This window comes from Anomaloglossus baeobatrachus, chromosome 2, assembly GCF_048569485.1.
Source record: "Anomaloglossus baeobatrachus isolate aAnoBae1 chromosome 2, aAnoBae1.hap1, whole genome shotgun sequence".
NCBI classification, from domain to species: Eukaryota; Metazoa; Chordata; class Amphibia; order Anura; family Aromobatidae; genus Anomaloglossus; species Anomaloglossus baeobatrachus.
Window position 1 is genome coordinate 205,135,452 of NC_134354.1, and position 288,358 is coordinate 205,423,809.

The window sequence follows — 288,358 nt, forward strand, 5'->3', positions numbered from 1 at the left end:
ATAGCAACCACAGCAGCAGGAGCGGTGACTAACACACACCCGCAGCACTGAGATAATGATGGCGATGGGGAAAATGGCCCGGTGTTATAGGGCAAGGACATGTGACATACACAGCCAATGACACATGCCCTTGCTTGTCTGCCAAAAAGGCACTTTGCTGTGTGTGTGTCTGTGATTGACTGACAGCCTGGCCCGCCCCACTGGACACGCGGTTAGGAAAAAAAAATGGCGATCGCCATTCTTTCAGCACTCAGCAGCACTAATCTAAACCATGTCCCCCCGCACACAATATGCTTAATTTTGATAATATTATTAACATTGAATGACAGTATTACTGTGAAAAGCCAGTAGTAACTAGCTACACATTTGGTGATTGAACCGTTATCGAATGGTAACTCGTAGTGATGAGCGAGTACCAAAAAGCTCGGGTGCTCGAGGCTCGGGCCGAGCATCCCAAGATACTCGTGTACTCGGCCCGAGCACCGAGCCCAATGTTATCCTATGGGAGACCCGAGTATTTTTATGAAATGACCCCCCGGCAGCATGTAGAAACCCTAAAAATGTCACAAAAGTCTTAGAAGAGTGCTCAAATGACATGGCAACAGCATGGGGAAGACCCCTTGAAGCATTTATCATTCAAAAGTCACAGCTGTGAACAATTTTGTCCGAGTTTTACGCCATTTTTACGGACTCACCAGAAAACCTTCCAAAATGACACCAAAATGAATTTTCATGGCGGAAATGTTAAGGGCACATACCCAATAGTGAGATAGAGCTGATGTATGTTACTTTTTGAGATTACATGAAAGATTTTACGTGAAAACATTGTGTGGCACTCTGATGTCCAAAACGCACGTTTTGTGCTTTTTACTAGCGATGTCGGTCATTTTTTTTTTTTCATTCTATCTCCCTCAGTCCGTCGGTCGGTCTCTCTGTCTGTCTGTCGGTCTCTCTCTGTCTTGTCTGTCCCCCTCTCACAGTCTGTCGGTCAGTCTCCCCCCTCTCTCATACTTACCGTTCCCCGATCACTGCCGCGGCGCTGCACAGCTGTTCACTAAACTCCGGCGGCTTTTCCTCTTTTGAAAAAGCCGACCGCTCATTAAACAATCTCGTATTCCCTGCTTTCCTGCTTTTCGGCGCCTATGATTGGTTGCAGTGAGACCCGCCCCCACGCTGAGTGACAGGTGTTTCACTGCACCCAATCACAGCAGCCGGTGGGCGTGTGTATACTGTGCAGTGAAATAAATAATTAAATAATTAAAAAAAACGGCGTGCGGTCCCCCCAATTTTAATACCAGCCAGATAAAGCCATACGGCTGAAGGCTGGTATTCTCAGGATGGGGAGCTCCATGTTATGGGGAGCCCCCTAGCCTAACAATATCAGTCAGCAGCCGCCCAGAATTGCCGCATACATTAGATGCGACAGTTCTGGGACTGTACCCGGCTCTTCCCGATTTGCCCTGGTGCGTTGGCAAATCGGGGTAATAAGGAGTTATTGGCAGCCTATAGCTGCCAATAAGTCCTAGATTAATCATGTCAGGCGTCTCCCCGAGATACCTTCCATGATTAATCTGTAAATTACAGTAAATAAACACACACACACATGAAAAAATAATTTATTTGAAATAAAAAACACAAACCAATTCCCTCGTAACCAATTTAATAAGCCCCAAAAAGCCCTCCATGTCCGGCGTAATCCACGGACCTCCAGCGTCGCTTCCAGCTCTGCTGCATGGAGGTGACAGGAGCTGCAGCAGACACCGCCGCTCCTGTCACCTCCACGCAGCTAATGAAGACAGCCGCGCGATCAACTGAGCTGTCCCTAAGCTTATCCGCGGCCACCGCTGGATCCAGCGGTGGCCGTGAGTTACCTGACTGACAGCAGCTGATTGCGCTACTCACCTCAGTTGCTGTGTGAAGCTGACAGGAGCGGCTGTGTATTCTGCCGCTCCTGTCACCTGCATGCAGCAGAGCTGGAAGCGACACTGGAGGTCCGTGGATTACGCTGGACATGGAGGGCTTTTTGGGGATTATTAAATTGGTTACGAGGGAATTGGTTTGTGTTTTTATTTCTAATAAATTATTTTTTCAGGTGTGTGTGTGTTTATTTACTGTAATTTACAGATTAATCATGGAAGGTTTCTCGGGGAGACGCCTGACATGATTAATCTAGGACTTATTGGCAGCTATGGGCTGCCATTAACTCCTTATTACCCCAATTTGCCAACACATCAGGGCAAATCGGGAAGAGCCGGGTACAGTCCCAGAACTGTCGCATCTAATGTATGCGGCAATTCTGGGCGGCTGCTGACTGATATTGTTAGGCTGGGGGGCTCCCCATAACGTGGGGCTCCCCATCCTGAGAATACCAGCCTTCAGCCGTATGGCTTTATCTGGCTGGTATTAAAATTGGTGGGACTGCACGCCGGTTTCTTTAATTATTTAATTATTTATTTCACTGCACAGTTTACACACGCCCACCGGCTGCTGTGATTGGGTGCAGTGAGACACCTGTCACTCAGCGTGGGGGCGTGTCTCACTGCAACCAATCATAGGCGCCTGTGGGCGAGGAAAGCAGGGAATACGAGATGGCTGTGTACAGAGCACAGTGCGCCAGCCGGTATAAAGGCTCGGTCATGCTGTGCGGGCCGGCCAATCACTGCAATTCCACAACTAACAGGGCTGTGGCATTGCAGTGGTCTGCCAGACAATCCCTGCATGAGGGCTGGCTCTCAAAAGAGCGCCAACATGCAGGAATGAAGACCACAAGTACAGCACGAGTATCGCGAAATTACTCGGTACCCGCCGAGTAGCCCGAGTACAGTGATACTCGTGCGAGTACTCGCTCAACACTAGTAACTCGAACTATTGAACGTGAAGCTAATCGTTCGAGTTCGTCGAACGACTCGAACATCGCCAAAAAGAGGTCGAGCTTGAGATTGGCGAATAGTTCGATTCGAACACCGCTCATCTCTACTAGAGAGCAGAACTGAGAGAATTTCTGTGTGTGTAGTCAATGGAGCAGGAGTCAGCATGGTGGATGCCCCATTTGTAAAAACTCATATGGTTACTTGCAGTATGTTGGCTAAGTCCATCTCCATCTACGGCATTGACTCAGCGCAGCTTGCTCAGGGATGCCTGACACAGATGGTACATGATATAAAACTAATAGTAGGATACCTACATTATGAAGTAATTTTCTGCTATGTTCTGGAATGGCCTTCCCCCTCCTATTGTACTAGGTCTACCATGGTTGGGAAAACATAATCCTGTAGTGGACTGGCAATCCAGAGAAATTGTGGAGTGGAGGAACTACTGTTTTGATAACTGTCCCAACACTTCCCTCTCTGCAGTCTCCAGGGGGACTTTACCTGCATTTTTGTCTGGGTTTGAGGATGTATTTTCAGAGACGGGGTGTTGGGATTTGCCTCCCTATCGTGTATACGATTGTCCCATTAATCTAATTCCTGGAGCAAAAAATTCCCAAGTCCACACTGTACAATCTTTCTGGCCAATAGAGACAAGCCATGAAAGATTACATTGCTGAGAGTCGGAAGAAGGGACATATAAAAACCCTCCTCTTCGCATGTGGCGGCAGGGTCCTTCTTCGTTAATATGGCGGTCTCCAGCCTTGTTTGGATTTTTGGGAATTGAAACAGATTACCATTCAATACCCTTATCCTCTTCCTCTCATTCCGGATATATTCCAACAGATTTTGGGAGCTAAATCGTTTTCCAAGTTGAATGTAAGGGGGGCTTAAAATTTGGTTAGAATCAGAGAGGGTGATGAATGGAAAAAGGCTTTCAATAGAACTGAGGGTCCCTTTAAAAGCCTGGTTATGCCACTCGGTCTCACTAATGCTCTGCAGTTTTCCAGCATTTTGTGAATTATATTTTTACAATTTGGTGAGCAGGTTTGTGGTGGTTTATTTGAATGATATCTTGATCTACTCACCCGATATGGAGACACATCAGGTACATATTAAACAGGTTTTAAAATTCTTGAGAGATAACAAACTGTATGCCAAACTGGAGACGTGTGTTTTCGCTGTCCAAGAGGTGAAATTTTTGGGATACCTGTTGTCTGCTTCGGGTTCTTGGATGGATTCAGAGAAGTTCTGTGTTGTACTTCACTGTGATTGTCCAGAAAACCTGAAACCATTACAGCTCTTTTTGGGGTTTACCAATTTTTACTTAATATTTATTCAAAACTATTCGGTAGTTGTAAAACCTCTCACTGACTGCAAAAAAGGTTTGGATTTCTCTAAATGGTTGGACTCCGCCCAGCAGGCTTTTTTCCATTTTAAAAAATGTTTTTCCACTGCACCTGTACTCAGTCAGCCTGATGTTTCACAGCCTTTTATTGTAGAAGTTGACGCATCTGAGGTGGGGGTTGGGGCTGTGTTATCACAGGGTCTGTCCCTAGTAAGTGGCATTCATGTGCTTTATTTTCCGAGAAATTGTCCAAGAGAAACTATGATGTTGGCAAAAGAGAACTCTAGGCAATTAAGTTAGCTTTCAAGAAATGGCAAAATTGGCTGGAGGGTCAGTTCATCCCATTACTGTAATCACAGACCATAAAATCCTGTCATATCTCGAGTCTGCCAAATGTTTGAATCCCAGGCAGACTAGATGGTCCTTGTTTTTAAACCAGATTAAAGTCTTACTGTCACTTACTGTCCATGGATTAAAAGCAGCAAGGCAGATGAATTATCCTGGAGCTTGCCTGGTGGTAGAGATCATGTGAACCTGGTATATATTTTTCAGAAGGGGGTGGTTGTCTCGGTCTTGTGCCCAGAAATGGAGAAGGAGGTGTTGGAGGATCAGGGCAATGTACCGACTTCTTGCCCTTCAGGAAGGTTGTTTATATTTCCCAATTTGCGCCATAAACTAATTGGGGAACATCACAATTCTGTACCTACGGATCATTCAGGTAATAAAACAATCTCAAAACTCCTTTCTCGTTGTTTTGTCACGGTTGTGTCATGGGTGACAGTCATGTGGTTTCTGGCAATAGAAGGTCACAGCATTTGGCTATGCAAAATGCTCCCTGATTCTGTTGTTCCTGCTGTTAGTAGTCATTGTACTAAATAGCTTTCCTGCTGGATTTTCATCTATTCCCCTTCAGGACCAAGGGGAGCTAAAGTTCCGTCCAGTTGCTTGTTATCAGTATTCCCCTTTTGTTTAATTACCATATTTTTCGGACTATAAGATGCACCGGACTATAAGACGCACCCTTGTTTTAGAGGAGGAAAAAATAGAAAAAAATAAAATTAAAGTAAAAGAATGTGGTCATGATACACTGTTATTTTACTGCTGACAGTGTTACTGAGGTAATAATATCCCCCATTCTGGTACCTTCCAGGTATATATGGCCCCCATCGTGGAATATGTATGTTCTCCATCATTATATGTGTGATCCTCCAATCTGGTGTGTGTGTGTGTGTGTATATAGTTATAGTGTGTGTGTGTATATATAGAGCTATATACTGTGTGTGTATATATAGAGTTATATAGTGTGTGTGTGTGTATATAGTTATAGTTATAATGTGTGTGTGTGTGTGTGTCTGTGTATATATATAGTTATATTGTGTGTGTGTATGTGTATATATAGTTATAGTTATATTGTGTGTGTGTGTGTATTGTGAGACTGTGACCGGGGTTATCTATGACGGCCGGTATGTCTCGCCCAGGTTGTGCTCACTCCATGATAGAAAGTAAATCCACTATAGGGTTAATGCTGTTTCCCTACAGGCTTAAGGAAGGGTTAAAAGGAAACAGGAACGAGGGCAGGTGTGCCGGGTGTGGGGGAAGTGACCAGAACTTCCTGAGCCCTCTGCTGGAGAGGCACATGTATTTTGTTATGGACTTTTTGTTTGGACATTAAACATCGTGTGCTGTGAACCTTGATGCCTGGATCCCGTGTCTTCTGCTGCGCAGCCGACCGCGCTACCTCACATATGGTGGAGAATGCGGGCATGACAGCCGGTGAGGTGTAGCATCCATCCCTGGTGACCCAGCTGCGCATGTCCTGGATTCGAGCGGCTATACTACAGCCCAAACCCGGCGACGCCATGGAGGACATACTAAAGCATTTGGCTCAGGCTAATGCACAGCAGCAACAGGCTAATGCTCAGCAGCTACAAACCAATGCACACCTGCTCCAATCCTTGCAAGTGCAGGAAAAAAAACTCCAAGAACAGTTGGATCAGGCCAATGCACGTCAGCAGCAATCCTTGCAAGTGCAGGTCAAAATGCACCAAGAACAGATGGAGCAGGCCAATGCACGTCAGCAGCAAGCCTTACAATTGCAGGAAAAAAGGCACCAAGAACAGATGGTTCTCCTGGCCAAGTCGATCCGTGCCGGACCGGCAGCAACAACCCCGGGACCGGGTGACGACGGCAGCGTCCGGAAAGCGGTGAGACAAGCGTTGCAAAAGATGACCCCGGGTGATGATGTGGAAGCGTTCCTGGCGGTGTTTGAGCGGGTGGCCGAGCGGGAAAAGCTGCCGACCCCGCAGTGGGCTGAGGTATTGTCGCCCTATCTGACGGGGGAACCCCAAAAAGCGTACCTGGACCTCGGTACCGAGGACGCCATTGACTATGTGACCCTGAAAGCCGAAATACTGGCTCGGTTGGGGGTGAATACCTATGTACGGGCTCAGCGGGTAAATCAGTGGTTCTATGAGGAAGCCAAACCCGTACGCTCCCAGGCCTATGACTTATTACATCTTGTAAAAAAGTGGTTGCAGCCTGACACTCTGAGCCCGGCGCAAATGGTGGAAAGGGTAGTAGTGGATCGTTTTGTGCGCACTTTACCCGTCACCGTTCAACGGTGGGTAGGACAGGGTGACCCGAGTACCCTGGACCAATTAGTGTCCCTGGTAGAGCGGCATGTGGCTACGCAGGACTTGATACGGGACACTGAGACTTTGCGTACCGCCCGTCGGTCCGGCCCCTCCAAGCCTAGGGCCAAGGACCCACCGCCGACACCGGTACAGGAGTTCGCTACCATCCTGGCTGAGGCTGCGCCCGCCGTTCCTGAGGTCCGGAAGGCCATGTACCCTAAACGACAACTTGTCAAGGGGGTTTCCTTCCCTATTAGATGTTGGCGGTGCCAGCGGGTGGGACATATGGAAGCCCAGTGTCCACTCACCACGGAGCCCATGGATTGTGGGGTTACCCGGCGGGGTTCAATGTATGCTCAGGTGGTGTGTACCGCTGACCTGGTCTCCCCAGAGACAGAGCCCCACTTGTGCCAAATACAGGTGAATGGATGTCCGGTTACAGGATTGTTGGATTCCGGAAGCTTAGTGACCCTTGTGCGATCCACCTTGAGAGCTAAAGTAAAGGCCACAGGACGCACTGTGGGGGTGGTTTGCATACATGGGGACCGCCACGACTATCCCACGGGGATTGTCACCATCACAGCACCTTGCGGTCAGGTGCAACATGAGGTGGGACTTCTTAACACTCTTCCTTATGACGTGATCCTAGGAAGGGATCTGCCCTATTTTTGGACTTTATGGAGGGGACCCCCTAAGTCCCCTCAGATATTGGTCGGTCCGGGACCTGAGCCCTACAATCCTGAATCCGGGACACCTGCCGTAGGGGTCACGATGATAGGGACAGAGTGTGAACCCGATAGGTCACCCCTAGAGGTATTGGCAGGAGAGGCTGAGACGGTCGAGCCCATCCCGGAGTTGGAGGCATCCCCGGATACGTTTGGGACAGCCCAACTCCAGGACCCTACGTTAATACATGCCCGGAGTCGGGTGACAGTAGTTGACGGGGTGGCACAGCTGCCCAGTGCCCAGGTAAGGTACCCCCATTTCGCTCTTAAGCAGGATTTACTCTACCGGGTAGATGAAATACGGGGCGTAGGGGTAGAACAGTTGGTGGTGCCCCAGCCGCATCGCCGGCGGGTCCTCGACTTGGCTCATAAACACCTGATGAGTGGCCACCTAGGGGTCAAGAAAACGCAGGAGCGAATATTGCAAAGGTTCTATTGGCCCGGGGTCTTTGGGGAGGTAAAACGGTTCTGCGAAACCTGCCCGGAGTGTCAGCTTACTGCACCCCTGACCCATTTTCGCAGTCCGTTGGTACCGTTACCCATTATAGAAGTCCCTTTTGAACGGATAGGGATGGATCTGGTGGGGCCCCTCGTAAAGTCCGCTCGAGGGCACCAACACATCCTAGTGATCGTTGACTATGCCACCCGGTATCCCGAGGCGATACCTCTCAGACATACTGCAGCAAAGCTTATAGCTCGGGAGTTGTTTGCTGTGTTCTGCCGGGTGGGATTGCCCAAGGAGATCCTTACGGATCAGGGGACCCCATTCATGTCTAAAGTGACCAAAGAGCTATGCCGGCTACTCCAGATCAAGCAGTTGCGTACGTCTGTGTATCATCCGCAAACGGACGGTTTAGTCGAGCGTTTCAATAAAACCCTGAAAACCATGCTAAGAAGGGTGATTTCAAAAGACGGGAAAGACTGGGATATGATGCTTCCCTATTTGATGTTTGCCATACGAGAGGTGCCACAGGCATCCACGGGGTTTTCGCCTTTTGAATTGTTATACGGGCGACATCCCCGGGGATTGTTGGACCTGGCAAAGGAAACATGGGAACAAGAGCCCACCCCCCATAAAAGTGTGATTGAACACATTTTGGGTATGCAGAACCGCATAAGCGCGGTCATGCCAATTGTGAAGGAGCACTTACAGGAGGCTCAGGCCGCGCAAAGCGGCCGCTACAATAGACAAGCCACCGTGCGGACCTTTAAACCCGGGGATCGGGTGTTGGTATTGATCCCCACGGCGGAGAGCAAATTCCTGGCTCAGTGGCAAGGCCCCTACGAGATAAAGGAAAGAGTAGGGGTGGTTAACTATAAAGTATTGCAGCCCGGTAGGCGGAAACCTGAACAAATATACCATGTCAACCTATTAAAACCTTGGCAGGAACGGGAAAGCCTGATGGCTGTTTTTTCCCCACCTCCCTCCTCTTCGGGTCGTTCACATCCGGCTCCAGCGACCTCCGGAGAGGACGAACCGGAAGTAAGGATTGGAGAAGCCCTCACCAAGCAACAGAGGCGAGAGGCCAGACGGTTGGTTCAGCAGAACCCCGATGTCTTCTCCGAGCTGCCCGGTAGGACCAGTCTGATACGACATGATATTGTCACCGAGCCCCACCTGAAGGTACGCCTGAAGTCATACCGGGTGCCGGAGGCTCGACGACAAGCCATATCGGAGGAAGTAAAGACAATGTTACGCCTGGGGGTCATCGAAAAATCCCGGAGTGAATGGGCTAGTCCGATTGTCCTAATACCAAAACCCGATGGCTCCTTAAGGTTCTGCAATGACTTTAGGAGATTGAACGAAATATCCAAGTTCGATCTCTACCCCATGCCCCGGGTCGATGAGCTGATTGATAGGCTGGGACAGGCGCGATATTTTACCACGCTCGACCTGACCAAAGGGTACTGGCAGGTGCCACTAACGGAGTCCGCCAAGGAGAAAACAGCTTTTGTTACGCCGGAGGGTCTCTTCCACTATGTTGTCTTGCCTTTTGGGTTACATGGCGCTCCGGCCACGTTCCAGAGGTTGATGGACTTAGTGCTGGAACCCCACCAGGCGTATGCATCAGCGTACCTGGATGACATCATTATTTACAGCTCCGATTGGCAGACCCACTTGGAACAGGTACAAGCGGTGGTGGACGCGCTTCGAACAGCCGGATTGACAGCCAATCCCAAGAAATGTGCATTGGGACTCACGGAAGCCCGCTACTTGGGCTACGTGATAGGCCAAGGAGTGATTAAGCCCCAAATTAACAAGGTTGAGGCGATCCAGAAGTGGCCTAGACCCCTGACCACGAAGCAGGTTAGGGCCTTCCTGGGTATCGTGGGGTACTACAGGAGGTTTGTAAAGGATTTTGCGGGACTATCAGCCCCCTTGACGGACCTTCTCAAAGGCAAGAAGTCCGTCATGGTGCGGTGGACTCCGCAGGCCGAGGACTCCTTCCGGGCCCTGAAGGGGGTCCTGTGCGGACAGCCCGTTCTGGTCAACCCTGATTTCCGGAAGGAGTTCATAGTACAGACTGACGCCTCGGAGGTCGGCCTGGGGGCAGTGCTGTCTCAGGTGGTTCAGGGGGAGGAACACCCCGTCACCTTCTTGAGTAGGAAGCTCACCCCTCCCGAGCGGAATTATAGCGTAGTGGAGAAGGAGTGCCTGGCGATCAAGTGGGCCTTGGAGTCCCTACGCTATTACCTGCTGGGACGGCAGTTTCGCTTGGTGACGGATCACTCTCCACTGGTCTGGATGAGGTCCGCCAAGGAACGGAATGCCCGGGTTACCCGGTGGTTCCTTTCTCTGCAGAACTTCCGGTTTACGGTTGAACACCGGGCCGGTAGGTTGCAGGGCAACGCCGATGCCTTGTCCCGCGGCCCGTGCTTGATGGCTGGAGTTCAACCCCGCACGCTTGAACTGAGGGGGGGGGTATGTGAGACTGTGACCGGGGTTATCTATGACGGCCGGTATGTCTCGCCCAGGTTGTGCTCACTCCATGATAGAAAGTAAATCCATTATAGGGTTAATGCTGTTTCCCTACAGGCTTAAGGAAGGGTTAAAAGGAAACAGGAACGAGGGCAGGTGTGCCGGGTGTGGGGGAAGTGACCAGAACTTCCTGAGCCCTCTGCTGGAGAGGCACATGTATTTTGTTATGGACTTTTTGTTTGGACATTAAACATCGTGTGCTGTGAACCTTGATGCCTGGATCCCGTGTCTTCTGCTGCGCAGCCGACCGCGCTACCTCACAGTATATATAGTTATATACTGTGTGTGTACAGACTTATATAGTGTGTGTGTGTGTGTATATAGTTATATAGTGTGTGTGTGTGTGTATAGTGTGTGTGTAAATATATATATATATATATATATATATATATATAATGCCTATACTATATTATTTATTGCCTTACTTTTACTGATGTGATGCTCACCATGCTTCAGTTTGGTCCTGGCATTACAAACAAAGTCTCCCATATCTCAAGGACCTGCAGTGATGTAATGGAGAGGCAGACACTGTGCTGTTCTGTGCTGCTCTGGCCCACCCCTCTGCATTACATCACTGTAGGTCCTTGTCAGCTACGGGAGACTTCATTTCTAGTGCAGAGGCAGCAGGAGCAAAGTGAAAGTAATTTGAGCCTTCAGCACAGAGACTGCGGCTGTGCTGTGAAGGTATGCCGTGCTCTGGCCCCGGACACTGCAGTGATGTGCAGTTCCTCCGGGCCAGACATGACTGCAGTGGCTCCCTGCTCCTGCCTCCTAAATAGCGGACACACAGTCTCCCCAGCTGCTGCAGGAAGCCGGCGTCTGGAGCTCCCACGTGTGTCCGCTGTTTACATTAAACTATTGATTTGCTGCTGCTCACCCCCGCAGTCTGCAGAGAGAGGTGGGCGGGGAGCAGCTAATGAATATTCACTTACTTTAAGCAGCGGGCACACGTGGTTTCTCCAGCGCCGGCTTTCTGTAGCTGCGACCCTCCCTGCCTCCTGTGATCCCACTGCATAGTGCTGACTCCCCACAGCTCCCTACCCCACAGCTTCAGACCATAAGACGCACCCCACACTTTCCACCCAAATTTGGAGGAAAAAAAGTGCGCCTTATGGTCCGAAAAATACGGTACTTCCATCTTCCCTGGACTTGTGCCAGTGATATTATTCAGTTCATTCAAGCCGTGGCTGCAAGCAGGTGGTTTTCTCTCATCTGTAGTATTGTTGCTGAAACTTTGCTGAACTTCTTCCTGAGTCATCTGTGGATAAGTAGTTGATGCATTCTCCACCTGTGTGTCCTCCTTGTGTCTTCCCTTAGTGGGGTTAAAAAAAAGCTCATCCCACCTGTACCCAAATTAGGATCTAGCATTAGGGATACCTAAGTTTAGGTATCTGTCTTGGCGCATAGGTGCGAAACCTATCTAGGTTTTTGAGGGACCTCAGGAACCATCAGTAGGTTTGGTCAGGGGTCACCATCTCCCCCTTCCCTAGACACAGGGGTCCCCTTCCCTTACCTTTTGAAACTCACTTGGTACTTCACAGTACCAAGCATGAAACGTTTTAGGTGGCTGAGGTTGCATCAGGATGTGGTTAATTATGTGTCTGTATGCAGTATTTGCACACATTCCAAGATAATGCATACTCATCCATCGGGATCTCTCCTGCCATTAGCTATCCCAAATATACCATCGATGCATTTACCCATAAATTTAATTACTGTCGTCCCTTTGTCTTCAGGAAAGACTGTGGTTTTGGTGGTTGTGGATAGGTTCAGTAAGATGATGCATTTCATCACACTGCCAGCACTTCTGAATGCTAAGACTCTGGCTCAGGTGTTCATCAGTGAGATTGTGTAGCATCCGAGGGTTCCTTCTAATGTCGTCTCAGATCTTATTTACCATTGACTGAATTTGCGTAAATAATCATCACCAGGAGTCTACTGGCAAGTCACTATTCTTTGGCGCATACAGTTTTGATCCACAATTTGGTACCTTAAAGCCTGCTTTACACACTTCAATAAATCTTTCAATCCGTCGTCGGGGTCAAGTTGTAAGTGACGCACATCCTGCATCGTTCGTGACGTATTTGCGTGTGACACCTACGTGCGATCAAGATTGAACGAAAATACGGTGATCGCATACACGTCGTTTATTCCTCATACATTGGATGTTTTGTTGTATGAACCTAGTCAATTGAAACGTGTGACATCCCTCATACGATTTTGATGTCTGAGGCTATGTGCGCAGGTGTGCGCTCTGCACCGCAGCTTAAAAAAGGCCTGCTTCAGAGCGCAGCTGAAAAGCTGCGTTCTGAAGCGCCTCACAATGTCTGTCATTCACTAATCTCTGTCAGTCCGTCACTATCTCTGTCCCTCTCTCTCTGTCCATGTCAGTCTATCCCTCTTACCCCCTCTCTCATACTCACCGATCCCCGATCCCCGGCCCGGCTCTGCACGGCATTCACACTGCTCCGGCGGCTTTTACTGTTTTGAAAAAGCCGGCCGCCCATTAAACAATCTCGTATTCCCTGCTTTCCCCGCCCACTGGCGCCTATGATTGGTTACAGTGAGACACGCCCCCACGCTGAGTGACAGGTGTCACACTGCACCCAATCACAGCAGCCGGTGGGCGTGTCTATACTGTGCAGTGAAATAAATATTTAAATAATTAAAAAAAACAGCGTGCGGTCCCCCCCAATTTTAAAACCAGCCAGATAAAGCCATACGGCTGAAGGCTGGTATTCTCAGGATGGGGAGCTCCACGTTATGGGGAGCCCCCCAGCCTAACAATATCAGTCAGCAGCCGCCCAGAATTGCCGCATACATTATATGCGACAGTTCTGGGACTGTACCCGGCTCTTCCCGATTTGCCCTGGTGCATTGGCAAATCGGCGTAATAAGGAGTTATTGGCAGCCCATAGCTGCCAATAAGTCCTAGATTAATCATGTCAGGCGTCTATGAGACACCTTCCATGATTAATCTGTAAATTACAGTAAATAAACACACACACCCAAAAAAATCCTTTATTAGAAATAAAAAACACAAACACATTCCCTGGTTCACCACTTTAATCTGCCCCAAAAAGCCCTCCGTGTCCGGCGGAAGCCAGGATGCTCCAGCATCGCTTCCAGCGCTGCTGCATGGAGGTGACCGGAGCTGCAGCAGACACAGCCGCTCCGGTCACCTCCACGCAGCTAATGAAGACAGCCGTGCGATCAGCTGAGCTGTCAGTGAGGTTACCCGCTGTCACTGGATCCAGCGGTGGATGCAGCGGTGGCCGCGGGTAACCACAGTGACAGCTCAGCTCATCGCGCTACTCACCTCAGTTGCTGCGTGGAGGTGAGAGGAGCAGCGGTGAGTAGCGCGATGAGCTGAGCTGTCACTGTGGTTACCCGCGGCCACCGCTGCATCCACCGCTGGATCCAGTGACAGCGGGTAACCTCACTGACAGCTCAGCTGATCGCACGGTGTCTTCATTTGCTGTGTGGAGGTGACCGGAGCGGCTGTGTCTGTTGCAGCTCCGGTCACGGTCACCTCCATGCAGCAGCGCTGGATGCGACGCTGGACCATCCTGGAGTACGCCGGACATGGAGGGCTTTTTGGGGCAGATTAAAGTGGTGAACCAGGGAATGTGTTTGTGTTTTTTATTTCTAATAAAGGATTTTTTCGGGTGTGTGTGATTATTTACTGTAATTTACAGATTAATCATGGAAGGTGTCTCATAGACGCCTGACATGATTAATCTAGGACTTATTGGCAGCTATGGGCTGCCAATAACTCCTTATTACCCCGATTTGCCAACGCACCAGGGCAAATTGGGAAGAGCCGGGTACAGTCCCAGAACTGTCGCATCTAATGTATGCGGCAATTCTGGGCGGCTGTTGGCTGATATTGTTAGGCTGGGGGGCTCCCCATAACGTGGAGCTCCCCATCCTGAGAATACCAGCCTTCAGCCGTATGGCTTTATCTGGCTGGTTTTAAAATTGGGGGGGGACCGCACGCCATTTGTTTTAATTATTTAATTATTTATTTCACTACACAGTATAGACACGCCCACCGGCTGCTGTGATTGGGTGCAGTGTGACACCTGTCACTCAGCGTGGGGGCGTGTCTCACTGTAGCCAATCATAGGCGCCGGTGGGCGGGGAAAGCAGGGAATATGAGATTGTTTAATGGACGGCCAGCTTTTTCAAAATAGTAAAAGCCGCCGGAGCAGTGTGAATGCCGTGCAGCGCCGGGGATCGGGGATCGGTGAGTATATGAGAGAGGGCTGCTCAATTCAGTTACTCAGGAGATTAGCGGTCACCGGTGAGCCCTTCACAGGTGACCGCTAATCGGGACGCGACACAGACAGAGCCGCAGCATGACAATGAAGTCGGGTGAGGTTCACCCGAGTTCATTCTGACAGTGCGGCTCTGTCTGTGTCTGCTGTGAACTAACATTCACCGCTGCTACATGGCTGTCTGTGGCTGCTGTCAGCGGCCATGTAGCAGAGCTAAATGGCAGATGACATAGTAAAAACGCATCTCTACATTACACACGCTTGGCAAGTCAATAAATAAAAAAAAAAAAGGTGCCCAATGCATACGTCACAGAACACATGATCTAAAGGATCGCACATAAAATTGATCAATTTAACATAGACTACTAACGCACGTGTGACAGCAAATGAACGACCTATGTGCAATCTCATTCAATCGCATATGCGACCTGGGCGTGTCACATCGCATACGAGATCGCATACCTAATTGTAAGGTGTAAAGCTGGCTTTAGTTGTAGGGATGCTTCAAAAGTTCCTGAGGAGGAACATTTTGCCTCATCGTTTTCTTCTGTATGGTAAGGAGTTCAGAGTAATTTGAAGCTCATGTAAACAGATACAAACTTGTGGCTGACAAAAACCACTTCTCAGGTCCACACATATGTGTGAATGACTGTGTGGTTGTCTATCAGGAATATTGAGTTGAAAATTCCTTCCTGGAAGCTGGGGCCAAGGTTTATTGGTACCTATAAAATTACCGCCATTATTAACCAAGTAGCATTTCATCTGGAGTTACCTCAGGCTCTTAGTGTCCACAATGTGTTCCATAGGACACTGCTCAAAAAGTATGTGGAACCTTTGCAGCAATCCCCTTTGTCGCCGGCCCAAATCATGTTTGATGATAATTTGGAGTTTCAAATAGAAAAAATTGTTGACTCTTGTTATCTATATTGTTCCCTTCAACACTTGGTGCACTGTAGGGGTTTTTCAAAATCGCCAAACCCCTCACCAATTTGACTAAAAAGGGGGCGGATGTGGTTAATTGTAAGCCAGAGGCAATCCATGCCTTCTCTATAATAAAATAATGTTTTTCCTCAGATCCTATTCAGGTTCAGAACAAACCGGAGAACAATTGTGGAATTAATGCAAAAATATTAAAGGGTTTATTAAATCGTAAGCAGAAAAGTATCAAAAAGTCATATACATGATTCAAAACAAGTTAATACAAAGGCAAAGGAGACATTGGCACATAGTTAAAAAGACAATCCATATTTAGTCAATGAGTGATAGTAAGTATATAGTGGAATTGCACAGCAGCACAAATAGTTATCCACAATGCACAATTTTGATTACCGGTATATACCGGTAAAAATGTCTAAATGCAAAGTATCACCAAAAGTTAAAGTGCCAACAGTGCATCACCGAAAGACCTGGAGTTCCCCCTGAAAGGGTAACGCGTGTTTCACGTCTTGTAAGTATCACGCTTTATCAGACCAGACCCCTCCCTGGTCTATATATATAGCTTGTCTTTATAACTATGTGCCAATGTCTCCTTTGTCTTTGTATTAACTTGTTTTGAAACATGTATATGACTTTCTGATACTTTTCTGCTTACGATTTAATAAACCCTTTAATACTTTTGCATTAAATCCACAATTGTTCTCCAGTTTGTTCTATATTCTGCAGTGCATTGCAAAATGGCCCATGGGTTTCTATACAGGATTACCTGTGTTGACTCTTAGTGCTTTTTGCACTTGTTAAGCAAAGTGATATGATTGATTTTTACTGGCTCTTATGGGTATTTCTATCTGTCCTATTCAGGTTCAAAAGACCAGGAAAAATTATAACCAAAGGGGAATGATTAACATCAAAACCATAAAGAAAAAAACCCTAAAATTGCAATTTTATTAATTTCATTTAAAATAGATAATCCCGACACGACAAAACACATATAAATAAATAATTAGGACCGTAGATCCCTGACAGTTTTTATCTTGGCCGCTGACAAGGGTCCTCCTGTAAAATCCCACAAGTAAATGAAAAATATCAATTGGGGAAGGAGAGGTCACCTTTATGGCCAAGCAAGGTGATCATACGTCCAAATAATGTTAACAGAAAGTAATGCTGCCCATCATCAATATGTGGTGAAGGTATACAGTCATATGAAAAAGTTTGGGCACCCCTATTAATGTTAACCTTTTTTCTATATAACAATGTGGGTTTTTGCAACAGCTATTTCAGTTTCATACATCTAATAACTGATGGACTGAGTAATATTTCTGGATTGAAATGAGGTTTATTGTACTAACAGAAAATGTGCAATCCACATTTAAACTAAATTTGACCGGTGCAAAAGTATGGGCACCCTTATCAATTTCTTGATTTGAACCCTCCTAACTACTTTTTACAGATTTACTAAAGCATTAAATTGATTTTGTAACCTCATTGAGCTTTTAACTTCATAGGCAGGTATATCCAATCATGATAAAAGGTATTTAAGGTGGCCACTTGCAAGTTGTTCTCCTATTTGAATCTCCTATGAAGAATGGCATCATGGGCTCCTCAAAACAACTCTCAAATGATCTGAAAACAAAGATTATTCAACCTAGTTGTTCAGGGGAAGGATACAAAAAGTTGTCTCAGAGATTTAAACTGTCAGTTTCCACTGTGAGGAACATAGTAAAGAAATGGAAGAACACAGGTACAGTTCTTGTTAAGCCCAGAAGTGGCAGGCCAAGAAAAATATCAGAAAGGCAGAGGAGAAGAATGGTGAGAACAGTCATGGACAATCCACAGACCACCTCCAAAGACCTGCAGCTTCATCTTGCTGCAGATGGTGTCACTGTGCATCAGTCAACAATACAGCGCACGTTGCACAAGGAGAAGCTGTATGGGAGAGTGATGCGAAAGAAGCCGTTTCTGCAAGCACGCCACAAACAGAGTCGTCTGAGGTATGCAAAAGCACATTTGGACAAGCCAGTTACATTTTGGAAGAAGGTCCTGTGGACTGATGAAACAAAGATTGAGTTGTTTGGTCATACAAAAAGGCATTATGCATGGAAGCAAAAAAACACGGCATTCCAAGAAAAGCACTTGCTACCCACAGTAAAATTTGGTGGAGGTTCCATCATGCTTTGGGGCTGTGTGGCCAATGCCAGCACCGGGAATCTTGTTAAAGTTGAGGGTTGCATGAATTCAACTCAGTATCAGCAGATTCTTGACAATAATGTGCAAGAATCAGTGACGAAGTTGAAGTTACGCAGGGGATGGATATTTCAGCAAGACAATGATCCAAAACACCGCTCCAAATCTACTCAGACATTCATTCAGAGGAACAATTACAATGTTCTGGAATGGCCATCCCAGTCCCCAGACCTGAAGATCATTTAAAATCTGTGGGATGATTTGAAGCGTGCTGTCCATGCTCAGCGACCATCAAACTTAACTGAACTGGAATTGTTTTGTAAACAGGAATGGTCAAATATACCTTCATCCAGGATCCAGGAACTCATTCAAAAGCTACAGGAAGCAACTAGAGGCTGTTATTTTTGCAAAAGGAGGATCTACAAAATATTAATGTCACTTTTATGTTGAGGTGCCCATACTTTTGCACCGGTCAAATTTTGTTTAAATGCGGATTGCACATTTTCTGTTAGTACAATAAACCTCATTTCAATCCAGAAATATCACGGAGTCCATCAGTTATTAGATATATGAAACTGAAATAGCTGTTGCAAAAATCCAAATTGTTAACATTAATAGGGGTGCCCAAACTTTGTCATATGACTGTATACGTGTATAACTCATTTGCAGTACAACAGGGGTGTGGCCAAGCGGTTACCTGTGCTGGCCCTACCTAGCCGCGGAGGTTGGCACCCTATATCTGGACACAATTGGCGCCCCTGCTCAACGAAGGCTCGCCCTTCTTTCCCTCCGCTGTTCTTGAGTGCAGCTGGACTGGGAAAGAGGGAGTGCGTTGAGGTTGCATTGCACTAACCTCAAAAACAATAGCCAAACACACACAACACTAAAGGCAGTCTAATTTCTCTAGTAATGGTGTTTTGAGTGGACCATGTAATCACATAATAAGCCTCAAAAGAAGTACCAAATTATTATTTGTACGGTACTATATGCTCTCAATCATGCATATAACAGTGCTTAAAGTTTCATGTGTACCATATATTCATACATAATATCAGAGAATAGTTTTTTGCATACTAATCCTTGATCTAGATAGAGTTACCAGTACCCTCCTGTATGGACCTTTAAAGGGTTAATCAACAAGTGCCCACAGTTCTCAGTGACACTTCATAAGAGTCCAAATAGACCCAAACAGATCATAAGACTGCAAATATGTCACCTTTCACAGTCATTAAAGGCTGACATAAAACATGCCTAAATGGTTAATAGCATGTGAAAAGAAAAGGGGAGGATACTTCATAGAAGATAAAAATATACACACACTTCATAGAAGGCACTTATGTAAATAAAGCAATAAATGAGGGTGAAAAGACACGGTCCAAGTAACCATGCCAGTTAAATAAGTTTCTCATAGTGATACTTAGCTTCCTTTAGAAGTCTTATAAAAGGTTCAGTGACCCATCGTCCAAATTAACGTCTCACAGCAATGCCCGACACGTTTCCCCCCAGTCAAGAGTCCCACCGGGGTTCTTCAGGGGCTCCCTAGTAGGGCATAGACCACCGGCCGCAGTCTGCCAAGTGATCACTAAATCGCAGTCACCATCATTACAGGACTTACGGGGAACAGTTTGTATTTCAAAGGATGGCGCCAAACGCCGCCCATTCACCGCGTCGCCGGAAGCGATGCTGCTAACCTGATGTCACTAAATGTGACGTGGATGTAATTATTCACCGCTGTAGCACTGTCTAGCCCTACGTGTTGTGGAACGCAGCGTGCACTCCATTAAATACCATGTGATATCCGGGTGCAACCCTCACAGGTCCCAGTGTATGTAGCTGACAGAAAGCGTCGCGCACTAAACTGGAACGGGCGCCCCACACACAAGCGGAACATAGTGTTTGGTTCCGCCTGTGAAGATAACTCGCAACTAGATCTTATAACCAGATAATATACATGTAGTGACAGAGTTTACCAGAGGCCAGTGCATATCACACTGCTCAATCATGCCTCCTTTTTATCTGTATAAACATATAGCTACATAAGAGGATTCACACTAATAACGGCTACACTGAGCCATCATATTAATAATAGCGGATCACAAATAGCACAGCAGGTGATCGCCATTCTCCATACGCAGATTAGTCCCCATAAGTCCTATAACACACCACCAAGTAATGATTACTCTAATATGGGGATGTTTATGAATACATAAATACAAGGACAAACAATGTGTTTGCCTATGAGAAAATTTGTAATAGTTTTATCACAAACGGAAAAAACTCGTGGTAACACCAATAGCGAGTAAAAACTGGCTTAACTCAACTCCATATTTTGGATGGAATCGGTTAGTCCTTGTGGCCTGAATGAGCAATTGGTCTTTTCTAGTTTTATTTAGCCATTTTTCCCTCCCGGCCCTCTCTTTCCCTCTCCCCCCCCTTTTTCCTCCCTTCTTTTCCTTGCCCCGGTCCTGGGTTTCCCATTGTGGCAATTGAGCATTTGGTATATTTTTGGAGATTGTTTGTTCCTTGAGTTGAGCCAATTTTTACTCACTATTGGTTTTACCACGAGTTTTTTCCATTTGTGATAAAACTATTACAAATTTTCTGAAACTCCCCCCATCCTTTAAGATATCAAATGTAATCCACAAGTCCCTCCTCAAGTTATATCGTTTCCCTATTCACCCAGTGAGGGCCCCTCCACCTCCTGTTTTAGTTAGGGGTAACTTCGAGTATGAAGTACAGAGAATCCTATTCCCATATTATTAGAGGGGCAGTATAGTCTCTTGTACATTGGAGGGGTTACGGCACATACGAGAGATCATGGGTCTCAAAAAGTGATCTTCATGCTAAAGGCCTTGTCAAGCGGTTTCACCTCCAATTACCCAACAAGCCAGGCTTTGAGAGTCTGGAAGCCCCTCATGGAAGGGAGTACTGTCACGTCGCCACCAGAGTCCGCTCCTGCGACTTCTGCTTTGGTGACTAGACACCGCCATATTCCCACTGTGGGCAGTACTGGTGATAGAAGAGGAGTCAGTACCAGTGGCTCTAGTGGGTGCAGGTTCCATCCATCCACTATGCTGGGTTTCCTTGGAACTTGCAGTACCACTGGCTGACTGTGGTGGCATGTGCCTTCCAGCTGAAGTTACCACCTTTTGGCCACAGCCAATGGGAACGCACCACACCCTTTTTATTCCTCCTTCTGTCTGCTGGTCACCACCAGATATAGTCTTATAGTATTCTGCTGGTCTCTGGTTCACACCCTGCTCCTGAATTCTGATCCCCATGTTTTGATCTCTGCCTATTCACTGAAGACTCTCCTGCCTGCCATGTTTTGCATTTCGCTCCCTTCACCAGTTTGACCTTCGCTCTTGCTGGCTGGTTTTGTCCCTTTTTGTACCTCCTGTTTTTGAATCTGCCTGACAATTACTCTTCTCTGGACTGCAGCCTTCCATAGGCAGCAATCTCTTGGACCCTGTAGTAATTCCAGATCCCTGTATTGGGGTAAACAGTTCTCGGGATTCTGCTGAGTAGGCAGCTTACCTCTAGTCTATCCATGAAAGCCATACTCAGTCTGTGGTTCTGGCCAGACGTCACACCACCTTGCATCCAGAATAAGGTGTCTAGCAGTCTCAGAAGGTTATTAGATCCAGTGGTAAAAACCTACATATGTGGCCTCAAACCATGCAGATCAGGCTGTGGAAGGAAAAGGGGGGCAGCCCCATGCTTATCACTGCAGTCTGGTGCAACTTTCTTAAGGGCCAGAAGTATGACTTGTTCTGTATGGTCTGAGGCCACATATGGCTTTATAGGTTTTTGCCATTGAGTCCGAGAGTGTGAAGGTCTCCCCTTTTTTTGAGTACCTCACAAAAGTTTCAGAATATTTGGAAAGTATATTGTTTACATGTTGATTGTCTATGCTACAGTTGACATGGAGGCCTAGCCTTTATGGTGCACTTCAGTAATTTGTATAAAGTCATGAGACAGTTTTGTTAGGTATTTTATATAGTACTCGTATATTTTTTTTTGTTAGTGATTATGCACTTACGTTTGAAGAATCTCTACTCTGGGCCATTATACAGTGGAACAATGAATGACTGTCGCTTGCAAAACCATAGATACTCAATACAGCTGTGCTTTCATCATCTGCCTACATAGAACACAACCAATTTGTAGCACTTGACAAGTGCTCTATGAAGTCAAGGTCAAGAAAACTTTTACAAAACGCTCCCTTCTGCTAGATTTTGGAAACGTTTCCAGGAGTCCTGGAGGTCTCCCCTTTTTCCATAAGGATTGCAATCATGCTGAGAAAGTTGGCAAGTATGCTGAGATAAGTTTATATTGGTGTTATATTTGCTTATGTCAAAGCTGAAAATTGAAAACACAACTATATTAGCACAGACTACAAGCAATGTATGCAGACTGTACTATGGAAATGGTTTGGTGCTATATAAACTAAACAGTAGGTTATCTTCGTAAAGACTTTTTGCAGAGATATAATTTTTTTGCAAAAGGTCCACAACCTTAAAATGTTGGGGTTTTTTTCTTCTAAAATTCTTTATATTAAAGACAACATTATAATAAATGTCTTATTTTACTTATTGGTATGTAATTTTAACATTTCCTATTGTATATTTTCTAGAAAATTACCATTCTGGATGTAATAAAAAAATGTAATTACATTTACTAATATTAAGATATAGAGCTCTAACAAATAATTGATCTATAACTTCAAAAAGATAAGACTGTTTAATCACTATGGATCAAAATATCACAAACACTTTGCCGGATGGTATATTCTGAATTTTATTTGAAATTTGTTTTGCTTTTCTTCTCCTTGTACCAAAGTTAGAGTTAATCTGTCATCAAGAAAAAGATTTATATAAACAAACTCCCTTCTTTTCTTTTTACTCTGTGATAATACTGTATTTATTAGGCCAAAACAGATGGTGACTCGAATGATTGACTGCACTGAGGGCACAGTGGAGAGTACAGAACTTCAGATCCTACTCTGTGAACCTGATGCTGTATACAAGTCAATTTGTTCTTTTGTCTCGTTCTAACTATACTGCCAATCAAAGTGATATATTAATAGGATTGAGGCCTCGCAGTCTGGATGAAGGTTATAGCTTTCTTAGTAAACTTTCAAGTAAGTTAACTGTGTTGCCGAGCAAATATACTAAGTCAAGCACTGGAAAAAGAAAATATAAATGAGTTGTGATGGGAAAGAAAAAGAGAAAAGGTTGAAGTGCTTCTATTTTATACAGTATATAGTCTAAAGCAGGGTTCTTAAACTCTGCTGGGTATAAGGCCTGCATATATCAAAAAATTGAATTTTGAATGGTTGCATTCTTTGCAGAACCAAGTGACATTTTTAGTGATACCATATTTTTTTCTATATATCTTTTGATAATTTTTGTAACATTTATGACTTGTTTTATTTTTTTTTAAATGGCACTCCTCATGTGGGTTATGGTACAGTTTTTTAACTTGTGTCATTGCGGATGTGGTGATAAGAAACGTACACTTGTTTTGATTACTTTAGCTTACACATAAAAAGTATTTTTAATAACAAAGCATGCTTCATTCTGGATTTTTTTTTTTAACATATTTAGAAATATTTCCCCTAATTGGTCATATGCTGTAACATTGTCTAACAATTAGCACCATATAGTGTAGTAATGTCCACATCCTTTTCCTCATCTTTTAGTAATGTTCCTATCTGGGATCCCATCTTGTAGTAATATCCCCACACTGGTCACCTTCTTGTAGTTATTTCCCCATCCTGGTCCAATCTTGTACTAGTAAAAAAATAGGAGAGAAAGCGTAGGCGGAAAGAGCACTCAACTCACAAATATAACAAAGTACCAAATTTGTTACTTTGTCATATTTGTAAGTTGAGTGCTCTTTCCACCTACACTTTCTCTCCTATTTTCTTATGGTCTTTTTGTAGGCTTTTGCACCCTCACTTGCACCCTCACTTATGTGAAAAAATGTATTGAATTTTGTTATTTTGTTTGGTATATTTTCTGTGCATTCCTATCTTGATGTTCAATCTTTTCGTAGTGTCCCCATCATGGTCCCATCTTGTAGTAATGTCTCCTAGCTGGTTCCTTTCTCGTAGTAATGTCCTCAACCTGGTTTCTATATTGTACAGTCATGGCCAAAAGTTTTGAGAATGACACCAAAACTATATTTTCACATGATCTGTTGCCCTCTAGTTTTTAATTGTGTTTGTCTGATGTTTACATCACATACAGAAATATAATTGCAATCATATTATGAGTACCAAAAGGTTATATTGACAGAATGAGTTAATGCAGCAAGTCAATATTTGCAGTGTTGACCCTTCTTCTTCACGACCTCTGCAATTCTCCCTGGCATGCTCTCAATCAACTTCTGGATCAAATCCTGACTGATAGCTGTCCATTCTTGCATAAGCAATGCTTGCATTTTGCCAGAATTTGTTGGTTTTTGTTTGTCCACCCGTCTCTTGATGATTGCCCACAAGTTCTCAATGGGATTAAGATCTGGGGAGTTTCCAGGCCATGGATCCAAAATCTCTATGTTTTGTTCCATGAGCCATTTAGTGATCCCCTTTGCTTTATGGCAAGGTGCTCCATCATGATGGAAAAGGCATTGTTGGGCGCCAAACTGCTCTTGGACAGTTGGGGGAAGTTTCTCTTGGAGGACATTCTGGTACCATTCTTTAATCATGGCAGTGTTTTTAGGCAAGACTGTGAGTGAGCCGATTCCCTTGGCTGAGAAGCAACCCCACACATGAATCGTTTCAGGATGCTTAACAGTTGGCATGAGACAAAACTGGTGGTAGCGCTCACCTCTTCTTCTCCTAATAAGCTGTTTTCCAGAAGTCCCAAACAATCGAAAAGGGGATTCATCTGGGAAAATGACTTTACCCCAGTCCTCAGCAGTCCACTCCCTGTACCTTTTGTAGAATATCAGTCGGTCCCTGATGTTTTTTCTGGAAAGAAGTGGCTTCCTTGCTGCCCTCCTTGAAACCACGCCTTGCTCAAGCAGTCTCCGCCTCACAGTGTGTGCAGAAGCACTCACACCAGCCTGCTGCCATTGCTGAGCTAGCTCGGCAGTGCTGGTAGTCCAATCCCGCAGCTGAAACAGTTTTAAGATACGGTCATGGCGTTTGCTGGTCCTTCTTGGGCGCCCTAGAGCCTTTTTGGCAACAATGGAAGCTCTCTCCTTGAAGTTCTTGATGATGCGATAGATTGTTGACTGAGGTGCAATCTTTGTAGCTGCGATACTCTTCCCTGTTAGGCCACTTTTGTGCAGAGCAATGATGGCTGCATGTGTTTCTTTAGAGATAACCATGGTTAACTGAAGAGAAACAATGATACCAAGCACCAGCCTCCTTTTAAAGTGTCCAGTGGTGTCATTCTTACTTAATCATGACTGATTGATCGCCAGCCCTGTCCTCATCAACACCCACACCTGTGTTAATGGAACAATCACTAAAACAATGTTAGCTGCTCCTTTTAAGGCAGGAATGCAATGATGTTGAAATGTGTTTTGGGGGTTAAAGTTCATTTTCTTAGCCAATATTGACTTTGCAAGTAATTGCTGTTAAGCTGATCACTCTTTATGACAATCTGGAGTATATGCAAATTGCCATTATAAAAACGTAAGCAGTAGACTTTGTAAAAATTAATATTTGTAGCATTCTCAAAACTTTTGGCCATGACTGTACTTATGTCCCCCATCCTGGTTTTCATTTTGTATTTATGTCCTCATTCTTGTCACTATCTTGCAGCAATGTCTCCATCTTTGTCCGCATAATGTAGTAAACATGGAGAGTAAATAAAAAAAAGATTCTTCTCACCTTTGCTCTATTCTTCACAACTGAGTTGGTGAAAAGTTGGTGAAAGGCAGAGACATCAAACGCCATCGCACTGAAACAGATGTTAGCTATTGCCCTCTGACTGGCGGATGGTTAGCATTGGTGCAGAGAGATGGCTTTTATGCCCTGATACATTTCAATTGAACGTGTGCCCCATTTGTAAGGAGTGGGACTCCTAGACTAGTGAAGCCTATGCACTAAGTGCAAGGCCTATAAAAAAATTAAAGGAGGGATTGCACTACACCCTGGAATTCACATAGATGATGGCCTCAGAAAACAATTATTCCCAATTTGGAAGGACTAGGACTACTAGAGTGTTAAAGGGTAAGCAATATGCTATGTACAAGGGCTTCCAAAAATTAGAAGCAGGCACTTCAATACACCCTGGAACAAATGTAGAATAGGGCCTCAGAAAGCATTTACATTTAGAAAAAGTGGGACTTCTGTAGCCAACAGCAAGGAGTACTGGATTCAAGGCCACTATTCAGTGTACAACTGGCACAATAAGGACCTTCAGGCATCTGATGCTGATTTTGCTCCAGCTAAGTTGGCGTCAGTTTTTTGTGTGCTGGCTCAAGGCATGAGGCAGCCTTAAGGCGCCAAATAAATTGACGCAGGGGTTTCAAAACATTTTTTTTAATCTCATTGGAGACCTTTGCCAATGAAAAATCATGAACCATGTGGGGGAATCTCCTCCAACACATCCTAGGGAAACAACTCAAGTCTTTTGTTCATTTATTCACACAGGGGGTGTATTTGGGCATTTTTCCCATTGTATGAATTCATTTTTATTAATTGCTTTTACATACCAAAATGAGGCATATCTGAGGATCACAGTCCCTCCCTGCATAATTTGATTCCAATGGTATTTAGTGCCACCGGGGGCATAATCATAAATATGCATCTGCTTGTCAACTGAAAATGCTGACAGGCTGACTGTTCTCAAAGTGAACAAGGCCTGGATTGGCCCTGACTTCTGAACCCCAGTGGATGGCAGCAGTAGAGCATAAAGCCAATTTGAATATTCTTTTTTTTATGATTTATTCCCATGCACCCCTTCAGACCCCAAAAAGGTATACGGTTCATGGTGCATTATTTTTCTTGTCCTGCTCAAAAAAGTTTTATTTTGCCTCCTTTATGCAGGATGCAGTCAGGCCCCAAAGTGTTGGTTGGGAAAATTGGGGAGTCTGTCCTGTGGGATGCATATAGTGCTGGGCAGTCCACCTCATGTAATAATATGGGCATCATTAATTAAGCCAGACACTGTTTGACTGGTGCCCCATGCAAGCCTCATCTGTGTGCATGTTTAATACTAGAGGCCACCTCCTCCATAATAATAATAATTATATTCATTTATATAGCGCTATTAATTCCACAGCGCTTTACATACATTGGCAATACTGTCCCCATTGGGGCTCACAATCTAGAGTCCCTATCTGTATGTCTTTGGAATGTGGGAGGAAACTGGAGAACCCGGAGGAAACCCACACAAACACGGGGAGAACATACAAACTCCTTGCAGATAGTGTCCTTGGTGGGATTTGAACCCAGGACCCCAGTGCTGCAAGGCTGCAGTGCTAACCACTGAGCCACCGCACCTCCATGAATTAATAGGTTGTGAGGAGTGATGGGCAAATAATAACTAATCATGTTCAGATAAGCATTACTGAATTCCAAATACTATTTCACTATTCGTCACGAAAAGAAAAATGTTTGCATTCCCCATTCACTTGCATTCATGATGAATGCTGGAATAGTACACTGGGATTCGTTACAAATAATCTGAACACGAATAATTAGGCTGTGTACGCACTTATCTGCTAAAATTTCTGCAGTTATTTGACAGCGCATGTGCGCTTCAAATCGCTGCAGAAACACTGCATAATGGATGCAGTGTTTCTGCAGAATAGATGCCGATTTCATGCGCTCTGGATGCTGCATCTCCCATAGACATAGTGGGAGCAGCATCTAAAGCACACGAAAGAAGTGACATGCTGCATTTTTGAACGCACGGATTTGGATCAAAATTTCAGCATCCAAAACGCTGCGTTCAAAAAAGCATTGTGCGCAACGATTATGCACAATCTTCATAGATTGTGCAGGGGATGCATGACGCATGCAGTTATGTTGCAGTGCTAGACATAGCGTAAATGCATGCAATACGCACACGTGCGCACATGCTTAGTTTTGGCTGGTTGTTTCATCAGTATTTTGCCCCTGTGCTGCCATCAACTTTTCATGGGGGCCTGCTGCAAGCTGCTAGGGAATTGGTCTAGTCTTGTGTTGGTAATGGCTGCTTCTTTTTCTTTGATGTTTGTACTGTCAGCGGTTAACATTACAATAAATAGGAGAACTACTAAACACCAAATTTTATATACCAAGTAGAGAAAAAATCTGCTAATAGACCGAAAAACTAATCTCTCTAAAATCAATTTTTATTAATAAACATTAAAAGTAGTTAAATCAAGCCATATCTATCAAATATAGCTATATCGGTCAGTGAGCACACACAAGGTCGTGCAGAGCTGAATAAACTCTGATGGGGATATTGGACAAGAAGGTGAGGGATAGCCCGAGGTGATTTTACTTAGTGGTTTTAGGGATAACAATGACATGATAGGATCCTATTAGGAACAATAACAATGATAGGATCCTATTCAGCCCCATACTGACAGGGTGGGTTGCTGGAGTCTCCTTTGGCACAAGACAGGAGGACCATTCAATCACTTTCTTTAATATCTTAAAGGGATCTGGTTGCAGGACACTAAAAACTATAAGGTGATCTGGAATTGGTGAATTTTCACAGTGTGGTAACATCCCCTAATGAACCCCAAACAAAGTGGGGGAAACGCTTTGGGATTCTTCTGGGAGTTCACTCTCCAGCAAGATAAGTTTACCCAACTGGGACTGTATTGATTATGAGTCCACAAATAATTTGTTGGTCGATTGTACTGAGTAGCAGTCCTAAATAGCTACCTGTAGAACCCCTCCCCTTTATTTTTTTTCATATATTTCTAAAGGGGTGTGTGTGTATAAGTATTTCGATTGGGAACTGTTCATATGACCAACAATAATACCTAATACTAATTAGTGTACTGACTATGCACATTGTGTGACCAAACCACTCTGACTTCAGCACTAATTTACGCCCCTTTGGGTTTTGGGTCAATTATTGGCACACAGTCAGGTATAGGGATTATCAGGGATAGCCGACGTTGAGCGGGGGCGCCCAAAACCTTATGGTGTATTAACCTCCGCGGCCAGGAAGGAGGGAGACTAGGGATTTGTAGCCTGGCCCTTATTTTAATATTTTAATATCTCATTGTTATCCCTAAACCACTAAGTAAAATCACCTCGGGCTATCCCTCCTATACATTCTAGACCAATATCCCCATCAGAGTTTATTCAGCTCTGCACGACCTGGTGTGTGCTCACTGACCGATATAGCTATATAGATATTTGATAGTTTGAGATATGGCTTGATTTAACTACTTTTAATGTTTATTAATTTAATAAAAATTGAGAGAAAGTTTAGTTTTTTGGTCTATTAATAAAGAGGAGAAGCTTTGAAATTTTTTATTTGTCATACTTGAAAATCATTGATGATAAAACTGAAACAGTGAAGAAACATTAATGAAATTTTGATTTGAAACGCTAATGAAATTGAAACATGATTTGCACACACTTAATGTCTGAATGAGGCCTTACCATACTAAAAACTGGGGTGTATAAGGGTGCTAAGCACATTGTAAACCCATTCACAACCCTTGATGTACTGGTATGACCTACTTGGCAGGTACTTCCTGAAATTGGATGTAACGGTATGTCCTGGCACGCACAGGAGTTGTGTCCGTATAATCGCCACTGGGAGCTCGTCTTACATGACAACCGAGCCCCAGCTCTCAAAGCCAGGGATGGTCTATGCAACGTCCCCGGATGTTTAACCCCTTAAATGCCATGGTCGATGACGATTATATCATTTAGCAGGCTGGAAGAAGGAGTGTGCTCCCTTTCCCATCTGATCGGTGCCCCCGTGTCGTCATCTTGAGGGCCCAAACGTTGCTATTGAAAGGATTTTAGACTATATTAGGAACATGGTCTGAAACGCTTCTGTCCATGACAGACATGCTGACAGATATAATGTATTGCAATGCTGTTGCATGGCAAGAATTATATCAGAATTCAAAGCAATAAAAGTTAATTTTCTATACAGAGAAAAAACGTTTAAAAAAACTGTAAAAATATTTTACAAAAATTAGAAAACAAAGAACAAAAAAACAATGAAAGAAAAATAATACCAATAAATATGTATTTTTATGTAAAAAAAAAACAAAACAAAACACACATTTGGTATTCTTGCATCCTGAACAAGTTTACATATAAAACTGTCACACTAGTTAACCCCATAGGTGAATACTGTAAAAAAAAAAAAAAAAAAGAGACGTAGCAAAAACTCTTTTCATCATATAGCTGACTAAAAAAGTGGGATAAAACACGATCAAAAAGGATCATGTAAATATAAATGGTATAGGTAAAAGTGCCATCTTGTCACCCAAAAAACAAGCTATCATACAGCTTTGTCAGCGAAAAAAATAAAAAAGCTATAGCTCTTAGAATACAGCAATGCAAAAACTACATTTTTTAATGAAATGGTTTTATGGTGTAAACGTTTCAAAACATAAAAAAAAATTAGAAATGTGGTATCACTGTATTCGTACTGACCTGAAGAATAAAGCTGTCTTATGACTTATACTGCAAGGTGAATAGTGTAAAAAATAGTAATAAAGACAATTCTTCATCTAGTGATAATTTGTTCATTCTGCCTAGGAAAGATTACAGTAAGACTCAGCTTACATTTATCCTGCACCCTATGCTGAGCGCTTACATTGGGGATTATGTGTAAATCTGTGAAACAGGTGAGTCAGACATAATTCCCAATGGAAAATGCACTGTAATGTGGCAAAGAGAGTCACTTAGGACTCCCACCTGGCCTATGGTCCAACAGTGTCCATCTTTTTACTCATCTTTTTAAAAAGTGAAGTTAACAACAGCTTTGTGAACCTTTGAAAGACAGATACCGTTGAATAGATGCCAAATGGAGTCCAGAGTATCTCTACTGTTCAATATAGTGAATGGCTCCATCGGGGGTTTCACCTGAATAATGTAAGTGCTCAGCATAGAGCACAAGATAAAAGTATACTGATCCAAACTGTTTAGTACCTCAAAATACCATCAAATAGCATTCATCTATCAACCTACAAAAAAAACAAGTGTCCACTCAGGTCCACCCTCTGTTAACGGAAATATAGTGGGCTTCCACATTACTGGTAGCATAAAGGTTCTGGAGAAACACTATGGTTTCAACCAAAAAAAACCTCCAGCAAAGTCTGCGCTCTGAAATCAAATGCCCACCTCCCTTCTGAGCATCACATTGTGCCTAAACCACACTTAGCGTCCACATGCAAACCCGCTTAATTTATGGGGTGGGTGTGTTTCCAGCAGCACGAGCAGGGCACAATTTACGGGCACTACAATGAACTAGGCATTATAAGGGTTAATTTGCAATTTTTAATTCTGCAACATTCAGTCCCTTTGACATCATGGGTGTTTTCCAGAGACAAAATCATCACTGCATCTGTATTGTACTCACTGATGGGTGTAATTTCCAAAATTTGGTAACTTGTAAGGTTTTCTGCTGGGATAGGAAATGGCAGTTGTTACTGATGAGATTCTAGGAGGAGGAGGAGCTAGAAGTAGAAACCTCACTCTTCTATCTATATGCAATTTCACTAGTAACAGCTGCCATCTCCAATCTCAATAATGGGAAAGTCTTCACTAAATACAGATTTTATCTCAGAATTGGGAATTTTGATAATTACTGATCAGTTCATGCAAAGAAAGAAGCAAATTTTTTTGATAAGATACAAAGTGGATGAGAGGAGGGCAGGGCACTACTCAGCAACAACAATGGACTTTTTATGAATCCAAGCATGCAGGCTGAATCACAGCTGATCCGGGGTGCACATATGCATGAAGTACAGATTATATCCAATGTAGAAAGAGGAAAAAACGGCACTCACCAAATCGTTGCTGTGCAGGTTGCAGCTTTATTTCAAGCGCAGAGGTTACATGTGTGGTGGGGGCTGGTGGGGAGGGAGAGGACGCCGGACACGTCAGACGACGGCCGTTTCGCACTTACACAGTGCTTCAGCTGGTTTTTTGATAAGATATTTTACAAAGTTGCCTAATTTCATGTGTACTAATGATTTATGAAAAAAATAAATAAAACAAAGGTTATACTTTAAAATAGTTTGATGCCATGGAGGAGAAACATCTGAATTTAGACAAAAGTTAGCCACCTATTCAACACTTTGTACATATTTGTGAGCACACCTGCTCCAGCCTACATCAAAAGGTTCCGATATTGGAACATGTCGGCAGTTATAGATTCACAATAAATAAGGGACAAAAGGTTGTGCACTACTACTCTTTAACCTCATAACGACGGCCGTACGACTTAAAGCGGCGGCAAAACAGGGTACTTATTCTGTTCCGCCGCTTTAAAGCGGCGGCCCGAAAAAACCCTGTAGCGCCCCCCAGCGACCGAAAATCTCGGGGGTTTCAGCTACCGGGGGTAGCTGAGACCCCCCAGATTATGAATCGGGGTGTTTTTTCTGGACCCCGTTAATGCGATCGCCGGTATACACCGTATACCGGCGACAACATTAAAAAAAAATAAATGGCCGGTAAAATTGATTTATTTCTCATCTGACGTGATCAAACATGTCAGATGAGAAATAAATATGAGCCCTTAGTGCCCCCAAAGCCCCCGGTACCGGAGAGTCCCCCCACCACCCCTACCCCCCCTCCGGAAAATCCAAGATGGCGCCGACGCACGCTGAAAACTCCCTCCGCCGCCGGCTCTGCATTCATTTCCCTCCGATCTGAAATGATCAAACATTTCAGATCGGAGGGAAATGTCCTCCCCCTGACCCCTCCTCCAGTACACCGGAGATCTCTGGTCCCCGGAGCCCCCTCCAGTCTCCAGAGCCGCCTCCCCCCTCCCCCCTCCGGAGCGTGGAAGATGGCGGCCGCATTCATCCTGCTCTTTCTGCCGCATGTGACACGTCACATGCGGCAGAAAGTTGTCCCACCGTCCCCCCCCGTCACACCCCCGTCACCCCCCCCAGCCTCCGGTTTTACGTTACCTGGCTGCTGGTGCTCCGGCCCCGCGATCACGCCGCCTCCTTCTTGAAAGCGGGCGGCGCATGCGCAGACAGCGGCTGTCAGCTGGATCCCTGCAAGCAGGAGGGCTGACGTCGCTACTGCACAGGCTGCTCCACTGTGGACCGGGGGAGGGTGAGTGCGGTAATCTGCAGCCACATTTCTCACATGGAGAGACTGCTGTTCTAGAAAATGGGGGGTACGTTCTGTGAGCGTGCCCCTCATATTCTAGAATGAGGTTACTGCAGGTCACTCTGCCCTTGGTTGGACCGGGGCAGTGTGAGTGCAGTATTCTCAGATTACTGCACCCACACTGCTCATGGAGAGCTTGCTCTTCCAGAAAATGGGGGATACGTTCCCTGAACGTGCCCCCCATATTCTAGAAGATCCAGAGTCGGCGTGGGACCTCCAAAATGGATTACAGCGACCGAAATGTATTTATTTTCAATAAATTGGTAAAAGAGGAATGTTTCGGGGAGTTTTTTTTTCAAATAATTTTTTTTTTTGTCTTTATTTTTTTCTATTACTTGACTGGGTTAGTAATGTCGGGTATCTGTTCAGATGCCGTGACATCACTAACCCCAGGGCTTGATGCCAGGTGACATTACAGCTGGTATCAACCCCATATATTACCCCGTCTGCCACCGCACCAGGGCGCGGGATGAGCTGGAGCGAAGCGCCAGGATTGGCGCATCTAATGGATGCGCCACTTCTGGGGCGGCTGCGGCCTGCTATTTTTAGGCTGGGAAGAGTCCAATAACCATAGCTCTTCCCACCCTGAGAATACCAGACCCCAGCTGTCTGCTTCACCTTGGCTGGTGATCTAATTTGGGGGGGACCCCACGTTTTTTTTTTTTTAAAAAAACGCCTAGGGAGCCCTCCAAATTGATCACCAGCCAAGGTGAAGCTGTCAGCTGTGGTTTCCAGGCTGCAGCTGTCTGCTTTACCCTAGCTGGCTATCAAAAATAGGGGGGACCCCACGTCGTTTATTTTAATTATTAATTTTTTGGGGGGCTAAATACAAGGCTAGGCACCCTTTAGTGCCACATGAAAGGCACTAAAGGGCGCCAGCTTAGAATATGTAGGGGGTGGGACGTTATATTTGTTTGACATCTATCCATTCATCCATTGTAGCATTTTAGGCTGTGCGCCCACAATCGGGATTTGCAGCGTTTTGGGCGCAGAGTGTTTTCCCTGCGTCCATAGCGCTGCGTTGTGCAGTAGAAGCACAGTGGAAGGATTTTTAGAAATCCCATGCCCACTGGGCTTCTTTTCTCCGCAGCATACACTGACGTGTGGCGCAGCTTCCCGAGCCTCAGTATGTCAATTTATGCTGCGGAGATGAGTGTTCTCTGCAGGTAGCATAGAGCTCCACAGCGGCCTGAACCCAAATCGTGGGCATGGGCAGCTGCGTTCTCCCGTGGACAACACTCACATCTCTGCAGGAGGCTGACACTGTGTACTAGACGCCGTGTCGCTGGATCATGGCCACATAGCCTAAAAGTGAGACATTTGTTGCTACAGCAACATTTTTGTGAAGTACCTGTGGATTCAAAATGCTTACTATACTCCTGAATAAAATCCAGTTTCCAAAATGGAGTCACTTGTGGGGGGTTTCTAATGTATAGGTACCCAAGGGGCCTTGCAAATGTGACATGGTGCCCGCAATTTATCTCAACTTTTCCAGAATTCAAATGGTACTCCTTCCATTCCAAGCCCTCCCATTTATCCAAACAGAGGTTTTTGGCCCCATATGGGGTATCCTTGCGCTCATAAGACATTGGATAACAACCTGTGGGGTCCACGGTTTGTTGTTGTCTCTTGAAAAAGTGAGAAATTTGATGCTGAAGCAACATTTTTGTGAAAAAAATGAAAATTTTCAATATGGCAACCTAAGCTTATCATATTCTGTGAAGTATTCGTGAATTCAAACTGCTCACTATACACCTAGATAAAAGCCTTGAGGTGTCTTGTTTCCAGAATGGAGTCACTTGTGGGGGACCGCCACTGTTTAGGCACCTCAGGGGCTCTCCAATTGCAACCTGGCGTCCGCTATTGATTCCAGCCAATTTTGCAGTCAAATGGCACTCCTTCCCTTCCGAGCCCTGCCATGCGCCCAAACAGTTGATTTCCACCACATACAGTTAGGTCCAGAAATATTTGGACAGTGACACAAGTTTTGTTATTTTAGCTGTTTACAAAAACATGTTCAGAAATACAATTATATATATAATATGGGCTGAAAGTGCACACTCCCAGCTGCAATATGAGAGTTTTCACATCCAAATCGGAGAAAGGGTTTAGGAATCATAGCTCTGTAATGCATAGCCTCCTCTTTTTCAAGGGACCAAAAGTAATTGGACAAGGGACTCTAAGGGCTGCAATTAACTCTGAAGGCGTCTCCCTCGTTAACCTGTAATCAATGAAGTAGTTAAAAGGTCTGGGGTTGATTACAGGTGTGTGGTTTTGCATTTGGAAGCTGTTGCTGTGACCAGACAGCATGCGGTCTAAGGACCTCTCAATTGAGGTGAAGCAGAACATCCTGAGGCTGAAAAAAAAGAAAAAATCCATCAGAGAGATAGCAGACATGCTTGGAGTAGCAAAATCAACAGTCGGGTACATTCTGAGAAAAAAGGAATTGACTGGTGAGCTTGGGAACTCAAAAAGGCCTGGGCGTCCACGGATGACAACAGTGGTGGATGATCACTGCATACTTTCTTGGTGAAGAAGAACCCATTCACAACATCAACTGAAGTCCAGAACACTCTCAGTGAAGTAGGTGTATCTGTCTCTAAGTCAACAGTAAAGAGAAAACTCCATGAAAGTAAATACAAAGGGTTCACATCTAGATGCAAACCATTCATCAATTCCAAAAATAGACAGGCCAGAGTTAAATTTGCTGAAAAACACCTCATGAAGCCAGCTCAGTTCTGGAAAAGTATTCTATGGACAGATGAGACAAAGATCAACACTTACCAGAATGATGGGAAGAAAAAAGTTTGGAGAAGAAAGGGAACGGCACATGATGCAAGGCACACCACATCCTCTGTAAAACATGGTGGAGGCAACGTGATGGCATGGGCATGCATGGCTTTCAATGGCACTGGGTCACTTGTGTTTATTGATGACATAACAGCAGACAAGAGTAGCCGGATGAATTCTGAAGTGTACCGGGATATACTTTCAGCCCAGATTCAGCCAAATGCCGCAAAGTTGATCGGACGGCGCTTCATAGTACAGATGGACAATGACCCGAAACATACAGCCAAAGCTACCCAGGAGTTCATGAGTGCAAAAAAGTGGAACATTCTGCAATGGCCAAGTCAATCACCAGATCTTAACCCAATTGAGCATGCATTTCACTTGCTCAAATCCAGACTTAAGACGGAAAGACCCACAAACAAGCAAGACCTGAAGGCTGCGGCTGTAAAGGCCTGGCAAAGCATTAAGAAGGAGGAAACCCAGCGTTTGGTGATGTCCATGGGTTCCAGACTTAAGGCAGTGATTGCCTCCAAAGGATTCGCAACAAAATATTGAAATTAAAAATATTTTGTTTGGGTTTGGTTTATTTGTCCAAATACTTTTGACCTCCTAAAATGTGGAGTGTTTGTAAAGAAATGTGTACAATTCCTACAATTTCTATCACATATTTTTGTTCAAACCTTCAAATTAAACGTTACAATCTGCACTTGAATTCTGTTGTAGAGGTTTCATTTCAAATCCAATGTGGTGGCATGCAGAGCCCAACTCGCGAAAATTGTGTCACTGTCCAAATATTTCTGGACCTAACTGTATAAGGTATCGCCAAACTCAGGAGAAATTGCACAATAAATGTTATGCTGAATTTTTTCCTTTTACTCTTGTAAAAAAAAAAGCTACCTGGTGGAACTAACAATTTTGTGGTAAAAGTTTATTTTTTTTTTTTCATGGCTCAACGTTATAAAATTCTGTGAAGCACCTGGGGGTTCAGGGTACTCACCAAACATCTAGATAAATTCCTTGAGGGGCCTAGTTTCCAAAATGGGGTCACTTGTGCGGGATTTCTGCTGTTTAGGTACCTTAGGGGTTCTCCAAATGTGACATGGTGCCCGCAATCTTTTTCAGCCAAATTTCCTTTCCAAAATTCAAATATTGCTCCTTTCGTTCCAAGCCCTCCCATTTGTCCAAACAAAGGTTTCAGACCACATGTGAGGTATCACCGCGCTCATAAAAAAGTGGTTAACAAGCCTTGAGGTCAAATTTTTGGAATTACCTCTTGAAAAGTGAGAAAATTGATGCTAAAGCAACATTTTTGAGAAAATTATTAAATTTTCAATATGACAACGTAACGTTAACAAAATCTGTGAAGTACCTGTGGATCTAAAATGCTCACTATACCCCTAGATAGAAGCCTTGAGGGGTCTAGTTTCCAAAATGGTGTCACTTGTGAGGGATTTCTTCTGTTTAGGTACCTTAGCGGACCTGTAAATGCAACATGGTGCCCGCAATCTATTTCAGCCAAATTTGATTTCCAAAATTCAAATATTGCTCCTTCTGTTCCGAGCCCTCCCATTTGTCCAAACAGAGGTTTCTGACCATATGTGGGGTATCGGCGCACTCATAAGAAAGTGGGGAACAAGTTTTGTGGTCCATTTTGTTGTGTTATTTCTTCTAAAAGTGAATAAATTTGGGTTAGAGCAACATTTTAAGGTAAAATTTAATTTTTGCTTTTTTTCATTCCACATTGCTTTTGTTCATGTGAAGCACCTGAAGGGTTAATAAACTTCTTGAATGTGGTTTTGAGTACTTTGGGGGGTGCAGTTTTTAGAATGGTGTCACTTTTGGGTATTTTCTGTCATCTAGGCCTATTGAAGTCACTTCAAATGTGATGTGGTCCCTAAAAAAATGGTTTTGTAAATTTTGATGTAAAAATGAGAAATCGCTGATAAACTTTGAACCCCTCTAACTTCCTAACAAAAAAAATTTTGTTTCCAAAATTGTGCTGATGTAAAGTAGACAAGTGGGAAATGTTATTTATTAACTATTTTATGTCACAGAAATCTCTGGTTTAACGGTATAAAAATTCAAAAGTTGAAAATTGCAAAATTTTCAAAATTTTTGCCAATATTCAATTTTTTTCATAAATAAACTCAAAAAATATTGTCCTAAATTTGGTACTAACATGAAGTCCAATATGTGATGAAAAAATAATCTCAGAATCACCGGGATCCGTTGAAGCGTTCTAGAGTTATAACCTCATGAAGTGACACTGGTCAGAATTGCAAAATTTGGTCTGGTCATTAAGGTGAAAATTAGCTCCGTCACTAAAGGGTTAATGTAATGTTTGGCCTCATCTTTGCAGGCAACTGAAGATCATTGTCTTTCAAAACTAAAATGACATGTTTTAATCCAGCATAAAAAGGGTGAATATACATGATTTTCACAAAACAACTAAAATAGCACAGTGGTTTTGTTGGAATGAAAATGAAAAACAAATGATGTTTAATTTCTTATATGGAGTACATTCCGACATGATGCTAAGGGCAGCAGAGCATGTAAAAACATTCTGAGACCAAGGGAAGATAAGGTTCTTAAATATCTTTTGACAAATTAAAGTTGTACTTAAGAATGTTTTGAACATAAAATACTAATTCTTCAATTTGTTTTACCCCAGTTCAGTTTCGTTCACACATTGTAAACCTTCATTATGGGCAGTTATGGAATGTGTTCTCAGTCTGACCAACGGTCCAGTATATGCTCTACTTTGTGGACATGATCAATCTCCGATTTCCTTATACGTACATTATCAGATTCCTCCTATCAGTTTTCAGATCCCATCCCTTTAAGGCCTCCTTCACACGTCAGTGATTCTGGTACGTATGTTGCAGTTTTTATACGTACCAGAATCACAGACATACACAAACCCATTAAAATCAATGGGTCTGCAAACACATCAGTGGTTTTTCACTGACCGTGTTTCCGTGCGACGAACATGCATATCCATGTGTTCCGCAAGGAGACAAGTCCATTTTTTCTACGGCATCACTGATGCCACACGGATCACACGGTAGGATCTGTATAACACGGACCACTAAAACCACGTACATTTTATAGTCACCTGTCTCCAGCGATGCTGACTTCAGTTTCTGATGTCTCCCGCTTCCAGGCTGGCTAATTATGCTCATACATATGCACTTCACAGCTGACCCGAAAGTAGCAGCAGAGGGAAAACAGCAGTGGCGGGAGACAAGAGAATCGGGACTTCAGCACCACGGAGAGTAGTGGTGTGGACAGTTGAGTATAAGTACCTGATCTCCTTGTACTACGAGTATCACGGATAGCACACGGAGAACACACGTGTGCCAAAATCACGGCACACAGAGGGACATACGCACCTTTATCATGTCAGTGAAAAACGTGAGTGTTTTTTACTGTAGTGTGAAGGGGGCCTACAATAAACTATTATTGTGCCTCATATATCATCCTTACAGCTAAACTGACCATTTTTCTCATATACAGTACAGACCAAAAGTTTGGACATTTAAAGAGTTTTCTTTATTTTCATGACTATGAAAATTGTAGATTCACATTGAAGGCATCAAAACTATGAATTAACACATGCAGAATGAAATACTTAACAAAAAAGTGTGAAACAACTGAAAATATGTCTTATATTCTAAATTTTTTAAAGTAGCCACCTTTTGTTTTGATCACTGCTTTGCACACTCTTGGCATTCTCTTGATGAGCTTCAAGAGGTAGTCACCGGAAATGGTTTTCACTTCACAGGTGTGCCCTGTCAGGTTTAATAAGTGGGATTTCTTGCCTTATAAATGGGGTTGGGACCATCAGTTGTGTTGTGCAGAAGTCTGGTGGATACACAGCTGATAGTCCTACTGTTCATGGAGACTGTTAGAATTTGTATTATACCAAGAAAAAAGCAGCTAAGTAAAGAAAAACAAGTGGCCATCATTACTTTAAGAAATTAAGGTCAGTCAGTCCGAAAAATTGGGAAAACTTTGGAAGTGCAATGGCACAAACCATCAAACGCTACAAAGAAACTGGCTCACATGAGGATCGCCCCAGGAAAGGAAGACCAAGAGTCACCTTTGCTGCGGAGGATAAGTTTATCTGAGTAACCAGCCTCAGAAATCGCAGGTTAACAGCAGCTCAGATTAGAGACCAGGTCAATGCCACACAGAGTTCTAGCAGCAGACACTTCTCTAGAACAACTGTTAGGAGGAGACTTTGTGCAGCAGGCCTTCATGGTAAAATAGCTGCTAGGAAACCACTGCTAAGGACAGGCAACAAGCCGAAGAGATTTGTTTGGGCTAAAGAACACAAGGAATGAACATTAGATCAGTGGAAATCTGTGCTTTTGTCTGATGAGTCAAAATTTGAGATCTTTGGATCCAACCACCGTGTCTTTGTGCAACGCAAAAAAGGTGAACGGATGGACTCTACATGCCTGATTCCCACCGTGAAGCATGGAAGAGAAGGTGTGATGTTGTGGGGGTGCTTTGCTGGTGACAGTGTTGGGGATTTATTCAAAATTGAAGGCAAACTGAACCAGCATGGCTACCACAGCATCCTGCAGCGGCATGCTATTCCATCCAGTTTGCATTTAGTTGGACCATTATTTATTTTTCAACAGGACAATGACCCCAAACACACCTCCAGGCTGTGTAAGGGCTATTTGACTAAGAAGGAGAGTGATGGGGTGCTACGACAGATGACCTGGCCTCCACAGTCACCAGACCTGAACTCAATCGAGATGGTTTGGGGTGAGCTGGACCGCAGAGGAAAGGCAAAAGGGTCAACAAGTGCTAAGCATCTCTGGGAACTCCTTCAAGACTGTTGGAAGACCATTTACAGTGACTACCTCTTGAAGCTAATCAAAAGAATGCCAAGAGTGTGCAAAGCAGTAATCAAAGCAAAAGGTAGCTACTTTGAAGAACCTAGAATATGAGACATATTTTCAGCTGTTTCACACTTTTTTGTTAAGTATTTCATTCCACATGTGTTAATTCATAGTTTTGATGCCTTCAATGTGAATCTACAATTTTTAGAGTCATGAAAATAAAGAAAACTCTTTGAATGAGAAGGTGTGTCCAAACCTTTGGTCTGTACTGTATGCAGTTATGCTCGTAAGTTTGTAAACCCTTTATAATTTTCTCCTTTTTCTGTATACATTTCACATTAAACCACATCAGATTTTTACACAAGGTCTAAAATTAGATAAAGTGAACCAAATGAAACAAAGGAGTCAAAAATGTTATATTTTGTCATATTTCAAATAAGAAAAAGGATCCAGTATGACATCTGTGTCAAAAGTAAGTGAACCTTTGCTTCCATTACCTAATGTGCTTGATAATTATTAGTGATGAGCTAACATGCTCACCACTGCTAGATACTCGCTCACCACACTTGGTATGTTTAGTGGCTTTTAGACAATCAAAATGTGGGGTTTTCTTGCCATACATGGTAATGCCGTACCCATGTTGGTTACTGGCATTACTGTGATTGGCTGGCTGCGTCAAGCAATTGGGTCTTATATAAGACCTGAAGACGTGAATTGATGCTCGACCCACTGTCTTCTGGAAGCAGCTTAGAGAGAGTTGATGTACAAGAGAGAGCTGACTTTATAGTAGTCATATAATTGGTATTGCAGAAATTTTATACTGCTGCAAAGAAAAGTCCTTATCAAGCTTACATGCCAACCTTTCTTTAGTAAAACCGCCGTTCCCTGCACTGATTGTAGGGTTAGGTGGTGAAGGAGGGATAATTTTGGATTAGAGGCATGTAGGCAAGGTTTATTCCCTTACATTCCTTCTATACTTATACTGCTGCTGCAACGTAAAAACAAAAGTCCTTTTTCAGGGCTACATATTTTCTTTTCTTTATTAATACTGGGAAGTTTGCAGGCATATATAGTATATACCTAATTTAAACTGTTTAAGGCACTTGGTAACAGATGGGTAAGTAGACATGCTGCTGATTATGCATGCAGAGGTCAAGGCCGTGGACCAGGTGAAAATGTGCCTGCTGAAGGACCACAACCAGCATGCTATTCCATGAGATCTAGCTTTTTGTCACACTTTGCAGGGGCCTCAGGACTCCACTCTTGAAGCCAAACCAGTGTGAGCAGGTGGTCAGTTGAATTTCCCAGGAGAAAAGAAATACTATATTTGGACACTCCGATGGACTATTTACAGTTTCAATTATTGATTTTGGCCTCTTGCCCTTCACATTTCAGAAGGGACATGAAAAGATCATATGTAGTGATGCCCAAATATTTGAGCAGCCATGGTCAAAAAAAAGACGACGGTGGGGAATGAACATTAGTGTCTCAAGAGGTAGATGATGATGAGACACAGTTGCCAAGAAGTGATGTTAAGTCATCAGTCAGGGGGACCAGAGTGCAGAAAGGAAAGACGAGGTGGTGGACGATGAAGTCATTAATTCAACCTGTGAAGGTGCCATGCAGAGTAAGAACAGCAGTGGAGAGGGTGAGGGAGTCACAGCACTGCAACAGGCAGGAAGAGGCAATGGGGTGGCCAGAAAGAGAAGCTGGGCAACTGTTCCCCAAAGCAACTACACGGAGCAAGTTCCAAGGCAAAGGGTTAGGTGTACTCCAATCTGAATTTTCCAAGAAAGTGTGGAGTATAAAAGAATGGTTATTTGCAACCTTTGCCATCCCAAGATCAGCAGGGGCTTTATCACTCCCTGCCTAACCACCAACATGCTCAGGCACATGTTATTAAAGCATCTAACTAGCTGGGCTGAACTCCTGGGTCCACAATCACTGTCTGTGAGTGACACAGCTACACCCTTAACCTGTGCTATGTGCTTGTCAATTCCCTGTCCAGGATGAAAAACGAGGATGTCTCCCGCCCTGCACCTGTTGTTGCACATTCGCAAGCACCATCAGCAACCATGTTCAGTTCTGTGTCTCAGTGCAGCAATCTAATTAAAGAATGTACATCTGGAACTCCAATAGTGTGAACAAGGTGCAAGACTCAAAAACATACAACTATACAATAGGATAAAGAGTTGCACACTAGTCACAATGTATATGGGAATAATGAAAAGCAGAACTGCTATGGGAATACTAGAATAAAAAATACAATGAACTATTTGAAAAAATTTTATCAGATAGTTCATTGTATTTTTCATTCTTGTATTCCCATAGCAGTACTGCTTGTTCACACCATTGGAGTTCCAGATGTACATTCTTTAATTAGTATCCTCTTTCTGTCTGAGAACCCTGCCCCATCCACAGCCATATGTCTTATTTCACATATATAGCTTGGTCCTTTGCTTCCCATACAGAGCAAGTTTTTTAACTGCAGGTGAGGTTACACATAGGTTAGGGACCCTAAAAATAGAGATTACCTTGGCGTGGTTTGGGGCTCTTTTGCATTGAACAATACAATGGCTAAATATCTCTTATATTCCTATTATTCATAGCAGTTATGCATATTCCATTTTCATGTTTTTCATTTTTTCAGATAGTATTTTCATTGTATTTTCATTCTAGTATTCCCATAGCAGTTCTGCTTTTCATTATTCCCCTATACAATGTGATTAGTGTGCAACTATCCTATTGTATCAGTGCAACAATCAGCTGTTCCTAACCCAGGTTTTGGAGTGCAAATGTGAATACCCAGCTACCCATCCAATACCCAGCCATAAGATAAATCCAAAACCGGAAAAAGAAATCCATATTATATCTATAAATGCATATCTACCAAACTGAACATATTTAACCTATATTAGACCGGCATCTTAATACAAATGTGTCAAGGAGACAAAAAAGATCCAAAAATTATACATCTTTATTGACATGATACAAAAAAACAACATTAAATTTACCACATGATTTGAGATGGGTATCAAAAAACACACAGTTTAAAATTAACTCCTTAAAACACAGAAAAAAATCCTGGAGCAGTATGTTTGATAAGCTATTACATAAGGATGGTGCTGGGCAGTGTGGTTTCACAGGTAGTGGTCACTTTAAATTTGAAACTCCATTGTTAGGGAAAAAGATCTCCTTTAAGATTGTCAGTTTGTTGACCAATTTGGAATAATATGTATGGTATATGTAATTGATTGTATACGTCTTTTTCTGACCTTCCTTATGTAACAGCTTATCAACCACACTGCTCCAGGATTTTTTTCTGTGTTTTAAGGGGTTCATTTTAAACTGTGTGTTTTTTGATACCCATCTCAAATCATGTGGTAAATTTAATGATGTTTTTTTGTATCATGTCAATAAAGATAAAAAAACACCAAAAACTAAGCTGTAATAAAAAAAAAACTAGTAAACATGCAACATTACAAGCATGCAAATGGCAGCCTCTAGACAAGAAAAAAACAAAGAGAAAAATTGTATGAAAAATACCCTGAATAATAATGAATAAAATGCAAGTGCTTAATAACAGGGTACTTAGTATATACATTTTTGCAAAAATGCATATACTAAGTACCCTGTTATTAAGCACTTGCATTTTATTCATTATTATTCAGGGTATTTTTCATACAATTTTTCTCTTTGTTTTTATCATGTCAATAAAGATGTATATTTTTTGGATCTTTTTTTTCTCCTTGACACATTTGTATTAAGATGCAGGTCTAATATAGGTTAAATACCCAGCCATCCATCCACAGATCTAAAAAAACAAATGGGCATCTTTCCAGACTGTTTGCCCTATAAATGTTGCCATTTAGGCTTCTGGACGCTGAGGCTTTCCACAACCTCATGGTGGTGGTTATCCCTCGGTACTTAGTCCCCAGCTACAACAATTTTTCCCAGTGTGCAATCCCCGCCTACATCAGCATGTATCTCATATTATCTCTCGTACTGACACCAGCACAGATAATGGGAAAGTCCAATTAATTACCGACACATGGACAAGTGCTTGTAGTGAGGGATGCTACATTTCCCTGATGGCACACTGGGTGATCCTTGTGTAGGCAGATAGCGAGTCGGACGTTGGGATAGCAGACATGGATTGTGGACCCCCATAATGTTCGTGTCCGTGATCCGTATGTGTTTCCGTTTTGCACGGAAGCATGTCCGTTTTCTGCACGGAACACGCACACTCGGACCCAATGAAAGTCTATGAGTATTTTTGCACACGTTAGTAAACACATATGCATCTCCGTATGCTCCGTGTACGTTTTGTGCGGTTTTTTTTTTCTAGCGATGTCGGTCATTCTTTTTTTTTCTGTGTATGTCGGTCAATCTCCCTCAGTCCGTCGGTCGGTCTCTCTGTCTTGTCTGTCCCTCTCTCACTTTGTCAATCTCGGTCAGTCTACCCCCTCTCTCATACTCACCGTTCCCCGATCACCGGCGCGGCACTGCACAGCAGTTATAAAAACTCTGGCGGCTTTTACTATTTTGAAAAAGCCGGCCGCTCATTAATCAATCTCGTATTCCCTGCTTTCCCCACCCACCGGCGCCTATGATTGGTTGCAGTGAGACACGCCCCCACGATGTGTGACAGATGTCTCACTGCAACCAATCACAGTTGCCGGTGGCCGTGTCAATATCGAGCAGGAAAATAAATAAATAATTAATTTAAAAAAAAAGACGTGCGGTTCCCCTCATTTAGATACCAGCCTGGGTAAAAAGGTTGAAGGCTGGATGGCGGGATGGGGAGCCCCACATTATGGGGAGCCCCCCAGCCTAACAATATCAGCCAGCAGCCGCCCAGAATAGCCGCATCCATTAGATACCCGGCTCTTCCCGATTTGCCCTGGTGAGTTGGCAATCGGGGAAATAAAGATTTAATGGCAGCAGCCCATATCTGCCACTAAGTCCAACATTAATCATGTATCTCCCCGAGATACCTTCCATGATTAATTTGTAAGTTACAGTAAATAAACACATACACCCGAAGAAATCCTTTATTTGGAATAATAAACACTAACAAATACCCTCGTTCACCACTTTATTAAGCCCGAAAAAGCCATCCATGTCCGGCGTAATCCACGGAGGTCCCGCGTTGCTTCCAGCTCTGCTACATGGGGGTGACAGGATCAACAGTAGAACCCTACCGCTCCTGTCAGCTCCACACAGCAACTTAGGTGAGCCGTGCGATCAGCTGTGCTGTCGCTCAGGTTACTCGCGGCCACCGCTGGATCCTCCAACTGTGATTGCAAGTCACCCGAGTGACAGCGATGAAGTCACAGGTGAGTTGCGGTCACGGGTGGAGGATCCAGCTGGCCGCGGGTAACCTGAGTGACAGCAGCGTTAATCGCGCTGCTCACTTCAGTCACTCAGGGGATTAGCGGTCACCGATGAGTCCTGCATGGGTGACTGCTAATCAGTACGCGACACAGACAGAGCCGCGGTATGACAATGAAGTCGGGTAAAGTTCACCCAAGTTCATTCTCTACGCGCGACTCTGTCTGCTGTATGGTATGCATCAACGACATTTTGCATCACACACGTACCTTTTCACCTGGACAACACACTCACATGTCAGTTACGAATCTCACGCACACACGGACATTCCACACGCACACGCGGTTAGCATATGTCGTTCACACAGATGCCACACATAAAAAACGGACATAAAAATGGATCACGGACCTTAAAAACGGACCGTATGACACGTGTGTGCTTTTCACGGATGTGTGTTGGAGGCCTTAAGCTGTAAGCACTGCAGCATTGCCTCAGTGAAGCAGCAACATGGTCTGATGAAACTAAGTTGCTTGCGTGACAAACAGTACACTGATGGAGAGTTGGTGAAAGCAAAACAGACCAGATAGAGCTGTGGCTTTCACCGCTGAACATACAATCAGGCATGGTCATGTACTGGCTATAACTTGTTGGTGGCTTTGAAGGGAAACTCGCACATGTACCATGCCTGGCCTACATACTCAACTTGGTGGTTCTGTGGTTTCTGAAAACATACAGAGATTTGCCTGAGCTACTTGTGAAAGTGTGCCTCCTGTTTCCTCAAGTCAGCTACAGCTGCCACAAGTCTGGCAGTGCGGCAGCACCACTTGCAAGTGCCAGCTCACTGACTGATGTGCAACATGCCCACGTGCTGGACCTTCACATTACCAGTGTTGGCAAGGCTCTGAGAGCATAGGAGGGTAGTAGTTTCCTACCAGCTACAAGTTGCCTGTCTGTATGTATTACTACTTTTAATTGTCAGCTAAAAATTTGTCAGTGAACCATCTAAATAGATATTGCTACTTGTTAGTGGCTACTAAAAATTTCCCAGTGAACCAAATCAATAGGTATTGGTACTTTTTAGTGCATGTTAAAAATTTGCCAGTGAACCATCTCAATAGGTATTACTACTTTTTAGTGCCTGCTAAAAATTGGCATTGGTACTTCTGTGGGCCATGCCAATATTGCCATCTCAGCCAAGAAATACAGAATTTTACTTTTGTGTCAGGTGTCTGACAGGACTGGGCCTAGGGTTGGGAAACATCTGTTTCAAAGGGGAAGGGTACATCAAACATGAGTGATCAATCATGAGGTCATGGTGGAAGGGGTAATAGGTGGGATGTTCTAGGTGTACAACATACGTTACTGGACGGGCTACTCCATTCCATTTTTTAGTCAGCCACACATCATTTCAACTTGAAAATAAGGGCCAAAAGCAGCATGTGCTAGAGTGGATGAGAAGTGCTGCATCAAGTGGCCTCGTACCTCTTCCAGCACCTCAACATCACACAAAGTTAATTCGTCAGAGTTTCCACGCCAATTACACTTGTTTCCTCCAGCATCACAACTCACCAACAGCCCAACTGACTGTGGGGAACCACACATGAGCGAGTCTGCAGAGTTGTTCACACATTCTTTCCCATGGGCATCAGAGTTCTGCTGCAAAGATTCACAGACTGAAGAGAATGTAAGCATCTGCACCAATGCCCAAAATCTTTGTCAGTTGGATCAGGGCCCGGACCAAGTCAGGTCTGAGCAGGATCCTGACTCTCGTCAACAGATGTTAACCCACAGGGTGGAGGTGATGATTAGGAGACTCAGATACCTGAAGCACACATACACTGTACTGTGATTTCAACTCAGGAAGAGGGTGACTGTCAGGGCAAGGAATAGGACATCAGAGAGGATGATGATGAAGTTATAGATCCCACTTTGTGTTAACCCAGAGTCAAGCTGATGAGTAGCTCAGCAAAGGAGGTGGAGAAGGAGGAAGACGAGATGCTTCCCACACAGACACTGAGTAATGCAAGCAGGACATCCACTACATCCTCAGTCACAACTCTGGCTGTGTGTCACGTCCCCACCGGAGTCCGCTCCTGCAACTTCTGGTTCAATTTCTAGGTGCCTGTGGTTCTTGTGAATGCAGGCTCTGCTCATCCACTAAGCTGGGTTTCCCTGAGGCCTGCAGTACCACTAACTGACGGTGGCATGTGTCTTCCAGCTGAAGTTAACACTTTTTAGCTACAGCCAATGGGAAGACACTACACCCTTCCTATTCCCCCTTCTGTATGCTTTTCGCTACCAGTTATAGTCTTAGTGTATACATTTTTGCAAAAAGGTAAGAAGCCATCCCACCTCGTCAAGGTGTACCCATATGGGACGGTACCTAACCAACTAAAAGTTAAAAACATTTTATATACCTGACTTGTGTCATGTCAAAACTCCAATATGAATGGTAACAAGTGGTCAGCTGGGTCCCAGATTAAATGAATGAACGAAAAAAGTCTTCAGCTCACCTGCTGCCCGGACTGCTCAGCCTTGCGGGTGCCAGGATCCCACGGTCTATCCTGACCGGTAGCAGAGATGTGGGAAGGAGAGGGAGAGGGAGTGATCCAGCACAATTCCTCCTTGGTTTAAAACATTTAGGATCTTTATTGAAACTTCTTTAAAAACATGGTGAAGACCGAAAATAAACTTGCATAGTAAAGGCGCAATTCATGAGGGCTTTACGTGTTTCGGACTGAAAATAAAACCAACTAGTCCTTAGTCATAAGTGTCTCATGAATCCAAAGAAGCTACTGAAATAGACTTACTCATTAAGTGAGGAAAAGGGAGGGGTGGAAAAATGTGTGGAAAAGTGTGTTAATTACCACAGGAAAAAGAGAAAAAAAAAAAAAAAAAAAAAAAAAGGGAGAGAAAAATAAGAAGAAAGTTGGAGAAGGAAAGGCAGATAAATAACAGGAAATTCTTAAGCTCTATACGATTGAAACTGCTGTTCCAGGTTATAATAAACATATAAACGATGAATCACACTATATTCAGTAAATACATATTCAATTATAAACGCAAAAAAACCCTAAAAATCCAGACAACTAATTAGAAAACCGTGCAAAAAGATACAATAGTGTATAAACTTATACAGGGAGAATGTATGATATATAGAATGAAAAATGCCAAATCTTTGGCTAGGGTTATGCAGGGAGGTGGGGTGGGAGAAGGAAGGGGGGGGGGGACGGATGGGATGGGGGAGGAGGGGGGGAGGAAGGGGGGGGGGAGAAGGCGAGGGATAATTCCATAATTACGGAGTTATGAATTCGCCAGCTGAACCCTGGATATCGTTCATTTTATTATTTCTACTTATTTTTTATTCTTTATTTTTTATTTTTTATAATTTATTTGATCATTGGCTGCAAATTAACACATCTCTATGTGGATAACATTCATAGGGGATGTACAAGGTTGGAGGTTAAAAGCCCGAATTATTTCCCATTTATTATATTAAGGCTGTATTTTGGCATAAGGTTAGTATATTGGGGATCGCGATGATGGATATAATTAAATTATTCTCCTGCCTATTAGATATAGATTAAATATTATAATCTTTTCGTGAATATATTTTTTATTTTTTATTGTTGTCCCTCACATCCATAGCACTGATTCTATAACCGTCGATTTTGTAATGGTTACTCCCAAATTAGATATCAAGAGATGGATGAATGAATGAGAGGCTGACGAGAAAAAAAAAAAAAAAAAAAAAAAAAAAAAAAAAAAACATTCTTATTAGTGATTGGGATACATGCGCAAGTATTAGAATATAGGCTTAACGGCTTTGCATACCTCCTGTATGATAAAATTGGAGTTAAATTTAAGTGATAAAAGTGGGACCAAGTCTGGAATGTAAGGCGTAACCGTAGGGTGAATCTACCAAAAAAGTGGTCATAAATATCCCCATTTGCCTGGGAAATGCTAATGCTAGGTTTCCCTGTCCCTTCATATAAAATGTATTTATAGAATAATAAGTTTATAATGTAGCATGGAGTTGACGCAAAAAATATATATATATATACCAGGACATTGATATAGATGTTAATTTCTATTTGGTGGTGAACCCAAAATTGAAATAAGGTGTCCTAGGTGAAGGAAGGGAAGGGGGAAGGGGGGGAAGGGGGGGGGAGGGGGAGGTGGGGGGACCAGGGTGGGAGGGCGACAACTAACCAATGGTACCAAATGGCACTGGAAAGCCTGAATTAATCAAGGGACATATATAATATATAATAATTCGCAAGTTTAATATTTATAATTAACTAGGATCCGAATATGGGGATAAACACAAAAGCGATCTTAAAGAGCAGAAACATTAATATTAATGACTCTATTTATTTGGGGATCAGTATATATATATAAGTCTTGGGACACTGGGTGGGTAAAGACAGGTGTCTTTGTCTCCAGGGTGCATTTCCCTACTGGCACCTGGACGAGCAAGCATGGCCAGGGATGTTACATTTTGCTGACTGGGCACTGGGTTACTCTGGTAGCTGCGGGAGCAAGCAGGCAAGGGGCAACTTCCCAAGTCTTGAAATCCCCAAGGCTTGCAGGAGAAACTTCTCGATCTACCACTTCCTCCACTGCTTCTGCTTCCGCCACCTCCTCTAGGACCTCTGCCTCTCCCTTAATGTAACATGTATTCGAACTGAGCATAGAGAATTCCCCCACCTCCATACAGCTCAGCCAGGGCTCAACACAATCAGGCAGTGCAGAAATTAATATGCATTGGAGAATGCAGTCACACAGCTGCAGAGTTGTGGACTGCTATCCATGCTGAGTTTGATTAATTGCTGTCTCCACTAATCCTGGAGCTAGGAAAGGCCATTTGTGATAATGGTGCAAACCTGTTGGCAGCACTACGCCTGAGCCATATCACACATGTGCCTTGCATGGCTCATGTCTGCAACCTGACTTTACAGCAATTTTTAGGCCACTATCTCTGACTGTTTGCACTGCAGCAGAAGGCACGGTCATTGTGTGCTCCCTTTTAACAATTGACATGCAAGGCCACATTCTGTGTGTTGCATGGAACATACCTGACTGCTTTGCAAGGACACTATAAGGAAATTGGGAAGAGTAGCAATTGATGCCAGTTTCCTGGTTTCTTCTGAAATGTTTTTAAATATCAGGACTCCAAGATTGATCTCCAAGTTGTGTTTTGACTGTATTGGCAGGGGTGTGGGATGAAGAGGCCTAATCCTGTCACTTATCCACCTCTTGATTTTATACTATGGGGAACTGGGGGGGGAAGATTGATGCCACTGTCCTGCTGTCTTCCTGAAAGGTTTTTAAATATTTAAACTTCAAGATGGGTCTCCAAGCTGTATCTTGTTTGTACTTGCAGGGGTCTAGGGGCACCAGCCCTACACCTGTCTCTCATCCACCTCAATATTTCTTATGTCAATAGTCTAGGAAGCTAATGGCTGTGCCAAAACAGTGGTACTGCACTGTAAAATGTATTTTTGCTGTTTTGGGAGCTTTTTGACCCGCCTTAGGTTTTGCCTCCCATTGAATCCAATGGGGTTTGAAAATGTTCAGCAGATCGTTTGGCGAACCGAACTTTGGAAGGTTTGCTCATATCTAGTCTGCAGTGCAGCAGCTTCAGGGGATACATGCAGCCAGTGGGATGAGTATTTGAGACCCCTGCCATACAGCCTACAATCATTCAATTTCGTGTCATGATATCTAATCGGAACATATTTTCACCAATATGCTTTTTAGTGGATCGTATTGACTACAAAATAGCCCTTCCCCAAAAATAATCTTCACAACTCCCAGAAATGCTCATTATATTTTTGCAAGTTGTAATGTTGGTTTGTGTAATCTGTATTTTTTCCATTTCTGCTTCCTACAGAGCGCTAGACTGGATGCAGGTGTGAATAGCTATGCTGTTAACCCTTTGGAGTATATGACAGCAGGCAGACTTAAATAAATTGCATTTGGTATAGCTATTAGAACAATATCTCTCTTTGGGCTTCTTCCTCCCGCTTTGTTCTGTATACTGTATTTTTTTATAATGAAATCCCGGCTGTCAGTTTTACTGATGAAGGGGAAGCATTGGCTGAGACACTGAGTTATGGGTCTCTTTTAACCTTATAGCCATTGCATGGAGATGAAGATTGGTTATTATCAGAATGTTTAATATTGCAGGAGGAATGAGGAATAACTTCCTAGGCAAGAAAATACAATTTATTAAAGTAAATTAAAAAATATTGATAGGCAAATGTAACTCATCCAACACTTCTGAAACCTGGCTGGCTGCAATAGAAGAGATGTTAGCCATTGTTTCATAAATAAATCAAGTCATACCATAACCGTAATTTCATTTTTGTATAAAACTACAAGTTCTACAGATAAAGTAATATGCACAGATATAGTAGAACTGGATTTGTAAAATAATATAAACCATTTTTTTACATTAAAGAGGTTGTTCACTACCCTTGCTTAATGGCCAAAGTAACTTTCATCTAAATCTTTATCTTTTTAGTGATTTAGTGGCGGAATCTAAACTAATATTTAATATAGGTGCATTAAAAATAAACTACCCTTCCCTAACTACACTATCTAACTGCTATTCTATTTTCCCCCTACTTCCTCTCTGATGATGCCTCATTTGAGAATCGCAGTGCATGCTAGGATACTCAAACAAAGTGTCATCAGAGGGCAAAGGCTGCGGTCACAGGTGCAGCCTCTGCTCCCTCCCTGAGATGAAGCATCATCAGTGACACTCGTTTCATTGCCTGGGCTAGTCCCAGCAGATTGTGCACTGTATGATTTACACAATGACTATGCGCTCTCTCTTGTTGGCTCACAACAGTAGAACGGAGTCGGCAACAGAGCAAAGTCAGAATACCTGGCGTGTGGAGACCAGTGACATCACCTGGGGGGGTCTAAACTCTCCAACTCGCCCCCCAGAGGGGCAGACAGTCCCAGCACAATATTTTGTGTAGGACACTGCAGGGCATATACTGTACGTAATACACAAAGCACCAAAATACCAGCTCTGACAATAGAGATTATACACTACTCCCCCTCACTAACAGGGATGATAAGATGGATGTGGAGCAATCTGCATGTAAAGAATTTCTGCATTATTAGTATTATGAAGACAACTGCTTAAGGCCCCTTACACATGTCAGTGATTCTGGCACGTTTGTGCTGTTTTTTTATACTACGTAGCAGAATCACTGACATACGCGGACCCATTATAATCAATGGGTCTGCTCACACATCAGTGATTTTTCACTGAACATGTCTCCATGCAGCGTGCACCCTTGGCCGTGATTCTGCACGGAGACATGTCAGTTTTTGTCTGGCATCACTGATGACCCACGGAGCACACTATGGTGTGATCCGTGTGTGATCAGTGAAACACGTACAAGAAAATCATGGACATATTAAATATTAAAAAGTTTCAACTTACCTTGCCTACGATTCGCTCTGCAGCCTCTGCTTTCGGCAGCTCCTGCCTGGCTCATGAATATTCATGAAAGCAGGAACTGCCGACCAGGAAGTAGGTGCTGAGAGCGGTGGGCGGACGCTGCTAAGCCGAGGAGATCAGCACCATGGAAAGCAGCAGTGAAGGCAGGTGAGTAATGTCCATATGCAATCACGGATTACGGATCACGGATTGCACATGGACAACCCACGTGTGCCGTGAATCATGGAACACGGATGGACATGTGCGTGTTTTACACGTCAGTGAAGAACGTCAGTGTTTTTCACTGACGTGTGAAACGGGCCTAAAACACAATGCCATATGTAGGAGTTGAACTCGTTCACCCCAACCCCTATCATGTTATACTGTTCCCTGTTTAGCAAAGACTGAGTTTTACATTGTCTATTGCATATGTCATTGAATGTTATATAATGTGCAATAGGATGTACTGCTGTTCGGGAAATGCGGTTCCTGATGTAGCAGAGCTGAGACCACACCGCGGCCGGTGCCACCTAGCGTCAAGAGCTGATAATAGAAAGAAGTATATGGTTATGAGTTTTTTAATGTATAATGCAATGTATTAGTCAGAAAACTGTTAGATGAAGATATAGGTTTTAATAGATGAGGGGAGGAGTGACTAATGGCCAGTGGATTGATTAGAGAGATGGGCCTGGAGAGGAATCGGTTCTGCACAAGGGTTCGAAGATTGAAGATGCAGCATGGAGTAATGGCCAGTCAGGGAACCTGGAGGTATCCTCATAAGGACTCTTTCTTGCAAATGAGAGCGGAGCCCACACAGCCAGGCGTTTATACCATTTTTCATATGTCACTTCCAGTGGGTTGTTCTCGGCACAACCCTTCAAGATGTGCTGCGGGGAAGATACCCAAGTTGTAAAGATTACTGGCCATTCTAACAAAGATGGCAGGACATGGCCTGGAACCAACTACGAGCCCCACCCATCATGGTTAGTGATGGGCGAACGAAAAATGTAAAGTTCGGCGTCTGTACTGGATACCTAGTGTAGGTGCATGGATCCCAAATGCGGAGTTCTCCGGGAACTATGTGTAACTATTCAAATTCAGCCACCTGGCTAATTCAAAATAGAAAGGAAATAGAAAGAAAATAAGTCTCCTGCATTGCAGTAACACTACTTCTGGGTCTGCTCATTATCCCTCATACATAATCACTGCTTCCCACGCCCACCATCAGTCCCAGTATCTGTGATTGGTTGCAGTCACGGCCCCACCTTGTGGGACAAAAGTGTAAGGGCACAAACATCTACTCAGGGCCAATCATCCTTTTCTGAAGGGGCTCCAGGAGGCTCCAGGAGGTGTTCCTGAAACTGAAGAGACCCCAGGGTACCTACACGACCCACGTCCTATGAACTGAGTTTACGTTTGAGGGCAAGGTACACTGCTTCCACTGTGCTCGAAGGACACACGTCCTGGGTGAAGAGGAGTAAAAGGACATACACTCTTCTTGTTGCATAGCCAAAGGTGGACCCGAACATCCCTCTCCAGTTTTGCTCGTTACATCTTAAGGCATGGGACTGTTCCGTTTTATGTGGCGGGGATGGGGCTGGAGATCTGGTCCTTGAAGAAGATGGCCTGGAGTGGCCAAAGGTTTGTGTATGTTTTACCCTTTTCAAGTTGTTTTGCGCTAGTTGTGGGAATGCGGAGTTGCTAGGCAGGCACGCAGTTTTGGGATATCCTTAAAGCTTCGAAATTCGGCCATTCCCCGCAATCATTCAGTTAAAGGAGACTCTTCTTTCTTCTCAGAATGCACTGGAAATATGCAGAAGCTTAATCTCCAATCCAATTGTCGGTTTTAAATAGTTTAATGACAATATATATATTTGGTGGAGGAAGGTTGAACTAGATGGTCCTAGGTCATTTTTCAACCTATGTAACTACAGTATGTAAGCTTGATATATATAGGAAAGTTTAGGATGTTAAACTATTGAGGTTGTGTAGCAAGCAGGATCTGGATGTCACTATTTAGAGGGCTCTTAATGTGGCTCGCAACCCTCTCTAACACCTGAGTTTGGCTCTCAAGAAAGTTTAGGAATCACTGTTATACCGGTGTAAACAATCCTCTTTTAACTCTAATCTCTCTGCTTACAGTACCCTGCTCTCCATGCATCCACTGTGCTGGTTTGTAAACTGTGGGCACTAGTGATGATAACAGCCAAGGGATTTACCCATGGGACTGCTTCCCTGCTCCACTAGTCTTAAAAGCAGGACTCTGGGTCTGGTACAACATGGAATGTATGAATTGTTTTTGAAAATTGAATTTTATTTATGTACTGACTATTCTATGCTGTTTTGTGAATATGCTAAGTGCATTATAATTTAAAAATTTGTGAAACATTTTACACTACATCTTTACTATGCTGATTTATAGAGAATCACAGCATTCATTTGGAGAGGAACATTGTTTTTAACAAACAACAAAGATGCAAAACAACATGCATCGATACAGCCTGATTATAAGAACCACATGATCAATTTATTGATACAAAGTTGGTGGTCTCTGAGGGAATGGGATAGAGTTGAGCTTGCCTAACTACAATTTATTTATTTTGCCTATATAGTAGGTGAATATAGTACTTCTTGTTTTACCTGGGGAAAACATGTGGAATAAGATGGGGTTGTCCTAATAGTGGACAACCCCTTCTGAATCCACATGTTTTCCCCAGGTAAAACAATAAGTACTATACTCACCTTCTATACCAGCGCTGTTCCATTGGTTGTGACATTACTCAACCCCCACGTCCAGTCAGCGCCGGCTTCTGATTCTCACCTTCGGACCAAATGAGTTAGTCAACAGGAATTGAGTGCTGTAGCTGCTGCTCATGTCCTGTTGATTGGCGAAAGTTAAAAGCCGATGCTGATTGGACTCGGGGATTGTACAATGTCACGTGAGCCCCAGTAATGCAGACCATGACATCACTGGAACCACGCAGGGATGGGAAGTGACTATAGTCTTTAATATTTTAACGGGGGGAAACATGTAGAATCAGAAGGGATTGTCCTAAGGCCGGGGCCACACGGGGGACTACTGTGATCCTCGCATGACACTCAGCTCACGCTGGCAGCACAGCGGGAGCCGAGTGTCTTGCGAGTGTCACTGCCACTGCGACTGAGGTCCGATCATGTTATCGGACCACAGCTACGGGGGGCAGGCCGGCACGGAGGAGGGGCAGGCGAGCTCTGAGGAGGAGCGGGCCGGCGCTGTGGAGGGGAGGGAGGCATTTATCTCCCTCTCTCCTCCGTTGCCGACTAATGCCATTCTTGCTCCGTACTCGCGGTACATCAGTGTACTGCGAGTACAGTGCAATTTATCTCTCGCCCCATAGACTTGAATGGGTGCGAGAGAAACAAGGATCGCATTACACTTGCAGCAGGCTGCGATTGTTTTCTCAGTCCGATTAGGGCTGAGAAAATATTCGCTCATGGGTGCTGACACAGGTTAATATTGGTCTGAGTGGAATGCAATGTTTTATCGCATTCCACTCGCTCTGATTTTCATGCCATGTGTCTTAGGCCTAACAGTGGACAACGCTTTTAAAGAGTTCTTTGTGGAGGTATTTTGACTATGTTGTGAGGGCACTATGACCAGTTGTAGTATGTGTCACTTTTGTTTGCACTGTTTTGTGAGGTACTATGGTTGAAGGAATTATGAGGAACTAGTTGGCAAATGTAATATAGGCAAAGTGGCTGACATTATATGTGGGTTTCTTAAGAACACAGAAAGTAGAATAGACCTATTAATGACTATCATTAGTAATCTAGCAATTTTTAACACTAATTTATGAAGTAATCTACTCATTTTCTTGCCCCACAGGCTGTTTGCATGATGAGTATTTGGTGTGGTGTGGTGTTACATTGCAGACTATCTGCAGCATTTCTGCACCAATTAACTAAATTATGTTACTTGTGTTTTTGAGTGACTCTTTTCAGTATTTTTTATCAGGTTTTTCAGATACAGTTTTAGTCTTTTAATCATTTTTTCAGCTGCAGTTTTGATATGTCACAATTTAAATAAAACTGCTCTGTATTGGATACTTCCATTTATTTAGCTTTGATAAAACTATAATGATAAAATCATGTACGGATGATTACATGTATTTGTATTATGTTGTCACTGGAAATGCACTAACAACGTATATGCATATGCAAATTTTCTTTATCAGATTCATATCTATAGGGAAGATCTGTCAATAAAACACATACGGTGTCTTGTGAAAGTATTCGGCCCCCCCTTGAATTTTTCAACCTTGTCCCTCATTGCAGGCTTCAAACATAAAGATAAAAATGTTAATGTTATGGTGAAGAATCAACAACAAGTGGGACACAATTGTGAAGTTGAACGAAATTTATTGCTTATTTTAAACTTTTGTAAAAAATAAATAACTGAAAAGTGGGGCGTGCAATATTATTCAGCCCCTTTACTTTCAGTGCAGCAAACTCACTCCAGAAGTTCATTGAGGATCTCTGAATGATCCAATGTTGACCTAAATGACTGATGATGATAAATATAAGCCACATGTGTGTAATGAAGTCTCCGTATAAATGCACCTGCTCTGTGATAGTCCCAGTGTTGTGTTTGAAGCACAGAGAGCATCATGAAGACCAATGAACACAACAGGCAGGTCCGTGATACTGTTGTAGAGAAGTTTAAAGCTAGATTTGGTTACAAAAAGATTTCCACAACTTTAAACATCCCAAAAAGCACTGTGTAAGCCATCATATTGAAATGGAAGGAGTATCATACCACTGCAAATCTTTCAAGACCCGGCCGTCCCTCAAAAATGTCATCTCAAACAAGAAGAAGACTGATCAGAGATGCAGCCAAGAGGCTAATGATTAGAGATGAGCGAACCGGTCCCGGTTCGGCTCGAGGCCGGTTCGCCGAACGGGGGTCCCGTTCGAGTTCGGTTCGTCGAACGTTCGACGAACCGAACTCGAACGTATAGGCTAGAATGGGAGGCAATCACAAACACATAAAAATGCATTATAAATGTACACAAACAGTTAATAAACATTGCCATAACACTTACCGGTCCTCGCGATCCCTTCTGCACTCTGTCTCCTGCCGCTATTCCATCCGATGATCGCTGAATCCTCCCGGTGACCTGCACTGCCAGCAGAGAAGCAGGACCTATCGTGACGTCAAAATAGCGTTGTGACCAGTCACGTGGCTATTATCTCATTGGCTACAGACTGGTCACATGACTATGACACGTCATGTAGGACCTGCGAGTGCATCTCTCCGGTACACGGTGCACATATGTGTATCGCCGTGTACCGGCGACATGCTCTAGCACACGGTCGACTCCCCGTTCCGTTAGAGACCGGCTGACACAGCCGGTCATTAACGGAGATCACCGTTGCCATAGCAACGCAGTTAGCGGTGACGTCACCGCTAACCGCGGCTCCGGGAGCACCGTTGCTATGGTAACGCGTCTGTCAGCGTTACCGCTAGCAGCCAGCAGTGATCACTCACGGAGTGAAGGCTGCACGCTGCTTCCCGATTGTAGTGAGCATTGTAGTTAGGATGGAGGTTCCCCAGCCCCAAGTGATGCCCCTCACTACAATCGTCACTACTACTACACTAGAAAGAAAGAAGACAGAAGAGCAGGATCGTGGAGGGCTGACAGGGGTAATAAAGATGGAGTCTCTAATGTGTCTGTGTATTTATTTCTATTAAAGTATTTTTTCTCTGTGTGGTGTCTTTTTTTAACCCTTTATTGGAGATTCTTAATGGCCGGGTCAAACGTGCCTGACATTAAGAATCTCTGGCTTAATACTGGCTGGTAAAACAAAGCCAGTATTAACTCATGATTACCCAACAAGCCACCCGGCTCCAGGGCTGTTGGAAGAGTTGGATACAGCGCCAGATGATGGCGCTTCTATGAGAGCGCCATTTTCTGGGAGGGCTGCGGACTGAAATCCGCAGCAGAGGCGCCCACAAACCTCGGGCTAACCTGTGCTGCGGATTCCAATCCCCAGCTGCCTAGTTGTACCCGGCTGGACACAAAAATAGGGCGAAGCCCACGTCATTTGTTTTTTAATTATTTCATGAAATAAGTGAAATAATTAAAAAAAACGGGCTTCCCTATATTTTTGGTTCCCAGCCGGGTACAAATAGGCAACTGGGGGTTGGAGGCAGCCCGTGGCTGCCAGCTGTACCTGGCTAGCATACAAAAATATGGCGAAGCCCACGTCATTTTTTTGGTGGGCAAAAAACTTCTGCATACAGTCCTGGATGGAGTATGCTGAGCCTTGTAGTTCTGCAGCTGCTGTCTGCTCTTCTCCATACAGACAGACAGCAGCTGCAGAACTACAAGGCTCAGCATACTCCATCCAGGACTGTATGCAGAAGTTTTTTGCCCCCTGAAAAAATTATGTGGCTTCGCCATATTTTTGTATGCTAGCCAGGTACAGCAGGCAGGTACGGCTGCCCCCAACCCCCAGTTGCCTATTTGTACCCGGCTGGGAACCAAAAATAAAGGGAAGCCCTTTTTTTAATATTTCATGAATTTCATGAAATAATTAGAAAACAAATGACGTAGGCTTTGCCCCATTTTTGTGTCCAGCCAGGTACAACTAGGCAGCTGGGATTGGAATCCGCACCACCGATTGGCCTGAGCTTTCTGGGCCCCACTGCTGCGAATTGCAGTCTGCAGTAGAGTTGAGCGCGGTTCGTGGTTCGTGGTTCTCCAGTTCTAGGCTCAAGTGATTTTTGGGCTGTTCGAGATCGAACTAGAACTCGAGCTTTTTGCTAAAAGCTCGATAGTTCTAGATACGTTCGAGAACGGTTCTAGCAGCAAAAAGCAGGGCTTTTTACAGCTACAGTGAGCAGGAGCCATCGCTGGCAGCCTGCCACAAGCTGGTAACCAAGATAAACATCGGGTATCCAAGCAAAGCGCTTTGGTTAGTAACCCGATGTTTATCTTAGTTACGTGCAGGAAGCCCACACTTTCCCGCTCAGCTCGCTCCACCCCCTCCTGCCCGCGGCATGTACACATACATACACATACACAAACACACACACACACACACATCCCCCCCCCCCCCACCCGCCCGCCCCGCCCGCTCGCTCGCTCGCTCGGCTTACCTGCGGTGATGAAGTCCCGCCATCCCGACCTCAGCGCTGTCACTGTCCTCCATGGCCGCCGCTTGTCACATCACCTATCGCTTCCGACCCGAGACTGACACTGGCGGTGACGTCGCGGACCTCTCGCGATACTTGATGTGAAGGCGCCGGTCATTGACCTCAGTGACAGGGGCTGTCAGTGTGCTGGAGATCAGCGCAGGTAATGTACCTCACTGACAGCAGCACTTGTCACCCCCCTGCAGTGACCTGGGCTGACCCATTGATGTTAGCTCAGGTCACTGCACTGCTCTCCCAGCCAATGGGGAACATCCTGCTCTTCATTGACTGGGACAGTGTGCATCGTCATGGCAACCCCTTGGATTACACCAGACCTGGATTTGTTTTTCAATCTAATAAATTGGTTAAAGAGGGAATGTTTTGGGGAGTGTTTTTTCAAATAAAAATGTGTTTGTCGTCTATTTTTTTTTATTACTGACTGGGTTGGTGATGTCGGGTATCTGATAGACGCCTGACCTCACCAACCCCAGGGCTTGATGCCAGGTGACATTACACATCTGGTATTAACCCCAAATATTACCCCGTTTGCCACCGCACCAGGGCGCGGGATGAGCTGGGGCGAAGCACCAGGATTGGCGCATCTAATGGATGCGCCACTTCTGGGGCGGCTGCGGCCTGCTATTTTTAGGCTGGGGAGATTCCAATAACCATGGACCTCCCTAGTCTGAGAATATCAGGCCCCAGCTGTCTGCTTTACCTTGGCTGGTGATCCAATTTTGAGGGACCCCTACGTGTTTTTTTTTTTAATTATTTATTTAATTTAAAATAACAGCGTGGGGTGCCCTCAGTTTTGGATTACCAGCCAAGGTGAGGTTGCCAGCTGTGGTCTGCAGGCTGCAGCCGTCTGCTTTACCCTAGCTGGCTACAAAACTAGGGGGAACCCTATGTCATTTTTTTTTCATTTTTTTGGCTAAATACAAAGCTAAGCACCCCTTAGTGCCACATGAAAGGTACCAAAGGGTGTTCCACTTTTTCTCCATTTTTTTCTCCACTTATTCTCCACTTTTTCTCCTCTTATTCTCCACTTTTTCTCCACTTTTTCTCCACTTTTTCTCCTCTTATTCTCCTCTTATTCTCCACTTTTTCTCCACTTTTTCTCCACTTTTTCTCCATTTTTTTCTCCACTTTCTCCACTTTTTCTCCACTTTTTTCTCCACTTTTTCTCCTCTTATGCTCCACTTTTTCTCCTCTTAATCTCCACTTTTTCTCCTCTTATGCTCCACTTTTTCTCCACTTTTTCTCCACTTTTTCTCCACTTTTTCTCCACTTTTTCTCCACTTTTTCTCCACTTTTTTCTCCACTTTTTCTCCTCTTATGCTCCACTTTTTCTCCACTTTTTCTCCACTTTTTCTCCACTTTTTCTCCACGTTTTCTCCACTTTTTTCTCCACTTTTTCTCCTCTTATGCTCCACTTTTTCTCCACTTTTTCTCCACTTTTTCTCCTCTTAATCTCCACTTTTTCTCCACTTTTTCTCCACTTTTTCTCCACTTTTTTCTCCACTTTTTTCTCCACTTTTTCTCCTCTTAATCTCCACTTTTTCTCCACTTTTTCTCCACGTTTTCTCCACTTTTTTCTCCACTTTTTCTCCTCTTATGCTCCACTTTTTCTCCACTTTTTCTCCACTTTTTCTCCTCTTAATCTCCACTTTTTCTCCACTTTTTCTCCACTTTTTCTCCACTTTTTTCTCCACTTTTTCTCCACTTTTTCTCCTCTTATGCTCCACTTTTTCTCCACTTTTTCTCCACTTTTTCTCCTCTTATGCTCCACTTTTTCTCCACTTTTTCTCCACTTTTTCTCCACTTTTTCTCCTCTTATGCTCCACTTTTTCTCCACTTTTTCTCCATTTTTTTCTCCACTTATTCTCCACTTTTTCTCCTCTTATTCTCCACTTTTTCTCCACTTTTTCTCCACTTTTTCTCCTCTTATTCTCCACTTTTTCTCCACTTTTTCTCCACTTTTTCTCCATTTTTTTCTCCACTTTCTCCACTTTTTCTCCACTTTTTTCTCCACTTTTTCTCCTCTTATGCTCCACTTTTTCTCCTCTTAATCTCCACTTTTTCTCCACTTTTTCTCCACTTTTTCTCCACTTTTTTCTCCACTTTTTCTCCTCTTATGCTCCACTTTTTCTCCACTTTTTCTCCACTTTTTCTCCACTTTTTCTCCTCTTAATCTCCACTTTTTCTCCTCTTATGCTCCACTTTTTCTCCACTTTTTCTCCACTTTTTCTCCACTTTTTCTCCACTTTTTCTCCTCTTATGCTCCACTTTTTCTCCACTCTTTCTCCTCTTAATCTCCACTTTTTCTCCTCTTATGCTCCACTTTTTCTCCACTTTTTCTCCACTTTTTCTCCTCTTATGCTCCACTTTTTCTCCACTTTTTCTCCACTTTTTCTCCTCTTATGCTCCACTTTTTCTCCACTTTTTCTCCACTTTTTCTCCACTTATGCTCCACTTTTTCTCCACTTTTTCTCCACTTTTTTCTCCACTTTTTCTCCTCTTAATCTCCACTTTTTCTCCACTTTTTCTCCACTTTTTCTCCACTTTTTCTCCACTTTTTCTCCACTTTTTTCTCCACTTTTTCTCCTCTTATGTTCCACTTATTCTCCACTTTTTCTCCACTTTTTCTCTACTTTTTCTATGGTCGGTCTACCCATTAGCTCTGCCATGCATAGTGTAGCTCTACACCTACTGCACATGTTACTTTATGATTGACATCTCTTTCGTACCAGAGCTGTCTAAGTCTACTCTGACCCCATATTTGTCATTACTATATTGTCCTTGTACTGTATTATGACATTTGTATCATGTGTTTCATTTCTTGCTGTGTTGCAATTTTTTTGCTGCATCCCAATTGTACCTCTACATTGTTCGAGTTTATGTTATTGTTCTCTCACTCTTATGTGATCATGAAAAATGACAATAATCAGTATTACATGCAGATAAGTCCAATCTGACGAAGGCTCAGGCCGAAACGTCATTTGTAACTTGTTTTGGACAAAAACATATATGCTTATGAAAAAAAAATTTTCTTAATACGGACCAATAAAGAGTGATTTTGCATTACTATCCGTTGTGACTTACTGACTTAGTCTGGGAGATATAGAGTGCCGAGGTTACTCACTAATTTTATCTATTATTACCTCTGAGCACCTATATACCAGTGAGCAGAGCTTCCTCTACAGTAGTTCTCCTGATTAGGCATGCCCTTACCTCATGAGCAGGGCATTGCAGCTTTGGTAGCAACCATTACGACATGGACTCTGCTGCTGTGGACCCGGGGAGAGTGAGTGCAGATTCATTGCACCCACACTCCTCACATGAAGGGTCCGCACTCCTAGAAAATGGGGGATACGTTCCCTGAGTGTCTCCCCCCCATATTCTAGACGGTCCAGAGTCGTCGTGGGACCCCTTTATTTTTTTTCTTACAATAAATTGGTGAAAGAGGAAATGTTTTGGGGACTGTTTTTTCAAATAAATTTCTTTTGTCGATTTTTTGTTTTTGTTAGTACTGACAGTTTATGATGTTGGGTATCTAATAGACGCCATGACATCACAAACTGCTGGGCTTGATCTCAGGTGACTTTACAGCTAGTATCAACCCGATTTATTACCCCGTTTGCCACTGCACCAGGGCACGGGATGAGCTGGGGTGAAGCGCCAGGATTGGCGCATCTAGTGGATGCGCCACGTCTGGGGTGCCTGCGGCCTGCTATTTTTAGGCTGTGAAGGCCCAATAACTATGGACCTTCCCACCCTGAGAATACCAGACCACAGCTGTCCGCTTTACCTTGGCTGGTGATCCAATTTGGGGGGTCCCCTACTTTTATTGTGTAATTATTAATATTTATAAAATAATTATAAAAAAGAGCCTGAGGGGACCTCCACATTGGATCCCCAACCACGGTAAAGCTGCCAGCTGTGGTTTTCAGGCTACAGCCGTCTGCTTTACCCTAGCTGGCTATCAAAAATGGGGGGACCCAACGTAATTTTTTTTTTTTAACTATTTTTTAAATAGAAAAAATTAATGGGCTTCCCTGTATTTTGATTGCCAACCAAGGTAACGGCAGGCAGATGGGGGTGGCAACCCATAGCTGTCTGCTTTATCTGCGCTGAGAATCAAAAATACCGCGGAGCGCTACGTCATTTTTTTAAAGATTTATTTTTACAGCACTGTGATGTCCAGCAATCAAAATACAGGGAAGCCCATTTTATTTTTAGTTATTTAAATAAATAATTAAAAAAAATATATGTTAGCTCCCACTGCATTTTTTGTATTGCTAGCTAAGGGTAATCCAAGCAGCTACTGGCTGCTAACCCCCACTGCTTGGTGTTACCTTCACTGGCAATGGAAAATCCAGGGAAGCATTTTTTTTTTTTTTTGCCAAAAAGCTACAAAAAAAGGACGTGAGCTTCGCCATATTTTTGTATGCTAGCCAGGTATAGCAGGCAGGTGCTGGAAGAGTTGGATACAGCGCCAGAAGATGGCGCTTCTATGAAAATGCCATTTTCTGAGGTGGCTGCAGACTGCAATTCGCAGCAGTGGGGCCCAGAAAGCTCAGGCCAACCGGTGGTGCGGATTCCAATCCCAGCTGCCTAGTTGTACCTGGCTGGACACAAAAATGGGGCAAAGCCTACGTCATTTGTTTTCTAATTATTTCATGAAATTCATGAAATAATAAAAAAAGGGCTTCCCTTTATTTTTGGTTCCCAGCCGGGTACAAATAGGCAACTGGGGGTTGGGGGCAGCCGTACCTGCCTGCTGTACCTGGCTAGCATACAAAAATATGGCGAAGCCACATAATTTTTTCAGGGGGCAAAAAACTTCTGCATACAGTCCTGGATGGAGTATGCTGAGCCTTGTAGTTCTGCAGCTGCTGTCTGTCTGTATGGAGAAGAGCAGACAGCAGCTGCAGAACTACAAGTCTCAGCATACTCCATCCAGGACTGTATGCAGAAGTTTTTTGCCCACCAAAAAAATGACGTGGGCTTCGCCATATTTTTGTATGCTAGCCAGGTACAGCTGGCAGCCACGGGCTGCCTCCAACCCCCAGTTGCCTATTTGTACCCGGCTGGGAACCAAAAATATAGGGAAGCCCGTTTTTTTTAATTATTTCACTTATTTCATGAAATAATTAAAAAACAAATGACGTGGGCTTTGCCCTATTTTTGTGTCCAGCCGGGTACAACTAGGCAGCTGGGGATTGGAATCCGCAGCACAGGTTAGCCCGAGGTTTGTGGGCGCCTCTGCTGCGGATTTCAGTCCGCAGCCGTCCCAGAAAATGGCGCTCTCATAGAAGCGCCATCATCTGGCGCTGTATCCAACTCTTCCAACAGCCCTGGAGCCGGGTGGCTTGTTGGGTAATCATGAGTTAATACTGGCTTTGTTTTACCAGCCAGTATTAAGCCAGAGATTCTTAATGTCAGGCACGTTTGACCCGGCCATTAAGAATCTCCAATAAAGGGTTAAAAAAAGACACCACACAGAGAAAAAATACTTTAATAGAAATAAATACACAGACACATTAGAGACTCCATCTTTATTACCCCCTGTCAGCCCTCCACGATCCTGCTCTTCTGTCTTCTTTCTTTCTAGTGTAGTAGTAGTGACGATTGTAGTGAGGGGCATCACTTGGGGCTGGGGAACCTCCATCCTAACTACAATGCTCACTACAATCGGGAAGCAGCGTGCAGCCTTCACTCCGTGAGTGATCACTGCTGGCTGCTAGCGGTAACGCTGACAGACGCGTTACCATAGCAACGGTGCTCCCGGAGCCGCGGTTAGCGGTGATGTCACCGCTAACTGCGTTGCTATGGCAACGGTGATCTCCGTTAATGACCGGCTTTGTCAGCCGGTCCCTAACGGAACGGGGAGTCGACCGTGTGCTAGAGCATGTCGCCGGTACACGGCGATACACATATGTGCACCGTGTACCGGAGAGATGCACTCGCAGGTCCTACATGACGTGTCATAGTCATGTGACCAGTCTGTAGCCAATGAGATAATAGCCACGTGACTGGTCACATGGCTATTTTGACGTCACGATAGGTCCTGCTTCTCTGCTGGCAGTGCAGGTCACCGGGAGGATTCAGCGATCATCGGATGGAATAGCGGCAGGAGACAGAGTGCAGAAGGGATCGCGAGGACCGGTAAGTGTTATGGCAATGTTTATTAACTGTTTGTGTACATTTATAATGCATTTTTATGTGTTTGTGATTGCCTCCCATTATAGCCTATACGTTCGAGTTCGGTTCGTCGAACGTTCGACGAACCGAACTCGAACGGGACCCCCGTTCGGCGAACCGGCCTCGAGCCGAACCGGGACCGGTTCGCTCATCTCTAGTCTGCAGCCACCTCAGAAAATGGCATTTTCATAGAAGCGCCATCTTCTGGCGCTGTATCCAACTCTTCCAGCACCTGCCTGCTATACCTGGCTAGCATACAAAAATATGGCGAAGCTCACGTCCTTTTTTTGTAGCTTTTTGGCAAAAAAAAAAAAAAATACTTCCCTGGATTTTCCATTGCCAGTGAAGGTAACACCAAGCAGTGGGGGTTAGCAGCCAGTAGCTGCTTGGATTACCCTTAGCTAGCAATACAAAAAATGCAGTGGGAGCTAACATATATTTTTTTTAATTATTTATTTAAATAACTAAAAATAAAATGGGCTTCCCTGTATTTTGATTGCTGGACATCACAGTGCTGTAAAAATAAATCTTTAAAAAAATGACGTAGCGCTCCGCGGTATTTTTGATTCTCAGCGCAGATAAAGCAGACAGCTATGGGTTGCCACCCCCATCTGCCTGCCGTTACCTTGGTTGGCAATCAAAATACAGGGAAGCCCATTAATTTTTTCTATTTAAAAAATAGTTAAAAAAAAAAAATTACGTTGGGTCCCCCCATTTTTGATAGCCAGCTAGGGTAAAGCAGACGGCTGTAGCCTGAAAACCACAGCTGGCAGCTTTACCGTGGTTGGGGATCCAATGTGGAGGTCCCCTCAGGCTCTTTTTTATAATTATTTTATAAATATTAATAATTACACAATAAAAGTAGGGGACCCCCCAAATTGGATCACCAGCCAAGGTAAAGCGGACAGCTGTGGTCTGGTATTCTCAGGGTGGGAAGGTCCATAGTTATTGGGCCTTCACAGCCTAAAAATAGCAGGCCGCAGGCACCCCAGACGTGGCGCATCCACTAGATGCGCCAATCCTGGCGCTTCACCCCAGCTCATCCCGTGCCCTGGTGCAGTGGCAAACGGGGTAATAAATCGGGTTGATACTAGCTGTAAAGTCACCTGAGATCAAGCCCAGCAGTTTGTGATGTCATGGCGTCTATTAGATACCCAACATCATAAACTGTCAGTACTAACAAAAACAAAAAATCGACAAAAGAAATTTATTTGAAAAAACAGTCCCCAAAACATTTCCTCTTTCACCAATTTATTGTAAGAAAAAAAATAAAGGGGTCCCACGACGACTCTGGACCGTCTAGAATATGGGGGGGAGACACTCAGGGAACGTATCCCCCATTTTCTAGGAGTGCGGACCCTTCATGTGAGGAGTGTGGGTGCAATGAATCTGCACTCACTCTCCCCGGGTCCACAGCAGCAGAGTCCATGTCGTAATGGTTGCTACCAAAGCTGCAATGCCCTGCTCATGAGGTAAGGGCATGCCTAATCAGGAGAACTACTGTAGAGGAAGCTCTGCTCACTGGTATATAGGTGCTCAGAGGTAATAATAGATAAAATTAGTGAGTAACCTCGGCACTCTATATCTCCCAGACTAAGTCAGTAAGTCACAACGGATAGTAATGCAAAATCACTCTTTATTGGTCCGTATTAAGAAAATTTTTTTTTCATAAGCATATATGTTTTTGTCCAAAACAAGTTACAAATGACGTTTCGGCCTGAGCCTTCGTCAGATTGGACTTATCTGCATGTAATCATGAAAAATGACAATAATCAGTATCACATAAGAGTGAGAGAACAATAACATAAACTCGAACAATGTAGAGGTACAATTGGGATGCAGCAAAAAAATTGCAACACAGCAAGAAATGAAACACATGATACAAATGTCATAATACAGTACAAGGACAATATAGTAATGACAAATATGGGGTCAGAGTAGGCTGAGACAGCTCTGGTACGAAAGAGATGTCAATCATAAAGTAACATGTGCAGTAGGTGTAGAGCTACACTATGCATGGCAGAGCTAATGGGTAGACCGACCATAGAAAAAGTAGAGAAAAAGTGGAGAAAAAGTGGAGAATAAGTGGAACATAAGAGGAGAAAAAGTGGAGAAAAAGTGGAGAAAAAAGTGGAGAAAAAGTGGAGAAAAAGTGGAGAAAAAGTGGAGAAAAAGTGGAGAAAAAGTGGAGATTAAGAGGAGAAAAAGTGGAGAAAAAAGTGGAGAAAAAGTGGAGAAAAAGTGGAGCATAAGTGGAGAAAAAGTGGAGAAAAAGTGGAGAAAAAGTGGAGAAAAAGTGGAGAAAAAGTGGAGAAAAAGTGGAGCATAAGAGGAGAAAAAGTGGAGAAAAAGTGGAGAAAAAGTGGAGCATAAGAGGAGAAAAAGTGGAGAAAAAGTGGAGAAAAAATGGAGCATAAGAGGAGAAAAAGTGGAGATTAAGAGGAGAAAAAGTGGAGAAAAAGTGGAGCATAAGAGGAGAAAAAGTGGAGAAAAAGTGGAGAAAAAGTGGAGAAAAAGTGGAGAAAAAGTGGAGCATAAGAGGAGAAAAAGTGGAGATTAAGAGGAGAAAAAGTGGAGAAAAAGTGGAGAAAAAGTGGAGAAAAAGTGGAGCATAAGAGGAGAAAAAGTGGAGAAAAAAGTGGAGAAAAAGTGGAGAAAAAGTGGAGAAAAAGTGGAGAAAAAGTGGAGAAAAAGTGGAGATTAAGAGGAGAAAAAGTGGAGCATAAGAGGAGAAAAAGTGGAGAAAAAAGTGGAGAAAAAGTGGAGAAAGTGGAGAAAAAAATGGAGAAAAAGTGGAGAAAAAGTGGAGAAAAAGTGGAGAATAAGAGGAGAAAAAGTGGAGAAAAAGTGGAGAAAAAGTGGAGAAAAAGTGGAGAATAAGTGGAGAAAAAAATGGAGAAAAAGTGGAGAAAAAGTGGAGAAAAAGTGGAGCATAAGAGGAGAAAAAGTGGAGAAAAAGTGGAGAAAAAGTGGAGAAAAAGTGGAGCATAAGAGGAGAAAAAGTGGAGAAAAAGTGGAGAAAAAGTGGAGAATAAGAGGAGAAAAAGTGGAGAATAAGTGGAGAAAAAAATGGAGAAAAAGTGGAGAAAAAGTGGAAAAAAGTGGAGCATAAGAGGAGAAAAAGTGGAGAAAAAGTGGAGAAAAAGTGGAGAAAAAGTGGAGCATAAGAGGAGAAAAAGTGGAGAAAAAAGTGGAGAAAAAGTGGAGAAAAAGTGGAGCATAAGAGGAGAAAAAGTGGAGAAAAAGTGGAGAAAAAGTGGAGCATAAGAGGAGAAAAAGTGGAGAAAAAGTGGAGAAAAAGTGGAGCATAAGAGGAGAAAAAGTGGAGAAAAAGTGGAGAAAAAAGTGGAGAAAAAGTGGAGAAAAAGTGGAGAAAAAGTGGAGAAAAAGTGGAGATTAAGAGGAGAAAAAGTGGAGAAAAAGTGGAGAAAAAGTGGAGCATAAGAGGAGAAAAAGTGGAGAAAAAAGTGGAGAAAACGTGGAGAAAACGTGGAGAAAAAGTGGAGAAAAAGTGGAGAAAAAGTGGAGCATAAGAGGAGAAAAAGTGGAGAAAAAGTGGAGAAAAAAGTGGAGAAAAAGTGGAGAAAAAGTGGAGAAAAAGTGGAGAAAAAGTGGAGAAAAAGTGGAGATTAAGAGGAGATTAAGAGGAGAAAAAGTGGAGAAAAAGTGGAGAAAAAGTGGAGCATAAAAGGAGAAAAAGTGGAGAAAAAAGTGGAGAAAACGTGGAGAAAAAGTGGAGAAAAAGTGGAGAAAAAGTGGAGAAAAAGTGGAGAAAAAGTGGAGCATAAGAGGAGAAAAAGTGGAGAAAAAAGTGGAGAAAACGTGGAGAAAAAGTGGAGAAAAAGTGGAGAAAAAGTGGAGCATAAGAGGAGAAAAAGTGGAGATTAAGAGGAGAAAAAGTGGAGAAAAAGTGGAGAAAAAGTGGAGAAAAAGTGGAGAAAAAGTGGAGCATAAGAGGAGAAAAAGTGGAGAAAAAAGTGGAGAAAAAGTGGAGAAAAAGTGGAGATTAAGAGGAGAAAAAGTGGAGAAAAAGTGGAGAAAAAGTGGAGAATAAGAGGAGAAAAAGTGGAGAATAAGTGGAGAAAAAAATGGAGAAAAAGTGGAGAAAAAGTGGAGAAAAAGTGGAGCATAAGAGGAGAAAAAGTGGAGAAAAAGTGGAGAAAAAGTGGAGAAAAAGTGGCGCATAAGAGGAAAAAAAGTGGAGAAAAAAGTGGAGAAAAAGTGGAGAAAAAGTGGAGCATAAGAGGAGAAAAAGTGGAGAAAAAGTGGAGCATAAGAGGAGAAAAAGTGGAGAAAAAGTGGAGAAAAAGTGGAGAAAAAGTGGAGCATAAGAGGAGAAAAAGTGGAGAAAAAGTGGAGAAAAAAGTGGAGAAAAAGTGGAGAAAAAGTGGAGAAAAAGTGGAGAAAAAGTGGAGCATAAGAGGAGAAAAAGTGGAGAAAAAGTGGAGAAAAAGTGGAGAAAAAGTGGAGCATAAGAGGAGAAAAAGTGGAGAAAAAAGTGGAGAAAACGTGGAGAAAACGTGGAGAAAAAGTGGAGAAAAAGTGGAGAAAAAGTGGAGAAAAAGTGGAGCATAAGAGGAGAAAAAGTGGAGAAAAAAGTGGAGAAAAAGTGGAGAAAAAAGTGGAGAAAAAGTGGAGAAAAAGTGGAGAAAAAAATGGAGAAAAAGTGGAGAAAAAGTGGAGAAAAAGTGGAAAATAAGAGGAGAAAAAGTGGAGAAAAAGTGGAGAAAAAGTGGAGAATAAGAGGAGAAAAAGTGGAGAATAAGTGGAGAAAAAAATGGAGAAAAAGTGGAGAAAAAGTGGAGAGAAAGTGGAGAAAAAAATGGAGAAAAAGTGGAACACCCTTTGGTACCTTTCATGTGGCACTAAGGGGTGCTTAGCTTTGTATTTAGCCAAAAAAATGAAAAAAAAAATGACATAGGGTTCCCCCTAGTTTTGTAGGCAGCTAGGGTAAAGCAGACGGCTGCAGCCTGCAGACCACAGCTGGCAACCTCACCTTGGCTGGTAATCCAAAACTGAGGGCACCCCACGCTGTTATTTTAAATTAAATAAATAATTAAAAAAAAAACACGTAGGGGTCCCCCAAAATTGGATCACCAGCCAAGGTAAAGCAGACAGCTGGGGCCTGATATTCTCAGACTAGGGAGGTCCATGGTTATTGGAATCTCCCCAGCCTAAAAATAGCAGGCCGCAGCCGCCCCAGAAGTGGCGCATCCATTAGATGCGCCAATCCTGGTGCTTCGCCCCAGCTCATCCCGCGCCCTGGTGCGGTGGCAAACGGGGTAATATTTGGGGTTAATACCAGATGTGTAATGTCACCTGGCATCAAGCCCTGGGGTTGGTGAGGTCAGGCGTCTATCAGATACCCGACATCACCAACCCAGTCAGTAATAAAAAAAAATACACGACAAACACATTTTTATTTGAAAAAACACTCCCCAAAACATTCCCTCTTTAACCAATTTATTAGATTGAAAAACAAATCCAGGTCTGGTGTAATCCAAGGGGTTGCCATGACGATGCACACTGTCCCAGTCAATGAAGAGCAGGATGTTCCCCATTGGCTGGGAGAGCAGTGCAGTGACCTGAGCTAACATCAATGGGTCAGCCCAGGTCACTGCAGGGGGGTGACAAGTGCTGCTGTCAGGAGCGAGGTACATTACCTGCGCTGATCTCCAGCACTGCCGACAGCCCCTGTCACTGAGGTCAATGACCGGCGCCTTCACATCAAGTATCGCGAGAGGTCCGTGACGTCACCGCCAGTGTCAGTCTCGGGTCGGAAGCGATAGGTGATGTGACAAGCGGCGGCCATGGAGGACAGTGACAGCGCTGAGGTCGGGATGGCGGGACTTCATCACCGCAGGTAAGCCGAGCGAGCAAGCGAGCGAGCGGGCGGGCGGGCGGGCGGGCGGGGGGGGGGGGTGGATGTGTGTGTGTGTGTGTTTGTGTATGTGTATGTATGTGTACATGCCGCGGGCAGGAGGGGGTGGAGCGAGCTGAGCGGGAAAGTGTGGGCTTCCTGCACGTAACTAAGATAAACATCGGGTTACTAACCAAAGCGCTTTGCTTGGATACCCGATGTTTATCTTGGTTACCAGCTTGTGGCAGGCTGCCAGCGATGGCTCCTGCTCACTGTAGCTGTAAAAAGCCCTGCTTTTTGCTGCTAGAACCGTTCTCGAACGTATCTAGAACTATCGAGCTTTTAGCAAAAAGCTCGAGTTCTAGTTCGATCTCGAACAGCCCAAAAATCACTCGAGCCTAGAACTGGAGAACCACGAACCACGAACCGCGCTCAACTCTACTAATGATCACTCTGAATGAACTACAGAAATCTACAGCTGAGGTGGGAGAGTCCGTCTATAGGACAACAATCAGTCGTACACTGCACAAATCTGGCCTTTATGGAAGAGTGGCAAGGAGAAACTCATTTCTCAAAGATGTCCATAAAAATGTGGTTTAAGTTTGCCACAAGCCACCTGGGAGACACATCAAACATGTGGAAGAAGGTGCTCTGGTCAGAGGAAACCAAAATTGAACTTTTTGGGCACAATGCCAAACGATATGTTTAGCGTAAAAGCAACACAACTCATCACCCTGAACACACTATCCCCACTGTCAAACATGGTGGTGGCAGCACCATGGTTTGGGCCTTCAGCAGGGACAGGGAAAATGGTTACAATTGATGGGAAGATGGATGGAGCCAAATACATTACCATTCTTGAAGAAAACCTGTTGGAGTCTGCAAAAGACCTGAGACTGGGACGGAGATTTGTCTTTCAACAAGAAAATGATCCACAGCCTAAAGCAAAATCTACAATGGAATGGTTCACAAATAAACGTATCCAGGTGTTAGAATGGCCAAGTCAAAGTCCAGACCTGAATTCAATCGAGAATTTGTGGAAAGAGCTAAAAACTGTTGTTCACAAATGCTCTCCATCCAACCTCACTCAGCTCGTGCTGTTTACAAAGGAAGAATGGGCAAGAATTTCAGTCTCTCGATGTGCAAAACTGATAGACACATACCCCAAGCGACTTGCAACTATAATTGCAGCAAAAGGTGGCACTGAAAAGTATTAACTTAAAGGTGTCGAATAATATTGCACGCCCCAATTTTCAGTTTATTATTTTTTATGAAAGTTTAAAATAATCAATAAATTTCATTCAACTTCACAATTGTGTCCTGCTTGTTGTTGATTCTTCACTTTTACATTAAACTTTGTATCTTTATGTTTGAAGCCTGAAATGTGGGAAAAGGTTTAAAAATTCAAGGGGGCTGAATGCTTTCGCAAGGCACTGTATATACCACAAAAGAAATTTATGTGTTCTGGATTTCAACAATGTACCTTGGGTCAATTTACACTGTGTAAAAAAAAGCACACTGGGCATGAGATTCCTTTACTGCGGATACACTTTGCTGGAATTGTAAGACCTTGAAATTTTAGAGTAGCAATAATACGCAGCATGAAAGATGCACAAAGTACTCATCATAGGAATCTATCTTTACAGAACCTTTATCTACATGTTTAGGGTACTAGCAGTTAACCTGCAGTCATTATGTTTAGTTTGCTATTGTGCAGATGAGAAATACTTGAAACAATATTAATCATACATTGGGAAAGCTATTCATATTGAGGGATATATCACCCTGGTGTATGCTACCTTTACAACAAGTGTTCCAATTAATAAAAAAAAAAATGAAATGCCTCTCATATCGCGGGACAAGTTTTTATGTTAATGGTCTGTTTTACAAGAGTAGAAATACTAAATCTATGAATTGTTAATGCAAGATGCCTCCTACATCCAGAGAGAAAAAGAAGTGACACATACAATATACTAGAAGCATTATAAACAGTCACTGGATTGTGCACATTTTTTTTTATATCTTGCTATGCAGTTTGATAACACCAGGGGGCAGTGTTAATCTAAAGTTAAACTGAGAATACATTTCTTGAATTTTTTAAGATAAAAAAAAAATACAGTAGACTTGAAATATCTTGGGAAAACAGTGACTGTGACAAGTGGAATATCTTGATATGCTTTAATTAATTTCATAAAACTGTTTAAAGCTGTAGGTAGCCAACGTATTCTAAAAAAAACAAAAATACTATAAATACCCTTTTACGGTTCTACCGAAAAAAAACAACAATGTGTTACAATTTATTTAATCTATGCATAAACAGTCAGCTTTAGTATTTTTGACATATTGAAAAATATATTGTATATGTTGTAGATTCATGACATAAGTAAATATTTAGATGAGCACATCATTTCACAGAAACGTTAATAGTAACTTTATAGACTTTCTCGCCTTTACAACTCTGCGCAGGGTTATTCCCAGGTCTTTACAAAGCATCCATCTTTGTTTTCTGGCCACTTACTATTGACAAACTAAAAGGTGCTACATTAATCGAGGCGGTGGCGTGGAAGTTAATGTCTCAGCATTTCATGTTAAGCAGGAAAGATTGGTGTTGAATGGTGGCGCAGCAATCTACATGTGATCACTGTCATTTACCTACTTGCTGGCGTCAGTAATAAACATGTGATTTTCAGGTCTTTGGTGAACTCATCATGGATATATAGGACCAAAAGAGACTAAACATAGACATATATCATATATACAACACGTAGAACAAAATGGTTTTATTTATTATTCTTTTTGATTTGGGTACATTTTGCCCTTTATGTGGCATTTCTCTCTGACACGCAAATCTTGATGCTTAATGCACTAGAAAGCATTTAGGGTCCGATTTACCTGAATATATTAAGGAAATATGGCAGTTAGGCTGTAAGAATGATTTCCTTGTCCATTTTTTGCAGCACATACAAATGAGTCTGATTATAGGTAAGCAGGGTGACAGAAGTTCACACCACAATCATATTAGTGCTAAGAAATAACACTTAATTTACCATTGAAATAATTGCTTTACCGCTGCTTCATTCTATCAGGGCATTTAAGAGGCCGGTCCTCAAAGACAGTGGGGGTTTTAGTGTTCAGAACATGAAATCTCTTGCATACACTGTAAATAGGTAGATATACACTGTGATAATTTGCCGAGTTTGGACAGTCCCTTTAGTAAAGTACTCAGACCAGTAATCATGCTTCAGCTTTTACAACAGCAGCCCTGTACAATTTCGTTCTTTCCATTGTTCCTCTGCATAATCACTTAATAAATCAAGTTAAAAGCTGTTCCACCTGCAAGACGACATAGCTGATCATATTGAATGATGGCTGAGTGTGATAGCAACCTAAAACTTTTTTACCTATAACTAGTGATGAGCGTACTCTGGTGCTCGGTAAGCACAACAAGCATTTTGGTACTCGGGTGCTCAGTAAGCATAACAAACATTTTTGTACTCGGGTGTTGAGTACTCATTTAGAGTATAATAGAAGTTAAGGGGGAACTTGAGCATTTTGACGTTCGAAAAAATGCTTTAGTTCCTCATTGACTTCCTTTAAACTCGGTAAATGAGTACTAAGCACCCGAGCATCAAAATGCTAGTTACGCTTACTGAGCACCCAACCATCAAACAGTTCACTCATCACTATTTATAAACCTTTTAGTAGGTGTAAAATATCATTTTTGTACACTACAATTATGTAAAACCCTCATTTGGACCATTTTGTGCCTTTGATGGACATACAGTATGGAAGGACTGGTTTACTGATACTTTTTTCCAAAGTTTTCAGTAAAATTATTTAAATGTTATCTCCATAAGATGAGCATATGAATAAATTACATCAAGTGTTCCTTAGGGATAATCAATCCCTTGTGACAGAATCATTTACAAAAGTGTTAACCTAGTTCCTGAATTCATGACCCCCCAGGCCATTGCTCTCTTTGATATCTACTATTAATCAATAACCTTCCTACAAAGGTTTATAAATTAAATCATTTGTTTACATCTTAGAGCATTATCTGTCTTGTACCAAACCTTGTGTGAGAAAGCTTTGGGCTACTAAGATTAATGAAGATATTGTCCAATGCACAGCATTTGTAGGAAAATGTATTTAATTCCTTTTAAAGGTAATTATATAATTGAACTAAATGATTAATGTTTATCATCTAATTCTACGCTTTATTCATATTATCACTGTGCATCATGCTGACAAGATGAAAATCTTCATTAAGAGGGTGTATGAAACTACATAAAAAGGCTCTTTCTTTTCCTGAAACAGCATCTATTTTTTTATGAACTGTGTCTAGAAATGAACATCAGCTAACCTCACTGAAGCAAACAAGATTTAAGAGCTTGTTCACATATAGTCTTATATTCCTTTTTTTAGGTAGCAGACACCTAGAGGAATAACTTATTTGAGGATCGCATCCCAATGCTGGGACTGCCTATTGGCTCTCCTGACCTAAGCTTGTCAGCGGGTATTTCTATAGACAGCCACTGGCCAGTCTGAGCATTGCGATGCAATCCTTAGATGAGTCATACGACCGTGTGACAGCACCCTTAAGTGTGAAAAAATTCAGGGTTTGATGCATCAAGATCAGTGTTGTTCATGCCTGTCTTGATGAAGGTGCATGTTGGAGTTCAGATGCTCCTAATTGGGGGAAATCTTGTCATGTCAAAATACAGTAAAACTGTGTGAGGAAACAGTATGGTGAGGAGTGGATGTGTGAGGAGACAATATGGGAGAAGTAGGGATGTGTGAGGAGTACAGTATAGGAAGTGATCTTTGTAAAAAGACATTGTGAGGAAAGGGGAGAGAAATGTTTAACGAGACAGTATGTGTAGGAGGAAGAATGTGTTTAGGGACAGCATGTGGCTAGCGGGAATGTGTGAGGAGACAGTAGGAAGGAGGGAAATGTGTTAAGAAACAGTATGAGGGGAGTAGAATGTGTGTAAATACGTTACAAGGAGAGGGGGATGTCTGAGGGGTAAACATCAGGGGAAAAATGTGTGAGACAATAGTGTGAGGAGACTGTATAGGTGGTGGACAAAATGTGTAAAGAGATAATATATGGGGACAAATGTATGAGGAGACAGTATGGGGAAGAAATGTGTGAGGAGATATTATGGGGAAAGAAATGAGTGAGGGACAGTATGAGGGGAGAAATGTGTGAGAGGTCAGTAGGAGGGTGAGGAACAGTATGCAGTGAAAAAGTTGATGGGGCAACAGTATGGGGGAGAAACATGAGAAGGGACAGTATAATGACTTGGTAGGGAGGGGTGCATAGATAGTGGACTGCATGTGGGGAGTGTGGGAGTAAAAAAAAATGTATGAGGACACTATTGGAGGGGAAAAATGGGAGGGGACAGTGTTAAGGGGAATGGTGTAAGGAGGCAGTAAGGGGGAAAGTGTGAGGGGACATACAGTAAAGGGGCTGAGTAGTATGAGGGCAGTATAAAGAAAAGATAGCATTGAGAGCCACAGTGAGAGCATAATATGGAGGGGACAGTATTCAAAAGAGGAAGATTATGAAGAGGATGCACAGTATAGAGACTGGGCAGTGCAGGGGGGACAAAATATAATGGGACAGTGATAGGACAGTGTAAAGATGGGGTTCAGTATGGAAAGAAGAGGACAGCATGATGGGAGTACAGTAAAGGGCAATCATTTATTCATGAACACAGCACAAGTCAGATATTTTTATTCAGAAGCATTTTAATGACACTGTTGTTTTTAAGGTCGTTATATCAAGATATACTGCAGAAGACTAGAGAAGATGGAAGTCTGCAGAGATGAGCTGTGGAGGAGAAAAATTATCATGGCATCAAAACAAGTTGGATAATATGAATAAAGTGTAGAATTAGATGATAAACATTAATCATTTATTTCAATGTACCTAGCTGTAAATGTTTATTTGTATGGTCCACAGCCTGATGATAGCTGTTAACAACTTTAAGCATCTCATTGTCATGGACATACTGGGAATTGAAAGTTCATCCAATACAATTGTATATGACGCTAATCTGACATTGTATTTGATCATTGTATTAAGCTGGTGCTGTATTCCTCTAGAGGTGGTGATTCTGATGCTGTATTCATGCACTAATGGTGGTTTTTATGATGTACTCCTTTACTGATGGTGGTTCTGGTGATTCCGTTATGTACTGATGATGATTCTGGTGATACATTCATGTACTGATGCTTCTTTTGATTATTTATTCATATACTGATGGTGGTTCTAGTGATTTATTCTTATACTAATAGTGGTTCTGGAGATGTTTTCCTGTGCTGTTGGTTGTTCTGATGATGTATTTCTGTACTAAGGGTGGTTGTGATACTGTATTTATATACAGTTGGTGGTACCGGAGGTATATTCCTGCCTTGCTATTGGTTTTGATCTTTTACATGTGTAGAAATCTATAACGTTTTAGATAGGATAGCAAGATCCATGGGTAGGTTAATAAAGAATTGTGCCATATGACAAGTTATGGATTACTACATCTGCAGATAAGTAAGGAGCATTCATTATAAAATTAGGCACAGGTTTGGATTATTCATACTGAATACCTAGTACCATTCCAGTATTTGTCACAAATAACAAAGCTAATGTAAGCCAATGGGGAAAGCAAGCATCTTTTCTTGAAGATATTAACTTGCATTAGGTTCATTATTTGTGATGAATACTGAAATAGTATGTAGGTATAAATGGTCCAAACCAGAATATCTTACTATTCGCACAACACTAGTCCTTCTGGCCATACTATATAACCTGCCATACATTTTTTTAAAGACAGGTGGTTCTATTTCATCAGCATTCTGCAAGCTGAAATTTCTTCTTGTCTTTTAAGCATGAACTGATGTAAAATTCAAAATCCATCGCACATTGTATTTTGGTGAGTTTGCATCTCTGTGGTTTTTCTGGTGCATTTATACTTGACACTTAAGGCCGCTTTACACACTGCGATCTCGCTTGTGAGATCGCTAGTGTGCTTACCCGCCCCCATCGTTTGTATGTCATGGGCACATCGCTGCCCGTGGCGCACAAAATCGCTCGGAACCGTCACACTACTTACCTGCATAGTGACGTCGCTGTCACCGGCGAACCGCCTCCTTTCTAAGGGGGCGGTTCATTCGGCGTCACAGTGACGTCACTAAGTGGCCACCCAATCGAAGCGGAGGGGCGGAGATGAGCGGGACGAACATCCCGCCCACCTCCTTCCTTCCTCATTGCCGGCGGCCGCATGTAAGGTGCGGTTTATCATTCCTGCGGTGCGCAGGAACGACGGACAACATTGTACCTGCAGCTGCAACGATAATTGGGAATAGGGGAGCATGTCAACGATTAACGATTTTGCACGATTTTGCAACCGTTTTTGATCGCACGAAGGTGTCACAGGCAACGACATCGCTAACACGGCCGGATATGCATCACGAATTCCGCGACCCCCAACGACATTGCTTTAGAAAGGGGAACAGGTGTGTTGGAAAGGGGAAAAAAGTTTTTGTCCGTGGGTTTGGTGGTTAAGCAAAAGTAACATTTGCTGAAGAAACACCATCTGTTACGGTGGGACTGGCAGATTTGGATAAGGTGGTATATACTATGTTACCGCTATATAACGAAAATTAATAAGAAAAGAAAGAAGTTGGCAACTGGAAGGTTAGGTGGAGGATACAGAGCTGCGTGGCTATGAAACTAATAATAGCCTGAACCGAGTTAGACGCCACTCGGATCTGGAGACTGGGAGCCCTGTTAGCGTCACAGGGTCCACACGCCCACCCAGCCCAGGAACTCCCTGTTAACATCACAGGGCCCATTGAGTACGCTGACCGTGTGCATTGGGGCCACACCTGTGGACAGCAGGCGCATCAGCAGCAGCAGGCCTGTTAATGCCACTGGGCTGCACAAGCAGGACTTGTAGGACAGGAGCTGGTCTTAACCGTTCTGCGTTACCAACTGTGGTGGCGGCCTGCATCGACGCCCTATCCCTGCCTACCTCTGGCCTAAAGCCGCAATGGGTTCAACACATGGAGGTGTGCTCTTTCGGAGCATAATAGAAGACTGCGCACCTCCTTGTTGGCTCCAGCCCGTTTTATAACCTGGGTTTGCCCCAAACCAGGGTGGACCACAATGCACCTCCTGGAGACAAAAGCAGAGTGACATGTCATGAGTGGCATAACTAGCGTCCTATTTGGAACCGCAACTTCAATAATGACCTCATGGCTGCCACAACACAAACACCTCACCAGTCATCGTCTGACCATCAATAATGAGGTGACAAGTCATAGGGGCGGGCATCTGCAAGCCATTTGGAAATGGCCTGGCCACATCGTCAGGACCCCTGATGCCCTGTGGTCTATATGGGCCCCCCACATCAGGGACAAAGAGTTCATTACCGGACCTAGTCTCTGATGCAGTAAGTGCCTGAGCATGCTCAGTAGCATGAAATACAGTCTCTGAAAAAAGACTATAAGCTTTAGCATGGTGTCTAGGCACAAAACAGGACTTAGACCCGGCACGGAATGCAAGTACCTGTGCAAAGAGGCTTTTCGCAATAAATGTGGGCGCATGCGCTGTATCCCGAAATGAAGACTTAGCCTCAGGAATGGCACAGTCAGGCTGAGCTTACTCACTAGGCGAAACACTGTAGTTAGGCTGCGGCTGGGGTAAATCGGCAAACGCATGCGCACTAGCTGCCACTCCACACTTAGACGTGGAGGAGAAATTGTTCTTTGGGTGTGGACTTGGAGATGCTGTCTATGAACAGAAGGAAAAGCTAAAGGTGTGTGTTACAGCAAGGAGCCACCGCGGAAACACTTCGTTCAATTGTGAGGGGAGTCATTTTGGAGTTTGGTGAGGAGTACCGTAACGCCAGTGAGCAGCATCCTGTGCCACAGACCAACATTCTTACGAAGCTGTCTATACTGCTTACTGTGAGAGGAGCGTAAAGTCTGTGTTTCTGGCAACTGGACATCACAGTACCCGGGTACGGTAGGCTGTGCCCAGACAATAATGCGGGCACGCAACACTTAGTTTTTTTTAACAAAACACATATCTGTTCTGGGTAGGCCGACTATTTATAGACAATAAGACTTGCTGCCTCTGCACTGTCAAATTGTCACCTACAGTTTAAATCATAGAGGGACAGCGACACATGTTTGCATTGACTGTTGATTTTCAAGATCTCCATGACTGTGTTGCAGAGCTGTGTGGTTTGCATTCACACTGTTATCATCTGCCTTATCTGTGAGGCTTCAGCTAACAAGGGTATTCAGGGGGGGTAATGTGTTTTGTCTATGTTTACGTAGATAACTGGGAAGCTCTTGTGATGCGCCACTGGTAAGTCGTGTTCGCACACACACACACACACACGCACAAACACACAATTACTGCTACGCAGAGGGATTAGCAGGTAGTAGGCAACAGAATAGATTGTTCAATTATTTAAATTGTATGCATGGTTCTTATTGTTTGTTTTGGTAAAGTTAAACAATCATTTATCAACCCAACTGAGTAGAGTCCTTTTCCTGTTGCCTGGTTTTGCTGCATACTGGGGAGCCCACCCTGTACACGAATTAAAATGAAGCATAAGTCGCAATGTGAATTTCACTGTGCTACAATGCGGCCTAGCGTGCCTGTGCAACCACTGACTGCCCCATCAAGTGCATCTGCGTGCTCTTCATCCTCTGTGACTGTGGGGACAGCAGTCTCACATGGTTTTTCACACTGAACTTCCAGCACTTTACACGCAACAGGGAGTGTGATTGGCAGGTCATCACTTGTTTTGGAAGTGGAAACAGATGGTATTGTTGAGCTGTCAGACATCGAGAAAACCAACATTGGATACAGGCTACATTACATCCACACCTGCACCTTTGTCACAGATTGGCTGGACTACCTGCATTTAATAATTGCATTCCAGAAATGGAAAGGAGTGTAGAATGCACATGTGTTGTACCTTGCTTGGCTGCAAAGGAACACTAACTTAGTATTACAGACAATTTTAGGAAGGCAGAAAAAGAGTCAGCTCTTTGGGCAAATTAAATAGCGTGGCAAAAGTGGACAGGTGGGTACAGTGGCGGGGTTCTGTGGGTACCAGGACAGTAAAGGAAGCCTCACTTTCTATCCCTCCGAATGATCAAATGCAGCAAGGAATTCCCTGAGTTTGCTATAAAATTAGCGTAGCAAAATGTGCATGAGGGTGTAATGCAGTGGTGCTGCAAATAGATTTGCATCAGTGGGACACTAATGGAAGTCACACAGTCACTTCTTGTATGCCACTAAATGGCAGCATTTTTTGCTATCATTATAGCTTATTAAAAACAGAGCAGGAGGGTGTCATGCAGAGGTGCTGCACATAGATTTGCACCAGTGGGGCACTAATGGAGTACAACAGCCACTTCTTGTATGCCACTAAATGGCAGCATTTTTTGCTATCATTATAGCTTATTAAAAACAGAGCAGGAGGGTGTCATGCAGAGGTGCTGCACATAGATTTTGCACCAGTGGGGCACTAATGGAGTACAACAGCCACTTCTTGTATGCCACTAAATGGCAGCATTTTTTGCTATCATTATAGCTTATTAAAAACAGAGCAGGAGGGTGTCATGCAGAGGTGCTAGAAATAGCTTGGCACCAGTGGGACAATAATGGAATACAACAGCCAGTTCTTGTATGCCACTAAATGGCAGCATTTTTGCTATCATTTTAACTTATTAAAAACAGAGCAGGAGGGTGTCATGCAGAGGTGCTGCACATAGATTTGCACCAGTGGGGCACTAATGGAGTACAACAGCCACTTCTTGTATGCCACTACGTTTACTCAATTTTTGGTATTATAATGTCTTAGTAACAATGAGTTTGAGTGTGCAATGCAGGCAGACGTGCTGCAAATATCTATGCACTAGTTGGACAATACAGAAGTCCAACAGCCACTTTTATGATGCCACTAAGTTCACTCAGTGTTTGCTAGTATAATGGCTTAGTAACAATGAGTTTGAGTGTGCAATGCAGGCAGACGTGCTGCAAATATCTTTGCACTAGTGGGACAATACAGAAGTCCAACAGCCACGTTTAGGATGCCACTAAGTTCACTTAGTGTTTGCTAGTATAATATGGAAAAATATTGGAATATACAATGAAAAATGCTACTTGCTAATTTGAACATGTGAATAATGAATTGCATACTTGCCATGAATATTAGGAAAAAGGAGATATTTAGCAATCGCATTGATCAATGTAACTGAGCCCCCAGACCTCGTCAAGGTCATGTTTCATGGGGCTCAGTTACATTGATCAATGCGATTGCTAAATATCTCCTTTTTCCTAATAGTCATGGCAAGTATGTAATTCATTATTCACATGTTCAAATTAGCAAGTAGCATTTTTCATTGTATATTCCAATATTTTTCCATATGCTTGAGGCATTATACCATTATCTATGTTTGATGTGCAGCCTTATCCTTTGTATAGTATGTATTTTTTGGCTTGCACTCATAATATATATATTAGTGCTCACTTCAGTTATCCTATTCAGTTATATGTAGTTTTTTTCTGAATGTGAACACAGCTCCGCTCCTTTCGGCCATGTTTTTTCCATCTTCTATATAAGAAAGTCCTTAGTTACCCCTCTCCACCCACAGCAGTTTTTAATTGCAATGAGATGACACACAGTTAGGGTCACAGAGCTAGGGACCCCAATATAGAGATATACCTTGACGAGGTCTTGGGGCTCAGTTACATTGTTCAATGCTATTGCTAAATATCTCCTTTTTCCTAATATTCATGGCAAGTATGCAATTCATTATTCACATGTTCAAATTAGCAAGTAGCATTTTTCATTGTATATTCCAATATTTTTCCATATGCTTGAGGCATTATACCATTATCTATGTTTGATGTGCAGCCTTATCCTTTGTATAGTATGTATTTTTTGGCTTGCACTCATAATATATATATTAGTGCTCACTTCAGTTATCCTATTCAGTTATATGTAGTTTTTTTCTGAATGTGAACACAGCTCCGCCCCTTTCGGCCATGTTTTTTCCATCTCCTATATAAGAAAGTCCTTAGTTACCCCTCTCCACCCACAGCAGTTTTTAATTGCAATGAGATGACACACAGTTAGGGTCACAGAGCTAGGGACCCCAATATAGAGATATACCTTGACGAGGTCTTGGGGCTCAGTTACATTTATCAATGCGATTGCTAAATATCTCCTTTTTCCTAATATTCATGGCAAGTATGCAATTCATTATTCACATGTTCAAATTAGCAAGTAGCATTTTTCATTGTATATTCCAATATTTTTCCATATGCTTGAGGCATTATACCATTATCTATGTTTGATGTGCAGCCTTATCCTTTGTATAGTATGTATTTTTTGGCTTGCACTCATAAAATATATATTAGTGCTCACTTCAGTTATCCTATTCAGTTATATGTAGTTTTTTTCTGAATGTGAACACAGCTCCGCCCCTTTCGGCCATGTTTTTTCCATCTCCTATATAAGAAAGTCCTTAGTTACCCCTCTCCACCCACAGCAGTTTTTAATTGCAATGAGATGACACACAGTTAGGGTCACAGAGCTAGGGACCCCAATATAGAGATATACCTTGACGAGGTCTTGGGGCTCAGTTACATTGATCAATGCGATTGCTAAATATCTCCTTTTTCCTAATATTCATGGCAAGTATGCAATTCATTATTCACATGTTCAAATTAGCAAGTAGCATTTTTCATTGTATATTCCAATATTTTTCCATATGCTTGAGGCATTATACCATTATCTATGTTTGATGTGCAGCCTTATCCTTTGTATAGTATGTATTTTTTGGCTTGCACTCATAATATATATATTAGTGCTCACTTCAGTTATCCTATTCAGTTATTTGCTAGTATAATGGCTTAGTAACAATGAGTTTGAGTGTGCAATGCAGGCAGACGTGCTGCAAATATCTTTGCACTAGTGGGACAATACAGAAGTCCAACAGCCACGTTTAGGATGCCACTAAGTTCACTCAGTGTTTGCTAGTATAATATGGAAAAATATTGGAATATACAATGAAAAATGCTACTTGCTAATTTGAACATGTGAATAATGAATTGCATACTTGCCATGAATATTAGGAAAAAGGAGATATTTAGCAATCGCATTGATCAATGTAACTGAGCCCCAAGACCTCGTCAAGGTAATGTTTCATGGGGCTCACTTACATTGATCAATGCGATTGCTAAATATCTCCTTTTTCCTAATAATCATGGCAAGTATGCAATTCATTATTCACATGTTCAAATTAGCAAGTAGCATTTTTCATTGTATATTCCAATATTTTCTCATATGCTTGAGGCATTATACCATTATCTATGTTTGATGTGCAGCCTTATCCTTTGTATAGTATGTATTTTTTGGCTTGCACTCATAATATATATATTAGTGCTCACTTCAGTTATCCTATTCAGTTATATGTAGTTTTTTTCTGAATGTGAACACAGCTCCGCCCCTTTCGGCCATGTTTTTTCCATCTCCTATATAAGAAAGTCCTTAGTTACCCCTCTCCACCCACAGCAGTTTTTAATTGCAATGAGATGACACACAGTTAGGGTCACAGAGCTAGGGACCCCAATATAGAGATATACCTTGACGAGGTCTTGGGGCTCAGTTACATTGATCAATGCGATTGCTAAATATCTCCTTTTTCCTAATTATCATGGCAAGTATGCAATTCATTATTCACATGTTCAAATTAGCAAGTAGCATTTTTCATTGTATATTCCAATATTTTTCCATATGCTTGAGGCATTATACCATTATCTATGTTTGATGTGCAGCCTTATCCTTTGTATAGTATGTATTTTTTGGCTTGCACTCATAATATATATATTAGTGCTCACTTCAGTTATCCTATTCAGTTATATGTAGTTTTTTTCTGAATGTGAACACAGCTCCGCCCCTTTCGGCCATGTTTTTTCCATCTCCTATATAAGAAAGTCCTTAGTTACCCCTCTCCACCCACAGCAGTTTTTAATTGCAATGAGATGACACACAGTTAGGGTCACAGAGCTAGGGACCCCAATATAGAGATATACCTTGACGAAGTCTTGGGGCTCAGTTACATTGATCAATGCGATTGCTAAATATCTCCTTTTTCCTAATATTCATGGCAAGTATGCAATTCATTATTCACATGTTCAAATTAGCAAGTAGCATTTTTCATTGTATATTCCAATATTTTTCCATATGCTTGAGGCATTATACCATTATCAATGTTTGATGTGCAGCCTTATCCTTTGTATAGTATGTATTTTTTGGCTTGCACTCATAATATATATATTAGTGCTCACTTCAGTTATCCTATTCAGTTATTTGCTAGTATAATGGCTTAGTAACAATGAGTTTGAGTGTGCAATGCAGGCAGACGTGCTGCAAATATCTTTGCACTAGTGGGACAATACAGAAGTCCAACAGCCACGTTTAGGATGCCACTAAGTTCACTCAGTGTTTGCTAGTATAATGGCTTAGTAACAATGAGTTGGAGTGTGCAAAGGTCAGGAGGGTACAGTGGCAGGATTGTGGGTCTCTGGGTAGAGGAAAGGAAGCCTGCCTTTCTATCCCTCCTAATGGGGAAATGCAGCGAGGAAATCCCTGACCTTAGCTACACAGACGCTGTCATCTTGTGTAGCTGTTAAACTCTATTTTCACGGACCTGTCACCTATGGCTCTGACCCTGCCGGTATTAGCCCTTAAAAGGACTGATAGAAAATGCTATCCCTATTCTGTACAGCACTGTGTATAGAGCGTACAAAGCAGTATCGGAGATAGGCGCTGCGCCAGCGGTGACTGACACCAAGGACGCAGAAGGCAGATAATGGCGTGCTGGAGGAAAATGTCCGTTTTTATAATGCAGGGACATGTTACATGGACATCCTATCACACATGACGTTGCTTCTCTGGCTAAAAGTCCACTTAGCTGTGTGTGTGTCTGCGATTGGCTGACATGCTGGCCAACCCCACTACACACGCGCTCTTAGGGAAGGAAGACAAGGAAAAAAAAAATGGCGATCGCCATTATCCATACAGCAGTGATATGAATGCGCTGTTCCCGCACACTATACACTGAAATTTCATAATAGTGTGAGTCACACTATTACAGCGGAAAGCCAGCTAGTAATTAGCTGGTCTTTTTGCTGCTAGAACCGTTCTCGAACGTATCTAGAACTATCGAGCTTTAGCAAAAAGCTCAAGTTCTAGTTCAATCTAGCACAGCCCCCAAAATCACTCGAGCCGCGAACTGGAGAACCTCGAACCGCGCTCAACTCTAGTGGAGATGAGTGGGACGTAAAATCCAGCCCACTTCCTTCCTTCCGCATTGCCCGTGGACGTAGGTAAGGAAATGTTCGTCGCTCCTGTGGTGTCATACATAGTGATGTGTAATGCCTCAGGAACGATGAACAACATCGCTACTTACCTGACAAAGATTTTTTGTTATTAAATGACCTCTCCAAAACAAACAATTTTTGTCTTTCTTGCGATCATTTTAGGTTGCTCCAGCCTGTCACAGGCTGCGACGTCACTAACGGTGCTGGATGTGCGTCACAGACACCGTGACCCCAACGACATTGCTTTAGCGATGTCGCAGCGTGTAAAGCACCCTTTAAATCTCCTAGAAATGGAAATGAATAAAAATATGCCTGTTTTTGCACAGAACAGATATTAAAGTTGAATAATTTTTCTTGGCTTGCTCTAAATAGAATAGAATTGAAGAGAGTGGAGAGAGCAGTGGCTACCCATTGTATAGTTTGTGACCTAAATCCTGCCTTATTCACAAATAAAGATTGCTGTGCCTGGAATAATCCATTGAAGAACAATGATAGATAATATATTCCTTATATATATATATATATATAGAAAAAAAAAAGACAGTAGTGATAGGTGGACCAGCAGATACCCGGGATCAGTGGATCCAACCAGGTTTAACAATAAAATGGGTTCAGGCCCCATACTGATCCAGGATATCTGGCTAGATGCCAGGTCCCATACAAGTCTATGGGGACCCAAATCAGCCACTTAAAAATGGTGGTAAAAAGGATAGGGAGATTGGAGCAAGCACTTCATACTTACCAGTGTCTGTGTGGCTGTACACTGCTTCCAGGGTCATTCACTCTACGTCCGGTGCCACTCATTATCTTTATGCATATGCACTGCTTCCTCCACCAACAGGCAGTCTGCGCATCTCTGATTGGTTGCAGTCAGACAGCGCCCGCAGGCTGTGTGACAGCATGTCTGACTGTAACCAATAGAGGCGCTATGTGTACGTCTATATTGGTGTAAAATAATAAATTAAAAAAATAGCGTAGGGTCCCTTCATGTTATGATACCTAGCACAGATCTTGGCGGTGTATCAAAACTTGAGGAATCGCATGCAGACTTTTTTTTTAAATTATTTACATAAATTTTGATACCCAGCCATGTTAAAGCCGACAGCTGGGAGCTGGTATTCTCAGGCTGGGGAGAACCATGCCTAATGGGCCCCAGCCTAAAAATAGCAGCCTGCAGTCTCCCAGGATTGTTGTATCCATTAGATGCAACAATACCAGAACTCTACCCGACTCATCCCGATTGCCCTGGTGCAGTGGCAATTAGTGTAATAAGAGGTTAATAACAGCTCACACCTGCCTTTAAGCCCTAGATTAGTAATGGGAAGCGTCCATAAGACCCCATTATTAATATTTAATTGAAAAGAAATACACACGAACACCAAAAGAATCCTTGATTTCAAATGAAAAAAAAAAAAACCACCCCCTTTCACCACATTATAAACCCCTAAAACCCCAAAACACCCCGTTCCGATGTAATACAGATGAGGTCCGCCAATGATTCCAGCTCTGCTATATCTGTAGTTACAGCATGCGGGCATACAACATGACCGCCTGCTGTGAGCTTCAGGCAGAAAATGAGCCACAGCAATAAGTGATGACGTCAGGTTATTTGCGTTTACTGGTGGAGGTTCCCACAGTGCTGAGGTGAGGTCACTCAGTTCAATGAGGTCATCTGAGGTCAGGTCATATATGAACACAGGTAGAGGACCATTGTAATCTTCAGCAGTGACTACAAATAACCTCAGTGGTGTCACTGCTCATCGCTGTGCCTCAGGCTCTGCCTGAAGCTCACAGCGGGTAGTCATATTCTATGCCCGCGCACTGTCACTTTAATATTAGCAGAACTGGAATTGTCCTGGGACCTCATGTGCATTATGTTAGACCTGGGTGTTTTGAGGGTTGAAAGAGGTTGTTTTTTGTGCTTTTTTTCCAAATAAAGTTTTTTTTTGTTGTTTGTGTTTATTTATTTTTTCACTTACAGATGAGAAATGGGGGATCTCATAGAAGCCTTCCATTACCAATCAAGGCTTAGTGGCAGCTGTGAGCTGTTGTTAACCCTTTATTACCTTGATTACTACAGCACCAGGGCAAACGGGATGAGCAAGGTAAAGTTCCGAGATAGTTGCATCTAATGGATGCTACAATCCTGGGCTGCTACAGGCTGCTCTTTTTAGGCTGGGCGTCCAATAACCATGGTCCATCCCAGCCTGAGAATGTCAGCACCCAGCTGTCAACTTTATCAAAGCTGGGTATCAAAATTGGGGAGGAACCGCATAGCAGTTTTTTAAATTATTTTTTTAAATAATTAAAAATAAAGCTGCATATGGTTCTTTTTATCTGGATGCACAGCCAAGATAACGTGCATAGCTGGGGCTGCAGCCTGTAGCCATATGCTTTTACATGTCTGGATATCATAATATGGGGGACCATATGCCAACTTTTTAATTTATTTATTTTTACACCAATATAAAAAAAGAATAAAAAAATAAAAATCAAAGATAAAAGTAAGAAAATAAAAATAAAGCAAGCGTTTCATACTTACCAGTCTCCACGGTACACTGCTTCCGGGGCCACTCACTCTACTACTAGGATAATATCTTCATTCATACACACTGCTTCCCCCACCCACCAGCAATCCCCATGTCTCTGATTAGTTGCAGTCAGACACGATGTCCCTCAGGATGGGGCAGCTGTGAACAATTCAAAAAAATGCATCAACAAATGCTTTTTCATCATACTGTGGAAAGTGTAATAAAACGCCATCAAAAAGTTTAACATAAATAAAAATATTAATGAAAAGTACATCTTGTCCCACAAAAAAACAAACTGCCACACGGCTCCATGGGCAGAAAAATAAAAAAAGCTACACCTCTGAGAATACAGCAATGACTTACAATTTTTTTTTTTTTAATTATTTTTTTGTAAAAGTTGCAAAACATAAACAAATTATTTAAATGTGATATCGCTGTAACTGTACTTACTCGAAAACTAAACCGGTGTTGTTATTTTTACCAAACAGTGAACGGCATAAAATAAATCGCATAAAACAATTCCTGAATTGCTGTTTCATGGTAATCATGGTAACCAAAAATGAGAAGAAAAAAGATCCAAAAACGTTATGTGCTCGAAAATGGTACCAAACGTCAACTCATCTTGCAAAAAACAAGACCTTTATACGGATGGCTCTTTAAATGCAACAAAGTGTCTGCTATCTATTCTAGACAATTGTATGCTCTAAAATTCAAATGGCGCTCCTTCCCTTCCGAGCCCTTCCGTGCACCCAAACAGTAGATTTCCACCCCATATGAGGTATTGGTGTACTCAGGAGAAATTGCACAATAAACTGGTGTTATTTCTTCCTGATACCCTTGTGGAAAAAAAAGCTACCTGGTTGAATTAACAATTTTATGGTAACAATGTATTTTTTTTATTTTCACAGCTCAACGTTCTAAAATTCTGTGAAACACTCGGGGGTTCAAGATGCTTGCCAAACATCTAGATAAATTCCTTGAGGGGTCTAGTTTCCAAAATGAGGTAACTTGGGGAGTTCCACTGTTTAGGCATCCCGGGGGGTCTCCATATGAGACATGGCGTCCGCTAATGATTCAGACTAATTTTGCTTTCTAAAAATTCAAATGGCGTTCCTTTTCTCCTGAGCCTGACATAACTTTACACCACTTATGAGGTATCAGTGCACTCAGGAGAAATGGCACAACAAATTGTATGGTGCATTTTTTCCTGTTACCCTTGTTAAAATTCAAACTTTAAGGCTAAAGTAGCATTTTTGTGGGAAAAAGTAAAATTTTCATTTTTTTCCTTCCACATTGCTATGGTTCCTGTGAAGCATTGAAAAGGTTAATAAACTTCTAGAATGTGGTTTTAAGCAGTGTGAGGTGTGCAGTTTTTAGAATGGTATCACTTTTGGGTGTTTTCTGTCACCTAGGTCTCTCAAAGTCTCTTTAAATGTGATGTGGTCCCTAAAAAATGGTTCTGTAAATTTTGTTGGAAAAATAAAAAATTGCTGATGAACTTTGCACCCTTCTAACTTCCTAAGGCTGCTTTCACACTTCTGTTATTTTGCATCAGTCACAATCCGTTTTATGACTGATATGACGGATGCGTTGCAGATTAAGGTACAACTGTTGGGACGGATCCGTTAAAAAAAACTGATCTGTGGTAGCAGTTTGTACCTGACAGAATCCAGCTGTGGCCACGGGTAACCTGATTGATGTCAACGCTGACAGCATGACTCACTTCAGTTGCTCCGTGGAGCTCACAGCAAGCAGGGGTGTTCTACGACTGCTCCTGTCAGCTGTAGTAGATGTAGTAGAGCTGAAAGCATTGTGGGACCTCGTGTGGATTACGCTGGACCTGGAGGAGTATTTGGGGATTAATAAAGTGGTGAAAAAGGGTGTTTTTTTGTTTTTTTTTTAAAAAATGGGATTTTTCGGTGTTTGTGTTTGTTTACTTTCACTACAGTTTAGAGATGGGGTGGTGTCTCATTGGGCTGCCATTAACTCCTTATTACACCGATTGCCACCGCACCAGGGCAATTCGGGATGAGCCAGGTAGAGTCCCGGGACTATCGCATGTAATGGATGCGGCAATTCTGGGTGGCTGCTGGCTGATATTTTTAGGCTGGGGGCTTCCCATAATGTGGGGATCCCCGTCCTGAGAATACCAGCCCTCAGCCATGTGGCTTTACCTTGGCTGGTATCAAAATTGGAGGGGACCGCATGTCATTTTTTTTATTATTATTTATTGTACTGCATGACATAGACCCGCCCACTGGCGGCTGTGATTGGTTGCAGTCAGACGTGCCCCCATGCTAAGTGACAGCTGTCTCACTGCAACCAATCGTAGGCACGAGTGGGCAGGGGTAGCAGTGAATACAAGATGGAATAATGTGCGGCCGGCATTTTCAAAAGCAGGAGAAGCCGCCGGAGCAGTGTGACAGCTGAGCATTGCCATGTTGGTGATCTGTGAGAGAGGAGGTGAGAGGGAGAGACCGACCGTCAGAGAGAGAGACCGACAGAGAGAGACCGACCAACAGACAAAGAGAACGACAGAGAGAGACAGACCGACAGACAGAGAGAGATATTTTCTAACCAGAAAAGAATTTCCTTAAGAATTAAGGAGATGGATAGTAAGCCGGTAGTAACCAGAATCTCATTTACTAACACAGTACCCCTGATGGACTTTTTAGGTTCTTTAAATTAAGAATGTAACCCAAAAATTACCCCTCTTGGTCTTTTGTAATCAGGAAGACCATCCTTTGCAGAAATTAGACTAAACTGTAACTGACAGTGTTGCTGTGAAAGATATGTTATCATACTGCAGTGACTGAGATGAATGATGTGCCGTAAAAACCTTAAGTCCCTCTGATTCCTCCTCACTAATATTCTTGCCCAAGGCAAACAAGGTTAATTTTGACCCGCATTTGGTAGCAGTACTGGTAAGAAGGTTAAGGGTGCTTTACACGAGATGACGGATCGTGCGATGCAACGTCGGGGTCATGGTATTTGTGACGCACATCCGGCATCATACACGACATCGTCTCTTGTGACACCTCTGAGCGACGCAGTATTGCTCACAAATCGTGAGTCGTGTACTCGTCGCTCAGTTTAATAATATCGTTTATTTTTACTTGTGCCGGTTGTTCATCGTTCCCGTGGCAGCACACATCGCTTCGTGTGACATCATGGGAGCGATGAACTCTGCTTACCTGCGTCCCACGGCTCCTGCCAGCTATGCGGAAGGAAGAAGGTGGCCGGGATGTTTACATCCCGCTCATCTCCGCCCCTCCGCTTCTATTGGCCGACGCCGAACGTCCCTCCCCATTCAGGAAGTGGACGTTCGCCGCGCACAGCGAGGTCGCTCAGCAGGTAAGTACGTGTGAGGGGGGTTTCAAGACTTTGTGCGACACGGGCAGCGATTTGCCCGTGACGCACAAACGATGGGGGCGGTACGATCGATTGTGAAATCGCACAATCGGTCGTCCCGTGTAAAGCAGGCTTTAGAGTCACAGCTCGTGATGTTTTTACTGCTGTCAGCGATTCCCAAATTCTTAGCCATGGTATTTTATTTTTTTTTTACCTTACCCCAACCATTGCCATTGCCACTTTTTTTTACAATACATTTTGTGCAACATTATTATTATTAACCTGACCATCTTTTTAACTCAGATCAGGTACTGACTAATATATGTCAGAATCCAATATATCAGAATTAGTAGATAATTAGCATGAAGAGAATCTATTAAATAAAACCTTTAACTTAATAAAAAGTCACAAATGAGTACCCAAAATTATAAACACACAAGGAAGTTAGTATTATATAAAACCATATGTGGGTGCACTTGCCCTATTTTCATATGGATATTGACCTCATACACCCATTTGTATATTGTTCATTTAATAAACTCCTTGAATTTGGTTTTCAGCACTATGAGGGGTGCAGTTTTTAAAATAATGTCACTTTTGGGTATTTTCTGTCACCTAGGCCTCTCAAAGTTCCATCAAATGTGATTTAGTTCCTAAAAAATGGTTTTACACATTTTCTTGGAAAAATGAAAAAACTTTAACTTTTCTAACTTTTTAACAAAAAAAAAAGTTTACAAAGTTATATTGATGTAAACTAGACATGTGATAAATATTATTTATTAACTAATTTGTGTGATATGTCTATCTGGTTTAAGGGCATAAAAATTCAACGTTTGATAACTGTAACATATTTGTGCAATTTTCATAAATAAACGCAAATCAAAATAACCAAAATTTACCATTAACATGAATTACAATATGTTACAAATAAACAATCTCAAAATTGCAATATATTGCAATATATTTAAATATTCCAGACTTATTACCTCACAAAATGACATTGGTAAGAATTGAAAAAATGCTCTGGTCAGGAAGGTGAAAACAGTCTTGCTAGTGAAGGGGTTAAATATATATATATATATATATATATATATATATATATATATATATATATATATATATTTATTTATTTATTTTTTTTTTTCAACAAAATTTAGCTAGGTTCTGAAAAATGGATTTTAGTGAGTTGGCGACTTTCTTAGCTATCTCTATTGAATCTCTTTATTAGGGCTCGCTCGCACAGCCATTAGTTCTCTCACGGGATACAATTGGGACAATTATACTTTTATTATTATTATTATTATTTATTTATAGAGCACCATTGATTCCATGGTGCTGTACATGAGAGGGGGTTACATACAGAGTACATCTACAAGTTACAATAGACAGACTAGTACAGAGGGAAGAGGGCCCTGCCCTTGCGGGCTTACATTCTAAAGGGTTTTGGGGAGGAGACAGTAGGTGGGGTATAGGTAGGCCGGCAGCTCCGCAGGGTGGTGGGGCGGCAGCTCCGCAGGGTGGTGGGGCGGCAGCTCCGCAGGGTGGTGGGACGGCAGCTCCGCAGCGTGGTGGGGCGGCAGCTCCGCAGGTTGGTGGGGCGGCAGCTCTGCAGGGTGGTGGGGCGGCAGCTCCGCATGGTGGTGGGGCGGCAGCTCCGCAAGGTGGTGGGGCGGCAGCTCCGCACGGTGGTGGGGCGGCAGCTCCGCAAGGTGGTGGGGTCATTGAAGATTATACTCAGTTCTGGAAAGATGAGTTTTCAAGTCCCGTTTGAAGTTTGCAAGTGTGGTAGATTGTCTGACGTGTTGAGGCAGCGAGTTCCAGGAGACTGGGAATGCTCGGGAGAAGTCTTGGAGTCGTTTGCGTGAGGAGCGAATGAAAGAGGAGGAGAGAAGGAGATTTTGGGAGGACCGGAGATTACGTTTTGAGTGTAGCGAGAGATTAGTTCAGAGATATACGGAGGAGATAGATTAGGGATGGATTTGTAGGTCAGTGTTAGTAGTTTGAATTGGATACGATAGAAGATTGGGAGCCAATGGAGGGATTTGCAGAGAGGAGAAGCGGGGTGGTATTGAGGAGAGAGGTGGATCATTCGGGCAGCAGAGTTAAGGATGGACTGCAGAGGGGCGATCGTGTAAGCAAAGAGACCACAGAGGAGGATGTTGCAGTAATCGAGGCAGGAGATTATTAGAGCAAGCACTAGCATTTTTGGCGATTGGGAATTGAGGAAAGGGCGGATTCTGGAAATATTTTTGAGTTGAAGATGGCAGGAGGTGGTGAGGGATTGGATGTGTGGTATGAAGGACAAGGCAGTGTCAAAGGTCACTCCGAGGCAGCGAACTTTGGGTACTGGCGAGAGCGTGATGTTATTTATTGTAATAGATAGAACAGGTGGAGAGTGTAGGTGAGATGGAGGAAAGATGAGCAGTTCAGTTTTGGCCACATTGAGCTTTAGGAAGTGAGAGGAAAAGAAGGAAGATATAGCCGATAGGTACTCTGGGATTCTAGACAGCAGAGAATTGACATCTGGGCCAGAGAGGTAGATCTGAGTGTCATCGGCATATAGGTAGTACTGGAAGCCATGGGACTTTATGAGTTGTCCCAGGCCAAATGTATAGATGGAAAACAGTAAGGGTCCCAGGACAGAGCCTTGAGGGACGCCAACAGAGAGATGGCGAGATGAAGAGGTTGTGTGGGAGTACGAAACACTAAAAGTGCAGTTGGAAAGTTATGAAGAGATCCAAGAGAGGGTGAGGTCTCTGACACCAAGGGAAGAGAGAATCTGTAGTAGCAGGGAGTGGTCGACAGTGTCAAAGGCTGAGGATAGGTCTAGAAGTAGGAGTATAGAGAAGTGGTTGTTAACTTTGGCAGTAAGTAAGTCATTTGTGATTTTAGTCATAGCAGTTTCGGTAGAATGATGAGAACGGAAGCCGGACTGTAGGTTGTCAAAGAGAGAGTTAGAGGAGAGGTGGGAGGAAAGTTCAGCATGGACATGCTGCTCCAGGAGTTTTGAGGCAAGTGGGAGTAGTGATATGGGGCGGTAGCTGGTAGCAGAGGTTGGGTCAAGGGAAGGTTTCTTTAGGATGGGTGTGACTGTTGCATGTTTAAAGGAAGAAGGGAAGGTACCAGTTGTTAAAGATAGGTTGAAGAGATGGGTTAGGACTGGAATAAGGATAGTGGTGAGGTTGGGGAGGAGGTGGGATGGGATGGGGTCAAGTGCGCAGGTGGTGAGGTGCGCTTTTGAGAGAAGATGTGCAAGCTCTCCTTCGGTGATAGTGGGGAGGAAGTTTATGATGGAGGGGCAGTGGTCTGTTATATGAAGGGGTTGTGGTGGTTGAGCAGAAAAGACTTGTCTGGTTTGGTCGATCTTTTCTTTGAAATGTGTAGCAAATTCTTCTGCGGAGATGAGGGAGGTTGGAGGGGGGCAGCGGTGGGCAAAGGAGGGCGGTAAAAGTATTAAATAGCTGTTTGGGGTTGTGCGTTAAAGAGGATATGAGGTTTCTGAAGTAATCCTGTTTGGCGGAGGTGAGGGCCAAGCGAAATGTGTGAATAGCATTTTTGAATGTGGTGAAGTGTTCCTGGGAGTGCGTTTTCTTCCAGCGCCGCTCTGCAGCCCTAGACACTTGCCGTAGTTTTTTAATGAGGCTGTTGTGCCAGGGCTGTCTATTGATTCGTCTCACTCTGCCATGCACAAGGGGAGCGACTGAATCAATAGCTGATGTGAGAGTGGTGTTGTAGAAACTGGTGGCGCTGTTTGTGTCGTGGAGTGAAGATATGGAGGACAGTGGTACGATAGAGTCAGCAAGGGTGTGTATGTTGATGTGTGAAAGGTTTCTGCGGGGGTGTGCTAGGTGCTGGACAGGGGGGGGCAGGTGAGGAGGACAGGGTTGAAAAGGTCAGTAGATGGTGGTCAGATAAGGGGAGAGGGGAGGTAGTGAGGTTAGATAGAGAGCAGAGACGGGCGAAGATAAGGTCTTATGTGTGTTCATCTTTATGGGTGGCAGAGGCGGACCACTGAGTTAGACCAAAAAATGAAGCGAGGGAGAGGAGTTTGGAGGCCGATGGCGGACGGGTGTCAGTGGGGATGTTGAAGTCACCCATGATGATAGTGGGAATGTCAGCAGAGAGAAAGTGTAGAAGCCAGGCAGAGAACTGGTCAATAAAGGCAGTGGTTGGGCCCGGGGGTCTGTATATGATGGCCACTTGGAGGTTGGAGGAAGAATAGATGCGAACAGAGTGCACTTCAAAGGAAGGCAGGACAAGGGAGGGTAGAGGTGGTATTGGGTTAAAGCAGTAGTTGTTAGAAAGAAGAAGGCCCACTCCTCCACCCTGTCTATTGCCAGGGAGAGGAGTGTGGGTGAAGTGGAGGCCGCCATAGCATAGCGCAGCAGGGGAGGTAGTGTTGGAGGGTGTCAGCCAGGTTTCGGTGAGGCCCAGAAAGGATAGTTTGCTGGAAGTGAAGAGATTGTGAATGATGTGCAGTTTATTACATATAGGACGGGCATTCCAGAGTGCTCCAGAGAGAGGGGGCGGCGGAGTGGGTGAGAGGGGAATGGATTTTATATTGGAGTGGTTGCGGTAGTTACTAGGATTGGGAGATATGTCGCCAGCAGTGAGAAGAAGTAGAGAAAGGGAGAGCAGGTGGGAGAAGGAGAGTGGACGGCATGGTCTGCGTGATATTAAGAGAGATCTGAGATTTAGGAGCAGGTCAACAGATGAGGACAGGTGGGGAGGTAAGAATGAAGGGGAGATAAATATTTGTTTGGAGAGTGCTGGGGTTTGGGGATAGCGAAGGAGAGCGAGGAGGAGAGGAGCAAAGACTGTGAGGGCATAGGTGAACATGGTGAGAATAAGGTTTACAAGTGGGAATAAGAAAAATAAAAAAAAAAAATAAAAAAAAAAATGCAAGCGAAAGACACACAGTTAAAGAGGTATTGCTCACCTTCTGGTCACTTCTGGGACATTTCTGGAATATTTCTGATTGCCCACTTAGGGAATCACACAGACCATGGTCATAACAGACCAGTGTCCTTTGATATATACAACTCTAGAGGCATAGAAGATGTCAGGTGTGAGCAGAAGGGAGGGGTTGGGGGAAGAGGGGTCTGGGAAACACACCAGGGGTGAATTAGTAAGTTTTGACTTAAAGAAACATTTGAACTACTTAAGATGCAGAAGATATGGACAAGTGTTAAGTGGGGTCAAAGAGTTAAAAGAATATGAAAGTCACAGAGAGGAGCCAGTTGTTGAATTAATATGATGCACCACAGTAGAAATAAGCATATAGGAAAGAATAGGCATCAGTGAAGGAGTCAGTTGTTGAAATAATATGACGTACCACAGTAGAAATAAGCATATAGGAAAGAATAGGCATCAGTGAAGGAGCCAGTTGTTGATACTTGACTCAAACTCTGACCAGAGTTTGAACTGAGTGTCACGCATAGACTGGCAGGTGTTCAACACATGGCATGACAGATGCGCACAACCAACAACTGTTTGGTGCATGGCAAAATATTTGGGAGTCAATGGCTATGTTAAAGGAGAGGAAGACCCTAACAATAGGAAGAGGGGGGATGGGCTACCTCCTGATACTAACCTGTGTCTGGTCCCTGAGCTCCCCCAATATCCCTTAATGAATCCTTCCCCTTGTCGCTGTCATGTGCCTAGTCCTTTACTATCCATCCACTCACCCTGGATAGTGAAAAGGCCGGTGAGCACTCTTGGCGTCACCACTATGGAAATGACACACGCGGAAGGAGGAAAAAGGGGGAAAAATAGATAAAAGGCTATAAAAACACATTTTACTGCTGGACCCAGACACCAAGACTGCAGCCAAGTAGACTCCAAAAGATAGCACTGCATCAGCAAAGCTCCAGCAGCATAACATCAACAGCTCCAAGAGAACTTCCTCCCTCCATGGTGGTCAGAAACACAATGTGACTCTATTACCAACATCAGGTGATAGATCATGTGAATATTTAAAGTAGATGGGAGTGGTAACCAAGTGGCTGCACCTGAGGTTAACTACCCAGGAGCTACTAGCAAGGTAAATGTTATTAACCCTTGCTGCATTAACAGAAAGTAAAACACATTTAAAATCACAGAGCAAAGTGAAGCTTCAGTCCCCGAGTTGTCACAAGTCTCTCAAGCACAAGAGACACCTGTGACTAGAGATGAGCGAACTGGCCGTGGTTTGGCTCGAGTTCGGTTCGTCGAACAGAGGTCTCGTTCGAGAGAGGTTTGGCGAACGTTCGACGAACCGAACTCGACCAATAAGATATAATGGGAGGCAATCACAAACACATAAAAACGCATTATAAATGTACACATACAGTTAATAAACATTGCCATAACACTTACCGGTCCCCTCGATCCCTCCTGCACTCTGTCTCATGCCGCTATTCCATCCGATGATAGCTGAATCCTCCCGGTGACCAGCACTGCCAGCAGTGATGCAGGACCTATCGTGACGTCAAAATAGCCATGTGACCAGTCACGTGGCTATTATCTCATTGGCTACAGACTGGTCACATGACTATGACGCGTCATGTAGGACCTGTCATTGCACTCTCCGGTACTCGGTGCCCATTTGTGTATCGCCGTGTACCGGCGACATGCTCTAGCACACGGTTGACTCCCCGTTCCATTAGGGACCGGCTGACACAGCCGGTCTTTAACGGAGATCACTGTTGCCATAGCAACGCAGTTAGCGGTGACGTCACCGCTAACCGTGGCTCCGGGAGCACCGTTGCTATGGTAATGCGTCTGTCAGCGTTACCGCTGTTACCGCTGACAGCCAGCAGCACTGATCACTCACGGAGTGAAGGCTGCACGCTGCTTCCCGTGCAGCCTTTACGGAGTGAAGGCTGCACGGGAAGCAGCGTCTTCCCCCATGCAGCAGTGATGGAGCAGAGCTGCATTTGTTGAACCAGAAAGACAGAAGACCATGGATCGTGGAGGGCTGACAGGGGATAATAAAGATGGAGTCTCTAATGTGTCTGTGTATTTATTTCTATTAAAGTATTTTTTCTCTGTATGGTGTCTTTTTTTTAACCCTTTATTGGAGATTCTTAATGGCCGGGTCAAACGTTCCTGACATTAAGAATCTCTGGCTTAATACTAGCTAGTAAAACAAAGCTAGTATTAACTCATTATTACCCAACAAGCCACTCGGCTTCAGGGCTGTTGGAGGAGTTGGATACAGCGCCAGATGATGGCGCTTCTATGAAAGCGCCATTTTCTGGGCCGGCTGCGGACTGCAATTCGCAGCAGAGGCGCCCAGAAACCTCGGGCTAACCTGTGTTGCAGATTCCAATCCCCAGCTGCCTAGTTGTACCCGGCTGGACACAAAAATGGGGCGAAGCCCACGTCATTTGTTTTCTAATTATTTCATGAAATAAGTGAAATAATTAAAAAAAAGGGCTTCCCTATATTTTTGGTTCCCAGCCGGGTACAAATAGGCAACTGGGGGTTGGAGGCAGCCCATGGCTGCCTGCTGTACCTGGCTAGCATACAAAAATATGGCAAAGCCCACATAATTTTTTTGGTGGGCAAAAAACTTCTGCATACAGTCCTGGATGGAGTATGCTGAGCCTTGTAGTTCTGCAGCTGCTGTCTGCTCTTCTCCATACAGACAGACAGCAGCTGCAGAACTACAAGGCTCAGCATACTCCATCCAGGACTGTATGCAGAAGTTTTTTGCCCCCTGAAAAAATTATGTGGGCTTCGCCATATTTTTGCATGCTAGCCAGGTACAGCAGGCAGGTACGGCTGCCCCCAAACCCCAGTTGCCTATTTGTACCCGGCTGGGAACCAAAAATAAAGGGAAGCCCTTTTTTTATTATTTCATGAATTTCATGAAATAATTAGAAAACAAATGACGTAGGCTTCGCCCCATTTTTGTGTCCAGCCAGGTACAACTAGGCAGCTGGGGATTGGAATCCGCAGCACAGGTTGGCCTGAGCTTTCTGGGCCCCACTGCTGCGAATTGCAGTCTGCAGCCGCCTCAGAAAATGGCACTTTCATAGAAGCGCCATCTTCTGGCACTGTATTCAACTCTTCCAGCACCTGCCTGCTATACCTGGCTAGCATACAAAAATATGGCGAAGCTCACGTCCTTTTTTGTAGTTTTTTGGCAAAAAAAATAAAAAATGCTTCCCTGGATTTTCCATTGCCAGTGAAGGTAACACCAAGCAGTGGGGGTTAGCAGCCAGTAGCTGCTTGGATTACCCTTGGCTAGCAATACAAAAAATGCAGCGGGAGCCCATATATATTTTTTTTAATTATTTATTTAAATAACTAAAAACAAAATGGGCTTCCCTGTATTTTGATTGCTGGACATCACAGTGCTGTAAAAATAAATCTTTAAAAAAAATGACGTAGCGCTCCGCGGTATTTTTGATTCTCAGCGCAGATAAAGCAGACAGCTATGGGTTGCCACCCTCATCTGCCTGCCGTTACCTTGGTTGGCAATTAAAATACAGGGAAGCCCATTAATTTTTTTTATTTAAAAAATAGTTAAAAAAAAAATGACGTTGGGTCTCCCATTTTTGATAGCCAGCTAGGGTAAAGCAGACGGCTGTAGCCTGAAAACCACAGCTGGCAGCTTTACCGTGGTTGGGGATCCAATGTGGAGGTCCCCACAGGCTCTTTTTTTAGAATTATTTTATAAATATTAATAATTACTAGAGTTGAGCACGGTTCGTGGTTCGTGGTTCTCCAGTTCTAGGCTCGAGTGATTTTGGGGCATGTTCTAGATCGAACTAGAACTCGAGCTTTTTGCAAAAACTCGATAGTTCTAGAAACGTTCGAGAACGGTTCTAGCAGCCAAAAAACAGCTAAATCTTAGCTTGGTTTCTGCTGTAATAGTGTAAGTCACTCTGTGAATCAAACTATTATCACATTACAGTGTATAGTGTGCGTGAACAGCGCCTTCAGATCACTGCTGTTTCTATAATGGCGATCGCCATTTTTTTTTTTTTTTTTCTTGTCTTCCTTCCCTAAGCGCGCGCGTCTTGTGGGGCTGGCCAGCATGTCAGCCAATCACAGACACACACACACCTAAGTGGACTTTGAGGCAGAGAAGCAACGGCATGTGTGATAGGATCTGCATGTCACATGTCCCTGCATTATAAAACCGGACATTTTCTTCACGATCGCCATTATCTGCCTTCTGCGTCTTTGGTGTCAGACATCACTGTCGCAGTTCCGTCCTTTGTCCTATCGCCGATACAGCTGTATGCGCTGCATACACAGCGTTAGACAGCTTAGGGAGAGCACATTCTAGCAGTCCTTTTAAGGGCTCGTACCGGCAGGGTCAGAGAGCCATAGGTGACAGGTCCTGCAAACAGCAACAGCGTCTGTGTAGCCCAGGTCAGGGATTTCCTCCCTGCATTTCACCATTAGGAGGGAATAGAAAGGCAGGCTTCCATTCCTCTACCCAGAGCACCACAATCCTGCCACTGTACTCTCTTGTCCTCTGCACACTCCAACTCATTCTAACTAAGCCATTATACTAGCAAACACTCAGTGTACCTAGTGGCATCCTATCTGTGGCTATTGGACTTTGCTATAGTCCCACTAGTGCAAAGACATTTGCAGAGCACATCTGCCTGCATTGCACACTCCAAGTTTTTTAAACTAAGCAATTTTACTAGCAAACACTCAGTGTACCTAGTGGCATCCTATTCGTGGCTAAGACATTTGCAGAGCGCATCTGCCTGCGTTGCACACTCCAACAAATTATAACGAAGCCATTATACTAGCAAACACTCAGTGTACCTAGTGGCATCCTATACGTGGCTATTGGACTTTGCTATAGTCCCACTAGTGCCAAGACATTTGCAGAGCGCATCTGCCTGCGTTGCACACTCCAACTAATTATAACGAAGCCATTATACTAGCAAACACTCAGTGTACCTAGTGGCATCCTATACGTGGCTACTGGACTTTGCTATAGTCCCACTAGTGCCAAGACATTTGCAGAGCGCATCTGCCTGCGTTGCACACTCCAACAAATTATAACGAAGCCATTATACTAGCAAACACTCAGTGTACCTAGTGGCATCCTATACGTGGCTATTGGACTTTGCTATAGTCCCACTAGTGCCAAGACATTTGCAGAGCGCATCTGCCTGCGTTGCACACTACAACTAATTATAACGAAGCCATTATACTAGCACACACTCAGTGTACCTAGTGGCATCCTATACGTGGCTATTGGACTTTGCTATAGTCCCACTAGTGCCAAGACATTTGCAGAGCACATCTGCCTGCATTGCACACTCCAAGTTTTTTAAACTCAGCCATTATACTAGCAAACAGTCAGTGTACCTAGTGGCATCCTAAACGTGGCTATTGTACTTTTGTCAATTCACAGTATTGGAACGTTATTTGCAGCACGTCTGCCTGCATTGCACACTCTAACTTTTTTAAACTCAGCCATTATACTACCAAACAGTCAGTGTACCTAGTGGCATCCTATACGTGGCTATTTGACTTTGCTATAGTCCCACTAGTGCCAAGACATTTGCAGAGCGCATCTGCCTGCGTTGCACACTCCAACTAATTATAACGAAGCCATTATACTAGCAAACACTCACTGTACCTAGTTGTATCCTAAACGTGGCTATTGTACTTTTGTCAATTCACAGTATTGGAACGTTATTTGCAGCACGTCTGCCTGCATTGCACACTCTAACTTTTTTAAACTCAGCCATTATACTAGCAAACACTCACTGTACCTAGTTGTATCCTAAACGTGGCTATTGTACTTTTGTCAATTCACAGTATTGGAACGTTATTTGCAGCACGTCTGCCTGCATTGCACACTCTAACTTTTTTAAACTCAGCCATTATACTAGCAAACACTCACTGTACCTAGTTGTATCCTAAACGTGGCTATTGTACTTTTGTCAATTCACAGTATTGGAACGTTATTTGCAGCACGTCTGCCTGCATTGCACACTCTAACTTTTTTAAACTCAGCCATTATACTACCAAACAGTCAGTGTACCTAGTGGCATCCTAAACGTGGCTATTGTACTTTTGTCAATTCACAGTATTGGAACGTTATTTGCAGCACGTCTGCCTGCATTGCACACTCTAACTTTTTTAAACTCAGCCATTATACTACCAAACAGTCAGTGTACCTAGTGGCATCCTATACGTGGCTATTTGACTTTGCTATAGTCCCACTAGTGCCAAGACATTTGCAGAGCGCATCTGCCTGCGTTGCACACTCCAACTAATTATAACGAAGCCATTATACTAGCAAACACTCACTGTACCTAGTTGTATCCTAAACGTGGCTATTGTACTTTTGTCAATTCACAGTATTGGAACGTTATTTGCAGCACGTCTGCCTGCATTGCACACTCTATCTTTTTTAAACTCATCCATTATACTAGCAAACACACAGTGTACCTAGTGGCATCCTATACGTGGCTATTGGACTTTGCTATAGTCCCACTAGTGCAAAGACATTTGCATAGCACGTCTGCCTGCATTGCACACTACAACTTTTTTAAACTAAGCAATTTTACTAGCAAACACTCACTGTACCTAGTTGTATCCTAAACGTGGCTATTGTACTTTTGTCAATTCACACTACTGCAAATCTATGTGCAGCACCTCTGCATGACAACCTCGTGCTCTGTTTTTAATAAGCTATAATGATAGCACAAAATACTGCCATTTTGTGGCATCATAGAACTGGCTGTTGTATTCCATTAGTGCCCCACTGGTGACAAGCTATTTCTAGCACCTCTACATCACACCCTCATGCACATTTTGCTACGCTAATGTTATAGCAAACTCATGGAATTCATTGCTGCATTTCATAATTCGGAGGGATAGAAAGTCAGGCTTCCTTTAGCTTTTCCTTCTGTTCATAGACAGCATCTCCAAGACAAATTTCCCCTCCACGTCTAAGTGTGGAGAGGCAGCTAGTGCGCATGCGTGTGCCGATGTACCCCAGCTGCAGCATAATTACAGTGTTTCGCCTAGTGAGTATGCTCAGCCTGACTGTGCCATTCCTGACGCTAAGTTTTCATTTCGGGATACAGCGCATGCTCCCACACTAAGTGTGAAAAGCCTCTTTGCACAGGTGCTTGCATTCCGTGCCGGGTCTAAGTCCTGTTTTGGGCATAGACACCATGCTAAAGCTGATAGTCTTTTTTCAGAGACTGTATTTCATGCTACTGAGCATGCTCAGGCACTTCCTGCATCAGAGACTAGGTCCGGTAATGAACTCTTTGGCCCTGGCCCTGATGTGGGGGTCCCATATAGACCACAGGGCATCAGGTGTCCTCCCAAATGGCTTGCAGAGGCCCACACCTATGACTTGTCACCGCATTATTGATGCTCAGACGATGACTGGTGAGGTGTTTGGGTCATGGCAGCCATGAGGTCATCATTGAAGTTGCGTTTCCAAATAGGACGCTAGTTATGCCACTCATGACGTGTCACTCTACTTTTGTCTCCAGGAGGTGCATTGTGGTTCACCCTGGTTTGGGGCGGACCCAGGTTATAAAAGGGGCTGGAGCCAACAAGGAGGTGCGCAGTCTTCTATTATGCTCCGAAAGAGCACACCTCCATGTGTTGAACCCATTGCGGCTTTAGGCCAGAGGTAGGCAGGGATCGGGTGGTGGATGCAGGCCACCACCACAGTTGGTAACGCAGAACGGTTAAGACCAGCTCCTGTCCTAACAGTCCTGCTTGTGCAGCCCAGTGGCATTAACAGGCCTGCTGCTGCTGATGCGCCTGCTGTCCACAGGTGTGGCCCCTACGCACACGGTCAGCGTACTCAATGGCCCCTGTGTTGTTAACAGGGAGTTCCTGGGCTGGGTGGGCATGTGGACCCTGTGATGCTAACAGGGCTCACAGTCTCCAGATCCGAATGGCGTCTAACTCGGTTCAGGCTACTATTAGTTTCATAGCCACACAGCTCTGTATCCTCCACCAAACCTTCAAGTTGCCAACCTCTCCTTTTCCAACTGGGAGCACGGTGGACACTGACTGCTGATGGGGATATATACCTTTCTCTTTCTTTTCTTATTAATTTTCGTTATATAGCGGTCACAGATTATATACCACTTTATCCAAATCTGCCAGTCCCACTGTAACAGATGTTGTTTCTTCAGCAAATGTTACAGTTGCTTAACCACCAAATCCACGGACCAAAACTTTTTTCCCCTTTCCAACACACCTGTTCCCCTTTCCAACAGCATCTGTCCTTTTTCAACTCATTTTGGGATATGACCAAAAGTGCAACTGTGCAGGGACACCGTACTCAACGCCATCTCAGCACAGCAGCCATCCCTCGGTCCCTCCGATGTGGACAAGTAAAAGACCATTTCCTCCTATCCATGACAAAGCGTTGAGATTCACTCTGTGCAGCACTGGTGTTTAGTGGACAAGTAGATCTAAGATTGCGTACCACATTCTGCAGATACTCCTGTATACGTGCGTCTATTTCTATGGCAGAAATTAGTTCGCCAAATTTTGTCTTGCACCGGGGATCTAACAGTGTGGCAACCCAGTATTCAGGATTAGTTCAAATTCATACAATCCGAGGGTCATGTAGGTAGTGCAGCAAGAAGGCGCTCATGTGTCTTGTGCATCCAGGAGGACCAAGTCCTTGGTGTGTTGGTGGCAGAGAGGTGAGAATCGTGCATCCTTCCTCTGCCCTCTACCCACAACCTCGCACAACCGAAATGTGAGCAAGCTCTCACTCATCTGCTGAGTCTTCCATGCCCATCGCCAGTTCGTCCTCCATTTCTTCATGGGCTCCTGCACTTTCATCAACACTTTTTGCTGATACTATGCGCCCTTGTTAATCCCTCTCCCTCACCATGAATGCCGCATAGGTGCCGCTGACCATCTGGACCTCGTAGATCTTGTTATCCCTTCCGCATATGACTCCTCCTGTACTTCCTCCCCTTCCTCTTGTCCCAACACCTGACTCAGAATAATAATTACAGTGTGCTCCATCATGTAGATGACCAGAATTGTCACGCTGAGAATGACATTGCCAGTGCTAAACATCTTCGTCGACATTTCAAAACTGTGTAGCAGGGTGCATAGGTCCTTGATCTGACACCACTCCAGCAGCGTGATCTGCACCACCTCTGGATCAAGTTATCCCAGGCTATATGTCTTACCGTATTTCAGCAGGGCTCTGCGGTGCTGCCACACACGCTGCAACATGTGCAGATTCCAATTCCTGCGTGTCGAAACATCGCATTTACGGCGTTTAACTGCCAGACCCTAAGACTTCCGGAGTGATGAAAGTTGTTGAGCTGCTGTGTGCGCACGATGGAAGTGAGCACATAGCGAGCGTGCCCACTGCACAAGGCCATGTAGGCCGTGATGGTGTTTTAAAAATTGCTGGCGAATTCGGTTCAACACGTGAGCCCTAAAAGGCACGTGTGTCACATTGCCCTGAGGATGGCCCGCAGCCAGGTTTGCATCATTGCCGCACACGGCTGTTAAGTCACCAACGTAGTCCGCTCCGTCAATTTGTACTCCGGTTGCCAGGTGACAACGTGTTCCTTTCATGAATAGTGCTGATGATGTGAGAGTAGTCGATGCCAGCGGCGCAGGTGGACGCAGGTTATGCTCACCCACTGGGCTGCATTACCTTGACAGATGCAGAATCTCTGGCTGAATGTAGCTGGTGGGTATCTCACAGATGAAATACCATCATTCAGCTACAACCAATGGGAAGACACCACACCCTTTTTTATGCCCATCCTGTCTGCAGACCACTGCCAGACATAGCTATGAACCTCTGGTTAATTTTACCCCCAGTTCAGTTTTATGATTTTGTGTGCTTGTTACCTGACTACTTTTCCTGCTTGCTGTTTATGTACCTTGTTGGCCGATACGCATTTCAACTCTGCTTGTTTTCTGATTCTTTCCTGGCCGTCCCATTCTGTTCTTGTTCCTCAATTAATGTTTTGACCCTGCCTGACTACTATTCTCTGTAATAGCGGTGTGACTCACATTTCCCATACATTTCAAAGTAAAGCTTTGACCGCCTGATGGCATTGAGCTCTGCTGCCAGCATAGTAAGGAGGTGTGTGGTAGTCCTTGTGCGCAGTTGCAAGGAAGGGTGGCCTGACCACACAGGGTTTGCGCCAAGGTAGAGGACCCACACGAGGTTGAAGAGGCAGAAGCAGTGTATTAACTTCTACATACAGAACAAGGATTGAAACAACTCGTGGGGACGGCAAGACTTGTACAGCAGACCCTTCTCCATCTCTCACCATAGTTTGCCAGTGCCCAGTCAGTGACATGTAATGACCCTGTCTATGCTTACTGGTCCAAGTATCTGTGTTGAAATGCACCCTGTCGCACACAGATTTTCTCAAGGAAGTGGTGATGTTGTGTGCGACATGCTGGTGTAGCGCGGGCATGCTTTTCTTGGAGAAGCAGTGGTGATTGGGCATGTGGTACTGGGGCACAGCGACAGACATAAGGTCTGTAAAATCCTGTGTGTCCACTACGCGTAAAGGCAGCATTTCGGTAGCCAACAGCTTACAGAGGGATAGAGTCAACCACTTAGCTTTGTCATGGGTCGCAGTAAGTGGCCTTTTATTTGACCACATCTGAGGGAAAGAGATCTGGCTGCTGTCTGTAGACGGTGTTGAGTAGGGTGTCCCTGGAAAAATGCAGGTTTGTGAGAAAAGTGCAGGCGGAGACATGATGTTGCCTTCATCTTGCCTTCAGATCTGTTCATCTTGTATCATTTTTAAAAAACACATCAAGCAAGGGTTACTCCAAGCGGAGTCTACCTTTTTTCCCAACATTGGGCACACAGACACCCCATCAGTGGCAGCACTTGTGCCCTAGTTGCAAACAGGATGTTTTGATTTGCATCAAGCACATTCCAAATCCACAAGCATTTACTCTCCCCAGGATGACACAGGGGTAGTAAATTCCTTCTGGATCCATGACTTGTTCATTTTGATGAACGTCAGTGTGTCCACATTGTCACTGGACAGACGCGTGCGCTTATCTGTCAGCACACACCCAGCAGCACTGAAGAAGACACGTTCAGAGACAACGCTGGCAGCTGTACACGACAAAATCTCCAAGGCGTAACTGGAGAGCTCTGTCAATTTTTCTAGATTTGAAGCCCAAAAGGAGCAAGGCTCCATTTGCAAAGTCATTGCATCGATGTTCATTTGGAGATACTCCTGTATCATCCTCTCCATCCGTTGACTATGTGTCAGACTTGTTGTCTCTGGTGGCCTTGCAAAGGAGGGTCTAAAAAAATTATGAAAATATTCCATAAAATTGCTGTTACCAGCACCAGATACGGTCCTACTGGTACGGGTAGACTGTTGAAGATGACGATGCCGTCCCATGTTTGTCAAGTTACAACTGGGAGAATCACTCCCTTCACCTGCACGGTTGTTTGGTGTAAAAGCCGAGCTAAGATCGAGTAACAGCTTATGCTGATACTCCAGCATACGTGCGTCCCTTTCTATGGGTGGAATTATGTCACAAAATTTGGACTTGTCCCGGGGATCTAATAGTGTGGCAAGCCAGTAGTCATCATCACTTCTAATTTTGACAATCCGAGGGTCATGTTGGAGGTAGTGCAACAAGAAGGCACTCATGTGTCTTGCGCAGCCATGCAGACCAAGTCCACGCTGTGTTTGTGGCATAGAGGTGCTAACCGTTCTTTCTTCCTCTGACATCTCCCCCCAACCTCTTTCAACTGAATTTTGACCAAGGTCTCCCTCATCCGCTGAGTCTTCCATGTCCATGGACAGTTCGTCCTCCATATCTTCATGTCCTCCTGCACCTTCCTCAACATCTCGCCTGCTACCATGCGCCCTTGTTGATCCCTGTCCCCCATGGTCCCATGCCTGCCGCGTTGGTGATGATGAACGTCTGGACCTTGGTGATGTTGTTGTGTCTTGCGCATATGAATCCTCCTGTAGTTCCTCCCCTTCCTGTTGTCCCACCCCCTGACTCCGAATAGTGTTTAGCGTGTGCTCCAGCATGTTAATGACTGTAATCGTCATGCTGATAATGGCATTGTCAGCGCTAAACATATTCGTCGCCATGTCGAAACTGTGCAGACCGGTGCATAGGTCCTTGATCTGAGATCACTCCATCAGGGTGATCTGCCCCACTTCTGCATCTCGTTGGCCCAGGCTATACATCATGACGTATTGCACCAGGGCTCGCCGGTGCTGCCACAGTCGCTGTAACATGTGGAGAGTTGAATTCCAGCGTGTCGCCACATCGCATTTCAGGCGATGAACCGGCAGGCCGAAAGACTTCTGGAGCGATGCAAGTCGCTCAGCTGCGGCGGTTGAACGGCGGAAGTGAGCACTGCAGACAGTTTACGTGCCCTGGTCAGAAGGCCATCTAGGCCGGGATAGTGTGTTAAAAATTGCTGGACAACGAGGTTCAACACGTGAGCCATACAAGGCACGTGTGTCACCTTGCCCAGGCGAAGGGCCGCACCCAGGTTTGCAGCATTGTCGCACACGGCCTTACCAGGCTGCAGGTTGAGTGGAGACAACCATTTATTAAACTCGGACCGCAGAGCTGACCACAACTCCTCAGCTGTGTGACTCTTATTCCCAAGACATGTCAAGCTAAAGACCGCCTGATGCCGTTGCGCTCTGCTGCCAGCATAGTAATGAGGGGTGCGTGATTCCTTCTGCGCAGTGAGAACGCTGGTGGCCTGACCAGGCAGGCTTGGGGCGGAGGTGGAGGACCCAGATGAGGTGGAGGATGCAGAAGCAGTGGCGGAACTTGGACAGACAGAGGATTGACACACAAGTCGTGGGGACGGCAAGACTTGTGCAGCAGACCCTTCACCATCTATCAACATAGTTACCCAGTGCCCAGTCAGCGACATGTAACGTCCCTGTCCATGCTTACTGGTCCAAGTATCGGTGGTGAAATGCACCCGTTCACACACAGAGTTTCTCAAGGAAGCGGTGATGTTGTGTGCGACATGCTGGTGTAGCGCGGGCACACCTTTCTTAGAGAAGTAGTGGCGACTAGGCATCTGGTACTGGGGCACAGCGACAGACATAAGGTCTCTAAAATCCTGTGTGTCAACTAGGCGGCAAGGCAGCATTTCGGTAGCCAACAGCTTACAGAGGGATAGAGTCAACCTCTTAGCTTTGTCATGGGTCGGAGGAAGTGGCCTTTTATTTGACCACATCTGAGGGACAGAGATCTGGCTGCTGTGTGTAGACGGTGTTGAGTAGGGTGTCCCTGGAAAAATGCAGGTTTGTGAGGAAAGTGCAGGCGGAGACATGATGTTGCCTTCATCCAACGTAGGTGCTATCGATGTCTGAGAGAGCTGTACACACTCACTTGTTTCCCCTTCCAAACCAACTGACGACCTACCAAGCAAACTGCCTGTTGCGGTTACAGTGGTGGAAGTTTTGCGTGGAAAAACAGGTGTGACAGCTGTCCCCACAGTCCTAGAAGATGAAGAGCGCGCGGATGCACTGGAAGGGGCGGGCGGTGGATGGTTCGCTCCGCTAGGCCGCATTGCAGCACAGTGAGCTTCCCACCGGGACCTATGATATTTATTCATGTGACGATTCATGGAAGAAGTTGTCAAACTGCTGAGGTTTTGACCTCTACTAAGAGAATCATGACAAATTTTACATATCACATGATTTGGGCGATCTTTTTCTATGTCAAAAAAGGAACAGGCTAGGCAAGGCTTAGAGGCCATGCGACCTGTTGATGCACCCCGAATAATGCTCATAGGCAGAGTGGTGGCTGAGGATGCAGTTGTAGACGTGCTACCAGTGCTCCGACTCTGTCCAGGAAGGCGCAAGGTAATTTCGTCGTCGGTTGCATCCTCCTCCACCGCCTCTGTTGACCTCCTCGAGTGCCTGACTGGGGGTTGACAGTAGGTGGGATCTAGAACTTCATCATCAATTGTTGTGTTTGCACTCCCCTCCCCCTCAGACCGAGCCTCTTCTTGCCCTGACCGAATATTTAAGTTGTCATCCCAATCGGGTATCTGCGTCTCATCTTCATCAGTATGTTCCTCATTGCCTATAACCACAGTTGTTGGAAAGGCAGCATTTTGGTAGCCAACAGTTTGCATTTTATGAAAGTCAACCTCCAAGCCATGTCATGCCCTTCTAAAAGCATGTATAACACAGCGAGGGGACTCCAACCACAGTCTCCCTCGTTTCCACTCACTGGGCCACACACACCCCACTTGACTGGCATCGGTTGAGCTCCCTTTTGAAAAAGAAAAAGATGCTTTGCATGAAGCACTCTCAAAAATACGCGTGCCTTTCCCGTCCCCTGGCTGACCCAGGGGAAGAAAAGTCCTCTGAGAGCCATGACTTGTTCATCTTGGTTCTTTTATAGACACAGCGAGGGGACTCCAACCACAGTCTCCCTCGTTGCCACTCACTGGGCCACACACACCCCACTTGACTGGCATCGGTTGAGCTCCCTTTTGAAAAAGAAAAAGATGCTTTGCATGAAGCACTCTCAAAAATACGCGTGCCTTTCCCGTCCCCTGGCTGACCCAGGGGAAGAAAAGTCCTCTGAGAGCCATGACTTGTTCATCTTGGTTCTTTTAGAGACACAGCAAGGGGACTCCAACCACAGTCTCCCTCGTTTCCACTCACTGGGCCACACACACCCCACTTGACTGGCATCGGTTGAGCTCCCTTTTGAAAAAGAAAAAGATGCTTTGCATGAAGCACTCTCAAAAATACGCGTGCCTTTCCCGTCCCCTGGCTGACCCAGGGGAAGAAAAGTCCTCTGAGAGCCATGACTTGTTCATCTTGGTTCTTTTAGAGACACAGCGAGGGGACTCCAACCACAGTCTCCCTCGTTTCCACTCACTGGGCCACACACACCCCACTTGACTGGCATCGGTTGAGCTCCCTTTTGAAAAAGAAAAAGATGCTTTGCATGAAGCACTCTCAAAAATACGCGTGCCTTTCCCGTCCCCTGGCTGACCCAGGGGAAGAAAAGTCCTCTGAGAGCCATGACTTGTTCATCTTGGTTCTTTTAGAGACACAGCGAGGGGACTCCAACCACAGTCTCCCTCGTTTCCACTCACTGGGCCACACACACCCCACTTGACTGGCATCGGTTGAGCTCCCTTTTGAAAAAGAAAAAGATGCTTTGCATGAAGCACTCTCAAAAATACGCGTGCCTTTCCCGTCCCCTGGCTGACCCAGGGGAAGAAAAGTCCTCTGAGAGCCATGACTTGTTCATCTTGGTTCTTTTAGAGACACAGCGAGGGGACTCCAACCACAGTCTCCCTCGTTTCCACTCACTGGGCCACACACACCCCACTTGACTGGCATCGGTTGAGCTCCCTTTTGAAAAAGAAAAAGATGCTTTGCATGAAGCACTCTCAAAAATACGCGTGCCTTTCCCGTCCCCTGGCTGACCCAGGGGAAGAAAAGTCCTCTGAGAGCCATGACTTGTTCATCTTGGTTCTTTTAGAGACACAGCGAGGGGACTCCAACCACAGTCTCCCTCGTTGCCACTCACTGGGCCACACACACCCCACTTGACTGGCATCGGTTGAGCTCCCTTTTGAAAAAGAAAAAGATGCTTTGCATGAAGCACTCTCAAAAATACGCGTGCCTTTCCCATCCCCTGGCTGACCCAGGGGAAGAAAAGTCCTCTGAGAGCCATGACTTGTTCATCTTGGTTCTTTTAGAGACACAGCGAGGGGACTCCAACCACAGTCTCCCTCGTTGCCACTCACTGGGCCACACACACCCCACTTGACTGGCATCGGTTGAGCTCCCTTTTGAAAAAGAAAAAGATGCTTTGCATGAAGCACTCTCAAAAATACGCGTGCCTTTCCCGTCCCCTGGCTGACCCAGGGGAAGAAAAGTCCTCTGAGAGCCATGACTTGTTCATCTTGGTTCTTTTAGAGACACATCGAGGGGACTCCAACCACAGTCTCCCTCGTTTCCACTCACTGGGCCACACACACCCCACTTGACTGGCATCGGTTGAGCTCCCTTTTGAAAAAGAAAAAGATGCTTTGCATGAAGCACTCTCAAAAATACGCGTGCCTTTCCCGTCCCCTGGCTGACCCAGGGGAAGAAAAGTCCTCTGAGAGCCATGACTTGTTCATCTTGGTTCTTTTAGAGACACAGCGAGGGGACTCCAACCACAGTCTCCCTCGTTTCCACTCACTGGGCCACACACACCCCACTTGACTGGCATCGGTTGAGCTCCCTTTTGAAAAAGAAAAAGATGCTTTGCATGAAGCACTCTCAAAAATACGCGTGCCTTTCCCGTCCCCTGGCTGACCCAGGGGAAGAAAAGTCCTCTGAGAGCCATGACTTGTTCATCTTGGTTCTTTTAGAGACACAGCGAGGGGACTCCAACCACAGTCTCCCTCGTTTCCACTCACTGGGCCACACACACCCCACTTGACTGGCATCGGTTGAGCTCCCTTTTGAAAAAGAAAAAGATGCTTTGCATGAAGCACTCTCAAAAATACGCGTGCCTTTCCCGTCCCCTGGCTGACCCAGGGGAAGAAAAGTCCTCTGAGAGCCATGACTTGTTCATCTTGGTTCTTTTAGAGACACAGCGAGGGGACTCCAACCACAGTCTCCCTCGTTGCCACTCACTGGGCCACACACACCCCACTTGACTGGCATCGGTTGAGCTCCCTTTTGAAAAAGAAAAAGATGCTTTGCATGAAGCACTCTCAAAAATACGCGTGCCTTTCCCGTCCCCTGGCTGACCCAGGGGAAGAAAAGTCCTCTGAGAGCCATGACTTGTTCATCTTGGTTCTTTTAGAGACACAGCGAGGGGACTCCAACCACAGTCTCCCTCGTTTCCACTCACTGGGCCACACACACCCCACTTGACTGGCATCGGTTGAGCTCCCTTTTGAAAAAGAAAAAGATGCTTTGCATGAAGCACTCTCAAAAATACGCGTGCCTTTCCCGTCCCCTGGCTGACCCAGGGGAAGAAAAGTCCTCTGAGAGCCATGACTTGTTCATCTTGGTTCTTTTAGAGACACAGCGAGGGGACTCCAACCACAGTCTCCCTCGTTTCCACTCACTGGGCCACACACACCCCACTTGACTGGCATCGGTTGAGCTCCCTTTTGAAAAAGAAAAAGATGCTTTGCATGAAGCACTCTCAAAAATACGCGTGCCTTTCCCGTCCCCTGGCTGACCCAGGGGAAGAAAAGTCCTCTGAGAGCCATGACTTGTTCATCTTGGTTCTTTTAGAGACACAGCGAGGGGACTCCAACCACAGTCTCCCTCGTTTCCACTCACTGGGCCACACACACCCCACTTGACTGGCATCGGTTGAGCTCCCTTTTGAAAAAGAAAAAGATGCTTTGCATGAAGCACTCTCAAAAATACGCGTGCCTTTCCCGTCCCCTGGCTGACCCAGGGGAAGAAAAGTCCTCTGAGAGCCATGACTTGTTCATCTTGGTTCTTTTAGAGACACAGCGAGGGGACTCCAACCACAGTCTCCCTCGTTGCCACTCACTGGGCCACACACACCCCACTTGACTGGCATCGGTTGAGCTCCCTTTTGAAAAAGAAAAAGATGCTTTGCATGAAGCACTCTCAAAAATACGCGTGCCTTTCCCGTCCCCTGGCTGACCCAGGGGAAGAAAAGTCCTCTGAGAGCCATGACTTGTTCATCTTGGTTCTTTTAGAGACACAGCGAGGGGACTCCAACCACAGTCTCCCTCGTTGCCACTCACTGGGCCACACACACCCCACTTGACTGGCATCGGTTGAGCTCCCTTTTGAAAAAGAAAAAGATGCTTTGCATGAAGCACTCTCAAAAATACGCGTGCCTTTCCCGTCCCCTGGCTGACCCAGGGGAAGAAAAGTCCTCTGAGAGCCATGACTTGTTCATCTTGGTTCTTTTAGAGACACAGCGAGGGGACTCCAACCACAGTCTCCCTCGTTGCCACTCACTGGGCCACACACACCCCACTTGACTGGCATCGGTTGAGCTCCCTTTTGAAAAAGAAAAAGATGCTTTGCATGAAGCACTCTCAAAAATACGCGTGCCTTTCCCGTCCCCTGGCTGACCCAGGGGAAGAAAAGTCCTCTGAGAGCCATGACTTGTTCATCTTGGTTCTTTTAGAGACACAGCGAGGGGACTCCAACCACAGTCTCCCTCGTTTCCACTCACTGGGCCACACACACCCCACTTGACTGGCATCGGTTGAGCTCCCTTTTGAAAAAGAAAAAGATGCTTTGCATGAAGCACTCTCAAAAATACGCGTGCCTTTCCCGTCCCCTGGCTGACCCAGGGGAAGAAAAGTCCTCTGAGAGCCATGACTTGTTCATCTTGGTTCTTTTAGAGACACAGCGAGGGGACTCCAACCACAGTCTCCCTCGTTTCCACTCACTGGGCCACACACACCCCACTTGACTGGCATCGGTTGAGCTCCCTTTTGAAAAAGAAAAAGATGCTTTGCATGAAGCACTCTCAAAAATACGCGTGCCTTTCCCGTCCCCTGGCTGACCCAGGGGAAGAAAAGTCCTCTGAGAGCCATGTCCACATTGTCAGTGGACAGACACGTGTGCTTATCTGCCAGCAGACCCACAGCAGCACTGAAGACAGGTTCCGAGAGAACGCTGGCTGCAGGACACGACAAGATCCCCAAGACGTACGTGGCGAGCTCAGGCAATTTATCAAGATTGGAAGCCAAGAATGAGCAGGGCTCAAGTTGCACATTAATGGAATCGATGTTTCCTTGCATATACTCATATATCTGTGTGTCCTCCTCTTTTTCCTTGTCCAGCTCTTTTGTTTTCGCATGAGTATATGTCCTTGTCACTTTCCCATGTGTTGTGAGTTGTTTGTGACCTTTTGGACACCTTTGAGGGTGTTTTCTAGGTGTTTTTCTGTGTTTGTGATTGCCTGCCATTGTTTCCTATGCAGTTCGAGTTCGGTTCGTCGAACGTTCGACGAACCGAACTCGAACGGGAGGTCCGTTCGGCGAACCAACCTCGAGCCGAACCGCGACCGGTTCGCTCATCTCTAATAATTACACAAAAAAAGTAGGGTCCCCCCAAATTGGATCACCAGCCAAGGTAAAGCGGACAGCTGTGGTCTGGTATTCTCAGGGTGGGGAGGTCCATAGTTATTGGGCCTTCACAGCCTAAACATAGCAGGCCGCAGGCACCAAAGACGTGGCGCATCCACTAGATGCGCCAATCCTGGCGCTTCACCCCAGCTCATCCCGTGCCCTGGTGCAGTGGCAAACGGGGTAATAAATCGGGTTGATACTAGCTGTAAGGTCACCTGACATCAAGCCCAGCAGTTTGTGATGTCATGGCGTCTATTAGATACCCAACATCATAAACTGTCAGTACTAACAAAAAAAAAATCGACAAAAGAAAATTATTTGAAAAAACAGTCCCCAAAACATTTCCTCTTTCACCAATTTATTGTAAGAAAAAAAATAAAGGGGTCCCACGACGACTCTGGAATATCTAGAATATGGGGGGGGAGACACTCAGGGAACGTATCCCCCATTTTCTAGGAGTGCAGACCCTTCATGTGAGGAGTGTGGTTGCAATGAATCTGCACTCACTCTCCCCGGGTCCACAGCAGCAGAGTCCATGTCGTAATGGTTGCTACCAAAGCTGCAAAGCCCTGCTCATGAGGTAAGGGCATGCCTAATCAGAAGAACTATTCTACATTTCCAAATATTGGTATTTGCTGATATTATTGCTATTCCACCTACTATATATTGGGGATAGGATCTTGGAGATGGAATACCCCTTTAAGTCCAGTTATCCAGCTGAATGAATACTTAACAACAGAGCTCGCTATTTAGATGTGTTTTCTTGTGGCGTATAACGGACTCTCATGTTTGGTAGTCGTTCAGCAGGGAAACTATAAAAGCAAATCCCTCCATTTGGAAATGTAGTATATAGCTCTCCTGATCAATTATGTTCCTTATCTCATGAGCAGGGCATTGCAGTAATAATAATAATTTATTCATTTATATAGCGTTATTAATTTCATAGCGCTGTATGTCTTTGGAGTGTGGGAGGAAACCGGAGTACCCGGAGGAAACCCACGCAAACATGGGGAGAACATACAAACTCCTTGCAGATGGTGTCCTTGGTGAGAATTGAACCCAGGACCTCAGCGCTGCAAGACTGCAGTGCTAACCACTGAGCCACCGTGCCGCCCATTTAGCTTACAGATGCATAACCACCACTCACTGTGTCTGAACACAGGAAGCTGAGCTGACAGCCGCTCTGTGCATGCGGCAGCGTCTATTGTGAAGGAGAGGGCCGTGGGGGGATCAACGCTGCACAGGTACCGTAGGACACCGGGGAACACCGGTGGGGTTATAGGGGGTGACCTGGCAGGGCCTGGGGAGGAGTTTTCTGTCACATGTGTCATGGCACATGCGACAGAAATCAGAGGAGTAGGGTGAATGCAGCCGGCGCGCTGCTGTGCGCGCGGCCTTTTTGACTTTCTGGGAGGGCATCAGGGGGCGGCACTTTGGCGACACCGGGGGACCGGAGGGGACCGGGGAGGAGATTTATCATGTTTGTTCATGCCAGATGGGAGATAAATATTTTTTTACCGGCGCTGTCATTTACTGTAACGTGATCATTGGTGTACGGTGTATACCTGTGATCACGTGAGCGGGGACCGGAAAAACCGTCCTGAATCATGATCTCCAGGGTATCAGCTAGCCCTGAAACCCCGGAGATTTTCTGATGCTGGAGGGCGTTATTCACTTATTTCTGCCTGCTGTTTATAAACGGCAGATCAGAATAATGCTACATTAACACGTCCGATCCATTTTTGCGGTCTGCAAAAAACAGTGGGTTTTTTTCACGGGTGCATCCGTGTGGCATTCGTTTACGTTCCGTAGACGGTCCGTATGTCATCTGTTTGTCATCCGTGTGCCTTCCGTTTTTTTTGTGTACTGCAAAAAAACTGAAGGAGGGTAAATGCATAAATTTACCCAGGATCCATAGCTTCATCCTACATGAGGCGGTCACATGTTCACTCCAGTGACATTTTCTACTGCTTTTCACAGCGTAGAGCGCTCTGGTGATTTTCTTGTGCTTGTGCACTTCATATCAGTCTTTTCTGTCATTATAATGGCAGAAAGACACATAATGTCCCACTCTCCTGCATTTTGTAATTTTGCACCCTTTGGTGCCTTTCATGTGGCACTAAGGGGTGCTTAACTTTGTATTTAGCCAAAAAAATGAAAAAAAAAAAATGACATAGGGTTCCCCCTATTTTTTTAGCCAGCTAGGGTAAAGCAGACGTCTGCAGCCTGCAGACCACAGCTGGCAACCTCACCTTGGCTGGTAATCCAAAACTGAGGGCACCCCACGCTGTTATTTTAAATTAAATAAATAATTAAAAAAAAAAAAAACACGTAGGGGTCCCCCCAAAATTGCATCACCAGCCAAGGTAAAGCAGACAGCTGGTGTCTGATATTCTCAGACTAGGGAGGTCCATGGTTATTGGACTCTCCCCAGCCTAAAAATAGCAGGCCGCAGCCGCCCCAGAAGTGGCGCATCCATTAGATGTGCCAATCCTGGTGCTTCGCCCCAGCTCATCCCGCGCCCTGGTGCGGTGGCAAACGGGGTAATATATGGGGTTAATACCAGATGTGTAGTGTCACCTGGCATCAAGCCCTGGGGTTGGTGAGGTCAGGCGTCTATCAGATACCCGACATCACCAACCCAGTCAGTAATAAAAAAAAATAGACGACAAACACATTTTTATTTGAAAAAAACACTCCCCAATACATTTCCTCTTTAACCAATTTATTAGAAAGAAAAACAAATCCAGGTCTGGTGTAATCCAAGGGGTTGCCATGACGATCCACACTGTCCCAGTCAATGAAGAGCAGGATGTTTCCCATTGGCTGGGAGAGCAGTGCAGTGACCTGAGCTAACATCAATGGGTCAGCCCAGGTCACTGCAGGGGATGACAAGTGCTCCTGTCAGCGAGGTACATTACCTGCGCTGATCTCCTGCACTGCTGACAGCACCTGTCACTGAGTTCAATGACCGCCGCCTTCACAGCCAAGTATCGCGAGCGGCCCGTGACGTCACCGCTAGTCAGTCTCAGGTCGGAAGCGAGAGAAGGTGATGTGACAAGCGGCGGCCATGGAGGACAGTGACAGCGCTGAGGTCGGGACTTCATCACCGCAGGTAAGCCGAGTGGGACCATGTGTGCAGAGTTCAGGTGGGCGGAGCCATGTGTGCTGGCGGCGGAGTGCGAAGTGGGTGGCGCTGAGGACGTCAGTGTCGTGGACTGCTTGGCTGGGGACAGGTGAGTGTGAGTGTGTGTGTGTATGTGTGTACATGCCGCGTGCAGGAGGGGGCGGAGTGAGCTGAGTGGGGAAGGGTGGGCTTCCTGCACGTAACTAGGATAAACATCGGGTTACTAACCAAAGCGCTTTGCTTGGATACCCGATGTTTATCTTGATTACCAGCTTCTGGCAGGCTGCCAGCGATGGCTCCTGCACACTGTAGCTGTAAAAAGCCCTGCTTTTTGCTGCTAGAACCGTTCTCGAACGTATCTAGAACTATCGAGCTTTAGCAAAAAGCTCGAGTTCTAGTTCGATCTAGAACAGCCCCCAAAATCACTCGAGCCGCGAACTGGAGAACCTCGAACCGCGCTCAACTCTACCTGTGACACCGAGTGTCATTCACTGTGCTCCAGTTCTTTTGCATGCAAGAATTGGAGCACAGATGTGGAGAAGATGGGAAATCTAAAGTGTTTTCTCTGCCATCCACATCTAGGGAGATTAGCTTCAATGCCATGTGCTGTAAACTTCTTGATCATGTTGCACACCATGGAGATGGACTTGTATCCTTGAGATTGTTGATATTTATCAACAATTTTGGTTCTCAAGTCCTCAGACAGTTCTCTTCTCCTATTTCTTTTCTCCATGCTTAGAGTGGCACATACCTTGTTTCAGATGTGATTTTCATGTTGCTGACACTTGTTACTTACCACAAGTGAGTTTGAATGAGCATTACATGCTGGTAACAAAGTTGTTTACCCACAGTTTTGTAAAGGTGCCAACAATATTCTTTGGCCCATTTTTAGGGTTGTGTGAAATTATGTCAACTTTACCTTTTTTCAGTTTTGTTTTTGTTGTTCCAATATACACAAAGGAAATAAACATGAGTATAATATAATGTGCAATTGCAATAATGTGCTAGGAGAAATACTTCATTTTATGGAAGAATTTCAAGGGTGTCAACACTTTTGGCTGTAACTCACAGGAAAGGAGTAAGGCATATCAATGCTCCTGTCAACACAATTTGTCATGCAGTTCTTTACTAGAGCTGGTTCTCTACTGTACTACTTATACACCGGTACAATACCTCCCTTACCACTTGATGGTACTGCTTAAGAAAAGAGACACAAGTCATCTCATGCAGATATTCCCCTTGTATCCTGCCCTGGATTTTTAAAGCACTAGAGCTGGAAATTGCTCTAGATAAAGGAAAGCTTAGATACAGCTTTACTTTTATTGCCGTGCAACTGACTAAGGAACCCAACAGTGTCAAAGTTTAAGCATACAATACAATTTTTTATTTATAGGAGTTTAGTCTTTTTTGTTCAAGAATATAAATTGTTCTAAGTTGTAATCGTTGCCCTGATCTTGAGTCTAATATTGATATAGTTTTATCACTCGAGATTCATATTCTTAGTTCTTTATACTAAACAAACACTCATTTTGAGGGTTTTACTTGAAGTAGCTTGTTTTACCATCCTTTTTTTATATTGGCCTTTTAGTCTACTCTGAAAAATAAATACATTTAATTATTTTAACCATTCATTGTAACCAAGATCCTCCATTACCTTGATCAGTTTTGTGGCTCTTCCTTTTCTAGCAAATGGGCATTTTTTCTATGAGATGGAGCCAAGAATGAAACTTCATATTCCTAATGTGGCTGCACTAATGCTTTGTAAAGTTGTAATATTACGTACCTGCCTTACGAGTCCATGGCTCTTTTGATATATGACAATATCCTGCTGGCCTTAGAAGCCGCTGATTGACATTGCCTGTTATCAGCTCATTACCTTCTTCAGTGGATCCAGCTATACAATGATATCGTAGTTGAATAAACATGACACAACCATCATCCTCTTGCATAATAGGAGACATATAGCTGTATTTTATTTTAACCCTTGATCTCGTAATAATAAAGTCCTAGTTATGTATCATAAAATATGAGTAAAGCTGGGCTCAAGTGCCTAAGGAGGAAGGTGCTTAAGGGAAAGAAAACGCTAAGTAATATATTGGATCCCAAGCACTCAAATAGGACACAGAGAATGAAATGCAAAAAAGTGTTATTTATTGGACTATTTGCAAAAAGGAAAACGCCACCACAATAGAGCAAAAGCCGACGTTTCGGCCTATGTTAGGCCTTTTTCAAGGTCTTTGCCTATGAGAAATAATAGAGAGTATTTTACACACCACAAAGTGTGAGAAAAAACAAAATGTTTCACAAACATATATATACATATATATATACACGCATATTTATATACAAGGTATTTACACGTACGTATGATGGCAAGGTGGATGAGACGAATTAGACGTCAAAGGACTGTACCATGTGGCGTTTATTTTGCAAGGGTACGTCACTGAATAGAATAAAGAGCAATTGATCAGCACCAAAGAAAAAGGGGAAAATGTCATAGTCATACAGTAACATACAACCAAGCGCCAATATGTTCATGTTAGATAGATATCCTAGGTCAAACCAGGAGGAGACACATGAATAGACAGTGAGTCATACTAATGTAAGGATACCATAGAGGGGGCTCTATGCATCAGGGCAACAGCAAATTGAGGCATTACAGAGTACTTGCATTGAGGTTACATTGGAGCATAAAGCGACTCAATATAGACAAGCATGCTATCATTGTCACATACCGGAGGCCAGGGAGGCCCAGAAGACAGGTGGAGGAAGAAAGAGGATGTCTGTGGAGAGAGAGGGTGAGGCAATGGTAAATACATGGAGGTGCCTGGAGAAGTAGATCAGCAGATGTGAGTTGGAGAGAGCAGAGCGCATCTAGTGCAAGTTACCTGGATAACACAAGGAGTGGGGACAGGGTCCCAGAGGTTTGTGATGAAGGCAGGAGGCATGTCAGGATGGTGTGTGGCGCGTATTTATAGGAGTTGTGTGCCACTTCCGGGTGTCTGGTACTGGGGCTACTGCGCCTGCGTGTGTGACGTTGGTGGTGGCGTAGGTACACAACAGCTCCTGCATGGAGCGTCATACTGAGGATGGGGACAATACTGATATGTTAGGAGGTGTGGGCGATGCCGAGTCACTATGTAATGTCTATCGCGCATGCGCGCGTGACGTCACTAATGGCGTGGGTGAGCAAATGCGCATGCGTGTAGCATCATACCTTAGGCACTATATCAGGGGGTGTGTGTTAGAGCTAGTATGCATGGAGGGGGCGTCATCTAGTGAGTGGGACCCGAGTACACAATGGGGGATAATGCAGATGTAGATAATGATAGTAGGAGGCGGGGTGGTATGGGATCCTCCCAATCATAGAGCGACATTAATAAAATGGTGTGTAAACATTGGGATGTGTATGGATATAGGGGTATGTTATGCAAACGTGAGAGCTATGGAGATGGCAGGATGAGGGGTGTGACTGATTGGGAAATGAGAGTCTCTGATGGGTCTATTGCTAATCAATGTGTGTGCAGGTCCTGTATGGGTCGAGGAGCATGGAAAAAAGGGGTTGGGGTTGGGTTTAGAGATTTTGTGTGAGGGAAAAGTAAAGGGACGAGGGAGAAGAGAGGAAGAAGAAGGTGGTCTGGACGTGATTGACATATGGTTGCGGGGGAGCAAATGGATGTGACAATGTAGTATATACAATAGAGACCATGGATTTAAAGTAAATGTGTAATGTTGAGACTAACCCAAGTACCTGGAAGAAAAAAAAGGGGGGGGGGAGAGGAGGGGGAGGGGGGTTGTTTAGAGATGGTACCTTATAGAAAGGTATTGCTCATGAGAAGGATGTGAGAGTGGAGTCCTGCCCGTGATGAAGGTGATCAATACGTCTGGAAGAGAAGATAACAATAAGTTAGAATTTGCATAAAAACATGGATATATGCATGGTAGTCTAAAAAGCATATACAGAATGACACAGGCCTTAGCCGCTATAAATTACGGATACTAAATAAAATAGTAGCTGAAAATTAATAATTGACTTCATATTCTCTGTTCATGCCCCAAGGTTCGAGAGTCTGTAATGTATGTATCCAGTAGGCCTCGCGGTCCCGGAGGATTTGAACACGGTTCCCACCTCTCCTGGGTAACGGAACGTGTTCCAAAACCTGATACCTAAGTTGGGATATTGAGTGACCCCTAGCGGTGAAGTGTGCTGGAATTGGAAGTGCAGTCTGACCACAGCGTATGGTAGATTTATGTTTACTAATGCGGTCTCGGATATGTTGGGTGGTCTCTCCAACATATCCGACACCGCAGGGACACTTGATCAGGTAAACCACAAAGTTAGTATCACAAGTATAGAAACCCTTGATAGGGTATTTTTGCCGGTTCGTGGATGTGTGAAATTCTCGCCTTTAGTGACATTAGAGCACTGAACACAAATGAGGCATGGGAATGTGCCCTTGCGTGGCGTGGAGAGGAAACTCTGTCTGTCTTTGGATATGGAGGAGCCAATGTCTGCTCGTACCAGGGTGTCCCTAATGTTGCGAGGCCGTTTGTTGCAAATTATTGGTGGATTTTGGAATTCTGCAACTCCAGGGTAGGCACTGCTAAGGATAGGCCAATGTCTTTTGATGACCTGACTGAAGGAAGGGGAGAAGGGGTGGTAAGTGTTGATGAATGGGATGCGCGGATTAGGTTTGGAATCTGAATCACGTGTCCGGGTAGTAGAGGTTGCAATATGGCGAGGGTAGTCTCTAGCCAGAAACTTTTTGCTCATTTCTTCATGTCGCAGTTGACGGACCGTGGGGTCAGAGACGATTCTGTCAACTCTACAGTGTTGGAAGATCGGTAAGGATTGTTTGATGTGTTTAGGGTGACAGCTACTATAAAAGGAGTAGGCTATTTTTATCAGTGGATTTGGTATAAATGTCCGTGAATAACCTACCATTGTAATCCTTGTTGACCAGGGTGTCAAGGAAGTTGATGGAATCTTTGTCGTATTGTAAGGTGAACGATATATTATGGGAAGCCGTATTGATACTGTGGAAGAACTCGGTAAGTGATTCTTCGTTGCCATTCCAGATGAAAAATACATCGTCTATGTATCTTTTCCACAAGGGGATATGAGTAGAGAAGAGAGGATGAGAGTAGATGAAATCTTCCTCAAATTTGGCCATGTATATGTTTGCGTAAGGGGGCGCTACGTTCGACCCCATAATGGTCCCCTTACGCTGTAAATAGAATGTGTCTTCAAACAAGAAGAAATTATTCTCCAAGATCACCCTCAGGGTATCCAAACAGAACTGTTTTTTGAGTCTGTCAAAATTGGTATATGTGTTGAGCTCCTTCCAACCTCCGAGGAATTACCACCCCATCGAGACTTACGTATCCTTGGTCACACGGGACATCGATAAAATTAAATCTGACATCGGACATGGACACATGCACCTGCGCCATAACATGACTAACGAGGAATCCAGAGCCCTTATCTCACTCAAGAACAATCCCCATCTGGTTATTAAACCAGCAGATAAAGGGGGCGCTATTGTTGTCCTTGACAAATCATACTACATATCTGAGATTAAAAATCAGCTCAGTGATACTTGTACCCCAATCCCACGGGACCCTACCACAACAATTAATTCAATTATTCGTGACCTTGTTGATTTTTATTCCAAAAATGCCACCATAGATAACAAATTGTCCGAATTCCTAATCAATAACCATCCAATCACACCCGTATTCTATACCCTTCCGAAAATCCATAAGAATCTCACCTCACCCCCTGGCCAACCGATTGTTGCTTCCACAGACTCCATCCTATCTCCCCTAGCTCGTACCCTGGAAAAAATACTCACTCCTCTCACTCCCAAGACTCATTCACATTTAAAAGATACCACCCATTTCTTGGAAATTATATCCAACACTAACTGCATTAGCAACAACTGCCTTCTGGTCACCATGGACGTTACCAGTCTATACACCAGCATTGACCATCAGGGGGGCCTCGAGGTAGTACAGTGGTTCCTCAACACATATACCAATTTTGACAGACTCAAAAAACAGTTCTGTTTGGATACCCTGAGGGTGATCTTGGAGAATAATTTCTTCTTGTTTGAAGACACATTCTATTTACAGCGTAAGGGGACCGCTATGGGGTCGAACGTAGCGCCCCTTTACGCAAACATATACATGGCCAAATTTGAGGAAGATTTCATCTACTCTCATCCTCTCTTCTCTACTCATATCCCCTTGTGGAAAAGATACATAGACGATGTATTTTTCATCTGGAATGGCAACGAAGAATCACTTACCGAGTTCTTCCACAGTATCAATACGGCTTCCCATAATATATTGTTCACCTTACAATACGACAAAGATTCCATCAACTTCCTTGACTCCCTGGTCAACAAGGATTACAATTGTAGGGTATTCACGGACAATTATACCAAACCCACCGATAAAAATAGCCTACTCCTTTATAGTAGCTGTCACCCTAAACACATCAAACAATCCTTACCGATCTCCCAACACTGTAGAGTTGACAGAATCATCTCTGACCCCACGGTCCGTCAACTGCGACATGAAGAAATGAGCAAAAAGTTTCTGGCTAGAGACTACCCTCGCCATATTGCAACCTCCACTACCCGGACACGTGATTCAGATTCCAAACCTAATCCGCGCATCCCATTCATCAACACTTACCACCCCTTCTCCCCTTCCTTCAGTCAGGTCATCAAAAGACATTGGCCTATCCTTAGCAGTGCCTACCCTGGAGTTGCAGAATTCCAAAATCCACCACTCATTTGCAACAAACGTCCTCGCAACATTAGGGACACCCTTGTACGAGCAGACATTGGCTCCTCCATATCCAAAGACAGACAGAGTTTCCTCTCCACGCCACGCAAGGGCACATTCCCATGCCTCCATTGTGTTCAGTGCTCTAATGTCACTAAAGGCGAGAATTTTCCACATCCACGAACTGGCAAAAAATACCCTATCAAAGGTTTCTATACTTGTGATACTAACTTTGTGGTTTACCTGATCAAGTGTCCCTGCGGTCTCGGATATGTTGGGGAGACCACCCAACATATCCGAGACCGCATTAGTAAACATAAATCTACCATACGCTGTGGTCAGACCGCACTTCCAATTCCAGCACACTTCACCACTAGGGGTCACTCAATATCCCAACTTAGGTATCAGGTTTTGGAACACGTTCCGTTACCCAGGAGAGGTGGGAACCGTGTTCAAATCCTCCGGGACCGCGAGGCCTACTGGATACATACATTACAGACTCTCGAACCTTGGGGCATGAACAGAGAATATGAAGTCAATTATTAATTTTCAGCTACTATTTTATTTAGTATTCGTAATTTATAGCGGCTAAGGCCTGTGTCGTTCTGTATACGCTTTTTAGACTACCATGCATATATCCATGCTTTTATGCAAATTCTAATTTATTGTTATCTTCTCTTCCAGAGGTATTGATCACCTTCATTACGGGCAGGACTCCACTCTCACATCCTTCTCATGAGCACCACCTTTCTATAAGGTACCATCTCTAAACAACCCCCCTCCCCCTCCTCTCCCCCCCCCCTTTTTTTCTTCCAGGTACTTGGGTTAGTCTCAACATTACACATTTACTTTAAATCCATGGTCTCTATTGTATATACTACATTGTCTCGACATTTGCACATCCATTTGCTCCCCCGCAACCATATGTCAATCACGTTCAGACCACCTTCTTCTTCCTCTCTTCTCCCTCTTCCCTTTACTTTTCCCTCACACACCATCTCTAAACCCAACCCCCCCCTTTTTTCCATGCTCCTCGACCCATACAGGACCTGTACACACATTGATTAGCAATAGACCCATCAGAGACTCTCATTTCCCAATCAGTCGCACCCCTCATCCTGCCGTCTCCATAGCTCTCACGTTTGCATAACATACCCCTATATCCATACACATCCCAATGTTTACACACCATTTTATTAATGTCGCTCTATGATTGGGAGGATCCCATACCACCCCGCCTCCTACTATCATTATCTACATCTGCATTATCCCCCATTGTGTACTCAGGTCCCACTCACTAGATGACGCCCCCTCCATGCATACTAGCTCTAACACACACCCCCTGATACAGTGCCTAAGCTATGACGCTCCACGCATGCACATTTGCTCACCCACACCATTAGTGACGTCACGCGCGCATGCGCGATAGACGTTACATAGTGACTCGGCATCGCTAACACCTCCTAACATATCAGTATTGTCCCCGCCCTCAGTATGACACTCCACGCAGGTGCTGTTGTGTACCCACGCCACCACCAACGTCACACACGCAGGCGCAGTAGCCCCAGTACCAGACACCCGGAAGTGGCACACAACTCCTATAAATACGCACCACACACCATCCTGACATGTCTCCTGCCTTCATCACAGACCTCTGGGACCCTGTCCCCACTCATTGTTTTATCCAGGTAACTTGCACTAGATGCGCTCTGCTCTCTCCAGCTCACATCTGCTGATCTACTCCTCCAGGCACCTCCATGTATTTACCATTGCCTCACCCTCTCTCTCCACAGGCATCCTCTTTCTTCCTCCACCTGTCTTCTGGACCTCCCTGGCCTCCGGTATGTGACAATGATAGCATGCTTGTCTTTATTGAGTCGCATTTAGCTCCAATGTAACCTCAATGCAAGTACTCTGTAATGCCTCAATTTGCTGTTGCTCTGATGCATAGAGCCCCCTCTATGGTATCCTTACATTAGTATGACTCACTGTCTATTCATGTGTCTCCTCCTGGTTTGACCTAGGATATCTATCTAACATGAACATATTGGCGCTTGGTTGTATGTTACTGTATGACTATGACATTTTCCCCTTTTTTTGGTGCTGATCAATTGCTCTTTATTCTATTCAGTGACGTACCCTTGCAAAATAAACGCCACATGGTAGTCCTTTGACGTCTAATTCATCTCATCCACCTTGCCATCATACGTACGTGTAAATACCTTGTATATAAATATGCGTGTATATATATATGTATATATATGTTTGTGAAACATTTTGTTTTTTTCTGACACTTTGTGGTGTGTAAAATACTCTCTATTATTTCTCATAGGCAAAGACCTTGAAAAAGGCCTAACATAGGCCGAAACATCGGCTTTTGCTCTATTGTGGTGGCGTTTTCCTTTTTGCAAATAGTCCAATAAATAACACTTTTTTTGCATTTCATTCTCTGTGTCCTATTTGAGTGCTTGGGATCCAATATATTACCTAGTTATGTATCATATCAGTGAAATTAACTGGTTGCTTTATGTCCCAAAAGGAGACCCACAATGATCAACTCATAAGACAACTCATCAAAGTTTCAGATAAACCATTGTAAACTATAGAATTTGTATGTCAAGCAAAAATTTTATAATGGCATGCATCTGAATAGTTTATTTTGGTTAGGATGCACATTTTTAACTTTTGCAATACATAAGATTTTATTTTAGGATGTTCTCTACATCAGCCTTTATTTCCTTTGTCAGCTTCTGCCAGATGATTTTAATCATCTTGCATAAGCATAAGCAAATAATTGTACCAAGAAAGCTAAAGCATTCTTTAAAGATGAATAAGAAAACCTTTGCATCATAAAGTCTTCTATTTCAAAGGGCAGATTATAAGCAGCTACTGGCAGCTCCATTTAATATAAAGAGAGCATTTACAAATGTTGATTTTGTCACCTTTTTCTTTAGTTTTCTCAATAATGCATTTCTGGCATAGTTTTCTGGTACATGTACACAAATGTGGATCCTACATGAGTTAGAAGGGCAGCAGCCATGACCGAGGTGCACATCAGCTGTACCCCGCAACGCTAGGGTAAAATGGAGGTCTTAGCTAGGTTTGTGCTGCTGTTATCTTGGTGATATGCTTCAGCAGACCACATGCTGCTGTCTGTAAGAGCAGGACAAGAAGGAAAAGAGATCAACAAGGGAAACCAGAGTCCCAAAATAAATAGAAACATTTCTGTACTGAGCAACGTGATGAGAAGCATATACACCAGATAACAGGCAGAACAATTAATTCTTTAATGACCGCGGGCAGTAAAGTTACATCCTAACGGTCATAGTATTAAGGATCCACGCACATTTCAACTGATCTATACAGCTGACATGTGTGCCAAGAAGGTACGAGTGGAATCGCTATCCACCCATTCCTGTCAACCCCTTAAATGGCGCTGCCAAGAAGTGACAGCGCTACATTAACGGCAATCGCAGTAGATCTGTACTCACAGACCGATACCAGAAGTCACATGACGTGATCATGTGGATCCGGTCATTGTCATGGTAGCACAGGGGCATGTGATGACTCCTGTAGCTATGATGACTAAGGTCCTGTAAAAAGCAGCTGAGTACTGCAGCTTACAAGAGATGATCAGTTCTCCCGATCTGAGCGGTGCTACTCTGATCGGGAAAAATGAATGCGCGATCAGACTGCTGATCCATATAGCCCCCTAGGGGTACTAGTAAAATGAAAAAAAAAGTTTAAAAAAAGTTTTAAAAAATTAAAAAAATAAAAAAACCTAAAAGTTAAAATCACCCCTTATTCGCCCCATTGAAAATTAAAGGGTTAAAAAAATAAATATACACATTTTTGATATCGCCACGTTCAGAAATGCCAGATCTATCAAAATATAAAATCAATTAATCTGATCGGTAAACGGCGTAGCGGCAAAAAATTTCCAAACACCAAAATTATGTTTTTTTGTCACTGCATATTTTACACAAAATGAAATATCAGGAGATTAGACATAGCATGAGCACAAAAATGGTTCTGTTAAAAACATCAGCATCAGCCCAAGAAATAAGCCATAACTGAGCTAAATATCCCAAAAAATGAAAACGCTACGGGTTGCGGTAAATGGCGCAAAACGTACACCACTTTTTTGGACAAACTTCTGATTTTTTTAACCCCTTAGATAAAAGTGAACCTATACATATTTAGTGTCTACAAACTCGCACCAACCTGAGGCATCATATCAACACATCAGTTTTACCATATAGTGAACACAGTGAATAAAATATCTCAAAAACTATTGTGCCATCGCACTTTTTTTGCAATATTTCCACATTTGGATTTTTTTTTTGCCATTTTCCAGTACACTATATGGTAAAACTTATAGTTTTGTTTTAAAACACAGCTCGTTCTGCAGAAAATAAGCTTTCACATGACCAGATTGACTGAAAAATAAAAAAGTTGCGTCTCTTTGAAGAATGGCAAAAAAGACCCCCCGGAAAGCACAAAATCAGACGGTCCTGAAGGGGTTAAAAAATACCTCTTCACAATCCAAAGGCAGGAACACTATGCATGGCAGCATATTACCTCCAGTACATGTTGTTTCCGTCCAGCAAAGAATAATGGGAAACTCTATATTACCTTGTGAGGACCAAGTGGGTTGAGGTGTGTTGTTACAGCTTCTCAAAGGTAGTCACAGTTCCAGATTGCTTAGTGAGGATATTCTAGGCCATGGGTCTCAAACTCAGCTGGGTATATGGGCCGCACATACAAAAAAGATTATTTGGGGGTCGCATTCTTTCCAGGGCCAAGTGACATTTTAGTGATACCATGTATTTTCTTCTATTTACCTTTGGATCACTTTTTGTAAACAATTTTTGCTTGTTTATTAAAACAAACCTGCTCTTTTTTGTTACGTTTATACTGTATGTAAAAAAGCATTTTTAATGGTAAAAAAATTATTTTCTCTTTCTTGCGCCCAGTAGTAATGTGCCCATACTTGTGCCTAGTAGTAATGTACCCATCCTTGTGCCTTGTAGTTATGTGACAATCTTTGTGCCCAGTAGTAATGTGCCCAGTAGCATTTTGCCCATCCTTGTAGCATTGTGCCCATCCTTGTAGCATTGTGCCCATACTGTAGCATTGTGCCCATTCTTGTAGTATTGTGCCCATCCTTGTAGCATTGTGCCCATTTTTGTAGCATTGTGCCCATCATTGTAACATTGTGCCCATCCTTGTAAAATTATGCCCATCCTTGTAAAATTATGCCCATCCTTGTAGCATTGTGCCCATCCTTGTAACATTAGGCCCATCCTTGTAACATTGGGCCCATCCTTGTAACATTGGGCCCATCCTTCTAGCATTGTGTAAATCCTTGTAGCATTGTGGTCATCCTTGTAACATTGTGCCCAAGTAATAATGTCTCCATTCCTCATCCTAGTTCTCTCTTATGCCGTTCTAGAAATACACAAAAAAAAGGCCTTCTCACCTTTCCTCCATTCCCTGTTTTCTCTTAACTGCTTGTTGTGGCCTGCAGACCCATAGACCTGTGACGATCGTGTTACTACGCAGGAGGCCGGCACCGGCAGGGCTTTACTATACTTGATTAACTTGTGGCGCAGAGCGCGCTAGGAGCTCTCTGCAATCTACTATTCACAGGCAAGCAAGTAAGTTCATACAGTGATGTTACCTGCTTGACATTGGTATCAGTGGCGTAGCTAGAGTTCGATGGGCCCCAATGCAAAATTAGGAACGGGGCCCCCTCTTAGGATACAGGATTATTACGCTGACACTTGGCTCTTTCCCTCAGCTACCAGCTTTCCCATGCTCTGATATCCCTTTTTCCCTCAGTATCCAGCTTTCCATGTTCTGATATCTATCTTGTTCTCAGCACCTAGGTTTCCAATGCTCATACAACTTTCCCTCAGCACCCAGCTTGCCCTTGATATCAGAGCACGGGAAAGCTGAGTGGCTGAGAGAAAGATGTATAGCAAAACATGGGAAAGTTGAGTGCAAAAAGAAAGATGTATAGCACAACATGGGAAAGTTGAGTGCAAAAAGAAAGATGTATAGCACAACATGGATGGGTGACCCAGCACTCAGCATCAGCTGGGCGCTGAGGACAAGATAGATATCAGAATATATGAAATCTGGGTTCTGAGGGATATCAGAGCATGGGAAAGCTGGGTGCTGAGGGAAAGAGCCTCTTTCCCTCAGCACCTAGCTTTCCCATCCCATGCTTGTATTTTTGTCCCCCATACTGGCATATAGCCTTATCCATCTTTTTTTTTTCTGTACATTATATTTGTGCTATAAATAACAGTATAGATTTATGCATGTTGCATCTAAAAATGATAGTTTTTTTTTAATGGTACATGAGTTTTGGTAGTTTCAAGAAGGTTATTGGCCCTTTTAGTATTAATTCTGCATTTTTAGTGTCTGAATTTTAAAAATGACACACGTGTACACAAATACAGACAAATACACTAGATTTTTATATACTGTATATGTGAGCATTTTGTACACACTGTATATCCAAAGAAATAAGAAGGTTGGATGTCTGATAGCAAACCATGAAGATGAGGATTGTGAGCCACCATCACAAGACAGCGTTGAGGCATATCATCAGTTACAGGGCTGTGGGAGAGGGGGCAGGACAGTGCAGCTGTGGGGGAGGGGGCAGGAGAGTGTAGCTGTGAGAGGCAAATAGGAGGATAGAAGAGGATAGTGGTGGAGGGGGGCATGGGAGTGCAGCTGTGGGGGAGGGGGGCCGGATAGTGCAGCTGTGGAGGAGGGGAGCAGGATGGTGCAGCTGTGGGGGAGGGGTTCAGGAGAGTGCAGCTGTGGGGGAGGGGGGCAGAATTGTGCAGTTGTGGAGGAGGGGGTAGGATAGTGCAGCTGTGGGGGAGGGGACTGGATAGTGCAAGTAGGGGGGCAGAAGAGTGCAGAAGTGTGAGGCAAATAGGCGTATAGAAGAGGGCAGTGGGGCTGGAGTCATCATTCAGTGTGCTCCAGTACTCACTTCAGGTCACATTGTGTTTCTCTGGAGCCTCCTGCTACTGCTGACTACAGAGCAATGGCAGTGCAGGAGAGAGGGATACAAACTCCTCAGAAGTTTCTCATTTCTGCAGCACTCCCTGCACAGGGCTGAGACTCCACAGCAGCTCCGTGCCAGTGGGGGGGCTTACTCTGGGTAGGCGGTGCTTACTCCTGCGAGGCTCCGGAGCAGTGAGTTTAGGTAGGGGATGGCTATGCTCAGCATTTCTCCCCTCTTCTGATGAATAAAGCATGCAGAATTTGCGCTGTGTGCTGGAGGAGAGACTGTCAGGGGCCTAGTGGGGGATCCATCGCCCAGCAGATGCTCAAAGCCAGCGGCCGGTGATCACTGTGACCATAATCCTGCCCACCTCTCAGCATTGGATTCAGTGAACAGAGAATAATAGAGATAGGTGATAATGCCGCGCCAAAGATCACTTCTGGAACCGTAAGATTAACGTATCTTTATTGGCATAGGTCTACGCGTTTCAGGAGCACCGCTCCCTTCCTCAGGACCGTGAAGAACCAAGAGACATCAAATCTAAAATGGTGTCTACTGACATACATTAAATAGCCCCATTGACGTCATAAGGACCATCCCTCATGAAAAAAAACGAGCGGGAAGAGCACGTTGCATTAAACCATGACGTTTTACAAGCATTTGCATATACAAAATAATGAACACTGTGTACAAAATCATATGAAGAACATGAACTACATCTACTGACAATAAACATGTGAAGAAATGATTAAAACATCTTACAAACATTTGCAGATCCAGAATGTATGTGTAAAAAATGTATTGAGAAATTAAGCCAAAAAATCCACAGGTATGAGCCAAATAAAGCAAAAGTGTGATGTACAAATCAAATAAATGTGTGTTAAATTTATTGATGATCCCCACCACTCATGAATCTAGAGGCTAGAACCCCCTCATCTTTGCAAAAAACAGAACATCAAAGACACCAGAGAGATCCATTGTAGCCACTGCGGCATGTGTGAGAAGTTTATTACAGACCCAGTGATAAGCTGCTACCAGCGGGTAAAAGTATGTGGATGGGGCTAAGATTACCCATAAAGGGCTGTGAGAAAAGCCGGTGCGTGTAAACTATGGTGGCAGCAGAGGGAGCGGTAAGTGAAAAAGCTGCAGACATTCCCCCCACTGACTGCAGTTCACAAAAGTTCAGTAGCGTGGGAAAAAATGGTACCGCGCCTGCGCCAAGAAGCTGGCAGGTCAAAGAAGTTCAGAACCGTGGGAAAATAACCCAGAGCGCATGCGTCCCTTCCAAATCAAGAACCCAGTATCGGTGCTATTATACTGAAGCTCACATACGGCTAAGAAGGGTGTGGAATAAAGTGAAAAGCAAAAAATATATTAACAGACCATGATGTCCCACATCAAGCCTGTATTGGTGGGCAAGAACCAATAGGCTCGAAAAAATTGTGTGTTTGCGGCTACCCTGCTGAATCAGACCACGGACGAAACCACTAGTCCAGGGAGCCAGAACTTAAAATAATCGTACACATCCCGTCCCCGAGGACTAAAACCATACACATATAAAAAAAGTATTCAGTAACACAGGTCATGAATATATCAATACGAGGACATAGAATACATAGAAATAAAAATATATATTAGAAGTTAAAAATAGCCTATGTAATGTCAATCATAAATACCTAAAACCAGATAGGGAATGTATAAGAAAATATAAAAATATATATAGTATAAATATACAATAAAAGGGGGGGTTTAATATTTAATAAAAAATGCATATAAATATAAAACCACATAATGCACCCCAATCAATGAAACAAATCTGTAATCTCATTAAGCCCCCGAGGTTTGAGAGTGTTAAGTCTATATATCCAGAATGTCTCTTTTTTATTAAGTACCCCTAATCTGTCAGGAACGTGTGGAGGTATTTGTTCAATGGGGGTCACTTTAAGTCTTATTTTCTTCCCATGTACTAGAGTGGCGTGCCGTGACAGACCATGGAGCATAAAACCCACCTTAATATTGTGTCTGTGGGAGTTTATACGATTGTGTAATGATTGTATCGTCCTCCCTATATAACGTTTTCCACAGTCACATTCGATTAAATAAATAACAAAGTCAGACTGGCAGGTAAGGCGCCCCTTTATCATACAGTCTGTGTCGCCCGGGGTAGGGCCAAAGAAAACCCTTCCATGCTGAATATTGCTGCAACACATACAATTCTTAGTACAACATCTATAAGCTCCTATATTTTTGTTATTAGTGGCTGGACAGAACTGATTTTTTAATCTACTGGGGGCCAATTGATTCCTCAGATTAGAAGCTCTGCGGAACGTAATCCCTGGGTGTAAAGGCAATACTTCTTTAAGATAGGGATCATTAAGTAATACGGACCAGTGTTTCTTTAGGATCCTCCTAATCAACTCACCATCACAACTAAAAGTAGTGAGAAAATTTGCAGTAAATGTGTCATTATACTGGTCATCCCTTTTTTGCAGGGAACCTATTTTACTGATCAGATCAGTCTGTCTAAGATCCTTATTAACCCGATAGGCTCTCTTAATTGTGGCCAAAGGATATTTCTTTTCCAGAAACCTCTCTCTCAAAATGGAAGCTTGATTCCTAAAATCCTTATCCAAAGTGCAATTTCTTCTAATCCTTTGATATTGATTATAGGGTATATTCCGTAGCCATTTATCAAAGTGATTGCTAGTAAAATTAATATAACCATTAGTATCCACTTTTTAAAAAAATGTCTTAGTGAAGATGGCATCATTATTATGCGTAATGGACAAGTCAAGAAAATCAATAGAAATACGATCTACCGTGGGTGAGAAATTCAAGCCCCAGGAATTATTTCCTATATCCTCCAAAAACAGTGAATAATTATTATCCACGTCATCCCAAATGATGAATAAATCATCTATGTATCTTTTGTAGATGATCACATGTTTGTAAAATTTAGAAGAATATATATAATGCAACTCAAAAAGCCCCATCACCAGATTTGCAAAGGTGGGTGCAGCTTTTGAGCCCATCGCTACTCCACAACACTGGCGGTATATAAGATCTTGGAAAGTAAAGAAGTTATTTTCTAAAATAAACGACATGCTGTTGAGTAGAAAATCCTTCTGCATTGTTGGCAGACGTTCATCAATATCTAAAAATTGCTTAAAGCATTCCAATCCTAAATGATGTGAGATATTCGTGTACAATGATGCGATATCCAAAGTAATGAAAAGGAAAGAATCCTTCCAAACAATATCTTTCAGGATCTCTATGAGGTGAGGGGAGTCCCTGAGGTAGCTCCTCAGATTAGTAACATGTAACCTCATCGTGTAATCGACATATGCTGATAAATTCTCCGTAAGGGATCCTATTCCCGAAATAATGGGTCTGCCTGGGGGGTTGGATAAGCATTTATGAATCTTAGGGAGGTGATAATAAAATGCCATTGTAGGATTCCTTCTTTCCAGAAATTTATACTCATTTTTGTTAAGAATCCCATTATCTGATGCCTTTTTAATAAGTGTATGGTATTCTGTGATGGAGTCATGGTACTCATTAATATCAACAATTTTATAATGTACAGTGTTGGAAAGCATTCTCATTGCTTCCTTAATATAGCTGTCTCTATCTTGTATTACAATCCCCCCGCCTTTATCAGCACTACGAATGATGAGGTTACAATTATTCTTTAGGGAAAGGAGGGCCTCTTTCTCTTCCCTAGTCATATTGTTCCTGGGTGGGTTTGTATTTTTATTTTTAATAAGCGACTTGAAATCCTCCAGGACTAAGTCACTGAAGGTCCGCACATGGTGTCCGGCGCTATGTGTAGGGTAGAAGTTAGATTTTAATTTAAACTCTGTATGAAAGAAATCATCCGATGCCACATCTTTATTGGCAGGGATGAATTTGTTAATTTGAAAATGCCTGGTAAGGGTAAGTTTTCTAACAAATTTCTGAAAATCAAGAAATAACTCGAAATCATTAGAGGATCTTGCTGGGCAAAACGAGAGCCCTTTCTTTAATAACCTGATCTCGTTCTTAGAGAGGGTGTAGCTGGACAAATTAAAAATGCCACTGGTATCCTCAGTATCTAAATGCTTTTTTTCCCTTTTTTGTTGGAGCTTGTGTCCAGCTCTATTGCCCCTATAACGCTTTTTCTTTCCCCCCCCTGGGGGTGAGGAAATTCGTTATAGGGACCTGGACATTCCTTGCCAGGGGCAAAAAAGGAACACAGGAATTATTCTCAAGAGTATTGTCAATAGTAATCGTCCCTAAATCAGAAGAAACCGTTGGTGTGGCTAAAGGGGGTACGGAATCATTGGTTTCTTCAGAATCTGATGAACCAGGTAGAGGTATATATTCCTCATGTATTGAAATTCCCATGAGATCGATAAAATCATCATCAGGAAGATCATTAGTGGTAGTGGGAGTATTGTATGTTTCAAGTGTCAACTGGGAATCTCTATTTTTGCGTATTTTTTCAATCTGAGATTTCAGAGCCTCTAATTGCTTCCTGGTTTCCTCAAAATCCAATGAGGGTTTCTTGGAGACCAGAGGTAGAGGGATATGTTCACTGGACAACATCTCCATCAGACAAGCCGTAGACGGAGCTGGGATTTCACTGAACACCTCATCTGTAGTGTTCACCGCAGATGGGGGTAGGGATGGAGAGATCACCTGCGGCTGGATAGCAGGAGTATCTTTGGGAGGATCCCTCGTATCATCACCTCTTAATGAGGGGCCAATGTGCTTTTTGTGAAACTTAGTGTTCACAAAACTCCTGTAACTACCACGAGATCTAGGTCGCTGATTGCGAGGGTTTCTGGGCGGATCAGTAACAACTGGCTCCAGAATCCTATTAGGGATCATATCCGATCTATCACGTTGGAGTTTCTTTGATTTACGAAAAATCATATCCTGCTCCAACTGGATTAATTTCGTATTAACGTCTGAGTTCAGGATTTTATATTCTGGATGTAGATCAAACCTGTTCAATTCCTTATAGAGTTCAGTAATATTATTGGAAGTAATAGTAGCAATAGTGTTACGTTTTCATTCCACACCCTTCTTAGCCGTATGTGAGCTTCTGTATAATAGCACCGATACTGGGTTCTTGATTTGGAAGGGACGCATGCGCTCTGGGTTATTTTCCCACGGTTCTGAACTTCTTTGACCTGCCAGCTTCTTGGCGCAGGCGCGGTGCCATTTTTTCCCACGCTACTGAACTTTTGTGAACTGCAGTCAGTGGGGGAATGTCTGCAGCTTTTTCACTTACCGCTCCCTCTGCTGCCACCATAGTTTACACGCACCGGCTTTTCTCACAGCCCTTTATGGGTTATCTTAGCCCCATCCACATACTTTTACCCGCTGGTAGCAGCTTATCACTGGGTCTGTAATAAACTTCTCACACATGCCGCGGTGGCTACAATGGATCTCTCTGGTGTCTTTGATGTTCTGTTTTTTGCAAAGATGAGGGGGTTCTAGCCCCTAGATTCATGAGTGGTGGGGATCATCAATAAATTTAACACACATTTATTTGATTTGTACATCACACTTTTGCTTTATTTGGCTCATACCTGTGGATTTTTTGGCTTAATTTCTCAATACATTTTTTACACATACATTCTGGATCTGCAAATGTTTGTAAGATGTTTTAATCATTTCTTCACATGTTTATTGTCAGTAGATGTAGTTCGTGTTCTTCATATGATTTTGTACACAGTGCTCATTATTTTGTATATGCAAATGCTTGTAAGACGTCATGGTTTAATGCAACGTGCTCTTCCCGCTCGTTTTTTTTCATGAGGGATGGTCCTTATGACGTCAATGGGGCTATTTAATGTATGTCAGTAGACACCATTTTAGATTTGATGTCTCTTGGTTCTTCACGGTCCTGAGGAAGGGAGCGGTGCTCCTGAAACGCGTAGACCTATGCCAATAAAGATACGTTAATCTTACGGTTCCAGAAGTGATCTTTGGCGCGGCATTATCACCTATCTCTATTATTCTCTGTTATCTGCCATCGGGTGGCTGCAGCCTGGATCAATACATTACATGCGATTAAAGGGGTTGTGAATTGCACAACTTTATCTGGTGAGTATTCACTCCCCCCTCCTCACCCCATATTATTGGGGTAATACCCTATCTGCGCTTCTTTTTCCACAGCTCTGTACATTGGTTTATTGGATCTGGCTGGACCTGATTCCTTTTATCGGTGGATTTAGCTGCAGGGGGTGATTTCCTTCAGGACATGGACTATTTTAACAATCGGCTCTCATCGAGGGAGAAACTTATTCTACAAACTGTAGGTACTCCTGATACTCAGGACTTTGACTATGATTTACCTAATATCTACTCGGAGGAGGACACCAGCACCATGAAAAAACTTTTTTTTACGGTTGGAAGATCTGTTGAAAGAGGAACTACGATGTGGGCTTGATGCCCGGTTCCTACAGATCTATATGGAAGAAAAACTTTGTCCTAGAGGTCTTAGGATCAAACATGATTCTCCTTTCCCTGCAGATCCTATTTTCTCTAGTGAATGGAATGACATTTTATCCAGATGCATGCAGGGAATGTTACAATGTTTATATAAAAAACGTAACACTATTGCTACTATTACTTCCAATGATATTACTGAACTCTGTAAGGAATTGAACAGGTTTGATCTACATCCAGAATATAAAATCCTGAACTCAGACGTTAATACGAAATTAATCCAGTTGGAGCAGGATATGATTTTTCGTAAATCAAAGAAACTCCAACGTGATAGATCGGATATGATCCCTAATAGGATTCTGGAGCCAGTTGTTACTGATCCGCCCAGAAACCCTCGCAATCAGCGACCTAGATCTCGTGGTAGTTACAGGAGTTTTGTGAACACTAAGTTTCACAAAAAGCACATTGGCCCCTCATTAAGAGGTGATGATACGAGGGATCCTCCCAAAGATACTCCTGCTATCCAGCCGCAGGTGATCTCTCCATCCCCACCCCCATCTGCGGTGAACACTACAGATGAGGTGTTCAGTGAAATCCCAGCTCCGTCTACGGCTTGTCTGATGGAGATGTTGTCCAGTGAACATATCCCTCTACCTCTGGTCTCCAAGAAACCCTCATTGGATTTTGAGGAAACCAGGAAGCAATTAGAGGCTCTGAAATCTCAGATTGAAAAAATACGCAAAAATAGAGATTCCCAGTTGACACTTGAAACATACAATACTCCCACTACCACTAATGATCTTCCTGATGATGATTTTATCGATCTCATGGGAATTTCAATACATGAGGAATATATACCTCTACCTGGTTCATCAGATTCTGAAGAAACCAATGATTCCGTACCCCCTTTAGCCACACCAACGGTTTCTTCTGATTTAGGGACGATTACTATTGACAATACTCTTGAGAATAATTCCTGTGTTCCTTTTTTGCCCCTGGCAAGGAATGTCCAGGTCCCTATAACGAATTTCCTCACCCCCAGGGGGGGGGAAAGAAAAAGCGTTATAGGGGCAATAGAGCTGGACACAAGCTCCAACAAAAAAGGGAAAAAAAGCATTTAGATACTGAGGATACCAGTGGCATTTTTAATTTGTCCAGCTACACCCTCTCTAAGAACGAGATCAGGTTATTAAAGAAAGGGCTCTCGTTTTGCCCAGCAAGATCCTCTAATGATTTCGAGTTATTTCTTGATTTTCAGAAATTTGTTAGAAAACTTACCCTTACCAGGCATTTTCAAATTAACAAATTCATCCCTGCCAATAAAGATGTGGCATCGGATGATTTCTTTCATACAGAGTATAAATTAAAATCTAACTTCTACCCTACACATAGCGCCGGACACCATGTGCGGACCTTCAGTGACTTAGTCCTGGAGGATTTCAAGTCGCTTATTAAAAATAAAAATACAAACCCACCCAGGAACAATATGACTAGGGAAGAGAAAGAGGCCCTCCTTTCCCTAAAGAATAATTGTAACCTCATCATTCGTAGTGCTGATAAAGGCGGGGGGATTGTAATACAAGATAGAGACAGCTATATTAAGGAAGCAATGAGAATGCTTTCCAACACTGTACATTATAAAATTGTTGATATTAATGAGTACCATGACTCCATCACAGAATACCATACACTTATTAAAAAGGCATCAGATAATGGGATTCTTAACAAAAATGAGTATAAATTTCTGGAAAGAAGGAATCCTACAATGGCATTTTATTATCACCTCCCTAAGATTCATAAATGCTTATCCAACCCCCCAGGCAGACCCATTATTTCGGGAATAGGATCCCTTACGGAGAATTTATCAGCATATGTCGATTACACGATGAGGTTACATGTTACTAATCTGAGGAGCTACCTCAGGGACTCCCCTCACCTCATAGAGATCCTGAAAGATATTGTTTGGAAGGATTCTTTCCTTTTTATTACTTTGGATATCGCATCATTGTACACGAATATCTCACATCATTTAGGATTGGAATGCTTTAAGCAATTTTTAGATATTGATGAACGTCTGCCAACAATGCAGAAGGATTTTCTACTCAACAGCATGTCGTTTATTTTAGAAAATAACTTCTTTACTTTCCAAGATCTTATATACCGCCAGTGTTGTGGAGTAGCGATGGGCTCAAAAGCTGCACCCACCTTTGCAAATCTGGTGATGGGGCTTTTTGAGTTGCATTATATATATTCTTCTAAATTTTACAAACATGTGATCATCTACAAAAGATACATAGATGATTTATTCATCATTTGGGATGACGTGGATAATAATTATTCACTGTTTTTGGAGGATATAGGAAATAATTCCTGGGGCTTGAATTTCTCACCCACGGTAGATCGTATTTCTATTGATTTTCTTGACTTGTCCATTACGCATAATAATGATGCCATCTTCACTAAGACATTTTTTAAAAAAGTGGATACTAATGGTTATATTAATTTTACTAGCAATCACTTTGATAAATGGCTACGGAATATACCCTATAATCAATATCAAAGGATTAGAAGAAATTGCACTTTGGATAAGGATTTTAGGAATCAAGCTTCCATTTTGAGAGAGAGGTTTCTGGAAAAGAAATATCCTTTGGCCACAATTAAGAGAGCCTATCGGGTTAATAAGGATCTTAGACAGACTGATCTGATCAGTAAAATAGGTTCCCTGCAAAAAAGGGATGACCAGTATAATGACACATTTACTGCAAATTTTCTCACTACTTTTAGTTGTGATGGTGAGTTGATTAGGAGGATCCTAAAGAAACACTGGTCCGTATTACTTAATGATCCCTATCTTAAAGAAGTATTGCCTTTACACCCAGGGATTACGTTCCGCAGAGCTTCTAATCTGAGGAATCAATTGGCCCCCAGTAGATTAAAAAATCAGTTCTGTCCAGCCACTAATAACAAAAATATAGGAGCTTATAGATGTTGTACTAAGAATTGTATGTGTTGCAGCAAAATTCAGCATGGAAGGGTTTTCTTTGGCCCTACCCCGGGCGACACAGACTGTATGATAAAGGGGCGCCTTACCTGCCAGTCTGACTTTGTTATTTATTTAATCGAATGTGACTGTGGAAAACGTTATATAGGGAGGACGATACAATCATTACACAATCGTATAAACTCCCACAGACACAATATTAAGGTGGGTTTTATGCTCCATGGTCTGTCACGGCACGCCACTCTAGTACATGGGAAGAAAATAAGACTTAAAGTGACCCCCATTGAACAAATACCTCCACACGTTCCTGACAGATTAGGGGTACTTAATAAAAAAGAGACATTCTGGATATATAGACTTAACACTCTCAAACCTCGGGGGCTTAATGAGATTACAGATTTGTTTCATTGATTGGGGTGCATTATGTGGTTTTATATTTATATGCATTTTTTATTAAATATTAAACCCCCCCTTTTATTGTATATTTATACTATATATATTTTTATATTTTCTTATACATTCCCTATCTGGTTTTAGGTATTTATGATTGACATTACATAGGCTATTTTTAACTTCTAATATATATTTTTATTTCTATGTATTCTATGTCCTCGTATTGATATATTCATGACCTGTGTTACTGAATACTTTTTTTATATGTGTATGGTTTTAGTCCTCGGGGACGGGATGTGTACGTTTATTTTAAGTTCTGGCTCCCTGGACTAGCGGTTTCGTCCGTGGTCTGATTCAGCAGGGTAGCCGCAAACACACAATTTTTTCGAGCCTATTGGTTCTTGCCCACCAATACAGGCTTGATGTGGGACATCATGGTCTGTTAATATATTTTTTGCTTTTCACTTTATTCCACACCCTTCTTAGCCGTATGTGAGCTTCTGTATAATAGCACCGATACTGGGTTCTTGATTTGGAAGGGACGCATGCGCTCTGGGTTATTTTCCCACGGTTCTGAACTTCTTTGACCTGCCAGCTTCTTGGCGCAGGCGCGGTGCCATTTTTTCCCACGCTACTGAACTTTTGTGAACTGCAGTCAGTGGGGGGAATGTCTGCACTTTTTCACTTACCGCTCCCTCTGCTGCCACCATAGTTTACACGCACCGGCTTTTCTCACAGCCCTTTATGGGTTATCTTAGCCCCATCCACATACTTTTACCCGCTGGTAGCAGCTTATCACTGGGTCTGTAATAAACTTCTCACACATGCCGCGGTGGCTACAATGGATCTCTCTGGTGTCTTTGATGTTCTGTTTTTTGCAAAGATGAGAGGGTTCTAGCCCCTAGATTCATGAGTGGTGGGGATCATCAATAAATTTAACACACATTTATTTGATTTGTACATCACACTTTTGCTTTATTTGGCTCATACCTGTGGATTTTTTGGCTTAATTTCTCAATACATTTTTTACACATACATTCTGGATCTGCAAATGTTTGTAAGATGTTTTAATCATTTCTTCACATGTTTATTGTCAGTAGATGTAGTTCATGTTCTTCATATGATTTTGTACACAGTGTTCATTATTTTGTAAATGCAAATGCTTGTAAGACGTCATGGTTTAATGCAACGTGCTCTTCCCGCTCGTTTTTTTTCATGAGGGATGGTCCTTATGACGTCAATGGGGCTATTTAATGTATGTCAGTAGACACCATTTTAGATTTGATGTCTCTTGGTTCTTCACGGTCCTGAGGAAGGGAGCGGTGCTCCTGAAAGGCGTAGACCTATGCCAATAAAGATACGTTAATCTTACGGTTCCAGAAGTGATCTTTGGCGCGACATTATCACCTATCTCTATTATTCTCTGTTATCTGCCATCGGGTGGCTGCAGCCTGGATCAATACATTACATGCGATTAAAGGGGTTGTGACTTGCACAACTTTATCTGGTGAGTATTCACTCCCCCCTCCTCACCCCATATTATTGGGGTAATACCCTATCTGCACTTCTTTTTCCACAGCTCTGTACATTGGATTCAGTGGAAAGAGGTGGGCGGATTATGGGTGTGGAGAAAAGGGAATAAGCAATTGCTTAAGTAGCCGGGACATGTGTGAGCTCCAGAGCAGCTGCTGCCTCCTGTGACTCCTGTGTGGCGACCCCTGTGACCGCGATTGTTCCAGTCCTGATTGGTATAGTGCAGAGAGCTCCTAGCCCATGGTGTTCCACAAATGCATCAACTGTATTGCCTGCGGCGGCCCCCTGCATAGTAATGCGTCGTGGGGTCTGCGGGCACTCGGCCGCAACAAGGAGCCTCAGAGACCTCTGTTCTAGACTGAGTTGCATCAATTTGACTAATCCCTAATTTTCTTAGAGCCCATTTGATGAGGGTCCCATGCTCCTTGCTGTGGCACCGCATTTATAATTCCCCATAGGATAACTCATGTCGCAGCCTAGCCATCATCCCCTCTGTGACACTCTGGTCTTGACTAGACTCTAGCTTCTTATCTAGTATAGTTAATATTGGCTTTAGACCTGCTGGCCTGAGATATGCAATCCTTCCTTCTGGCTTCTTCTTTCCAGAGATAAGGAATCTCCATCTTTCTCTTCTACCTTTAAGGCCCCGTCACACACACAGATAAATCTTTGGTAGATCTGTGGTTGCAGTGAAATCATGGACATATTGTTCCATTTGTACACAGCCACAAACCTGGCACTGATTGTCCACAATTTCACTGCAACCACAGATCTGCCAAAGATTTATCTCTGTGTGTGACAGGGCCTTTAGACCCCCTGCCTGAGAAAAGAAATCAGTATTACTCTTAATCCTTGCTTAAAATCAGGTCTCTTACTTCTGATCTCCTTCAGAACATGCTATCTCATATGGCCTCCCTTTCTTTGCACATAAATATCAGTTTCAATGCAGGTCTGCAAGCGGCAAGACCATAGGCCTGTTCACTTCTCAATACTCTTCCCTATCTTACTAACAAACAGGAAACTGCATTCCTTGTGCCCATATAACTACTCTCATCCTGGGCATCCCCCCATAGTTAACCTTGTTTGCAGCTACCCTACCGTTGTAGAACAAACCTATCTAAGGCCTCTTTCACAGTCCTTGTCTCCGGTATGTGTTTGGTCCTTTATAAATGGGTCTGCGCTCACGTGCGTGTTCTGCCATGGACCGTGTGTACGTGTGGAGCATACGTGTGTCCATGTGCTCCACACGTCAACATGTCCGTTTTTCTCCGGCATCACGGGTGTCACACGGAATGCAAACGGACCACACGGAGGTGTTCCGTGTGACACGCGCTGGAGAAAACATGTGTTTGACAAAAAAAAAAAGAAATTTTACTCACCTTCTCCAGCACTACTGCTGTCTCTGCCGCTGCTGTCACTTGCTTTCGACCACCGCTCATTATGCTCATTGAATATTCACTTCACTGCGGCCGGAAGCTGCAGCAGCGGGGAGTCGGCAGGACCGGAGACCGAAGATCAGCACCACGAACAGCAACGCCAGGGACAAGTGAGCAGAAAGTTCACGTTCTCCGTGTGTTATCACGGATAACACACGGAGAACACACGTAGGCCATAAACACGGCTCACAGAGGGCAAAACGCATCTCTGACATGTCCGTGAAAAACGTGCGTGGTTTTTCACGAACGTATGAAAGAGGCCAAAAGCAGCATTTAAACCATGGCAATGCATTATATAACTTCAAGGGAGTGTAGGCAGCCTTTTCACTCCTTTCACTACCTACTAGAGTTAATTTTGAAGGCTAAAGGCCCCGTCACACACAGATAAATCTTTGGCAGATCTGTGGTTGCAGTGAAATCATGGACATATTGTTACATTTGTACACAGCCACAAACCTGGCACTGATTGTCCACAATTTCACTGCAGCCACAGATCTGCCACAGATCTGCCACAGATCTGCCACAGATCTGCCACAGATCTGCCACAGATCTGCCACAGATCTGCCACAGATCTGCCACAGATCTGCCACAGATTTATCTCTCTGTGTGACAGGGCCTTTAGATCCAACAATCTGTTTAGTGATATACCCCATCTGAAGTTGCCTTGTAAGGGCAGATGAGCTCACACAATTTGATCAAATGTTTCCTAAGAACCTCACATTTATGTTTTGTAAATGTAGGTATAATGCAGTTCAAAACCTATATATTGTGTGCCGATTTTGTTTAGCACTCACAGAATCTTGTTGCATATCTTACATATATGCAGTTGCACACACATGACATTGACTTGCATTGTAACAAAAATGCTGCATTAAAAAACACCCTCTAACATATTATAAGTCTAATATATTTAGTGCCAGTGATAAAAACTATTTGCCAAAGGTAATTGAGAGGTGCCATGACTAAAGACATATTAAAACAAAACTTTTAATCTGTATATTAAATCATAAATAACAAATATTAGAATCACAGTGTTCAAAAGGGTGATTCATGTAATATATCTGTGGATCACACGCATTATAAGAACACCCTATTTGAATCATTAAACACAAGCCCTACTTCTACATTTTAAAATTGCTCAATTCTCATCTGTCCCAACATGTTTCATCCCAACTGACTTCATCAGGGATAGAGGCTATAATTACTGATCAGCGAATGTATTCATTACTATTCGCAGAATAGTACGGTATTCGAGCTATTCGTTATATAATGAGTAGCGGTGTATTCACCTCGCTATATTCGGATGTCGAGCCCAGCATATTTGGATGATGATTTGCAGCTACTAAACATGCTGGGCTTCTTAACCAATCACAGTAATGTTGCAGCCATCTTGGTTGTGGCATTACTGTGATTGGCTGGCTGCTCAGCATCATAGGGTGATGGCACAGTGTTTAAAGCAGTGTGTGTCACTACCTCCTTAGTACCATCCATAAACCAGAATACAATAGCTCTTTTAAGAGCTGATAGCTCTGAAGAAAGTCACAGCAAGGAGAGAGAGATTGTGGATTACGTAGGGAATCGGAACCTGTTTCCACAATATTTAAGGGTTCAAAGCTTGACTTGTGGCATTCAGATCACCCACATTAATATGTTGCTAATGGCTTTTGCAAATACTTACAAAGCAGTACTCCTGCAATCAGTGCTGCCTGATACAGTAAAGCACCGCTCCTGTTTCCACAATAGTTAGGGTTTCACAGCCTGACTTGTGCCGTCCATCTATATCAGCCACATTCATATGTTGCTAGTGGCTTTTGAAAATAATTATAAAGCGGGACCCTAGCATTTACTGCTGCCTGATACAGTAAAGCACTGTTCCTGTTTCCACAATATTTAGGGTTTCACAGCCTGACTTGTGCTGTCTTTCCACATCAGCCACATTCATATGTTGCTAGTGGCTTTTTCCAAATACAAATCAGGACTCTACCATTTTGTTCTGACTGGTACAAAGTACTCACTTGTACTTTCTCCACAATATTTTTGGGATCAAAATGCTTGACTTGGGGTATCAACATCTGTAATTATGTCAGCAAAACCAAAAATGACAAAAAAGCAGTTGTTAAGGGACATGGATGTGGGTGTGGTGTTGCCAGTGGTGGGCGACAAGGCACTTAAGCGGGTTTTACACGCTGCGATCTCACTAGCGAGATCGCAAGCGATTGTACCCACCGCCATCGGTTGTGCGACATGGGCAAATCGCTGCCCGTCGTGCACAACCTCGCTTAACCCGTCACACGGACTTACCTGCCCTGTAACGTCGCTCTGGCCGGCGACCCGCCTCCTTCCTAAGGGGGCGGGTCGTGCGGCGTCACAGCGACGTCACACTGCAGCCGTCCAATAGAAGCGGAGGGGCGGAGATGAGCGGGACGTAAACATCCTGCCCACCTCCTTCCTTCTGCATTGCCGGTGGAGGCAGGTAAGATGTTCGTCGCTCCTGCGGTGTCACACATAGCGATGTGTGCTGCCGCAGGAATGAGGAACAACATCGCTAATGAGAGGTAAACTATTTCTTGCTTCAGGACGACCTCTCCGTGGCAAACGATTTTTGCCGCTTTTGCGATCGTTTTAGGTCACATATAACTGTTACATGCTACGATATCGTTAATGATGCCGGATGTGCGTCACAATGATCGTGACCCCAACGATAACTCATTAATGATATCGTAGCGTGTAAAGCCCGCTATATAGTCTCAGTCAGGTCAGAAAAAGCTTGATGCGTCACCTATGTTCCTTGCCAAATTTCCCAGTCTGGAACGCTCCTGTGTATGGATGCCAGAAAGGCGAGCGAGAACAGATTCTGTCTTGGATGGCAGACAAGGCCTCCTCACATTTGTCAAGCAGCAACCAATTTCCAACAACCACACAATCTACTGTGGATATACAGAAAGCTGGCCCATTCAGTCCTCAACCTGGCCCTCCTTCCTTAACCCATCGTCCGTCACAGGAGACATGTGATGCCCCAGCTTGGCTACTCTAAGGATCTGTTTTGTACATACCTTTGGTTGATTCTGGCCTTTCGCCATGCAACATTGAAGAGGGACCTGAGGAGGGAGCATGCGTTGAAGCACAAGTATTTGAGAACCTACAGCCAGAAGAAAGACACTTTTTTGAGGAACACAATTTACTGTCTCCAGCGATGGAGGCTGATGATGATGAGACACAGTTGCCATCAGGTCAGCCTACAATTTCAAGTGGGAAGGAGGATGAAATAGAAGATGAGGTGGTTGATGGTGAGTCCACTGATCTGACCTGGACCTTTGACACAGCACAGCAACAAAGAGGAAGACGGGTATGTAGCACCATCACAGGCACCAAGGGGTTGCTGTTTGCCCAGAGTGAAAATTGGGTCAACTGTTCCCAAGAGCACCCCCACTGTGGCCCAAGACATGTGGACAAGTTGTTTTGGACAGGGACAATACATATCTGTCACGGCACACTGGGGAACCTTGTGGAGGCTGGGACAAACCCGCAAACTGTAACATCACAAATCCTACCCACGCCAAGCATGGCGGACCCAACATCTACCAGTGTTTCTGCCTTATCATATGCCACTTCCTGTCTCCTATCCTCCTGCTCCTCATCCTCTGTTGAATTACCCTCCCCATCACTGTCAAGCTGGGAGCTGTGCAGCAGCACATCGGCAAAGCGGCAACACGTTCTGCTGGAGCTGATCTGTTTAGGTCACAAACCATATACTGCAACAGAGCTGTGGCAAAGTATAAAGGAGCAGATCGATCAGTGGCTCTCCCCGCTGCACCTTGAACCCAGCCTGGTCTTTTGCGACAATCGGTGTAACCTGGGGCAAGCTTTAAATGTAGTGTACCATGCATGACTCACGTGCTGAACCTAGTTGTTCAGAAATTTATGAAAGCATACCCTGACTTGCTATACCTACGTGAGAAGGTGCGCCTTATTAGTGCCCATTTCCGCCATTCCTCTACCACTTTTGCTGGTCTTACAGCGCTGCAAAAGCACTTTAATTTGCCAAGTCACTGACTCATGTGCGTCCTGCCCACGCGGTGGAACTCTACATTCTATATGTTGGCGATTATTGCTGAGCTGCAGAGGACAGTAGCTGAGTATAACAGCTTCAACATGCCCGTCAGACTGAGAGTCAGCCACTACACATAAAAACTGTTGAGTGGGTGTGGATCGCTGACATTTCTGAGGTTCTTGAGAACTCTGAGTGAAGCACCAATCTAGTGAGCGGTGATCAGGCTATTATCAGCTTAACCATCCTGCTGCTGTGTCAGTTGAAACAATCCCTGCATAATCTCAAAGAGGAAGCTTTGAGTGCTCAACATGTGGCTTTGGAGCCAGATTTGTGAATGGGTAATACTACCCAGCCCAGCCAATATTCTGAGGCAACATTGGGTGATAACAAGGAGGATGAGGAGGATGAAGACTTGTTTTTCTGTGCTACCCAGGGGACTCCCAATGCTACCCAGAGGACTCTCAACCCCAGCTTCATGTCTGTCTAGCACAGATGGGCAGAGAGGAGGAGTTGGAGGAGGTAGAGGTGAGTCAGTATGAGGAGAGGATGGGTGTTATTCCTCCTGGTGTGGATACAAAACCTTTGCCTGTTTGCAGCTTGGCCCACATGGCACAGTTCATGTGTCTATGGCAAGACCTCATGTGATACACATTTTAGCAAACAAGCTATACTGGTTGGCCACCTTTCTGGACCCACAGTACAAGGATACATTTCCTTCTCTCCTTTTGAAGTCACCAAAGGGTTGCACAATTGGTCATTGTTGATCAGTTGATGAAAACATCACCCTCAGACAACACTTGTGGCAGAGTTACCGTCTCTTTTCAACACCAAGGATTAATGGGGGAAACACCAACACCAGGTCCAATGGAGGTGGGAGGAAAATGTGCGCAAACTGGGCTATTTTCAATAAGCCAAGACATCAGCAAGGGCTATCTGTGCCTGTAAGAATGCCAAGGAGGGAGAAGTTGCACAACATGAGGGGTACTTAAGTGACCATACCTGTGTCCTTTCAGTTCCCTTTATTCATTGGGTGTCTAAGCTGAGCACTTGGCCTGACCTCTCCTTTTACACCTTGGAGGTGCTGGCCTACCTGGCTGCTAGTGTGATGTCAGAGCGTTTTTTTTAGTTCTTCTGGGGCAATGCAGACAGACTTACTCTGACTGGATTTCTTCACAGTTTGCAATCCCTCCAGATGAGAGCAAGCCAAACTAAATTCCCCCAAAATGTTTATTTTGATTACTGCTGTGAACGTCTAGCCCTTGCCATATAAAGCCGTTTCTTTCAGGCATAAACCGTGACTCAGGCCACGGGGTTAAATTTTGTAAACACTATGCACATTGTGCAGTGGTGGACAAACCAAGACAGTACTCCTACTCCAGCCTAACTACTATTTGTCATTGGAAGCCCTTGTGATAGGGACTTCCTGCGTCCACCATGATTCAGACAATAGGGCTAATTTTTTTAAACACATCTTTGTGACAACCACATCCTTTCCATTCTGTATACGGTCTGTTTTACATCTGTTTTTTTTTTTTTTTTTTTGCAGACCGCAAATAAAACAGAAGGAAGGTTACATGCAGTCAAAAGCTAGAAAGATAGATAGCTGGATAGCTAGCGGGATAAATAGATGGATAGATAGATAGAAAGAGACATATATAATGTTCAACTCCCCTGCATTTTGTAATCTTGCACCCTTTAGAGCCATTCATGTGGAACCTAAGGGTACTTAAACTTGTATTTAGCCAAAAAATAAATAATTAAAAAACCGACGTGGGGTCACCCTTATTTTTTGTAGCCAGCTAGGTTAAAGCAGATGGCTGCAACCTGCTGACCACAGCTGGCAGCTTCACCTTGGCTGGTAATCCATAACAGAGGGAACTCCACGCTGGTATTTTAAAATTAAATAAATATTGTAAAACAAAAAATGTGGGTTCCCCCCACAAATTGGATCACCAGCCAAGGTAAAGCAGACAGTTGTGGTCTGGTATTCTAGACCAGGGCGGTCCATGCTTATTGAACCCTACCCAGTCTAAAAATAGCAGGCAGAAGCTGCCTTAGTAGTGGCACATCCATTAGATGTGCCAATCCTGGTGCTTCGCCCAAGCCCATCCCGTTGTAGTGACAAACGGGGTAATATATGGGGTTGATATCAGCTATGAAATGTCACCTGGCATCAAGCCCTGGCATTAGTAATGTCACGGCATCTATCAGATACCCAACTTCACTAACCCAGTCAGTAGTAAAAAAAAAAATAGACAACAAAAAAAAAAATATTTGAAAAAACCCTCCCCAAAACATGCCCTTTTTCACCAATTTATTGAAATGAAAAAACAAACCCGGGTTCGACGTAATCCAATAAATGGGTCCCATGACGATCCATACCATACTCACTGTTCCAGTAAATGAAGAACAGAAGAATGTTCCCCATAACCTTTGGTTATGACATCACTATCAAAGTCAGCCAATCATATCCACAGGTTGTGAAAGGTCTCATCAGTCCATCAATGATCCAAATTGGTCTCCTGCACAATAATCAGTAAGACAAGTCCATGATTTCCCATCATTGCTAGAACTATAACAGTTTAAAACCCGCCCTCATATAAAGAAACCTATAGCATAAAGTTACAGGTATTTACCACCTTCTACAATATGTTCCTTCATTCGAGGGCAGCTTTTAAACTGCTATAGTTCTAGCAATGGGATAACATTGGCGATGTGTGACATCCCCCTGCATCAATGGTTAGACTTGTCTTATTGATGAGTGTACAGGAGAACAATTGGGATCGTTGAAGGACTGATGACCCCTTTCACAAACTGTGAATAGGATTGGCTGACCTTGATAGTGATGTCATAACCTAGCTGGAGTAAATTTTCTCATTATAGCCTCTATCCCCTGATGAAGCCAGTTGCGGTGAAACATGTTGGTGAGGCTGAGAAATTAACAATTATAAGATGATTAAGTGGGGCTTGTGCTTAATGATTCAAATTGGGTGTGCTTATAATGTGTGTGATTCGCAGATATATTAGAAGAATCAACCTTTTGAGCAGTGTCCATAGATATGATTGGTAGCATCCCTACTCTCTGTGCTTTTAATATGGGTTTATATGATTTAATAGACAAATTAAAAGGTATGTTTTAATATAAGTCTTTAGTTAGTGTACTTATCAATTGCCTTTGGCAAATAGTGTTGATGTATTAACGCTACACTGACTAGGTAATGCTGCTGAAGTAATCTGTTTTTAGTGATAAAAACTATACCTCCAATAGATACTTGAGAGAGATCCCACTTAAATATTACATTGAGGCTGAATAAAACCCAGTAGGCAGATCACAGTGGCAATTTAAAAACCATCCTTGGTAGTTTTGCACTACAATCCTAATTTATTCAGTTAGTAAAGACCAAAAAAAAAAACTACATATACAGTAATAAGCTGCTTGTAAGTTACTTTCTGCTGGTAGATAGTATAACAGAAGCATGAAAATGGGAAGTGCCTGGGGGGATCGGACTTCGGTTGTAATCTCAGGTAAGAAGAATGGCTGGATGGGAGTGGCGGCTGTAACCTTGCTTTGATTACTATTGAGTAGAGAGAGCGGAACCTGCAATGATTACAATGTGAAGTACTGTAAATTGGGGCTTTTTTTGCCAGTTTTCTCTTTTGAGTCTTGTGGTATTCTTTGAAGATTTCTAAATTACTCAAAATAGTGCACAAGGATGATGAATATTGTGCAAAAACAAAATTAGCTCTTTTTTGCCTTTTACCTTGTTTCCACCTTTTTATACCAAAAATTGCAAACATTTCAGGCATACATAAAACTATTCCTGGAGGAGGACTGGATTACATTTGTATCACTACATTGAAAATATTAGGCGAAAGCATCTGGAAAACCTATATCCCACCGAAAATGATGACTGGAAAACAAAGAAATGGACACAAATAAAATAGAGTTTAAAAAAGTTAAAAGCTCAAAGTTTAAGTTGCAAATCAAAAATTTAAAAAACATCAAAAAGTAAACAGAAAATGGCTTTGGCCCACAGTTATTTTGTCTAGGCTAAGCTTCTATTACATTGTAAACCTATTAACTATATCTAAGGCTGAAGAAGAGGAAGAGATTCCAGGGAAGGATCCACATCCAGGGATATGTAAAATATAACTTTTATTCAAAATTCCATTAAATATCCACCTCTTCAATAATACTGGCAATACATCTGATGCAGTCCTAGTCTAGACTACGCGTTTCGGCTATTTATGCCTTCATCATGGTCTATCCCTGGATGTGGATCCTTTGCTGGAATTTCTTTCTCTTCCTTATTTCATATGTGATAGCTCCTACCCTCTACAGGCGTGGATCACCAGGGGAACAACGCTATTCACTACCACAAGACTGGTGAGCTGGCTGATTATCTATTTTTTTTATTAACTACAGTATATCTGTTACATACATAGGTACTTTCTAAACTATGTTTGGAGGCCAAGACTGAAGCATTGTCAAGAGATTCTACTCACTTCATCTATGTACAAATATGTATAGTACTCTCTCAACTTTGTTTTTGTATAAAGGGGACTAGCTATTTTAGGTCAGACCTTGTGGTACTTATGACACTAGTCTGAGTGCTTTTGTAGTCTGCACCAGCCAGTGTTTCAGTAGACAATTAGGAACTGCTGAAAGTGAACTACATAGATCTGAGCTGCAGCATTGTCTTAACTGGGGCCAAGTGCAATGCGAGATGTTCTCACATTGCACCTGTGCGAGTCATACGCAAGTGTAATTCCAGCCTAAGTGGTTTGCGCTATGTACATCAGCCATGATACTGAGCTCAGTGAATTGATTGAATGCAGGGTTGATGTGAGCCTTTGACATGATGTAAATGCTGCAGCCAATACATTATATAATTTTATTTTACATGATAGTAAATGTTTGGGGTTCACTTTCCTAAAAGTGGAAAACCCCTTCAATGAAATCCAGAGTTTTTAAATTTATGTTGAAGGTTATCATTCCACACATACTGTGAGTTACTTCTATAAATAATATTTCTCTTACTTTTCCATCTCATGTCTAAGTTTTGGAAATGTGTAAACACTGTTAGTGCTTTTCAGGGTAAGTTAAGTGATTTACTCCTATACACTATTGGGTTGGCAGCTCCAGATTTACTGAGAGTATTCTGGTACACACTGTTTTCTTAAGACAGTAGTTCAAGATGAAAAACATAGTAATAATTTATAAATCTAAACTTGGTTTGTTTGGCATAGCAGATAGTAATATAGTAACACGATGATGAGGTTATTCACAGATATTGTATAACACATATTATCCTGGAAATCTTAGATCTTATTTAGTCTCCGCTTGAGTAAAAAATCAATACAAGGATTGATATTCCCCTTTCCTCAGCAAAGTAAGGGTTTAAGAATGTAAAGTCTTCCCATTTCAGTAAAAGTTGGGAGTGTAAATAAACAACAACCACAACAAAACATATATTCAATACTGAACCAATATCTAAAGTTTATCCAACATGTTGTTTTTAAAGTTATCATTTTACATTTCTTTAGTAACATTTATGTCTTTCTGATTTTGCACTGATTACTATGTACATTGCTTAAGCACGTCTAATCTATACAACTGAAAACCATCTGTGCCAGATGAATACAATACACAAATGTATCATACAAATAACTCTAAAACACAAATAAGTAAATATAAATATATAAGTGAGTGAAATAAATACATCCATAAAAATCCTGCCCCAAATGAGTCTACAGTCTATAAAGACAAATATTATTTACCCTCTTCACAGTTTTCTTCATATTCCCACAGCATTTCTTGCATTCTCACATCCGACCTTACCATATGTATTCTGTCTGTTCCCACCATGCTGATGCACCATGAGTGATCTGGGGGACAATCTGCACAGCACCAAGTCATTTTCCTCTAGACTTTTTTGTAGGTAAAAAAGTTTTGCTTTAAAGGGGTACTCTGGAGAGATAAAACATTATTCCAATGGAAATGCTCTCATAATCTCTAAAGATGAGGGGGTCTGACCTACTACATGCTCTTGGTAACAGCCCCTAATAACATCTGTTTCCCTGCAGTCTGAGAATAGGTGTTGTGGTGGGGTGTGGCCATACTCCCTGATGTAGGACTGCAAGGAAACAGATATTATCAGGAAGCTGACTGTTACCTTCAGTTTGGAATAGGCCATTCCCCCACCAATCCCCCTGTTTCTGGACTGCAGAGAAACAAATATTATCAGGGTCTGGCTGTTACAAAACACCAGGAGCAGGACACGCCTTCCACCATAACCCCGGTTGTTGAACTGCAAGGAAGCAGATATTATCAGGTGGTTGGCTGTTACTAGACACCATGAGCAGGCCACATCTTCCATCACGACCCCTGATGTTGGACTGCAAGGAAGCAGATATTATCAGGGGGCCGGCTGTTACTAGACACCCGGAACAGGCAATGCCCCTCACACTCATGTTCTTGGACTGCAGAGGAACAGATTTTATCTGGGGGCTGGATGTTGCCATGCCCCCTTATCTGTTTTGTAACATCCCAGATGGTGGGAGGCATCAAGGAGCAGCTCCAGAATTGCACTGAATTACATGTATGGTGAGGGTGAGGAATAGCACAATGGATCTTATCTTTAGAGTTTATGAAGCCATGGCTAATGCATTCCTTTTTTATTTCTCCTCAGAGTACCCCTTTAATCTTACACACACTGCCTAGTTTACTCATTCAAGAGTCCAGGAGAGCATGCCTCCTCTTGTGTGATGTTGTGACAAGTAGAACGTCATGCACCCTGTTTTTAGAGACAGCACACAGAACATCACTTCTAAGCATATCACGGAGAGATGATTACATTTATTTCAATGGAATTTAATTCTACTCAGATTTCTAAAAATCCATATTATAAGGGCTGACAAAAGTTTAATAAAATGTAAGGCTTGACTCACCACTCAACTGCCCTGACACCTCTGCTCCTTTTGAAATTAATGTCTGGTCTATAGGTCTTCTTTCTGTAGTTTTATACTGGTGTCTTTACTCTATAACAAGACTTCTGGTTGCAAAGGTCATGGCACTTCGTAACATCTTGAAGACAACAGTTTATTCACTCTAGAACAGGATGGCATGTAGTGATCTCTGGCCTGGTTGTGGCTGAAAGTCCTATTCTAGAGTAAAGAAATCGTCTCATGACTGTGAAAAGAAGACAACGGGCAGGACGTGTGAGGGGTGAGTTAGTATGTTTTTATTTTACATTTTTTTACAATACCTAAGCTCTGAACTCTGGAGACTCCAGAACCTTGTATGGAACATTCAATTTGCAGAGCATAACTTTGCTGAGAATTTACGTTACTGGCAATTTTGCAAATTCAAATTTCATAAACTGAGGTCTACTCTGCTAGTACTGAATGTAAGCGTACAAAAGAAAAAAATGAAAATAAAAATATCCAGCTCACCAGTTCACTGTAAGCAGCAAACCTCAGACAGTGCAGGGAAACAGGTGGATTGGCCTTGCAATCACTTGATATAGAAGGGTTAATAGTTTCTATATTTCTTTATTAAAGATATTTTATTGTTATTAGTAAGTATATCTGATGGTAGTTCATAGTCATGGAGCCTACGGAATAAGAGACAGGCTCAAGGATTATTATGGTCTCTAAATGTTCTTCTTATCTTCTTCTTATCTCATATGCATGACTCTACATTTTTGTTTTGCTAAAACTTAAAGGTCATATGAGCAACTAGTAAAGTTCAGCTAGAAGTTTTTTTTCTTTTTCTTTTGCAATATCACATTGATCTGTAAATGGTATAAATAAACTGTACTTTCATTAAATAAACAGAAGAAATTGATCATGCCCACATGGATGCTGGTCTTTTCTCTCCGAGCGCTCGATCTTGATTAGGTCTGAAGAGGCCTAATTGAGAAGACCTCACTGGTGATCCCATAAGCTGACTTGTGACAAAACAGAACAGCTACAACAGTTTTTGGTGCCCAACGTGGAGTCGTGGCCAACCAGCCTATTCGGAAGAAGTTTTGGGGACTCTTGAGACAGTGAAATTTCAGCTGCAGCAAGGTGAGAAGCTTTATTCTTACACTTCATTTCACTCTCTCTGATTTCCCGAATATTCTGGGTAAGGCTGTACACACGGTTCAAGAACTCTGGCATCACCAGTGAGTATTGTTTTTTTCATGCATGTCTGAATGAGAGTTGAAATATAGAGTAATAAGATAATTGGGATGTATTCCATCTGTCTAGATTTTGGCGGTTGGTGACTGTTCACATTAAGTCATCAGGCTTTGTCCACAGGCTATTTACTTCATGCAGCATTTGCTTGGACCTGTCCCGCCCACAGCCATGACTCAGTCATGGGTACGGGATTGAAATAGACCAGGTGAGTGCTGCTAAGAGCAGTTCTACTATTCATATGTGAGGCCGTATGGCACATTTTATAAAAATATTTTAGTGTAGGACTGCTTCAAATGAGATTTGCCGTGACGTGGCGAAGCAGCTCAAGAAATTGCAATTTTTTGCCAAAAATCTCAAAATTTTTAAAATAAGTACAGTTTGGAATGTTTAGTGCTGTAGTGCACATTTGGTGCTGCTTTTTGTTTTTTCTTCATTGAATTGGTCGGTGGTTGACCTCCACCTTGCTTTGCACCCCAATTTGGGATGTATTCCATCTGTCTAGATTTTGGCGGTTGGTGACTGTTCACATTAAGTCATCAGGCTTTGTCCACAGGCTATTTACTTCATGCAGCATTTGCTTGGACCTGTCCCGCCCACAGCCATGACTCAGTCATGGGTACGGGATTGAAATAGACCAGGTGAGTGCTGCTAAGAGCAGTTCTACTATTCATATGTGAGGCCGTATGGCACATTTTATAAAAATATTTTAGTGTAGGACTGCTTCAAATGAGATTTGCCGTGACGTGGCGAAGCAGCTCAAGAAATTGCAATTTTTTGCCAAAAATCTCAAAATTTTTAAAATAAGTACAGTTTGGAATGTTTAGTGCTGTAGTGCACATTTGGTGCTGCTTTTTGTTTTTTCTTCATTGAATTGGTCGGTGGTTGACCTCCACCTTGCTTTGCACCCCAATTTGGGATGTATTCCATCTGTCTAGATTTTGGCGGTTGGTGACTGTTCACATTAAGTCATCAGGCTTTGTCCACAGGCTATTTACTTCATGCAGCATTTGCTTGGACCTGTCCCGCCCACAGCCATGACTCAGTCATGGGTACGGGATTGAAATAGACCAGGTGAGTGCTGCTAAGAGCAGTTCTACCTTTCATATGTGAGGCCGTATGGCACATTTTATAAAAATATTTTAGTGTAGGACTGCTTCAAATGAGATTTGCCGTGACGTGGCGAAGCAGCTCAAGAAATTGCAATTTTTTGCCAAAAATCTCAAAATTTTTAAAATAAGTACAGTTTGGAATGTTTAGTGCTGTAGTGCACATTTGGTGCTGGCTTTTTGTTTTTTCTAATAAGATAATCTGTTGTCCGTCTATTAAGGCAAAAGAGAGGGTGGAATCCGGCACCACATCCAGATAAATTAAAAAAAAAAATATTTAGGAAAAATATTTAAAAGTCCATTCAAAAATGATAAAATCTCATGTTCAACAGTAGATCAGATCATTTTCTGCTAGGGCATCCATAGCCCAAGCTGTGTGATGTCACCCGCACGTTCTCCATTCTACACGCGCTAAGGTTTGGCTGAGGCCCCTGGTAACCAGCGCACACTGCTACAACATACTCTGCTTTCAGTGCATGGCTACCTGCACTTAACAGCCACGGCCCCAACCCTCCCTCCTATCAGCTGACTAAGGCTGCTTTCAAACTTGCGTTGGACGGCATCCGTTGCATTGCGTTGTGTGACGGATGCAATGGATGCATTGAATATAGTGGCATGGATGCTACAGATTGTACAAAATAATGCAATCCATTATAGTTTTTTTTTCTTGACATTACACATTTGGGCATGCGCTGTTGTATAAATACGGATGTGTTAACGAAATCCGTCAAACGACGGATTCTAACGGAATCCGCCAACATAGGCATCCATTATAAAAACAACGGATGCCGACGGAATCCTGCAGGTTGCGGTTTTTTTACACTCCACCAAGTGCAGAAAAACGCTACATGCAGTGCTTTATCCGCCAGGCGGATGCAATGCAGCGTCGGCTGATGGGTGCAACACAAGGCCATCCATTGCTATCCGTAGATAATAGAAGTCTGCGAGAAATAAAACAGTTTCCTGCAACGGATACCGTTATTCCTCAAGGCGGCGGATAGCAATGGATGCCATTCAACGCAAATGTGAAAGCAGCCTAAGCTCCTTACCTACGCTGCAACAGAAGGCAAGTGGCTTACAGCCAAGTTTTTATAACCTACTTTATTGTGTTCCTGAGCTCCAGTCTCCATCATCATTTAGAATTAGTTGTAATCCAATCCTATATTCTTCCCTTCACTAGATCTGCATCCAGTTTAGCACACTACAGTAGGGGGAGTCTGAAGAGGATTTCATTACTACAGCATGTCCATCCACTGATTTATTAGGCAAGTTTCTACTAGCTTGGATTTCTAGGAAGAAAAGCATTTTACATTTCCCATTTATACTCACATTTGTTAAATTCATTTTATTATTTAGGAATCTGTGCCTTCATTTATACTACCTTAGACCCGCAACACACATCCGTTTATTTTGTACGTGTGCGGTACGTATTTGCACGTATCGGAGACACGGAGACACGGAGACCCATGTTATTCAATGGTAGATGACACAGACACGTAAAATCACACGGAACGTGTGTCCGTGTGGTAAGTACGTGTGTGCGCTTTTCTACATAGATGACATGTCCGTTTTTGGCCGGCAGCACGCAGGCACAACCCGCTTTAGTCTATGGGTCCGTGCCTGCACGGACCGCACACTGAGTATGTCCGTGTTCAGCACGTATCGTCCGTGTCCGTTTTTCATCACAAAATCTGAAACACTTGTTACCAATCTATCAGGTCAATTGTAGGCCATTAATTCAGGCGCCAAACATACATGTCCTGTCTCATTTGCACGCCAGACAGCAGCTGGGCACCTGTCCTCTCACTGCAGGGGAACTTTGAGCACAGAGAACAACACAGGTACTGAGCGTGGCACCCAGAATCGATACAGAGAGGTTGATTGGAGAAGTAGAGAGGCATCCAGAGCTGTGGGACACACGTGTTGATGGCTACCATGACAGGTTAATGGTGGAACGAGCATGGATGTCTGTAGCAGAGGTAGTCTACCCTAGGAATGGATGGTCTCAATGACCCCTGGAAAGAAAAATAGATATGGTGAGTACAGATATTTGCATTGCTTCTGTCTTTACCTACATGTGCTCATTCTGTAGGCAGATTATATCCATATTTGTATAATTTCTTTGGCATGTATTAACCCTTTCACGACCGGCCGATTTTTCGCTTTCCGTTTTTTTTTTTCGCCATTCTTTTTTTGAGAGACGTAACTTTTTTATTTTTCAGTCAATATGGTCATGTGAGGGCTCATTTTTTGTGGAACGAGCTGTACTTTTAAATGAAACCATCAGTTTTACCATATTGTGTACTAGAAAATGGCAAAAAAATTCCAAATGCTGAAAAATTGCAAAAAAAGTGCGATAGCACTATGGTTTTTGAGATATTTTATTCACTGTGTTCACTATATGGTAAAACTGATGTGTGGGTGTGATGCCTCAGGTCAGTGCGAGTTCGTAGACACCAAACATGTATAGGTTTACTTTTATATAAGGGGTTAAAAAAAAATCGGAAGTTTGTCCGAAAAAAGTGGCGCACGTTTTACGCCATATTCCGTGACCCGTAGCGTTCTCATTTTTCGGGATCTTAGGCTCAATGACGGCTTATTTTTTGCGTCTCGAGCTGACGTTTTTAACGGTACCATTTTTGCGCAGATGCTACGTTTTGATCGCCTCTTATTGCATTTTGCGCAAAAGTTGTGGCGACAAAAAAACGTCGTTTTGGCGTTTGGAATTTTTTTGCCGCTACGCCGTTTACTGATCAGATTAATTGATTTTATATTTTGATAGATCGGGCGTTTCTGAACGCGGCGATACCAAATGTGTGTATATTTTTTATTTTTTTAACCCTTTAATTTTCAATGGGGCGAATGGGGGGTGATTTGAACTTTTAGGTTTTTTTGTTTTTTTTTAATTTTTTAAAACTTATTTTTTTACTTTTTTTTTTTATTTTACTAGTCCCCCTAGGGGGCTATTGCGATCAGCATTCCGATCGCTCTGCAGTATCTGCTGATCACAGCTGGAAGGCTGTAAACAGCAGATACGCTGTCTTTCTCTTTTGCTGTGCCCCGGGCACAGCGAAAGTGAAACCAATTCATGTGTAGTACAGGAGTCATCACATGACCCTGTGCTACCATGACAACTATCGGGAGTCACGTGATCGCGTCACGTGACTTCCGGTTTCGGCGGTAAGTAAAACTTTACCGCGATCGCGCTTATAATGGCGCTGTCATGTATTGACAGCGCCATATAAGGGGTTAATCGGCATGAGCAGATAACGATTCTGCTCGTGCCTAGCAGGCACACATCTCAGCTGTGAAAATCAGCTGAGATGTGTGCCGATCGCGGCATGCTGCCGCCGGAGGACCGCGGGCAGTAAGATTATGTCATTTAGGACGTAATTTTACGGCCCGCGGTCGTTAAGGGGTTAATGGGCCTGACTCATTTTGAGCTACACTGGAGACTCACAAACAGGATAGTGTAGTTTTTTGGCCTTTTGAACTATTCATTGCAGTTTTCTAGTAATGTCAGCATGTGTATATGTGGCCTGCAAAGCATTTTATGCATGTACAAAAGGCATTTCAGGGTGGTCAAGCAACAATTAAACATGTTTGAAATATATTTTTGTGTTCAATTTTGTGCTATTTCTATTGTAAATGTGCTGTGAAATGTCTATACATTTTGAGTTGTATTTCTATGTTTGGTTTATTATGCAAGTTCCTTGGTGTCACCATGTCTGGAATGGTAACAGTAATGTGTAGTGAATAATGAAAAATCTTTGAGGAACATATGGCACTTCATGGGTTTATAGACATTTTGTTTCTCATGGCTTACTGAAGGTTTTATTTTTTTTTTATTTTTGTAAGTAAAAAAGGAGATAAATGATTATACAGTGGTTTAATCTTTTTACTGGAGATCTTGTTTACTTTGTCTTGCTTATTGTGTTATTATGTCACTATATGAGTGTCATGGGTTGTTGTTTTCATACACATGGATGTGTGTTCCAATTTATTGAAATTGCTGCAATACAAGAATAATGTTTTATTTTTTTATTGTTCAATTGTTTTAATTTGTGACCTTATTATACAATTTTTTGTTTTTAAACAGTGGATCTTGTTAAACGGCGATGGCGCTCAGCATGTGACCAGTTCAGAAGAGAATATAACCCAGTGGCCACCACAGCTGCCACAGCCAAAAAGAAAAAATATGTCCATTATGAAAGACTCAGCTTCCTCATGCCCAATATGGAAGTATCAAAGTAAGTTTAAACCATTACATCACATGGCGTTTTTTTTTTAAATGCACACATTAATTGTTTTTTTTTTTCTTTCTTCAAAGTACAGAGGATAATCTAGAAGATAGTGAGGAAGCCCAGTCAGCAGTATTAACAGCGACCTCTGCTTCCGAGATGGAGCCTACCTCATATCAACCACCAACAATCCCCAACACCAGCCAGCCAGACGCAGAAGAAATGTCCTCTGATTTGGGTTTGGGAACAAGTCAATCCACTAATGTAATTCCAGGCCAGTCTACAGGGCAACAAAGTGGCCCTTCACCAGTTCTTGCAGAGAGTAGTCCACAGCAACATGCAGGCACACAGCCAAGAATAACAACTAATACCATGCGCACAGTAGCCCAATCTATCCGTGCTCGCAGCCATAGGTGTTATGAAGATTTACGTTCCCTGCCAGATATCATTGATACCAGAATAATACACATGATGAATTCACTGATACCAGAGAGTGATGGAGAGAGATTTTGCTGCTCCCTTTCTCCCTCTCTTGCATTGGTTCATGCTGATAGGCAGGACAGATCGAGGGCGTCCTTAATAACACTAATATCTGCTACCCAACGTGTGCCAAAACCCATATATTGTTTGGAAGTGATAGAGCAATGGAGAGCTAATCCACGTGGTCCACACACAAACACAACCCAACGAACTGTGGAAACCCAAACTGATGAACATTACTCTAATTTTCAACTAAATCCTGTAGTGCAACAAACACATGTACAGTGTCTATCTTCTTCTATGGGAAGTGATGTACAAATTAGGCCAACAATTTTCCCACACCAAACAGGTACATTAATGACACAAAGGCCATCTCAACAGCCATCATTTGTCCCACAGGTACCCCAACAGACACCAATGCAAACCTCTTTGAACTATCCTAGTATTGTTAGTAATGTTCATAGACTACCTCAAATGTTTCAACAACCAACATCCTACCATGTTCCTAATAATCCACAACAACAGTACTTTCAACATCAGACTTACCCAACTAACTTAACATACACACATACTCAGCCTCTTCAAATACATCAATATTGTTAGGACCAGGTGGACGGGTAGGCCCAGGAGGTGGATCCACTGGGCTGAACACCTCACCGAGGGCAAGGTGCCCAGTAGCCGGAGCACTACAGGTAGCAGGACAGTCCGTTCAGAGGAGTGGAGTAAAGAAGTCCCTGGGACCACGGAGTCTCTGAAGGTAGTCTGGGTGACGGAGCTCAGGTTCGGAGGCCGAGATGATGTCAGGCAGAATCCGGAACCAACGGAGCGAGGAGGTGGGTCACCACACGGATCCAGGGATCGGAGATGGTATGGACTGACGAGATGGCGGACAGTCACCGTTCGGGGTTCAGGAATCGTCAGGACCGGTTAGCGAGACAGGAGCGACTCTACAAGAGAGATAGGTAAGTATGGAACAAGACACAGGGAGACCTGACTCCTAGCTTAGCAAACATGAAGAACAGGCCCCGCCCACTTGGAATGGATCCGCCTATATACCCTGTACCTGATTCTTCAATATCCTGTTGGAGGACACTGGCCCTTTAAGAGAGGGTCAATGACCGCGCGCGCGCCCTAATGCGCATGCGCGAGGCCCGGGTGCCAGAAGCCAGAGCAGGGAGCGGTGTACAGGAGGCAGGAGTGCCGGGCTGGCTCAGCATTGCCGACGGGCGCCGGGAGCGGGGACCGGGCTGCCTGGAGACCGCAGGTGATGGGGCATGGAGGCTGTGGAGTGGGGGACCAGGAAGCATGGCACGGGAGCGACGGAGCATGACATGAGAGCGGGGAAGCGTGGCAGGGGAGCCGGTGAGCAAGGCAGGGGAGCTGGGGAGCATGGCAGGGGAGCCGGGAAGCATGGCAGAGGAGCCGGGGAGCGTGACAGTACCCCCTCCCCCACGCCCCCCTCCCCGCAACCGGGACAGGAAGGCACGTATCAGAGGAGTACCCACATTCTCCCAGGGTTCCCAGGACCTATCCTCAGGACCATACCCAGCCCAGTCCATCAGGAAGAACTGTCAGCCCCGCACGGTCTTCATGGCCACGATATCCCTTACCGCATATATGTCATCATCAGCAATAGGAGGAGGAGCAGAACCGGCAGCAGCGGAGAAGGGACCAAGGACAACCGGCTTGAGCAGGGAGACGTGGAAGGAGTTGGGGATTCTCATCGTGGCTGGGAGCTGCAGCTTGTAGGAGACCTCATTTATTTTGCCGATGACTTTAAATGGCCCGATGTAGCGAGGACCCATCTTGTACGATGGTAGCTTCAATCGGACGTATTTGTAAGCAAGCCAGACCAGATCTCCCGGAGAGAAACACGGAGGATCCAGACGCCTCTTGTCTGCGTGTCTCTTCATCCGCAGGGAAGCACGTCCAAGGGACGTCTTGACAGAGTCCCAAATCGTTGTAAAGTCACGGACTACAGCATCAGCAGCAGGGACATCCGAGGAAGAAGATACAGGTAATGGGATGGAAGGCTGAAGTCCGTAAACGACATGGAAGGGAGAGCTGGAGGAGGACTCACTGACGTGGTGGTTATGGGAGAATTCAGCCCAAGGAAGAAGCGTGGACCAGTCATTGTGATGGGTATTAACATAGTGACGCAAGAAGGAGGTCAGGATCTGATTGACTCGTTCCACTTGGCCATTCGACTGAGGATGGTAGGCTGAAGAAAAGTCCAGAGCCACTCCCAGACGTTTGCAGAGGGCCCTCCAGAAGCGGGAGGTAAACTGAGTTCCTCTGTCGGACACAATGTGTGATGGAAAGCCATGCAACCGGAAGATGTGCTGTATGTAGGCGTCAGCGAGTTCCTGGGCAGAGGGCAGTCCAGCCATAGGGACGAAATGAGCCATTTTGGAGAACCAATCCACCACGATCCATATGACTGTGTGTCCGGCGGACAAGGGCAAGTCTGTAATAAAGTCCATTGCGATGTGTTGCCATGGAATGGAGGGAATTGGCAGCGGCAGAAGGCGACCATATGGCAGATATTTGGGCGTCTTGTTCCGGGCACAAGAGGAGCAGGCTGAGACAAAAGACGCGATGTCCGTGCGAAGGGATGGCCACCAGTAGTGACGTACAATTGTACTCCATGTTCTCTTCTGACCAGCATGGCTGGCTAATTTCGAGGCATGGCCCCAATGCAACACTTTTTGTCTGTCAGTCTCAGAGACATAGGTCTTCCCGGGCGGAATCTGGGCCAGAGTGACAGGAGCCACCGGAATGATTTTACTTGGGCAGATGATGGGCTGGGATGTCTCCTCCTCCTGTTCCATGGGCACGAATGACCTGGACAAGGCATCTGCTTGCACATTCTTATCCGCGGGCCGACAATGGAGCTGAAAATCGAACCTGGCAAAGAACAAGGACCATCTGGCTTGTCGTGGGTTCAGTCGCTGAGCAGACCGCAGGTATTCCAGGTTCTTGTGGTCCGTGTAAATGATCACGGGGTACACTGCTCCCTCCAGAAGGTAGCGCCATTCCTCCAGAGCCAGTTTGACTGCTAATAGCTCTCGGTCACCGATGGTGTAGTTGCGTTCAGGCGCTGAGAAGCTCTTGGAGTAGAAACCGCAAGGAACCATCTTCCCGGTGGAGGACTTCTGCATGAGCACTGCTCCGGCTCCAGAGGAGGAGGCATCCACCTCCAAGGTGAACTGTCGGTTTAACTCAGGACGGTGGAGCACAGGAGAGGAAGCAAATGCCTGTTTCAGGGAGCCAAACGCGGCATCGGCCGCAGGTGACCAGTCCTTTGGATTAGCCCCTTCTTGGTCAAGGCAGAGAGAGGCGCAGTCAGGGCAGAGAAGTGAGGGATGAACTGACGGTAATAGTTCGCAAATCCAAGAAACCGTTGAATTGCCTTCAGTCCGGAAGGAGGGGACCAGTTGAGAATGAAAGAGACCTTCTCTGGGTCCATCTGCAGGCCGGTATCGGAGATTATGTAACCCAGGAACTGAAGAGAAGACTGCTCGAAGACACACTTCTCGTACTTGGCGTACAGACGATTCTCTCTCAGTCTTTGTATTACCAGCTGCACATTCTCTCTGTGGGTCTGGAGGTCCGGAGAGAAGACCAGGATGTCATCCAGATACACCACCACACAGACATAGAGAACGTCCCGGAACACGTCATTCACCAATTCTTGAAAGACTGCTGGTGCGTTACACAGGCCGAAGGGCATCACACAATACTCGTAGTGCCCATCGCGAGTATTGAATGCGGTCTTCCATTTGTCCCCAGAGCGGATGCGGACCAGGTTTTAGGCACCCCGAAGATCCAACTTGGTAAACACACGAGCTCCTCTAAGCCGATCAAACAATTCGGGGATGAGCGGCAGGGGGTATTTATTTTTTACGGTGATTTGGTTCAATCCCCGGTAGTCGATGCATGGGCGCAGGTCGCCCTCTTTCTTCTTAATGAAGAAGAAGCCTGCTCCAGCAGGAGAGGAGGATCTCCGGATGAATCCCCTTGCCAGGTTCTCAGTGATATAGGCAGACAGGGCTCTTGTTTCAGCAGGGGACAAAGGATATATCCGTCCTCGAGGTGGTGTAGTTCCCGGGAGTAGGTCGATGGCACAGTCGTAAGGACGATGTGGCGGCAGTACCTCTGACTCCTTTTTATCAAAGACATCCGCGAAGGACCAATAGGCCGAAGGCAGTCCTGGTAGGGACTCCGGAACCGGAGGTCGTCGGATGGGCTGTATAGACTTCAGGCAGTTCTCGTGGCAAGAGGAGCCCCAACGGGTAATTTCACCAGTACGCCAGCTGACCGATGGTTCGTGTGTCCGTAACCAGGGGAGTCCCAGCAGGATTTGATGAGACATGTGTGGGAGGACGTAGAGAGTGATGTTCTCGGTGTGCAGGGCACTGATACGTAGTTCTACTGGCTTGGTGATTCACGAGATGGTGTCAGAGAGGGGTCTCCCATCTACAGAGGCAATCACAAGGGGTTTGTCGAGTGGAGTAACCGGCACCTGGTACTTGTCCACCGTGGCCTGCTGGATGAAATTGCCTGCTGCCCCGGAATCGAGGTACGCCTCGGCCGTGAACCGCGTCTCTCCCGTTGTCACTTGAACAGTCCACGTAACCGGGTCTGAGAGAGTCCCAGCACCTAGGGTGGCCTCTCCTACCAACCCTAGGCTTTGGAGTTTCCCGGCCTCTCTGGACAGGAATGTAGCAGGTGTGTGCCCTCTCCGCAGTAGAAGCAGAGACCCTTAGCGAGCCGTTCTGCTCGGCGTTGTTCGGACTGCCTCAGATGGTCAATCTGCATGGGTTCGTGGACAGAGACGCCAGACGATGCCGACTGAGATACGACGGGCTTCTGCGGAGGAGAGAAATTCCGTATCGGACGTCTCTCGCGGGACACCTCTTTGGATCGTTCCTGAAAACGGAGGTCAACGCGGGTGGCTAGTGCAATTAGGGTATCCAGAGTGGAAGGAACATCGCGGCCTGCCAGCTCATCCTTAATACGACTGGAGAGTCCTTCCCAGAAAACGGCGGTGAGGGCTTCATTGTTCCACCCCAATTCTGAGGCCAAGGTGCGAAAGCGGATGGCATATTGGCCCACCGTCAAGGTCCCCTGACGTAGCCTGAGGAGTGATGAGGCGGACGCGGCGGCACGTCCGGGTTCGTCAAAGGTGGTTCTAAACACCTGCAGGAAGTCCTGGATGTTAGCAGTTACAGGGTCCTCCCTCTCCCACAAGGGGTTCATCCAGGCCAGTGCCTCACCCTCCAGATGGGACATCACAATCGCCACCTTGGCTTGGTCGGAGGCAAACGGGTGCGGAAGCAGCTTAAAGTGGAGGGAGCACTGATTCAAGAATCCTCTGCAGGTCTTAGGATCTCCGGCATATCGGGGTGGAGAGGCCAAGCGGAGTATAAAAGCTTCCGAGGAAGCCGCCACGGGAACTGCGGCCATGGACTGTGCTGTAGAAGCCTGAGATGCCAGGGACGTGGCAGTTGCTTGCAGCGTGTTCAAGCGGGTATCCACCGAGGACATGAAGGCCAGCATGCGGGACTGGGTCTCGCGCTGTCGTCCGAGTTCCTGCTGCAAGTTGCCCAGCTGGGCCGCTAGTGCTTCGGCGGGATCCATGGTCTGTTCTTACTGTTAGGACCAGGTGGACAGGTAGGCCCAGGAGGTGGATCCACTGGGCTGAACACCTCACCGAGGGCAAGGTGCCCAGTAGCCGGAGCACTACGGGTAGCAGGACAGTCCATTCAGAGGAGGGGAGTAAAGAAGTCCCTGGGACCACGGAGTCTCTGAAGGTAGTCCGGGTGACGGAGCTCAGGTTCGGAGGCCGAGATGATGTCAGGCAGAATCCGGAACCAACGGAGCGAGGAGGTGAGTCACCACACGGATCCAGGGATCGGAGATGGTATGGACTGACGAGATGGCGGACAGTCACCGTTCGGGGTTCGGTAATCGTCAGGACCGGTTGGCGAGACAGGAGCGACTCTACAAGAGAGATAGGTAAGTATGGAACAAGACACAGGGAGACCTGACTCCTAGCTTAGCAAACACAAAGAACAGGCCCCGCCCACTTGGAAAGGATCCCCCTATATACCCTGTACCTGATTCTTCAATATCCTGTTGGAGGACACTGGCCCTCTAAGAGAGGGTCAATGACCGCGCGCGCGCCCTAATGCGCATGCGCGAGGCCCAGGTGCCAGAAGCCAGAGCAGGGAGCGGTGCACAGGAGGCAGGAGTGCCGGGCTGGCTCAGCGTTGCCGACGGGCGCCGGGAGCGGGGACCGGGCTGCCTGGAGACCGCAGGTGATGGGGCATGGAGGCTGTGGAGCGGGGGACCGGGAAGCATGGCACGGGAGCGACGGAGCGTGACATGAGAGCGGGGAAGCGTGGCAGGGGAGCCGGTGAGCAAGGCAGGGGAGCCGGGGAGCATGGCAGGGGAGCCGGGAAGCATGGCAGAGGAGCCGGGGAGCGTGACAAATATGTACCACCTACACTTGGTCTTCCATCTGCTCAAACAACTGCATCATTATTTGTTCCAAGTACAACAACTGTTACTAGTAGAAACACTGATCAGTCACTCACTAGTGATGAGCGAGCATGCTTGTAACTACTCGGTACTCGCACGAGTATCGCTGTACTCGGGCTGCTCGGCGGGGACCGAGTAATCTCGCGATACTCGTGCTGTACTCGTGGTCTTCATCCCTGCATGTTGGCGCTCTTTTGAGAGCCAGCCCTCATGCAGGGATTGGCTGGCAGACCACTGCAATGCCACAGCCCTGTTAGTTGTGGAATTGCAGTGATTGGCCGGCCTGCACAGCGTGACCGAGCCTTTATACCGGCCGGCGCGCTGTGCTCTGCTCACAGCTATCCAGACAGTCAGTGCAGGGAGAGTGTCGCTGATTCAGGGAAAGCTTTGCGGCCCTTTATAGTTAGTTCCGGAGCAGGGCTGCAAACAGTGTGACCAGAAGTCCTTCTCAGGACTATTATAGTTGTATACAGGCAGGCAGGGTATAGCCAGGTCGGAGTACAGTAGCAGAGTCCTTCTCAGGACTATTGTTGCTATATACAGGCAGGGTATAGCCAGGTCGGAATACAGGCTAGTGACCAGAAGAGTCCTTGTCGGGACTATTGTAGCAGTATACAGGCAGGCAGGCAGGCAGGGTATATAGCCATTCCTAGTGGTGACCGTATACCAGCCTTCATCATATCTGGGGCTGGTGTACACAGTCTAAAACAGTCCAGATAGTGTCAGACTTCTCAGTAATTGTCGCTCCTAAAAACCAGTTGGGTTCTTATTGCGTCCGTGCTTGCATTTAAAAACAGCACGTGTGTGTCTGTCGGTGGCAGCGTACAGGTGCACGTTTTGCACAAACTATTATATAACGCACAAGTCTAGTGTATAATACACGTCAGTCAGCAGTGGCTGATAGTGTCAGACTTCTCAGTAATTGTCGCTCCTAAAAACCAGTTAGGTTCTTATTGCGTCCGTGCTTGCATTTAAAAACAGCACGTGTGTGTCTGTCGGTGGCAGCGTACAGGTGCACGTTTTGCACAAACTATTATATAACGCACAAGTCTAGTGTATAATACACGTCAGTCAGCAGTGGCTGATAGTGTCAGACTTCTCAGTAATTGTCGCTCCTAAAAACCAGTTAGGTTCTTATTGCGTCCGTGCTTGCATTTAAAAACACCACGTGTGTGTCTGTCGGTGGCAGCGTACAGGTGCACGTTTTGCACAAACTATTATATAACGCACAAGTCTAGTGTATAATACACGTCAGTCAGCAGTGGCTGATAGTGTCAGACTTCTGAGTAATTGTCGCTCCTAAAAACCAGTTAGGTTCTTATTGCGTCCATGCTTGCATTTAAAACAGCACGTGTGTGTCTGTCGGTGGCAGCGTACAGGTGCACGTTTTGCACAAACTATTATATAACGCACAAGTCTAGTGTATAATACACGTCAGTCAGCAGTGGCTGATAGTGTCAGACTTCTCAGTAATTGTCGCTCCTAAAAACCTGTTAGGTTCTTATTGCGTCCGTGCTTGCATTTAAAAACCGCACGTGTGTGTTGCAGTCGGTGGCAGCGTCAGGCTCCACATTGTCCCTGGATAGAGATGTGCATAAGGGCCTCAAAACATTGTTCCCATTGCAAAGGAGCGGGTCGCCTGTCGTTGTAATGTCCATTCTGAAAGAATGGTCGAAAAAATTTACCACTGGGGGTATACCTGAAACAACGGCCTAACTATTGTAACGGTCATCATGATGGCGCATGAGGAGAAGGAGGAGCAGTCCAGCGATTAGCCAAAGTCCAGAAGTGTGTACCCATGGGTGAGTGTAGGTACATGGCAAACTTTAAATTCCGCTCTCATTTGCTGGTGGTGTGGTGAAGTCTGGCCCAATCCAACCCTTGTTCATCTTGATCAGAGTCAGCCTGTCAACATTTACAGTTGACAGGCAGGTGCGTTTATCTGTAATGATTCCACCTGCGGCACTAAAAACACGCTCTGACAAAACGCTAGCGGCAGGGCATGCCAGGACTTCGAAGGCGTAGAGAGCCAATTCATGCCACGTGTCCAGCTTGGATACCCATTAATTGTAAGGCACAGAGGAATGTCGGAGTACAGTTGTTTGATCTGCAAGGTACTCCTTGAGCATCTGGGCAAACTTAGGATTTTTTGTGGCACTACCCCGCACCTCAGGGGCTGTGGTATGTGAGGGCCTGAGAAAACTGTCCCACATCTTAAAGACTGTTCCCCTACCTCTGGCGTATTGGACTTGTGCCCCTCTCGGCTGTACGCCTTGGTTGTCCACTGATTCCTGACCTATGCCGCTAGCGTTTTGTGAGGGGAATGCTTTGCCTACTTCCGTGACTATGGCCTTCTGGAACTGCTGCATTTTGCCTGACCTCTTCGCCTCGGGAATAAGAGACATAAAGTTCTCCTTGTAGCGTGGGTGTAACAGTGTTACCAACCAGTAATGATTGTCGGCAAAGATGTTCTTAACGCGAGGGTCATGAGACAGGCAGCTTACCATAAAGTCAGCCATGTGTGCCAGACTCTTAACAGCCATCACTTCAGTATCCTGACCAACACGATGACTGAACATGCTGTCCTCCTCCTCCTCCTCCTCCTCCTCCTCCTCATCTACCCTGTCCTCTGGCCAGCCACGCTGAACCGAGGATATGACTGCATGTCATATCCTCAATTTGGCCAGAGAGTTGCTCCATGTCTTCATCCTCCTCCTCGTCATAGTCCTCCACTGCACGTTGTGATGAGACGAGGCTGGGCTGTGTGTTATCACCCACACCCACTACTGTTTCTTGCTCAAACTCATCGCGCTCCGCCTGAAATGCATCATGGTTGTTTTTTGAGCAGAGACCATTTTAGAAGGCAGAGAAGCGGTATGGTGACGCTAATAATGTCGTCATCGCCGCTCACCATCTTGGTGGAGTCCTCAAAGTTTTGGCGGATGGTACATAGGTCGGACATCCATCTCCACTCCTCAGGTGTTATGTGTGGAGTTTGACCCATTTCCCTATGGCTTAGGTGATGCAGGTACTCAACAACTGCCCTCTTCTGCTCACATATCCTGACCAACATGTGCAGAGTTGAATTCCAACGCGTGGTGACATCACACACCAGTCTGTGAGCCGGAAGATGCAAAAGGCGCTGAAAGCCGGCAAGGCCGGCTGAAGCAGTAGGTGACTTTCGAAAATGTACAGACAGGCGGCGAACTTTTACCAGCAGATCAGACAGCTCTGGGTATGACTTTAGAAACCGCTGAACCACGAGGTTGAGCACATGGGCCACGCATGGAACATGTGTCAGCTGGCCTCGCCTCAAAGCTGCCACCAGGTTCCGGCCATTGTCACACACAACCTTTCCTGGCTTTAGGTTCAGAGGTGTGAGCCAGTGATCTGCCTGCTGTTTCAGAGCTGTACACACCTCTTCTGCATTGTGGGGTTTGTCACCTATGCAGATTAGCTTCAGCACAGCCTGTTGCCGCTTCGCCGAGGCAGTGCTGCAGTGCTTCTGTGTCGCCCTGGACAAGCCAGGGGCCACAGAGCACAACACTTACACACCCCACACTCCCTGCAGGAATATCATAGTCAAAACACAAAATCCTTGTTGCCTTCCCCAGGGGCTGTTGTCCACACCAGGGGGTGGAGCCAGGCGGTTGGTCTCCACTCACCAAGGAGGAGGGAAAACACAGGCAGTGAGAGTTAAGCTAAGGAATTGGAAGGAGGAAAGTAGTAGAGAGGAGAAAAGTGACAGCAAAGAGCCTGAAGTTGGTCCGGGTGTGTGGCCCGGACAGGACAGCAAGGTTGGCAGGATGTGGTGACCGTCTGCAGTGGAGGCCGATTGGAGTCTGCCGTAAGGACCGTGGACGGGTGGTGACCCGGCCGTACCGGACCGGTATACAAAGAGAAGACAGCACCATTGGCAGGGGCCTTTCGGATCCCGGCAAGGCTTGGTGTCGCCGTGAATTTGCCAAATCCGTTAGTGAAGGGGACCTCAGGGTTTCCAAACAGCCAAGTCACGATAGAAGGCAACCGTCCAACCGTGAAGGGGAGACACCGCCACCGCCAAGGGCAACCGTCTCCCAGGGCCAGCGCCTGTGGGCAAAAGGGTCTCCTCCGGCCCATATCCAGGTCGGGGAGCGGGTTACCGGTGGGAAACCATCACTACCAACACTGAAATTAGGTGCAGGGAGAGACAGTCATCACTAACCTGCAGGGAGGAACAACCGCAGCCGTCCGAGGGACCCGTCCATCCAGCCACTTGTTTTACCGTGAACTGTGTCATCATCATTGGGCTGAGTGAGTACCTCCGTGCCGTGCGGCACAGCGCTGCCCCTGCGACCCTGCACCTCATCAGGCCCCGCTACCCGCCTGTCATCCATCTCTACCCCATCACCGGGCCCCGGGACAACCAACCCCCCTACCCACGGAGGGGAGAAATAACAACAAAGCTGCTCCCTGTCACAGGCTCCCGGGATACCCGTCCAGAGCAGCGGTGGTGTCCACACAATCACCACAACCGTGGGTGGCGTCACGGACAATATCCCCAAAACCCAAACCACCCCTTTTCACTCACGGGCGAGGAGCGCCGCTCGAGCCTCCGGGATCCGGCCATCGCTCGAGCCACCGAGCAGCAGCAGCCGTAGAGCAGCGGCAGCCGGACCCGAGCAGTGGGAGAGCACAGCGTCCCCTCCTCCGCCCGCGACAATTCCAGCTTGGGACTGGTGTGGAGGGTAAAGTGGATGAGGATGCGCAGGAGGAGGAGGAGGCTGAGGAGCATGACATTCCGGAGCTGTAGAGTGTGGGTGAAACACTGACTGAGGTAGGGCCTGCAAACCTTGGTGTGGGAAGGACGTGTTACGTCCCTCGCTCAGACTTGGTCCCAGCTTCCACAATATTAACCCAGTGTGACGTCAACGAGATGTAGCGGCCTTGCCCACATGCACTTGTCCACGTGCCTGTGGTTAGGTGGACTTTGGGTGAAACAGCGTTGTTCAGGGCACGTGTGATGTTTTGTGACACGTGGTTATGCAATGCGGGGACGGCACACCGGGAGAAATAGTGGCGGCTGGGGACCGAGTAACGTGGGACAGCTGCCACCATCAGGTCGCGGAATGCTTCTGTCTCAACCAGCCTAAAAGGCAACATTTCCAGCGCAAGCAGTCGCGAAATGTTAGCATTTAGAAGTGTGGCATGTGAGGCGTTGTCAGTGTATTTGCGCCTGCGTTCAAAGGTTTGCTGAATGGATAACTGAACGCTGCGCTGGGACAAGGACGTGCTTGATGATGGTGTTATTTCTGCGTGGGCAACGCAGAGGTGCAGGGCCGGAGGAGGCTTGTTCGCGGGCAGCATGGACAGGGGATTGGCTCGCATGCACAACAAGCGAAGATGTAGCAGTGACATCAGCAAGCACTGCTCCTCGACTCTGTTGTACATCCCACAAAGTCGGGTGCTTGGCTGACATGTGCCTGATCATTCTGGTGGTGGTCAGGCTGCTAGTTTTGGTACCCCTGCTGATGCTGGCACGGCAGGTGTTGCAAATGGCCTTTTTAGAATCATCTGGAGCCAACTTAAAAAACTGCCAGACTCGGGAAGACCTAACATTTGTACAGGCACCTTGTGTCGTGTTGTTCCGGGGAACAGTTGCCTGACGTCTGCCTGGGGCCACCACCCTGCTTCTTACTGCCTGTTGGGATGCTACGCCTCCCTCCCCCTGTGCACTGCTGTCCTCGCTCTGCATATCCTCCTGCCAGGTTGGGTCAGTTACTGGATCAGCCACCACGTCGTCTTCGTCTTCCGCACCCTGCTCCTCCTGACTTCCTGACAATTGTGTCTCATCATCGTCCACCCCTTGTTGAGACACGTTGCCAACTTCGTGAGAAAATGGCTGCTGAAATATTTGGGCATCTGTACATACGATCTCCTCATGACCCACTTCAACAGGAGCTGGCGAGAGGCCAGAATGTGTGAATGGAAACGTGAACGAACAGCTCTTCTGAGTGTCCAAGTGTGGGATCAGTAATGTCCGTGGACGTGTACTCGGCCTGGTGGTAGGAAGGAGGATCAGGTTCCAAAATGTGCGGTGCAGTATCACGGCTACTGACACTTGACCGTGTGGAAGACAGAGTGTTTGTGGTGGTGCCAATCTGACTGGAAGCATTATCCGCTATCCAACTAACAACCTGTTGACACTGGTCTTGGTTCAAGAGCGGTGTACTGCTGCGGTCCCCAAGAATTTGGGACAGGACGTGCGAGCGAGTAGATGTGGCCCTTTGTTGTGGCGAAATTAGAGCTTGCACACGACCTCGGTCTCTGCCTGCACCACAATCACGTCCACTTCCTTGTTCGTTGACAACGCCCTTGCGCATTTTGCAATGCTGTGCTGATGTGTATTCACTAGACTTGTGCGTTATATCCAAGTTTTTGCAAAATGCACACAAGTGCAGCGGAAAGCTACCACCAACAGGCACACACGTGCGGTTTTTAAATGCAAGCACGGAGGCACTAAGAACCTAACAGGTCTCTATCCAGGGACAACGTGGAGCCTCCCAATTTTTGGCTGCCCTGCCTAAGGGCTATACTACAATAGACCCACTTCCTTACAATGGGCACTTCAGGTTTCCAGGCCCTCATGCACGTCTCTATCCAGGGACAACGTGGAGCCTCCCAATTTTTGGCTGCCCTGCCAAAGGGCTATACTACAATAGACCCACTTCCTTCCAATGGGCACTTCAGGTTTACAGGCCCTCATGCACGTCTCTATCCAGGGACAACGTGGAGCCTCCCAATTTTTGGCTGCCCTGCCTAAGGGCTATACTACAATAGACCCACTTCCTTACAATGGGCACTTCAGGTTTCCAGGCCCTCATGCACGTCTCTATCCAGGGACAACGTGGAGCCTCCCAATTTTTGGCTGCCCTGCCAAAGGGCTATACTACAATAGACCCACTTCCTTACAATGGGCACTTCAGGTTTCCAGGCCCTCATGCACGTCTCTATCCAGGGACAACGTGGAGCCTCCCAATTTTTGGCTGCCCTGCCAAAGGGCTATACTACAATAGACCCACTTCCTTCCAATGGGCACTTCAGGTTTACAGGCCCTCATGCACGTCTCTATCCAGGGACAACGTGGAGCCTCCCAATTTTTGGCTGCCCTGCCTAAGGGCTATACTACAATAGACCCACTTCCTTACAATGGGCACTTCAGGTTTACAGGCCATCATGCACGTCTGTATGCAGGGGCATTGGTGAACCTCACAATTTTGGACTGCCCTGGCAAAGGAAAATACTACAAAGACTCAGTTCCTCAAAATGGGCACATTAGACTCAGAGGCCTTTATGTACGTCTCTTCTCAGGGACATCGGAGTGCCACACAATGTTTTCACGTAAAATCTTTCATGTATTAATCTCAAAAAGTAACATACACCAGCTCTATCTCACTATTGGGTATGTGCCCTTAACATTTCTGCCATGAAAAATCATTTTGGGGTCATTTTGGAAGGTTTTCTGGTGAGTCCGTAAAAATGGCGTGAAACGCGGACAAAATTGTTCACAGCTGTGACTTTTGAGTGATAAATGCTTCAAGGGGTCTTCCCCATGCTGTTGCCATGTCATTTGAGCACTCTTCTGAGACTTTTGTGACATTTTTAGGGTTTCTCCATGCTGCCGGGGGGTCATTTCACAAAAATACTCGGGTCTCCCATAGGATAACATTGGGCTCGTTGCTCGGCCCGAGTACACGAGTATCTTGGGATGCTCGGCCCGAGCTTCGAGCACCCGAGCTTTTTAGTACTCGCTCATCACTATCACTCACTACAACATCTAGTGTTGTGCAGCAAACATATTCTGTAGATGTCAATGCAATGGAGACTACACAGGAAAACATCACTAGCCTAGAGGATTTAGTTGAATCATAATGTGATATTGTATGTATTATTTTACATTTTGGTATGTTTTCTAGGGTATTGCTGGTCGGAAAACATTTCAAAATGTAACACATTACTTACTCTATATGCATGGGGTCATATTTGTGTTTTCCTTTAAAAAAATTCAATAGCAATTACTCTATCACTTCAAAAACATTACCTGCCTGTTAGAATGTTGCCTTGCTCTGGACATGTTGTTTGGACCATCCATTAGAAAAAACTGGGTTTAGGGAAAAAATGCACGCACATAAACTACTACACTAACATTCAGACACCTTTATTATTAAAAATCCAGCCACTATGCAGTATCTGCATATGATCTGGTCCCATACTTGTATTCCAATAGTGTCAAACAAATTATGTTTGCATGACATTATTGCATAATAAAGTATGGTGTTTTGTATGGGTTAATGTCCCTGACAAAAGTCTGTAAAAAAATAATAGAATACAGGGTGTTTTGCAAAAGATAACAGACATACATAGGTTCAATAAAAAATCTGGACTAATTTTTTCAAATCCAATTTGCCATATTTTTATTAGTCATGTACATTCAGTAGCACTGTTACTTGCAAAACAAAAATTCCTGATTTTATAGCAATAAAGTTAAATCACAATAGCTTATTGGGACCACAAACACAACCAACCAACAAAAAAACCCACAAATTATACCTATGTATGGTCATTTTCTCTTTTGTATTGCATATGTGTTTGTGATTATGTAACCAAGTGATAAAAAACTATAACAATGTCAAATTTATACATGACTATGGCGATTTAAACTAAGATAATCTTTAAACTGATTCCTCACTTGTAGACCAGAAGTGGACACATTGGTTCTAACACTACCATTCTCTACAAATGGTGCATTTAAAGCAGGCAACTCCTCAATGTCTTCGTCATTGCTTTCATGTAATCTACAGTAATTATGTAACACTACTGTAGCTTTAATGACAGCCTTTGACGGTGGTTGGTTGAATTTGGATGGTGGTTTGATAAATGCGCCATCTTGAGGCCAAAATGCCAAAGGCACATTCAACACAGCGACGTGCTCTGGCCAATTTGCTATTAAATAGGGCTTTTGATCTGTCCAGCCCCCTTCTGGGATATGGATGCATCAAATGCCTAGACAATGCAAACTCCTGATCTGCAACCATGACAAAAGGAACAATAGGGCCATTATTACCAGGCAATGGTCTTGGTGCAGGCAAACTTAAACTATCAGACATTAATCGTCTTGCTAAAAGTGAGCTTCTGAAAATGCGTGCATCTGTGGCACTGCCATAAGCCCCAATATCAGCAAATAAAAAGCAGTAGTTTGTATCTACCATGGCTAAAATAACTACAGAAAAAAACTTATGATAATTAAAATATCTTGATGCAGAGTTAGGTGGTTTCTTCACTTTAATGTGCTTTCCGTCAATGGCGCCAATACAATTAGGGAAAGCTGTTTTCTCCAGAAATTCTTCAGAAATGTGCATCCATTCCTGTGTTGAAGGCAGCTGCATGACATGATGCCTATGGGTCTCCCATAGCACAGTGCAGGTATGCAGGATAATCTTGCCAATTGTAGACCTTCCCAATAAGAATTCGAAATGTAGACTGCTGATGGATTGCCCAGTTGCAAGGTAACTGAAATAGAAAAAAAACATGACATTACTTTGACTATTCATGAAAGTAGTTTTTCAAAAAAAAATATTTGTGTCATCCAATGAATGGCGAGATACTATGTATGACTATTATTTTATTGCTTTTGTTGGAAAAACATATGTGTTGATATTTACTTTCCATTTTGTAAAAATAATTACTTTTCTGTTTAATAAACAAGATTGTTTGATTTATGACTCTTGTTTCTTTAATTTTGGTAGCGTTAGAATGGTAGATGTGAGCACTCAGATCATATTTTAAGATTACAATGAAGTTATTTGATCTATATAAGTTTTCAACAAATACCTAAATTTAAAATTACATAATTTCTACAAAATGATGCCTTTGAGATTTAACATGTATTTCAAAATAACAGATAAAGCATGAGTATACATGACAACACCTACTGTAAAGTCACCAACAGTCGTTCCTCAGGGGAGATGCTGAGGCACATACAGGTGTCCTGATGCTTCAAACAATGGTACACAAGGCCAAGGATGTTATCAAATGAATTCATGGTGAGATGGCAGTAGGCTTGGAATTTTGGTGGAAATTTCCGCATTTCGCCATAGAGAATATTAAAATGCCCATGGGTTTTCCTGAGCTTCACAAGGGGGTGAATCCACATCCTTCTATCCAGTGGTGGCTCTTCTTCAATCATATGTCGCCTAACCCCAAATCTCCTAGATATCAACCAGAGCAAATACATGGTTGCTTCATTGGAGAGAGACATTTTAGAGTGTGTATAATGTGAGAATGAGCTCAGAAGCCATGTTTTTAAGTGTTTTTTAAGCAAACTAACCAAATTGGGTAGTTAATTGACAAATTTAACACACCAGGAGCACATTATGATGGGCTAACAAGGTTATTTGTGTGAAAATACGGATCAGGAAAAACGGACGGCACACGGACTGCACACGTACGTATTTTATGTCAATACGGACATTCCACACGCACACACGGCTCGCATATGCCATCACAAGGATGACATACGTACCGGAGAAACGCCCCTAAATAACGGAACACGGACCCGAAAAACTGACCGTAAGACACGTACGTTTTAGGCCTTACATAAATCTTATTTAAGCTGGATAGGACATCTGTAGCCGGCACCGTCTCCAGGCAACTCCTATAGTACTCTTTAGCATATGTGTGCACACTGCAGATCTCTAGCAAAAAATACACCCTCTTGCAGAAAAACGCACCTCTGGACGAAAAACGCATCAAAAAATGTATGTTGCGTTTTCGGTGCCGCGTTTCTGCCACATTTTGGTGCGTTTTGCCTGCGTTTTTGCCCCTGCCTTTTTTTCAACATTGTCACTGGCAAAACACAGGGAAAAATGCAGAAAAGAAGTGATGTGCTGCTTCTTTTTTCTGCAACCAAAACTGCAGGCAAAAAGAAGCAACGTGTGCACAGCTTTTCAGATTTCTTATAGGCTTTGCTGGGGAAGGTCATACATGCAGTTTAGGATAACAAACAGCACACAAAACTGCACCAAAAAAGGAGCAAAAAAAACAGAGTGCACACAAGGCCTTAGGTAGATATTTGTGCTTTTTTATACCCTCTCTGACCAAGAGGTGTACTCTAAGGGCTTGTGCGCACACTGCGTCCTGACCAGTGCAGAAAAAAGCACACCCACTGGCAGACTTGACACTGCATTTTGACAAAAAGAATGCATCCAAAACACTTTTATTTTGGGTGCATTTTGCATGCATTTTACATGCGTTTTGGATGCATTTTTGTCAGTGCGGTCCCCCGGCAATTCAGCTCTGCTACATGCCCGCTGACAGCAGACACAGACAGAGCCGGGCGATGAGAATGGACTTGGATGACCTTCACCCGACTTCATTGTCATCCCGCTGCTCTGTCTCTGTGTGCTGTCATGAACTCAGATGAACCTCCGAGGTCAGTGCCAGAGTCCACAACAGTGACGTCAGAGCTTCACCCAAGCTCTCTATCTCTGTGTCGCAGCCTGATTTTCGGTCACACGTGAAGCACTCATCTGTGACCGCAAATCTCCTGAGTGGCTGAAGTGAGCCACGCGAACAGTGGTGCCGTCACTCAGGTTACTCGCGGGCACAGCTGCAGTCCTCCACCTGAGAGCGATGGCCACAGGTAACCTCAGTGACAGAACAGCTTATCACGCGACTGACTTCAGTTGCTGCGTGGAGCTCACAGCTAGCGGTCCTTCTCTATGGCCGCTCACTCGCTTTCAGCTTCCAATGTAGCAGAGCTGAAAGCGTTGTGGGACCTTGTGTTGATTACGTCGGACCTGGAGGTGTTTTTGAGGGGTTAATAAAGTGGTGAGAGAGGGTGTTTTTTTGTCTTTTATTTCAAATAAAGGATTTTTCAGTGTTTGTGTTTATTTACTTTCTCTACAGTTTAGTGATGGAGGTGTCTCAGTGACGCCTGCCATCACTAAGCTAGGAATTAGTGGCAGCTATGGGCTGCCATTAACTCCTTATTACCCTGATTGTCACCGCACCAGAGAAACGGGAAGAGCCAGGTAGAGTCCTGGAACTGTTGCATCTAATGAACGCAGCTATTCCGGGCAGCTGCTGGCTGATATTTTTAGAATAAGTGGCTACCCATAATGTGGCGCTCCTCATCCTGAGAATACCAGCCCACAGCTGTGTGGCTTTATCTTGGCTGGTTTTCAATTGGGTGGGGACCACACATTCTTTTTTTTTTAATTATTTATTTACTTATTTTACTGCACAATATAGACACACCCACTGGCGGCTGTGATTGGTTGCAGTGAGACAGCTGTCACTCAGCGTGGGGGAGGTGTCTGACTGTAACCAATCATAGGCGCTGGAGGGCGAAGGAGCAGGGAATACGAGATGGAATAATCAGCGGCCGCCATTTTCAAAAGAGGAGAAGCCACCACAGTGTGATCGCCATGCAGCGCCACGGTGGTGATCGGGGATCGGTGAGTAGGAGAGAGGGGGTGGGAGAGAGAGACCGACCGACATAGAGAGAGAGCCTGAAAGACCTGCATTTATTATGTCAAATAAACATGCAAATAACAACAAAAATGAAGTGCAGACGCACTGCTTAGCATTTTGGTAGCGTTTTTCAACAACTCATTGATTTCAATGGGTGTAGAACGCTGCCAAAAAGCTCAAAAGAAGTGACATGCTGCATTTTTAAACGCAAACATTTTGTCAAATTTTTTACTTTCAAAACGCTGCGTTCAAAAAAGCATTGTGCGCACGGATTTTGAATGATTCTCATAGACTTTGCAGGGGATGCAAAACACATGCATTTTGAAAATGTGACGCTGCAGCTTAAAACGCAAAAAAAAGCGCAAAAAAAAAAGCAACATACGCACGAGCCCCAACATTCAGTAATAGCGTGGTAGAACTTTGTTTATATATTTTTTCCCTTTCTATGACAGATCCAGACATGGGTCCTGTCCTTTACCAGCAGCTTTACATGTTGTATTTAAATTTTAATAAAAAACAATATATCATTGGAGCGCTAGTGGTTTCCTATTTTAATTTTAAATTCAAATTTTGTTAGATTCGCTCATCTCTAAAAGCAGGAAATGTTTACTTAGTGTTTTATGAATTTAAGCTCATTATTATTAAGGAACAAGGTCCAGACCTATGGTAAAAAAAAAAACTAGAAGAACTGAAAGAGGAGACTAAAAATGAAAATATAACTCCTTGTTCAAGACATATGAGAACACATTTTGCAACAGTTGTAAAATCTGTAAACTAAAAACTGAGCATAAAAAATAAGGGTTTGTCCAGTTGAATGTTGTATTTATTTTTAACCTACAGCAAAGGAATATGCTTTAAAAATATTTTACATTTGCAGAAAAAAATACATTAACATTGTGTCTGATATTCAATGTACTAAATAGCACTATGTAGTAAATATTAAGAAAATACAGTGCTGAACAGCTGACTCAAGGTCATGATAGGAATTCTTTCATTCTTTAACCCCCTCTATTATGTCCAGAGAGATGACTGTGATTATCAGTCACTGATCCTAATCAGATGTGCTCAGTTGCCTGTGATGATTTTTGGCCTATAGATTACACTCAATAGAACCACCTCATTGGGGACTCAAGCATATTCATTCACACATTACAATGTCAACTGCACTGTCAGCTATAGACATACACAGATATAGAGATTTAGGTGAAATGATAAGGATTAGAATTGACAGCTGGAAACCATTCTTACTAGCTCTGCACTTTTGTCTTTATGCTGTAATGTCATCTACATACCAAAAAATGCAAAGGCATTTTTACATTAGGTCATGTGCAGTATTTATAGAACCACTAAAAGAGTCTGAAACACAAAATATTAGGCTACAATTCCATTCTATTTTTTACATTAAATGTTTGCTTATAATGCGAGTAGAGATGAGCCACCCCCCAAGAGTTCGGGTTTGGCTCGGTTCATCAAACGGTGCCCTGTTCGACGAACCGTTCGATGAACCGTTCAACGAACCTCTCGAACCCCATTGAAAACAATGGGAGGCAATCACAAACACATAAAAACACATTATAAATGTACACATACAGTTAATAAACATTGCCATAACACTTACCTGTCCTCGCGATCCGTCCTGCACTCTGTCTCCCGCCGCTTTTCCATTGGTAATCGCTGCGTCCTCCCGGTAACCAGCAGTGATGACAGTGTGGCGCCCCAGGAACTGGTCGCCACAACAGCATTGCCCCTCCAAAGGGTTAATGCTGAGCCTGGAGGTAATTGGGAGGTCTATTGGCCAGTAAGTTTAACATCCAATGCAGTTTCTCCCTCAGGCCAGCAGGGGGAGCTCTGAACCTGGAGTTCCAGGGAGCATTCCTTAAGTCTGACCTGAGGGAGGAGTCAGTGTTCAGTCTGTAGAGAGAAAGCAGAGAAAGCAGATGCAGAGTGGTGCTGTCTTGTGGAACTGGGGCCTGGAGCTGGAATAGCTTGGCCAAGTGAAGCAGGAGGAGCAGAGAGGCACAGAAGAGAATCAGACATCAGAGTCTGTGGTTGCCAGGGTATAAAATCTTTCCCTGGTGGCCGAATCCGGAGGGCAGAAGAGCTGCAAGACCCCTCCATCAGCAATCTGAAGGTACAGCTGCATCCCAAGGGCTCGGTGTGGACTCCAGCAGAGAAGCACCAGAGAGGGACTGCACAGCTTACCACACAGAAAAAGGGACGAACCACCGGTCCCAGCAGCAAGAGGGCCATTGCCAATCCAGAGAGAAGGGTCCTATAACAGTAAGGAAAGAACAGGAGTAGGCCTCATACTCATCTGGCCAAAAAGATTCATCAGTTACTTCCAGGCCGGCCGGAGCCCTTGACCACCTGTAACGGTCTCCCAGGACTAACCGTTTGCAAAGTAAAAGAGGAGAAGGTAAAGAGACTGTTGTTTGTGTCCGGTCCTTTCACCGCCTGTCGGCCCTGCACTACACCTTACACCATAGACTCTCACGAACACCAACAGTGTCCCCGGGGCACCGCTCCACCTGTGGGGAGCAGTACCACCATTGCTGCCATTCCATCACCCCGGAGGCCTCATACAGCAGCGGCGGCTTAATAGCCGCAAACCACACGTGGCGTCACGACAAATATAAACTTTATTCACCCCAAGTCACCAGCCATATTAATTGACACCCACCAGGGCCACGGAGCCAGGCCCCGCCACCACTGATGACCCCCGGACTAGTCCGGCCCGGCACCGAGTGTCCCATAGCCCTGGGGTGGGCGAGTCAACTTTGGCGTCACGAACAGGATTTCGTGCCCGGTCCCACCGGGTACTGTGCGCCTGCAGAAACTGTGCTTCTGCAGAAACTGTGCTTAAAAGACTGTGTTACTGTTTGAAAACTGCCGCCGCCATTAGCCTTGCTGAGCGCAGGAAGAAGGGGGGCGTGCCTGAAAAAGAGCGCGAAGGGAGCGCGCCATCAGAGCAGAGAGCCGTTAACCCCGCGCGACCCAGAAGGGAATTTGAAAAGAATGCGGAGCCTGGTAAGGTTCACTAAGGGGGAGAAAGATGTCCGACTCAGAGGGAGAGCAGGTGGCTGCCAAAGCCCGAGACGCCGCAGCACCAGCCGAAGCAATCCCAGTCGCCCCAGCCCTTGCTGTAGCGCCGGTAATGCCGATCACAATGCCGTACATCCCGGGAGCAGAATGGCTACCGCAGTACTCCGGGGAGTCACATACCCTGAGCGACTTCAGAGAAAGGCTGCACAGCTTGTTTAGAATGTATCCTCTGACTGAGAGCCAGATGATGGGCATATTAATGGGGCAGCTAGCTGGCGCAGCCCAGCGTGAAGTAAAGTCCTGGCCTGATACAGATAAAGGGACAGCAACCCAGATACTGGCCAAGTTAAAGAGTACTTTTGACACCCGCACCGCAGCAGAAATAAAAATGAGATTCTTCGGGTGCAAACAACGGGCCACAGACAGCATACGGGACTATGCCTTAAACCTGCAGGAGGCCCTGAAAGCAATTAAACAGGTGGACCCAGAGAGTGTACGTGAAGAAGACAAACTCCTAACTGAGCAGGTCATAGAAGGGCTCCTGTCAGATGCCCACAGGACACAGCTGCGTATCATGGTCCTGCAGAACCCTGCTCTGGACTTTGCAAAGTTTAAGGACCAGGCCATCCGGGTACTGAGAGAATCTACACCGAATGACCCAGTACCCCTCCGGCCTCTTGCTATCACGTACCCAGGGGTGGTGCCTGCAACACGAGCTGCTGCGGGGGCTGAGGCGCAGTCCCTGGATAAGGATCCCGCTGCAGAGCTCAGACAGCAGGTCCAGGAGCTGACCAAGACTGTAGCTGCCCTTGCCAAGACCGTGCAGTCTCTACAAGTATCGCCTGCAAGAATCGAGTTGGCCTCCAGCCCAGATGACGTCCCATGGATGCGACAGAGGAGGATTCCGCCGACCCGAGGAAAAGACACAGACCGGTATGATTCAACTGGACAACCGATCTGCCGCCACTGCAGCCAGGCGGACCACATTGCAAGACACTGTCCTTTAAATGGGCCGAGCCTGGGGCCAGGAGCCAACCCCCAGGTGTAAGGAAGCCCGGCTCAACCCCCAGCCGCAGCAAGTATGTGGGAGGATGACCGGTCCTTCCTATTGTGCTGGATGGGATCCCTTTGAATGCCCTCCTGGATATGGGGTCCCAGGTAACAACCATCCCTTATAAACTGTACAAAAGATATTGGGCTGATTCAGACATTGCCCATGGCCCAGATGATGATTTAACAATTGTGGCCAGTAATGGTCAGCCCTTGCCTCAAATTGGGTACAAGGAAGTAACCATTAAAGTGGGGCGGGTAGAAATGCTGTGTCAGGGGATGATAATTGTAGATATTGATCGCAAAGAATCTCACCCACTGCTAACCATTGGTACAAATGTGATGGAAAATTGTCTTGCCGAAGTGATAATTTTGTTGCAGAAGGAGTCTGAAGGTGCCAGTTCCGGGCAGCAGCGTGCCCTACAGAGGGAGATCAGAGCCCTGATGAGGAGGCAGCAGGTAGAGCTGGCCGGAGGAGAAATTGGCAGTGTAAGGGTAAGTGACCCTCTCCCCATTGCAATCCCCCCAAAAAGTGAAATGTTGATATGGTGTCGGGCAGCAATAGGTCTCAAGGGTCAAGATTACCAGGCCCTGGTGGAACCTGTGTATTCAGAAAGTAGGCCTGGAGTCCTGATAGCCAGAGGGGTAGCAGACGTCCGCAAGGGAAGAGTGCCCGTCCGCGTCCTGAATTGTGGGGAGGAGGAAGCCAAATTGCCCCGGTACGCCACTGTAGCAAAACTGTACACTGTCAGTAACAATACCATCAAAGCAGTGGAACCCTTGATCCCGTCCGACCAGGCGGAAGACAATGGCTCCAAGGCACAGCTGGAAGACTGGTGCCAAAAATTACATGTGGGCACCGAATCCACCCCCTCACACCAAAAGCATGGGGTTTACTGGGTGGTACAGGAGTATGAGCGGGTCTTCAGCAAACACCCCCTAGATTTTGGGCAGGTAAAAGGGGTTAAACATCAAATCCCCACGGGTGATCATCATGCCATTAAAGAGAGATACCGCCCTGTACCCCCAGCACAGTATCAGCGTGCCAAAGAAATGTTACGGGAAATGAAGGAGGCTGGGGTTATCAGAGATAGTTGTAGCCCCTGGGCAGCTCCACTAGAGCTTGTAAAGAAAAAAGATGGTACAATGAGAATGTGCGTAGATTACAGACAAATTAACCGCATTACACATAAAGATGCTTATCCACTACCCAGAATAGAAGAGTCACTAACAGCTTTAAAATCAGCTAATTATTTCTCCACCCTGGATCTCACCAGTGGGTATTGGCAGGTTCCCGTGGCAGAGGCGGACAAGGAGAAGACTGCATTCACGACACCAATGGGTCTCTGCGAGTTCAATTGTATGCCGTTCGGGCTCTGCAATGCCCCAGGGACATTTCAGAGATTGATGGAGTGCTGCTTGGGCCATCACAACTTTGAAACCGTGCTATTGTACCTGGATGACGTCATAGTCTACTCCAAGACCTACGAAGACCACCTGAGGCACTTAGCAGAAGTGTTTGAGTCCTTGTCGGAGTATGGCCTGAAGATAAAGCCGTCCAAATGTCACCTCTTGAAGCCAAAGGTACAGTACCTGGGTCATGTGGTCAGCGCAGAAGGTGTGGCACCTGATGCGGAGAAAGTCACCAAAATCAAGGACTGGCCAAGACCCACCATGCTAAAGGAGGTGCGGCAGTTCCTTGGGCTGGTGGGCTACTACCGAAGGTTCATTGATGGTTTCACCAAGATAGCAGCGCCTCTTCAAGATCTCCTGGTGGGCCAGCCAAAGAAGGCTAAGAAGCAAAGCCCTCCATTTGAATGGAACAGCCAAATAGAAACATCTTTTGTCCGGCTGAAAGGGGCTCTCACGGGAGAAGAAATTCTGGCCTACCCTGACTACAGCAAGCCGTTTGTACTGTACACAGACGCCAGCAACGTGGGACTGGGAGCAGTTCTGTCCCAGGTGCAGGGAGGCAGAGAGAAGGTGATAGCTTACGCCAGTAGGAAGCTTCGTCCCACAGAAAGGAATCCAGAAAACTACAGTTCCTTCAAGCTGGAGTTCCTCGCTATTGTTTGGGCAGTGGCTGAACGCTTCAAGCACTATCTGGCGTCGGCCAAGTTCACCATCTTCACGGACAACAACCCGTTGACACATCTGGCAATAGCCAAGCTAGGTGCGTTGGAGCAGCGATGGATGGCCCGGCTGTCTAACTTTGACTTTACCATCAAGTACCGGGCTGGCAAGAAGAATAACAATGCTGATGCGCTGTCCAGAATGCCTCACTTACCTGAGTCTGGAGAAGACCTGGATGAACTCGAAGAGATAGAGTTACCAGCTTTCCATCACCAAGGTGTTTCCCAGTGTGAGCATGCTGTAGGAGAGAAGCGCTCAAGCCAGCACGAGGTCTCGGTCAACCCATTTCTCCACCATAATTGGGAAGAGACACAGAACGGTGACCCGGCCGTGCGATTGGTCAAAGAAAAGCTAGCACAAGCTGAGACCCATCTCGGTCTAGACGCTCCACAAGAAGCCCAGCAGCTGTGGAAGGAGAGGGGACGACTGTTCACCTACCAAGGCAAGCTCTGCAAGAGATATGTCAACTGGCGAACGAATGAACTCGTCTGGCAGATAGTGGTCCCACAGAGGGATGCTCCAATGGTCCTAGCAGCTTACCATGATAAAGCAGGACACTTCTGGTGGAAGAAGTTGGAGACCCTACTCCACAATCGGTTCTACTGGGTGCACATGAGAAAGACAGTCGAGAAGTGGTGCCGAGACAGTGGTCCGTGTAACCTGAGGCGGAAGGATGATGCCAGCCAGAGGTCTCCCCTACAGCCAATTGTCACGAAGCAGCCCCTGGAGTTGGTGGCCCTGGACCACGTGAAGTTAACACCAAGCCGGTCAGGCTATGTGTACGCCCTCACCATTCTGGACCATTACTCTCGTTTCCTGGTAGTAGTGCCTGTGAAAGACAAGACAGCCAGAACAGCAGCTAGAGCATTTCAGGCATACTTTTGTCGACCTCACGGTTATCCGGAAAGGGTACTGACTAGAGTTGAGCGCGGTTCGCGGTTCGAGGTTCTCCAGTTCGCGGCTCGAATGATTTTGGGGGCTGTTCTAGATAGAACTAGAACTCGAGCTTTTTGCTAAAGCTCGATAGTTCTAGATACGTTCGAGAACGGTTCTAGCAGCAAAAAGACCAGCTAATTACTAGCTGGCTTTCCGCTGCAATAGTGTAAGTCACTCTGTGACTCACACTATTATGAAATTTCAGTGTATAGTGTGCGGGAACAGCGCTTTCAGATCACTGCTGTATGGATAATGGCGATCGCCATTTTTTTTTTTTCTTCCTTGTCTTCCTTCCCTAAGCGTGTAGTGGGGCGGGCCAGCATGTCAGCCAATCCCAGACACACACACAGCTAAGTGGACTTTTAGCCAGAGAAGCAACGGCATGTGTGATAGGATGTCCATGTCACATGTCCCTGCATTATAAAACCAGACATTTTCCTCCAGCACGCCATTATCTGCCTTCTGCGTCCTTGGTGTCAGTCATCACTGGCGCAGCTCCTATCGCCGATACTGCTGTGTACGCTCTATACACAGCGCTGTACAGCATAGGGATAGCACTTTCTATCAGTCCTTTTAAGGGCTAATACCGGCAGGGTCAGAGCCATAGGTGACAGGTCCGTGAAAACAGAGTTTAACAGCTACACAAGATGACAGCGTCTGTGTAGCTAAGGTCAGGGATTTCCTCGCTGCATTTCCCCATTAGGAGGGATAGAAAGGCAGGCTTCCTTTCCTTTACCCAGAGACCCACAACCCTGCCACTGTACCCTCCTGCCCTTTGCACCCTCAAACTCATTGTTACTAAGCCATTATACTAGCAAACACTGAGTGAATTTAGTGGCATCCTAAACGTGGCTGTTGGACTTCTGTATTGTCCCACTAGTGCAAAGATATTTGCAGCACGTCTGCCTGCATTGCACACTCAAACTCATTGTTACTAAGCCATTATACTAGCAAACACTGAGTGAACTTAGTGGCATCCTAAACGTGGCTGTTGGACTTCTGTATTGTTCCACTAGTGCAAAGATATTTGCAGCACGTCTGCCTGCATTGCACACTCAAACTCATTGTTACTAAGCCATTATACTAGAAAACACTGCTGCCAGTTTAAGGGCCGTAGTTGCATTGTCAGGGATAATTATTGTTGTTTATTCTGCTGTTAATAAAGCTAGACTACCGCTGAAATCTACACCACCTCTCAATTTTTACTACCACATTTAAAGTGCACAATCTTGTCGCTATCAAAATGGGTGGCAAAATGACAGATGCTGGTGGAAAGGGGAAGAGGCGTGTGGGAAAAGGAAAAAAAGGGTTTGTCCGTGGGGAAGGTGGCAAAGCTCCATTAACATCTGCTGAAGATAGACCATCTTCCAGCAAAAGTAAGATGTCTACTACTTACCGTGGACAATCCGATGTGCTCCCTTTTTTACGGACACGAACAACTGGAACAAAGGTAGATGATGGCCAAAAAAAGGAAAATGCTTGAATGGATCTCAAGTGGTCCAACAAGTGCCCTCTCCGCCACCTCAACTACCGCATCCACAAAACACCAGTCCTCTGAGTTGTCATCCCAATCAAACTTGCTTTCTCCCAGCTCTGAAGTCTCCATCCGCCCTGCACAGTATGGTGGAACTGAGATGGCTGAGTCTGCAGAGCTGTTCAGTCACACTATAGCCTGGGAATCAGAGGTCTGCTCCCAAGCTACAGTGAGTACAGACCAGGAAATGGTCTGCAGTGATGTCCAGAACCTTTGTGACTCTGATTCAGGCCGTGAGGACCAAGTTTCTGAGCATAATGTTGACCCTTTTTCACCAACTGTAACACCTGTTGGTATTTGGTATAGACAATGAGGAACATACTGATGACGATGAGACGCAGATACCAGATTGGGATGACAACTTAAATATTCGGTCAGGGCAAGAAGAGGCTCGGTCTGAGGGTGAGGGGAGTGCAAACACAACAATTGATGAGGAAGTTCTAGATCCCACCTACTGTCAACCCACAGTCAGGCACTCGAGGAGGTCAACAGAGGCGGTGGAGTAGGATGCAACTGACGACGAAGTTACCTTGCGCCTTCCTGGACAGAGTAGTAGTAATGGTAGCACGTCTACAACTGCATCCTCAGCCCCCACTGTGCCTCTGAGCACTAGTCGGGGTGGATCAGCAGGTCGCATGCCCTCTAAGCCTTGCCTAGCCTGGTAATTTTTTGACATAGCAAAAGATCGCCCAAATTATGTGATCTGTAAAATTTGTCATGATTATGTTAGTAGAGGTCAAAACCTCAGCAGTTTGACAACTTCTTCCAGGAATCGTCACATGAATAAATATCATATGTCCCGGTGGGAAGCTCACCGTGCTGCAATGCGGCCTAGCGGAGCAAACCATCCACCACCTGCCCCTTCTAGTGCATCCGCGCTCTCTTCATATTCTAGGACTGTGGGGACAGCTGTCACACCTGGTTTTCCACGCACAACTTCCACCACTGTAACCGCAACAGGCAGTTTGCTTGGTAGGTCGTCAGTTGGTTTGGAAGGGGAAACAAGTACGTGTGTACAGCTCTCTCAGACATCGATAGCACCAACGTTGAATGAAGGCGACATCATGTCTACGCCTGCACTTTCCTCACAAACTTGCATTTTTCCAGGGACACCCTACTCAACACCGTCTACACACAGCAGCCAGATCTCTGTCCCTCAGATGTGGACAAATGAAAGGCCATTTCCTGCGACCCATGACAAAGCTAAGAGGTTGACTTTATCCCTCTGTAAGCTCTTGGCTACCGAAATGCTGCCTTTCCGCCTGGTGGACACACAGGATTTTAGAGACCTTATGTCTGTCGCTGTGCCCCAGTTCCAGATGCCCAGTCGCCACTACTTCTCTAAGAAAGGTGTGCCCACGCTACACCAGCATGTTGCACACAACATCACCGCTTCCTTGAGAAACTCTGTGTGTCAACGGGTGCATTTCACCACCGATACTTGGACCAGTAAGCATAGACAGGGACGTTACATGTCGCTGACTGGGCACTGGGTAACTATGGTGATAGATGGTGAAGGGTCTGCTGCACAAGTCTTGCCGTCCCCACAACTTGTGTGTCAATCCTCTGTCTGTCCAAGTTCCGCCACTGCTTCTGCCTCCACCTCATCTGCGTCCTCCACCTCCGCCCCAAGTCTGCCTGGTCAGGCCACCAGCATTCTAACTGCGCAGAAGGAATCACGCACCCCTCATTACTATGCTGGCAGCAGAGCGCAACGGCATCAGGCGGTCTTTAGCGAGACATGTCTTGGGAATAGGAGTCACACAGCTGAGGAGTTGTGGTCAGCTCTGCGGTCCGAGTTTAATAAATGGTTGTCTCCACTCATCCTGCAGCCTGGTAAGGCCATGTGCGACAATGCTGCAAACCTGGGTGTGACCCTTCGCCTGGGCAAGGTGACACACGTGCCTTGTATGGCTCATGTGTTGAACCTTGTTGTCCAGCAATTTTTAACACACTATCCCGGCCTAGATGGCCTTCTGACCAGGGCACGAAAACTGTCTGCTCACTTCCGCCGTTCAACCGCCGCAGCTGAGCGACTTGCATCTCTCCAGAAGTCTTTCGGCCTGCCGGTTCATCGCCTGAAATGTGATGTGCCGACACGCTGGAATCTGACTCTCCACATGTTATAGCGATTGTGGCAGCACCGCCGAGCCCTGGTGCAATACGTCATGACGTAAAGCCTGGGCCAACGAAATGCAGAGGTGGGGCAGATCACCCTAATGGAGTGGTCTCAGATCAAGGACCTATGCACCCTTCTGCACAGTTTCGACATGGCGACGAATATGTTTAGCGCTGACAATGCCATTATCAGCATGACAATTCCAGTCATTTACATGCTGGAGCACACGCTAAACACTATTCGGAGTCAGGGGGTGAGACAACAGGATAGGCAGGAACTACAGGAGGATTCATATGCGCAAGACACAACAACATCTCCAAGGTCCAGACATTCATCATCGCCAACGCGGCAGGCATGGGACCATGGGGGACAGGGATCAACAAGGGCGCATGGTAGCAGGCGAAATGTTGAGGAAGGTGCAGGAGAACATGAAGAAATGGAGGACGAACTGCCCATGGACATGGAAGACTCAGCGGATGAGGGAGAACTTGGTCAAATTTCAGTTGAAAGAGGTTGGGGGGAGATGTCAGAGGAAGAAAGAATGGTTAGCACCTCTATGCCACAAACACAGCGTGGACTTGGTCCGCATGGCTGCGCAAGACACATGAGCACCTTCTTGCTGCACTACCTCCAACATGACCCTCGTATTGTGAAAATTAGAAGTGATGATGACTAATGGCTTGCCACACTATTAGATCCCCGGTACAAGTCCAAATTTTTTTGTCATAATTCCAGCCATAGAAAGGGACGCATGTATGCAGGAGTATCAGCAGAAGCTGTTACTCGATCTTAGCTCGGCTTTTCCACCAAACAACCGTGCAGGTGCAGGAAGTGAATCTCCCAGTTGTAACTTGACAAACATGGGACGGTCTCGTCATCTTCAACAGTCTACCCATATCAGTAGCACCGTATCTGGTGCTGGTAACAGCAATTTTATGGAATCTTTTCATAATTTTTTTAGACCGTCCTTTGCAAGGCCACCAGAGACAACAAGTCTGACACATAGTCAACGCCTGGAGAGGCTGATACAGGAGTATCTCCAAATGAACATTGATGCCAAGACTTTACAAATGGAGCCTTGCTCATTTTGGGCTTCAAATCTTGAAAAATGGCCAGAGCTCTCAACTTACGTCTTGGAGATTTTGTCGTGTCCAGCTGCCAGCGTTGTCTCTGAATGTGTCTTCAGTGCTGCTGGGTGTCTGCTGACAGATAAGCGCATGCGTCTGTCCAGTGACAATGTGGACAGACTAACGTTCATCAAAATGAACAAGTCATGGATCCACAAGGAATTTACTACCCCTGTGTCATCCTGGGGAGAGTAAATGCTTGTGGATTTGGAATGTGCTTGATGCAAATCAAAACATCCTGTTTGCAACTAGGGCACAAGTGCTGGCTCTGATGGGGTGTCTGTGTGGCCCAATTTTTGGAAAAAAGTGAGACTCTGCTTGGAGTAACCCTTGCTTACATTGTTTTTAAAAATGATCCAAGATGAACAAGTCATGGTTCAGCAAAGACGTTATCTACCTACCCCGGTGTCATGCTGGGGACGGTTAATTATGGCGTATTTTTGAATGTGCTTGATGCAAATCTAGCTGTGAAGTGTACAACTGGGGCACAAGTGCTGCCACTGATGGGATGTCTGTGTGGCCCAATGTTTGGAAAAAAGGGAGACTCCGCTTGGAGTAACTTGCTTGCTGTGTTTTTTAAAAGGAGCCAAGATGAACAAGTCATGGTTCAGAAAAGACTTAGCTACCTACCCCGGTGTCATCCTGGGGATGGTTAAGGATAGCGTATTTTTGAATGTGCTTGATGCAAATCTAGCTGTGAAGTGTACAACTGGGGCACAAGTGCTGCCACTGAAGGGGTGGGTGTGTGGGGCCCAATTTTTGGAAAAAAGGGAGACTCCGCTTGGAGTAACCCTTGCTTGCTGTGTTTTTTAAAAGGAGCCAAGATGAACAGAGCTGGGATCAGGAAAGACTTAGCTACCTACCCCGGTGTAATCCTGGGGACGGTTAAGGATGGCGTATTTTTGAATATGCTTGATGCAAATCTAGCTGTGAAGTGTACAACTGGGGCACAACTGCTGCCACTGAAGGGGTGGGTGTGTGTGGGGCCCAATTTTTGGAAAAAAGGGAGACTCCGCTTGGAGTAACCCTTGCTTGCTGTGTTTTTTAAAAGGAGCCAAGATGAACAAGTCATGGTTCAGCAAAGACTTAGCTACCTACCCCGGTGTCATCCTGGGGACGGTTAAGGATGGCACATTTTTGAATGTGCTTGATGCAAATCTAGCTGGGAAGTGTACAACTGGGGCACAAGTGCTGCCACTGATGGGGTGTCTGTGTGGCCCAATTTTTGGAAAAAAGGGAGACTCCACTTGGAGTAACCCTTGCTTGCTGTGTTTTTTAAAAGGAGCCAAGATGAACAAGTCATGGTTCAGCAAAGACTTTGCTACCTACCCCGGTGTCATCCTGGGGACAGTTAAGGATGGCGTATTTTTGAATGTGCTTGATGCAAATCTAGCTGTGAAGTGTACAACTGGGGCACAACTGCTGCCACTGAAGGGGTGGGTGTCTGTGGGGCCCAATTTTTGGAAAAAAAGGGAGACTCCGCTTGGAGTAACCCTTGCTTGCTGTGTTTTTTAAAAGGAGCCAAGATGAACAGAGCTGGGATCAGGAAAGACTTAGCTACCTACCCCGGTGTCATCCTGGGGACGGTTAAGGATGGCGTATTTTTGAATGTGCTTGATGCAAATCTAGCTGTGAAGTGTGCAACTGGGGCACAACTGCTGCCACTGAAGGGGTGGGTGTGTGTGGCCCAATTTTTGGAAAAAAGGAAGTCTCCGCTTGGAGTAACCCTTGATTGCTGTGCTTTTTTAAAAGGAGCCAAGATGAACAAGTCATGGTTCAGCAAAGACTTTGCTACCTACCCCAGTGTCATCCTGGGGACGGTTAAGGATGGCGTATTTTTGAATGTGCTTGATGCAAATCTAGCTGTGAAGTGTACAACTGGGGCACAAGTGCTGCCACTGATGGGATGTCTGTGTGGCCCAATGTTTGGAAAAAAGGGAGACTCCGCTTGGAGTAACTTGCTTGCTGTGTTTTTTAAAAGGAGCCAAGATGAACAAGTCATGGTTCAGAAAAGACTTAGCTACCTACCCCGGTGTCATCCTGGGGATGGTTAAGGATAGCGTATTTTTGAATGTGCTTGATGCAAATCTAGCTGTGAAGTGTACAACTGGGGCACAAGTGCTGCCACTGAAGGGGTGGGTGTGTGGGGCCCAATTTTTGGAAAAAAGGGAGACTCCGCTTGGAGTAACCCTTGCTTGCTGTGTTTTTTAAAAGGAGCCAAGATGAACAGAGCTGGGATCAGGAAAGACTTAGCTACCTACCCCGGTGTAATCCTGGGGACGGTTAAGGATGGCGTATTTTTGAATATGCTTGATGCAAATCTAGCTGTGAAGTGTACAACTGGGGCACAACTGCTGCCACTGAAGGGGTGGGTGTGTGTGGGGCCCAATTTTTGGAAAAAAGGGAGACTCCGCTTGGAGTAACCCTTGCTTGCTGTGTTTTTTAAAAGGAGCCAAGATGAACAAGTCATGGTTCAGCAAAGACTTAGCTACCTACCCCGGTGTCATCCTGGGGACGGTTAAGGATGGCACATTTTTGAATGTGCTTGATGCAAATCTAGCTGGGAAGTGTACAACTGGGGCACAAGTGCTGCCACTGATGGGGTGTCTGTGTGGCCCAATTTTTGGAAAAAAGGGAGACTCCACTTGGAGTAACCCTTGCTTGCTGTGTTTTTTAAAAGGAGCCAAGATGAACAAGTCATGGTTCAGCAAAGACTTTGCTACCTACCCCGGTGTCATCCTGGGGACAGTTAAGGATGGCGTATTTTTGAATGTGCTTGATGCAAATCTAGCTGTGAAGTGTACAACTGGGGCACAACTGCTGCCACTGAAGGGGTGGGTGTCTGTGGGGCCCAATTTTTGGAAAAAAAGGGAGACTCCGCTTGGAGTAACCCTTGCTTGCTGTGTTTTTTAAAAGGAGCCAAGATGAACAGAGCTGGGATCAGGAAAGACTTAGCTACCTACCCCGGTGTCATCCTGGGGACGGTTAAGGATGGCGTATTTTTGAATGTGCTTGATGCAAATCTAGCTGTGAAGTGTGCAACTGGGGCACAACTGCTGCCACTGAAGGGGTGGGTGTGTGTGGCCCAATTTTTGGAAAAAAGGAAGTCTCCGCTTGGAGTAACCCTTGATTGCTGTGCTTTTTTAAAAGGAGCCAAGATGAACAAGTCATGGTTCAGCAAAGACTTTGCTACCTACCCCAGTGTCATCCTGGGGACGGTTAAGGATGGCGTATTTTTGAATGTGCTTGATGCAAATCTAGCTGTGATGTGTACAACTGGGGCACAAGTGCTGCCACTGCTGGGGTGTCTGTGTGGCCCAATTTTTGGAAAAAAGCGAGACTCCGCTTGGAGTAACCCTTGTTTGCTGTGTTTTTTAAAAGGAGCCAAGATGAACAGAGCTGGGATCAGGAAAGACTTAGCTACCTACCCCGGTGTCATCCTGGGGATGGTTAAGGATGGCGTATTTTGGAATGTGCTTGATGCAAATCTAGCTGTGAAGTGTACAACTGGGGCACAAGTGCTGCCACTGAAGGGGTGGGTGTCTGTGTGGCCCAATTTTTGGAAAAAAGGGAGACTCCGCTTGGAGTCACCTTGCGGTGTTTTACATGATTTTAGAAGGGCGTGCCATGCCTCTATCTGTGTCTCCTCCTCTTTTTCCTTGTCCTGCTCTTTTGATTTCGCATGAGTATATGTCCTTGTGACTTTCCCATGTGTTTGTGTTGTGTTGTGAGTTGTTTGTCACCTTTTGGACACCTTTGAGGGTGTTTTCTAGGTGTTTTTATGTGTTTGTGAATGCCTGCCATTGTTTCCTGTGCGGTTCGAGTTCGGTTCATCGAACGTTCGACGAACCGAACTCAAACGGGACCTGCGTTCGACGAACCGAACTCGAGCCGAACCACGACCGGTTCGCTCATCTCTAGTACTGACTGATCAAGGTCCTGCATTCGAGGCAGAAGTGTTCCAAGAGTTCTGTAACATGTACGGCTGTAAGAAAATCAGAACACCGTACCACCCCCAAACCAATGGATTGTGCGAGAAGATGAACCATGTGGTTATTGATATGCTCAAGACTCTACCTCTGGAAGAAAGAAACCAATGGCCAGAGAAGTTACCAGATCTGGTAGACCTGTATAACCATATCCCAGTAAACTCGACCAACTGCAGCCCTGCTTACTTGATGCGAGCAAGACCTGGCAAGTTACCTGTAGACTTTGAGATGGGAACTGTGTCACCTGAAGTGGTTCAAGAGATAGAAGATTGGGATACAGAGCGACAACAGCAGTACCGCAAAGTCTAGGAATGCGTAGAAAAGAGCCTATCCCAAGCAAGAACGAGACAAGAGCAGAACTACAATCAAACAGCCCCAGCAACTCCCTTAGCACCTGGAGAACAGGTCCTCAAGAAAAAGCGGAGGGCGCATAAATTAGATGATCAGTGGGAGAATGAACCCTACACCATTATTTCCTCCAACTTTGACAATAGTAAGGTATGCCTCATAAGCAAAGATGAAGGCAAGACCTATCAAACAGTTTCTAGAGACCGCCTGAAAGCGTGCCCTGAGCGGTGCAAAATCCAAAAAGAAGGGGAAGATGTACAAGAATGTCCCCAAATTCAAGAAAAAGAGGAAGAAATGATACAAACAATCCTTGGAAAATTCCCCAAAACTTGGACCCGAATAAATAATGCCATAGTGGTACCAGTCTTGACGTTCCCGCAGTTGGTCGAGCCAGAGACAGAAGAGGTTCCAGATCCACCTAAGGAACTGTCCGCCCCAACACAAGATGACACGCCAGCAGTGGAACAGGAGAATCAACCCCCTGTCAGTGGTGAACCTGTCGTACCCTTGGCGACACTCAGACCACGTAGGCAGTCATAACGCATACCTATCAGGGTTAGGCCTACCCGTAGTGCTGAGGTAGCAGATGCTCCAAATAGTCAGGGACAAACCCCAGAGCTACGCAGGTCCCAATGTAGCACTCGGGGACGGCCCCCTCCAAGGTATAGAGAGTAAAAAGAAAGAGTACCTATTAGAATGTAAATAGTTAATTAAAATGTCTGTAATGTTGTGTATAAAATGTTTTTTTTTATTTAAATGATTAAGTAAATGGACAAATGGGCCACTAAACTATGGGTGGCCAACATTCTAACTGTACATAGTTAGCACCAGTGTGCTCAGCACCCCTGAAGAAAAACCCGTCCGGCGTGCATAGAGTGGGGTCATCAATGCTCTGATGCACGCATAGAGCCTACGTTGGGGGATTTATCGCGGCAGGTCCCCAATGGAGCAGTGTAATGGACACCCGGCAGGGAGCGACACTGGACTCTTATAGTTGTTTAAGGTTGTAACATGTTATGTCTTGTTTTGTTTTCTTCAGTCCGGGAGAACTGAGTTTAACTAAGGGGGAGTGTGGCGCCCCAGGACCTGGTCGCCACAACAACATTGCCCCTCCAAAGGGTTAATGCTGAGCCTGGAGGTAATTGGGAGGTCTATTGGCCAGTAAGTTTAACATCCAACGCAGTTTCTCCCTCAGGCCAGCAGGGGGAGCTCTGAACGTGGAGTTCCAGGGAGCATTCCTTAAGTCTGACCTGAGGGAGGAGTTAGTGTTCAGTCTGTAGAGAGAAAGCAGAGAAAGCAGACGCAGAGTTGTGCTGTCTTGTGGAACTGAAGCCTGGAGCTGGAATAGCTTGGCCCAGTGAAGCAGGAGGAGCAGAGAGGCACAGAAGAGACTCAGACATCGGAGTCTGTGGTTGCCAGGGTATAAAATCTTTCCCTGGTGGCCGAATCCGGAGGGCAGGAGAGCTGCAAGCCCCCTGGCCCATCAGCAATCTGAAGGTACAGCTGCATCCCAAGGGCTCGGTGTGGACTCCAGCAGAGAAGCACCAGAGAGGGCCTGCACAGCCTACCACACAGAAAAAGGGATGAACCACCGGTCCCAGCAGCAAGAGGGCCATTGCCAATCCAGAGAGCAGGGTCCTATAACAGTAAGGAAAGAACAGGAGTAGGCCTCATACTCATCTGGCCAAAAAGATTCCTCAGTTACTTCCAGGCCGGCCGGAGCCCTCGACCACCTGTAACGGTCTCCCAGGACTAACCGTTTGCAAAGTAAAAGAGGAGAAGGTAAAGAGACTGTTGTTTGTGTCCGGTCCTTTCACCACCTGTCGGCCCTGCACTACACCTTACACCATAGACTCTCACGAGCACCAACAGTGTCCCCGGGGCACCGCTCCACCTGTGGGGAGCAGTACCACCATTGCTGCCATTCCATCACCCCGGAGGCCTCATACAGCAGCGGCGGCTTAATAGCCGCAAACCACAGGTGGCGTCACGACAAATATAAACTTTATTCACCCCAAGTCACCAGCCATATTAATTGACACCCACCAGGGCCACGGAGCCGGGCCCCGCCACCACTGACGACCCCCGGACTAGTCCGACCCGGACGTCAAAATAACATGTGACCAGTCACGTACGTGTCTATTATCTCATTGGCTACAGACTGATCACATGGCTTTGACGTCATGCTAGGTCCTGTCATGGCATCTCTCCGGTACACGGTGCACGTTTGTGTATCGCCATGTACCAGCGACATGCTCTGGCACATGGTCGACTCCTTGTTGTGCTTCCCCGTTTCCGTTATTGACCGGCTGACACAGCCGGTCAATAACGGAGATCATCGTTGCCATAGCAACGCGCCTGTTAGCGGTGACGTCATCGCTAAGAACACGCAGCGGCATCGGGAATCACGAGCACCGTTGCTGTGGCAACCCATCTGTCAGTGGTGACGTTATCGCTAACAGCCAGCAGCACTGATAACTCACGGAGTGAAAAGCCTGCACTGGGAGCATCAGCGTCTTTCTCCCATGCAGTGCTGCTGATGTAGCAGAGCTGCATGGGCTGAAGGAGAAAGAAGACAGAATACCATGGATCGTGGAGGGATAAGAGGGAGTAATAAACATGGAGTCTCTAAGTGTGTCTGTGTATTTTTTTCTATGAAAGTATTTTTTCTCTGTGTTTTTTTTTTTTTAACCCTTTATAGAAGATTCTTAATGGCTGGGTCAAACTTGCCTGACATTAAGAATCTCTGACTTAATACTACCTTTGTTTTACTAGCTAGTATTAACTCATTATTACCTAGCAAGCCATCATCACCAGGGCAGCTGGAAGAGTTGGATACAGCGCCACAAGATGGTGCTTCTATGAAAGCGCCATTTTCTGGGGCGGCTGCGGACTGCAATTCGCAGCAGGGGGGCCCAGAAAGCTCGGGCTAACCTGTGCTGCAGATTCCAATCCCCAGCTGCCTAGTTGTACCTGGCTGGACACAAAAATGTGGGGAAGCCCACGTCGTTTTTTTTTTTTATTATTTCATGAAATTCATGAAATAATTAAAAAAGGGCTTCCCTATATTTTTAGTTCCCAGCCGGGTACAAATAGTCAGCTGGGGGTTGGGGGCAGCCGTACCTGCCTGCTGTACCTGGCTAGCATACAAAAATATGGCGAAGCTCACGTCATTTTTTTGTAGTTTTTTAGCAAAAAAAATAAAAAATGCTTCCCTGGATTTTCCATTGCCAGTGAAGGTAACACCAAGCAGTGGGGGTTAGCAGCCAGTAGCTGCTTGGATTACCCTTAGCTAGCAATATTAAAAATGCAGCGGGAGCCCATATATTTTTTTTTAATTATTTATTTAAATAACTAAAAACAAAAAGGGCTTCCCTGTATTTTGATTGCCTGACATCACAGTGCTGTAAAAATAAATCTTTAAAAAAATGACGTAGCGCTCCGCGGTATTTTTTATTCTCAGCAAAAATAAAGCAGACAGCTTCGGGTTGCCACCCCCATCTGCCTGGCGTTACCTTGGCTGGCAATCAGAATACAGGGAAGCCCATTAATTTTTTTTCATTTAAAAAAATAGTTAAAAAAAAATCGACGTTGGGTCCCGCCATTTTTGATAGCCAGCTAGGGTAAAGCAGAAGGCTATAGCCTGAAATCCACAGCTGGCAGCTTTACCGTGGTTGGTGATCCAATATTTTATAAATATTAATAATTACAAAAAAAAAGTAAGGTCCCCCCAAATTGGATCACCAGCCAAGGGAAAGCGGACAGCTGGGGTCTGGCATTCTCAGGGTGGGAAGGTCCATAGTTATTGGCCCTTAACAGCTTAAAAATAGCAGGCCGCAGGCACCCCAGAAGTGGTGCATCCTCTAGATGCGACAATCCTGGCGCTTCACCCCAGCTCATCCCGTGCCCTGGTGCAGTGGCAAACGGGGTAATAAATGGGGTTGATACTAGCTGTAAGGTCACCTGACATCAAGCCCAACAGTTTGTGATGTCATGGCGTCTATCAGATACCCGACATCACAAACTGTCAATACTAACAAAAAAATAGACAAAAAAAAATGTATTTGAAAAAACACTCCCCAAAACATTCCCTCTTTCACCAATTTATTGTAAGGGAAAAAAAAAGGTGGTCCCACGATGACTCTTGACCGTCTAGAATATGGGGGGACATACTCAGGGAATGTATCCCCCATTTTCTAGGAGTGCAGACCCTACATGTGAGGAGTGTGGGTGCAATGAATCTGCACCCACTCTCCCCGGGTCCACAGCAACAGAGTCCATGTCGTAACTGTTGCTACCAAAGCTGCAATGCCCTGTTCATGAGGTAAGGGCATGCCTAATCAGGTGAACTATTCTACATTTCCAAATATTGGTATTTGCTGATATTATTGCTATTCCACCTACTATATATTGGGGATAGGATCTTGGAGATAGAATACCCCTTTAAGTCCAGTTATCCAGCTAAAAGAATACTAAATAACAGAGCTCTCTATTTAAACATGTTTTCTTGTGGCGTATAATGGACTCTCATGTTTGGTAGTCATTTAGCAGGGCAACTATAAAATCAAATACCTCCATTTTTATATGTAGTATAGCTCTCCTGATTAACTATGTTCCTTACCTCATGAGCAAAGCATTGCAGTAGCTTACAGATGCATAACTACCACTCACTGTGTCTGAACACAGGAAGCTGAGCTGACAGCCGCTCTGTGCATGCGGCAGCGTCTATTGTGAAGGAGGGGGCCACGGGGGATCAACGCTGCACAAGTACCGTGGAACACCGGGGAACAGCTGTGTGGTTATAGGGGGTGACCTGGCAGGGCCTGGGGAGGAGTTTTCTGTCACATGTGTCATGGCACATGCGACAGAAATCAGAGAAGTAGGGTGAATGTGGCCGGCGCGCTGCTGTGTGCACGGCCATCTTGGATTTCTGGGAGTTGCACTTTGGCGACACCGGGAGACCGAAGGGGACCGGGGAGGAGATTTATCTCCCATCTGATATGTTTGTTCACGCCAGATGGGAGATAAATCATTTTTTACCGGCGCTGTCATTTACTGTAACGTGATCATCGGTATACGATGTATACCGGTGATCACGTGAGCAGGGAATGGAAAAACCGGCCTGAATCATGATCTCCAGGGTCTCAGCTACCCCCTGAAACCTAGAAGATTTTCTGGCCCTGGGGAGCGCTATTCACTTATTTCTGCCTGCTGTTTATAAACGCAGATCAGAATAAGGCTACATTCACACGACCGATCCGTTTTTGCGGTCCTCAAAAAACGGTCCGTTTTTTTCATGGATGCATCCGTGTGGCATCCGTTTCCATTCCGTATACGGTCCGTATGTCATCCGTTTGTCATCCATGTGCCTTCCATTTTTTTTGCGTACTGCAAAAAAACGGAAGGAGGAAAAATACTTAAATTTACCCAGGATCTATAGCTTCAACCTACATGAGGCGGTCACATGTTAACTACAGTGCCATTTTCTACTGCTTTTCACAGTGTAGAGCGCTCTGGTGATTTTCCTGTGCTTGTACACTTCCTATCAGTCTTTTCTGTCATTATAATGGCAAAAAGACACGTAATGTCCCACTCGCCTGCATTTTGTAATTCTGCACCCTTTGGTGCCTTTCATGTGGCACTAACTGGTGCTTAGCCTTGCATTTAGCCAAAAAAATAAATTAATTTAAAAAAAAAAGACGTAGGGTTCCCCCTATTTTTGATAGCCAGCTAGGGTAAAGCAGACGGCTGCAGCCTGCAAACTACAGCTGGCAGCTTCACCTTGACTGGTAATCCAAAACTGAGGGCACGTGGGGGTCCCCCCAAAATTGGATCACCAGCCAAGGTAAAGCAGACAGCTGGGGTCTGATATTCTCAGACTAGGGAGGTCCATGGTTATTGGACTTTCCCCAGCCTAAAAATAGCAGGCTGCAGCCGCCCCAGAAGTGGCGCATCCATTAGATGCGCCAATCCTGGTGCTTCGCCCCAGCTCATCCTGTGCCCTGGTGCGGTGGCAAATGGGTTAATATATGGGGTTAATACCAGATGTGTAATGTCACCTGGCATCAAGCCCTGGGGTTTGTGAGGTCAGGCGTTTATCAGATACCCGACATCACCAACCCAGTCAGTAATAAAAAAAAATAGACGACAAACACATTTTTATTTGAAAAAACACTCCCCAAAAACATTCCCTCTTTCACCAATATATTAGAAAAACAAATTCAGGTCTGCTGTAATCCAAGGGGTTCCCATGATGATCCATACCATAGTCACTTACAAAAAACAAACAAAACCGCTCACCACTGCAGAGACAAGCCTGAATATATCCTCCTGTTAGTCCCCTTTGGTCCGGCACGGATTACGGCAGCAAGCCGAGAAGATAATAGAAGAAAGCAGTGGAAAAATCCAGCTGGACTCCAAAGGGATAAATAAAAATGCTTCTTTATTTATATCAACTCGATTAAAAATATATATCCATTTCTCAAGTAAAGACACCGGCTTGTTCACACTGATGCATGGCAGATGTATACTACTACGCGTTTCGGCGGAACGCCTTCCTCAGGTCATAGCTATGACCTGAGGAAGGCGTTCCGCCGAAACGCGTAGTAGTATACATCTGCCATGCATCAGTGTGAACAAGCCGGTGTCTTTACTTGAGAAATGGATATATATTTTTAATCGAGTTGATATAAATAAAGAAGCATTTTTATTTATCCCTTTGGAGTCCAGCTGGATTTTTCCACTGCTTTCTTCTATACCATAGTCACTGTCCCAGTCAATGAAGAACAGAATGTTCCATATTGGCTGGGAGAGCAATGCAGTGACCTCAGCTAACATCAATAGGTCAGCCCAGGTCACTACAGGGCATGACAAGTGCTGCTGTCAGGAGCGAGGTACATTATCTGTGGTGACGATCTCCTGCACTGCTGATAGCAGAGCTGTCACTGACTTCAATGACCGCCGCCTTCACAGCCAAGTATCGCGGGAGCCTGTGACGTCACCACTAGTCACAGTCTCGGGTCGGCAGCGAGAGGAGGAGATGTGACAAGCGGCAGCCATGGAAGACAGTGACAGCGCTGAGGTCGGGAGGGTGGAACTTCATCACCACAGGTAAGCCGAGCAGGGTAATGTGTGCGGAGTGTGAGGTGGGTGGAGCCAAGCGGGGTAATGTGTGTGGAGTGCGAGGTGGGTGGAGCCAAGCGGGGTAATATGTGCGGAGTGTGAGGTGGGTGGAGCCTAGCGGGGCCATGTGTGTAGGCGGCGGAGTGCAAAGTGGGTGGAGCCTATCAGGGCCATGTGTGCGGGCAGCGGAGTGCGAGGTGAGTGGAGCCTAGCGGGGCCATATGGCACTGAGGACGTCAGTGGCGGGGACTGCATGGCTGGGGACAGGTGAGTGTGAGTGTGTGTGTACATGCCGAGTGCAGGAGGGGGTGGAGCCGAGCGGGGAAGTGTCGGCTCCCTGCACACGTAACCAGGGTAAATATCAGGTTACCAAGCAAAGCGCTTTGCTTGGATACCCGATATTTACATTGGTTACCAGCTTACCGCAGGCTGCCAGCGATGGCTCCCTGCACACTGTAGCTGTAAAAAGTCCTGCTTTTGGTGATCGAACCGTTCTCGAACGTAACTCGAACTGTCAAGCTTTTAGTAAAAAGCTCGAGTTCGAGTTTGATCTCGAGCACCCCCAAAATCACTCGAACATGAAATTGGCAAACCTTGAACATATCTCATCTCTAAATGTGAGGTAAATGAGGCATAATTCAATTATTGAAATTCTGGGAAATCTCTTAGTTCTTTGATAAGGAGAATTACACTTTACTTATTTCACTGTATAGTAATAATGGAAAAAATATGTAGGACTTATTATATAATGAATAGAAAGTCTTGAATGTACAATTAGTGGAGGCCTGACTGCTAAGTCACCCAGTGATGCTTATAATAAATGGACCACAATTTCCGTTTGTTTTCCGAAAACATAACTGGTTGAGACTTATTGAGTCATGATTCCTCTGTGCAGAGGATCTTGCACATTATGAGATGCTCTGCTGTATTTTCATGGGTTTCTGGCTGTAAGGTTGATTGACAGCACTGGCTTACATGCTGGTTCTGGGAGGTGTTGGGTGGCTCAGGTGTTCCATCTTCCCTGTAATTGCATTGCTTCTTTAGGGAGCATGCGCTCCCAGAACCTTGCTAGTAGTACATTCTGGTTGTGCTGTTGGCCTGAGTTCCTTCCTGTGTTCTGATCTTTGTTTCCTGATCCTGGACTGTTGTTTGACTCCTCTCTGTCCGCTCCCTGTTCCTGACATGACCTCCCGGCTTTTGACCTGGAACCGTTACCTGTCATGTTTCAGTTTACTCCCTGAATCCATTATGTGCCTCCCCGGAATTCTGACCCTCGGATCGTGACCTGACTTCACATCTGCGTACTCCCTGTGTCCATACGTGCTCTCCTGTTACCAGACCACGACTTTCCTGATTACTCTACGGTTTATACTACACATAAGTATTGACTAGCATCACATATAGCTCTTTTTTCAAGGCTCTCTTTTTGTCCTTGTAAACTCTGTTTTACAATGGAGCCTTGAAGGGTATGGCAGATGATTACCCATGACCTCTTTATTATCAAATCAAAATGTAAACTATATTCCATTAGTGATGAGCAATCTAAAAACACCAAAACACATAACATCCCCAGTTTCCACTCCCCTAGGGGCAGTTGAAGGGGATGGACGTGTCTCAAGCTAAAGCAATCTTGTTGGGGTCACGGAATCTGTGACGCACATCCGGCCGCTTTAGCGATGTCGTTGTGTGTGACACCTATGAGCGATTTTGAATCATCGCAAAACATTCAAAATCGCTCATCGGTGACATCCCCCCTCTTCCCAATTATCGTTGCTGCTGCAGTAACGATGTAGTTTGTCATTCCTGCGGCAGCACACATCACTACGTGTGACACCACAGGAACATCACCTTACATGCGTCCCGCCTGCAATGAGTAAGGAAGGAGGTGGGCGGGATGTTCGTCCCGCTCATCTCCACCCCTCCGCTTTGATTGGGCGCCCGCTTAGTGACGTCGCTGTGATGCCGAGTGAACCGCCCCCTTAGAAAGGAGGTGGTTCGCCGGTCACAGCAACGTCGCTAGGCAGGTAAGTAGTGTGATGGGGCTGCACGATGTTGTGCACCACGGGCAGCGATTTTCCCATGCCGCACAAACGATGGGGCGGGTACGCATGCAGGTGATATCGGTAATGATATCGCAGCGTGTAAAGTGGCCTTTACAGTGACCTAGGTGGCACAGGAGAGTGGTTGCCAGGGAGGGTAAAGCCAGGTACCTCTGGAACCAGAGCACCGACGGGGCACAGGGCCCTATGCCAGGTGACAGCTTCAGGCAACCTGACAAACACCTGCACAGTGAGGGGACCTTAACGGACCTCACTTACCCAAGAATCCGGAGGCACCAGCAGTAAGGATTGAACCAGGGACCAGAATAGAACAACGACCCTACAGGATTCGCACTGCCCACCGTATGGACGAGAGACTGCCGACAGACAAGCTACGGGGTCCCACCAACCAGTGAGAGGTTCGGGAGAAAGAGACTACCAGGTCACCACAGCAGCACTGGGACAAAAGGGACCAGGGGTCTTAACCAGCCGTCCTCAGTACTACAGCTCAAAACCACTGTGAGTAAAACAGAAGTTGCACTGAATCCTCATCGTGTGGTCTCCCTTCTTTCTGCGCCGGATCCCAACATTCATTCCCTGGGCCCCGGCCCTACTTGCGAAGGGCCTAACATCCAGGCTGCCACCACCATCAGCCCCAGAGGTAACGATCTGTGCAGCGGCAGTTCCATCACCATAACCGCAACCCGCAAATGGCGTCACGATACAAACTCTTTCAATTCCCCTGTATATAATCCCTTTTAAAAAGCGTCCACAGGGTCACGTAACCGGGCATCAGCCATTACACAACCATGACACAGTATTCCCATACATATATAGCCCGGGACCGAGAACCTCATAGCCCTGGGCGACACAGCTTTTTCCGATATAGACTAGACCCGATAACACGGGTGACGTGCACCTCATGGACTATTTTTGTGCAAACAACCGCAATTTTATTTCTGTGAAAAAAGTAACTGCGCCATCACTCTGGTGAAAGCGCACAAAAAAGAGACTCCACCCCCTGGAGGTGTGCAGCATGTAAAACCGAAACAAGCTGCAGGAAGCCAGAAGAGCCTGCACAGAATGCTCCTTGGTGCGCTAGGGCGACGGTAGCTCTGGATCACAAACCCAGCAAACCGGAGAGAGGCGAGATGTCTGCCCCAAGGGACAGGAGACCGGATCGGGTCGGCAGCAGGACCGCTGCCTGGCTAGAGGGAGAAGTGGAGCGGCAGTGCATCCAGATGCGGTAGCAGCTCATCCAGCAAGTTATGGACTGGCGTGCAGAGATGCAAGGGATGGTGGCGATCGTGCAAGCCCAGGAGGAACGGGCCTTGCATGAGGAGTAGTGCCAGGAGCAGGTGGAAACAAAAACCTCCCTTGCCCCACCAGTCCCCTTGGCAGCGGAACCTGTGTCATCCCCGGCCTCTGATAAGGCGGTGCTACTGCCTCCATCCACGGCCAGACCAGACCAGGCAACAATGCCTCCATCCATTGCCAGATCATACCCGGCCGCATCCCCTTCTCTGGAGGAGAAGGACCAAGCTCGACCAGATCAGGCCATGTCACCAGATCAAGCCCTGGAAGACCCGATAACCGACAGCGGAGTTGCCAGTGACCAGGCTGGGTGTGCACCCACGGATGGGAACCCGGAAGTGGACTGTTCGGTTCCGGTGGGCCCGATCTTCGAGCTTGTATGGGGTGTGGCTGTAGCTGGGTAATGGGCTGTCGTTGATGAGGAGGTCCATGAAGCCTGCCAAGCCACCATCAGTCAGATGGACCGTGAGCGAAAGGAGCAGGCAACCCAAAATAAGCAGGTGGAGACCCACAACCTCCAGGAGAAGCAAAACCTACGCCGAGTCTGCTCAGAGGCCCGCGGGGTCTGGTACCAGGGTACCTTGGACCTGTTTGACTCAAAACGGGGGTAGGGGTTCATCTCTGAGCCCGGATTGCATGCTGGGGTCTTTTTCTCCTGCCGGGATGTGTTGGAGTACCTGCAGATGGGACATCCCGACCGTGACCTGTACCCGGGTGACGTGGTCACATACACTCGACATCATGGGGAGTGGGGCTGGTATGCCTTGGATCTGCAGAAGGTTGCCATACTGCCAAACTCCACTTCCTCCATGTCTGCCCCATTGTTAAGTCCCCCTGCACTGTGGTAGCTGAACAGAGCTACCCAGTTTTGTTGTTCCATTTAAAAATGTTTGCATAATACTGCACAGTTTTGATATAAAGATGGGCCACTGGTCATTGGACTGGTAATGACCCGAACTCTCGCAGTGTATAAAAACTAGCACATACGTACCAGAATCACTGATGTCTGAAACAGGCCTAAGATATATGCACAGGAGGGTGGGAGGAGGAGGGTGATAGCTATGGCCAGTAATGTGTATGCTTATTTTAACCATTATTACATGGTGAATCAAGCAGTTATGAGCGTACTGTTAGTAGTCACCTGGCAGCTCCAAAATAGTTACTATTAACAAGCTTGATGCAAGCTACTCCACTTCCCAGAACCCATGGGTTGCCAAGACCTTAACTCTTTACACTTTACATGAATTTGGTCTTACACAGAGGTCCCTGATAAGGGCCACAGAGTAAGCTGCTGTTTAGCTGGCAACAAGAATGGTTAAGTGGCCAGGTCAGAACTAGAGTTGAGCGCGGTTCGTGGTTCGCCAGTTCGCGGTTCAAGTGATTTTGGGGGGTGTTCTAGATAGAACTAGAACTCGAGCTTTTTGCTAAAAGTTCGGCAGCTCGAGTTACGTTCGAGAACAGTTCTATCAGCAAAAAGCCTAGCTAATTACTAGCTGGCTTTTCACTGTAATAGTGTGAGTCACTCTGTGATTCACACTATTATCAAATTTCAGCGTATAGTGTGCAGGGGGGGATGGGTTTTAGATCTGTGGTGCTGAGAAAATGCCGATCACCATTTTTAATTTTTTTTTTCTAAGCACGCGTGTTGTGGGGCGGGCCAGCGTGTCAGCCAATCCCAGACACACACACGGCTAAGTGGACTTTTTTCCAGACAAGCAAGGGCATGTGTCATAGGTTGTCCATGTCACATGTCCTTGCATTATAAATACGGACATTTTCCCTCAGGACGCCATTATCTGCCTTCTGCGTCTCGGTGACAGTCACCGCTCACGCAGCTCCTGTCGCCGGTCCTGCTGTGTACGCTATACACACAGCACTCTACAGATTAGGGACAGAAGTTTATTTGAGCCCTTTTCAGGGCTAATTTCATTAGGCTCAGAGCCATAGGTCACAGGTTAGATGGGGAAAACCGGGTTTGATGCTGCGGTTTTCCTCATCTACCCTGTGATCTACATTTTTTCATCGGGGCTTTGGCTGACCACTATATGCACTTTCTGCCTAAATGCTCACATAGGAGTTGTGCCTGTGACAACTGAAACAGGTGAGTACCTGTCTCTTTACGTATATCCCCTTGTCTACCAGATAAGACCCTATTTTGCGCTTCTCTCCTCCACAGTTTTTCCAGAGCCATAGGTGACAGTCAGGTCCGTGGAAACGCTGTATACAGCTTCAGATAACCGCGTCTGTGTACCTAAGCTCAGGGAATTCCTTGCTGCATTTCACCATTAGGAGGGATAGAAAGTGAGGCTTCCTTTCCTCTACACTGACCCACAACTCGGCCACTGTACCCTCCTGCACATTTTTGCAAAGCCATTTTATTTGAAAAGAGTGCTGCCAGTTAGTGGAATCCAAAGAGTGGCTGCTGTACTCCATTATTGTGCGACTTGTGCTAGGCAAGTCCCACCACCTCTGCATTCTCCCCTCCTGCACACTTTTGCAAAGCCATTTTAATTGAAATGAGTGCTGCCAGTTAGTGCCATCCAAAGAGTGGCTGCTGTACTCCATTATTGGGCCACTTGTGCCAAGCAAGTCCCACCACCTCTGCATTCTACCCTCCTGCACATTTTTGCAAAGCCATTTTAATTGAAATGAGTGCTGCCAGTTAGTGCCATCCAAAGAGTGGCTGCTGTACTCCATTATTGGGCCACTTGTGCCAAGCAAGTCCCACCACCTCTGCATTCTCCCCTCCTGCACATTTTTGCAAAGCCATTTTAATTGAAAAGAGTGCTGACAATTAGTGGCATCCAAAGAGTGGCAGCTGTACTCCATTATTGTGCCACTTGTGCCAAGCAAGTCCCACCACCTCTGCATTCTCCCCTCCTGCACATTTTTGCAAAGCCATTTTAATTGAAAAGAGTGCTGACAATTAGTGGCATCCAAAGAGTGGCAGCTGTACTTCATTATTATGCCACTTGTGCCAAGCAAGTCCCACCACCTCTGCATTCTCCCCTCCTGCACATTTTTGCAAAGCCATTTTAATTGAAAAGAGTGCTGCCAGTTAGTGACATCCAAAGAGTGGCTGTTGTACTCCATTATTGTGCCACTTGTGCCAAGCAAGTCCCACCACCTCTGCATTCTCCCCTCCTGCACATTTTTGCAAAGCCATTTTAATTGAAAAGAGTGCTGCCAGTTAGTGCCATCCAAAGAGTGGCTGCTGCACTCCATTATTGTGCCACTGGTGCCAAGCAAGTCCCACCACCTCTGCATTCTCCCCTCCTGCACATTTTTGCAAAGCCATTTTAATTGAAAAGAATGCTGCCAGTTAGTGCCATCCAAAGAGTGGCTGCTGTACTCCATTATTGTGCCACTTATGCCAAGCAAGTCCCACCACCTCTGCATTCTCCCCTCCTGCACATTTTTGCAAAGCAATTTTAATTGAAAAGAGTGCTGCCAGTTAGTGCCATCCAAAGAGTGGCTGTTGTACTCCATTAGTGTCCCACTGGTGCCAAGCACTTTCCAGCACCTCTACATTCCACCCTCCTGCTCATTTTTACTAAGCTATTATAATAGAAAACACTGCTGAAACTTTAAGGCCCATAGTTGCATTGTCAGGGATAGTCAGTGTTGTTTCTTCAGCTGTCAATAAAGCTAGACCACCGCTGCAATCTACACCACCTCTCAATTTTTACTACCACATTTTAATTGGACAATCTTGTCGCTATCAAAATGAGTGGCAAAATGACAGCTGCTGGTGGAAAGGGATACAGGCGTGTTGGAAAAGGAAAAAAAGTTTTTGTCCGTGGGGAAGGTGGCAAAGCTACATTAACATCTGCTGAAGATAGGCCATCTTCCAGAAAAAGTAAGATGTCTACTACTTTCCGTGGACAATCCGATGTGCTCCCTTTTTTACGGACCCGAAAAAATGTAACAAAGGTAGATGATGCACAAAAAAAGCACATGCTTGAATGGATCTCAAGTGCTCCAACAAGTGCCCTCTCCTCCACCTCAACTACCGCATCCAAAAAAACCCAGTCCTCTGAGTTGTCATGCCAATCACACTTGCTTTCTCCCAGCTCTCAAGTCTCCATCCGCCCTGCACAGTATGGTGGAATAGAGATGGCTGAGTCTGCCGAGCTGTTCAGTCACACTATAGCCTGGGAATCAGAGGTGTGCTCCCAAGCTACAGTGAGTACAGACCAGGAAATGGTCTGCAGTGATGCCCAGAACCTTTGTGACTCAGATTCAGGCCGGGATGACCAAGTTTCTGAGCATAATGTTGACCCTTATTCACAAACTGTAAAACCTATTGGTAGAGACAATGAGGAACATACTGATGACGATGAGACGCAGATACCAGATTGGGATGACAACTTAAATATTCATTCAGGATAGGTCTGAGGGTGAGGGGAGTGCAAACACAACGCTTGATGAGGAAGTTCTAGATCTCACCTACTGTCAACCCACAGTCAGGCACTCGAGGAGGTCAACAGAGGCAGTGGAGGAGGATGCAACTGACGACGAAGTTACCTTGCGCCTTCCTGGACAGAGGAGGAGTACTGGTAGCACGTCTACAACTGCATCCTCAGCCACCACTCTGCCTCTGAGCACTAGTCGGGGTGGCTCAGCAGGTCGCATGTCCTCTAAGCCTTGCCTAGTCTGGTCCTTTTTTGACCTTGCAAAGGATCGCCCAAATCACGTGATCTGTAAAATTTGTCGGGAATCTGTTAGTAGAGGCAAAAAGCTCAGCAGTTTGACAACTTCTTCTATGAATCGACACATGAATAAATATATGTCCCAGTGGGAAGCTCACCGTGCTGCAATGCGGCCTAGCGGAGCGGACCATCCACCGCCTGCCCCTTCCAGTGCATCCGCGCGCTCTTCATCTTCTAGGACTGTGGAGACAAATGTCACACCTGGTTTTCCACGCACAACTTCCACCACTGTAGCCGCATCAGGCAGTTTGCTTGGTAGGTCATCAGTTGGTTTGGAAAGGGAAACAAGTGCGGGTTTACAGCTCTCTCAGACATCGATAGCACCAACGTTGGATGAAGGCAACATCATGTCTACGCCTGCACTTTCCTCACAAACTTGCATTTTTCCAGGGACACCCTACTCACCACCGTCTACACACAGCAGCCAGATCTCTGTCCCTCAGATGTGGACAAATAAAAGGCCATTTCCTGCGACCCATGACAAAGCTAAGAGGTTGACTTTATCCCTCTGTAAGCTCTTGGCTACCGAAATGCTGCCTTTCCGCCTGGTGGACACACAGGATTTTCGAGACCAGTACCAGATGCCCAGTCGCCACTACTTCTCTAAGAAAGGTGTGCTTACGCTACACCAGCATGTCGCACACAACATCACCGCTTCCTTGAGAAACTCTGTGTGTGAACGGGTGCATTTCACCACCGATACTTGGACCATGGACAGGGACGTTACATGTCGCTGACTGGGCACTGGGTAACTATGGTGATAGATGGTGAAGGGTCTGCTGAACAAGTCTTGCCGTCCCCACGATTTGTGTGACAATCTTCTGTCTTTCCAAGTTCCTCCACTGCTTCTGCTTCCTCCACCTCGTCTGGGTCCTCCACCTCCGCCCAAAGCCTGCCTGGTCAGGCCACCAGCATTGTAACTGCGCACAAGGAATCACGCACACCTCATTACTATGATGGCAGCAGAGCGCAACGGCATCAGGCGATCTTTATCTTGAAATGCCTTGGAAATAAGAGTCACACAGCGGCTGAGTTGTGGGCAGCTCTGGAGACTGAGTTTGGTAAATGGTTGTCTCCACTAAATCTCCAGCCTGATAAGGCCGTGTGCGACAATGCTGCAAACCTGGGTCCGGCCCTTCACCTGGGTAAGGTGACACACGTGCCTTGTATGGCTCACGTGTTGAACCTTGTTGTCCAGCAATTTTTAACACACTATCCCGGCCTAGATGGCCTTCTGAACAGGGCACGAAAACTGTCTGCTCACTTCCGCCGTTCAACCGCCGCAGCTGAGCGACTTGCATCGCTCGAGAAGTCTTTTGGCATGCCGGTTCATTGCCTGAAATGCGATGTGCCGACACGCTGGAATTCGACTCTCCACATGTTACAGCGACTGTGGCAGCACAGCTGAGCCCTGGTGCAATATGTCATGACGTATAGCCTTGGCCAACGAGATGCAGAGGTGGGGCAGATCACTCTGATGGAGTGGTCTTAGATCAAGGACCTATGCACCCTTCTGCACAGTTTCGACATGGCGACGAATATGTTTAGCGCTGACAATGCCATTATCAGCATGACAATTTCAGTCATTTACATGCTGGAGCACACGCTAAACACTATTTGGAGTCAGGGGGTGAGACAACAGAAAGGGGAGGAAGTACAGGAGGATATATATGCGCAAGGGACAACAACATCACCAAGGTCCAGACGTTCATCATCACCAAGGCGGCAGGCATTGGACCATGGGGGACAGGGATCAAGAAGGGCGCATGGTAGCAGGCAAAATGTTGAGGAAGGTGCAGGAGAACATGAAGAAATGAAGCACGAACTGTCCATGGACATGGAAGACTCAGCAGATGAGAGAGACCTTGGTCATATTTCAGTTGAAAGAGGTTGGGGGGAGATGTCAGAGGAAGAAAGAACGGTTAGCACCTCTATGCCACAAACACAGCAAGTACTTGGTCCGCATGGATGCGCAAGACACATGAGTGCCTTCTTGCTGCACTACCTACAACATGACCCTCGGATTGTCAAAATTAGAAGTGATGATGACTACTGGGTTGCCACACTATTAGATCCCCGGTACAAGTCCATATTTTGTGAATTAATTCCAGCCATAGAAAGGGAGGCAGGTATGCAGGAGTATCAGCAGAAGCTGTTACTCAATCTTAGCTCGGCTTTTCCACCAAACACCAGTGGTGCACGGAGTGAATCTCCCAGTTGTAAATTGACAAACATGGGACAGTCTAATCATCAACAGTCTAACCGTACCAGCAGCACCGTATCTGGTGCTGGTAACAGGAATTTTATTGAATCGTTTCATACTTTTTTTAGACCATCCTTTGCAAGGCCACCAGAGACAACAAGTCTGACACATAGTCAACGGCTGGAGAGGATGATACAGGAGTATCTCCAAATGAACATCGATGCCATGACTTTGCAAATGGAGCCTTGCTCATTATGGGCTTCAAATCTTGAAAAATGGCCTGAGCTCTCCACTTACGCCTTGGAGATCTTGTCATGTCCAGCTGCCAGCGTTGTCTCAGAACGTGTCTTCAGTGCTGCTGGGTGTGTGCTGACAGATAAGCGCACGCGTCTGTCCAGTGACAATGTGGACAGACTAACGTTCATCAAGATGAACAAGTCATAGATCCGCAAGGACTTTACTACTCCTGTGTCATCCTGGGGAGAGTAAATGCTTGTGTATTTTGAATGTGCTTGATGCAAATCTACCTGTGAAGTCACCTTGCGGTGTTTTACATGATTTTAGAAGGGCATGCCATGGCTATATCTGTGTCTCGTCCTCTTTTTCCTCGTATTGCTGTTTTGTTTTCGCATGAGAATTTTTTCTTGTAACTTTCCCATGTGTTTGTGTTGTGTTGTGAGTTGTTTGTCACCTTTTGGACACCTTTGAGGGTGTTTTCTAGGTGTTTTTATGTGTTTGTGATTGCCTCCCATTGTTTCCTATGGGGTTCGAGTGGTTCGCCGAACCGGTTCGCTGAACCGAACTCGAACGCCACCTCCGTTCGGCGAACCAAACTCGAGCCGAACCGCGACTGGTTCGCTCATCTCTATTCAGAACCCGTTGGTCACGTCAGGAACGTAATCACAAAACAAGCAGATAATAAAATGTTAAGAATGGGAAAAATAATTATGAAACACAAAAAAACAAAAAGAGGTATAAACAAGGTTTGCAAAACTATTGACTGGCATTGAGAACTGATTCTCAGGGGTTTACATAGTAAATGTCCCACCCAGTGCTGACAGCTGCTAAAAACCCAACAGGATTAGCCTCACAGCTTCTGGACTAGCCAGAAACACAAGTATCAAGAATAATATGTGATTGATGCTGTTAAGCATCAGCTGTAACACGAGTACGGCATCGCCTGGTGGCCAAAGCAGAAACTGACACAGATGTTACACAAACCTTCCTTAAGGGGGCTTTACACGCTACGACATTGCTAATGCGATCTCGTTGGGGTCACGGATTTGGTGACGCACATCCGGCCGCATTAGCGATGCCGTTGCGTGTGACACCGATGAGCGATTTTGCATCGTTGCAAAAACGTGCAAAATCGCTCATCGTGACATGGGGGTCCATTCTCAAAAATCGTTACTGCAGCAGTAACGAGGTTGTTCCTCGTTCCTGTGGCAGCACACATCGCTCCGTGTGACACCGCAGGAACGAGGAAGCTCTCCTTACCTGCCTCCCGGCCACAATGCGGAAGGAAGGAGGTGGGCGGGATGTTACGTCCAGCTCATCTCCGCCCCTTCGCTTCTATTGGGCGGCCGCTCAGTGACGTCGCTGTGATGCCGCACGGACCGCCCCCTTAGAAAGGAGGCGGTTCACCGGTCACAGCGACGTCGCCGGGCAGGTAAGTCCGTGTGATGGGTCTGGGCGATGTGCGCCACGGGCAGCGATTTGCCCGTGTCGTGCAACAGATGGGGGCGGGTACCCACACTAGCGATATCGGGACTGATATCGCAGTGTGTAAAGCGCGGGCTTTACACACTTTTCAAAAATGGAATGGTCTGCAAGAGCAATGCCTGATTTGCAAATTTACAACCTGCTTAAATTCAACAGGAGTGTGTTTAAACATCTGTATATTTTGGCAGCAGAAACCATGATGTAGTGTAGTATACAGTTGCAAAACTTGAGCACTGTTTACATTGCGATCCATTATTCGCAGCTAATGGGTGATGCATGTCAAATAGTGAAGGCTTTCAACGAAGCTACAAAATTTGTCGTGAGGTACATCTATTGCATTAACAATGTCATTACCATCATATTTATCGTTCAAAAAAAATACTCAATGTATGATCATCACTGTCCTAGCCATGGTCCATGTTAAATTCAGCAGGATGTGGAAAAGGGTGAGATTTTAAAAAAGGAACAGGAACAATGGTTAATGGTAGGTGGTTGTGGACATTGAGTAACGTAGGCAGAGAATGAAACTGAAAGAGTCAAACTGAAGACAATGCTGGCCAGGATGGCTAACAATCACAACATGGTGCAGAAGGTGAACCAATCAGGACCTTAGTCATATTGGTAAACATGGCAAGATGTATGCTGGACTGGATGCTTATGGAATTGCAGGCATGTCAATAGCAACCAGCAAAGGGATTAATATTGGACAGCCATGCCTTCAGACTACTACTACAAAAGCAAAATGTAGATTATTTTTTTACAGCTTCCAAAAGGGAATCCAAATCAGCATATTATTATTATTATTTATTATTTGCAGCAAAGATTAATGACAGAATGTTTTATTCTCACTTATCCATTGTCTTCAGAGTTCTTCTGCTGCCAATGCCAAGGACTCACACCCAGTCAAACATCTACTCCCTCTCCAACATGTCATCTATACTGTATTCAAGGTGCCATACTTTTCCCTACACTACAAGACATCTCCTTGCCTGTCCCACCAAGTTTTAATACAATGGGAAATTTCACAGCTTTATAAAAATCTATTCTCCTATAAACTTGTGCCAAAAACCAGTAGCCATGGGTTCTTCTAAGCAGCTGTCTAGCACTCTGATAATTAAAACGGTGGAGGCTCACAATGCAGGAGAAGGTTATAAGAAGATAGCAAAGTGTTTTAAAATTGCCCTTTCAACAGTTTGAAATGTAATTAAAAAATAGTAGTTAACAGGAACAGTTAAGGTCAAGATAACATCTGGCTGACCAAGCAAAATTTGTATGAGAGCAGCTCGTAGGATTGCTATAGAGGCAAATGTGAACCTGGCAAAATACCTTCATGAAGATTTAGCAGACTTTGAAGTTATGGTACATTGTTATACTGTTCAGAGACACTTGCACAAATACTGTATGGCCTTCATAGAAGAGTCATCAGAAGAAAACCTCTCCTGCATCCTCACTATAAAAGTCAGCATCAGAACTATGCAAAAGAACATCTAAACAAGCCTGATGCTTTTTTGAAACAAATTTTGTGGATTGATGAGTAGAGATGAGCGAACCGGACGTGGTTCGGCTCGAGTTCGGTTCGCCGAACGGAGGTCTCGTTTGGTTTGGCGAACCACTCGAACCGCATAGGAAACAATGGGAGGCAATCACAAACACATAAAAACACCTAGAAAACACCCTCAAAGGTGTCCAAAAGGTGACAAACAACTCACAACACAACACAAACACATGGGAAAGTGACAAGAACAAATTCTCATGCGAAAACAAAACAGCGTTACGAGGAAAAAGAGGAGGAGACACAGATATATGAGTATATGCAAGGGAACATCGATGCCATTACTGTGCAACTTGAGCCTTGCTCATTTTAGGCTTCCAATCTGGATAAATTGCCTGAGCTCGCCACGTACGCCTTGGGGATCTCGTCGTGTACTGCAGCCAGCGTTCTCTCGGAACCTGTCTTCAGTGCTACTGGGGAGTCTGCTGACAGATATGCACACGCGTCTGTCCACTGACAATGTGGACATGGCTCTCCGAGGACTTTTCTTCCCCTGGGTCACCCAGGGGAAGCGAAAGGCACGCGTATTTTTGAGAGTGCTTCATGCAAAGCACCTTTTTCATTTTGAAAAGGGGGGTCAACTGATGCCAGTCAAGTGGGGTGTGTGTGGCCCAATTAGTGGCAACGAGGGAGACTGTGGTTGGAGTCCCCTCACTGTGTTTCTCAAAGAACCAAGATGAAAAAGTCATGGCTGTCAGAGGACTTTTCTTCCCCTGGGTCATCCAGGGGAGGCGAAAGGCACACGTATTTTTGAGAGTGCTTCATGCAAAGCATCTTTTTCATTTTGAAAAGGGGGGTCAAGTGATGCCAGTGAAGTGGGGTGTGTGTGGCCCAATTAGTGGCAACGAGGGAGACTGTGGTTGGAGTCCCCTCGCTGTTTTTTACATGATTTTCGAAGTGCATGACATGCCTAAGAGGTTTAATTTCAGCATCTCAAACTTGTTGGCTACAGAAAGGCTGCCTTTACACCCTTTTGTCACCGATGATTTTCGAGACCTTATGCCCATTGCACTGCCCCAAGAGCCGATGGCCATTCGCCACTCCTTCTCCAAGAAAGGGGTGCCCGCGCTACCACAGCAGGTCGCACACAACATCACCGATTCCTTGAGAAACTCTGTGTGTGACAGGGTGAATTTCACCACAGATACTTGGACCAGTAAGCATGGACAGGGGAGTTACATGTTGCTAATTGGGCAATGGGTAACTATGGTGAGAGATGGAGAAGGGTCTGCTGTACAAGTCTTTCCGTCCCCACGAGTTGTGTGTCAATCCTTCCTCTGTATGTCCAAGTTCCTCCACTGATTCTGCCTCATCAACCTCGTGTTGGTCCTGCACCTCAGCCCAAACCCTGTGTGGTCAGGCCACCCTTTCTTGTAACTGCGCTCAAGGAATCCCACACACCTCCTTACTATGCTGGCAGCAGAGATCAAGGCCATCAGGCAGTCAAATGTTTACTTTGAAATGTAGGGGAAATGTGAGACACCGCTGAGTAGTTGTGGACGGTTAGCTCTGTAGAGTGAGACCGAGTTTCATCAATGGTTGTCTCCACTCAACCAGCAGCCAGGGAATGCCGGGTGCAACAATGATGCAAACCAGTCTGCGGCCCTTCTTCAGGGCAATGTGACACACGTGCCTTGTATGGCTCACGTGTTGAACCTGGTTGTCCAGCAATTTTTAAAACACTATCCCGGCCTACATGGCCTTCTGCAGAGGGCACTGTGTAACGCCTGCCTGGGTCGACACACTCAGGCGGGCTGTAAAGGATAGGCTAGAGGGAAGCCACTCACCAAGCTGGACCCCCAGAACCCTGAAACCCTTTAACCCCTATACAGTGATTTTGAATGACACAGGGCCCAAGTTGATCAATACCTGTGGAAGGCTGCAGTTCCAGAGAATAGTAGTCATGCAGGGTCAAAACATTAATTGAGGAAGAGGAACAGAATGGGAGGGACAGGACTTAATCAGAAAACAAGCAGAGGTGAAATGCGAATCGGCCAACGAGGTACATAAACAGCAAGCAGGAAAAGTAGTCAGGTAACAAGCACACAAAATCATAAAACTGAACTGGGGGTAACAGTAACCAGAGGTTCATAGCTATGTCTGGCAGTGGTCTGCAGACAGGAGGGGCCTAAAAAAGGGTGTGGTGTCTTCCCATTGGTTGTAGCTGAATTATGGTACTTCATCTGTGAGATACCCACCACCTGCATTCAGCCATTGGTTCTGCATCTGTCAAGGTAACGCAGCCCAGTGGGTGACCATAACCTGCATCCAACTGCGCCGCTGGCGTCGACTCCTCTCCCATCATCAGCACTATGCACGAAAGGAACATGTTGTCACCTTGCGACAGGAGTACAAATTGACGTAGCGGACTACGTTGGTGACTTAACAGCCGTGTGCGGCAATGATGCAAACATATCTGCGGGCCTTCGTCAGGGCAATGTGACACACGTGACTTGTATGGCTCACGTGTTTAATCTGATTCTCCAGCAATTTTTAAAACAACATCCCGGCCTACATGGCCTCGTACAGCGGGCACGCTCACTATGTGCTCACTTCCATCGTTTGCACCCAGCAGCTCAACAACTTTCATCGATCCTGAAGTCTTAAGGTCTGGCAGTTAAACGCCTGAAATGCGATGTTCCGACACGCAGGAATTGGAATCTGCACATGTTGCAGCATCTGTGGCAGCACCGCAGAGCCCTGCTGAAATACATTATGATGTATACCCTGGGCTAACTTGATCCATAGGTGGTGCAGATCACGCTGCTGGAGTGGTGTACGATCAAGGACCTATGCACCCTTCTACACAGTTTACCAATGTCGACGAAGATGTTTAACACTGGCGATGCCATTCTCAGCGTGACAATTTTGGTCATCTACATGATGGAGCACACTGTAAGCATTATTCGGAGTCAGGTGTTGGTCCAAGAGGAGGGGAGGAAGTACTGGAGGAGTCATATGCGGAAGGGATAACAAGATCTACAAGGTCCAGATGGTCAGCGGCACCTTGGCGGCAGTCATGGTACGGTGGGGGAGAGGGATTATCAAGGGCGCAAAGTATCAGCAAAACAGTTGAGGAAGGTGCAGGAGCCCAGGAAGAAATGGAGGACGAACTGGCGATGGGCATGGAAGACTCAGCAGATTAGTGAGAGCTTGCTCACATTTCGGTTGCGCGAGGTTGTGGGGAGAGGGCAGAGGAAGGAGGCACGATTCTCACCTCTCCGCCACCAACACACCAAGGACTTGGTGCTCCTGGATGGTCAAGACACATGAGCACCTTCTTGCTGCACTACCTACAAAATGACCCTCGGATTGTACGAATTCCAAGTCATGCTGACTACTGGGTTGCCACACTGTTAGATCCCCGGTACAACACACAATTTTGCGAAAAAACTACTGCCATAGAAAGGGACGCACGTATGCAGGAGTATCAGCAGAAGGTGTTACACAATCTTACATCTGCTTTTCCACTAAACACCAGTGGTGCACAGAGTGAATCTCAACGCTTTTTCATCGATAGGTGGAAAGGGTCTTACTTGTCCAAATCTGAGGGACCAAGGGCTGGCTGCTGTGCTCAGACGGCGTTGAGTACGGTGTCTCTGCAGAGTTGCATTTTTGGTCATATACAAACTGAGTTGAAAAAGGACAGATGCTGTTGGAAAGGGTAACAGGTGTGTTGGAAAGGGTAAAAAAGTTTGTGTCCGATGGTTTGGTGGTTAAGCAACAGTAACATTTGCTGAAGAAACAACATCTGTTATGGTGGGACTGGCAGATTTGAATAAGGTGGTATATACTATGTTAACGCTATATAAAAAATATTAAGAAGAAAAGAAAGAGAAAGGTAGATATCCCAATCGCCATTCGGTGTCCACCATGCTCACAGATGGAAAAGGAAAGGTTGGTAACTGGAAGGTTAGGTGGAGGATACAGAGCAGGTTGACTCTGAAACAAATAGTAGCCTGAACCGAGTTAGACGCCACTCGGATCTGGAGACTTGGAGCCCTGTTAGCGTGACAGGGTCCACATGACCACCCAGCCCCGAAACTCCCTGTTAACAACACAGAAGCCATTGGTTACGCTGTCCGTGGGCGTAGGGGACACACCTGTGGACAGCAGGCGCATCATCAGCAGCAGGCCTGTTTATGCCACTGGGCTGCACTAGCAGTACTGGTAGGACAGGAGCTGTTCTTAAACGTTCTGCGTTACCAACTGTGGTGGCGGCCTGCCTCGATGACCTATCCCTGCCTATCTCTGGCCTAAAGCTGCAATGGGTTCAACGCATTGAGGTGTGCTCTTTCGGAGCATAATAGAAGACTGGGCACCTTCTTGTTGGCTCTAGCCCCTTTTATAACCTGGGTCTGCCCCAAACCAGGGTGGACCACAATGCACCTCCTGGAGACAAAAGCAGAGTGACACGTCATGAGTGGCATAACTAGTGTCCTATTTTGAACCGCGACTTGAATGATGACCTCATGGCTGCCACAACCAAAACACCTCAACAGTCATCGTCTGACCAACAACAATGAGGTGACAAGTCATAGGGGCGGCCCTCTGCAAGCCTGTTGGGAGTGGCCTGGCCAAATTGTCAAAACACCTGATGCCCTGATGCCCTGTGGTCTATATGGGCCCCCCACATCAGGGGCAGGGCCAAAGAGTTCATTACCCGACCTAGCCTCTGATGCAGTAAGTGCCTGAGCATGCTCAGTAGCATGAAATACAGTTTCTGAAAAAAAGACTATCCGCTTCAGCATGCTGTATAGGCACAACACAGGACTTAGACCCGGCACGGAGTGCAAGTACCTGTGCAAAGAGGCTTTTCTCAGTCAGTGTGAAGCCCCACAGGTGTTGTGTTGGTGCATTACCTTCAGGGACTCCACGTGGAGTACCGTAACGCCAGTGAGCAGCATCCTGTGCGACAGACCAACATTCTTCCGGTGCTGTCTATACTGTTAACCATGATAGGAGCGTAAAGTCTGTATTTTTGGCAACTGGACATCACATTATCCGGGTACGGTAGGCTGTGCCCAGACAGTAATGCGTGCACGCAACACTTTGTTTTATTATGAAAACACATATCTGTTCTGGGTAGGACGACTATATAGACAATCACAGTTGCTGCCTCTGCACTGTCAAATTGTCACGTACAGTTTAAATCATAGAGGGACAATGACACATGTTTGCATTGAATGTTGCTTTTCAATATTTACATGACTCTGTTGCAGAGCTGTGTGGTTTGCATTCACACTGTTATCATCTGCCTTATCTGTGAGGCTTCAGCTAACAAGGGTATTCAGGGTGGGTGATGTGTTTTGTTTATGTTTAGGTAGATTACTGGGAAGCTCTTTGGATGCGCCACTAGTAAGTTGTCTTCGCACACACACACACACACACACACACACACACACAAACACACAATTACTGCTGCTACGCAGAGGCCTTAGCAAGCAGTAGGCAACTGAATAGATTGTTCTATTATTTCAATTTAATGCATGGTTCTTATTGTTTGTTTTGGGAAAGTGAAAGAATCATTTATGAACCCAACTGCAAACAGTGCTTTTCATGTTGCGTGGTTTTGCTGCATACTGTGGATCCCACCAAATACAAGACTTAAAATGAAGCATAAGTCGCAAAGGGAATTTCACTGCGCTACAATGCGGCCTAGCGGGGCTATGCAACCACCGCCTGCCCCATCACGTGCATCTGCGTCCTCTTCATCCTTTGTGACTGTGGGGACAGCAGTCACACGTGCTTTTTCACACTGAACTTCCACTCCATTACCCGTAAGCGGGAGTGTGATTGGCAGGTCGTCACTTGTTTTTTAAGTGCAAACAGATGGTATTGTTAAGCTGTCAGACATTGAGAGAGAAACCATTGGATGAAGGAAAAATTATATCCACGCCTGCACCTTCGTGAAAGATTGGCTGGACTACCTGCAGTTAATTATTGCGTTCCACAAATGGAAAGGAGTGTAGAATGCACAGGTGTTGTACCTTGCTTGGCAGCAAAGGAACAATATCTTAGTATTCCAGACAATTTTAGGATGGCAGAAAAAGTGTCAGCTCTTTGGGCAAATTAAATAGCGTGGCAAAAGTGGGCAGGTAGGTACAGTGGCCGTGTTCTGTGTGTACCAGGACAGTAAAGGAAGCCTCACTTTCTACACCTCCTAATGATGAAATGCAGCAAGGAATTCCATGACATTGCTATAAAAATAGCACTACAAAATGTGCATGAGGGTGTCATGCAGAGGTGCTAGAAACAGCTTGGCACCATTGGGGCACAAATGGAGTACAACAGCCTCCTGCTCTGTTTTTAATAAGCTATAATAATAGCAAAAAATGCTGCCAGTTAGTGGCATACAAAAAGTGGCTGTTGTACTCCATTTGTGCCCACTTTTAGGATGCCACTAAGTTTCCTCAGTGTTTGCTAGTATAATAGCTTAGTAACAATGAGCTTGAGTGTGCAAAGGGCTGGAGGGTACAGTGGCAGGTTTGTGGGTCTGTGTAGAGGAAATGAAGCCTCACTTTATATCCCTCCTAATGGTGAAATGCAGCGAGGAAGTCCCTGACCTTAGCTACACAGACGCTCTTATCTGTAGCTGTTAAAATCTGTTTCCACGGACCTGACTGTCACCTATGGCTCTGAGCCTGCTGTTATTAGCCCTTACAAGGGCTAAAAGAAACTTCTATCCCTATTCTGTATAGCGCTGTGTGTAGAGCGTACACAGAAGTATCGGAGACAGGAGCTACGCCAGCGGTGACTGACACCCAGAAGCAGAAGGCAGATAATGGCGTCCTGACGGGCATATACCCATTTTTATAATGCAGGGACATGTGACGTGGACATCCTATCACACATACCGTTGCTTCTCTGGCTAAAAGTCCACTTAGCTGTGTGTGTGTCTGGGATTGGCTGACATGCTGGCCCGCCCCACTACACGTGCACGTGTAGGGAAGGAAGACAAGGGAAAAAAAAAAAATGGCGATCACCATTATCCCAGCAGCAGTGATCTGAATGTGCTGTTCCCGCACACTATACGCTGAAATTTCATAATAGTGTGAGTCACAGAGTGACTTACGCTATTACAGCGGAAAGCCAGCTAGTAATTAGTTTAGATTTTTGCTGCTAGAACCGTTCTTGAACGTAACTAGAACTATCGAGCTTTAGCAAAAAGCTCGAGTTCTAGTTCGATCTAGAACAGCCCCCAAATTCACTCGAACCGCGAACTGGAGAACCACGAACCACAAACCGCGCTCAACTCTTTTGATGAGGTTAAAATAGAACTCTTTGGACACAATGATAATAGGAAAAGAACATATCGATAACCATCAAGCATTGCGGTGTAGCAATCGAGCTTTGGGGTTGTGTTGCAGACATTGGCACATAAAACATTTCATGGGTTGAAGGAGAATGGATTCAGTGAAATTTCAACAAATTATTGATGCAAACATAACACCATCTGTAAAAAAACTGAAATTGAAAAAGGATGGCTTGTACAAATGGCTAATGATCCTAAACACACATCAAAATCCAGAATATACTAAAGGCCGCTTTACACACTGCGATATTGGTCCCGATTAGAGATGAGCGAACCGGTCCCGGTTCGGCTCGAGGTCGGCTCGCCGAACGGGGGTCCCGTTCGAGTTCGGTTCGTCGAACGTTCGACGAACCGAACTCGAACGTATAGGCTAGAATGGGAGGCAATCACAAACACATAAAAATGCATGATAAATGTACACAAACAGTTAATGAACATTGCCATAACACTTACCGGTCCTCGCGATCCCTTCTGCACTCTGTCTCCTGCCGCTATTCCATCCGATAATCGCTGAATCCTCCCGTGACCGGCACTGCCAGCAGAGATGCAGGACCTGTCGTGACGTCAGAATAGCCATGTGACCAGTCACGTGGCTATTATCTCATTGGCTACAGACTGGTCACATGACTATGACACGTCATGTAGGACCTGCGAGTGCATCTCTCCGGTACACGGTGCACATATGTGTATCGCCGTGTACCGGCGACATGCTCTAGCACACGGTCGACTCCCCGTTCCGTTAGGGACAGGCTGTCACAGCCGGTCATTAACGGAGATCACCGTTGCCATAGCAACGCAGTTAGCGGTGATGTCACCGCTAACCGCGGCTCCGAGAGCACCGTTGCTATGGTAACGCGTCTGTCAGCCAGCACTGATCACTCACGGAGTGAAGGCTGCACGATTGTAGTGAGCATTGTAGTGAGGATGGAGGTTCCCCAGCCCCAAGTGATGAGCTGGTGAACCTTATCCTCACTACAATCGTCACTACTACTACACTAGTGAGGATTGTAGTGAGCATTGTAGTGAGGATGGAGGTTCCCCAGCCCCAAGTGATGAGCTGGTGAATCTCATCCTCACTACAATCGTCACTACTACTACACTAGTGAGGATTGTAGTGAGCATTGTAGTGAGGATGGAGGTTCCCCAGCCCCAAGTGATGAGCTGGTGAATCTCATCCTCACTACAATCGTCACTACTACTACACTAGTGAGGATTGTAGTGAGCATTGTAGTGAGGATGGAGGTTCCCCAGCCCCAAGTGATGAGCTGGTGAATCTCATCCTCACTACAATCGTCACTACTACTACACTAGAAAGAAAGAAGACAGAAGAGCAGGATCGTGGAGGGCTGACAGGGGGTAATAAAGATGGAGTCTCTAATGTGTCTGTGTATTTATTTCTATTAAAGTATTTTTTCTCTGTGTGGTGTTTTTTTTAACCCTTTATTGGAGATTCTTAATGGCCGGGTCAAACGTGCCTGACATTAAGAATCTCTGGCTTAATACTGGCTAGTAAAACAAAGCCAGTATTAACTCATGATTACCCAACAAGCCACCCGGCTCCAGGGCTGTTGGAAGAGTTGGATACAGCGCCAGATGATGGCGCTTCTATGAGAGCGCCATTTTCTGGGGCGGCTGCGGACTGAAATCCGCAGTAGAGGGGCCCAGAAACCTCGGGCTAACCTGTGCTGCGGATTCCAATCCCCAGCTGCCTAGTTGTACCCGGCTGGACACAAAAATGGGGCGAAGCCCACGTCATTTGTTTTTTAATTATTTCATGAAATAAGTGAAATAATTAAAAAAAGACGGGCTTCCCTATATTTTTGGTTCCCAGCCGGGTACAAATAGGCAACTGGGGGTTGGAGGCAGCCCGTGGCTGCCTGCTGTACCTGGCTAGCATACAAAAATATGGCGAAGCTCACGTCCTTTTTTTTGTAGTTTTTTGGCAAAAAAAATAAAAAATGCTTCCCTGGATTTTCCATTGCCAGTGAAGGTAACACCAAGCAGTGGGGGTTAGCCGCCAGTAGCTGCTTGGATTACCCTCAGCTAGCAATACAAAAAATGCAGCGGGAGCCCATATATATTTTTTTTAATTATTTATTTAAATAACTAAAAATAAAATGGGCTTCCCTGTATTTTGATTGCTAGACATCACAGTGCTGTAAAAATAAATCTTTAAAAAAATGACGTAGCGCTCCGCGGTATTTTTGATTCTCAGCGCAGATAAAGCAGACAGCTATGGGTTGCCACCCCCATCTGCCTGCCGTTACCTTGGTTGGCAATCAAAATACAGGGAAGCCCATTAATTTTTTCTATTTAAAAAATGGTTAAAAAAAAAATGACGTTGGGTCACCCCATTTTTGATAGCCAGCTAGGGTAAAGCAGACGGCTGTAGCCTGAAAACCACAGCTGGCAGCTTTACCGTGGTTGGGGATCCAATGTGGAGGTCCCCTCAGGCTCTTTTTTATAATTATTTTATAAATATTAATAATTACACAATAAAAGTAGGGTCCCCCCCAAATTGGATCACCAGCCAAGGTAAAGCGGACAGCTGTGGTCTGGTATTCTCAGGGTGGGAAGGTCCATAGTTATTGGGCCTTCACAGCCTAAAAATAGCAGGCCGCAGGCACCCCAGACGTGGCGCATCCACTAGATGCGCCAATCCTGGCGCTTCACCCCAGCTCATCCCGTGCCCTGGTGCAGTGGCAAACGGGGTAATAAATCGGGTTGATACTAGCTGTAAAGTCACCTGAGATCAAGCCCAGCAGTTTGTGATGTCATGGCATCTATTAGATACCCAACATCATAAACTGTCAGTACTAACAAAAAAAAAAAAAAATCGACAAAAGAAATTTATTTGAAAAAACAGTCCCCAAAACATTCCCTCTTTCACCAATTTATTGTAAGAAAAAAAATAAAGGGGTCCCACGACGACTCTGGACCGTCTAGAATATGGGGGGGAGACACTCAGGGAACGTATCCCCCATTTTCTAGGAGTGCGGACCCTTCATGTGAGGAGTGTGGGTGCAATGAATCTGCACTCACTCTCCCCGGGTCCACAGCAGCAGAGTCCATGTCGTAATGGTTGCTACCAAAGCTGCAATGCCCTGCTCATGAGGTAAGGGCATGCCTAATCAGGAGAACTACTGTAGAGGAAGCTCTGCTCACTGGTATATAGGTGCTCAGAGGTAATAATAGATAAAATTAGTGAGTAACCTCGGCACTCTAAATCTCCCAGACTAAGTCAGTAAGTCACAACGGATAGTAATGCAAAATCACTCTTTATTGGTCCATATTAAGAAAAAAAATTTTTTCATAAGCATATATGTTTTTGTCCAAAACAAGTTACAAATGACGTTTCAGCCTGAGCCTTCGTCAGATTGGACTTATCTGCATGTAATCATGAAAAATGACAATAATCAGTATCACATAAGAGTGAGAGAACAATAACATAAACTCGAACAATGTAGAGGTACAATTGGGATGCAGCAAAAAAATTGCAACACAGCAAGAAATGAAACACATGATACAAATGTCATAATACAGTACAAGGACAATATAGTAATGACAAATATGGGGTCAGAGTAGGCTTAGACAGCTCTGGTACGAAAGAGATGTCAATCATAAAGTAACATGTGCAGTAGGTGTAGAGCTACAGTATGCATGGCAGAGCTAATGGGTAGACCGACCATAGAAAAAGAACGGAGAAAAAGTGGAGAAAAAGTGGAGAAAAAAATGGAGAATAAGTGGAGAAAAAGTGGAGAAAAAGTGTAGAAAAAGTGGAGAAAAAGTGGAGAATAAGTGGAGAAAAAAATGGAGAAAAAGTGGAGAATAAGTGGAGAAAAAAATGGAGAAAGAGTGGAGAAAAAGTGGAGAAAAAGTGGAGAAAAAGTGGAGAAAAAGTGGAGAAAAAGTGGAGAAAAAAATGGAGAAAAAGTGGAGTAAAAATGGAGAAAAAGTGGAGAAAAAGTGGAGAAAAAATGGAGAAAATGTGGAGAAAAAGTAGAGAAAAAAATGGAGAAAAAGTGGAGAAAAAAATGGAGAAAAAGTGGAGAAAAAGTGGAGTAAAAATGGAGAAAAAGTGGAGAAAAAATGGAGAAAAAAATGGAGAAAAAGTGGAGAAAAAATGGAGAAAAAGTGGAGAAAAAGTGGAGAAAAAGTGGAGAAAAAGTGGAGAATAAGTGGAGAAAAAAATGGAGAAAAAGTGGAGAATAAGTGGAGAAAAAAATGGAGAAAAAGTGGAGAAAAAGTGGAGAAAAAGTGGAGAAAAAGTGGAGAAAAAAATGGAGAAAAAGTGGAGAAAAAGTGGAGAAAAAGTGGAGAAAAAAATGGAGAAAAAGTGGAGAAAAAGTGGAGAAAAAAATGGAGAAAAAGTGGAGAAAAAGTGGAGTAAAAATGGAGAAAAAGTGGAGAAAATGTGGAGAAAAAAATGTAGAAAAAGTGGAGAAAAAGTGGAGAAAAAAATGGGGAAAAAGTGGAGAAAAAGTGGAGAAAAAATGGAGAAAAAGTGGAGAAAAAGTGGAGAAAAAGTGAGAAAAAATGGAGAAAAAGTGGAGAAAAAGTGGAGAAAAAGTAGAGAAAAAGTAGAGAAAAAAATGGAGAAAAAGTGGAGAAAAAAATGGAGAAAAAGTGGAGAAAAAGTGGAGTAAAAATGGAGAAAAAGTGGAGAAAAAATGGAGAAAAAAATGTAGAAAAAGTGGAGAAAAAGTGGAGAAAAAATGGAGAAAAAGTGGAGAAAAAGTGGAGAAAAAGTAGAGAAAAAAATGGAGAAAAAGTGGAGAAAAAGTGGAGTAAAAATGGAGAAAAAGTGGAGAAAAAAATGGAGAAAAAGTGGAGAATAAAACGGAGAAAAAGTGGAGAAAAAGTGGAGAAAAAATGGAGAAAAAGTGGAGAAAAAGTGGAGAAAAAGTAGAGAAAAAAATGGAGAAAAAGTGGAGAAAAAGTGGAGTAAAAATGGAGAAAAAGTGGAGAAAAAATGGAGAAAAAAATGGATAAAAAGTGGAGAAAAAGTGGAGAAAAAGTGGAGAAAAAGTGGAGAAAAAATGGATAAAAAGTGGAGAAAAAGTGGGGAATAAGTGGAGAAAAAGTGGAGAAAAAAATGGAGAAAAAGTGGAGAAAAAGTGGAGAAAAAGTGGAGAAAAAGTGGAGAAAAAAATGGAGAAAAAGTAAAGAAAAAGTGGAGAAAATGTGGAGAAAAAAATGGAGAACAAGTGAAGAAAAAGTGGAGAAAAAATGGAGAAAAAGTGGAGAAAAAGTGGAGAAAAAGTGGAGAAAAAGTGGAGAATCAGTGGAGAAAAAAATGGAGAAAAAGTGGAGAATAAGTGGAGAAAAAAATGGAGAAAAAGTGGAGAAAAAGTGGAGAAAAAGTGGAGAAAAAGTGGAGAAAAAAATATAGAAAAAGTGGAGAAAAAGTGGAGTAAAAATGGAGAAAAAGTGGAGAAAAAGTGGAGAAAAAGTGGAGAAAAAGTGTAGAAAAAGTGTAGAAAAAGTGGAGAAAAAGTGGAGAATAAGTGGAGAAAAAAATGGAGAAAAAGTGGAGAATAAGTGGAGAAAAAAATGGAGAAAAAGTGGAGAAAAAGTGGAGAAAAAGTGGAGAAAAAGTGGAGAAAAAGTGGAGAAAAAAATGGAGAAAAAGTGGAGAAAAAGTGGAGTAAAAATGGAGAAAAAGTGGAGAAAAAGTGGAGAAAAAATGGAGAAAAAGTGGAGAAAAAGTGGAGAAAAAGTAGAGAAAAAGTAGAGAAAAAAATGGAGAAAAAGTGGAGAAAAAAATGGAGAAAAAGTGGAGAAAAAGTGGAGTAAAAATGGAGAAAAAGTGGAGAAAAAATGGAGAAAAAATGGAGAAAAAGTGGAGAAAAAGTGGAGAAAAAGTGGAGAAAAAGTGGAGAATAAGTGGAGAAAAAAATGGAGAAAAAGTGGAGAATAAGTGGAGAAAAAAATGGAGAAAAAGTGGAGAAAAAGTGGAGAAAAAGTGGAGAAAAAGTGGAGAAAAAAATGGAGAAAAAGTGGAGAAAAAGTGGAGAAAAAGTGGAGAAAAAAATGGAGAAAAAGTGGAGAAAAAGTGGAGAAAAAAATGGAGAAAAAGTGGAGAAAAAGTGGAGTAAAAATGGAGAAAAAGTGGAGAAAATGTGGAGAAAAAAATGTAGAAAAAGTGGAGAAAAAGTGGAGAAAAAAATGGGGAAAAAGTGGAGAAAAAGTGGAGAAAAAATGGAGAAAAAGTGGAGAAAAAGTGGAGAAAAAGTGAGAAAAAATGGAGAAAAAGGGGAGAAAAAATGGAGAAAAAGTAGAGAAAAAGTAGAGAAAAAAATGGAGAAAAAGTGGAGAAAAAAATGGAGAAAAAGTGGAGAAAAAGTGGAGTAAAAATGGAGAAAAAGTGGAGAAAAAATGGAGAAAAAAATGTAGAAAAAGTGGAGAAAAAGTGGAGAAAAAATGGAGAAAAAGTGGAGAAAAAGTGGAGAAAAAGTAGAGAAAAAAATGGAGAAAAAGTGGAGAAAAAGTGGAGTAAAAATGGAGAAAAAGTGGAGAAAAAAATGGAGAAAAAGTGGAGAAAAAAACGGAGAAAAAGTGGAGAAAAAGTGGAGAAAAAATGGAGAAAAAGTGGAGAAAAAGTGGAGAAAAAGTAGAGAAAAAAATGGAGAAAAAGTGGAGAAAAAGTGGAGTAAAAATGGAGAAAAAGTGGAGAAAAAATGGAGAAAAAAATAGATAAAAAGTGGAGAAAAAGTGGAGAAAAAGTGGAGAAAAAGTGGAGAAAAAATGGATAAAAAGTGGAGAAAAAGTGGGGAATAAGTGGAGAAAAAGTGGAGAAAAAAATGGAGAAAAAGTGGAGAAAAAGTGGAGAAAAAGTGGAGAAAAAGTGGAGAAAAAAATGGAGAAAAAGTAAAGAAAAAGTGGAGAAAATGTGGAGAAAAAAATGGAGAACAAGTGAAGAAAAAGTGGAGAAAAAATGGAGAAAAAGTGGAGAAAAAGTGGAGAAAAAGTGGAGAAAAAGTGGAGAATCAGTGGAGAAAAAAATGGAGAAAAAGTGGAGAATAAGTGGAGAAAAAAATGGAGAAAAAGTGGAGAAAAAGTGGAGAAAAAGTGGAGAAAAAGTGGAGAAAAAGTGGAGAAAAAAATATAGAAAAAGTGGAGAAAAAGTGGAGTAAAAATGGAGAAAAAGTGGAGAAAAAGTGGAGAAAAAGTGGAGAAAAAGTGTAGAAAAAGTGTAGAAAAAGTGGAGAAAAAGTGGAGAATAAGTGGAGAAAAAAATGGAGAAAAAGTGGAGAATAAGTGGAGAAAAAAATGGAGAAAAAGTGGAGAAAAAGTGGAGAAAAAGTGGAGAAAAAGTGGAGAAAAAGTGGAGAAAAAAATGGAGAAAAAGTGGAGAAAAAGTGGAGTAAAAATGGAGAAAAAGTGGAGAAAAAGTGGAGAAAAAATGGAGAAAAAGTGGAGAAAAAGTGGAGAAAAAGTAGAGAAAAAGTAGAGAAAAAAATGGAGAAAAAGTGGAGAAAAAAATGGAGAAAAAGTGGAGAAAAAGTGGAGTAAAAATGGAGAAAAAGTGGAGAAAAAATGGAGAAAAAAATGGAGAAAAAGTGGAGAAAAAATGGAGAAAAAGTGGAGAAAAAGTGGAGAAAAAGTGGAGAATAAGTGGAGAAAAAAATGGAGAAAAAGTGGAGAAAAAGTGGAGAAAAAGTGGAGAAAAAGTGGAGAAAAAAATGGAGAAAAAGTGGAGAAAAAGTGGAGAAAAAAATGGAGAAAAAGTGGAGAAAAAGTGGAGAAAAAGTGGAGAAAAAAATGGAGAAAAAGTGGAGAAAAAGTGGAGTAAAAATGGAGAAAAAGTGGAGAAAAAGTGGAGAAAAAAATGTAGAAAAAGTGGAGAAAAAGTGGAGAAAAAAATGGGGAAAAAGTGGAGAAAAAGTGGAGAAAAAATGGAGAAAAAGTGGAGAAAAAGTGGAGAAAAAGTGGAGAAAAAATGGAGAAAAAGTGGAGAAAAAGTGGAGAAAAAGTAGAGAAAAAGTAGAGAAAAAAATGGAGAAAAAGTGGAGAAAAAAATGGAGAAAAAGTGGAGAAAAAGTGGAGTAAAAATGGAGAAAAAGTGGAGAAAAAATGGAGAAAAAAATGTAGAAAAAGTGGAGAAAAAAATGGAGAAAAAGTGGAGAAAAAATGGAGAAAAAGTGGAGAAAAAGTGGAGAAAAAGTAGAGAAAAAAATGGAGAAAAAGTGGAGAAAAAGTGGAGTAAAAATGGAGAAAAAGTGGAGAAAAAATGGAGAAAAAAATGGATAAAAAGTGGAGAAAAAGTGGAGAAAAAGTGGGGAAAAAGTGGAGAAAAAATGGATAAAAAGTGGAGAAAAAGTGGGGAATAAGTGGAGAAAAAGTGGAGAAAAAAATGGAGAAAAAGTGGAGAAAAAGTGGAGAAAAAGTGGAGAAAAAAATGGAGAAAAAGTGGAGAAAAAGTGGAGAAAAAGTGGAGAAAATGTGGAGAAAAAAATGGAGAACAAGTGAAGAAAAAGTGGAGAAAAAATGGAGAAAAAGTGGAGAAAAAGTGGAGAAAAAGTAGAGAAAAAAATGGAGAAAAAGTGGAGAAAAAGTGGAGTAAAAATGGAGAAAAAGTGGAGAAAAAATTGAGAAAAAAATGGATAAAAAGTGGAGAAAAAGTGGAGAAAAAGTGGAGAAAAAATGGATAAAAAGTGGAGAAAAAGTGAAGAAAAAGTGGAGAAAAAATGGAGAAAAAATGGAGAAAAAAAATGTAGAAAAAGTGGAGAAAAAAATGGAGAAAAAGTGGAGAAAAAGTGAAGCACCCTTTGGTGCCTTTCATGTGGCACTAAGGGGTGCTTAGCTTTGTATTTAGCCAAAAAATGAAAAAAAAAATGACGTAGGGTTCCCCCTAGTTTTGTAGCCAGCTAGGGTAAAGCAAACGGCTGCAGCCTGCAGACCACAGCTGGCAACCTCACCTTGGCTGGTAATCCAAAACTGAGGGCACCCCACGCTGTTATTTTAAATTAAATAAATAATTTAAAAAAAAACCACGTAGGGGTCCCCCAAAATTGGATCACCAGCCAAGGTAAAGCAGACAGCTGGGGCCTGATATTCTCAGACTAGGGAGGTCCATGGTTATTGGACTCTCCCCAGCCTAAAAATAGCAGGCCGCAGCCGCCCCAGAAGTGGCGCATCCATTAGATGCGCCAATCCTGGTGCTTCGCCCCAGCTCATCCCGCGCCCTGGTGCGGTGGCAAATGGGGTAATATATGGGGTTAATACCAGGTGTGTAATGTCACCTGGCATCAAGCCCTGGGGTTGGTGAGGTCAGGCGTCTATCAGATACCCGACATCACCAACCCAGTCAGTAATAAAATAATAGACGACAAACACATTTTTATTTGAAAAAACACTCCCCAAAACATTCCCTCTTTAACCAATTTATTAGAATGAAAAACAAATCCAGGTCTGGTGTAATCTAAGGGGTTGCCATGACGATCCACACTGTCCCAGTCAATGAAGAGCAGGATGTTCCCCATTGGCTGGGAGAGCAATGCAGTGACCTGAGCTAACATCAATGGGTCAGCCCAGGTCACTGCAGGGCATGACAAGTGCTGCTGTCAGCGAGGTACATTACCTGCGCTGATCTCCAGCACTGCTGACAGCCCCTGTCACTAAGTTCAATGACCGCCGCCTTCACAGCCAAGAATCGCGAGAGGCCCGTGATGTCACCGCTAGTCAGTCTCGGGTCGGAAGCGAGAGAAGGTGTTGTGACAAGCGGCGACCATGGAGGACAGTGACAGCGCTGAGGTCGGGATGGCGGGACTTCATCACTGCAGGCAGGGACGGCTCAAGGTTTTTGTGGGCCCCGGGCGGAAGAGTCTCAGTGGGTCCCATACACACGCAGACACACACACATACACAGATACATACACATACATATACATATTTAAAGACAAACTCACAAAAATACATATAAACAGACAAATCTATAGTCATATACACTGACATACATAGATACACATCATACATGCATACATACAGAGACACACACTGCTATGCTGCATACATACATACAGACACACACATACTGCTTTGCATGCATACATACATATAGACAGACACACACACACTGCTCTGCTACATACATACATATAGACAGACACACACATACTGCTCTGCTGCATACATACATACAGACACACACACACACTGCTCTGCTGCATACATACATACAGACAGACACGCATACTGCTCTGCTGCATACATACATACAGACACACACACACACTGCTCTGCTGCATACATACATACAGACACGCATACTGCTCTGCTGCATACATACATGCATACATACATACAGACAGACACGCATACTGCTCTTCTGCATACATACATACATACATACATACAGACAGACAGACACGCATACTGCTCTGCATGCATACATACAGACACGCATACTGCTCTGCTGCATACATACATGCATACATACAGACACGCATACTGCTCTGCTGCATACATACATGCATACATACAGACACGCATACTGCTCTGCTGCATACATACATGCATACATACAGACACGCATACTGCTCTGCTGCATACATACATGCATACATACAGACACGCATACTGCTCTGCTGCATATATACATGCATACATACAGACACGCATACTGCTCTGCTGCATATATACATACATACAGACACGTATACTGCTCTGCTGCATATATACATACATACAGACATGCATACTGCTCTGCTGCATATATACATACATACAGACACATATACTGCTCTGCTGCATACATACATGCATACATACAGACACGCATACTGCTCTGCTGCATACATACATGCATACATACAGACAGACACGCATATTGCTCTGCTGCATACATACATACATACAGACACGCACACTGCTCTGCTGCATATATACATACATACACGCATACTGCTCTGCTGCATATATACATACATACATACAGACACGCATACTGCTCTGCTGCATATATACATACATACAGACACGCATACTGCTCTGCTGCATATATACATACATACATACAGACACGTATACTGCTCTGCTGCATACATACATGCATACATACAGACAGACACGCATATTGCTCTGCTGCATATATATATACAGACAGACACGCATACTACTCTGCTACATATATACATACATACAGACACGTATACTGCTCTGCTGCATACATACATGCATACATACATACAGACACGCATATTGCTCTGCTGCATATATATATACATACAGACATGCATACTACTTTGCTACATATATACATACATACATACAGACACGCATACTGCTCTGCTGCATATATACATACATACAGACACGCATACTGCTCTGCTGCATATATACATACATACAGACACGCATACTGCTCTGCTGCATATATACATACATACAGACACGCATACTGCTCTGCTGCATATATACATACATACATACAGACACGCATACTGCTCTGCTGCATATATACATACATACATACAGACACGCATACTGCTCTGCTGCATATATACATACATACATACAGACACGTATACTGCTCTGCTGCATACATACATGCATACATACAGACAGACACGCATATTGCTCTGCTGCATATATATATACAGACAGAAACGCATACTACTCTGCTACATATATACATACATACAGACACGTATACTGCTCTGCTGCATATATATATACATACATACAGACACGCATACTGCTCTGCTGCATATATATATACATACATACAGACACGCATACTGCTCTGCTGCATACATACATGCATACATACAGACATGCATACTACTTTGCTACATATATACATACATACATAGACACGCATACTGCTCTGCTGCATATATACATACATACAGACACGCATACTGCTCTGCTGCATATATACATACATACAGACACGCATACTGCTCTGCTGCATACATACATACATATAGACACGCATACTGCTCTGCTGCATACATACATACAGACACACACACACACTGCTCTGCTGCATACATACATACAGACACGCATACTGCTCTGCTGCATACATACATGCATACATACATACAGACAGACACGCATACTGCTCTTCTGCATACATACATACATACATACATACAGACAGACAGACACGCATACTGCTCTGCATGCATACATACAGACACGCATACTGCTCTGCTGCATACATACATGCATACATACAGACACGCATACTGCTCTGCTGCATACATACATGCATACATACAGACACGCATACTGCTCTGCTGCATACATACATGCATACATACAGACACGCATACTGCTCTGCTGCATACATACATGCATACATACAGACACGCATACTGCTCTGCTGCATATATACATGCATACATACAGACACGCATACTGCTCTGCTGCATATATACATACATACAGACACGTATACTGCTCTGCTGCATATATACATACATACAGACATGCATACTGCTCTGCTGCATATATACATACATACAGACACATATACTGCTCTGCTGCATACATACATGCATACATACAGACACGCATACTGCTCTGCTGCATACATACATGCATACATACAGACAGACACGCATATTGCTCTGCTGCATACATACATACATACATACAGACTCGCACACTGCTCTGCTGCATATATACATACATACACGCATACTGCTCTGCTGCATATATACATACATACATACAGACACGCATACTGCTCTGCTGCATATATACATACATACAGACACGCATACTGCTCTGCTGCATATATACATACATACATACAGACACGTATACTGCTCTGCTGCATACATACATGCATACATACAGACAGACACGCATATTGCTCTGCTGCATATATATATACAGACAGACACGCATACTACTCTGCTACATATATACATACATACAGACACGTATACTGCTCTGCTGCATACATACATGCATACATACATACAGACACGCATATTGCTCTGCTGCATATATATATACATACAGACATGCATACTACTTTGCTACATATATACATACATACATACAGACACGCATACTGCTCTGCTGCATATATACATACATACAGACACGCATACTGCTCTGCTGCATATATACATACATACAGACACGCATACTGCTCTGCTGCATATATACATACATACAGACACGCATACTGCTCTGCTGCATATATACATACATACATACAGACACGCATACTGCTCTGCTGCATATATACATACATACATACAGACACGCATACTGCTCTGCTGCATACATACATACATATAGACACGCATACTGCTCTGCTGCATATATACATACATACATACAGACACGCATACTGCTCTGCTGCATATATACATACATACATACAGACACGTATACTGCTCTGCTGCATACATACATGCATACATACAGACAGACACGCATATTGCTCTGCTGCATATATATATACAGACAGACACGCATACTACTCTGCTACATATATACATACATACAGACACGTATACTGCTCTGCTGCATACATACATGCATACATACATACAGACACGCATATTGCTCTGCTGCATATATATATACATACATACAGACACGCATACTGCTCTGCTGCATACATACATGCATACATACAGACATGCATACTACTTTGCTACATATATACATACATACATAGACACGCATACTGCTCTGCTGCATATATACATACATACAGACACGCATACTGCTCTGCTGCATATATACATACATACAGACACGCATACTGCTCTGCTGCATACATACATACATATAGACACGCATACTGCTCTGCTGCATACATACATACATACATACAGACACGCATACTGCTCTGCTGCATACATACATACATATAGACACGCATACTGCTCTGCTGCATATATACATACATACATACAGACACGCATACTGCTCTGCTGCATACATACATACATATAGACACGCATACTGCTCTGCTGCATGCATACATACAAACACACACCTTGCTCTGCGGGGCCCACACACGCGGCTCCGGGGGTCACACACATGGCTCTGCGGGGCCCACACACGCGGCTCCGGGGGTCACACACACAGCTCTGCGGGGCCCATACACGCACGGGGGGACAGGGAGGGGCGGGGAGGGAGTGATGTCCCACATACTGATCAGGTCACGGTGCAGATGGGGCCCACACAGCACCGGAGGGAAGCGATGTGCTGGGGGTCGCTGGCTGGCACTGTGACTCCTTCATCTGTGCGACCGAGCAGGACGCCGGGCGGTAGCTCCGCCCACAGATGATGCTCAATGCAGGAGAACACAGTGGCCTTAAAGGGCCGGCAGGCACAGTTTCCAGTGCCAAGGACTGCTGCCTCCGGGCCGACCGCAGGTAAGCCGAGCGGGACCGTCTGTGTGTGTGTGTGTGTGTGTGTGTGTGTGTGTGTATGTATGTATGTGTACATGCCGCGGGCAGGAGGGGGCAGAGCGAGCTGAGCGGGGAAGTGTGGGCTTCCTGCACGTAACTAAGATAAACATCGGGTTACTAACCAAAGCGTTTTGCTTGGATACCCGATGTTTATCTTGGTTACCAGCTTCTGGCAGGCTGCCAGCGATGGCTCCTGCACACTCTAGCTGTAAAAAGCCCTGCTTTTTGCTGCTAGAACCGTTCTCGAACGTATCTAGAACTATCGAGCTTTTGCAAAAAGCTCGAGTTCTAGTTCGATCTCGAACAGCCCCCAAAATCACTCGAGCCCCGAACTGGAGAACCTCGAACCACGAACCGCGCTCAACTCTAGTCCCAATATCGTTAGTGTGGGTACCCGCCCCCATCTGTTGTGCGACACGGGCAAATCGCTGGCCGTGCCGCACAACATCGCCCAGACCCGTCACACATACTTACCTGTGATCGGCGAATCGCCTCCTTTCTAAGGGGGCGGTCCATGCGGCGTCACTGAGCAGCCGCCCAATAGAGGCGGAGGGGCGGAGATGAGCGGGATGTAACATCCCGCCCACCTCCTTCCTTTTGCATAGCGGCCGGGAGGCAGGTAAGGAGAGCTTCCTCGTTCCTGCGGTGTCACATGGAGCGATGTGTGCTGCCGCAGGAACTAGGAACAACTTCGTTACTGCTGCAGTAACGATTTTTGAGAATGGACCCCCATGTCACCGATGAGCGATTTTGCACGTTTTTGCATCGATGCAAAATCGCTCATCGGTGTCACACGCAATGGCATCGCTAATGCATCACTAATTCCGTGACCCCAACGAGTTCGCATTAGCGATGTCGTAGCGTGTAAAGCCCCCTTAACTCAAAAGGCACAGGCTGAAGGTTTTACAATGGCCCTCACAGTCCCCTGATCTTAACATCATTGAAATTCTGTGGTTAGACCTAAACAGAGCAGTGCCTGCAGGACGACCCAATAATCTCACAGAATTGGAAGACTTTTCCATGGAAGAATGGATGAAAATTCCTTAAACATGAAGTGAATCACTCTTGGCTGGCTATAAAAAGCATTTATTTACAAGCTGTGATACTTGACAAAAGGGGGAAGGGATTTCTAGGTAATTATGCAGGGTGCCCAAACTTTTGCATCTGCCCATTTTCCTTTTTTGATAATTTGAAAATGTAAAATGTGAAAGTATTTTTTTTGTTTAAAATAAAAAGGAAATGTGTCATGTTTAACTTTATATGTGACACCCTGGCAAAACCAGGTAGTCACACATAGGCCCCGCAGAACACCATCCCTCACCTAAGTCACATATAGCCGACCTGAAACCCTAGTCACCACCCTCAGGGCAAGACAGGCACACCAGTGGGTGGGACCAGGCGGTTAGGGAACGCCCACCTAGGGGTCTAGACAGCCCGGGGCGGGAAAACAAACAGATGAAGTTGTAGTTCAAGTTGAGAGGAGTGGAGGCTGGAGCTAGGTGTAGCTCCAGAGGAGGAGAAGTTTAAGTTGAATGGTGCCAGGGTTCCCCTGATGAAGGTGATGTCGAAACGTGCGCGATGGGGCTGGCATCACACGTGAGCACAGGTCTTCTCTTGCCCAGGTATAAAAAACCTTTTTCTCTATACCTATCATGTCTTCATTTAGGCGGTTTTACACACATCTGCCCTAGATGTCTTTCCATAACAGGCCATACTAATGTTTTTTGAGCTGTGTATATACAGTCATGGCCAAAAATTTTGAGAATGACACCAAAATTATATTTTCACATGATCTGCTGCCCTCTGGTTTTTAATTGTGTTTGTCTGATGTTTACATCACATACAGAAATATAATTGCAATCATATTATGAGTACCAAAAGGTTATATTGACAGTTAGAATGAGTTAATGCAGCAAGTCAATATTTGCAGTGTTGACCCTTCTTCTTCAGGACCTCTGCAATTCTCCCTGGCATGCTCTCAATCAACTTCTGGATCAAATCCTGACTGATAGCTGTCCATTCTTGCATAAGCAATGCTTGCATTTTGCCAGAATTTGTTGGTTCTTGTTTATCCACCCGTCTCTTGATGATTGCCCACAAGTTCTCAATGGAATTAAGATCTGGGGAGTTTCCAGGCCATGGACACAAAATCTCTATGTTTTGTTCCATGAGCCATTTAGTGATCACCTTTGCTTTATGGCAAGGTGCTCCATCATGCTGGAAAATTCATTGTTGGGCGCCAAACTGCTCTTGGACAGTTGGGAGAAGTTGCTCTTGGAGGACATTCTGGTACCATTCTTTATTCATGGCTGTGTTTTTAGGCAAGACTGTGAGTGAGCCGATTCTCTTGGCTGAGAAGCAACCCCACACATGAATCGTTTCAGGATGCTTAACAGTTGGCATGAGACAAGACTGGCGCTACGATCACCTCTTCTTCTCCTAATAAGCTGTTTTCCAGATGTCCCAAACAATCGAAAAGGGGATTCATCTGAGAAAATGACTTTACCCCAGTCCTCAGCAGTCCACTCCCTGTACCTTTTGTAGAATATCAGTCGGTCCCTGATGTTTTTTCTGGAGAGAAGTGGCTTCTTTGCTGCCCTCCTTGAAACCAGCCTTGCTCAAGCAGTCTCCGCCTCACAGTGCGTGCAGAAGCACTCACACCAGCCTGCTGCCATTGCTGAGCTAGCTCGGCACTGCTGGTAGTCCGATCCCGCAGCTGAAACAGTTTTAAGATACGGTCCTGGCGTTTGCTGGTCCTTCTTTGGCACCCTGGAGCCTTTTTGGCAACAATGGAAGCGCTCTCCTTGAAGTTCTTGATGATGTGATAGATTGTTGACTGAGGTGCAATCTTTGTAGCTGCGATACTCTTCCCTGTTAGGCCATTTTTGTGCAGAGCAATGATGGCTGCATGTGTTTCTTTAGAGATAACCATGGTTAACTGAAGAGAAACAATGATACCAAGCACCAGCCTCCTTTTAAAGTGTCCTGTGGTGTCATTCTTACTTAATCATGACTGATTGATTGCCAGCCCTGTCCTCATTAACACCCACACCTGTGTTAATGGAACAATCACTAAAACAATGTTAGCTGCTCCTTTTAAGGCAGGAATGCAATGATGTTGAAATGTGTTTTGGGGGTTAAAGTTCATTTTCTTAGCTAATATTGACTTTGCAAGTAATTGCTGTTAAGCTGATCACTCTTTATGACATTCTGGAGTATATGCAAATTGCCATTAGAAAAACTTAAGCAGTAGACTTTGTAAAAATTAATATTTGTAGCATTCTCAAAATTTTTGGCCATGACTGTACACTACTTTATAACATTTCCTTACATTGCATACTACAGCCATTATTACTGCACATACTCATGTGAGTGCTGATAACAGTGCATATGGTTCTGTTTTTTGACACTCTCTATGGTCAGCACAATATGTGTTCACTATTACTTGCTTTATTAAAAAGATGCCTCATGGTTAGGCCTTTTTGTTACTGCATATATGCCACAGACATTATTTTTGTGAACAATTGTGTTAATCTGACATGGTACCGTATATCTGATCTTTTCCATTTTAATATAAATCATCTGTTCTAGTACTTTAATACATGTGCATTGATACCTGTCCTTGACCTTTCAATATTTATACATGTGATGCCTCTGTTTTAGGTTAACTGCCAGTTGGCATTCATTTTAATAATAAAATTTGTTATATTTTTGACCAAATCGGTTCTATTTAGAATTTTTTGTTCTATATCTCGGTGCCTTGTTCAGTGTGTTGTATAGCTATACTATACTGATGCTGGGTAACATACCCTCCTCAAAGTATAGAAACATGGAAATGCTCCCAAACTAGGGATCATTTTTTCACTGTTAGTGTGACAAGACATTGCTTCTTTCCTCTTGAAACAGCTAACCCGTCCCTGCCCCATAAATAAATGGATCATTTTTTAATAGCTTAATAAATGTACACTGCAAATTTGAATTTCAAACTATTCATCTCTATACATGAGCAAATCAATACTAATCTGCTACAAATTTTCCTAAATATGTTGATTCTTTTGAATCTGATTTTTTGGCTAGCAGACAGATGCCATTTTTCTGGTTCTTTTAGGCTGAGAAAGGATTCCAGTATAAAAATGTTGTACTCACCTTTCCACACCTGGTTTTACACCATCTCCACTACCATCAAAGCTCCCCAGTCCTCCATTATGTGCTTCTGTTCTTCCAGCTTTCTGTTCTTCCTCTATTCTGGAGAATAAGCTCAATCATAGGCCTCAGATTCATGGCACATGTTGGAATAGAGGAATAACAGAAGGCCTGAAGAACATAAAACTGGCATTCAGGTTTGTGGAGCTGTGGACGAGATATTATAAAATCAGTTAAAGATAAATATTTAAATTATTATTTAGCCCTTTTCTCTAAGCTCTTATTGTCAGCAGGGTATTTTCTCTCTTATAGCAATACAGTCCCTGACAAAAGTTCTGTCGCTTATCCATGTTATGTAAATAAAAGCTTATAACCTGACTTTAAATTCATCCATTGGGTTCATAAATTACTCTTTTGATAGCTGAAACCCTCCCAAATTTGGTTTAGGTTGTGAAGATAAAAAATAAAGTTGCTGCAAAACTGAATTATTGATCATTAAGGAGAATAGTGTTCCCCCGTGGTCCCCCCACATAGCTTCTCATGAGCCAGACCAGACACCCCATACTTTGCACTGACGAGGGGCAAGCACCCCGAAACACTGTATCTGCAAATTGGGATACTGGTCTGGCATAAAATCCTAAGTCATATGCAAAGGATTTTTAAAAATCCACTTCTGACTTTTAGGATCACTACTTCCAATAGGTGGCGCTGCGCTAGAGTTTGTCTCCTTAGCTGGAGAGACAATTTGAATATTTCCTAGAGGGGCATGGCAGCTATAAGTCCCCTTACTGGCAGTCAGACTGGCTTGCAAAGTCTCCTTAAGGAGAATAGTGTTCCCCCGTGGTCCCCCCACATAGCTTCTCATGAGCCAGACCAGACACCCCATACTTTGCACTGACGAGGGGCAAGCCCCACGAAACACCAAGTCTGCAAATTGGGATTCTGGTCTGGCATAAAATCCTAACTCATATGTAAAGGATTGTTAAAAATTCACTTCTGACTTTTAGGTTCACTACTTCCAATAGGTGGCGCTGCGCTAGAGTTTGTCTCCTTAGCTGGAGAGACAATTTGATCATTTAATGAACACAGAAAGGTCAGATTTTGGAAAGACAAAAGTTTTGTTGCCTTTTCATATAATGCACCCAATCCTAGTTTACATCATCACCTGTGCTCACTAAATGATCACTTCATTAGTGGGTGTGTATTAAAGAAACACAGCACCCCAGACCTTTAGTTGAACTGCAACTTGACCTCTGACAACATGCCAAAAATCCACCCTGTGACCAAAGCCTTGATTATCAAGAGGCTGAAGACCAGATCCACTGCAGAGGTGGATGGCACCTTTAACCCCTTCAGCCCCCAGCCTGTTTTCACCTTAAAGACCCGGCCTTTTTTGCAATTTTGACCAGTGTCACTTTGACAGGTTATAACTCTGGAACACTTCAACGGATTCTGACGATTCTGACATTGTTTTTTTTGTGACATATTGTACTTCATGTCAGTGGTAAATTTAGGCCAATATGTTTTGCGTTTATTTGTGAACATTTCGGAAATTTGGCGAAAATTTTGAAAATTTCGCAATTTTCAAAGTTTGAAATCTTATGCACATAAATCTGAGAGATATGTCACACAAAATAGTTACTAAATACCATTTCCCACTTGTCTGCTTTACACCAGCGCAATTTTTGAAAAAAAAAAATTCCGTTAGGAAGTTAGAAGGGTTCAAAGTTCATCAGCAATTTCTTATTTTTCCAACAAAATTTACAAAAAAAAATTTTTTAGGTACCACATCACATTTGGAGTGATTTGAGAAACCTAGGCGAAAGAAAATACCCAAAAGTGACCCCATTCTAAAATCTGCACCCCTCACTCTGCTCAAAACCACATCCAAGAAGTTTATTAACCCTTTAGGAGCTTCACAGCAACCAAAGCAATGTAGAAGAAAAAATGAAAATTTTACTTTTTTAACACAAAAATGTTACTTTAGCCATAAAAATTTGTATTTTCACAAGGGTAGCAGGAAAAATGCTTCATAAAATGTATCGTGCATTTTCTCCTGAGTACGCAGATACCTCATATGTGGTGGAAATCAAATGTTTGGGCACACGGCAGGACTCGGAAGGCAAGGAGCGCCATTTGAATTTTTGAGTGCAAAATTAGCTGCACTCATTAGCGGACGCCATGTCGGGTTTGAAGACTCCCTGAGGTGCCTAAACAATGGAGCTCCCCCATAGGTGACCCCATTTTGGAAACTAGAGCCCTCAAATATTTTTTCTAGATGTTTGATATGCACTTTGAACCCCTGGGGGCTTCACAGAAGTTTATAACGTTGAGCCGTGAAAAGAAAAAAAAAATTTTTTACCACAAAACTGTTGCTTCAACCAGGTAGCTTTTTTTATCACAAGGGTATCAGGAAAAAATGCACCATAAAATGTATTGTGCATTTTCTCCTGAGTACGCAGATACCCCATGTGTGGTGAAAATCAAATGTTTGGGCACACGGAGGACTCGGAAGGCAAGTTGCGCCATTTGAATTTTTGAGTGCAAAATTAGCTGCACTCATTAGCAGACGCCATGTCGGGTTTGAAGACTCCCTGAGGTGCCTAAACAATGGAGATTCCCCAAAATTGACCCCATTTTGGAAACTAGAGCCCTCAAATAATTTTTCTAGATATTTGATGTGCACTTTGAACCCCTGGGGGCTTCACAGAAGTTTATAACGTTGAGCCGTGAAAAGAAAAACATTTTTTTTTACCACAAAACTGTTGCTTCAACCAGGTAGCTTTTTTTTATCACAAGGGTATCAGGAAAAAATGCACCATAAAATGTATTGTGCATTTTCTCATGAGTACACAGATACAGTGCCTACAAGTAGTATTCAACCCCCTGCAGATTTAGCAGGTTTACACATTCGGAATTAACTTGGCATTGTGACATTTGGACTGTAGATCAGCCTGGAAGCGTGAAATTCACTGCAGCAAAAAAGAATGTTATTTCTTTTTTTATTTTTTTTTAAATTGTGAAAAGTTTATTCAAAGGGTCATTTATTATTCAACCCCTCAAACCACAAGAATTCTGTTTGGTTCCCCTAAAGTATTAAGAAGTATTTCAGGCACAAAGAACAATGAGCTTCACATGTTTGGATTAATTATCTCTTTTTCCAGCTTTTTCTGACTAATTAAGACCCTCCCCAAACTTGTGAACAGCACTCATACTTTGTCAACATGGGAAAGACAAAGGAGCATTCCAAGGCCATTAGAGACAAGATCGTGGAGGGTCACAAGGCTGGCAAGGGGTACAAAACCCTTTCCAAGGAGTTGGGCCTACCTGTCTCCACTGTTGGGAGCATCATCCGGAAGTGGAAGGCTTATGGAACTACTGTTAGCCTTCCACGACGTGGACAGCCTTTGAAAGTTTCCACCCGTGCCGAGACCAGGCTTGTCCGAAGAGTCAAGGCTAACCCAAGGACAACAAGGAAGGAGCTCCGGGAAGATCACAGCAAAGCACACAGCCAAGAAAACCAAGGCCTATTTCAAGAGGGAAAAAATCAAGGTGTTGCAGGGGCCTAGTCAGTCTCCTGACCTTAACCCAATTGAAAACTTGTGGATGGAGCTCAAGATTAAAGTCCACATGAGACACCTAAAGAACCTAGATAACTTGGAGAAGATCTGCATGGAGGAGTGGGCCAAGATAATTCCAGAGACCTGTGCCGGCCTGATCAGGTCTTATAAAAGACGATTATTAGCTGTAATTGCAAACAAGGGTTATTCCACAAAATATTAAACCTAGGGGTTGAATAATAATTGACCCACACTTTTATGTTGAAAATTTATTAAAATTTAACTGAGCAACATAACTTGTTGGTTTGTAAGATTTATGCATCTGTTAATAAATCCTGCTCTTGTTTGAAGTTTGCAGGCTCTAACTTATTTGCATCTTATCAAACCTGCTAAATCTGCAGGGGGTTGAATACTACTTGTAGGCACTGTACCTCATATGTGGTGGAAATCAAATGTTTGGGCACACAGCAGGACTCGGAAGGCAAGGAGCTCCATTTCACAGCAAAATTGGTTGGAATTATTAGCGGACGCCATGTTGCGTTTGGAGACCCCCCTGAAGTGCCTAAACAATGGAGCTCCCCCACAATTGACCCCATTTTGGAAACTAGACCCCCCCCATACAAAAAAATTAGTTTGGCGAAATAAAAAGCTTTTTTTTCACAAGGGTATCAGGAAAAAATGCACCATAAAATGTATTGTGCAATTTCTCCTGAGTATACAGGTACCTCATATGTGGTGGAAATCAATTGTTTGGGCGTACGGCGGGGCTCAGAAGAGGAGCGCCATTTTACAGTAAAATTGATTGGAATTATCAGCAGATGCCATGTTGCATTTGGAGACCCCCTGAGGCGCCTAAACAATGGAGCTCCCCCACATGTGATCTCATTTTGGAAACTAGACCCCCCCATACAAAAAAATTAGTTTGGCGAAATAAAAAATACAGACATCATTAACCCCTTCACGACCTTGGACGGATCTATCCGTCCAGGATCGTGTCCCGTTAAGCCCCGCCCCCTGCCGCGGGCAGGCGGCATGGATCGGCACACATATCAGCTGTTTTCAACAGCTGACATGTGTGCCTGCTAGCCGCGGGTGGAATCGCTTCCACCCGCGGCCATTAACCCCTTAAATCTTGCTGCCAAAGTCTGGCAGCAAGATTTAAATGCGCGCGGCCATGTTTGTTACTTACCGCCGCCCCCACCGGAAGTCACGTGTGTTATCACGTGACTATCGGTGGTTGCCATCGTAGCACAGGGTCATGTGATGACGCCTGCTGCTATGATGTTTCACTTTCGTTTTCCCTCGGCCGAGAGCAGAGGGAAAACCAAAGTGACTGAATCTGCTGTTTACAGCTGTATTGCTGTGATCAGTAGATAGCGATCAGCGATCTGATTGCTGATTGCTATAGCCCCCTAGGGGGACTAGTAAAATAAAAAAAAAAAGTAAAAAAAAAAGTTTTAGAAAATAAAAAAAAACCAATTAACCTAAAAGTTCAAATCACCCCCCTTTCCCCCCATTGAATATTAAAGGGTTAAAAAATAAATAAATATACACATATTTGGTATCGCCGCGTTCAGAAATGCCCGATCTATCAAAATTTAAAATCAATTAATCTGATTGGTAAACGGCGTAGTGGCAAAAAAATTCCAAACGGAAAAATTACGTTTTTGGTCGCCACAAGTTTTACGCAAAATGCAATAACAGGCGATCAAAACGTAGCATCTGCGCAAAAATGGTACCATTATAAACGTCAGCTCGAGACGCAAAAAATAAGCCATCACTGAGCCATAGATCCCAACAAATAAGAACGCTACGTGTTTCGAAAAATGGCGCAAAACGTGCGCCACTTTTATTGGACAAACTTGTGAATTTTTTTTAACCCCTTACATACAAGTAAACCTATACATGTTTGGTGTCTACAAACTCGCACCGACCTGTGGCATCACATAGATGCATCAGTTTTATCATATAGTGAACACGGTGAATAAAATATCCCAAAAACTATTGTACGATCCCACTTTTTTTGCAATTTTTCCGCACTTGGAATTTTTTTGCCGTTTTCAAGTACACTATATGGTAAAACTTATGATTTCATTTAAAAGTACAACTCGTCCCAAAAAAAACAAGCCCTCATATGGCAAGATTGACGGAATAATAAAAAAGTTACGGCTCTCGGAAGAAAAGGAGCAAAAAACAAAAACGCAAAAACGGAAAGTGCCCGGGGGCTGAAGGGGTTAAAAAAAAAAAATGAATAGAAAAAAAAAATATGAGCGCCTGCCACTAAGACCAGTGCCAAATGTGAGAGCAATGCACGAGTCTCGCACCGCATCATCCACTCCAGTCTGGAAGCGAGCAACTGTGCTGGATAATGCGATGCAAGAGGGCGGGGCGGCAGATGAGAAAGGGTGCAGCGGATGGAGGATGGGAAAGGGCGCAGTGGATGGAGGAGCGGCAGAGGATGGGAAAGGGCGCAGCGGATGGATGATGGGAAATGGCACAGTGGATGGAGGAACGGCGGAGGATGGGAGGGAGGGAGGTGAGATGGGGATACCTACCTTACAGGATGGATCTAGGCAGCAGGATCACAGCAGACAGAAGAGGCAGCAGATGAAGGAGGCAACAGATTGAGGAGTGTGAGAGGGGGCAGTAGATGAAGAGGATGGGAGAGAGAAGGCAGCAGATCGGGGAGGGGGGCAGAGTCTGATCGGAGAGAGAGAGATGGCACATGGAGGAGGGGGGGCCCCGGGGGGAGGGGGGCCCCCAGAACATGGAGGGGGAGGGTGGCTTGCAGCACATGTGGGGGGAGGGTGGCTTGCATCACATGTGGGGGGAGGGTGGCTTGCAGCACATGTGGGGGTGGTGGGTGGGACGATCAGAGAAAGCGGCGGGGCTGGAGGGTGGGGCGATCGGAGACAGCGCTGGGGCTGGCGCTGGCGGGCGGGGCGATCGGAGACACAGTGGCGGGGCTGGCGGTGGCGGGCGGGGCGATCGGAGACAGCGGCGGGGCTGTCGCTGGTGGGTGGGGTGATCAGAGACACAGCGGCGGGGCTGGCGCTGGCGGGCGGGGCAATCAGAGACACAGCGGCGGGGCTGGCGGTGGTGGGCGGGGCGATCGGAGACAGCGGTGGGGCTGGCGGTGGCGGGCGGGGCGATCGGAGACAGCGGCGGGGCTGGCGGGTCGATCGGAGACAGCGGCGGGGCTGGCAGGGCGATTGGAGACAGCGGCGGGGCTGGCGGTGGCGGGCGGGGCAATAGGAGACAGCGGCGGGGCTGGCAGGGCGATCGGGGACAGGGGCGGGCGGCGGGGGCAGCAACTTACCGATGGGCACCCGCAGAGACCGCTCTCCTCGGCTTTCAGGGACAGACACAGGTCAACTGCACCAGATCCACAGTGATTGGAGAGATCGGTCACAAGACCGGTCTCTCCAATCAGAGCTCGGGGCGGGTGAAGCACCGATCACCCAGCTCCAGCCAATGGCCAGTGCTACAGCAGCACTGATCAGGGCTGGATTTCAATGTTCCAGCCATTTTCAATGGCTGGAACATTACAGTGACTGTAATTGGCTGAGCGGCGTTCGTCAGCCAATCACAGCCTCTGTAGGTTCGGGGAGGAGGCACCACCCCTCCTGAGGTCAGGCAGAGGTCCCCTCCTTCCCGAATCTACTGTTTAATTAAACACATTTCACTCCCCGTGGCTCCGGGACACCGATTTCACTATGACGTACTGGGTACATCATGGGTCGTTTAGCACCATGTCACCATGACGTACCCAGTACGTCAAGGGTCGTTAAGGGTTTAATGTGTCTCAGCTTCAAGTACAAAGAATTAAAAAAAAGTTTTGAAGAGACATGAGATGTTTTTGACAAGCCCAGGTCTGGCAGACCCCGCAAGACAACTGTTTAGGAGGCACGTTTGTTGGTTAGAAAATCCAAAGCCAGTCCCTCTTCCACTGCAGCAGAGCTCCAAAAGGCCTGGCCATCTCTAGTCCCTGTGTCAACTAGAACAGTTTGTAGGATTCTGTCTCAAAATGGCCTCCATGGTCGAATCAGTGCCCAGAAGCCAGCACTAAACAAAAGGCAATTAAAAAATGTGTGGCATTTGCTAAGTCCCACAGCCTGCTAAACAGATGGACACTGGAAAAGTGGCAGAAGGTGGATTTCTCTGATGAATCTTCAGTTAAATTACACCACAGCTGTTACAAATACTGCAGGAGACTTACTGGAGCCCGTATGGATCCAGAAAACAGTGAAGATTGGTGGTGGAAAGATCATGGTCTGGGGTTACATTCAGTATGGGGATGTGCAAAACATTTGCAAGGTAGAAGGCAATATCAATAGCGTAAAATATCAAGAAGTATTAGCTACCTCTTACATTCCCAATCATAAAAGGGGTCAAATTCTGCAGCAGGATGGTGCTCCATCTCATACATCCATCTCTACAACAAAGTTCCTCCTGGCAAAGAAGATCAAGGTGCTCAAGGATTGGTCAGCCCAGTTACCAGACATAACAATCATTAAGCATGTTTGTGGTAGGATGAAAAATGAAGCTTTGAAGACAAAACCAAAGAATCTAGATGAACTCTGGGAGGCATGTAAGACTGCATTTTTTGCTATTCCTGATGACTTCATCAATACATTGTATGAATCATTGTTGAACCGCATGGATGTAGTCATTCAAGCTCATGGAAGTCACACAAAATATTAAATATGGCTCTAATAGCAGCACAACTTCATTCACTAATGTTATGCAACATATCTTTGTATTAGAAGTTAATGTTAATTATTTGTTTGAATTTCACATTACTTTCTGTGGGCGACAAAACTTTTGTCTTGCCAAAATCTGACCTTGTGTTCATTAAATGATCAATATTTCAGCTTTGCAGCAACTTTATTTTCATAACCTAAACCAAATTTGGGAGGGTTTTAGCTTTCAAAAGAGTAATTTATGAAACCAATGGATGAATTTAAAGTCAGGTTATAAGCTTTTATTTACATGTAAGGTTCTTCTGTTGAGCTTGGTCCTCCCTCTCTCCCCTGTAAAGTCAAAGATCTTATGGTCAGTGGAGTTCACACTCATCTTCCTTCCCTCTCTATCCTTTCTCCCACCCCCACGTGTACTTTCTGCACATTTACCAGCTATACTGTACTGAGAATTACACAAATTTATTTGTCAAAAATCTAATTTTTGGGGTGGGAAAACTCAGAAAAGTTGGCAAATTCGAATTTCAAAAGATTCCCTCAACTCATATACTTTATTTGATAACAGAGAACAATTGTAGAAAAAAGGGTTTTCTGTACCGCGCCAATGATCACAAAAATGGAGATCGGATTGATGTGGCTTTATTGTAGCACAGGTCTACGCGTTTCAGGAGCTCTGCTCCCTTCCTCAGGACCATAGAAACAACATCAAATTTTAGAATTGGTTTTATAAATTTTTTTATATTATATTATATATTTTTTATTTTTTATATTCTTATGGGTTTTTAGATGGTGTGTCATAAACATTTCGTAGATATTACTGTTTTCAAGTGGCGAGTGCTCGTGGTTAACACCGGCATCACCATATCCATTTTATTGGTTGGGGTATTTTAATTGTTCATTTTTTAAATTTATGTGTGGTTGTAAGATACCATCAAGTATTAAAATGTTGTTATTTAATTTTTTCGATTTTGGTGCCATAGGGAGATAAGGGAGTTTTGTTTCTCCCGATCTCTTTCCGTTATTCACATATTATATCAGGTCTACGTTTTGGGGAATAGTGTTTATACAGGTCCCATTAAAAGGGACTTTTTCCCCTTCCCTTCTGACATTTCCCGTAGGTTTGTTTTTCATATCCAAAAAAAACCCCTCTTTTCCCCAATCTCTGTTTGCCCTTTATTGGATTCTTTGCTAATCCACCATAAGATCATATCGTTCCTTGGTTGGGACCTTATGATGGTAATATCACAATAGGAGTCGTGCTATGCTGGCGATATTGATGCACTTTGGGTTTTTCTTAGCACTTTCTATCTTGGTTTTCACATCCTTCTTATGTTCACCTTTCAATTTTGTGCTAAGTAGTGACTGGCGCATGCGCGCCTGTGTTTTTTCCCACGGGTATGAACTTGTTTCACCCCGCTCCTTTGATACTTGCTGCTTGCGCAGCCGCCGTGGGTTTTTTTCCCACGGTTTGAACTTGTTTGAACTCACGCTCACACTGAAGGTCGGGAGCGGTTCACTGCATTTTTATCACACATAACCCTTGTGAGAAGGGGTTATGTATGTTACACTGTTAATGATTGATCACGATATTATACTTTGATTTTCACCCCCTTTTTTTGGTTCTTCCCGAGCAGGGGAAATGAGTTTTATGGTTTCCACCGCTATATTTACCATACAAGGGTCACTTTTCATTAGTTAAATAAAATGCATACCATCCTTCTCGGGAGGTTTTTTAGTCTGATATTTGGACACTTTTTATCGCAGTGTTATTGCTGTCTGTTTTCACGGCTTGGACTATAACGTTCTTCATGGTACAGCGGGTTGATTCCGCTGTAGTTTGGATCTATAGTCACTCACTATGAAGTTCCTGTCACCCGTTCTGAGTTCTGGGTTCACTCTGCACTCCAGCACTAGATTGATCTGGTATATTTCATTGATCGGTGTATATGTATAGAGATATATATACGCTGGTAATAATTTTTTATTAGCTGTATTTATTTTTATACACATAATTGAAATAAGTTATTTTTCGATTTCCAGTGAATGTATTATGATCTGCCAAGATGTGGGTCACTTACAGTGTATAAGAGTTATTTGTTTTTCTTCTGATCTTGTTTTTTTCTGTATTGCGTCATGTTTTCTTCCACGTTGCAGCCGTTCCCGCCGGTTTTTTCTATACGGGGCGGTACTATTACGTCACTGGATCTATTTAATGTATGTGTGTACTTACTACGGTAGATTTGATGTTGTTTCTATGGTCCTGAGGAAGGGAGCAGAGCTCCTGAAACGCGTAGACCTGTGCTACAATAAAGCCACATCAATCCGATCTCCATTTTTGTGATCATTGGCGCGGTATAGAAAACCAAAGAAAAAAAAAAAAAGAGATTTGATGTTGTTTCTATGGTCCTGAGGAAGGGAGCAGAGCTCCTGAAACGCGTAGACCTGTGCTACAATAAAGCCACATCAATCCGATCTCCATTTTTGTGATCATTGGCGCGGTATAGAAAACCCTTTTTTCTACAATTGTTCTCTGTTATCAAGTCATCTTGGGTTGCCGCTGCCTGGATCTATTGTCTATGCGATTTTAGTAGTTGTGACTGTCACAACTACAGTTGGTGAGTATATTTGCTCCCCTTGCCTATTGCCCTGTGCCTATAAGGGTAAGACCCTATTGCGCTTTATTTTCTCCACAGCTCCTCCTCTCATATACTTTATTTAAAATATGTTGAAAAATAGTTTGCATTTCATATCTATTTCAGCACACCAGCATCATCTTTCTGACCAAACAATCATAATATCAGGATACTACAGTTAAGGCGGTACTTGTTGAAAAGCTTGACCTAGGACAGACTGCAAGAAGGATGATTTGTATTAAAACCCAAGTGGCTCTTTAAGCAAAGCACATTAACTGAATATTTCATGCAAGATACATTACAACGTTCATCATGATTTATTGAAAACGATAGCACTCTGTGTATATTAATACAATGTATTTTGCTCAGCCGGCTGAACGGCACATTAATTTTAAGTGGCATATGGAATGTTTTTTGTCTCATCTACATTGATATAACCATTGTAAATGACAGAGTCCAAGGTTAGCATTAAGTTGTTTAACAGGTGTCTCCGTGTGAGACTTTTTGCAGAGGAGCACTGGGTGATTTGTACTACTCGTCGAGACACATAGATCATATTAAAGAGGTCTTCGCACTATACATTTTTTTTAGCAATATCTTGGAATTTTTCTGTGCTTATTCTTTAGTAATAGGAAAAAATAGTTTTACATTTCAGATAGGCTATGGATAGGGAAGCAAGGCAGAAAGCAAACCTATACAAAGTTTATCTATTTATTTATTTAGAGAAATTAAAGAGGTTTTTTATTTCTTAAAAATTGACCAAGATAGCATAAGTTTTCAAGCAAAAAAATAAAGCTGTTGCCACTCCAGCACCACCTTAATATCAGTTTTATTTACCGGGTTGCAGCAATAAAAATCAGTTTTACAACAAAAAGCCACAGCTTATGACTGGGCTAACCGGTCTCCTACCATCTACCTCAACATTAATTTTGAACTTGGACATTTCATCAGGAAATCAGCGCAATGCTCACATCCTGCTCAAATCTCCAAAGGTGGGCAGACAGACCCAGGGCTATGACTAGTGGCGGACCCATATATCATAAAAATATCATGTGGGCCCCGGGAACGCGACTTCAGAAATCTCTGGAGCCACGGCTACAACAGAGGTGAGTAAAGGCTTTTTCATTTTTATGGGTTCAAACAAGGGGAATGAGAAGGGGTTGTACAAGTTGTGGATGTGCAGTAACTGGCCACGGCTACTATCAGAAGACCGGGAAGCTCCGGAACTAAGCATTTCACTGCCAACATCGGCACTGGGAACAGCTGATCGATGAGGGTGTTGGATGTTGGATCCTGGCCAATCAGACATTGAAGACTTATCCTAAGTCATTGTTAAAGTAGTGAACTTCCTCCCTAAAATAAAGAATCAATGTCTTTGATGATTGTTAAACCTTCTTTTCTGTAATCATAGTGGATGGCTCCTTGTCTCTATCGCAAGAGTAAAAAATCTTTAGAAAGATCTCTGTACTGTCCTTTCATTTATCTGTACATTCTAATGAGATCACACATACGCCTTTCTAATTTCAAACTGAAATCTCATCTGTAACACCAACATTAAAGGAGAATCAGTTCTTAAATACTGTAATACTGTAATACTTCATGTAAAATAAAAATTACTTTTACTCACCTGCCATACTTGTGCCATGTCAGCAACAGATTTCCCAGGGCCTGAGTGACATTAGGCTGCTTTGTTTGCATTTCCTTCAAATGAACCTCCGACATTTATGATAACTGCATCTGTCATTGGCTCACGTAGGCATAACAATGTCAATGTAATAATCGTTAAGTGCGCACAGACTGCCATTTTACAGCCTAGAAGAAACTATAGTGTATTTTTTAATTTATTTTTTCTGTAATAGTGGAGAATCCATTTAACTATTTAGACTATAGTATTAAAATATATTTGAAATCTGAGTATCACTTAAAGGGAATCAATAAACATGAAGAGAAAAATCTGCTGGGAATCCGTCAGGTGGAGTAAAATGTAACTTTTAATTATTCCATAATAAAATCCATAACACTGGCATTTAGTATACTGACATCATAGGTGGTTAAATGTGGAAAAAATAATGCATTTCGAAACCGGATGAGGGCACCACCGCCGAAACGCGTTGTTTTTTCCACATTTAACCATGTTTATTGATCTACTGTGTGGCTGGCTACCCTATATCCTGCTTGAATCCAAAGGAGGTCATCTGAAGGTATTAGGCTGTGTGTGCACGTTGCCGAATTTCTTGCATTTACACTGCGTATTGCACCGCAGCGTAAATGCATGCGACCTGCATCCCCTGCACAATCTATGAAGATTGATGAGACATGCACACGTTGCGTTTGAGAGGGCAGCGATTTGGATGCCAAAATTTTGTTCCAAATTGCTGCGTTCTAAAAAGCAGTATGTCACTTATTCCATGCGCTTTGGATGCAGCTCCCACTCTGTCTATGGTGGGGGCAGCATCCCGAGCGCATGAAATCGGCTTTTTTTCTGCAGAAACACTGCATCCATTACGCAGTGTTTCTGCAGCGATTTGAAGCGCTCATGTGCTCTCAAATCCCTGCAGAAATGTGTGCTCTGTATTTCTGCAGGGACACGATGCAATGTGCGCACATAGCCTTACACAGGCATACCTGCAAAGTGGTGGGCATTTCTATCTACTCGTCTTTTGGCTTACTTAAAGGGAATCTGTCACCTGGTTTTTCCTACCCTAACTGAGAGAAACATAATGTAGATTTAGAAACCCTGATTCCAGCGATGTGTCACTTACTGAGCTGTTTGCTGTCATTTTGATAAAATCAATGTTCTCTCTGCTGCAGATGTAGCAGTTATACAGAGCTCAAGAATATGCTGTACCACCTTGCAGCAGGCCAAGTAGTCTTCTAATGTTAATTTACTGCTGACTAAACAGCTATTTTATCAAAACTACACAAAGCAGCCCCGTAAGTGTAACACCACTGGAATCGGGATCTCTGTCCCCACGTTATGCTGCTCTCAGATTACGTGGCAAAAACCTGGTGACAGATTCCCTTTAAGCAGATGGCGGAGGTGAAACATTTTCACTAGGTTTTCACCCTATATTTATTGTAAAGGCTGGAGAATCTCCACATTAAACATTTTCATTGGACTCTGCTTCCACACAGAAGTCAAATAATTGTCTTTTGTGACCTCCATCTAGCCAGTAGGGTTAGTATATTGCGATAAACTGTATGGAATAATATAGTAAACTCATCTGAAATTGAGTAAAACAATGTGCATATTAAAGGTATCTGGGGTTTTTTTTAAACTATCGGTGAAAAATTCCACTCTGTGACATTAGCCACAGGCATCTTTTTAACAGAAACACCCTGAACTTTTTCTTTAGTCCCCATGATGAGTCCATTAAATAGGTTCAATTATACTGTATAAGTGACATATCTAGTAAATGGATTAATATGGAAGACATCTAAAATTTAGAAAGCACAATGAAGACGTCCCATGGAGAAGAAATATCTGTTCTTACAAGAAAAAGTCAGATAATGATTACTGCATGTAACCATTCCAGATTACACAAACTAAATTGATTGCTAAATACACAGTACAAATCTTGTGAGTTCTTCAGTAGAATAGCTTTTCAGGCTTTTGTAGTTTTTTTTTTCTTTTTAAAATGCATTCAATTTTAGGTCAAAAGGGTTACAGGTACACTTAGCGCTGAGATACTTTCTTGAGAAACTGACTCATTTTTCAATAAAACTGGCAGCGAGCATTTCAGGTACATACTGGTTTTGGAGAATTGTTCTTTACAGAAAGCAAAAAGTTTTTAGTTATGCTAGGTACACGTAAAACCACTCCGGTACTGACAAAGAACGAAGCCAGCAGTCATTTCCCTGTTGCATAAGAAATATGTCTTTACGCTTGTTACTGTTGATAGTGGGCAGAAAATGTCAAGCAATTGCTTATAAAGCAGAACTAATGAACTTAGATTGCAGACCTCACTCTTAACAGCTGTGGGAAAATAACCCCCATTATTTCAAGAGCCTCGTAGACATACTTTCCTTTCATGTGCTGAGTGAACTGCCACTTTGTGATGATTCTGAAGATTTTAATAATTTCTCCCGTGCACTGTTTGTCAAACTACTGTAATGGAAAAGGACAAGATGTTGGCACTTATTGCCCTCCGTAGAGCCTACACATCATGTTGGCGCTCTTACGTCTGTGGAATATGTGGGTTATTTGCCGTTCTGTCCTGTAACATCTACGTCAAAGATAAGTCTCTGTCACTTATTGACTCACAATAGGGACAACGCAACTAAACAATAAAAAAGTGTTTTTATTCAGAATATCACAACACTAAAGAAGTAAATGGGGATGTGATAAAACTGTGGTAACATTTGACTTTTTAATCCTTGAGAAATTTTGAAAGAAACAAGAAAAGTAAACATGGTATCCTAGAAAATGTAATTTCGACCACTAAACGTAGAAATGACTGACTGCTGTAGGAAACCTTGTTTGGATTTATAAAAAATCTATCTAAATACCCAGCTAACTGAAAAAAAAATGTTTTTCTAAATATACACATTGGGGAACAATTCCCAAAGTTCATACAAGTGTATCCATCCTGTGATATGTCACACTAGTTACATTTTTAATATTTGTAAAATTAGTTCTATCCATGTCAAGGATATCAAACACTCAACTAGACACTGGCAAAGTAAACTTTAGAATTCTAAAATAGAAGACATTTCCCTGAATTTCCTTCAAGAGAATTTTGGTATGGGGAAAAGCGCGTTGGATTTGATCTCAGCTTGTTGAAATCATGGCTCACAGGAGATTGTTCTATTTCCAATAATTCAAGGGTCATTGTCTTGTTGAAACACACATTTCAAGGGCATTTCCTCTGCAACATAAGGCAACATGCCCTTTTCAAGTACAGTGAAACCTTGGATTAAGAGTAACTTGGTTTGAGAGGGTTTTGCAAGACAAGAAAAGCTGTTTCAAAATTTGTAACTTGGTTTAAGAGCAGTGATTTGTAATAGGAGCAAATATTCACTGTGCACACTTCCGGGTCCATCTTTTCACCATGCTCTGACCCGCTCTGGAGGTAAGTTTCTGTACATATGTACTGTAAACTGTATATAGTATACCATTATACAGTACAATATATACTATATAGCATGTCTATCAATTTGCATTTGCGGATACAGTATTGTACTTTCTTAATGATAACTAGTACAGCACATTGCTTGTACTGTACCTCCTGCAGATCAACAATTCTATTGTAAGCGAACATGCAGTTTAATTAGTTTTATGTCTTTTACTGTACTGTACAGTATTTTGTATTTGTGTACTGTAATAATTCTATATGAGCACAGTACATTATTTTGTATTACTGTAGTAAGTTTGTATAAATACAGTAAATATTTTTGGGTTGTGGAACGAATTGTCTGCGTTTCAATTATTTCCTATGGGGAAATTTGCTTTGATGTAAGAGTAACTTGGTTTAAGAGCACACTCCCGGATCGAATTATGCTTGTAATCCAAGGTTCCACTGTAATTTAATATATGAAAACTGATCCATGATCACTGGTATGCGGTAAATAGGCCCAACACTACAGTAAGAGAAACATGCCCATATAATGATGCTTCATGGTCTTCACAGTGTACTGTGGCTTGAATTCTGAGTTTGGCAGTCGTCTGATTAACTGTCTGTAGCCCTTGGACCCAAAATGTACAATTTTGCTTTCATTGGTACACAAAATGTTTCTCCATTTCTCTTTAGGCCAGTTGATATGTTCTTTGGCACATTGTATCCGCTCAGTATATGTCTTTTTTTTTAACAGGTGGACTTTGCTGGGACTTCTTGCTAATAAATTAGCTTCACACAGGCATCCCACTGTCACAGTCCTCACAGATAACTTGGGACTGTCTTTGATCATCTTGGAGGTGATCATTGGATAAGCTTTTGCCATTCTAGCTATTCTTCAATCCATTAGAGTGGTCATCTTTCGTTTTCATTCACGTCTTTCTGTTTTTGTTTTTCATTTTAAAGCATTGGAGATCATTTTATCTGAACAGCCGATCATTGTCTGCACTTCTTTATACGTTTTACCCTCTCCAATCAACTTTTTAATCAAAGTGCCCTGCTCTTCTGAACAATGTCTCGAACAACCCAGTTTTCTCAGGCTTTCAAGTAGACATGCATGTACATGTGCTGGCTTCACCCTTAAATAAGGGCCACCTGACTCACACCTGTTTCTTCACAAAATGATTGACCACACTTACTGCATTTAACTCCACACTGCTATTATTTTAAACACCCCCCCTTCAATTAATTATTTAAATACACAGAGTCAAAATCCTACATAGTTACATAGTACATACTGTAGTTACATAGTTACTTAGGATGAAAAAAGACCTACGTCCATCTAGTTCAACCTTCGTCCACTAGTTCTATATTTGGTCATGAATGACGAGTCTGGTTTTTTTTTTAAGAATCTTCTACACCAACTGGTAAATTGTTTGACATGTGGTAATATAATTTATACCAAATACAGTGGTTAGTCATATTGGACAGCTATTATTTTGAACACTACTGTATGTATTTGGGTTGATAAAGGATAGCATTATACGTTGGTTTTGCGTGCTGCTATTTTCAAATTCTGGACAACAATCTCTTTTTATTTCTCCTATGCATCTAATGTAAAAGAAAATTAACTGTACAAATGGTCTTGATTAATAATATGTTACCAATTTGTGTGCATAACTCCTTGTAAGCTATGTATAGGCAAAAACATAGATGAGCGGTTCAATCCACAGAGTATCAACTTTGAGTCGAATTTCCTGAAATTTGTGTTTCCATGCAAATTGATATATTTTTCAATTCAATTCATGAAAATTACAAGAAGAAAAATAAAGTTTTCCTGTCACCATTTCCCACAGATGCAGAAGTATCTGAACCAGGGGTATTGGTAGGGTCCTAAAATATCTGGAGCTTGAAGCCCATTGTACATGTCTCCCCATATGACCTCCCCGACACTTAAAAGAAGATCTATACATACATTGTCACAGTATACCACTGTTGCTAATGCTAAAACAAACTATACAAGGATCAATAGTACCATAATTATTGCTATTCAAGGCTAAAATAATACTGCTACATAATCTCCACTACCATTACTACTACATATCGCTGCCCGTGTCGCACATCCTCGCTTACCCCCGTCACATGCACTTACCTGCCCTGCGACGTCGCTCTGTCCGGCGACGTCACACAGCAGGCGGCCAATAGAAGCAGAGAGGCGGAAATGAGCGGGACGTAAATATTCCGCCCACCTACTTCCTTCCGCATTCCGATGGAGGCAGGTAAGGAGATGTTCGTTGCTCCTGCGGTGTCACACACAGTGATGTGTGCTGCCGCAGGAACGAGGAAAAACATCGCTTACATCCTGAAAACGATTTTTTGTTTCAGGACGACCTCTCCAAGGCAAACGATTTTGACCTCTTTTGCGATCGTTTAAGATCGCTCTTAAGTGTTACATGCTGCGATCTCGTTAATGACGATGGATGTGCGTCACAAACACCGTGACCCTGGCGATAATTCATTAACAATATCGTAGCATGTAAAGCCCGCTTTAGGGGTTCTGGGCACTTCTTCAAGTGGTCTCTGGAAATGGCAGACGTGGTTCTTCCTTGATCCTTACTGATAAGGCAAGTCTTCTGATTGTCAAAATTAGAAGGCTGCACCACGTAGGGTTCCTTCTCCCATTAGTCATCCAATTTGTGAAATTTTGCTTTCTTTTTAGTACCATCTCGCCTGGTGAGAAAAGAGTAGCTCTTGCCTGCTCGTTGAAGTTCCTTTCTTGCTTCTCCCTACTTTGGTTCAAATTCTCTTCAACATATTCTTGGATCTGTTTATACTGGATCTGGTGACGTGAATCCCAATCCGCATCGGGAGAATAAGCTTCAGGCAGTTCAACTTCCATCTCCAAGTCCACTGGGAGTCTCCCAGGTCTGGCTTTCATCAGGTAAGCGCGTGTGCATTTGGTGTATCCCACAGGAATAATATTGTAGATGTCAACAAGATCTGGCAATGTTTCAGGCCTCTGGTTCCACTCATTAAGTGGAAGAGTCTTCAGCAGGTTGATTACTAGGTGGTTCATCTTTTTGCACATTCCATTTGTTCGAGCATGGTAGGGGATAGTGCGTATCTTCTTACATCCATACAGGCTACAGAATTCCCTGAAGATTTCAGCCTCGAATGCTGGACCTTGATCGGTGAGGACCCGATCTGGATACCCATGCAGCCTGCAAAAGTGCGCTTGGAATGCCTTCACCGCTGTGCTGGCAGTTAAATCTTTAACAGGTACCACCACCAGGAACCTTGAATAGTGATCCACCATCGTGAGTGCATAGGTGTAACCACTGCTGCTTGGGTAAGCTTGACGTGATCCAAAGCTACAAGCTCCAAAGGCTGTTTGGTGACTATTGGTTGAAGTGGTGCTCGCTAACAGGTGCCATCTTTCCTCTTCAAAGCGCAGGGAATGCAATTTCTGCACCATGCTTCTATGGTGTCTCTTATTCCAATGCAATAGAAGCAACTTCTCAGCAGCATCTCCAACTTTTTCCATCCAAAGTGCCCAGCTCGATACTTGCCCCGGTGGAGATACAGTCTACTCCTGTCTTTCCACAACTTCTTAGCTTCCTCTGGAGCGCCTGGGTCAAGGTGGGAACCAGCTTGAGATATCAATGCCTTGATTAGTCTAATTGCAGGATCACCATCCTGTGCTCCTTGCCAACCATGATGGGGTAAAGGATTGAAGGTTGTCTCCTGTTGACTGCTGTGGGACCTGGACAGTTCCATGCTAACAGGGCAATAGAAGGCATGCAATTTAATCTCCTCCATGTCATTTTCATCCTGTCCATCATTGGGTAAGTTGGGCATTCTGGATAGTGCATCCGCATTGGTGTTCTTGCGGCCAGCCCTGTATTTTATGGTGAAATCATAATTTGCTAGTCGTACAACCCAACGTTGTTCCAGTGCTCCAAGCTTTGCCGTATCCAGGTGGGTCAGGGATTGTTATCCGTATACACGGTAAATTTTGCGAAGGCCAGGTAATGCTTGAATCTCTCGGTTACAGCCCAGACGAGTGCCAAGAACTCCAACTTGAAAGAACTGTAGTTCTCAGGGTTTCTTTCTGGAAGGCGCAGCTTCCTGCTGGCATAGGCAATCGCCTTCTCCTTGCCCTTCTGTACCTGGGACAGGACAGCTCTAGGTACGTTGCTAGCATCCGTGTACAGTACAAATGGCAGACCGTAGTCGGGATATGCGAGGAGGAGCTCCTGTCAGAGCTGACTTCATCCATCTGAAGGAATCTTACTGTTCCTCCCCCCACATGAATCGGGGGGGCCAGAAGTCTTGCCATGCTTCGGCTGTCCAATGAGGAGATCTTGCAAAAAAGCCGCCATATTGGTGTAGCCTTTCATAAACCTTCTTTAGTAGTCGATCAGTCCTAGGAACTGGCGTACTTCTCTGATGTTCTTAGGCCTTGGACAGTGCTGGATAGCCGTAATCTTCTCAGGATCTGGAGCCACACCCTCGGCGCTGACCACGTGTCCCAGGTAATGGACCTTAGGTTTCAGTAGATGACATTTAGATTGTTTTAATTTCATCCCATACCTGGAAAGAGCTTCAAATACTTCCGCCAGATGTTCCAGATGCGCTTGATACTTTTTGGAATATACAATGACGTCATCCAAGTAAAGCAGGACAGTTTCGAAGTTGCAGTGGCCCAAACAGCACTCCACGAGTCTCTGAAATGTTCCCGGTGCATTGCACAGCCCAAATGGCATGCTGTTGAATTCGCATAATCCTATCAGGGTGGCAAAGGCAGTCTTCTCACGGTCTTCCTCAGCAACAGCCACTTGCCAGTATCCACTAATAAGATCATGAGTAGAGAAGTAATTTGCAGATTTCAAGGCAGGTAAGGGTACTTCAATTCAGGGTAGAGGATAGGCATCCTTATGTGTGATCTTGTAGATTTGTCTGTAATCCACACACATCCTCATAGTGCTGTCCTTCTTCTTTACCAATACCAAGGGAGCTGCCCAGGGGCTGCAACTATCACGGATGACCCAAGCCTCTTTTATAATTTTCAGCATGTCCTTTACACATTGATAATGGGCAGGTGGTATGGGCATGTACTTCTCTTTATTGGCTGGATGAGCACCTGTGGGTATGTGGTGTTGTACCCCTTTTATCCTCCCGATATCTAGTGGGTACTTGATAAAGACTTGTTCGTACTCATGCACTACCCTGTAGACACCCTGCTTGTGATGTGGAGGTGTAGAGTCAGTTCCTACATGTAGCTCCTGGCACTGCTCTTGGGAACTGTCACTGGAGGACTGGTCTGATGCATTTGGAGAATTTGCTGCCTGGATGGAATCTATATTTTCTGTGAACAGCTTGGCAATGGTGGCATACCTGGGCAATTTAACCTCTTCCTCCCCGCAATTCAACACTCGTACGGGCACCCTCCCCTTCCGGACATCAACTACCCCTCTGGACATCAATACTGAGGGCAGGGGCTCTACCACTGCCTGGTAATCTTGTCCACGGGAGCCTACAGCTGCCCTGCACCATATTATCATCTCACTCCACAGGGGCACTGAAAGAGGGGCTACATCCATTACCCGTACACCGCCAATTTCTCCTCCAGATAGATTTACCTTTTGCCGCTGCAGGAGGGCCCTCTCATTGCAGCACCCTCTGTCGCCCTGCTCCTGTAGTCTCAGATAGCTGTTGGAGTAAAAACAACACTTCCCCCATATAGTTCTCAATGACATTTGTTCCCAAAATTATCTTAGGGTTCTGGCCACTAGGGTCGTTCTGTACGACTATAAGTCCTTGTCACGCTACCTCTACCCGGCCCATCTTAAATGGTCACCTCCTTGAACCCAATTTGAGTCACTTTTAACCCATTGACGGCATAGATGGTAATGCTGTCATCTGGCAGGGTGAGTTCATCATCTAACCAAAACTACTGGTACAGTAAATAGAGAATAGTTGTTACCTGTGAGCCAGTATCAAGGAGTGCAGAGGTCAGGATCCTATCCAGTGTGATGGAAACGATGGGCCGTCCTCCGATGCACCACTCTCGCCAGTCCACTGGGCCTTGTGAGTTTATTCCTGGGGATTGGCCCTTGACCCCAGGGGTTGCCCGTTTAAAGGACAGAATCGGGCGTAATGGCCGGTCTTGTTACATTTATAACAGACAAGCTGTTCATACCGGTCACTGTTCTTTCTTCTGTAAGTCGAGGTCCTTCCTCTCATCCAGGGGACATCCTCTGGGCAGTCGGCTAGCTGGATCTTCCCTGCTGGCTTGGTCTTTGGCTTGAGCTGCATCGCCTTTAGGATCGCCTTGCGATGTCGCTACTCAGCTGCTGCACCTATGAAGACAAATCACTGGTTCCGCTTACAGGCATTGCTGGGGATGTTGGCTCTGGCAATGCTAAGGCAGGAGGCTTCATATGTAGAGGAGAGGTGCGTCTTGCCAGGAGTGGAGGGGAGAGTCAGTAGCCTCCGGGGGCTGCAAGGCTTTGATTGCCCATTCTGTCAGAACAGCAAAGTCCAGTGTAGAATGCTCCAGGACCCACAGCCGTAGCTGCTTACTGTCTTCCAGTGACCCCAGGCCCTGTAGGAACTGCTCGACAAGCATCTTGTTCCCTTCCTGTTCACCGATGTCATTAACCAATTTCAGAGTCCTCAGCGCAGCTTGCAATCTGAGGGCATAGTCTCTGATGCTGTCTTGGGGATGTTGCTTGCAGCTGTAGAACCTCATCCTCAGCTCAGCTTCAGTGCGGGTCTCAAACGCAGTTTCCAGCCATTTAAAGATGGCGGATGCTAAGGTCCGGTCCTCATCAGTCCACGTTTCTACCTCCAGCTCGGCTGCACCTGTCAGCTGACCGAGTACCACAGACGCCCGCTGCCAGCCGGTCAGGGCATACATATATAGGACCGTGCAGATCTTCCGTTTGAATCCCTGAAAGGCGTCAGGGTGGCCATCATACTGAGGTAGACATACGGCGCTGGGCACGTAGAATAAGGTGATCTGCGCGACCACCTCAGCCCCGAGTGCCACTGCTCCTGCGGCCAGAGCGGTGCCCGCTGCGTCCGCATCACCCAAATCTGGCGGGGGCAATGCTGCAGCACACCCATCATCTGGCACGTACATCCTCCCGTTCCCCCTTGGTTTTCGTCAGCCAATCACTCTTGCGCCGGGGAACCCTGGGAATGTCAGGTTCCAGCAACACTCTCAGGATGAGGGGCGGAGCTTAAGCTTCACGCACTTTTGGTCAGGAAGATGGCGTTTTGGCGTTAAAGATGGCGGAAAATGGTGGGAACGGAAAAAAAAACAAAAACAAAAAAGTGAGCCGGAGTATGAGATAGTATACATGGAACTTGTGAGACCATGTCCACACTGGCCATGAGACAAAGAGAAACCAAGGAAAAAATTGTGAAAACATACCCTGCTGTAACTAAATAAAAGCATAGTGCATATAAACATAGGGTACTTAGTAAACACTGTTTTTGATCAAAAAAAGCATAAAGCTATCCCACCAAACGTCAAGGTGTACCCAGTTGGGATAGTACCTACACTCTCTAATATTAAAACCTTACCATGGGTCTAAAATAGGCCTCAATGTGGCTAAGGGCTGAGAGCGACCGGGTCCCAACAGGACACAAAGAAGTCAGGGGGGATTCACAGAATGAAATGTCCAGCTCGCTGAGAAGGGGGCCACTCACTGTTTGTACTGAATACAAAAAAACTACATAAAAACAAAAAAGTGAGCCGGAGTATGAGATGGTATACATGGAACTTGTGAGACCATGTTCACACTGGCCATGAGACAAAGAGAAACCAAGGAAAAAATTGTGAAAACATACCCCGCTGTAACTAAATAAAAGCATAGTGCATATAAACATAGGGTACTTAGTAAACACTGTTTTTGATCAAAAAAAGCATAAAGCTATCCCACCAAACGTCAAGGTGTACCCAGTTGGGATAGTACCTACACTCTCTAATATTAAAACCTTACCATGGGTCTAAAGTAGGCCTCAATGTGGCTAAGGGCTGAGAGCAACCGGGTCCCAACAGGACACACACATTCAGGGGGATTCACAGAATGAAATGTCCAGCTCGCTGAGAAGGGGGCCACTCCCTGTTTGTACTGAATACAAAAAAACTACATAAAAACAAAAATGTGAGCCGGAGTATGAGATGGTATACATGGAACTTGTGAGACCATGTTCACACTGGCCATGAGACAAAGAGAAACCAAGGAAAAAATTGTGAAAACATACCCTGCTGTAACTAAATAAAAGCATAGTGCATATAAACATAGGGTACTTAGTAAACACTGTTTTTGATCAAAAAAAGCATAAAGCTATCCCACCAAACGTCAAGGTGTACCCAGTTGGGATAGTACCTACACTCTCTAATATTAAAACCTTACCATGGGTCTAAAATAGGCCTCAATGTGGCTAAGGGCTGAGAGCGACCGGGTCCCAACAGGACACACACAGTCAGGGGGGATTCACAGAATGAAATGTCCAGCTCGCTGAGAAGGGGGCCACTCACTGTTTGTACTGAATACAAAAAAACTACATAAAAACAAAAAAGTGAGCCGGAGTATGAGATGGTATACATGGAACTTGTGAGACCATGTTCACACTGGCCATGAGACAAAGAGAAACCAAGGAAAAAATTGTGAAAACATACCCCGCTGTAACTAAATAAAAGCATAGTGCATATAAACATAGGGTACTTAGTAAACACTGTTTTTGATCAAAAAAAGCATAAAGCTATCCCACCAAATGTCAAGGTGTACCCAGTTGGGATAGTACCTACACTCTCTAATATTAAAACCTTACCATGGGTCTAAAGTAGGCCTCAATGTGGCTAAGGGCTGAGAGCGACCGGGTCCCAACAGGACACACACAGTCAGGGGGATTCACAGAATGAAATGTCCAGCTCGCTGAGAAGGGGGCCACTCCCTGTTTGTACTGAATACAAAAAAACTACATAAAAACAAAAATGTGAGCCGGAGTATTAGATGGTATACATGGAACTTGTGAGACCATGTTCACACTGGCCATGAGACAAAGAGAAACCAAGGAAAAAATTGTGAAAACATACCCTGCTGTAACTAAATAAAAGCATAGTGCATATAAACATAGGGTACTTAGTAAACACTGTTTTCGATCAAAAAAAGCATAAAGCTATCCCACCAAACGTCAAGGTGTACCCAGTTGGGAATTTTGACACCGCAGCTTGGATTTTCAAGGCACACGTCACCCAGGTTAATGGGTCCTGTCCGAATCCTGTTCGTGATGCCAAAGATTTGAGATGTGTCACCCATGTAGCGGTCGAACCGCTCGGATCCGGGGGTTGCTGCTGCTGTGGCTCGAGGGACTCCGGACCCGGGGGCTTATGGCCACTTCAAATGAAACAGGGGATAATAGCCAGATGACGTTCACTCCACGGATAGGTGAGGCCCCGGGACTGTAGGGGAGCTCAGTGCAGGTTAGAAGCAGGGGAGGACAGCGTATTCACTCAGGCAGTGTTGGTAGTGATGCGACCGCAAAGCAGACTCTGATACAAAGGTAAACCAAGTGTCTGGGCGCCGATGCCTCTCTGGGGGAGCCCGTTCGGGTATCCATCCCCTACAGTACTGCCTGATGGTCCGGAGCCTGCCTCCATGCACAAATTTGAAGAGTTCTGTTGGCCCATTAGCATAAAGCTGTCCGGGCCCTGCTCCCTACTGTTTGAAGTAGAGCTTTGCCCTATCCCCCTCATTGCGCTATTGCTCCTGATCTCTGAGCTTCTTGGGAACAGTCCATAAAGTCACTATCCTCCGCAGGTTAATTGCTGGGCTACTTGAAGCTACTCCCCAACCTAGGGTCTAGTACCCCATCGTGCTTTCGGTCCCGGACCGGCTATTGAACTCGAGCTGCTGACTGTCCTCCAAGACTAGGTCCAGACACCCAGTCCCAATATCCCGCGACCGGGTCTCCGACTCCTCTGGATCCAGACCACCGTCTGCAACCCAACCTTTTATTACCAGGGAGCTCCAACTCCCCTAGCTCCTCACTCTTTGAGGGCTCTCTCTGCTCCCTTACTTCCTCTCCCTTTGCTCCCCTGGAGCCGACTACTCTGTCACCTCCCACCAGTCTGCCTGACCCCTAGGTGGGCGGCCTTATTCCAGCTCAGCAGCTCAGCAGCCCTCCAGCTGTGTGTTTGACAGGGTGTGGTGCAAGGTGTGAGTTGAATTTTGGATGCTGATGGAGGCAGTTCCATAGGTTGGGAACCCAGAACCATGGGAGGTTGAGTCCTGCACTAAGAATATAGAGCGTGCAGTACCCTGTGACGACCTGACTAGTCCAGGGGTGTCACACTGTTGTGTCCAAATCCTTCTGGTGATTAAATTGCGTTGTACTTTGAGTTGTTGTGGAATTCTCTCATCTTCTTGTTGTTTCCTCTCTGCTCCTATTTTACTCTTACCTCCTATTGTCCTTTACCTTTGTGTGAGCATACTGTGAGATAGACAAACAGAGGAATCCACCACTCTCTCTCTGTTGGTTTTATTACACTCCTGTGCTAGCCTTCCCATGGGATAGAGAGTATAAAATCAGGGCTGGTCAGGAGCAGGGCCAGGAAGGTGGCTTAGATATCCTCACCTTTAGAGGTAACTCAGAGATAAGCGATAGCTACGGTCCCCCTACTCTGAGGGCCATTCTAAGAGCCTCGTTCCCCTGCTCTACCTGATCATCATGACATTAAAGTCAGCCCATACTTAAATTTTGGCATGAAACCAGTTGCTGCACTATCAAGGCAGTTGCAGGCCTTGTCCCTCCAAGTGGCATAATTAAAGGGGTTATCCGGCTTCTTTTGACTTTTTTATTACCCTATTGGGCTACATTGGGGCAGGTAAGTAGATAGAGACCACTTACCTGCCCTGCTGTCAGCCCCTCTCCCCCGGCTCAGAGTGGTCATGTGACCGCTCCTGCCACGATTTTGCTGCTTCCGGTCATTTCATGTCAACATGGGCAGGACCATGTTGACATGCAAATCTGAAACAGCTTGTTGCCTCCCTGCTGGGCGGCTACAGTGCGATGAGCCCCGCCCCCATTCCCTGCACCCTCTCACACATTCCCCCGCACCCCGTACTCTGCCCACAGCCTCCCCCTGCACTGCTGTGGGACCTGTGACCTGGGGGAGGGGCCTGCAGGCGGCTGCCGTGGTGTCAGCACCACTACCGGGCCCCCTGCTCAGGATCGCACATTCAAATGTACCGGCATCACAGATCACAGATGCCGATACATTTGAAAGCGCAGATGAGAAGCAGCGCTGCTTCTCATCACTGCCCGGCTTTCTGTGCTCTCTTCAGCACAGCGGTGACGTCACTACTGTGCTGATATGTCCAGAGCACAGACAGCGCGCGAACGTGCAGGAGCGGCGGGGACCGAGGACGGGTGAGTATGTACTCCCTACATGTGTTTCCTATGGGGGTAGGGGAGTCGGTACAGAGTGCCGTGTGTGCGTGCGGTGCAGAGCCATATGTGTGCGGTGCAGAGCCATATATGTGTTCGTGTGCAGTGTAGAGCCATATGTGTGTGTGTGCGGTGCAGAGCCATGTGTGCGGTGCAGAGCCATGTGTGCGGTGCAGAGCCATATGTGTGTGCGGTGCAGAGCCATATGTGTGCGTGTGCGGTGCAGAGTCATATATGTGTGTGTGTGTGGTGCAGAGCCATATGTGTGCATGTGCGGTGCAGATCCATATGTGTGCGTGTGCGGTGCAGAGCCATATGTGTGCGTGTGCGGTGCAGAGCCATATGTGTGCATGTGCGGTGCAGAGCCATATGTGTGCGTGTGCAGTGCAGAGCCATATATGTGCGTGTGCGGAGAAGAGCCATATGTGTGCATGTGCGGTGCAGAGCCATATGTGTGTGTGCGGTGCAGAGCCATATGTGTGCGTGTGCGGTGCAGAGCCATATGTGTGTGTGTGTGTGGTGCAGAGCCATATGTGTGTGTGTACGGTGCAGAGCCATATGTGTGTGTGTGTGCGGTGCAGAGCCATATGTGTGTGTGTGCAGTGTATAGCCATATGTGTGCGTGTGCGGTGCAGAGCCATATGTGTGCGTGTGCGGTGCAGAGCCATATGTGTGTGTGTATGCGGTGCAGAGCCATGTGTGTACGGTGCAGAGCCATGTGTGTGTGTGTGTATGCGGTGCAGAGCCATATGTGTGCGTGTGCGGTGCAGAGCTATATGTGTGTGCGGTGCAGAGCCATATGTGTGCATGTGCGATGCAGAGCCATATGTGTGTGTGTGTGTGCGGTGCAGAGCCATATGGGTGTGTGTGCAGTGCAGAGCCATATGTGTGCGTGTGCGGTGCAGAGCCATATGTGTGCGTGTGCGGTGCAGAGCCATATGTGTGTGTGTGCGGTGCAGAGCCATATGTGTGCGTGTACGGTGCAGAGCCATATGTGTGCGTGTGCGGTGCAGAGCCATATGTGTGTGCGTGTGCGGTGCAGAGCCATATGTGTGTGTGTGTGCAGTGCAGAGCCATATGTGTGCGTGTGCGGTGCAGAGCCATATGTGTGCATGTGCGGTGCAGAGCCATATGTGTGCGGTGCAGAGCCATGTGTGTGTGTGTGCGTGTGTGCGGTGCAGAGCCATATGTGTGTGTGTGCGGTGCAGAGCCATATGTGTGCGTGTGCGGTGCAGAGCCATATGTGTTTGTGTGCGGTGCAGAGCCATATGTGTGCGTGTGCGGTGCAGAGCCATATGTGTGTGTGTGTGTGTGTGTGCGGTGCAGAGCCATATGTGTGCGTGTGGGGTGCAGAGCCATATGTGTGCGTTTGGGGTGCAGAGCCCGATGTGGTGAGGGATGCAGAGCCCGATGTGGTGTGCGGTGCAGAGCCCAATGTGGTATGGGGTGCAGAGCCCGATGTGGGGCTGCCATTTGCAATGCTGTAGTGATAACAGGTCAGGTGCTGGGGAAGAATACTGACATGGAATGTGTGTGCAGGGGGAAAGCCTGGACACTGAGGAGAGGCTGGACACTGAGGCCGGGCGGTGCCAGCTCTGACTGGGAGGTTTTGCACAGGAAGTGGTCAGTTTGCTGGAGCTGAATGTAAACAAGGAGCTGCAGAGAATAAAGGGTGAATTCAAGAGGAACAAAAGTTAGAAAACAAAAAATAACAATGTAGGGGTGTTTTATATGACAATACAGCATAGATAAGCTTACCAAAAATGTTTGAGTTTATGTTGGACAACCCCTTTAAAGGGTTCAGTATAGCAACAAGCGCAGTCTGCTTCTCTGGCGTTATCCAAGTTGGTTGCTGAACCCAAACTGCCCCTTCCAGAAAATTTTTCTGGGGAGCACAGAAGTCTTGTTTCCTTCAGGGAAGAATGTAAATTATATTTCTGCCTTTTTCCTTGTCCCCTGAGTCACCTGTGTTTGTTTCTGTGGACCGGTTTATCGCTACACTTCATCTTAGTTGACGAGTATTTGGAGTTTCAGGTATCGAAAACTATAGATTCTCTTGTTATTTGTCAGTCTTTACAGTACTTGGCTCACTGGCAAGGTTATGGTCCTAAGTAGAGTTGAGCGCGGTTCGCGGTTCGAGGTTCTCCAGTTCGCGGCTCGAGTGATTTTGGGGGCTGTTCTAGATCAAACTAGAACTCGAGCTTTTTGCTAAAGCTCGATAGTTCTAGATACGTTCGAGAACGGTTCTAGCAGCAAAAAGACCAGCTAATTACTAGCTGGCTTTCCGCTGTAATAGCGTAAGTCACTCTGTGACTCACACTATTATGAAATTTCAGTGTATAGTGTGCGGGAACAGCGCATTCAGATTACTGCTCTATGGATAATGGCGATCGCCATTTTTTTTTTTCCCTTGTCTTCCTTCCCTAAGAGCGCGCGTGTAGTGGGGCGGGCCAGCATGTCAGCCAATCTCAGACACACACACAGCTAAGTGGACTTTTAGCCAGAGAAGCAACGGCATGTGTGATAGGATGTCCATGTCACATGTCCCTGAATTATAAAAACGGACATTTTCCTCCAGCACGCCATTATCTGCCTTCTGCGTCCTTGGTGTCAGTCACCGCTGGCGCAGCTCCTATCTCCGATACTGCTGTGTACGCTTTATACACAGCGCTGTACAGAATAGGGATAGAAGTTTCTATCAGTCCTTTTAAGGGCTAATACCGGCAGGGTCAGAGCCATAGGTGACAGGTCCGTGAAAACAGAGTTTAACAGCTACAGAAGATGACAGCGTTGGTGTAGCTAAGGTCAGGAATTTCCTCGCTGCATTTCCCCATTAGGAGGGATAGAAAGGCAGGCTTCCTTTCCTCTACCCAGAGACCCACAACCCTGCCACTGTACCCTCCTGCCCTTTGCACACTCAAACTCATTGTTACTAAGCCATTATACTAGCAAACACTGAGTGAACTTAGTGGCATCCTAAACGTGGCTGTTGCACTTCTGTATTGTCCCACTAATGCAAAGATATTTGCAGCACGTCTGCCTGCATTGCACACTGAAACTCACTGTTACTAAGCCATTATACTAGCAAACACTGAGTGAACTTAGTGGCATCCTAAACGTGGCTGTTGGACTTCTGTATTGTCACACTAGTGCAAAGATATTTGCAGCACGTCTGCCTGCATTGCACACTCAAACTCATTGTTACTAAGCCATTATACTAGTAAACACTGAGTGAACTTAGTGGCATCCTAAACGTGGCTGTTGGACTTCTGTATTGTCCCACTAGTGCAAAGATATTTGCAGCATGTCTGCCTGCATTGCACACTCAAGCTCATTGTTACTAAGCCATTATATTAGCAAACACTGCTGCCAGTTTAAGGGCCGTAGTTGCATTGTCAGGGATAATTATTGTTGTTTATTCTGCTGTTAATAAAGCTAGACCACCGCTGCAATCTACACCACCTCTCAATTTTTACAACCACATTTTAAGTGCACAATCTTGTCACAATCAAAATGAGTGGCAAAATGACAGCTGCTGGTGGAAAGGGGAAGAGGCGTGTTGGAAAAGGAAAAAAAGGGTTTGTCCGTGGGGAAGGTGGCAAAGCTCCATTAACATCTGCTGAAGATAGACCATCTTCCAGCAAAAGTAAGATGTCTACTACTTACCGTGGACAATCCGATGTGCTCCCTTTTTTACGGACACGAACAACTGGAACAAAGGTAGATGATGGCCAAAAAAGGAAAATGCTTGAATGGATCTCAAGTGGTCCACTCTCCGCCACCTCAACTACCGCATCCAAAAAACACCAGTCCTCTGAGTTGTCATCCCAATCAAACTTGCTTTCTCCCAGCTCTGAAGTCTCCATCCGCCCTGTACAGTATGGTGGAACTGAGATGGGTGAGTCTGCAGAGCTGTTCAGTCACACTATAGCCTGGGAATCAGAGGTCTGCTCCCAAGCTACAGTGAGTACAGACCAGGAAATGTTCTGCAGTGATGCCCAGAACCTTTGTGACTCTGATTCAGGCCATGAGGACCAAGTTTCTGAGCATAATGTTGACCCTTTTTCACAAACTGTAACACCTGTTGTTATAGACAATGAGGAACATACTGATGACGATGAGACGCAGATACCAGATTGGGATAACAACTTAAATATTCGGTCAGGGCAAGAAGAGGCTCGGTCTGAGGGTGAGGGGAGTGCAAACACAACAATTGATGAGAAAGTTCTAGATCCCACCTACTGTCAACCCACAGTCAGGCACTCGAGGAGGTCAACAGAGGCGGTGGAGGAGGATGCAACCGACGACGAAGTTACCTTGCGCCTTCCTGGACAGAGTCGGAGCACTGGTAGCACGTCTACAACTGCATCCTCAGCCACCACTGTGCCTCTGAGCACTAGTGGGTGGGCTCAGCAGGTCGCATGCCCTCTAAGCCTTGCCTAGCCTGGTCCTTTTTTGACATAGCAAAAGATCGCCCAAATTATGTGATCTGTAAAATTTGTCGTGATTCTGTTAGTAGAGGGCAAAACCTCAGCAGTTTGACAACTTCTTCCATGAATCGTCACATGAATAAATATCATATGTCCCAGTGGGAAGCTCACCGTGCTGCAATGCGGCCTAGCGGAGCGAACCATCCACCGCCTGCCCCTTCCAGTGCATCCGCGCGCTCTTCATCTTCCAGGACTGTGGGGACAGCTGTCACACCTGGTTTTCCACGCACAACTTCCACCACTGTAACCGCAACAGGCAGTTTGCTTGGTAGGTCGTCCGTTGGTTTGGAAGGGGAAACAAGTGCGTGTGTACAGCTCTCTCAGACATCGATAGCACCAACGTTGGATGAAGGCAACATCATGTCTCCGCCTGCACTTTCCTCACAAACCTGCATTTTTCCGGGAACATCCTACTCAACACCGTCTACACACAGCAGCCAGATCTCTGTCCCTCACATGTGGACAAATAAAAGGTCATTTCCTGCGACCCATGACAAAGCTAAGAGGTTGACTTTATCCCTCTGTAAGCTTTTGGCTACCGTAATGCTGCCTTTCCGCCTGGTGGACACACAGGATTTTAGAGACCTTATGTCTGTCGCTGTGCCCCAGTACCAGATGCCAAGTCGCCACTACTTCTCTAAGAAAGGTGTGCCCGCTCTACACCAGCATGTCGCACACAACATCACCGCTTCCTTGAGAAACTCTGTGTGTTACTTGGACCAGTAAGCATGGACAGGGACGTTACATGTCGCTGACTGGGCACTGGGTAACTATGGTGATAGATGTTGAAGGGTCTGCTGCACAAGTCTTGCCGTCCCCACGACTTGTGTGTCAATCCTCTGTCTGTCCAAGTTCCGCCACTGCTTCTGCATCCTCCACCTCATCTGTGTCCTCCACCTCCGCCCCAAGCCTGCCTGGTCAGGCCACCAGCATTCTCACTGCGCAGAAGGAAGCACGCACCCCTCATTACTATGCTGGCAGCAGAGCGCAACGGCATCAGGCGGTCTTTAGCTTGACATGTCTTGGGAATAGGAGTCACACAGCTGAGGAGTTGTTGTCAGCTCTGCGGTCCGAGTTTAATAAATGGTTGTCTCCACTCAACCTGCAACCTGGTAAGGCCGTGTGCGACATTGCTGCAAATCTGGGTGCGGCCTTTCGCCTGGGCAAGGTGACACATGTGCCTTGTATGGCTCACGTGTTGAACCTTGTTGTCCAGCAATTCTTAACACACTATCCCAGCCTAGATGGCCTTCTGACCAGGGCACGAAAACTGTCTGCTCACTTCCGCCGTTCAACCGCCGCAGCTGAGCGACTTGCATCGCTCCAGAAGTCTTTCGGCCTAGCGGTTCATCGCCTGAAATGCGATGTGGCGACACGCTGGAATTCGACTCTCCACATGTTACAGCGACTGTGGCAGCACCGCCTATCCCTGGTGCAATACGTCATGACGTAAAGCCTGGGCCAATGAGATGCAGAGGTGGGTCAGATCACCCTGATGAAGTGGTCTCAGATCAAGGACCTATGCACCCTTCTGCACAGTTTCGACATGGCGACGAATATGTTTAGCGCTGACAATGCCATTATCAGCATGACAATTCCAGTCATTTACATGCTGGAGCACACGCTAAACACTACTCGGAGTCAAGGGGTGGGACAACAGGAAGGGGAGGAGCTACAGGAGGATTCATATGCGCAAGACACAACAACATCACCAAGGTCCAGACGTTCATCATCACCAACGCGGCAGGCATGGGACCATGGGGGACAGGGATCAACATGGGGGCATGGTAGCAGGCGAAATGTTAAGGAAGGTGCAGGAGAACATGAAGAAATGGAGGACGAACTGTCCATGGACATGGAAGACTCAGCGGATGAGGGAGACCTTGGTCAAATTTCAGTTGAAAGAGGTTGGGGGGAGATGTCAGAGGAAGAAAGAACGGTTAGCACCTCTATGCCACAAACACAGCGTGGACTTGGTCCGCATGGCTGCACAAGACACATGAGCGCCTTCTTGCTGCACTACCTCCAACATGACCCTCGTATTGTCAAAATTAGAAGTTATGATGACTACTGGCTTGCCTTACTATTAGATCCCCGGTACAAGTCCAAATTTTGTGACATAATTCAAGCCATAGAAAAGGACGCACGTATGCAGGAGTATCAGCAGAAGCTGTTACTCGATCTTAGCTCGGCTTTTCCACCAAACAACCGTGCAGGTGCAGGGAGTGAATCTCCCAGTTGTAACTTGACAAACATGGGACGGTCTCGTCATCTTCAACAGTCTACCCGTACCAGTAGCACCGTATCTGGTGCTGGTAACAGCAATTTTATGGAATCTTTTCATAATTTTTTTAGACCCTCCTTTGCAAGGCCACCAGAGACAACAAGTCTGACACATAGTCAACGGCTGCAGAGGATGATACAGGAGTATCTCCAAATAAACATCGATGCCATGATTTTGCAAATGAAGTTTTGCTCATTTTGGGCTTCAAATCTTGAAAAATGGCCAGAGCTCTCCACTTACGCCTTGGAGATTTTGTCGTGTCCAGCTGCCAGTGTTGTCTCTGAACGTGTCTTCAGTTCTGCTGGGTGTGTGCTGACAGATAAGCGCACGCATCTGTCCAGTGACAATGTGGACAGACTAACGTTCATCAAAATGAACAAGTCATGGATCCACAAGGAATTTACTACCCCTGTGTCATCCTGGGGAGAGTAAATGCTTGTGGATTTGGAATGTGCTTGATGCAAATCAAAACATCCTGTTTGCAACTAGGGCACAAGTGCTGCCAATGAATGGGTGGGTGTGTGTGGGGCACAATTTTTGGAAAAAAAGGGAGACTCCGCTTGGAGTAACCCTTGCTTGCTGTGTTTTTTAAAAATTATCCAAGATGAACAGAGCTGGGATCAGGAAAGACTTTGCTACCTACCCCGGTGCAATCCTGAGGACGGGTAAGTATGGCGTATTTTTGAATGTGCTTGATGCAAATCTAGCTGTGAAGTGTACAACTGGGGCACAAGTGCTGCCACTGAAGGGGTGGGTGTGTGTGGCCCAATTTTTGGAAAAAAGGGAGAACTCCTTGGAGTCACCTTGTGGTGTTTTACATGATTTTAGAAGGGCGTGCCATGCCTATATCTGTGTCTCCTCCTCTTTTTCCTTGTCCAGCTCTTTTGTTTTTGCATGAGTATATGTCCTTGTCACTTTCCCATGTGTTTGTGTTGTGTTGTGAGTTGTTTGTCACCTTTTGGACACCTTTGAGGGTGTTTTCTAGGTGTTTTTCTGTGTTTGTGATTGCCTGCCATTGTTTCCTATGCGGTTCGAGTTCGGTTCATCGAACGTTCGACGAACCGATCTCGAACGAGACCTCCGCCGGCGAACCGAACTCGAGCCGAACCGGGACCGGTTCGCTCATCTCTAGTCCTAAGGAGAGGACTTTGATATCAGCCTCGGATATACAAGCCGAGCAACTGGTTAGAGCTTTTCATTGCTGTCATTCAGAGAAAGATGGTCCAAAGGTCCCTCATAATGACAGGAGTACTGTCACATGGAGTTTTGCTCAAAACTTGTCAAGTGTCATGCCAGCATCAGATGCTGCTTTCACTACAGATTCTGACGCAAAATCACAGTTTGCATGATTTACGTATGTAAACCACTTGCTCGAGCATTGCTGGGCTTGAGTATGCTTGGTGCTCAGCCCAATGTGAGGTGCCTGCAGTTTCTGAACAGCTTGTACTAGTGGTAACACCAGCCTGATCAGATGCAGTGTGTGTGACGCCCCTGACTCTATCAGGGTGTCACAGGGAACTGCACCCCTGTCTCTCATGGTGCAGAACTTACCCTCCATGGTTCTGGGTTCCTACACATTGGTATTGCTTCCATCAGCAGTCAAATCCTAACCACACCCTGTCAGGCACACCAGTGGGTGGTCTAGCTGGAATAGGGCCACCCACCTAGGGGTCATGCAGACTGGTGGGAGGGAGGAAGTTAGTTTTAGAGTAGCCCTCAGAGAGTGAGGAGTTGAGGGAGTTGTAGCTCCTTGTGTCACCTTGGTTGGGTCGCAGACGGTGGTCTGGGACCAGAGCAGTTGGTGACCTGGTCACAGGGTATTGGAAAAGGGTGTACTGACTTAGTTTTGGAGAACTGTCAGCACCAGAAGTCCTGTAACTGGACCGGTACCTAGGACGGCGGGGTACAGGACCCTAGATGAGGGAGTAGCTTCACGCAACCTAATAATTCACCTGTAAAGGATAGTCTCTTTATAAACTTTCCCCAAGAGCTCAGAGATCGAAGGCAACAACACAACGAGGGAGATAGGGCCTTCCAGCTTATGCAGCCCACTAAAATCCCAAGTGTCAGCCATCGAGAGCACAACTCCACTATATCACTATAGGGACAGCTTCAGGCCAAAGGGTCACTCAGGAACCTCTACATAATTGTGCATGGAGGCAGGCTCCAGACCACTAAGCAATACCAGCGGGGATGGATACCCGGACGGGCTCCCCAGAGTGGCAGCAGCACCCAGAGACTTTGTTTACTCCTGTGTCAGAGTCTGCTTAAGCATTGCATGAACATATTCACAGCCTGAGGGAGTACACTTGCCTCCCCGGGTCCTGCCTGCTCGCATAGCTGCACAACACTATGCGCCACCTATCTCCAGAGTCCCGGGGTCTCCCCTAGCCGTGGAGGGATCACCCTCTGGCTGCCCGACTCCATCTTCCCCGGGTACTTCCATCGGCAGTGGCATACTCCCCTTACCTTGAACCACGGTTGACATCACGAACTATTATCCCCTGTTTCATTTGAAGTGGCTGTAAGCCCCTGGGTCCAGAGTCCCTTGAGCCACAGCAGCAGCAACCCTCGGATCCGAGCAGTTCGACTGCTGCAGGGGTGGCACACCTCAAATCTTTGGCGTCACGAACAGGACGAACAAATCTTTGGCAAACCACAGGGGGCGTCACAAATTCTCCCTTGTAAATATTTCCCCTTTTCATTGAGTGGCCGCTGAGTCCCGGGTCCGGGGACCCTCGAACCACAGCAAACTCCGGATCGAGCAGTTCGTCTGCTCCAGGGGGCTGCACATGTGCACCAAACAAAACAAAAAGAAAAAGCCCACCCAACCTCCTCCGGAAGATCTCCCTTATTTTTAGTAACCAATGCAGGTAAAACAGACATCTGTGACCTGCAGCCTTCAGATGTTTGCTTTACCTTGTCTGGCTATAAAAATTAGGGAGGAACCCACACAAATTTGAACAAGGGAATGTGGAGATGTATGTTCAAATACTCTATTTTTTTCCTGTTTTTTTTTTTTAACTGTAAACTTACCAAGTTAGTAATGGGGGTGTCTTATAGACGACTCTCCATTACTAACCCCTGGACTTGATGCTAGCTGTCGCTTGATGCCAGCTGTCAATATATAGTTGACATCAACCCCAAAAGTTTTATCACTGCACCAGGGAAATTGGGAAGAGAAAGGCAAAGAGCCAGAATTGGTGGATTTAATGGATATTCCACTTCTGGGGCGGCTGGAAGCTGCTATTTTTAGTCTTTTAGGGGCCAAATAACCGTGGGCCTTTCCAGCCTGTTAATAACAGTCTCCACCTGTTTGCTTTACTTTGACTGGTTATAAAAAATAGGTTGAAACCCACACTTTCTTTTTCAATTATTTAAATAAATAATTTAAGAAAATGATATGGGGTCCCCTCTATTTTTGGTAACCAGCCAAAGTAAAGCAGACATCTGAGGGCTGCAGCCCACAGTTGTCTGCTTTATCTGTGGTGGTTATTACAAATAGGGGGACCCCATGTCATTTTTTTTCTATTCATTTTTGTCATGAGTGTCTCTCACAGTTGAGAGATGCGTGACGGCTCTGTGATCTGAGCTTCACTCATTTTTGGGTGGCTCAGCATATTAAATGTAATTGCTTTCTGTTGGCACTTCAGCGGTTAAATGTCAGTTTTTCCTGCTAGCAGCTCCTTGCTAATCACCTTATGTGCAGTCAGTGTGTTACCCCTCCAATCTCCTTTAAGTAGCCTCTCCATTTTTCAGCTTCCACCAGAAATAGAATCGTCTGTTCCTGACTGCATGTCTCTAGGAGCTGCTGGATTTCTGCTGCTTTTTAAGTTGTTTGGAGCCATTCTGTTGCAGCTACCAAGTTTGTGTTGTGTCATATTCCCCTGTCTGTCTACCTTTCCCTGCCTGTTTATTAGTACGGTGGTGGGGCTAGTGTCTCCCGCCGGCCATTTCCCTAGCCTGGGTGTTGGCAGGGCTAGTGAGAGATTAGGTATCCGGATATCCGACAGGTTGAAACACCCCATAGAGATACTAGTGAGCTCAGGAAACAGCTTGAGGTGGGTCCAGGAGGTGTCCCCTCCCATCTCCCTAGCTGCAGGGCTCACCTTTGTAAAAGTGCCCCCTTGTTTGTGGTGTGTTGCATAGTGCACCAGACTTCCGCGAGTCTGAGCGTAGCTGTCACGCAGTGTATTTGGACACTGCCAACTCTGAGCTTGACAATTTTGTTTTCAGAAACATACAGGCATCTTCTCCATGCCAAAGCTTGCTGATTTTCTGCGCTGCAGTCTTTCAGCAGACTTTTTTAGCAGCAACCGAACTCAGATACGGACTTACATTCAAAGTCCATCTATGAGTTTAAATAACATACACTAGGTGTTCAGTATGAACCCTGAACTTTACAGTTCAGGTTTGTTCATCGCTAATGAAGAGGCATTGAGGACCATATGGCGACAGCTAGAGTCTGGTGGAGTGGCCTGATAGGTGAATATAGGTAAAATATATCTTTGTACAGTGTTAGCCAGTAGATATAAAAAATTGTTTAAAAAAACTGAGAGTCCTCAGGGTTGATACCTTTTAATGGCTAACTGAAAATACGGTAATAATAGCAAGCTTTCCAGACTACGCAGGTCTCTTATCAGGTTCAGTAGTAGGTGAATATGTTAAGGTGAGTTTTAGGGGTTTTTTTGTTTTCCATCTTACATTGCTCATAATCGTTTCCTTTTAGACCCCTAGGCATGACAAGGGACATTCAAATCATGGAGAATATATGTACTGCAAATCAAATTTTCCAGTGAAATCTGTTCTATTGGATGAATTCGAATCAGATCAAATCATCTCTAACCATGATATATTACTTTGCCTTGTTAGGCTATGTGCGCACGTTGCGTACAGTTACTGCAGAAATTTCTGCAGCGATCTGAAGAGCACATGTGCGCTTTAAATCGCTGCAGAAATGTCCGTAGTGAAAAAATAAAAAAGCCGATTCCATGCGCTCTGCCTGCAGCTCCTCCCATAGACAGAGCAGGAGCTGCCGGCAAAGCGCACGGAAGAAGTGACATGTCACTTCTTTTTACGCAGCGCTTCGGCAGCAGCCGAAGCGCTGCGCTCTAAGACGCCACGTGTGCACGGCTCCTGCATAATCTTCATAGACTGTGCAGGGGACGCAGGACGCATGCAGTTACGCTGCGCTACAAAGCGCAGCGTAACTGCATGTATTTACGCAACGTGCGCACATAGCCTTAGCTTCATTTTACTAACTAGGAAAATATGTACTTAAATGAAGACAATTATTTAATATTTTCATGTATTTATCTAGCATTACGATGAAGATGTACTCATTACAGCCTAAATAATTCTCAGTCACGACGCAGTTAAAATACCTGTGTCAGTAAGCCCTTATTCTGTTTGCAAATCCGACTAGATTTATACATTGTAATGTCTGCTCTCAATTTAGGACAGTGTCACAGAAATAATTACTGGTATTATAGATGGAGGAAAAGAGCTAGAAATTCAATTGCATGGAAGGTCGGGAGACCAGATTTCAGCTGGCAGACTTTAATTAATAGGACATTCAAATTCATGATAACAGCTCATTGCTACTAGGGCTAAGATAACAACAAAGGATTAAAGGCAGTGCACATTTGAATCAATTTGAAAGGACAGCAGATATTGTAGTGTCAATACTATTTTTCCATTGTAAAGCAATAACTTTCCGTTTCCTTTTGAGCCATGCTCGTCATCTCTAATCATAGCATGGAGATATGATGGTACCTTATCTGATTGCAGCAAAGAAAAAATATGTCTATGCAGCTAAGAAAGCAGAGCTCTCTCAGATCCCTTTCCAGAATACAGTTAGGTCATTGCAGCTCATTTTCGCAATAAAGTTACTTATTTTAACATACATTTTTAGCATCAGCATAAAATTTGGAGTAGAATTTAACCCCCAGCACAATTGATGCAAAAAAAGATTGGGTTTCAATTAGTATAATACCCATTATCTGTAATTCTACAGTGCCTAGCAAAAGTATTACCCCCTGCGGCTTTTTACCTATTTTGTTACATTACAACTTGTGTTTAAATAATTTAGTAATTCAATTTGTGTATGATACATCAGCGCTAAAATGTTTGAGTCGCGGAAGGAAATTGGGAAAAATGTAGGCAAAAATTGAATTTATGGGCTAAAATAAATAAAAATTGCCATGTGCATATGTATTGCT